Genomic DNA, 284,496 nt, shown 5'->3' on the forward strand with positions numbered 1-284,496 from the left:
CATGTGTAGTAGCCTACCATTTATGTTTAAAAAAAAAAGCAGAAGAACTTATCTGTTTATTTTGCATATTTGTTTATATTCATAAAGTATCTCTAGAAGGATATCAAGAAACTGAATACAGTTAGTTGCATTTGGGAAGAGGAACTATAGGAATGGATGCCTTCTGAAATAAAATTAAAACAAAAAATTATAAGGAATTATATGAACAACCTCATGCCAATGATTTTGAAAACATCAGTATACATCCAGTTTCCTGCAAAAATATAGCTTAGCAAAGATGATACAGGGAGAAGTAGAAGTTCTGTTTTGGGGTGTCTGGTTGGCTCAGCCAGTAGAGCATGTGACTCCTGATCTCAGGGTAATGAGTTCAAGCCCCATGTTGGGCATAGAGCCTACTCAAAAAAAAAAACTATCTAAATCTAGAACCATTAAAGAAATGGAATGCTTAGTTTAAAATCTGCATCCTATCCCCTCAAAAGTCTCAAAACAGACAAAACCAAAGAAAAACACCAGGCCTGGATAATTTTATAGGCAACTTCAGCAAACATTGAAAAGAAAAATCCTCTTATAACATAATCTTCCAGATAAAGAAGAAAACAGAAGTCTCCTTAACTCATTGTGATTTGATTATAAATTTAATCCCAAACCAGACATCAACAGTATAAGTAAAAGGAAAGGCCAAAATCACTTATGGACATATATGCAAAAATGCTAAATAGAATATTAGCGAATAGTCCAGCAATGTATTAAAAATTTATCAAGTCCAATTTTTCTTTTTTTCTGGGAAATTAAGATGATGTAATAAAAATGTATTAACGTAGTTCAAACTATCTAAGGAAAAAACCTGTATGACAACTGTGACCTAACAGAACTTCCTTAACTTGATAAAGGATATTTAGCCTCCTGTTTTTGATGGATCGCTTATTTAGTGTCTGTGTTCCCTGCCGCACAGGGAGCGCCAGGAGGGCAGGGCTTGCGTGTTTTTACCACCACTGCCTACCTCGTCGCCCACCACCGTCTTTGGCACACTGTAAATACGTGCTGCATGAAAGGTGGACCTTTGGCTGAGGTCAGGTTTTTGGAAAGAGGAAGCTCTACACTCATCACCCCGCCCCGTCGAACACAGCATTCAGGAGCACCCGCCATCCGCAGCTCCAGCGCAAACCCCGACGCGTCCATACAGGCTGCTGGAACCTTTTTTTTTGTGGCTGGCCGGGGGACAGGGCGCCTGCGCTACCCAGAGACGGGAGGGACGCGAGCGGAGTGGGCGGGGCGGCAGGCGCCTGCGCGGCGGCGGGATGTAGGGGGGGCCTTGCGGCGCCTGCGCAATCAGTGGCGGCTGTGTGGGGCGGGACAGGGGCGGGCCGAGGGCGGGGGCCGCGAAGGAGGCAGGGCGGGCCGGGCGAACGGCGCCGCGGGGTTGGCTGCTGCCCTGAGGCCGGACTCAACGGATTCGGGCCGCGCCACCGGGCGAGCTCGCCGCCCGGCCCCAACCCGGAGCCAGCGAGCGAGCGAGGCGGCGCCGCGCGGTAAGAGCCAGGGCCGGGTTCCCCCAGTGTACGCTGGCGGGCCTGTCCATCTTCTCAGCGCCGCCCGCGCGGCCAGGCCCAGGCGGCCCCGCAGACCCCAGCGGGCCCGCGCTTGCGCCGTCCCCCGCCGGGCCCCCCCCCCCCCCAGCCCGTCCCGCGCCTGCGCCGTCCCCCTCCGCCGACCCCTGGGTCTGCCGGCCGTTCCTGGCTGGCGTTACGGCCCAGGTGGTTGTGGGCCCCTCGCCTGGTGGTCCTTTTTAGCCAAGGGGCTGAGCGTGACCCTCGCGCTTTGCTTTCCCCGCGCTCCAGAAGAGGCTGGGGCCGGCGCCCCATAGCCCTGGCCCCTTGGTCCCCTTCCCCCGGCGGAGACATCGCTGCCCGGGGCTCCAAGGACGCGGCTCGCGGAGCAGGGCCGCGGGCGGGGGACCCCGGGCCTCCTGCGGGCTCTGCTTCCGCCGGGGCACGCGCCCCCACCTTCGCCCCGCGCAGAAGGGAGGTCATCATTAAGGGAGCGGAATGTCGTTTTTTTCTTGAGACCTGTGAGACCTGGTTAGTTGCATCAGGTTGGCTATGAATGTGTTTTGTTGAGGGAATTTTGCATTCCCCTCAATCTGGTAATTGTGTGGCATAAGTGGTTATATTTTAAGACGACATAGTTCTTTGTTGGGCACCTCTCCTGGAGATGACTAGAAAATAAATTAGTTTCCACGTAGTTTCAACCTATTTACAAGACCAAGTAAGGATTCCTGTGATCATTCAAATGTAGAGAGCTTTGATTTGTTGATGCCCTTGATAATTTGCCGGCAAGTACGGGAGGGTCCAGGAGAAATTCCCATAAATTCGCTGCCCTGTATTAATTACAGGGACAAATGTGTTGTAAAAAGAGCATCTGAAGCCATTGATAATGTTTTCTAAGTTTGTTGCAACAGATTCAGGAAACTAAAAAATGTTGTAGAGCCCAACAGCGTTTGCTGTCAGTCAGGAGGATGTATCTTGAGATGAAATCAGAGCTTTGTAGACATCAGCAGACATCAGCATAACACGTGTAGGTTTTGAAATAGTCAAATCAATACCGACAGGTATATCTGTAAGGAGAAGTAGGGTATTGATTTGGGGAAAATCTTTTTCGGTAAAGAAATAGCTAACTCATCCAGTTATTTTTTTTTTCCTCTTTAAAAATGTCTTCTTTCCCTCTATGATTTACTCTACACCAAGCAGAGTCTTTAAAGACTCAGCAACTTTAGGTAGCTGAGAATGTTTCTTAATAGCCTGCGTAGACTCTAGGTATGTAGGGATTTTCTTGACATTCATTTTCAGTAAGAAGGTGAATATTGTGCCATAGAAAAGCTTTAAACTTGAATTTTTAGTGTGTGTATCTACATTGTGTTGTCTTGAGATGGGATGTCTGTGAAGCAGAGGTTCTCTTTATAACCGATTTGACACAGTACATCTTCAATTTCACATGACTCAGCTGATAGTATTGCTTCTGTTCAAAATTACTACCAGGGTTGGGTTTTCATAATACATAAAACTTGCCATGTAACCATATGCATATTTATTTTTAATTTTTAAAGATGTATTTATTTGAGAGCTCGCATGGGTGTGTGCGCGTGCCCACGAGTGGGGGGAGGGGCAGAGGGGGACGATCTCAAGCCGACTCTGCACTGAGCCTGGAGTGGGCCTCCATCCCAGGACCCTGAGATCACGACCCCAGCCAGAATCAAGAGTGCGATGCCCAACCGACTGAACCCCCCAGGTTCCTCAAACCACATGGTGCCCATAAATCACATGGCTAACTTGTACTTAAATTACGCAGACTGTCCAGCTTGGTAGAGGACTGGTGACAGGGTATCAGCAGGCTAGAGTTACTCTCTTGGTTTTATGGCTTTGGGCAAATCGGTTTTCCTTTCTGGACCTTTCTTTCCCTATCTGTAAGGTGTGGGGGGTGAGGGAGGAGGGAAGAGATGGAAACAAGCTCCGGTTGCCACTTTTAACACTTAATGAATCCTCGTCTACAGAGTCCTCCTTCGTTCATAGTAGAACTGGGTCTTCTCATCAGTTTCATGACATTGTTTGTGGTCCCTCCGCAAAGACAGGGAGTGAGGCCGTCATAAAACTGGTGAGAACAAATCTGGGAGACTCTTGGTCAGACCCCTGACAGGGAGTGTTGAATGGGCCTCAGTGTACACAGAAAAACAAGGACAATGTGAGGGAGTTTTTCATTAAACTAAATTTATTCAATGAAAGGACTGCCCTTTGTAAAAAAAAAGATAAGTCATTTTCTTGGTGTTGAAATTAAGAATCTTTTTTGAAATGATGTTGATAGTAAATGGTGGTATATGGTGATTGTAAACGGCAAATACAAGGTTGGTCATCTTACCACAATAAGATATTTTTAGAAATAAAGAGAGCCTAAAATCTTTGTTTTGCTCTTGTCGTTAGGGAGTTTAGGAAAAAGTTCCTGGGGCTTTTGGTGCTAAGAAGACTAAAATATAGATTTTTTTTTTTTAAAGATTTTATTTATTTATTTGACATAGACACAGGGAGAGAGGAAACACAAGCAGGGGGAGTGAGAGAGGGAGAAGCAGGCTTCCCGCTGAGCAGGGAGCCCGATGCGGGGCGATCCCAGGACCCTGGGACCATGACCTGAGCCGAAGGCAGACGCTTAACGACTGAGCCACCCAGACACCCCTCGATTATTTTTTAAGAGTAAATATGAGTTGACTTTGTGGCCATCTGTCCAAATCCACAGGCAAGTGGGAAAATTGGTTAAATTTGCTTGGTTTTAAAGATGTTACTATTTGGATTATTCTTTCCTACTGGATATAAAATGTCAGGATATTTTTGTGTGTGTGCTTGTGCCAACAAAATAAGCCTAGGCAGGGAAATTCCTCCTGGTGGTTGGAATTGTTATTGGTGAATAGACTAGCTGCTGAGGTAAAGAACCCCCATGGGGTTTCTCTCTCAGCTCAGAAATCTTTTAGTATTGTGGCCTCAGTCTTTTGCTGTGCAACAACATGACCATCGAGAAATTAGGCTTACAGACTGTATTTCAGATATGCTGAGGGGAAGAAGTGGCAATGGTTTGTTCCAAAGTGAATGTAGCAGGTGATCTTTGTGTCTGTGAAGTCTTTAAAATTCATCCTGGTCTGCTGTTAATAACATAAGATTTAAAGTTATTGTAAATCTTTTTTTTTTTAAAGATTTTATTTATTTATTTGGCAGAGAGATACAGAGAGAGAACAAGTAGGCAGAGAGGCAGGCAGAGGAAGAGGGAGAAGCAGGCTCTCTGCTGAGCAGGGAGCCCGATGTGGGGCTCGATCCCGGGACCCTGGGATTATGACCCGAGCCGAAGGCAGCCGCCTAACCGACTGAGCCACCCAGGTGCCCCGTAAATCTTTTTTTTTTTTTTTTTTGGTACTCACAAAACTATAATATATCAAAATGTATCAAACACATTTTAAGTGTCTTGGGTTAAAATGAATAATGCAGTCTAAATCTTTGTAATACTAATTTCTGTACTTAGAGGACTGACTGATCTCAGTTACCTCTAAGTTCTCAATTTTCAAAGAATAATTGGGTAACTCCCAAAAGGAAATTTGTCCACTAGAAAAGAGTGCAGATCTGTTAACAGTGTTTTTCCCACATCGTTAGTGTAGTTCTTTTCTGCTTAAATCCAGAGGTTTGCTCCTGCCTCTTGTCTTTCCAAAATATATGTTGATAGTCACCCCACATCCCCACCACCAATTTTTTTTTTTTAAAGGATTTTATTTATTCATTTGAGACACAGAGATACAGAGAGGGAGAAGAGAAAGCATGAGCAGGGAGAGAGGCAGAGGGAGAGGGAGAAGCAGGCTCCTTGCTGAGCCAGGAGCCCGATGTGGGGCTCGATCCCAGGACCCTGGGATCATGACCTGAGCCGAAGGCAGACGCTCAACCATCTGAGCCACCCAGGCGCCCCCCCACCACCACCAATTTTAAGTTCCTCAGTGGCTCCCACTGTCTTCATAATCAGATTGACTAATCCTTATCTTGGTATCCAGGGTGCTTCATCACTGGGCTCTGGCCTCCATTCTCATCCCCCCACCCCCCTTTTTTGGTGCTTCACTGAGTTTTGCTGAACCCCTCTTGGTCCTTTAACTCTCTCCAGTCTCCATGTCTCCTTCTGCTGGAATGTTCTTCCCTCACTTCATCCCATTATCACCTTCATACTCAGCTTAGATATTACCTTGCCTTGAAGGCATCCCTTGACCTATCTCCTGCATACTTGTCCAGCTCCTTGTCTAGTGAGGATTTGGTGCCCTGTGTTTTGTCTGTTCCCTCCATCAGCCAATGACGTCACAGTGCGTAACAGAGTGTGTGGTTTGACCAAAGGTTGTTAATCTGTTGGGTGCATCATGTGCTGGGCATGTCAGCACCACCAAGGAAGTAGAAGTCACCTTAAGTCCTTGCCCATAATAAGAGTTTTACTCCAGGTGTGCTTGACCTCTCCAGCTGTGAGACACCTCCCAGTTGTACACACCAATTTGCAAACTCAAATCTTATTTCTTGAAGGAGGGACTGTCTCTCATACGTGTTTTATAAACCAGAAACCAGGTGGGCATTATCTTTGTTCCCAGCTCTGGAAGGAATATGCATTTGTTCTGTATTGCTTCCATCTTTCCCCTTGGATACCTTCCACCTTCGGTTTTTTGTTTTTGTTTTAATTTGATGTGTTTGGACAGTAAAAGTAATATCTTTGTTGAAGAAACAAAGATATTAAATTGCAAGTTTGTCTATTGTGCATACAGCCTAGGGAAAACAAATGATAAAGGGCAGGATACCCTTAGAGGTAGCTGAGATCAGTCAGTCCTCTAAGTACAGAAATTAGTAGCATTAAGAGCATTTGACTCTTGATCTCGGGGTTGTGAGTTTGAGCCCCATGTTGGGTGTAGAGATTACTTAAAAATAAAATCTTTTTCTTTTTTTAAAGACTTGTTTATTTTCAAGAGGAGCTCTTGTGTGCACTTGTAGGCGTGTGAGCGGGATGAGGGCCAGAGGGAGAGAATTCTCAAGCAGACCCCCACTGAACATGGATTCCCTGCTCCGGGCTCGATCCCACCACCCGTGAGATCATAACCCGAGCCAAAACCAAGAGTTGGGTGGATGCTTAACCAACTTAGTCACCCAGGTGCCCCAAAAATAAAATGTTAAGGAAAAAAAATGGTAAAGGGGAAAGATAGTTTGTCTCTCTTTTTTTAAAGATTTTATTTATTTATTTGAGAGAGAGAGAGAGAGAGAAACAGCACGAGAGGGGAAAGGGTCAGAGGGAGAAGCAGGCTCCCCGCTGAGCGGGGAACCTGATGTGGGACTCGATCCCAGGACTCCGGGATCATGACCTGAGCCGAAGGCAGTTGCTTAACCATCTGAGCCACCCAGGCGCCCAAGATAGTTTGTCTCTTATAAAAAGGCCCCTTATTATACTTCTTTTCTAAAGAACTGAGGTTGTACAAAGAAAAATAAAAAAGACCCTGGCTAAGGGCGCCTGAGTGGCTCAGTCAGTTAAGCATCTGCCTTCGGCTCAGGTCACCTGGGATCGAGTCCCACATTGGGCCCGCTACTCAGCGGGGTGTCTGCCTCTCCCTCTCCTTCTGCCTGCTTCTCCCTCTGCTTGTGCTCGCTCTCTCTTAAATAAATAAATAAATAAAATCTTAAAAAAAAAAAGACCTGGTTAAGCTTAGGAAAGAGGCATGCAGAAAACCTGGCAGCACTGTTAAGATTTGTGAAGAAATACCGGTTAAAAATTAAAGTTGTCCATTTCTTCCTTTCTCCCTTCTCATATTCTTGGGAAAAATCCCAAGTCATTCATTTTCCAGTTGCACCTTTTCTACTGAGAATTCCCGAGGCAGTCCGTTGGGGCTGCTTTTTTTCCAGAACAGTCACAGTTGGACACTTTGTCCCAAGAGATGCCCCTTTTCTCCTACATAGGAGACAGCCAGTGTCCTGAGTCCCACTCCCTCTTTCCCTGGAAGCTTCTTGTTGTGGTTTGGTTTTATCCTACCAGGCTCAAGGATTCTTGAGCAGGACCTATTGGATTTTCTTCTTGCACACTTCTTTTTTTAAACTTTAGTGGGTTTGAGCCAGTCTTAAATCTTCTCTCCCATGTTTGTTGTTGTTCTCTCTCTCTGGCACTGAGTTTTCTGCAGACTCCATTGAATCCTTACAGTTAACTAGGTCTGCTGTGTCTCCCCCGTTACCAGTTACCTGCAGCTTTTCAACCCTAGCTCCCTCCTTTTTATTCTCCATGCTCAGCTCATTGCAGGCTTATTCAGCCTTGCCCAGTCCCCCCCATGCAAGGCCTCCAGCCTTGCATTTTTTGTCTTTTTTTTTTTCTTCTCCTTGCCTTAAGCCTTGGCCCCCTCCTCCCTTCCATACTCCGTTCTTCATCATTCTTTATCATTCATGTATTCATTTGAATACAAGAATACCTGAGTGCCTGTATTCAGTTGAATACGTGACTGATGTATTCATGTATTCGATCACGTATTCATTTGCAAACATGTGTGTTTTTAAAAAAATAATAGGCTTATTGAGATATAATTTATATACCATAAAGTTCAACCTTTTTGAAGTGTACACTTGAGTGTTTTTTTTTTTTTTTTTAAGATTTTATTTATTTGAGAGAGAGAGAGAATGAGAGAGAGAGAGCATGAGAGGGAAGAGGGTCAGAGGGAGAAGCAGACTCCCAGATGAGCAGGGAGCCCGATGTGGGACTCGATCCCGGGACTCCAGGATCATGACCCGAGCCGAAGGCAGTCGCTTAACCAACTGAGCCACCCAGGCGCCCCACTTCAGTGGTTTTAAGTATATCCGTGAAGTTGTGCATTGATCACCACTCTCTAATTCCAGAACATTTTCATCACCTTACAAAGAAGCCTTGTTCTGATTAATAGTCACTGCCCATTCTCCACTCCCTCCAGCCCCTGGAAATCCCTAATCTACTTCTGTCTCTGTAAATTTGCCTGTTCTGGGGATTTCATAGAAATGGAATCATACAATTGTGCTCATTCAAATGAATGAAGACATGCCTTCTTTAATTTAACATATTTTTAAGGATTGTCCATTGCAGCATTTATTAGTAGTTCATTCCTTTTATGGCCAAATAATAGTTTATACTTTGTTGATGGACATTTGGGGTTTTTCCACTTTTGCTGAATATGAATAATGCTGCTGTGAACATTCATGTACAGGTTTCTTTGTGGATGAATATTTTCAGTTCTGTTGGGTGTGTACCTCAGAGTGGAATTACCGGGTCATATGGTAGCTGTGCTAAACTTTGAGGAACCACCAAACTGTTTTCCAAAGTTGCATCATTTTACATTCCCACTAGCAGTGTATGAGGGTTTCAGATTCTCCACCTCCTCATCGATGTAAGGTTTTCGGAGTATACTTTAAAAAAAATGGGGGGTGGGTGCGCCTGGGTGGCTCAGTCATTAAGCGTCTGCCTTCGGCTCAGGTCATGGTCCCAGGGTCCTGGGATCGAGCCCCACATCAGGCTCCCTGCTGGGTGGGAAGCCTGCTTCTCCCTCTCCCACTCCCCCTGCTTGTGTTCCCTCTCTCACTGTGTCTCTCTCTGTCAAATAAATAAATAAACTTTTTAAAAAATAAAAAAAAATTTAAAAAATGGGATTTTTTTTTTTTTGATACTTCTTGTTTTCTTCACTTAATACTTCCATTAAATTCCATTAAATTAGCTGGCATCACTGACTCATTGTGATTAATGGCTTCATAGTGGTATTCCGTAGGAAAAATACACCATTTAGTCATTCAATTCAGCAGATAGCTACTTACTTACTTAGTTAGTTTAATGTAGTTTTCTTAAGTAAACCCTGTGCCTAACGTGGGACTCTTAACTCACAACCCCCAAGATCAAGAATCATAAGCTTTACTGACTGAGCCAGCCAGGTGCCCCATCAAGTCAGCAGATATTTATTATGTGGCTCTTAAGTGCCAGGCATGGTTCTAGGCTCTGGGCAACAGCATTGAACAAAACAAAATCCTCTGCATTCGTAGAATTTACTTTCTGGTAGGGGAGTTGGTGAGAAGTCAGGAAATAAATAATATAGATAGGGTTTTAGCAGTGCAGTTTGAGTCTGTGGCAGCTTTCTGAGTAGTGTATTTTATGAAGTACTAAAGGCTAGAGATTACTCTAGATGTTACAAGCTACTATAAGTCTGTATTAGTATTAATCACTTGCAGGTGAAAGTAGAAACATTTTCATAAAGAAAAAAATAGAAAACAACCAGCTGGTAAGTGTGGATATGGAGTTTTTCTGGGGATAAACTGATGAACCTGAAAGGTCTTGGTAGCAAAGTTTTTTTTTTTATATATTTTTTTAAAGTTGGTTCCCAACACGGGGCTTGAACTCACGACCCTGAGATGAAGACCTGAGCTGAGATCAAGAGTCAGAAGCTTAACCTACTGAGCCACCCAGGCACCCCGAAGTTTGCATATTTATAAATTGTATCCAAGCCCTCTTATTCTAGTGATCAGTTAATAGACACCCTTGACCAAAAGCCAGCTAAGGTGTGTTAGTAGTTTTTGATGGATGCAGCCCAGAGTACTTTTAGGTGACATGGCATAACTTCCAGGCCCATACAGAAATCTTTCTTTCTTTCTGAACTTTTATGTATTTATTATTATATTGCCCTGTGAATTAAGGAGGTTATTCCTACAGTAAGGCCTACTCTAAATGACTCATGCTGATGCTTAGGGAAAATAATCTGGGTCTTTTAGAGTGGTTAGGCCTAGAGGGAAAAATAATGTCCATCCCCACAAGGGCAGATTTGTATTGATAAGCAGCCTGCTTGGGCCTGCACTAACCTCCCTTGGTTGGCTGTAGAAGTAATGCAGTTAAAATAAACATTTCTGTTTTGATTTTGTTCTTTTATATTGGACTTGGAAATGAAGTTAGAAATGCACCCTTTAGACACATACTCAACCTTCCTGTTACCTATCCACTTCAAAGGCTTGCTTGGCCAGACCCAGCTCGACCATGATGGAATGCAAATCATTTATAAATAACCAGAATTTCATTGTAATGAATAAAGTGTTTTGCCAAAAAAAAAGTTTTTTCACATTTCAGTTACTAGCGTTCCTTGTTTTTTCTTTTCTTTTCTTTTTTTTTTTAAGATTTTATTTATTTGACAGAGACACAGCGACAGAGGGAACACAAGCAGGGGGAGTGGGAGAGGGAGAAGCAGGCCTCCCGCTGAGCGGGGAGCCCGATGCAGGGCTCGATCCCAGGACCCCAGGATCATGACCCTCATGAGCCGAAGGCAGATGCTTAACGACTGAGCCACCCAGGCGCCCCATGTTCCTTGTTTTAAAAAAAAAAAAAAAAAGAAAAGTAACCTGGAAGTTTATGTTAAAGTTGTATTTCTGAAGGTCTAGTGTAGAATATAAATGTCAGTCAGGAAGCTGTCTAGCTGTACTGGGATTTTTAATCACTTCCTCTCCTGCCTTTTGCTTACTCCCTCTGTCATCACACATGTGCTTAGTTGGGTTGGGTTCCAGAATTTTATTTATAAAACTAATATATGAGCTTTATGAAGTCTGTGTTAATAGTCCTGTGGAATCTAATGAGCATCTATAACAGCGGAGCTGAAAAAGCACATATTTCATGTGTACCTTTCATTAAATATGGTCCTCTCACAACACATCTTGAGGTAGTTAGCACGACTATTATTTTCCTTATTTTTCTAAATGAGGAAATGAGGTTAAGAGTACAGAGTTAACCAGTGGCCAAGCTTGGATTTGAGCCTTGGTTTCTGACTAAAAGTCTTATGTCCTTTTCACTGTAATATGCTGCCTTTCAACTAGAATGCATTTGTCATAAGGTTGAAGGAATTACAGTGCTATTTAGCCGGGAGAATGGAAGACTTCGGTGGGCATTGTTTCTCTTGTAATTGAAATAGTTGAAGGAATTTGTTTTGTGTTGCTTTGGCAGGTATTCTGGTAAGTGGCAGTTCCAATTGCATTGACATTTGGCTGCATAAACTGCCCAAGAATTGAAGGAGCTGCCCTTTTCAAGTTATTACCTAGTAACAGAGGCTGTGGGGTGTCAAGGGATGATGGGTAGAGGATTAAACTTGATGCCTGACCTGGTTTACCAAAGCCCTCTCTCCTCTTGCTCCCCTTCTTTGCATCCTCCCTCTACATCCTTTGAGCTCTTAGCTGGGCCTCCTCTCTTCTCTTTCTTGCCTTTTTCCTTAAGCTACTCAGAGGCAAGTTTTAAATGTGAGATGGTCTCTAGATAAAATTTAATGATAATTCTGTTTGGTTCATTTTTCTCACATTCGGAATATATCCTCATTCCTTCTGTATTATTTTATTTTACTTTATTTCTTTTAAAAAAGATTTTATTTTCCATGAGAAGACGATGGACTCTGAAAAACAAACTGAGGGTTCTAGGGGGTGGGGGGTGGGGGATGGGTTAGCCTGGTGATGGGTATTAAAGAGGGCACGTTCTGCGTGGAGCACTGGGGGTTGTGCATAAACAATGAAGCATGGAACACTACATCAAAAACTAATGATGATTAGTATGGTGATTAACATAACAGTAAAAAATTTAAAGAAAAAATATAGTAAGCCCCCCCAAAAGAAACATAAAAAAAAAAAAGATTCTATTTTGGGGGCACCTGGGTGGCTCAGTTGGTTAAGCATCCCACTCGTGATTTTGGCTTAGGTCATGATCTCAGTGTCATGAAATCAAGCCCTCCATCAGGCTCTGTGCTCAGCTTCTTCCCCTCTCTTCACCCTCCCCCAGTTTGCGCATGTGCGTGCACTCTCTCTCAAATTAAAAAAAAAATTAAATCTTAAAAAGGAAACTTTTCTATTTTTTTAGAAAAAAAGATTCTATTTTTAAGTAATCTCTACACCCAACATGGGGCTTGAACCCACAAACCCCAAGGTCAAGAGTCACATGCTCCACTGACTAAGCCAGCCAGGCATCCCTTCTTCCACATTATTTTAAATAAGTGACAGTAAAGTGTGAATTTGGAATTTATAATTTTTTCTAATACTATTCCTAGAGGGATTTTTTTTTTAAACTGGAAATGAAAATTGAAGACTGTATACCGGGATGGTAGGCTAAGGAGAGGTTTTTTATGTAAGTATGAGATTCTGTAATGAAAGGCTAATTCAGTATTTACTTTTTCACCCAAGGTTTATATCCTTGGAGATAAGCACCCAAGGTTCTTACTCTCTTTTGTTCCCAGTTGCATGTGATTGTGCAAAATTTTGTGTAGAGAAAGCTACATAGGTGCTGTGTTTGGCCAAAGGAGTTATACACTACAAATGGGCAGAGAGGGTGGTAAGCAGTGGTAGGTTCTGTGTTGACGTGAGTGACTTCTGAGAAAGGGTCGTTAGAATTCTCAGTCACTGCACATCTTTGAAAGTGGTTTCGGAGGTTAGAGAAGTGAAGAAGAAAAAGACCTGTTACCTCTCAGACAGCTGATGAATTTTTCCAAAGCAGTTACTGGTTTGTCTTTGTCTACGAACTTTTTTTAATTTTTTTTTTAAAGATTTAAAAAAAATTATTTTTTTGACAGAGAGAGACAGTGAGAGTGGGAACGCAACCAGGGGGAGTGTGAGAGGGAGAAGCAGGCTTCCCACGGAGCAGGGAGCCCGATGCGGGGCTCGATCCCAGGACTCTGGGATCGTGACCTGAGCCGAAGGCAGACGTTCAATGACTGAGCCACCCAGGTGCCCCTTGTCTACAAAATTAAAAAAAAAATTTGTCAGAAGCCCGGACTTTAGGTATTTGTTCAGTGATTAAGTCTCTGTGTCTTGCTGTGTCAGAAGCTTCGCAGATTTCAGATGGTGAGGGTAGCTGAACTGAAAAAGAAGTTGCTTCAGGAGACAAGCGAGTAAGTCAGCTAGGAGAATTTTTCCCACAGAAGTACCATACAATGCTTTTTAAAATAACTGGACGTATCCCCCTGGTGTCTGGAGCCTTTAGAGATGAACCATTGTGAATATCTGATATCTGTTAAAAAATAAACAAAAAAACAATCTACAGAGTTGAAAGTCTCTCTCTCTCTCTCTCTTTTTTTTTTAAGATTTTATTTATTTGACAGAGACATAGCGAGAGAGAGAGAACACAAGCAGAGGGAGTGGGAGAGGGAGAAGCAGGCTTCCCGCTGAGCAGGGAGCCCGATGCGGGGCTCAATCCCAGGACCCTGGGATCATGACCTGAGCCGAAGGCAGACGCTCAACGAGTGAGCCACCCAGGCACCCCTCTCTCTCTCTCTCTTTTTTTAAGATTTTATTTATTTAACAGAGAGAGAGAGTACAAGCAGGGGGAGTGGGAGGGGGAGAAGCAGGCTTCCCGCTGATCAGGAAGCCCGATGTGGGGCTCGATCCCAGGACCCTGAGATCAGGACCCGAGCTGAAGGCAGACGTTCAACAAGTGAGCCACCCAGGTGCCCTGAAAGTCTCTCTTCTTTGACTTGTTTCCAGAGCCCTATATTAGAATTTGAAGACTCTCATTTTCTAAGTTGGGGATAAGATGCAGTGACGTTTGTACAGGACTCTTTATTATTCTTAATATCTGCTACTAGTAACCTTTTGCTGAAATTCAGAGTTTGCTAACATCATGTAGTAGTGTTGCGAAATTTTACTTTTTAAAAAATTGGGATGAAACCTTAGAAAGAAACATATTTTACATGTTCTGTTTTCTTTTTGAAGATTTTATTTATTTGAGAGAGAATGCACACAAGATTGGGGGGGGCACAGAGGGAGAGGGAGAAGCAGACTTCCTGCTGAGCAGGGAGCCCGACACGGGGCTTGATCCCAGGACCCCGGGATCCCGACCTGAGCCAAAGGCAGACACTTAACTGACTGACTGAGCCACCTAGGAGCCCCTCTTTTCTTATCTGATTGGTTATGTTACGTTGAAATTCTGACGTGTGAATGAGCTTTAATGCTTGAACTTACAATACATTACCCATGCAGTGAAGAAAAACAGTATCCTAAATTGGCAACAGCAAAATCAGTGTATTTGAGTTATATGGTGTATCTCAGCATTTTAACAAGGAAGTGTGGACCGTGACATTTTGAACTAAGAAGGAAGTGCTTTCCCGCTCTTTTTCGCTTTTTCCCTTCTACATCCTTATCCTACCACTGAGTGAAAAGAAGTTCTGCACTGTTACAGGATGTCTTATAACAGCAGTGAACTGTGTAATAGGTGGTTCACTGGTCTGTCTAGGGAGAGTTTACTAGGATTTACTCATGACACACATGTCCTTTTCAGCAGTGGTTCAGGCTGTTTACCTCATAACTTTGATTTTTGCCTGTTTTTCGGGTGTTTGGTTCTATCCTCTGTATAGTTATTAAAGGATATCTTTAAGGTACTTACCCTGCCTTGTCTCATAAATGGGCATTTGCATCCTCAGTGAGGCCTTGGGGAGCAGTCTGTATACAACTGCCATCTGAGGTTGTGTTGGTAAGTGCTGGAAGAATTACACTCTTAAGAGCTGGGGGGCCTCATGAAGAAGGGGAGACCACGTGTGAGTGTTGGTATTGGTGCCCTAGGGTCTCTGAGCTAGGCCCCGAGGGCACTTGAGCTGTGCTTGTCCTTTGAGATTGGCTTTGAAGGGGGAGAGGCGTTTTCAGTGAATGGATTTTGGAGTTGGCGGGGAAGAACACACCAGTTGGTGGGAGCTGCGCGAACCAGGGCCGTTTCGTGAAAGAGAAACAGACCTGCTGCTCTAGCTTAGGCTGTTCGGAGAGGAGTCCCAGAGAGTGGTTTTGGAATTGTAGGTCAGGCTGTTCTGTGGAGGACTGACGTTAAGCCAGGGGATTCGGACTTTTAATATTCACGCTGAGTATAACACAAGCCTTCTACCCATCTTTCTTGCCATGGTTCCCTTTGTATATTATTTCTTGTCTTCTTTTGCTCCCTTACCTACAGATGCCTTTTATTTTCTCCCTCCCAGAGGGGCTGTGCGCCAGGCCTGAGGTTGCCAGAGAAAGTACGGGTGCCCGATTACATTTGAATTTGAGATAAACAGCAATTTTTTTTTTTTTAGTCTAATTGTGCACCAAACGTTGCCTGGACAAAACGGCGTGAGGTGAGTGCTGTGGTGGAAGTACCAGATGTCATTTGAGCTGAATCTTGACGCGACATGTGAGCTGCTGTTTCTCAGGCAAGAAGACAGTAAGGGGCTCTCAGGGATAGGGAGCGGTAGCAGTAGAAGTGTGGGTATTTGAAAGAGCGTGGCTTTGTGTGTAAAATGGGGAACCAGGCGGGAAAGGTGGGTGGGAGCTGGGGTCTGGAGGGATGTGTGTTGGTCACTGGGGCGTTTGGTCTGAGACGGGCAGTGGGGTGTTACCCGACGGGAGTGGCAGGGTGGGCTTTGTGCTTCCGGGTGGAGAAACAGGTGTGGGGCGGGAGCATTGCAGGTGGGGACAACGTCAGGAGGCTGTGGTGCTTGTCAGGCTGTATGTTTCCCCTGACACAGAAAGAGGCCGGAGCAGGGCTGGCAGGGCTGGAGAGGCGGGAATGCTGTAAGCCATATCTGCTGTGGGTTGCCAAGACACGTCCCTCCATGGTTAAATGTCTCTGAACATAGAGCACACCGGAAGGCCGTCTGTAGTCTCACTATACAGGCCACCCCTTGAGGTAAAGACAATCCAGGGAGTTACCCAGTTGTGGTGGAGTGGTGTGGGCTTTGGAGTCACACCTGCTCAGATCCCTGCTGTCACATTTGCCCGCTGTGAAGGCTCAGGTTATCCTTTTTACAGTGGACTTGATAATCATACCCATCTCCTTAGTTGAAGGAGATTGAATGAAACGATGTGTGTGAAATTTCCAGCCTAGCGCTTGGCATGTAGTTGGCCCACAGGTTTTACTTTTCCTTCTTGACCTCTTGCCAGCGAGGTTTCAGAGGGATGGGAGAATGGTGGAGTTTGTCATGAGGTTGTCAAGTTTCTGCCAGGCCGCAAGGGGACTGCAGAAGGAGGTGCAGGCAAGCGGTGAGGCCCTGTGGCTCCTTCTCACATTTCATTCAGGGAGATCAGAGAGAGCCCTTCTTTGAGCTATCTGTCCTTTCCTAGGAAATGTGGATGGAAACCCAGGGGAGTAATAGGCCTGTGGCAGAGACATTCCTTTCCTGTCAGCCAATTCTGTTGAGTTGGCTTTTTCAGCTCAACAGAATGTCTGTGCAGATACGGCCCTGTGTATGGTAAGGCACAGAAAGATGGAGATCTTCCCTTCTTCCCAGGCTTAAACCAACCTCTGTACACCAAGGTTTCTAGTCTTGGCACTATTGATATTTTGAGTCATACAGTTCTTCGTTGAAATGGGCTGTTCTGTGCATTGTAGGATGTTTCGACCATCCCTGACCTCTACACACTTGACGTCAGTAGCACCCCATCGTGATAACCAGAAATGTCTACAAACAGTGCACATGGTCCCCGAGGGGGCAAAATTGCCCACTGTTGAGACCACGATCTTATACTCAGACATAAGGAAAAAGGACTCCTCAGTATTTTTCTTATTAATTTTCCTTTTATCTAATCAGTGAAATGCTTTTGAAAAAGATTTCATTTTTATTAAACTGAATTCAAATTCGAATCTTTTTTTTTAAGAAGGAAGTGCAGGGGAGGGGCAGAGGGAGAGGAGGGGGAGAGAGAGCATCTTAAGTAGTTCCCACACCCAGCATGGAGCTGGATGCAGGGCTCAGTCTTATAACCCTGAGATCATGACCTGAGCCGAAATCAGGAGTTGACTGCTTAACTGACTGAGTCACCCAGGCGCCCCATCTAATCTGTTTTAACTTTAGTTTTTTTTAAATTTTTTTAAAGATTTTATTTATTTATTAGAGAGAGAGAGAGCAAGAGCAGGAACACAAGCAGGGGGAGTGGGAGAGGGAGAAGCAGGCCTCGCGCCGAGCAGGGAGCCTGATGTGGGGCTCGATCCTAGGACCCTGGGATCATCACCTGAGCCGAAGGCAGACGCTTAAAAACTGAGCCACTCAGGCGCCCCTTCACTTGTCTTTCTAAAAAGACTTCCTTTATGCTCTTGACAAAACAATTCGCTAAAGTTCTGTTTTTTTTAGTTGAACATTTAGGAACTTTTAAATTTTTTTTAAATGAGTTTTTCAGTGTAATTTATATATAACAGAATGCTTCCATTTTAAGTGTACAGTGTAATGGGGTTTGAAAATGTATACGGTCGTATAAGCAGCACCTCAGTCCAGAAACAGAGTATTTCATAACCCCCAAAAGTTCTCTTATATCTTGTTTGGTTAATTTCCCCTTCTTCCACCCCTAGGCAACCACTGATCGGCTCTCTGTCACTGTATAAAAGTTTGCATTTTGTAGAATTTCATATAAATGGAATGTATCAGGCTTCTTTTTTTCTTTCTAAAGATTTATTTATTACTTGAGAGAGAGCAAGGGAGAGGGGCAGAGGGAGAGGGAGAGAGAGAGAATCTCCAGCAGACTCCCTGCTGAGGGGGGAGCCCAGCTTGATCTCATGATCCTGAGATTACAACCTGAGCCGAAATCAAGAGTCATCCTTAATGGATTGAGCCACCCAGGCACCCCTCTGGCTTCTTTCATTTAATATAATGCTTTTGAGTTTCATCCATGCTGTTCCATGTTATCAGTGGATTCTTCCTTTTACTTGCTGGGTTTTATTTCATTAAATAGCTATACCACAGTTTGTTTATCTGTTCCCTTGTTGATGGGCATTTGGGTTGTTTCTGGTTTGGGGGTATTGTATGTATTTTTAAAAAAGCTGCTGTTTTAAAAAAGCTGCTATGCACATTTGTGTATGTCTTTGTGTGCATATATGTTTTAATTCTTTTGGATAAATACCTGGGGCTGAATTACTGGGTAAAATGGTATGTGTTTAAATTTATGAGAAACTGCCAAAATGTTTTCCAAAGTAGCAGTACTGTTTTATACTTGTAGCAGCAATGTGTGGGAGAGTTCCAGGTGTTCTTGTCCTTGCTGACACTTTGTCTCTTTCATTTTGGTTGTCCAGTGAAGTGGTTCAAATCTTAAATTTTAAGCTTCTTTTTTTATTATTTACTCATTTAAATCAAAAATTTATTTACTTATTTTTAAGTAAGCTCTACACCCAGTGTGGGGCTTGAACTCACAACCCCGAGATCAAGAATTGCATGTTCCTACTGAGTCAGCCAGGTGGCCCTTTAAGCTTATTTTTTTAAAATGTTTTGGGGCGCCTGGGTGGCTCAATCGTTGAGCGTCTGCCTTCGGCTCAGGTCATGATCCCAGGGATCAAGCCCCACATCGGGCTCCCTGCTCGGCGGGAAGCCTGCTTCTCCCTTTCACACTCTTCCTGCTTGTGTGTCCTCTCTCGCTGTCTGTCGAACACAAAAAATAAAAACTTTTTTAAAAAATATTTTTTATTTATTTGAGAATTAGAGCACGCGCAAGTGGGGGGTGCAGAAGGAGAGGGACAAGCAGACTCCACACTGAGCAGGGAGCCCAACACGGGGGCTCGATCCTAGGACCCTGGGATTAGGATCTGAGCCAGAGGCAGACACTTAACCGACTGAGCCACCCAGGTGCCCCCCCTTTAAGCTATTTGTTTATTCAGTTTACTTTTTGTTTTTATTAACCTATAATGTATTATTTGTTTCAGGGGTAGAGGCCTGTGATTCTTCAGTCTTACACAATTCACAGCGCTCACCATAGCACATACCCTCCCCAGTGTCCATCACCCAGCCACCCATCCATCCCTCCCACCCCCCACCACTCCAGCAACCCTCAGTTTGTTTCCTGAGATTAAGGAGTCTCTTATTGTTTGTCTCCCTCTCTGGTTTCATCTTGTTTCATTTTTCTCTCCCTTCCCCTATGATCCTCTGTCTTGTTTCTCAGATTCCTCGTATCAGTGAGATCATATGATAATTGTCTTTCCCTGATTGACTTATTTCACCTTTAAGCTTATTTTTTTAAAAATTTTTTAAAGATTTTATTTATTTATTTTTTAAGATTTTATTTATTTATTTATTTGACAGAGAGAGAGAGAGCGAGAGAGAGAGCGAGAGCAGAAACACAAGCAGGGGGAGTGGGAGAGGGAGAAGCAGGCTTCCTGCCGAGCAGGGAGCCCGATGCGGGACTCGATCCCAGGACCCTGGGATCATGACCTGAGCCGAAGGCAGACGCTTAACGACTGAGCCACCCAGGTACCCTAAGCTTATTTTTTTTGTTTTAAGATTTTATTTATTCATTTGACAGAGAGAGAGACAGCGAGAGAGGGAACACAAGCAGGGGAGTGGGAGAGGGAGAAGCAGGCTTCCCGCTGAGCAGGGAGCCCGATGTGGGGCTCGATCCCAGGACCCTGGGATCATGACCTGAGCCGAAGGCAGACGCTTAACAACTGAGCCACCCAGGCGCCCCACCTTTAGCTTATTTTTAAAGGATTTTTTACACTGTTATATTTGAACGATTAGTGAAATGCAAAAAAAATATTTCATTTTGTATTTTGGATCAGAGTTCGTTATAAATGTAAAAATATGCCAAATTCGTGTTTTTAATTAAAAATATGGCCGCCGGTTTATTTTATGAATATAGCATTGTGCAGTTGTCTAACTGCCTGCCAAAACTCTGAGCATAAAGCCGTGGCTTGAAGGGGTCCTGAATAAACGTTTTCTTTTTGTAAATATTCACAAACCCTGGCTGAGGAGGGAATGGCCAGAAAAGACTCAAAATTTCTTGCATTCTGGAGGTTTGAACTTTGGGAACCAATTTGTTTTGGACTAAATCTGGAAAAATCATTTGTGTACTGTAGCCAGAAATTCTTTTAGGCTGTCCTTTTCCAGCCTTGTCACTTGTCTGGAATGTTAAGTATTGTCAGTTTAACGGCCTTTCAGCAACTTATATTAAAAAGAGAGATCTCCAGAAATGGATCTGAAGAAGTCTTGATATAAGATTAGGTTTTTTGAAAAGAGAGAGAGGCACATCAAGAACAGAGAACAAACTGATGGTTACCAGAAGGAAGGTGAGGGGTAGGGAGGGTGGGTTCAATAGGTGATGGGGATTCCTTAAGGAGTGCACTTGTTGTGATGAGCACTGGGTGATGTATGGAAGTGTTGAATCACTTTATTGTACACCTGAAGCTAATATTACACTAACTGGAATTTAAATAAAACTTAAAAAAACCTAAAAAAATTTTTTTGTTTGTTTGTTATTTGGAAAGCAGTAAGAAGAAGACTTACAGTTCTAAGTTTGAAAAATCCAGGGAGCCTCTAGTTTCTAAAGATTTCCTTGTGTTAAATCTTGTAGAGTAGTAGAAATAATAAACTAATACTAGTGGGCTTCTCTCTGGCTTTTTGTTGCTGATAATTAACTCCTTTTTCTTAGCATCCTGTCTATCAGTAGCTGTGGCTTAGTGGGAAGAGCTCAGACTTTGGGCAAGCTGTGTACCTCCCTAACCCCAGTTTCTTCCTCCTTTCCAGCCATGGAGGGTGATGGTGATCAGGTATGCTGGTGCAGCACTGGCCTTTCTCCCTGGCAGGCTGACTGTCTCCAGGCAGCTTGCTCATAATTTAAACAAAAACAACACCAGCAAAGTGTCTCTCCCCTCTCATGACTGTCCCCCCTTAACAAAGCCAAAGTTTTGAAAAGGTCTTTATCTTTCATCTCCTGCTCAATTTTTTATCGAATTCCACTGCAGTCTGACTTGGCTCCTGACCTTCCTCTTGGGGCTGTTAGCCCTGCTCACCATCAGCTCCTTATTGCTAACTTCAGTATCCACTTGGGCGTGGCTGGTCAGTGTGGCCTTTTCTCCTGTTGATGCTCCCTTCATAGAGCGTGGCCGGATGGACAGGAGGAAGCTGGGAGGGAAAGGGGGGGGGAATTGGAGAGGTAGCTGTTTTTTCCTCCTTCTGTGACCGTGGGGGTGTTTAAGAGTGGTACACCCCTTGGGTAAGGAGAGGACACTGAGGCAAAGTTCCTTCCTTCTCAGGGCTGGAGGTGGAAGTGGAGAAGAGGTGGATCTGAATGCCACCTTTCTACCTCAGTAAGCCATAATGTGGATCACTGATTTCTGGAAACAATACCGTAACAGGACAAACTAGCATATTAAATGTGCACTTCAGTTGATAATCACACCGTGATTTTAGGCATGAAATAAAGTCAGCGTCAGGGCACCCGGCTGGCTCAGTCAGAAGACCATGTGACACTTGATCTTGAGGTCGTGAGGTCGTGAGTTTGAGCCCCAAGTTGGGTGTAGAGATTACTTAAATAAATAAACTTTAAAAAATTGGTATTAAAAATGAGAAGGTATTGTTTTACTATAAAAATAAGCATTTGAAAATTGTCAGCTGCTTAGTAACCATTGAAGTATTTTGGGCACTAATGGACTTGTATGTGGATCCAGACGAAGTAGAGAATTGTACATCCAAAGGCATTTCTCCTCGGCTTCTCTCCTTCCTCTCCGTGTTTCCTGCATCTCTCATACACGCCCACTTGCACATGGGCAGGGCTTTGACATGACAGGGCTCACGCTTTTCCTTTGAGTAAGCCTTGACTTTTTCAATGGAGTGTCGCTCCAGGTCTGTAAAATGTGTACATTTAAATGCACTTTTCTGATTCTGTGTCATAATTCACAAAAGAAGGGTTAGAAACATGTATGTGTCAGAGAATTCACTATCGGATCAGCCTGTTGCATTAGGATTTATCTAATTAAAACATTTCTTACTGAATTTCTTTGGCGTTCTGTGTGGTTTTTGTAGCCCACATGCTTTTATCAGATTGGTTTTTGGTTTTGATTCATTTAGTAACGTGTAGTTACTGACTCCAGTGTGGCTAGTTTTCTAAATTTCAGTTTTCCCTTGACTGTGTGGTTCCTTCTCTTCAATGTTTTAAGTCTATTTTTATTTTACATTTTAATATAATCCTTACATTTCAAATATGGGGTTTGGGAAATAAGAGAGAAATGTATCTAGATCATTTGGGTTGAAACCCTTTTTGGATTTTTGGGGGGATATTGAATGGCATAAAAAATTACACCTAATCAGTTTCCTTTTTAAAAGTAGTTTTGATTCCTGGTTCTGAATGGTATAAAATATGAAATAGAATTTTTGAATTTCTGAAAGATCCTAATCCATCCTCCTTGCCTTCTGAACAAGGCTCACAGAGTTAGCATGACTTATCAGGGTCATGCAGACTTGTCAGGCTTGCGACCACAATCCAGGTTTCTTGATTATCATTCCAGTGAACTCCCTACCATATATTTTCAGTATTTCCTGATCTATAATTTTCAGTGGGAAAGAACCAGAAGCAAGTGTTGTTTGTTGACATCTATGCGCAATAGTATATAATTTAATGTAAGTAGTGAGTATAAACAGTCTTTAGTCATTCCTTATAAAGGGTTTCTCTTACAAAGTGTCTTTTGAATTGCTGCTTTTTATTTTAATAAGGCATTAGTCATACTTGGGGCATGTAGTGTGTTCTTCTCTGCGTTATGATAGCTCACATTTATCCCATCTTTACTGTGGGCTGTCACCCTGCCAGGCAGTTTAGGTTCATTACTTCATTTAATCCTCTCAACATCCTTATAAGGGAGGTAGCATTAGCAGCCCATTTTACCTATGAGGAAACTGAGATTTCAGAGAGGTTGAGTAACTTGCCCAGGGATACACATTTGTTTGTGCAAGATAGGGCAGTCTCTGGGATACTGGCTGTTTTAAGAAGCACAGTAGATTTTAAAATACCAATTAAATAATAAATTTACAATATTGCATAACAGAACGAAAAAGAGGTTCTAATTGGAGGTGAGTAGGAGGCATTCAGAGGAAAAAGTAGTGACCCTGTCAAGATCCTGAAGTGACTGGGGGCGCGCCTGGGTGGCTCAGTTGGTTAAGCGTTGCCTTAAGCATTGCCTTAAGCATCTGCCTTCAGCTCAGGTCATGATCCCAGGGTCCTGGGATTGAGCCCTGCATTGGGCTCCCTGCTCAGTGGGGAGCCTGCTTCTCCCTCTACCTCTGCTGCTCCCCCTACTTGTGCTCTCTCACTCTCTAGGACACGTGCTCTATCTCTGTCAGATAAAGAAATACATAAATAATAAATTAATTAATAAAACCTTAAAGAAAAATCCTGGTGTGAGTGTAGGAGGAAGAGAGAGGGCTGCCAGGGCTGAAGGTGCTTCTCCGTGAGGGAGGGGCCTTAGCTCTCTGGCAGTTCCCAAGACAGTCTGTGTTCTCCACGCAGGGTAGATCCTTCTTGATGCAGTATCCTGACAGTAAAGATAAAATTTCAAGGTCCTTTTGGCATTATTTTTGAAACTTGATTGGTGTGCTCCTCCTAGGTGGGTGGTTGGGGGGGATGGAGTTTCTGAATCACTGAGATAAATTGCCATTCCTCATCTTGGGTTGCACCTTTTTTCCCCCCTAACCTTTGCACGTTGGCAAAGTGAATTCCCCTGGAATGAGTGTATCAGGATTTTTGGGTTTTTTTCTTTGTCTATACATGTTATTTTGTCCAAGAACCCTACAGTTAGGTTTTATCAGCTCCTCTTATAGGAGAGAAAACAGAGTTGCAAAGATAGGTGTTGAAGAGATCTGCCCACAGTCACAGAGCTTGTATGCAAAGCTGGAGCTTGGACCCCGCTCTCCTGACTTCAGTTCAGTACTCTGCTGCTGTTTCTGAGACCTGGAGGGAGCCCTGTCATTGCTCGCACCTATGTAACATTGTCATCAGCTCTATGAATTTTACTAAGTTAGAAGGTTTCTGGAGTCGGAAGGTACCTTTGAGAGACCTTAGAATCCAGCCTCCTTGTATTGTAGAGGAGGATCTTCAGCGGACATGTGACTTAGGTTAAAGACAGCACTTGTTCGAGGGAGAACTGTGGTTTTTAAGTCAAAGTCAGAATTTTAAGATATCCTAAAGACTGAAGCCTTGAGCTGAATTGGACCAAATGAAAATTTTATCAGACACAGGTGTAATTTTTTTTCAGAATATAAATTACACAGCTATGAAAAGGAGAGCAGTGAGGTGTTTACAATTTCTTCAACATTTCTGTGTGTTTGAAAGTTTTCGTAATAAAATATTAGGGGGGGAAAAAGAGGAAAAAGCAGCTTAGTGGCCATTTGCGTGAAAAAGACTTGTGAGTATTAGGTAACCATGAACTCAGTGTGTGCTTCTGGTAGTTCCTAGAAAGGCAGCTTTTCTTTCTTTAGGTTAAGAGGAGCTTCAAGTGTCTAGATCAAGAGAAGTAATAGTCACACTGAGCTCTTCTTGCCAGACCAGATCTGTATAGCATCTGTGCCCAGTTCCGAGGGCCTCTGTACCAAGTTGCCAATGGACACAGATGGTATGGAATCTGGAGGCGTGGCTGGAGATTCGTGGGGTTGATGGTGGAAGAAAGGCAGGCTTAAAGTAGCGCTGTGGTGGTCTTCAGATCCTGGGAGAGCTGCGGGATGAGAGTAGTACTTTTTTTTTTTTTTAAGATTTTATTTAGGGGTGCCTGGGTGGCTCAGTCGTTAAGCATCTGACTTTGGCTCAGGTCATGATCCCAGAGTTCTGGGATCGAGCCCCACATCGGGCTCCCTGCTCAGCAGGAAGCGTGCTTCTCCCTCTCCCACTCCCCCTGCTTGTGTTCCTTCTCTCGCTGTGTCTCTCTCTGTCAAATAAATAAAATCTTAAAAAAAAAAAAAGATTTTATTTATTTGTGAGAGAGAGCGCGGGGGGAGGAGCAGAGGGAGAGGGACAAACAAGCTCTGCACTGAGCATGGAGTCCAGCGCTGGGCTCGATCTCACAACCCTGAGATCATGACCTGAGCTGCAATCAAGAGTCTGACGCTTAACCGACTGAGTCACCCAGGCGCCCCAAGAATTGTACCTTTGAGCTTGGAGTCAGGTCAGAGGAAGGGAGTTACAGGGAAGGAGATGATCAGGCTTTCTCATGCCTGAGCCCCACCAGCATGTTATGCCCCTTCAGCCCATCCTCCACACCAGCACCAGGTTCATCTCTAGGATTTGTAAATCCGAGTTAGGGCTGCACTGACTTCAGTCTGTCTATAGTTTGCCATCCAGTTTCAGACAAAGGCCTGCTGGGCCCTTCCCCACTAGTCCTTTTGACATTTCTTTTTTTTTCTTTTTAAATATTTTATTTATTTATTTGACAGAGAGAGACACAGCAAGAGAAGGAACACAAGCAGGGGGAGTGGGAGAGGGAGAAGCAGACTCCCTGCGGAGCAGGGAGCCCGATGTGGGGCTTGATCCCAGGACCCTGGGATCATGACCTGAGCCGAAGGCAGACGCTCAACGACTGAGCCACCCAGGCGCCCCTTGACATTTCTGTATTCTAGCCAGACCCAAGTTCTTAGAGTCCTTCAAGTGAGCCCGTGCTTTCTCACAACTCTGTGAGGTGTACCTCTCACCCCGTTCCCTAGAGGCAGAACCAAGGATTAGCTCTTTCTACTGCCATTGTGCCTTTTGTATATCTGTTTACCTTATTTTGTCAGTAAAATTTATGAAGGATGGGGTCCTCCTCACTGTTTTTTTTTATTGTATCTTGTTTCTTCCACTAGACTATGAGCCCCTTGAAAATAGGTATTATTTTTGTCCTAATTATCTTTATGTGTCCATGTATTTATTCATGCCTTGTGTGACTAGTGTCCTAGAGAAGTGGCATTTCCCATGGCACAAAGTAAGTATTCAGTGAATGTGGAGTAAATAATGACTTGCTTCAGAACTTTTTAGTAGTCTCCTCCAACAGTAGATGTTTGTAATTAGAAGATTTGTCAGTGATGTTGCATGCAGGATTTCCTATTAACGGCCTCCAAAATATTTACCATTTTTAAGAGTCTGTGGTTTGATTTTTTTTTTTTCCAAGTAATCTCTACACCCAACATGGGGCTTGAACTCATGACCCTGAGACCAAGAGTCGAATGCTCTACAACTGAGCCAGCCAGGTGCCCCGTGGTTTGACTTTTAAGTAGTATTTTATCTACCATATCTGGCAGGTAAGAGATGGCCCTTTATTTGTTTTCCTCAGTAGGTTTTAATTATGTGATTTCCTTGTAGATGTAAAGGAAACTCAAGCTTCCTATGTGGCTGTGGCTGTGTAATTAGCTTTAGGGAGGGCTCCTGGAGCTGTAAATCCTGTCCTGGGAAGCCTAAATACAGGGACGTCCTGGTGAGAGTTCTGGCCACCCTGATTGCAGCCTTCTTAATGCAGGGTTATTTCTGTAAAATGAGGGCAGCTGTGTCTCTCTGCCCATGCCTAACAAATAATTATTTTAAATGAAAAAGTAGCAGGTATCTATAAATTAATATGCTTATAGCTAAGAATTTTATTTTTACAGCTGTAACTTAGTACATACTGATTTAGAACTGGCGATAAATTTTGTGCGCCAAAAACGATAGATTTTATATTAAATAACCTGACAGTACCTTCAAAATGAAAAAAATTTGGTCAAGAATATCAGCACTGATCCAAAGGACAAGTAGATAAATCTAGAAGGGACAGATTGAGCAGTATAGTTTTAGTGTTGTTACATTTTGTTCGTATCTTGTGAAGTATTTATTGAGATGAAAACACATTCCTGATGAATTATTGTGTGTGGTTGCACTGGGGACTGTATGGAGCAGTGGGCAGGGTATGGGGTTTGGATTCAGACTACTGAATGGTGACCCAGGGAGAGTGAGTTCTACTCTCTGAGCCTCTGTCAATGCCTATGTGGGCTCTTGTGAGGATTCAGTGAACTGTACCAGGTACAGCACAGCTGGGACACGATGCCGGCCACATGGGAGGGGCTCAAGGCCTTTAGTGCCTTTCTCTATTTTGGGAGCACTGCATCCATTTTGATGTTTTTAAGAAATATTACTTGAGAAATACATCAGACATACTTCATGGATTTATTTATTTATTTATTTTTACTTATTTATTTTTATTTTTATTTTTTTATTTATTTTTTATTTTTTTTTTAAGATTTTATTTGTTTATTTGAGAGAGAGAGAGAGAGAAACAGCATGAGAGGGGAGAAGGTCAGAGGGAGAAGCAGGCTCCCCGCTGAGCCGGGAGCCCGATGTGGGACTCGATCTCGGGACTCCGGGATCATGACCTGAGCCGAAGGCAGTCGCCTAACCAACTGAGCCACCCAGGCGCCCCTTATTTATTTTTAAAGATTTTATTTATTTATTTGACAGAGAAAGACACAACGAGAGAGGGAACACAAGCAGGGGGAGCGGGAGAGGGAGAAGCAGGCCTCCCGCTGAGCAGGGAGCCGGATGCAGGGCTCGATCCCAGGACGCCGGGATCATGACCTGAGCCAAAGGCAGACGCTTAACCACTGAGCCACCCAGGCACCCCACTTCATGGATTTATTGTAGTTTGAGATTATTCTTAGTATTTATAGAGGCAGGATCCATACTATTATTGTGAGGAGAGCTACTTTTTATTCCTCTCAAACCTTGACTTTTCTGGACTAGAGGTAGTGCCGGGTACTGATGACAGCCCTGAGCAGGATTGGGGAAGGGATAGTAGTAACTTACACCACAACCCTTTTATCAACTTTCTTTCTTTTTTTTTTAAATTTTATTTATTTATTTGTTAGAGAGAGTGCGAGAGAACACAAGCAGGGGTAGTGGCAGGCAGAGGGAGAAGCAGGCTCCCTGCTGAGCAAGGAGCCTGATGCAGGACTTGATTTCAGGACCCTGGGATCATGACCTGAGCTGAAGGCAGATGTCCAACTGACTGAGCCACCCAGGTGTCCCTTTTTTTTTTTTTTAATTTTTTAAAAATTTTATTCCTTTTTTCAACTTTTAGATACTTGAATTGCTGTGAACTGTGCTGGTCCTTTCCCTCTACTCTGTAATCTCTCCCATGCTCAGGGGACTCTAGAGGCTCTCTAGGCAGGGTTAGCGATTCCTTCTTCTTAATCAGGTAGGGGCCAAGATCTGCTGGTGAATTAGAATCTGTTTCTGAGGATCTTTGCCCTTAGATAGGGGTCATTTTAGAAAATCATGGAAGCTTTTCTCATCTCAATGGTTGGTGGTTGCTATTGAAATTTAGTAAGTAGGGGCCATGGAATTCTAGATTCAGTGAAGTATCAGTTCTACAAAATCAAAACTTTTCCTGTGATCTGCCACAACTTTGGAATATCTTGTTGAATAATTTACATAGATAGAAAAAAACCATTTATGGGACGCCTGGGTGGCTCAGTCCATTAAGCGTCTGCCTTCAGCTCAGGTCATGATCCCAGGGTTCTGGGATCGAACCCTGCATCGGGCTCCGTGCTTGGTGGGGAGCCTGCTTCTCCCTCTCCCTCTGCCTGCCTGCCGCTCCCCCTGCTTATGCTCACTCTCTTGCTATGTCTGTGTCAAATAAATAAATACAATCTTAAAAAAAAAACAAAACTTTATGACTGAGCCTAGAATCTAATTCCATTTTACACAAAGAAGGCGTTTTTTTAAGTGTAATTTTGGTATAGATGGAATTTTCCAGGAATGCAGTTACTGTAGACATTGAGGAAAAATTGTTTTGTTTTCATCTTTACCAAGTGTATTAGTCAGGGTTCTCCAGAGGAAAAGACCAGTAGGATCTAGAGAGAGAGAGAGAGAGACAGACAGACACACACACACACACACACACACCCTTATTATAAGGAGTTGGCTTACATGATAATGGAAGCTGAGAAGGACCAGGATCTGCATTCGGGGACACACACACACACACACACACACACACACACACACACACACACACACACACACACACACACCCTTATTATAAGGAGTTGGCTTACATGATAATGGAAGCTGAGAAGGACCAGGATCTGCATTCGGGGACACACACACACACACACACACACACACACACACACACACACCCTTATTATAAGGAGTTGGCTTACATGATAATGGAAGCTGAGAAGGACCAGGATCTGCATTCGGCAAGCGTGAGAGAGAGAGAGAGAGACACACACACACACACACACACTTATTATAAGGAGTTGGCTTACATGATAATGGAAGCTGAGAAGGACCAGGATCTGCATTCGGCAAGCGTGAGAGAGAGAGAGAGACACACACACACACACTTATTATAAGGAGTTGGCTTACATGATAATGGAAGCTGAGAAGGACCAGGATCTGCATTCGGCAAGCGTGAGAGAGAGAGAGAGACACACACACACACACACACACACACACACTTATTATAAGGAGTTGGCTTACATGATAATGGAAGCTGAGAAGGACCAGGATCTGCATTTGGCAAGCTTGAGAGAGAGAGAGAGAGAGAGAGAGAGAGAGAGAGACACACACACACACACACACACACACTTATTATAAGGAGTTGGCTTACATGATAATGGAAGCTGAGAAGGACCAGGATCTGCATTCGGCAAGCTTGAGAGAGAGAGAGAGAGAGAGAGAGAGAGAGAGAGAGAGAGAGACACACACACACACACACACACACACACACACACACACACACACACACTTACTTATTATAAGGAGTTGGCTTACCACACACACACACACACACACACACACACACACTTACTTACTTACTTACTTATTATAAGGAGTTGGCTTACATGTTAATGGAAGCTGAGAAGGACCAGGATCTGCATTCGGCAAGCTTGAGACCCAGGAGAGCCAACAGTGTAAGTTCCAGTCTGAGTCTGATGGCCTGCGAATCACTTGTAAATTCAAGTCTGAAAGTTGGTGGGATTGAGACCGAAGAAGAGCCAATTTTTCAAGTGGAGTCCAAAGATGGGAAAAGACCGACATCCCAACTCAAGGAGTCAGGAATCTCTGTAAATTCAAATGTTAATCTCATTCAGAAATATCCTCATGAAAAAAACCTAAAAACCAAACCAAACCAAACCAGATCTTATTCAAAAAAAAAAGAAAAGAAAAAGAAACATCCTCACACCCAGAATAATTTAGCCAAATGTCTGTGTACTCCATGGCTCAGTCAAGTTGGCATATAAAATTAACCATCACACTAAGAGTGATTCATCCTTTTAGAAAATCGCTTTTTTTTTTTTTAAAGATTGTATTTATTTATTTGACAGAGAGAGACACAGCGAGAGAGGGAACACAAGCAGGGGGAGTGGGAGAGGGAGAAGCAGGCTTCTTGCAGAGCAGGGAGCCCGATGTGGGGCTCGATCCCAGGACCCTGGGACCATGACCTGAGCTGAAGGCAGACGCTTAATGACTGAGCCACGCAGGTGCCCCTAGAAAATCACATAGTTGATAGCATGCATGATAGATGGCATGGTACCTGAGTTTCAGTACTACAAACTGCCCAAGTCAAGACTCTTGTAGTCAAAATTCACAGTGATTTAACTTAGAGGTGTGGATTTCTTACTGTTTTATTCCTCATATAATCTTGCTTGAAAATTCACATATTGAAATTCACATTTATTACAAATTATTTTTATTTTTTATGTTTTAGTTGCCATATTATGTAGATATTTTTAGAAAGTACCTGTGTGTATATAATAAATAAGTTAGCTTTGGATTCCATTTCAGTAGTAAAGGTGTATTTACATATTTGTTGGAGAAAGGGACCAGTGTGTATCTCAGCATTTTTAAAGCTTTTGGCTATGCTGCTCGTCTTCCCTCTGATCTTTGCAAAAGTGTAGTCCTTCTCTTTATCTTATTGGGTATTTTATCATGTTCGGATCTACTTTGTCGAAGTCCTTGTTTGATGTTCATTAGGTTTTTTTTTTTTAAGATTTTATTTATTTATTTTCAAAGATTCTATTTATTTATTTGACAGAGAGAGACACAGCGAGAGAGGGAACACAAGCAGGGGGAGTGGGAGAGGGAGGAGCTGGCTTCCCGCAGAGCAGGGAGCCCAATGTAGGGCTCAATCCCAGGACCCCGGGATCATGACCTGAGCCGAAGGCAGACGCCTAACAACTGAGCCTCCCAGGCTCCCCTTTAAGATTTTATTTTTAAGTAATCTGTACACCCAACTTGGGGCTCGAACTCACATCAAGAGTTGCATGCTCTTCCAACTGAGCCAGCTAGGCTCCCCAGGTGTTTTTGTTTTGTTTTTATAACCACTTTATTGAGATATAATTCATGTGCCACACAATTCACCCATTTTAAAGTGTAAAGTTCAGTGGTTTTCAGTGTATTCACAACCATTATCACAATCTAATTCTAAAAATGTTTCATCCCAAAAAAGAAACCCTGTATCCATTAGCAGTCAGTATCCATTCCTGCTACCCTAACCTCTGACAACCTCTAATTTACTTTTGTCTCTATGGATTTGCCTATTCTGGACAATTTGTATAAATGGAATCATACAGTACACGATTCTTTGTGTCTGGTGTCTTTTATCTGGTATAATGTTTTCAGGGTTGTACTATGTATTGGTAGTTCATTTCTTTTTTATGCCCAAATAATATTTCGTTGGATCGATATATACCACATTTGTTTATCCATTCATCAGTTGATAGACATTTGGAATTGAAAGAAAAACTATTTTGTATGCAGAAGGCATATAAACAGAACTATGTGATAGTAATGTGTATCCAGTAAATAACAAACACATGTTGATAAGTAAAAATTTAAATATTAACAAAGAATTCTGTTACGGTTTAATTTGGGAGAATTTTTTGAGGTTGTTTGGGTTGTTTCCAGTTTGTGGCTATTATGAATAGTGTGTCTGTGGATATTTGTATATAAATTTGTGGACAAATGTTTTCATTTCTCTTGGGTATAAATCCAGGAGTAGACTTGCTGGATCATATGGTAACTCTGTGTTTAAGCATTTGAGGAACTGCTAGACTGTTTTCCAAAGTGGCTGCACAATTTTATATTCCTTCCAGCTGCATGTGAGGGTTTTAATTACTGCACATCCTTTACAACATTTGTCACCATCTATTGTTTTTTTTTTTAGATTTTTTTTTTAAAAGTAATCTCTACACTCAATGTGGGGCTTGAATTTACAATCCCAAAATCAAGAGTTGAATGCTCCACCGACTGAACCAGCCAGGCACCCCTCTTACCTTTTTGATTATAGCCATCCTAGTGGATGGAAAGTGTTAATTCATTAGGTTTTAAGTGGTAGCAGCAGAAAGGGACAGTCTGTTGCATTGTCCAGTATGGTAGCTACCATGTACCTTTAAGTGTAAATTGGTTAAAATTAAATAAAATTAAAAATGCAGTTCTCTTGGGCGCCTGGGTAGCTCAGTTGGTTAAATGACTGCCTTCAGTTCAGGTCATGATCCTGGAGTCCCGGGATCGAGTCCCACATCGGGCTTCCTGCTCAGCAGGGAGTCTGCTTCTCCCTCTGACTCTCTTCCCTCTCGTGCTTTCTATCTCTCATTCTCTCTCTCTCTCAAATAAATAAATAAAATCTTAAAAAAAAAATGCAGTTCTCTAGTCACACCAGCCACATTTTAAGTGCTCAGTAGCCACAAGTGCTAGTGGTTGCTATATTGGACAGCACAGATACACAGAAAACATTTTTATTATTGCAGTAAGTTCTATTGGGTTATTGCAGTAAGTTCTGTTAGGAAAGTTTAATTTGGCAGGAGCTGGATGAGTAGGCAGAGAATGGTAGAGGGTCTGAGTGGTGTAGAAAGGAATGTGGTTGTGGAATTTGGAGAAGAGAAGAAAGAAACTTCAGGGAACCATCTATAAGATATGAGACTTAGAAAAGAGCAGGTAAATAAAAAGGGGAAGTGAAAAGTTGAAGGAAAGGTTCTTAGGAGCTTGATTTTTCCACAGTACTTTGAGTTTAGCGATGGATCCGTGTCATTCCTTCATTTTGTAGGTCAGAAAAGCATAGACTTGCTGCTGAGGTTTCGCTGTGTTTTGGTTGCTGTTAATAACAGCGTTCTTTTTGCTCAAGGGCCTTATCATGTTGAGGGGAGGAGCAGAGCCCCCTTTGCCCTGTCTCACTGTTCCTGCCACTAAACCTGTTGGTACAGTTTGTCTTATGTCAAGGCAAAATAAATCTGGAGTGTTTGACCTCAGTGTAGGTAAAGTACTCCTTAAGGCTATTGGGACAAGCCTTTTCTTTTCCAAAAGGTTATTCTGTGAGTTTACTTTTATTAGTGTGTAGAAACCTTCACAGAATAGAACAGCCTCTTTTTGTGGTCATAGTAGTTTCTCAGAGTCATCATACATAAAACTGCTTCTATTCAAATAGACTTTCATTTTTGTGAAAGCCAGCCTGGTCCGTGACATCTTTCCAAACCTGATATTACTTACTGTAGGGATTGCTTTTCTAGTTTAGTTAATAAAGACATATTTAAGCATTTATTTGGGTGCAGTTTTGTGCACTGCCAGTGTTATTTCAAGTCTAAGCTATGAAATCAAGCATGAGCTGTTTAGGTGGTAGACTTGTCACATTCCTTATAGGTATGTAGATGGTCCTGTTTTCTGAACCAGAAAAATTGAGGTTTGTCTCCTTTTTTTTTTTAAATTTTATTTATTTGAGAGAGAGCGCACAAGAGAGCATGAGCAGGGTGAGGGGCAGAGGGAGAGGGAGAAGCAGACTCCCCACTGAGCAGGGAGCCTGATGCGGGGCTCCATCCTAGGACTCTGGGATAATGACCTGAGCCGAAGGCAGGCACCCAACTGACTGGGCTACCTAGGTGCCCCTGAGGTTTATGTTCTGATAAGGAATTTTGATGCTGCCTCTTGATAAAAGAGATATGCTGGGAAATATATTTAGAGCCTAAATGTTGGAGTTTCTGGGATGTTCTCCTGGCTTATGGGAGGTTATCACAGCAGATACTTGAAATTAGGACTGTGCCAGATAATTTGGAAAATATGCTCACCCTTAACTTAAATACCTGCAAAATGGCTAATTCTCAAATGCCAGGGTGATTATTGCTTCATTAATTGCTAAGGATAATGTATGCTGTGTTGTATTTAGCCAGTTCCATTAGAGATCTACTTTTTTTTTAATCCCTTTTTTTTTTTCTTAGAGAGTTCGTGCATGTGGTCCTGCAGGTGGCGGGGTGTAGAGGCAGAGGGAGAGAGAAATCTTAAGCAGGTTCCAGGTTCAGCATGGAGCTGGATGTGGGCTCAGTCTCAGGACCCTGAGATCATGACCTGAGCCAAAATCAGGAGTCAGACCCTAAACTGTCTAAGCCACCCAGGCGCCCCTAGGGTATTCCTTTTAATGACTGAACTAGAAATAGTTTCAAGTTAGTAATATTCAAGGAGGAAGCCTTAAACGTGGGGTGCATTCTGATTAGCAAGTCTAAGAGCTTTTCAACTTTTTATTTTCTGTATCAATATCTAGTTTTCAAACATTTTTTTAAAGATTTTATTTATTTATTTGACAGAGAGAGACACAGCGAGAGAGGGAACACAAATAGGGGGAGTGGGAGAGGGAGAAACAGGCTTTCTGCTTCCCAATCATGACCTGAGCCGAAGGCAGACACTTAAGGACTGAGCCACCCAGGCGCCCCACTTTCAAACATTTTTATTTATTGCATGGTAAAATTTTTCAGAAACAAATTTCTAAAGAGCTTTCTTCCATTTGTGTTCTTAGTATAATGCTCTTTCTTTCCACAGATTTGCTTGTAAATGCATCACGAAGAGGCAACCCAGAATGAAGAAAGCAAGCAGGAGTGTTGGCTCAGTGCCTAAAGTGTCTGGGATAAGCAAAACGCAAACAGTAGAAAAAACGAAACCTGAAAACAGCTCTTCAGCATCTACAGGAGGCAAACTCGTAAAACCTGGAACAGCAGCATCGTTGTCAAAGGTATTAATGTGGCAGTGTTTGAATGTGATGGATTTTAGAAGGAGCGGATCTTAGTATGATGTTTGATTTATTAAATAAACATTGTTTAGGATTCGCCCTCTGCTGGTGCTGAGAACACATAGCCTTTGGAGAGTTCACAGTGTGGTAGACTTGGTGTGTTTGGTCTGGCTTTACAAATGAAACCAAATAGTAGGCTTGTTTATGAAACATGTCATTGAGCACTTGCTTTGTGCAAGGCTCTTGTGCCAGTGTGAGCTGGAGTTAGAGTCTTTTCTTCAGGGAGCTTGTGGTGTAACGGGTGGAGGCTGTCACATACATGCATAGCTAAAATACATGGTGAAAAAGTCAGATTCCCTGGGGCAGTAGGAGGACAGCATAGGCATTTCAGGAAAACATTGTTGCTAGCCTGGGAAGGCTTTGCGAAAGAGCATGTGTGGTAGGTCTTAAAGGATGACCAGCAGTAACATTCCTGAAACCCCTAGGGAGGGTATTTTTAATCCCACCCCACCCCCTTGCACACCGTAAACTGCTCTTCTTTTTCTGACAGCTGATCCCGTATTAATCCTGTTAAAATTGGGCGATATTAATTGGAGCATAAATAGTTTTCTTTACGCTCTTTTCGAGGCTGGTTTAGTTCTTGTTAGTACAGGATGGTGACTGTGGGCTTCAGAAGCAGACAGCCCCTGGCTTTGTTTGCATGTGCTTCACAGCACCATGATTCAGGATGAAATGAGGAATGTATGGAAGTGGGTAGCACAGAGTCTGGCACATGGCAAGGGCTTCATAAATGATAGGTAGTAGCATTTTTTTTTTTTAAAGATTTTACCTTATTTGAAAGAGAGCGCAGAAGCAGTAGGGAGGGGCAGAGGGAGAGGGAGAAGCAGACTTCCTGCGGAGCAGGGAGCCCAACTGGGGGCTCAGTCCCAGCACTGTGGGATTATGACTTGAGCCGAAGGCAGACGTTTAACCGACTGAGCCACCCAGGCGCCCCAGGTAGTAGCATTTTTATTGATTATCTCTAGAAACTTTCACTGGCTCAGGACTGATTCCTGAAAAGAATAGTCTTTTTCTGTGGGGGGCTCTCAGTGTCTGTGTTGTTTTGGACCACCCAAGGGACAAGATGACTCCAGGCCATTTTTCTGCTGGTCAGATCTTAGGTACATTGCACAGAGATCCATACAGTCTTCTAGTCTTTCTTAGTGCAGAATCCACATATTTGTTCTTTGCTTGTTTGTCTTGGGAATTTTGTGTTTCGAGTAGAAACTGACTCGATGGGGAAAACCTGGAGAGGGTCAGTGCTAGTCTCAGAGAGAAACTAAGCACTGTTTGAAACACAATCCATTCAAAAGCCTTTTGTCCAGGCAGGGTTTTGATAGATTGTGGCTTAATTTTTTTAAGAAGCACCTCATGGAACAGCTAATGAGGGACATCCTTATGTGTTGAAAGATCTAGCTGGAAATGCTGGTTTTTCTATTCCACGGTTATCAAAACTAAACCCAGACTTACTCCACGGGCTTGGAGGTGCCCCCAGATTTTCTCCTTGCTACAGTTTTGATGAGCTGCTGGGTGTCATCCTATGGCCCAGAGAATGGTACCAGGAATATACCTTTGCCCTACTTCCGTTAGTCTGAATCAACACCCTGAATTACTTCCTTGATGGCAGTGCTGCCAGTCTTGTGTGAGATAGCTGTCATTTTCTGACCTAACTGGTTACTCACTTGCTGGGGGTGTCTTCAGATCGGAGTTCCTGTGTGACTGGGTGACCTGTTATTTATGTGACTGGAAGAACAGGTTGAAACACTGGCAGTGGATGTGTTCTATTGCTTTTCTTCTGTTGCTTCCTCATCAGTGGCAGGCAGGGTCTTTGAAGGTTTCCTGTGAAGTGTGCCCTGAACAGGCATGTCACATCTTCTGAGGCCTGTATCTGGAGCTGATGGTAGTTTGGTTTTGAATAGTGAGTACTTTTTCATTGTAAAGCAAAACAGCTGTGTACCTGCTGTGTGCCAGCGCACGCCACTGCCCATAGCTTTGGCTGTCCTTGGTGGGCTCACGTAAGTAGGGGGTGGCGTGTATGTGTGTAGTGAGGAGGGTCGTAGAAGAGGTGAAACTGTTTGGGACCACTTTAGCCTGAAGCAATTGCTTTTACTTAAGAAAGGAGAAAAAAGTCACTGAATAGAAATTGAAGTGAAAAGACAAAGAAGGAAAGAAGAGCATAGTGGGGCGCCTGGGTGGCTCAGTCGTTAGGTGTCTGCCTTCGGCTCGGGTCAGGATCCCAGGGTCCTGGGATCGAGCCCCGCGTCGGGCCCCCTGCTCAGCGTTAAGCCTGCTTCTCCCTCTCCCACTCCCCCTGCTTGTGTTCCCTTTCTCGTTGTGTCTGTCAAGTAAATAAAATCTTAAAAAAAAAAAAATAGTGAAAATGAGCAGAAAAATTGAAAAGATCAAAAGGGCTTAGAGACCCCACAAACTTATTTTCCTAAGTTTTCATATTTCACTGTGCTTTCTCTAGCATTTGGACACTTCCCACAACTTGAATTCCTGTTAACTGTGATGGAGCATTGATGACTAACCAGATGAATGAAGCCTTTGGCTTTTAGTCATATACACACCACGTACATGTACTCACCCATTCATGTGGACACCCACATGTGTGTCTCTTGTCACTGAGCAGTATTCAGCACTTTTCTTATAGTGGCGGGCATGGGGATATACATTTCTTTACCTCTTTCATTTCAAATATTGTTTGAGGCTAGATCTAGTTGAGGTGTAGGAGAAAGGACCTTTTTAACAAGAGCACCTCATTGCTGATTGGAGTTTTTGTAAATATAAAATACAGCATTACTGCTGTTCAGTGAGTTTTGAGGAAATTGTTCCCATTCTTGTGAGTAGCTGTGACATCTGGTTTGGGGCCTTTGTTTGGCTAATTCTTTGTCACAGTGAGCAGAGAGGATTATTTGCCACATAGGGTTGGTCTCCTATATGCCTGCACTTTGCAGGTTTCACACACTGCTTAGGTGTTCCTGGTTAATCCTTGTAGCAGCAATACACTTTTTCATTCAAAAGCACATTCAAAAAGGATACTTTTTTCTAAAAGTTAATAGATGAGAATTGGTAAATAGCAGTTAGAATGTATTTAAATAATTGATGACTTAATGATTATTTGTGATCATACCTTTTCAGTATGACAATTAGTCAACTATATGATTGAATAATCCATCCCCGAAACTTGAAAGTCAAGTTTTAAAACTAACCTTAAATTTTGAGTTGATGGTGCAGACCATGAAACTTGGACCTTACCTTGAGAAGCATGGATATGTTGGTTGTATTATTTCATCATTTGTATCTAGAAGGTTTTTTTTTAAACATTCTTCTAAAAATTTTTTAATTTTAATTTTATTATTTTTGGTCTTACATTCTTTTATTTTATATGCAAATCTGTTTTATGTACAATAGTTAGTTCTATCAAATAATCATACCATGGCCTTCTGGTAGTCTTCCCCAAGATAGATTCAGGTGAAATTAGATGTTCCCACACTTCCTGGACTACTGCTTGAGACTTGAGACTTTGTGACTGATTTCAGTTTTGAAACCCTGCACACAATTCAAAATATACACAAACTGGGTTAAGGCAATAAGAGAGGGCTGAAAGAAAGCACAGGACTTGGAATGAGTAAACTGTGTAATTTGCTTGCATGTGAGCCACCACGTGACCAACAAATGCTGTGTGTGTGTCAGAGCTCCTTTACTGTAGTGTGGGGGGCCTCTGAACATCTCTAGTGATTGCGCAGCGGGTGGACAAACAGCAGGTATGACCTGGCTGGAAGCTTCACTGAGGGCTCATTTCTTCTCCGCCTCTCCTTTTTTGGTTTCTTATTTCAGTTTGTGGTCCGCCGGCGCAGCCTTGATTGCATCTGCAGCCAGCATGGAGCAGTGCAATTTCACGGTGGCGGGGTGGTGGGGTGGTGGGGGTGGTGGTGGGGTATATAGAGCTCCTTGGCGATGTCCGTGTTCTTGATGGTCAAGGCTTCCTCTACCATCTTCCCTTTTACTCATTCAGTGGCTAATGAGCTGGAGGCAGTAGCAGACCCACAGCCAATTGTTTTAAACCTGGAGTCCACAGTCTTCCCCTTTTCATCCCCTTGAATCTGCAATTTCATTACATCACCACATGCTGGAGCCCCCACCAATCCAGTTGCAACATTTTTTGATGCCTTGTCAAGGGACCCCACGTTTCTAGGATTTTCATGATGATCAACAATCTTCTTTTGATAGAGCCCTGCTGGATGGGCTCCGCAGCAGCAGGGCCAACACTGCCACCTCAGATGGCCTGCTTCAGCCGCCGCCATCTTCCAGGCTTGTGCCTGTGCAGGAATTTTATTATTATTTTTATTAAGTAATCTCTACACCCAGTGTGGGGCTTGAACTCACAACCCTGAGATCATGAGTTGGATGCTCTACCGACTGGCCCAACCAGGTGCTCCTGTATCTAGGTTTTTGCCAAATGATTTGCATTTTGCATCTGTTATTAAAAAGTAGGCTAAAAATGTCTTCCCTTCATCAATTTCAGAAATTTTTTGAACTGTTGTTGATGGGGAATGTTTATGTATGGAAGTGCACATGTATTTGCAGAATTGTGTAACAAAAATTGAAATACAGAAAGATATCAGCCTGCAAGTAGCTTCATGTAAAAGGAAGTTGGAAAATAGGTTTTTTTTGTTTTAAACTTTTTCCAAGTTTATTTGTTTATTTTTAGTAATCTCTACACCCAACATGGGGCTCAAACTCATGACCCCAACTGAGATCAAGAGTTGCATGCTCTTCTGACTGAGCCAGCCAGGCACCCCTGTTTTTAATATTTTTGATGAAGTTTTGAAGTATACATCCAGAACAGTTGACACGGCATCTGTGTTCAGCTTAGTGAATCACCACAAAGTGCACATACTCTGCAGCCACCACCCAGATCAAGGAGTGGTCTGAAGTGGCTTTAATTTGCATTTGCATTATTATCAATGGAATTAAGCACCTTTTCATATCTTACTTTTATATGTTTAGTGGACAGTTAGATATCCTCTTTGTGAAATGCCTGTTCAAATCAATTGCCCATTTTGCTACTGTGTTATCTTTTTCAACTTTTTGTGTGTGTGTGATAAAATACACATTAACATTTATCATCATAACCATTTTTAAGTGTACAGTTCAGTAGCAATAAGTACATTCACACTGAGCAACCATTAGCATCATCCATCTCCAAAACTTTCATCTTGCAAAACTGAAACTCTGTCCCCATTAAACAACAGCTCCCCATTCCCCCTCCCCAGCCCCTGGCAACTACTGTCGTACTTTCTGTCTCTGTGAATCTGACTCCATAAGTACCCCATATGAGTGGAATCACATAGTGTTTGTCTTTTTGCCCCTGGCTTATTTCACTTAGCGTAATGTCCTCAGAGTTCATCTACACTGTAGCATGTGTCAGAATTGCCTTTTTTTTTTTTTTTTAAGATTTTGTTTTTTTTCAGGTAATCTCTACACCCAATATGGGGCTCGAACTCACAACCCTGACACCAAGAGTCGCATGCTCCACCGACTGAGCCAGCCAGGCATCCCAGAATTTCCGTTTTAAATGTTGAATAATATTCCACTGTATGTAAATACAACATTTTGCTTATCCATTCTTCCATCAGTGGACACTTGGGTTATTTCCACATGGACTTTTGGCTATTGTAAATAATAGCTGTGAACATATATGTATAAATATCTCATAGAAGCCCTGCTTTCAGTTTTTTGGGTATATACTCAGAAATGGAATTTCTGGGTCATATGGTAATTCTATTTTTAATTTTTGAGGAGCCTCCATAACTGTTTTCCACAGCAGCTTCATCATTTCCATTCCCACCAAGGAATTCTCTTCCCAACAAGTGTTTTAATTTTTCCACATCCTCACCAGCGCTTTTTTTTTTATAGTAGCCATAAAAATGGGTATGAGGTGGTGAAGATTTTTTTGTACTGATTTATAGTTCTTTGCCTATTCTAGATGTGAGCCCTTTGTCATTTATATGTGTTGCACACAATGTTCTCCCACTCTGTGCCTTCTCTTTCTCCTTTAATGGTATCTTTTGATAAATGGAAGTTCTTAATTTTAATATAGTCCAGTTTGTTAATCTTTTGTTTAGGTTAGGGGTGTGTGTGTGTTTATGAAATCTTTCCCTATCCCAAGGTCAAGAAGATAGTTCCCTATACTTTTTTCGAGAGTGTTATTATTTTACATTTTATATTTAGATCCTCAATATATATAGGATTATTTTTTTAAAGATTTTTACTTATGTACTTGAGAGTGAGAGCGAGAGCGAGAGCGAGAGAGCGCACAGAGGGAGAGGGAGAAGCAGACCCCGAGATCATGATCTGAGTGCAAGGCAGATGCTTAACCGACTGAGCCACCAAGGCGCCCCTGTTCTCTTTTATAACCGTAGTACAATTACCAGATCTGGAAGTGAACATTGATAAAATGCTAGTTTCTCATCTCTAGACTTTAATTAAATTTCACCAATTGTGCTAATGTCCATTTTAGCAAAAAAGAAGAACATTTTTTTTCTGGTCCAGTTTTCAGTCCCGGAGAGTGAATTACATTTAGTTGTCACGCTCTTCTTTTCTTCTTAAATTTGGGACGGTTCCTCAGTCTTTATCTTTTGTGACCTGTACGTTATTACTAAAGAATGTAGGCCAGTTTATTTGGTAGACTGTCCTCCAGATTTAGGTTTCTCAGTGTTTCTTTGTAATTAGGTTGGGGTTATAGGTTTTTGGCAGAAGTTCCACAGAAGCCACATGTCCTTGGTTGCAGCATTTCCAGAAGCACGTCGTGTCAATCTGTTCCATTCCTGGTGATATTAACTTAATTTGGTTAAGGTGATGTCTGGTTTTTCCGCTATGAGGTTACCATGTTCCTTTTGTAATTCATAAGTATCTTGTCAAAAATACTTTGAGACTTTGTAAATACTCTTTCGCATCAGACGTTCATACCCTAGTTTTAGCAATTCTTTATTTTTCCAGAATCAGTTATTAGTATGATTTTTGCCAAGTAGTAGTTTTTGAATTCCATCATTCTTTCTACATTTAGTAGTTGGCATTCTACTTACAAGAAGTTTTCAAAAAAAACAAAGAAGGAGTTTTCACTTTTGCTCCACCTATATATTCATTTATGTCAGTGTGGAAGATTGGATTCTTACTCAGTGGGCTGTCAGTGGTTGGCATCATTTATTTTGATGCTCATATTGTCCCCAATTTGGTCAGTGGGAGCCCCTTCAAGCTGACTCTGGTGTCCTTTCAGTGTGTTCCTATTTTTTGAGCAACCCCTTACTTTCTGACATGAGAAGTTTTCTATTTCTCCATACCTAGCCCAGAGAGTCAGCCTTTTCTTCAAGAAGGTCTTGTTCCTTTTAGTGGAAGATGGCACTTAAATCCTTTGGACATTGGGAACGTGTGTTCTGGTGAGCACTGGGTGTTAAGTAAGACTGTGATGAATCACAGACCTGTACCCCTGAAACAAATAATATATTATATGTTAATTAACTGAATTTAAATTAAAAAAATAAAGCCTCTGGAAACTAGGTGTGTTCATTGCTTTTGAGTGTATTGTTTTTAAGCCTGCTTAGCAGAGAGGAAACACACACACGTGCACTTACATATCTTTATCAATTTCTGTGTGTGTTTCCCTCCATATATATTAAAACCTTATGAGTTCACACTGTTACTTCCAAGTCCAGTTGACAGTGTTTAGAGTAGCCTTTTCACTTTCTGTAATTGTGATCCCAGTCTCCTGACAGTGAGAAACCTGGCTTTCATTATAATATATTTATTTATTTTCTCAGTCCTAGAATATGTAGGCAATAATTACAGAGTTGCTCACCATACCACTGCCAAAAACAAATCTACCAGAGGTAGAGTTCAAAATGTATACTTGTTTTGGTCTTTAGCTTGAGAGTTTGAGGATTTATAGTCAAAATATTGTTTTCAGAAGATACTTGGATTCTTCCCCTACCCTCCACCCTGTGTGGCTGTGTTATTTATTTGAAATGCAGTTGGGTCCATTTGTTCCTATTGTGTTCCATTTTAGGGTTTCCCCTACCCTTGTTTAATTACCCTCCACCCTGTGTGGCTGTGTTATTTATTTGAAATGCAGTTGGGTCCATTTGTTCCTATTGTGTTCCATTTTAGGGTTTCTCCTACCCTTGTTTAATTAATTAATTAACTGTGAGCATGTGAAACACTACTAAGGTTCAGTTCCACATGTCAGAATTAGGAGAAGATATGTTCAGAGAAGTGCCCCTCCCCTCCCCCGTTCCTTCTGTCCCCAGCCATCCCTAGGAGGTAAACAGTCTAGTTGGGTTTCTGTTTTTCTCCTTCCTGTGTTTCTTTTTGCACAAATGATCGGGTACGTGTATATTTATTGTGTTATTTCCCCTTTGTTACACAGAAGTTGCCATAATTAGATCTGTTTCTGCACTTTGCTTTTTTTCACTTAATGTAGTCTAGAAATCTCTTTACACCAATTTATAGCAGTCTTTCTCATTCTCTTTAATGTGTCTTTGTATGGATGTACTATAGTTTATTGAGCTACTGTCCTGGTATGGGCATTCAAGGTGTTTCCAGTATTTTGCAGTTAAAGACAATGCTGCAGGGGTGCTTGGGTGGCTCAGTTGGTTAAGTGTCTGCCTTCAGCTCAGGTCATGATCCCAGGGTCCTGGGATTGAGCCCCGAGTTGGACTCCCTGCTCAGCGGGGAGTCTGCTTCTTCCTCTCCCTCTACCTCTCCCCCCTGCTCGTGCTCTCTCTCTCTCTCTCAAATAAATAAACAAAATCTTTTTTAAAAGGCGGTACTGCATAAGTGTATGTATTTTTGTATTATTGGAGGTATGTCTTCAGGTGAAATTCCTAGAGGTGGGTTGCTGGGAACAAAGTAAGCGCATATGTAGCTCTGTTAGACATTGCTGGATGCCTTTCCTAAGGCCACATCCAGCTGCATTCGCACCAGCAACTTAAGAGAGCGCGTTTCCGCACATCCTTCACAAAGGAACGTGTCGTAACCTTTCATTTTTGCCAGTCTGATAGGTGAGATGTGGTATCTCAGTGTTGTTTAATTTGCATTTCTCCTATTGTGAGTTATTCTGGTTATAATTTTTGTATTGTGTGGGGATTGACTGTAGATGATTGTTTATTTTGCTCACTTTTCTATGCGCCTCTTACCCATTGATTTCTTTTTCTTTTTAAAGATTTTATTTTTATTTATTTGACAGAGAGAGAGAGACAGCTAGAGAGGGAACACAAGCAGAGGAGTGGGAGAGGGAGAAGCAGGCTCCTGGCCAAGCGGGGAGCCTGATGTGGGGCTCGATCCCAGGACCCTGGGATCATGACCCGAGCCGAAGGCAGACGCCCAACGACTGAACCACCCAGGCGCCCTTACCCATTGATTTCTAAGAGTTCTTTGTGTTTTAAGGATATCAGCCGTTTATTTGTGAGATATTGCAAATATACTCTCCCAGTTTCTCATTTTTGAATCATGCACAGGATTTTTAAAATTTTTTAAGATTTTAATTTTAGTGTAGTCAAATTTATCAATTCTTTGCATCATTCAGGATTTTGAATCATAGTTAGAAAGCCTTGGAATTTATTTGTGATATGGTGTGAAATAGGGCTCATTCATTTTTTTTTTTCTTTTGTGAATATGCAGTTGACCTAGTATCATTTATTGAAAAACCAATTTTTTTCTGTACTGCTTCTTTGGTCATGAATCAGGTGTCTTTATATGCAGTTTCTTTTTGGATTCTTTTCTATTCCATTGTTTATTCATGTGCCAGTATGCTACTATCATTTAACTTATGAAGGAAGAAAAATTACCTCAAAGATAATTCTAACTTCTGTTAATGGAATATAAAAGATTATTTGAGAATATAAGGGTATGTTGAGTTTATATACTGATTAATTGATGAGGGACAAATTGACAGGAAGGAAGTAGAATTTGATTTACAAATTTTTTGCATCATAGTTGATGACCAATTTCATAAACAGGAACTAGTCGTGAAGATATGAACAGTCCTTAATGATTAATGCAGTTTCCTCCTTTCTTATTATATAACTAGGTTTTTCATAATGTGACAATCCTAAATTACCAAAGCTTAATTAGTTTAATTCATTTAAAACATTAATCCTTTCTACCTCTAGTAAGACAGATTGACCTAGCAAATGGTATTATATTGTAACTTTTATGATTGAATGATGAGAACAGAATCTACTCTACTGACAGAACAGGAAGAGACTTTAGAGATTAGTAATTTATGAAGCATTTTAATCTGTAGAGATGAATTTATGATTGCTTAAGAATTTATTATGGTTACATGGCTCCAGATAGACAACAATAGTAAATCAGTTGGCTAACTTATGCTTTCACCCTAATGGGACAAAACTTTTTGGTTCTTTTTTATTAAAAAGTAGTTTTTCTTGGGGTGCCTGTGTGGCTTAGTCAGTTGAGTGTCCGACTCTTGGTTTCGGCTTAGGTCTTTTTTTTTTTTTTTTTTTTAAGATTTTATTTATTTATTTGTTGGGGCGGGGAGAGAGAGAGCGCACATCAGGGGGAGTGGCAGGTAAAGCAGGTAGAGGGAGAAACAGGCTCCCCACTGAGCAAGGAGCCCAATGCAGGACTTGATCCCAGGACCCTGGGATCATGACCTGAGCTGATGGCAGATGCTTAACCGATTGAGCCACCCAGGCGTCCCTGGACTCAGAGTTGTGGTATCTCAGTGCAGAGTTTGCTTGAGATTCTCTCTCCCTCTTCCTCTGCCCCTCCCACTTGTGCTCTCTCTCTCAAATGAATTAATTGATTTTAAAAAAGTAGTTTTTTTTCCCCACAGATTTTTAACTCCTCTGTTCTTCCATTCCTGGAAGTAAAAACAGGTTTCTTCACTATCTTTTCTTTAAATAATAATTTTATACCTGATCTCATCCAGAGTGCTTGTTTTCTTCTTTTTTTTAATTGAAGTATAGCTGATGCTTGTTTTCTTTTTAAAAAGCTTGTATTTTTTTCAGTCTTTGGAAAATATAAATAAGTATTGCAAAGGGTCTTTCTCAAGTAGTATGATTATTTAGGCTGACTAACCCTCACTCTAAACTTAAATTCTCTGGATTTTATTTATATATTACCTAAGCTTTAAGAAAAAAATCTTTCAATTTTGGCTTAAATTAGACTACTAAAAGATTAGGTCAGGTTCTAAGAAAAATAAATTTCAAAGTAATGGTTCTATCACTGATTTACTTTAAAGCAATAAAGATTATTTCTGATTCTTAGTGGTATTTTCCTCTAGAAATTGCAGGATGACATTTTCTGTGGCATTGTAGAACTTTCCTCAGAGCCCATGTGACAGCACTCAGATGATCCCTGTTCATAAGTCATGTCCTAGATGAAAGAGTAATGAAGAGGATGTCTTCACTTTTTCCTAACCCTCACTGACTCTGGCACATGTGGGCACACAGTAGGCTTCCATAAAGTCTTTGATTACATATGTGATTTTTGTATTTTAAAAAGAAGTGTGTGGTTGTTTATAAACCAGTAAAGAGGTTCTCTTTCTGTAGCGCAGTATGAAGTACTGCTTGGTAACTGTCAGAAAATCTTTGTAGAGCTCTTGATCTTGAATTCAGTGTGAAAACCAAGAGCTTTTAGTCCCAAAATATTATTTACTCTTGCTTCATCTAATCAGTATGCTTTTATTTTCTGTTGCTTCTAGACCAAGAGCAGTGATGACCTCTTAGCTGGAATGGCTGGAGGGGTGACAGTGACTAATGGTGTTAAAGGAAAGAAAAGCACCTGCCCTTCCACAGCATCTTCAGCATCGGCCTCTGCCATGACCACCGTGGAGAACAAATCCAAGATCAACACAGGTATGGGTGGCATTCAGAGTAAAACTGCTTTTTTGTTTAAATAGCAGAGTGCAGCGGTATTTAAGGGGTTCTATTACTTACAGAAAATGTTCGACATGTACAAAAGTATTTGTATTTCATCCCCGTGTACTCATCACCCTTGTCAACCAATGGCCAGTCTTAATTCCTTAACATCCACCTTCCCTCCTCATTATTTTGAAGCAAATTACAAGTGTCCTATAATTTCATGCGCAAATACGTAATTATCTTTGAAAGGTAAGGATTCCCCTAAAAATATTAAACAATACCACTATCAGCCCTTAAAATAATTAATAGTAATTCCTCAAATCATAAATATAAATATAAAGAAATACTTACTCAGATTTCCAACTTTTTCTTTTTTTTTTTTAAAGATTTTATTTATTTGAGAGAGAGAGAATGAGAGGGGGGAGGGTCAGAGGGAGAAGCAGACTCCCCGCTGAGCAGGGAGCCCAATGCAGGACTCGATCCTGGGACTCCAGGATCATAACCGGAGCCTAAGGCAGTTGCTTAACCAACTGAGCCACCCAGGCGCCCTCAAATTTCCAACTTTTTCGTAAATACTGCATATGTGTATTTACTGACTCTGGATCAGGATTCAGTTAAGGTCCATTTATAAATTGTTAACTCTTCCTTAAATCTATTTTTTTCTTACAATTTAATTTTTATAGAAATATAGGTTGTTTGACCTCTATTTTCCCGTGATCTGGATTTTGACGTCACATCTCCTTGATGTCCTTGACCGTGTTCCTTTGTTCATTTACTGTTAATATCATTGGATCTAGAGCCTTGATGGGACAGATTCAGGTTCCTTTTTTTTCCCCCCAAGACTCCTTCATACATAATAGTTGTCCACCCACCAGTAGGCACATCATTTCTGGTTGTCTGTCTTTCCAAGATATTAGCAGCCTTTGATGATCAATGCCTGGATCCATTCATTCCTGTTCTACCATTCTCTCTTCATTCATTAGCAGCAGTTTGACTTTAGATTTGATGGAGTCCGTAAGTGAACTCAACATGTAGTCCAAGGAGTAATGCTATCATATTTTACTTTTTTTTTTTAAACATTTGATTTTTATTTATTTGACGGAGAGAGAGACAGCGAGAAAGGGAACACAAGCAGGGGGAGTGGGAGAGGGAGAAGCAGGCTTCCCGCTGAGCAGGGAGCCCGATGCGGGGCTCGATCCCAAGACCCTGGGATCATGACCTGAGCCGAAGGCAGACACTTAACGACTGAGCCACCCAGGCGCCCCTATCATATTTTACTTCTTACACTTTAAAACTTCAGTAAACACAAGATCGTGTGTTTTTATTTATTTATTTTATTATTTATTATTTATTTATTTTTTAAAAGATCTTATTTTTAATCTGTACGCCCAACATGGGGCTCAAACTCACAACCCTGACATCAAGAGTCACGTGCTCCACTGACCAAGACAGCCAGGCGCCCCAAGATCATTTGTTTGTAATACAGCTGATGAAAGCACATTGGCAAAAATTATAGCAGACCTTCTTTATCATCATTTTTTAGGCCGTTAGCCCATGTATGTATTAGCCTTTTTCGTAGCCCGGGTTTACCTACTGTCTTCTGTCCTACTTTGATCTTCTGTGGACTCATCTTTCTATCCCAGCTCACACCCCCCTGCTAGTTACAATAGTCATGTGGTATGATCATGAGGAAGGCACTGTTACACCAGGCACCATTCCATTTTATCCTCACTATAGCCATAGGAGGTAGAGGCTATTATTATGCTCATTTTAGAGTTGTGAGAGCTATGCTTAAAGCTTAAGTATCTTGCCTAAGGCCTTGTATTCATTTGCTCAGAAAATATTTATTGGGTACTGTACCCCGTTGTACCAGGCTTCAAAGCTGGTGGTGGAGCAAGGACTGCACCTTAGGTCTTTTATGCTCGAGCCTGAGGTCATCACCACACTTAACACTGCAGCCTGTGTCGTAAGAAGGGAATTAAGTACTCTTTTTTTTTTAAGATTTATTTATTTATTTGAGAGAACGAGAATGAGAGAGAGAGAGAGTACATGAGAGGGGGAGGGTTAGAGGGAGAAGCAGGCTCCTTGCCGAGCAGGGAGCCTGATGCAGGACTCGATTCCAGGACTCCAGGATCATGACCTGAGCCGAAGGCAGTCGCTTAACCAACTGAGCCACCCAGGCGCCCAGAAATTAAGTACTCTTAATAACCGTCTATAGCTCTTCTTATTTCCAGCTTTTAGAATTTTTTTTCTTTTAAATGTTTTATTTATTTATTCATGAGAGTCAGAGAGAGACAGGCAGAGGCAGAGGGAGAAGCAGGCTCCCCGCCTAGCAGGAAGCCCGATGCAGGACTCGATCCCAGGACCCTGTGGGATCATGACCTGAGCCGAAGGCAGACGCTTAACCATCTGAGCCACCCAGGTGCCCTCCAGCTTTTAGAATTTATTGGGAGAGCTCCCTTGCATTTGTACCCTGGTTCCCTTCTGACCAGTGCCACCTGCCCTCCAGCTGAATTCAGTTCTCTCCTCCCTGAATCCATTGCCTCTACTGGAGGCAGCTTTGTACGTCCGTATTAGTTTGTTAAGGCACCCATAACAAATTACACAGACTGGGTGGCTTAAATAACAGACATATAGTTTCTCACCAAAACTGGCTAGAAGTCTGAGATCAAGGTGTCGTCCAGTTTGATTTGTTCTGAGGCCTCCCTCCTTGGCTTGTAGTTGGCTCTCTTCTCGTTGTCTCCTCACATGGTCACCCCTCTCTTTGTGTCTGTGTCCCGGTCTCCTCTTCTTACAGATACCAATCTTTATGGGATCTTTGGATTAGGGCCCACCGTAACAAACCCTGTGGTAATATAAGTACCTCTCTACGTTATTTACTCTTTTCCCAAGTAGAGTCAATTCTGAGGTACTGGGTGTTAACGACTTCAACATATGAATTTGGAGGACACAATTGAGCCCCTAACAACATCCTTAACTCTTCAGTTGGTCTGCTCTACCTTTATTTACTCCCGGTGACTTCTCTAAGACCATTTCACCTGTCTGTCACTCAGATTCTTCCATCTACTCACTGGGTACAATAATCCCAGAAGGGGAGCTTTTCTTTGTCATGTTCTCTCTCTTCCTTTCTTGTTCCTTTACCTCTCCTTTCCTTTTGGGGCATTATCAGTCCCTCCCCTCATTACTGTCTCCTTTCCTTTTGTCTTTCAGGCATGCCCAGATCTTTTCCTTCTTAGGATGGGTTTTGGTTTGGAAAAGAAGGGTGATTGGTACTGTCTACAGAAATGGGGGAGAGAATGAATACTTCGGTTATACCACCCTTTTCCTTTTTTGGCCTCCATTTGCAATTGTTTCTCCTCATCTTGTTAGTTTTACCTTGTAAATCTGTTACAGATGTATCATCCCTTCTGTGTTCTTGCCGGGATCCCGATCTCACTACCCAAATGTAGGCCCTCCTTCACTTTTACTGCTCTTCTGCCCACCTTCCTCCTTGACTGCTCTTCTTCCTCAGATGTTTCACTTAGCATTGTCTGGATTCATTTTCATAAAAATGCTGTTCTCCATGTGTCTTTCTTGCTCCAGAACATTTATTGAACATTTACGGTGGGATTCACTAAATTTCCCTTGGTGTTCAGGGCCCCATAAAAACTTCCCCTGCTGCTTCCATTCATTGTATGACCTTACTTTTCCTTGCTGTGTGTCCTGTTCACTTCTGCTTCCTCATCCTGTCCTGTGGCCAGCCAGAATTCCCTCCCCTGCTCTACACCTCATCCCTGGCAGAATTACTGGCTGTCTTCCTATACCACATCGACCTTTTTCTCCCTCTTAACCTCTACAGCCTGGTGCCTGCCACATAAAAAACTATCAGGTTCTTAAGAATACTTACGGGATTAGGTCTAGATCTTATTTTACAAAGTAAAAAGCAGCTAATTATTTCTTAAGTTTTTATAGGTAAGCATATTCCTGTTCTTCCTGTATTAAACACACGATCATGTCAGTTTTCACAGGTTTAGAATTTTAGCAGTCAGGTAATAGTGATTCATGTAGCATATTTGATAATGTGCCATCATTAGTTAGCATTAGTACATTATTGTTTTCTAACATTTAGGGAGGCAGCATAACATACTTTTTAAGTTTCAGATTCTGGAGCCAGACTGCCTGCATTTGAATTTCGGCTCATCCACTTACTACATGTGGGGTGTTGGCAGATTCTTTAGCATCTCTGTGTGTGAGTTTCTTCATGATGATAATAATGAGGCTTGTATAAATTAATGTATGTGAAGTGTTCATCTATGTGTGTGTAAAGCAAGTGCTAAGTACACATGAGCCTTATTATAATTAATGTTATTGGTACTATGTACGTGACATGCTATGATGTGAAAAACTTTTTGCACTTAACTTTGATCATGCTTTGTGTTTATCATAGGTAGCTTAGATTTTTTGCTTGTCCGGAAGCCGCCTTTCCCTTCTTGCTCATCTGGGATCTCTCTTTACCATCTGCTTCTACTGTTAGTTTGCTACCTGACTGGTTAATCCTAGAGTCCGCTTTATCTAGCTTGCCCTAGAATACTATGCCCTTGGACATTTGTTTAAAGCCATGGTTTAGGATTCAAGTTAATGTGCAACTTTTTTTATGTAATAGATTTATTGAGATATAATTCACATTTTGTAAAATTCACCCTTTTAAAGTATACAATTCAGTGTATAACTTCTTTTTTATTAATAATTAAAAGATGAATGATCTGGTTTTGAGGATACGGAATTTTACAGTAACCAGAACCTAACACAAGATTAATGTCGGTCAGAATCAATGTGTAGGTCTCTAGATCTCATCTGATTAGACCTCGGGCATAACCTCTGTGCCTTTTCTTGCTAATATTTTTGCCTTCCATTCTTTGTTTTAAACACTTAGGCACCAGTTCTTCAACCAAGAGGAGCACTTCCATAGGTAATAAAGAATCCGGTTCTACTAGAGAAAGATTACGTGAGCGTACCCGACTAAGCCAGAGCAAAAAACTACCTTCTGCGGGTCAGGGAGCTAATGACGTGGCATTGGCCAAGCGTTCCCGCAGCCGCACGGCTGCGGAATGTGACGTTCGCATGAGCAAGTCTAAGTCGGACAATCAGATCAGTGACAAAGCTGCTTTGGAAGCCAAAGTGAAAGATCTTCTTACATTGGCAAAAACCAAGGATGTGGAAATCTTACATTTGAGAAATGAACTCCGAGACATGCGTGCTCAGCTGGGCATTAATGAGGATCATTCTGAGGGTGATGAAAAATCTGAGGAGAAGGAAGCCATCATTGCTCACCAGCCAACTGATGTCGAGTCCACTTTACTGCAGTTGCAGGAACAGAATACTGCCATCCGGGAAGAACTCAACCAGCTAAAAAACGAAAACAGAATGTTAAAGGACAGGTTGAACGCGCTGGGCTTTTCCCTAGAGCAGAGGTTAGACAATTCCGAAAAACTGTTTGGTTATCAGTCCCTGAGCCCAGAAATCACCCCTGGCAACCAGAGTGATGGAGGAGGGACCCTGACCTCTTCAGTGGAAGGCTCTGCCCCTGGTTCCGTGGAGGATCTCTTGAGCCAGGATGAAAACACCCTCATGGACCATCAGCACAGTAACTCTATGGACAACCTAGACAGCGAGTGCAGTGAGGTGTACCAGCCTCTCACGTCGAGCGATGATGCCCTGGACGCACCATCGTCCTCAGAGTCCGAAGGCGTTCCGAGCATAGAGCGCTCCCGGAAGGGGAGCAGTGGCAACGCGAGTGAAGTGTCCGTCGCTTGCTTGACAGAAAGGATACATCAGATGGAAGAGAACCAACACAGCACAAGTGAAGAACTTCAGGCAACTCTGCAAGAGCTAGCTGATTTACAGCAGATAACCCAGGAACTGAATAGTGAAAATGAAAGGCTGGGAGAAGAGAAGGTTATTCTTATGGAGTCTTTATGTCAGCAGAGTGATAAGTTGGAACACTTTAGCCGACAAATTGAATATTTCCGCTCCCTTCTCGATGAGCATCACATTTCTTATGTCATAGACGAGGATGTGAAAAGCGGACGCTATATGGAATTGGAGCAACGTTATATGGACCTAGCAGAGAATGCCCGTTTTGAACGAGAGCAGCTTCTCGGTGTCCAGCAGCATTTAAGCAATACTTTGAAGATGGCAGAACAAGACAACAAGGAAGCTCAAGAAATGATAGGGGCGCTCAAAGAACGCAATCACCATATGGAGCGAATTATTGAGTCTGAGCAGAAGGGTAAAGCAGCCTTGGCAGCCACATTAGAGGAGTACAAAGCCACAGTGGCCAGTGATCAGATAGAGATGAACCGCCTGAAAGCTCAGCTGGAGAATGAAAAGCAGAAAGTGGCGGAGCTGTATTCCATCCATAACTCTGGAGACAAATCTGATATTCAGGATCTCCTGGAGAGTGTCAGGCTGGACAAAGAAAAAGCAGAGACTCTGGCTAGTAGCCTGCAGGAAGACCTAGCTCACACCCGAAATGATGCCAATCGATTGCAGGACACCATTGCAAAGGTACTGTTCAGGTAGATAAAATGTTCTGGAGCAGCATTATGCAGCTGCAGTACACACCATACTTACTGAAAGCCAGTATCACTTGCGTGATGTATCGCTTATTTTATTTTATTTTATTTTATTTTTATTTTTATTTATTTGACATAGACACAGCAAGAGAGGGAACACAGGCAGGGGGAGTGGGAGAGGGAGAAGCAGGCTCCCCGCTGAGCAGGGAGCCCAATGCGGGGCTCGATCCCAGGACCCTGGGATCATGACCTGAGCCAAAGGCGGATGCCAAAAGACTGAGCCACCCAGGCGCCCCTGTCATTCACCTTTTTAAGGCTGATTTTGTTTTAAAGCTTGAGAATGGTTTTCTTTATTGGGATATAGTCAAAAGTATTCTTAAAATAATGTCACTTTCACTCACTTGCGTTTTGTTACTGTTTTCCTGCCTGTGAGAGGAAGGGACTAGAATGACAACAACAGAATTTGTCTCTAATATGGGTGTGCCCAGGGGGTCATATCATGCAGTTTTACCTCCTCATCTCTGATGCATTTTGGCATAGGAAAGATGAGAGCCAGTAGACCTGTCTGTGGGATCAGTAATGTCTCCCCCTTTTCCTGTGGTTGTAGTTTTTCAAATAGAGGTTTTTTTTTGTTTTTTTTTTAAAGATTTTATTTATTTATTTGAGAGAGAGAATGAGAGAGAGAAAGCACAAGAGGGAAGAGGGTCAGAGGGAGAAGCTGACTCCCCGCTGAGCAGGGAGTCCGATGCGGGACTCGATCCCGGGACTCCAGGATCATGACCTGAGCCAAAGGCAGTCGCTTAACCAACTGAGCCACCCAGGCGCCCTCAAATAGAGTTGTTTTGAGTTAAAAAATGTTTTTGGAGTATGGTGGTTCCTGTTAGAGGGCTGTCTTGTTGTTGGCGAGGACCTTAGCGATCATGGGTCCAGCCCCCTTGTTTTACATCTACCACAATAATGAAGACTCCTGCAGAACTACAGCTGGGGTTGCTGGCGCTGCGGCCAAGGGTCTGTGCCCCATGTGATTGCTGATGCAGGGTTTATTTGCATGAGTTATCCAATGATTCTGTCTTACATTTTATGTCTTATTTTAGTGCAGTGATTTTTAAAGTAAGAAACATTAGTATATCTTTGGCCAAAATTCAAATAATTTAAATTATTTTAGTGATGATGTTTAGAGATACAATTTAGGGAATGTATTATTTGTTGGAGCATGTGTTGGAGGGCACTTTGAGCTGATACTTCTGCAGCGACAGTATTTGAGAATTTGTTTCCATTTTTATTTTGGTAATGAAACTGTCACACATCAGATTTTTTTTTTTTTTTTTGGTGGGAGAGGATGTTAATTATTAATCAAATGCATGCCTGCTGTCCAAACTTTGGAGAAGGAAGAATTACCAAAATTTCCTCATAACCTAGTTAAGTTCAGTGGTATGTCAATATAATTTGTCAGTGATGTGGCAACAAATTATGCTTAAGCATATTACGTAAAATCCTATATTATTGTAGAGTGCTTTTTCATACTTTCAGACAGTTTTTACACAGGTGGTTTTAGTTCATACCCAGCAGTTCATGCTCAGCTTCCTTTGGAACAGTGTATACTTCCATTCTGGAATTTTTCTTAGAGCAGCTCTCACTTTTCTAATCCGCACCATCGATTCCGTATAGGTAGAAGATGAATACCGAGCCTTCCAAGAAGAAGCTAAGAAACAAATAGAAGAATTGAATATGACATTAGAGAAACTAAGATCAGAGCTAGAAGAAAAAGAGACAGAGAGGAGCGACATGAAAGAAACCATCTTTGAACTTGAAGATGAAGTAGAACAACACCGAGCCGTGAAACTCCATGACAACCTCATTATTTCCGATTTAGAGAGTAAGTGATGGGGGGACCTTTTCACTCCTTTTTGTCTTACCCATCTCAGCGAGTGGGGATAGTTGGCATTCAGTAACAGAATGGAATGCTCTGACTGCTGCAGTGATGCACGTGCAGTAGACGGTACCCAGCAGAAATAGGCATGTGGCTAAGCGTGTTTCACACAGTAGGTAGTCATCTTTGGACTGCTCTGTTTTTTTTTCCCTAAGGAAGAACTGTTAAGTGGAAGCATTGCTTTAAAACTGTGCTTAGTTATAGAAAATCGTGTGAAGGAAAGCTGATTGTTATTTCTAGGTCTTAGGAAAAGCCATTTATTGTTTACTTTTAGTGATTGCAAGTATACTGAGACAAATCGATCCTTCATAATCTTATGTCTAAGGCACAGGTATTTATTTGTTGTCTGATTTTCCTCCCTACCAAGGAGATTTTATGATCTGGTAAAATTGAAACTCTAATTTTAAGTTGCTTTAAGTTTTTTGAAACTATTTGATAATTATTTCAGACTTATAAAAAAGTTACAAAAATAGTGCAAAGCATTTCTGTGTTGACAGTTTGTTGCGGAGCAGAAATTTGGGTGATTTTAAAATGGCTTCCCACAGACTATTTATTATGTTGCAAGTGAGGAAAAAGAAACAGCCAGAAATTATACAGTGGAAAAATTTGGGCAACACTTTCGTTCATTGTGTAAGTGACAGAGGCACACAGAATCGGACTCAGCATCAGCTAAGCCGTATTCTGGCTGAGGCATAACTTCAATTAATCATAAAGAACATTAAATAGATAAAAAATAAAGTATGTTTTACTAAAAGCACAAGAAGTGCTGTAGTCCTCAAAAATGCCAATGTCGTACAAGGCTTTGGAAAAGTTCCAGATTAAAGGGGCCTAGGGAGACATGACAATTAAATGTAATGCCTTTGTCTAGGCTGGGTCTAGTACTATAGGGAAAATGCTATAAAGGATGTTATGACAAAACTGGTCAAAACTAGATGCTAGAGGGCACCTGGGTGGCTCAGTTGGTTAAGCGACTGCCTTCGGAACAGGTCATGATCCTGGAGTCCCGGGTTCGAGTCCCGCATCGGGCTCCCTGCTCAGCAGGGAGTCTGCTTCTCCCTCTGACCCTCCCCCCTCTCGTGTGCTCTCTTTCTCTCATTCTCTCTCTCAAATAAATAAATAAAATTAAAAAAAAGATGCTAGATAAACATATGTATAAGCTTATGAAGTTGATAACCGTACGGTGTTTATGTAAGTAAATGTCTCTATACTCAGGAACCACACACTGAATAGTTAGAGGTAAAGAACCATGATGTATATCCTTTTTTTTTTTTTTTTAAAGATTTAATTAATTAATTTATTTGACAGAGAGAGACACAGCGAGAGAAAGGGAACACAAGCAGGGGGAGCGGGATAGGGAGAAGCAGGCCTCCCGCAGAGCAGGGAGCCCGATGCGGGGCTCGATCCCAGGACCCTGGGACCATGACCTGAGCCAAAGGCAGACGCTCAACGACTGAGCCACCCAGGCGCCCCAGGGAGATCTGAAGTAGTTCCAAGACAGAGTGGCTTATCTGCAGGAGTCCTAAACATGTCTTGTAGTTCTGAGCTCTGGCTAGTTGGCCCCATTTCTCTGGATTGACCCCAGGGTTATTTAGAACATTCTGAGACATTTGGATACTAAAGTAGCTGACTGTGGGACTGTTTTCTTGAAGATAGTGATAGTCCTGCAGATAAAGCTTTCTTATCTGAAATTTTATAAAACTTTCAGCTTAACATTTATATCTAGTCTGTATTTCATTGTCTGTGAACTGAGAGGATTTATTTAACTTTATTTCCTAAATATAAAAGGTTCTAAAGTTTTTCAGATTAACTTGGAAGTTGAGTGCATTTTCCATTTAGTACTGATAACGGCCTTTTCCCTTGCAAGACTTTTGATTTGAACATGGGAAGAGTGACATCTTGTGGTAACTGGGGTAATGGGTAGAAAAATAGCTGATAAGGATCCCTGGGATGAAAAATCATTGCCAAAATAAAATTATGTTAACATTATGTGGATTTTAATTATTAAGTGGCTGAAAATCCTGAATAAAATTTCTTTTTAGCCACGTAGCTTCTCCCCCCAGTTTTTTGGAATGAAAGTTCAAATATCCAGAAATATTGGTAGCATGGTATAGTTAGCACCCACTGCCTAGATGTGACAGTTATTAATGTTTTGTAGTATTTACCTCCTGTGTGTGTATGTGTGTGTTTAACTGAATCAGCTGACAGTAAGTTGTAGACCTCATGACATGTAATATTTCAGTACGACTCCTAAATATTCTCCTCGTAATCATATCTAGTAAAATTTGACATAATTCCTTAGTATCATCTAATAGCTCATATTCACATTTTCTCTGCTCTCCCCAAAATGTCTTATAGTTTTCTATAGGAACCAGGATCCAAGCAAGTTTCATGTATTACATAAAACTAGTTGTTATATCTCTATAGTCTGATAGGAGTTAATTTATTTCTTAGCAAATTCTAGCACTTGGGATTGATGCTAAATCAGCACTTAGAATAAGGGACTTGCTGTTAATTGAGAAATTGAACTTTATTTTTTTTTGTTTTTAATTTTATTTTTAAGGGGGGACCTGTGTGCTACAGTTGGTTAAGCATCCAACTCTTGGTTTTGGCTTAGGTCATGATCTCAGGGTCCTGGGATTGAGCCCTGCCTCGGGCTCCGTGCTCAGCACAGAGTGCGCTTGAGATTCTCTCTCCCTCTCCCTCTGCCGCTCCACTCGTGCTGTCTGTCTGTCTCTCAAATAAATAAAGCTTTTTTTTTTTTTAAAGGATTTTATTTTGAAGTAATCTATACACCCAGCATGGGGCTTGAACTCAAAACCCCAAGATCAAGAGTCGCATACCCCACTGACCGAGCCAGCTAGGTGCCCCGAAAAATTGAGATTTTCTTCTGTGGAATATTTTAGCAGCCATTACCATGGTCACCTTTAGAACTTTTTCATCACCCTAAAAAGAAACCGTACGCCTTGGTAGTCACTCCTCACCCCAAAATGATCCTGACTTCGGAATTTAGTGGGCAGAAATTTATTTATTTATTTTCATTTTTATTATTTTTTAAAGATTTATTTATTTGAGAGAGAAAGAGTGCCAAGTGCCCAAGTGGGGTGAGGGGCAGAGGGAAAGAATCTGAAACAGACTCTCCGCTGAGCAGGGAGCCCAACATGGGGCTTAGTCTCATGACCCCGAGATACGACCTGAGCTGAAATCAAGAGTCGGATATTTAACTGACTGAGCCACCGAGACACTCCGTAGACAGGATTTTAAAGCAGCAGTTGTAACTGTACTCAGGACATTGAGGAAAATCTGCTTATAATGAATGAATAAATAGCAAATCTCAGCAGAGAAATAAAAACTATAAAAAAAAACCTAATATGTATTCCAGAACTGAGAAATTTAAATAAAAAGTTTACTGATTTCATTTAAACTGCAAAGTAGAGATGCAGAAGAGTCAGTGAACTTAAAGATCAGTCAGTTAGGCACTATCCAGTCTGAAGGAGATAGAGAAAAAAGACTGAAAAAAAAATGAGTAGAGCTTCAGTGAGTGTGGGACAGTATCACAAGGCATAAGATGTATTTGGAAACCCAGATGGCTTTCCAGATAATGTCAGTGCCATATTGCCTAGACCGGGCCTGCAGTACTTTTTCTTAGTGTTTGGATTTAGCATTCCAAACTAGAAAGATCTGACGTAAAATTCACTCAGTAAACACTGTTAAGACTTCTGGCTCAAGATGATGGCCTGAGGCCATACATGTACTTCCTCTCCCTCCTAAAGTCTTAGTGAAACGGGTCCTTATATTTTCTTCTATAAAAATTACAATGATAAAAATTACAATGAACCTAAACCAAAGATAGAAAATAGGTGAGGGGTCTCATCAGTAGATCAACAATTTTGAGTAACTTCTGGAATAGATAAAGCAGATGGAATTGGGGATATCAAGAAATCAAACAGCAGAAAAACCTATGGTGTAGGAGAACACAGAAGCTCTGAGTAGTGATGTTCCCAGCCTAACTTTGGGGATGGGGGTTCCTCAGAGATCGTAGGGCCTGGGAACAGTAGCAGTTTCAGGCTGTGGTGTAAAGGATTGCCAGAGTTTGTACTGCCCTCTCCTCTATAGGGTGCTGGCTCTGGTGTTTGCCCCCAGGCTCGGATTCTTTTTCTAAATAAGGGGGAATATGGTGTCAGGGGCTCCTGCCATGATGTTACTATCAGGAAAAGAAGTAGTAAAGCCTGCCCTGAAGTAACGGCAGGCTGCCATGTTGTGTTGGAGAAATGAAGACCACACATAGGGAAAAGCAGTTTGGCCCAGCGGTGAAACGGGTGCACACACACACACACACACAAACACACATACAGACACCCACACCCCACCTCACCCCTGTTGCCTTGGTTGAAGCCACCCACTGTATGTCCTTGTACCTCTGGAGGAGGGCCCCACGTAGGAATGTGTCATCAGCAGAGCCTTTAGCCAGTATCGAAGGGAGAGGCCAGTGGTTAGAACAGTGACTTTCACAGTTGAGAAACACGTAGAAGTCACTAATATTAATTATCCTTGTCCTTTATAAGTGGGTAAGGCCAACCAGGACTTAGTATCTTCCAAGAGAAACAGCAGAAGGAAACAACTCAGCTGAGACCAAAGAAATAAAGTTAGTGACTTGACTCACCACTAGTCCAGCAAACTAATGCTGATTGGTGTTGAGGGTTAGTGGCACCAGGGAGATCTCAGGTGTGGCTCAGGTGATGTGGTGATGTACCCATTTGTTACAATGAATTTATCAACAACTTAGTATTTGTGTAGTTATGCTCTGTGTGTGCTTGCAAGTATGTATAGCTCCTTTCATGCCCTCTGTAGTTCCTGAGATTGGGGACCAGGGCCTGACATCTAGCACAGGTCTTGCACTTTTATGTGGAACACTAGTGACGGTTGTAAGCAAGGGTGGCCTGAGAGTAGAGAAGTAGCAGAAGGAATTGAGGAGTGTAGTATAATTCTGTGGTGGGAAGAGCCTTTTTAAAAAATATGGGGAAGGGGCACCTGGGTGGCTCAGTTGGTTAAGCATCCAACTCTTAATCTCAGCTCAGGTCTCAATTTCAGGGTCATGAGTTCAAGCCCTGCATTGGACTCCATGCTAGGTGTGGAGCCTATTAAAAAAAAAATGTTAAAGAATACTGGGAAGCCATAAAGGAAAGTCTCTTATTTGACTGTATAATTGAAATGTTCAGTTCAGCAAAACAAAAGTACCATAAATAAAGGACATTGGGAGAAATATTGGTAACACATATCAAATATATAAAGAGATTATATACATGGGTGATATTGGGGTAATCCATTAGCTAACAAAAGCGTATGAATAGATAAGCAGAAAAGGTGAAAAAAGATGCTTGATTTCACTAAAAAAGCAAAGAAACTCAAAACAAGATGCCAATTTTCACTTAGCAGGTGTGGAAAGTAAAAAAGATTGATAATGTAGGAGAGGGGAAAAGGGCCCTCTCATGTACTGTTGGAAGGAGTATAGATTATTGCAGCCTTTTTGGGGTATTGATCAACATTTAAAGTACAAGAGTACTTTAGCAATCCACTTCCAGAAATCTGTTCTTTAGAAACATTCTTATAAGTTTGCAAATCTAAACTTAGATATGTATGTTGCAGAATTGCTGCTTTACCACAAAAACTTGGAAACTACCTCTACTTCCAACAGTTGAGATCTAGTAATAAGCCATGTGCACAGTGCATCCCTACTGTGGCTGCCATTTCACCAGTGAGGACAAATTAGGCAGCTCTGTGTGTACAGCGCAAAGTGCCGTAGATGGAATAAAGCAGGTAATGGTGCAGTAGAGTATGAGCCATGTGTATTAGTTCTGTAATTAAAATCATAAATATTTTAAATACAACATTACACTGAAATGGTGGCCAGGCATAATGATGTTCCTTAAGATACACTGATTTCAGTGTATCCTGTACAATAAATTTTATAACATGGTGACTTCTCAAAAAAATTTCTGCATTCTTGAGCTGGAACCTTCTAACGGATTAACTTGGGTCCTGTTGATAGTTTCGAATTGTCCTTCCTTCCTTCTTCCACTTCTAGAAATGTGTCCTCAAGTAATACCTGAACAGTTGTGTAAAGACACTTATTGTGTTTATAACAAAAATTGTAGAACCATTGTATTTGTTAATAGGAGGTTGCTAAAATAAATTATATGTCCAGTTGATGGAATACTAACACAGCCATTAGATAGTGCTGCAGATCTGTATTTGTTGATAGATATCCATTATCTCCTGCTTAGTGGAAAGGCTTATGAAGAAGTATAAATACTATAATCCTATTTGAGGAAAAAAATTTACACACATGAAGTCTGGAAGGATATATGCCAAGTGTAAATAATGAGTTATCTTATTTATTTTTTTAAGGTTTATTTATTTATTTTAGAGAGAGAGGGTGAGTATGCGAGCAGGGGGGAGGGGCCGAGGGAGAGAAGCAGACTCCCCGCTGAGTGTGGAACCTGGACGCTGGGCTCAGTCCCACAAACCCGAGATCATGACATGAGCGGAAACCAAGAGTCAGACACTCAGCCGACTGAGCCACCCAGGCACCCCATGAGTAATCTTATTTTTGCAACGCTTTTCTGTTTCCCAGACTTTTTGTTCTAAGCATGCATTACTTTTAGAATTGAAGGGGAAAAGTTCTACCTACTTTTTGGGGGGATGAGGAATAAAAATAAAGAAAAATAAAAGTAGTAAACAGTTCACTTGAAACTCATCTGTGTCCTCTTTTAGCATCAGGAATTCTGGTTTGGGGATAAAGCTGTGGCCTAGTGGCTGGATATACTGCCCATCTCCCCCCACGTACCCCTAAGGCATGGTATTTTATTTTTTATTTACTTACCTATTTTTTAATTTTTTAATTTTATTTTTTTAATGATTTTATTTATTTATTTGACAGAGGAGAGACACAGCGAGAGAGGGAACACAAGCAGGGGGAGTGGGAGAAGGAGAAGCAGGCCTCCCACGGAGCAGGGAGCCCCATGTGGGGCTCAAGGGCTCAATCCCAGGACCCTGGGATCATGACCTGAGCCGAAGGCAGACGCTTAATGACTGAGCCACCCAGGTGCCCCTAAGGCATGGTATTTTAACTGATTGTTTACACTTGTCCTTTCCCTTCCTCTAGAAGTTGCACCTGATGTTAGTTGTAGGTGCTCGATAAGGATGTAAGGGTCTGACAGCACTGAGGTATCAGTAGTACCCTGAGGGTTTTCTTGGATTTGGAGGCCACGAAAGGTTGCTTGTGAACTTTCATTGATTTTTTTTCCCACAATTTTATTTATTTGACAGAGAGATAGAGAGCACAAGTAGGCAGAGCAGCAGGCAGAGGGAAAAGGAGAAGCAGGCTTTCTGCTGAGCAGGGACCCGTGTGGGGCTCGATCCCAGGACGTTGGGATCATGACCTGAGTCGAAGGCAGGTGCTTAACCGACTGAACCGCCCAGGCGCCCCAACCTTTCATTGATTTTTATACCCCCGGAAGCCATAGGTTGAGTCTGTGCTCATGGTAGCTCCCTAGTAACATCTGCATGTATGATGGGCATATAACTGGGCCAGAATGAAGGCCTGGTTGATTGTTCCTTCTTTGTCAGGGATGAGAGCTCTTAATGGTGAAAAGATTATGAACCCCATTATTAAATGGGCAGGGCAGTGCCCAGAATTGTCCAGAGCAAAGTTGGTCTAATACCAGTGAGAATAACAATTTACCTGATTTCTAGAATAAAAAATAACATTGTAAAATTGAATTATAATTTGTAATTAAAAATGAGATCATAGTAGTTCTTCCGTTCTTTGATAGAATGTAATGTTGCTTTTGAGTTGAAGACAGTAGATGGCAGTGTCCCCTCATTTTAGAAAAACTTGGAGGAGGAAGTTTTAGCGCATTTAGCGGCCCCAGACTTGAAGACTAACAGTGCCCTTCTGTGTGACCGTTAATTGGGCCAGATGGCAGTTTTGTTAAGCTAGTCTTCAAAACAAGAGCATACGTACATACTCCTTTGGTTTCCAAGGAGGAAAAGCCTGTTGTCATTTTTAATACTTTATGTTACAAAGTGAAAATACAGTTATGATTCATGAAGTTTAAGTCAAATTCCCTAGAAACACTTGTAGTGCACTTTATTTTGCCTAAATATGTCCACTGGCTGCCAGGTTCCTTTCCTTTCTGTTTAAAAGGATTAATTAGACATGCCAATAATAAATACATGGTGCTGAGTACAAAAGAATGCCTCCCCCTTTTCTAAAGATTTTATTTGTCAGAGAGAGCACAAGCAGGGGGAGTGGCAGGCAGAGGGAGAAACAGGCTTCCCACTGAGCAGGGAGCCCGATGCGGAGCCTGATGCGGGGCTCGATCCCAGGACACTGGGATCATGACCTGAGCTGAAGGCAGTCGCTTAACCAACTGAGCCACCCAGGTGCCCCAAGAAGAATGTCCTTTTAAGAGTAGTGATGATGTGGTCATGAATGTAGAGTTTGGGAAAGAGAAAAGAATAACAACCAAAGGAATGAATGAAATCTGGGATTTTATGACCAGTCTAAGATGGCCAGGTGGCTTAAAATGTCACCTGCGAATCAAGACACACCAGATGTTAAAAGTGAGCAGTAGTAAGATTTGCTGTGATTTGTCTTATGTGAATTATCTAAAGATACATAGATATGCCTTTTGTGATCAGAAAAAAAGGAAAACTGTTTCAGCCGAGGAGGAGAAACTCACTTTTTTTTTTGCTTGCCTATTTTAATTATAAAAGTTTTTGCATTTATTTATTTAGTTTTTAAAAGGTTTTATTTATTCATTTGATAGAGCACAGGCAGAGGGAGCAGCAAAGAGAGAGGGAGAAGCAGGCTCCCCACCAAGCAGGGAGCCCAGTGCGGGCGCCCCCCAAGACCCTGGGGTCATGACCTGAGCTGAAGGCAGAGGCTAAACCGACTGAGCCACCCAGGTGCCCCCCAATTTTTGCATTTAAGTATAGTGTAAATGAAAGGTGTAACTCCTAGTGTTCCCAACACTAGAAATATATCAGCTTCTGTCCTTTTTATCTGTGTCTGATCATATCACCAAGACCTTGAATTCATCTGTATGTAGGTCATACGGGAGCCGATGATCCATGCTGGTTTGAGTCATCCTTGCCTCCAGAGATATGGATCAGGGTATTGGACTCACTCACCAGTGTCTACTTTGCTCTTAACCAAATTGAATGGCCCTTTTGACCCTAAGTTTCCAGGTTAAATGAGGTCGGAAGCAGCTTGTACAGAGACAGACTTTTAAAATCTAATCTTTTTTTATGAAAACATCCTCTTCTCTGTCCCTAAGAGGGTCGGGACTATATCTTTTTTCCCTTTCCGTTATATCTTAAGCATCTAGAAAAAAGCCTGGTACAAAGGAGGTACTTATGAGGTATTTGTTGAGTTAATGTAAAGTTTGAACCCTTTTTATTTCAGAGGCCCCAACTTTGTTGAACAGTTTTGTGTTGATGAATGGGAGGGAGTTAACTACTGGCTACCAAAATTGGCCAGGTTTTCCTCCCATGTTTTATCTCATTTATTTTTTATTCAGGTTTAGAAAATGTATCATCATTACATAGTTATAATAATTATTACACATATATAATATCTGGGGGCACCTTCATGGCTCAGTTGGTTAGGCATCCGACTCTTGGTTTCAGCTCAAGTCATGATCTCAGGGTCATGAGACTGAGCCCTGCATTGGGCTCTGTGCTGAGCGTGGAGCCTGCTTAAGATTCTCTCTCTCCCTCTCCTTCTGCCCCTCCCTGCCTTGCTCATGTGCTCTCTCTCTCTCAAAAAAGAAAGAAATAAAAACTTAAAAAATTAAAAAAAATAAAAATATCTGAACACAAATGTATCAATGTTGAATTAAAGGTATCATGTCACAGAGGTTTACAGCAGAGCAGGTTCCTGATGGAATTGGGAGGGGGAAGATGAACAGTTTAAGAAAAGACAACAGCACACTCCTACTTTAGGGTGTTGATTAAAAGTTAATAATTTGTTGGGGCGCCTGGGTGGTTCAGTCGATAAGTGTCTGCCTTTGGCTCAGGTCATGATCCCAGGGTCCTGGGATCGAGCCCTGCATCGGGCTTCCTGCTCTGTGGGAAGCCTGCTTCTCCCTCTCTTGCTCCCCCTGCTTGTGTTCCTGCTCTCACTGTCTCTCTCTCTCTCTGTCAAATAAATAAATAAAATCTTTAAAAAAAAAAAAAGTAATTTGTTAACCTAAGGAAGATTTTTTTTTTAACGCCTTATTTATTTGAGAGAGAGAGAGAGGGTGTGAGTTGGGCGAAGGGCAAAGGGAGAGGGAGAAAAACAGACTCCCTGCTGGGGAGTGACTGGGGCTCCATCCCATGACCCTGAGATCATGACCTGAGCCGAAATCGCTCAACCAACTGAGGCACCTAGGTACCCCAAGAAGATTTTTTTTTGGAAAAGATTTTATTTTTAAGTATTCTTAAACCCTACATGGGGCTCGAACCCACAATCCCGAGATCAAGAGTCGCATGCTCTACCGACTGAGCCAGCCAAGCGCCCCCAAGATTTTTTTTTGAAGATTTTGTTTTTGAGTGATCTTTACATCCAACGTTGGGCTTGAATCCTCAACCCCAGGATCAAGAGTCGCATGCTCCACCGACAGCCAGCCAGGACAATTTTTTGATTACATGTGACACCTCATGAAGGTGTTCACTATGCCTAGGTTCCTGCTACTAAGTAAGTGTAAGGAATAGGAGGGAATGTTTACTCAGAAACACCAGTGTCTATAGTGATGATGTCCCTGATAATAAAGAGTTCAATTCTGTCAGTGGAATATTTTTTTAAAAAATCCTAGGTTCTGATTTTAGTATCGCTTTCTCTTGCTCCCTCCATTAGCCTGCATATTTATACATTTATCCCGTTTTACAGCCCTACCATGTGCCAGGTGTTGGAGCTGTGAAGTCACCACATAGCTCCTGACTTTGAAGTGTTTTCAGTCTAGTGGTAGAGACAGATGTGTAAAGAAATGTAACAGTGTTGGGAGCAACAGTCACAGAGTTGGAACACAGAAAGGATAGGGCTCTCCTGGAGGGGGTGGGGGGTGGCAGGCAAAGTCAGAGAATTTGTCACCAGATGTCAGTGCCTTTTCTGGTGCTTAAGCCGTGAGAAAGTGCTCGGTCCCTGAGCTGTCAGGGTAACCAACTGTGATAGATTTACTGGGTGTCAGTTACCAGTGGGCTCCTCTAAGGCATTTCCTCTTAAACATGGACTTTTGAGCAGAACCTCCAAATAGAATGTGATTTCCTGTATATTTCTGGTTCCAGGGGCACTGGGCTTGACTGGGCCTTCATGTTTGCATTCCCACTCTATCTAGAATGGTACTTTGCATATTAGTGGTACTCATTAAATGTTTACAGTGAAAGCGGAATTGTTTAAGGAAAATTCATATTATGTAAGAAATAATTTGAGGAGTATTGATTTATTTTATGAATATATCACTTGTTTTATAAAAAGACTTTCCATAGAATTAATGTAAATAGCAGCTCCCTAGAGAATTGTTTGTAAAAATTTTCTGATTCACCACTTTTCTGGAATTTATTCCAGTGTGTAAAATAAGCTATGCTTTCATAAAGAGTTTAGTTTAATAACCTTTTGATTAAAAGCTCACACTTTATTTTTTATTTTTATAAAGATTTTATTTATTTATTTGACAGAGAGACACAGGGAGAGAGGGAACACAAGCAGGGGCAGCGGGAGAGGGAGAAGCAGGCCTCCAGCAGAGCAGAGAGCCTGATGCGGGGCTTGATCCCAGGACCCTGAGATCATGACCTGAGCCAAAGGCAGATGCTTAAGGACTGAGCCACCCAGGCGCCCCAAAAGTTCACACTTTAATAATAGTGTTATTTTGATTGGTTATGGGCCAACAATGTGTGTGTTTCTAACAATTGATTTTACTTAACTTTTTGTTTCAGAATTAAGACACTGAGGAAGGAAGCAATCCAGAAATTGTGATTTAAACTTGATACTTTCCTTAGAAAGTAATATTGGTTAATACTTGGATTGAACAGGGCGCCTGGGTGGCTTAGTTGTTAAGTGTCTGCCTTCGGCTCAGGTCATGATCCCAGAGTCCTGGGATCGAGCCCTGCATCGGGCTCCCTGCTCCGCGGGAAGCCTGCTTTCCCTCTCTCACTGCCCCTGCTTGTGTTCCCTCTCTCGCTGTGTCTCTCTCTCTGTCAAATAAATAAATAAAATCTTAAAAAAAAATACTTGGATTGAACATTCTTTTTTTCTTTTAGAGTTTTGTATTAAAAATAAAAAGTCTTTGGACAGGATGACTTTTTTTTTGAATGTCATATTTAAATACCTGTCTTTATATTATTCCTTGGAACACAGCTTTAAGAATAAATATTTAAACTTCTGTGCTCTTTTCAGATACGGTTAAAAAACTCCAGGACCAAAAACATGACATGGAAAGAGAAATCAAGACACTCCACAGGAGACTTCGGGTAGGCTAAATCCTCATGTATTATCTCATTAGAATACCTAGGTTTCTGAAAGTTGAGTACAGTGTAGTCCTTGATCGTGTTAGCATTCATCTTAAGCTTCAGATACAGTTAAAATACTGATCCTACTGGGCTTTGGGCAGAAAGCAAATGCCATCATTTCAAGTTGGGATTGGTGCTAGATTCTGGATATAAGAATCTACTAGTAATTTATGAATGGTGATTTTAAAAAGATGGATTTAGGAAGCAAGTGTTATATTTTGGAAAGAAAAATTATTCGCTCTTGATTAGAAAGTGTCCCGAACCAAGCTGTTTTCATCTGGGTTTTCTGTCTACTTTGAATTTGATCAGTTTGCCGACAGCAGTGCTACTCTGCTGCAGAGGTGGGGGAAGCTCATCTCAGAGTTTGGGTCATGCCTCAGTTACCAGGCTGTATTCATGGTGTCAGAAAATTGCTTTGGGGTGATGGATCCTGGGCCCGGGACTGGACAGCTGTGGGTCTGGTGGAAGCGACACCCTGGGGAGGCTTGTCCACCCAGTCACACCCGCATCCTCCATGGCTGTGGGAAGCCGCAGACTGTACAGTTCCTTAGCTCCTCTCTTTGTATGATTTTGTCTGCCTAGTTTGAGTTTAGTGTTTTTCTTCGGGCTTCCTCTTCCTTTTCCTTGACTTTTGATTTTTTTTTCCTGTTAGTTTTTGATGTCAAGATATTTATAGTTTTTCACTGTAAAATCTTTCAGTATGGTTCACACACCATTATTTACTTTTCAGAGGTAAAGTGCTGTAAATTTCGAACGATGTGTTTATTTTCATAAGACTTGTAAACTTGCATAAGGAAGGGAGACTTGACATTTTTGTCATTGATATTGATTGAGTACTCTCGTGAGGCAGAGCAGCTAGAAAGTCTTCTCATTAAGAACAAGTTCACTACTAATGATTGTATTACCTGTTAGCTGCTAGAAATGATAATAACAATTCTCTGAGATTTAAAATAAATTAATCATCATTTGGGATAGTGCATTACAGTGCAGTCATAAACACATTTTATTATTTTTAAGTAAGTCTTTATTGCTCTCTTTTGGAAATAAAAATTTAGTTTTTTAATGTAGGAAGAATCTGCGGAATGGCGGCAGTTTCAGGCTGATCTCCAGACTGCTGTGGTCATTGCAAATGATATTAAATCTGAAGCCCAAGAGGAGATTGGCGATTTGAAGCGTCGGTTACATGAGGCTCAAGAAAAAAATGAGAAACTCACCAAAGAATTGGAGGAAATAAAGTCACGCAAGTATGTTTTGAGAAACCACTTGTGCACTTATGTTTTAACAGAGAACGCTTAAATCCCAATTTTATGATGTGGTATTATGGAAAGAATGAGTGTGGGTCCTAGTGGAAGTTACTCAACTTTTCTGGCCTCACTTTATGACACCTGTAAAATAGCACAGTCTATATGATCTGTCAGAGTTGTTGTCAGTGCCTTAATTAACAGCTCTGGAGGGGCCAGACTGGTCCCTGGCACAAGGTACCTTCTAGTTCTCTCCTTTCCTGTATCTCCACACTCCAGCCCTCTTACTTTGCTTCAGGTTAATAGCCTCTGATTAAGGATGTGTACTGTGGAGGCAGATAGGCTTGACTCCTGCCCAGTTCTGCTTCTTACTAGCTATGTGATCTTGGTCAGGGCCCTTAACTTCCCCAAGCCTCAGTTTGCTCATCTTTAACATGGAGACAGTACTACCTGCCTTACAGTGTTGCTGTAAGGCTTAAAGGAGATCTGCCTGCATAGTGGCCAGGGCAATGATAAGTATACTTTATTTTATTTTATTTTAAGATTTTATATATTTGTTTGAGAGAAAGAGAGAGGGAAAGCACAGAGGGAGAGCGAGATGGAGAAGCAGACTCCCCGCTGAGCAGTAAGCCCAACGTGGGGCTTGATCCCAGGACCCGGGATCAGATACTTAACCAACTGAGCCACCCACGCGCCCCTACTTTAATAACTAGTATTATTAGAGACCCAAGCAAAGAATGCGAAGTGAGTTTTTTTCCATCACTCACTTGAGGAGTTTTCACTTATAACCACCTGAATCTCCATAGTAGTATTTTTTCCCATTAACATAGAGATCACTGGGGGGCACCTGGGTGGCTCAGTTGTTAAGCGTCTGCCTTCGGCTCAGGTCATGATCCCGGGGTCCTGGGATCGAGCCCCGCATCGGGCTCTCTGCTCAGAGGGAAGCCTGCTTCTCCCTCCCCCACTCCCCCTGCTTGTGTTCCTTCTCTCACTGTGTCTCTCTCTGTCAAATAAATAAATCGGGCTTCCTGCTCTGCGGGAAGCCTGCTTCTCCCTCTCCCCCTGCTTGTGTTCCCTCTCTCGCTGTGGCTCTCTCTGTCAAATGAATAAATAAAATCTTTAAAAAAAAAAAAAGAATTTGATTATCTAGGGGCGCCTGGCTGGCTCAGTCAGTAGAGCATATGACTTGATCTTGGGGTCATGAGTTTGAGCCCCAGGTTGGGCATAGAGTTTACTTTATAAAAAAAATATTTGATTATTCATTACTTTAACTAAATCTTAGGTAGACATAGGAAAAAATTTAGAAAAATATTTATGGGGTTCCCTGGGTGACTCAGTTGGTTAGGCGTCTGACTCTTTTTTTTTTTTATTTCCCTAAAGGTTTTATTTATTTGACAGAGAAAGAGAGAGTGCACAAGTGGGCAGAGAGGCAGGCCGGGAGGCAGGCAGAGGGAGAGGGAGAAGCAGGCTCCCCACTGAGCAGGGAACCCGATGTGGGGCTCGATCCCAGGACTCTGGGATCATGACCTGAGCTGAAGGCAGCCGCTTAACCGACTGAGCCACCCAGGCGCCCCATAGGCGTCCGACTCTTGATCTCAGCTCAGGTCTTGATCTCAGGGTTGTGAGTTCAAGCCCCTTGTTGGGCTCCATGTTGGGCGCGGAGCCTACTTAAAACAAAACAGGATATCCTTGAAAAGCTATGTTGCTTTATTGTTGCCTAGCTCTAGTGTATGGCCCAACGAAAAGTATCACTAACCATTTTTCTTTGGCTTCCTTAAACAGAACGTGGATTGAAGTGGAGGATTATTGTTTCTCCACTTGGTGTAAGACTCATATTACCTTTCTTCTGTACACCGTTAAAGAAATGGTGTATCAAAAATGTTTCATTCTTTTTTTTTTTTTAAGATTTATTTATTTATTTGGGAGAAAGAGAGTGTGTGGCAGGGAGGGGCAGAGGGAGAGGGAGAAAGAATCTCAAGTGGACTCTGTGCTGAGCGTGGGAGCCCAACAGGGAGCTAGATCTCAGGACCCTGAGATCACAACCTGAGTCGAAACCAAGAGTTGGATGCTTAACTGGCTGCACCACCCCCTGGAAATGTTTCATTCTGACGTTAACCTGAGAAATTGAAATTTCTGCTCTTGAAGAATCATTCCATCAGGTCCTAAAGATGTCCTCAATGGAGCAGTAAATTAATTTTACTAAATCTCAGTCCTCGAGTATATACTCTGTTTAGCATTCCATGTGATGAATGGGAAGTGTAGATAAAGCACTTCCACCGTTATCTGCTCTATACCCAAGTATGAGGTTGTCTCAAGAAAAGTGCTCTGTGACTGTTGGTCAGAAAACAGCTCAACCTAAAACAAACTACAGATATTCAGACTTTGGTATTTAGTAGATATTCCTTGAAAATGAATGAAGAGAGACTGTCACTGTCACTTCAAGGAAAACAACTGACTGTATTTGTTGCTGGTGCTAAAATGTGGAAATTCGAGTCAATGTTAGGATTTTAGAAAACTTGTATCTGCCATCACAAGCTTGGCAGCTTCCGTATTTAAGAGTTTCCTGATGAGATCATTGGTGATATTAACAAATGTGACTTTTAAATAATAAATCCTATAATGACAGGTGTCAACATTTGGAAAATCCGTGTAATTCAGTGAACCAATATTTTCTGTAGGACCAGTGCGGTCACATATGGGTAAAAGATCCATTTCCAGTATAAGATAGACTAGAGGAATTTTAATGAACAGAGTAGGAAGAGTTTATTCACATGGTTTCAAATTCCACATTGCAACAAACTTTTAAGTAACTACCACTTACTACATTTTGGTATAGTATCAAGGAAAAACAGCCTCGGTTGTCTAAGAAGCCACAGTTATCTATTTTAATATCATTAAAAGAATCTTTTCTTTTTCAACTGCTACATATCTGTGAGCCCTGTTCTTTTTTTATCTCACAGTATATTGAACAGAGATGAGAATCTAACAGTATTCTGTTAAGCCAGACATTAAAGAGATAATTAAAAATGTAAAAACACTGCTATTCTTCTTCCTCTTCTTCCTCCTCCCCTCCTTCTCCTACTTCTTCCTTTTTTTGGTTTTGGAAAATAGTTGTTTTTCATGAAAATATGTTATATTGATAAATCCTGGGTTTATTTTTATTTTTAGATGAACTAAGTATTTTAAATATGTCTTAGTTTAAATTTCCATTATGATGTCAATAGATATAAGCCACATAAAGAAAAGCTCTTTGGGATCTTCAGTAATTTTTTAAGAGTGGAAAGGGGAAGAGTCTGGGTGGCCTAGTCGGTTAAGCGTCTGCCTTCAGCTCGGTCATGTCCCAGGGTCCTGGGATCAAGCCCCGCTTTGGGCTCCCTCTGCCCCTGATCATGCTCTTTCTCTTGCTCACTCTCAAATAAATAAATGAATCTTAAAAAAAAAGTGGAAAGGGGCTCCAAGACCAAAAGGTTTGGTAATCACTGTTACAGATTCTTTGTTAAAACTGAGCATGACGGAGGGCACCTGGGTGGCTCAGTCGGTTAGCGTCTGCCTTCGGCTCAGATCATGATTGAGCCCCACATTGGGCTCCCTGCTCAGCGGGGAGTCTGCTTCTCCCTCTTCCTCTGCCTCTCTCCCCGGCTTGTACACACACATTCTCTCTCTCAAATAAATAAATAAAAAAAAAAAAACAAAACACCAATTTCTGAGCATGAGACCCTGTGTACATCTGTCAGAAGAGCCAAATACCTATCAAATTTTCCCAAGGACTGGCTTAGTTTTTGTCTACCTATAAACTTATTTCATGGTTATATGGCATGTACAAACTTTGCAACTTGAAATCTCGTTCCAGATGAAAACTTCTGTGTTAGTCAGCTCAGTGAATTAGAGCTAGCCAGAAATAAATTGTAATTGATTTTTTTTAGATGACTCATGATCCATCCACTGAGCATCTCAGAGGACTCATGTTCTTAATAGGGCCCAGGTTTTGTTTGTTTTTTTTTGTTTCCTGTGTAGAAATTCTATCTGGAGATTACAGAGGGTTTGTTTTAAAGAATATGAACTTTGATTTCATTTCTTTTGTATTTTCATGTCTGTGCATGGCATATTAGATAGGGCCAGTATAGATAACCCATATGTACTGGTGAATTCCCAGACTCCTCAAAAACAGGACAGAACCTCAAGATCCCAGTTCTGAGTCAGGTTCTTTTGTGGCCAGTCCACTTCCATTTTACTGCTAATTTATTACTGATGTCCTCACCTTACACTTACTCAGATGAAAATGGATTCTGATGGTTACTTTTAAACTTATTTAGTACAACCTGATATAAAAATTTTAATATCATTTCCTGGAATTTATCAAACAAATGAGAATATTAGACTAGGTAATTTACTCAGCTCTACTGATAACTGTCTTTTTTAAAAGTGATAACTTTTTAAGGCTTTTCAGTAGGGAGGTGAAAATGTGTATTTGCTAGTATGTGTGTAAAAATGCCTGATGTCACTATCATTTTCAGGCAAGAGGAGGAGCGAGGCCGGGTATACAACTACATGAATGCTGTGGAGAGAGACTTGGCAGCCTTAAGGCAAGGGATGGGACTGAGTAGAAGGTCCTCAACTTCCTCCGAGCCAACCCCTACGGTGAAAACCCTCATCAAGTCCTTCGACAGCGCATCGCAAGGTAATTTCTTATATCCTATGCCAAGGGCAGGCAGTCGTCATTCACTTACCATCTGTTCTCTGGTCTGGTTTGATATTCTTTACCATCTTAACTCTCTGAGCCTCATCAAATTTCATGTAGTATTAATGAGTTAGACTTACTATCAGGTGAATTTTAGCAGGAGACTTTGGATCTATTCAGCTTCAGAGATCTTGGTCTCAGACTTGGTGCCTTTCCCCCTCGCAGAAATGTGTCTTCACATAGTCCTGGGGCTCTGAGTGTCTTCTCTATGCGTAAAACCTCCAGATGTATGAATTCAGCCCTTTCCCTTCCTCTGAGACTCCTGTAGGTCTGGTAAATCCAAAGGCCTCCTTGACGTTGACACTCAGGTATCTCTTAGACATTTTATGTCCAAAACTGCACTCTTGCCCCTGAGCTTCAGACTTTCCCCTGTGTAAGTGGCAGCACCATTCTACCCAGTTACTGAAGCCAGAAATCCAGGAATCCTCCTTCTTCCTTAAATCCTTCTTTCTCACTTTCCTCCTTCTTCCTTAAATCCTTCTTCTTCTCACTTCCACATGTAATCCATTAGTAGGCCATGTGGATCTAGCCTCCAGCATGCACATCTTTGCTCTGTCTACTTCTCTCCATCTCTCTCTCTCTCTTTTTTTTTTTTTTAAGATTTTATTTATTTGAGAGAAAAAGAGAGAGAGAGAACACGAGTGGGGTGAGGGGCAGAGAAGCAGCAGACTCCCCGCCAAGCAGGGAGCCGATCGGGGGCTCAATCATGGGACTCCAGGATCATGACCCAAGCCGAAGGCAGACGCTTAACCCACTAAGCGACCCAGGTGCCCCATATTTCTCTCCATCTCTAGTGCACAATCAACTGCTCGTACAGAGCACCATCAGCTTCTAATTTCAGTGACCTCCTAATCAGTCTCTCCATTTCATTTTATGACAGATATTTTCTTGCTTAAACTCCTTTAATTGCTTTATCATAGTTAGTGAAGTTCAGATCCCCAGATGTGTGCGTGGTCTGACCCGACCTTCCTCTTACCTCAGTTGAACCACTCTTCCTCTGCCTTCCATATTCCTGCCACAATGGACTGCAGGCCCCAAAGCAGACCAGGCTCCGTATCACACAGGCTCTTCTGTACCTGGAAGCTCACTTCCCACCTTCAGATGACTGGCTCCTTTTCATCTCTCTAACCCCCTCAGCTCTGGAAAGGGAAAGGGATGTAGTTTTTAAAAAAATTCAATGGAGACACCCATCTGGTTCAGTTGGTAGAGCATGTGACTCTTGATTCTGGAGTTGTGAGTCTGAGCCCCACGTTGGGGCTTAAAAAATAAAATCTTGGAGAGCCTGGGTGGCTCAGTCAGTTAAGCATCTGCCTTCGGCTCAGGTCATGATCCCAAGGACCTGGGATTGAGCCCCGCATCGGGCTCTCCACTCAGCGGCAAGTCTGCTTCTCCTTCTCCATCTGTGATCTCTCTCATTCATTCTCTCAAATAAATAAAAATCTTTAAAAAAAAATTAAAAAAATTAAATCTTAAAAACACAAAATAGAGGGACACACAGTCAATTAAGCATCCAACTCTTGGTTTTGGCTCAGGTCATGATTTCAGGGTTGTGAGATCAAGGCCCCGGTTGGGCTCCGCCCTCAGTGCAGAGTCAGCTTAAGACTCTCTCCCTCTGCCCCACCCTCCCACATGCACCCTCACTCACTCGCTCTCAAATAAAATCTTAAAAATAAAAAAAAAAAAAAAGAAAGAAAAAAACAACTGAATGTCATGTGTCCTGAAACTTACATTTTCTTCTAAAAAAAAATTCTTTAAACTTCATGATAGGCTTTATTCTAATTCATCCTAATAGTAGTAGAGTTTCTATAATCTGTATTCTGTGCTATACACAAATTAGTTTTCTTGACTTAAAATCAGAGCAAAGTCACTTAATATGCTCATACTGTTGGCATAGATATTTTGGAAGACAGTATTTTCCAATTTAAAATGCCATATTCATAGACCCTAAAGTTCTTGTACATAATACCTGGCACACATTTTTAAAGATATAGATACAGATGTACACATAAAGTTTTCAGTGTGGGATTGTTTGAAGAAAAGGGAAAATCTGGAAATTGCTTACGTGCCCATTAAGAGGATTAAGTCAGTTATGACCCATTAGTACAATAGAATACTATGCATTCTTGTATAGGATGAGGTAAATTTCGAAGTACTCGTGTTAAAATATACCTGCAATCCTTTATAGTAAGTTGCAGACCAGTATTATATAGTGTGATCTCATTTTGTTTTTTTTAAGTACATAGATTTTTGCATTAAAAATACAAGAAAGATGTACTTGAAACTATTGTCACTGGCTACCTCTGGGTAAATATGACAGGCTAAGATGAAAGAAAGACTTACAAAAATCTGTACTTCTAAAATGAAATGATAATGGAATGTCTGTACTAAAGTCATGCAGTTATTAAAAATATTGATGAAATGGGCTCTAATGCAAAAAGATAAATCTTCTATACTGATCTTTTTAAAAAAAAAAAACCAGTATTTTACAATAAGATATCTAAATGACTCCGTAGTCCACTGCTTAATTGTATATGCAAAAGAAGTTAACACAAGTATTCAAATAACTTGTACGTGAGTGTTCATGGTAGCACTATTCACAATAGCCAAAATATGGAAACAACCCAGCTGTCCATCAATTGATGAATGGATAAACAGAATGTGGTCTGTCCATCTGATGGAATTTTATTCAGCCATAGAAGGAATGAAAGAAGTACTAGTATAGAAAACGTGCTAAGTGAAAGCAGCCAGACGCAAAAGGCTGTGGATTATAAGATTCCATTTATATGAAATACGGAGATTAGTAAATCCATCGAGACAGAAAGCAGTTTGGTGGTTGACAGAGGACTGGGGAAGAGGGAGATGGGGAGTGATCGCTTAAGAGATACTGCGATATTTTTGGAACTAGGTAGAAGTGACGATGACTGCACAATATTGTGAATGTACTAAATACCATTGAAACTATACATTTTGAAATTATTTACTTTCTATTATGTGATATTTTTTTCAAAGATTTTATTTATTTGAGAGAGAGTGCGTGCAAGAGAGCACAAGTGGTGGAGAGGGAGAAACAGGCTGCCTATCAAGCAGGGAGCCCAGTGTGGGCTCGAACCCAGGACCCTGGGATCAATGACCTGAGCCGAAGGCAGCTGCTTAACCACTGAGCTGCCCAGGTTGCCCCTATTATGTGAATTAAAAAAAAAATTTTTTTTTTATTTAAGTAGGCTCCATACCTAACATGGGGCTCGAACTCACAACCCTGAGATCAAGAGTAGCATGCTCTACTGACTGAGCCAGCCAGGTGCCCCTATTATGTGAATTTTATCTCAATAAAAGAATGCGTCTAAAAATAGCAATTTAAGTATGTGTACTTGGTTGCATAAAAAGGTCCGCCACTGATCTCCTTCATCTTTTCTCACTGTGTGATGTGCCTGATTTTATCTTTATGTCCCATTTTGATTTTAATTTAGCTTCAAACAAATAACCATTTTTATGCACCCTCTACCCAAAATCTGTGTCAAGCCCCAAATATCTGACGTGAGTAAATTATGGGTCCGACTTTTGAACAGTTCAGTCTAGAGAAGGAGACTGACGTGAGCAAATAATTACACATCCATGCATTAAATGCAAACCAGAAAGTACTTGTAAGTGAAGTGATGAACTCCACAGGAGGAGACGAGAAAAAATGAATGGGAGCCAGTGTTCCTTTGTTTTCTTTGTTTGTTTTTGTTTTTCAGTGTTCCTTTATTGAATGCACATCCACTGTGCGGCCAGGCTTCTCACCTGACGCAGTTTCAGAAATACTCCTCTTGTGTTTTTTGAACTTGAATTTCATTGGCTCATGGAGCTCTTAAGTACCTAAGTTAATGAAATGGCAAAAATGAAATGAGTGGCATAACCAGGTTGGGAATCAACCCAACTACTCTAGGGAACAGGACAGTCCGCCTCGTGGCAGGAGAAGAACCGCACTGCTAGGCACGACTGTGGGCGCTCCATGGAGATTAGGCCTCGGACAGCTTCCAAGGGAGCCCAGAGCATTGGGTATAGTCTGGGGGATCTTTCAGGGAGACCAGCTATGAAAGCTTCCACTCTTCCATGATGCATTCAGTATTTGTTTGTTTGTTTCTGTAGTACCAAACCCCACTGCAGCCGCGATTCCTCGCACGCCTTTGAGTCCAAGTCCTATGAAAACTCCTCCTGCCGCAGCTGTCTCGCCTATGCAGGTAAAGTGTCCGTGACCATAGCGGCTGTGGGGGCCTCAGCCTCTGAAAGTCCGTCTCCCTAAAGTCCTTTACACTTATGTTAGGCGGCAAATTACTGCCCTCATGAGGAATGTAGTTAGGGTTGTAAAATATGGTAAATATCCTTCATTGAGATAAATTACGAAAATGTCCATTGTGTTCTCTTCTGAAAGTAATAGTGAATAGCTAACAAGGTATTGAGCACTTGCTGTGTGTTCTACACTATTCCATGTACGTTTATAATGTGAATTCATTTAATCATCACAACAGCCCTGTTGGGTATCAGGTTATTATTCTTACCTCTAGTTTTCACATATGGAAACTGAGGCCCAGAAAGGTTAAGCAGCTTGCTGAGGGTCATATAATGAAGATGTGGTAGAGCTGGGATTTGAACCTGGGCACTGTGGCTTCAGGGACCATCTCTCTAAGTAGAATATGTAGTGTGTGTCAGCCTCCGCTACCTAATAAATCACTTCAAAGCTTAGTGGTTTAAAAGAGCAGTTGTATGATTTTTCACATTTGTGTGTTGCCTAGGCTGACTTTGTATGGGCTCATTCCTGCAGCTGCACTTAGCCACAGGAGGGCTGGGGCCTGGGCTCAGCAAGGATAGCCAGGCCACTCTCTCCATGTGGTCTTTCCTCTCAGATTCCTTCATGGTGCAGTGTCTCAAGTCTCCAACCAAGTCATAAGCTAGCCCAGGTCAGAGTTGGGAGTTTCTGCAGAAGGTTCATTATGGCCATTATTTAGCAGTCTAGCACAAAGGGCGTTGCTGATCCAGTATAAACAAGTTTCTGAAGTTGCTCTTCCTGGCCACTGTGGAAGTGTAGACCAAGAAGCAAGGGAGATGGTTGTTACTCTGTAGTACTCATGAGGCCTCTCGCTGTGCCCTTGTTGGTCAGCCACTTTTGGAAAGAGTGGCTGTGGTGGAGTTTTTCCACGTAAGTGAGAGTAGCCAAAGGAAAAATGGCCATAAACCTAGTACCTAGTACCCTTTGATACAGGGTAGCCTTAGGCATACCTCTTCCCTAAAACTAGATAGGATTTGGGAGCGTTTTATTTTTGAATGGAGACTTTTGTGCTTTGTTAACTATTGGCCATGTATTTTACAAGTGAATCTGTTGGTGTTTTGTTTGTTTTGTTTTACTTTTTAACTTTTTCCTGGGTGAATTTAGGGTAAAAGTGCACTCCTGCATTTTTCATGTTGCAAATTAGTGGCTCTGCATTTGCATGTGTACAGAAGATGGTTAATGCTCTTAATTTACAAGGAAGGCAAGGGAATTCCAATCCTACTATAGATTTAATGCTTTTTATATGCATTGAAGTTTAATATACAAAGCATGACTTTGTAAATCTTTATAAAGATAGGAGGTGAAAAATCTCATCTCTGTACTTGATAAAAGTTAATAATTACAAGTCACATTCAGTAGCTTTTTAGTACTTGGTTAGCACAATGCTTCTCAGATCTAATTGTGCATAAAAACCATGTGGAGAGGTTTTAAACACATAGATTCCCAGGCCTCATCCTAGTGAATGAGAATCTCTAGGGAATATGGCCTAAGACTGGGATTGTTAGTTTTTCAAAACTCCCTGAGTGGGAATTCTACTTCTGCTACGAGGAGTGACAGGCTGGATTACTCTGCCACCCCAAGCAACTCGAAAGCTGGACAAATTATAGGAAGAAATTATATTCAGAAATGTACAGTAGGCAGTATGAGACGGTGGTACTTAAATAAAAGTCCTGCTGGGCCCACACTTTTCCTGTTGGGAGGTTCCAGATGGTGGTGCAGGGGAATGAAGCCAGATGGAGCCAGGAAGGGGGAATAACTAGCTGGGTCTGAGGAGACACAGATCGGTGTCCAGGGAGAATGAGAGTGCTTGGAATTTGCAGGGCAGAGGACCTGGAGGAGGGAGCTACACAGAGGGAGGACCTCTGCAAAGGCATCCCTGTGAGTCTTTGCCTGAATGCCAGTCTGCACAGACACAGGGTGAACCCCCACAAGGCTGAGTAAGAACAGTTTCTCAGGAAAGAACGTTACCAGGGAGCTGTCAGGTAAACACGTCCCATAGTTCACACAGGGCAGGGAATCATTTGCGTTCCCACTGGTCACGGTGGAGAAATCCTGGAATACTTGGAGCATTCCTTAGAGACCCCGGAGGGCCCTACCCTAAAGTAGAACTGCATTGCAGCTCTTGAGTACGTACTGTGCTAGACCCACCCTGAAAGACCTTAAAAATAAACCTCAGAAAAGCCAAGGAGATCCATAAGTAGCTGGGGTACTCAGCCTCTGAAATGCTTCTTAGTGACTCTTACCTCCCAGAAGTCACACTCTTGTGGAATCTGCTCCTCTTGAGTGTTGGCTGGACTCCGCGACTCATTTCTGATGAATAGAGTATGTATGGCAAAAGGGGTTGGGACATCACAAGGTAAGATTATAAAAAAGATTAGCTTCTGTCTTGAGGATTCCTCTTGCTCTCTCTTAGATCCAGTCACTCCAGTGAACCATTGAAAATTGAAATACTTAGCAATACATTTAATAAAATGCTGTGTAAGATCTGTAGAACAGAAAGTATAAAATATTGCTGAGGGAAATTGAAGAAGTAATAAGTGGAGAGATATATTCATGAACTGGAAGACTCAGTATTGTTATTAGCTTACAGCTCTCCCTCACACTGATCTGTAGATTCAGCACAATCCCAATGATAATCCTCCATGCTATTTTGTAGAAATTGATAATACAATTTTAAATTTATATGGAAATTCAAAGGACCCTGAATATCCAAAGCATCTGGGAGGTTAATAAAAAAAAAAAAAGAAACAAATTTGGAGGACTTATCCTACCTGATTTCAGCACTTAGAGTAATCAAGACATTGTGGTACTGACAGTTTGTTTGTTTATTTGAAATCTTCATTAAGCTGATAAACTCCCCATCCCACAGATAGCAGAGTACCAGCAGCTGCACTTAACGGACATAAGTTTAAATGTAGACATTTTAGATAATCCAGCAATAGGTCAGCTGATTTTCAGCAGAGCTGCCAAGGTAATTAAATGGAAGAGGGGTAGCCTTTCCAACAAAGGATTCCGGAACAGCTAGAATCTGTGTGGGAAAAAAAAAAAAAACCACAACTGTTACCTCATGGCATTTATAAAAATTAAAATTGATTGTAGACCTACATGAGAAAGCTAAAACTACAAAACTTCTAGATGAAAACATTAGAGAAAATCATCCTGACCTTCGAGAAGACCAAGATTTCTTATTTAGGACATAAAAAGAAGGAGCCATGAAAGAAAACTGGATAAACTGGACATCAAAATTTGAAACTTCTGAGAGACATTAAGAAAATGAAAGATAAGTTATAGACTCAGGAGAATATAATCACAATACATTTATCTGTCAAAACACTCGTATTCCAAGAAGACGTTTTCGTCTTCTTGATTGAAAACAAACCAGTAAATAGTGGACAAAAGATTTTAAAAGTCCCTTCCTTAGAGAAGATACACAAACGGCCAGTAAACACATGAGAAGATGTTCAACATCATTAGTCACTGGGGAAGTAAAAATTAAATTCCCAGTACGCTCCCACTATGTACCCTTTAGGATGGCTAAAAACTGAAAGACAGTCTCAAGTGTTGGTGAGAATGTGAAGAGGCTGAACCTCACACCCTTTTCTGCTGGGAAATATGAAATGAGTAGTCAGAGGTTCGCTAGATAAAAAAGGGCTGGGGGAAAAGCTGGGAAGATAAGCCTGACAGAAAGGACGGTGACGGTGAACACCATGGTCTGTGTGGAAATGAATAGTTTGGTGGTATTTGAGCATTACATAGAGGTGGCAGGAGATGAAGCTGAGGAACTGAGAGGAAGTATTTGTGGCGCGTCGTTGTGGCTGCACGCAGAGGGATGCATGTATCCATCCGGAGATGAGGAAGCCAGGGGCAAAGCCATTGTGGTGGCGCTGAATTAAAATGACAGGTTGTACTGGGGCTCTTGTAGTAGGAGCACATCCGTATTTCGCCAATTGGTGTGTAACAGTTAAGAATTCTCTTTAACAAAACAGTGTCAGTATACCGGTTAAGATAGTTTGCTGTAAATGTTATCATTGGGGAAAACTGAGTAATGGGCATAGGGGACACTTCTGTATAAATTTTTTCAATAGTGTATTGACCATATTATATGCCTATAAGTGTGTGTGTGTGTGTGTGTTTTAGTCTTACTACAGCAATATGGAAAGAATGATGGCAGTTCATAACTAAATACTACTGTCCACAATGTTGACTTTATTTGTGAGTCCCAGCTCTAGAATTAGGCTAACTATGACACTGTTTATGTTACGATTTTAGAGACATTCCATAAGTGGACCAATCTCTACATCCAAACCCCTGACGGCGCTGTCAGATAAGAGACCAAACTATGGGGAGATCCCTGTTCAAGGTAAATCTCATATGGCACAGTACTTCACTTCTGTTAATTTTTTTGATTCTTCTGACTTTTTTTGGCTAACTAAATTGTGATTTTCTTTGTTCTTGACATTATTTCAGGTGATCTGGTATACATCTTTATCAGAAGCTTACTAGTAATATGTTTTCATTAGATAAGGAGACTAGTAGCATTATGATAGGCAATGGCGAGTCCACACCATTACTAGGCATTTTGTTCTTATAGTTCTTCATGTGGTATGTACTGTTATCCACATTTAATAGATACTAAAAATGAGGTTTCAGAAAGTTGGTTAACAATGAACAGTAGACCTGGGCAGCCTGACTCCAAAGCCCATTCTTTTAACTACTGTGCTCTGTAGTATTGTCCATAAGAGGAAACCGAGACTCTGAAACATGAAGTGGAGATGAGGTCCGTTCTTTTGCACACTTATAAGGGGCTTGGCTGTTTTCACACAGCTTTTATGGTAGAGCCAGCACCAGAACCCACATCTCCTGCCTTTCGAGGTCAGAGCTCCTTCTCTGACCCGATACTGCCTCTTCCTGCGTGGTGCTGAAGTGCGCTGGAAATTGGTTTGTGGCACTGGGGCATGGTGCTGTAAAGGTCAAGCTTCATTTGGGGTAGGTGTGGATGTGCGCAGCCGGGATGCACGCCCTCAGGAGCCCCAGGCTCCTCTCAGTTGATGTAGGCCGATCGCCTCCAAGTTTTCCTCTGCGCATTCTCTCGGTTGTGGCAGTTAGCCTTTATGCATGTGACTACAAGGTTTCAGCAGGTGTGGGTTAAAAAATAAGCAGACTTGTGAGAATTAGTCTCTCAAACAACCCAGAGGATGCTCTATGGGCTCCATGGAGCACCTGTGCAGAGGTGCCCAGTTTGGCGGTGGGACTGGCCCTTTCCCTGCCAGTCGCAGGTATACCTCATATTCAGGTAAACTGCTTATGCATACACTTAGGGATAATGGAGCACAAGATGGTGCTGCTGCTACTGTCCCTGCACAAGGGCTTGCTTTCTACCCCTACTTCTTAGCTCTGGTACATTCATCAGTTATGACTTGAGGTCTTTTTCTCTCCTCAGAAGGTCCTTTTGTTAAAGGAAAAAATAGTGGAAGGTATCAAGTCTCTCTTTACATTTTGACTGTGTTCCCACCCTTGCCTCCCAGGTGGATCCACTAAGGATTATGTATGTGTAGGGTGCCATTGAGCACTCTCTCTTCTGGGATGTTCATTTTGATTTCCACAATGCCACACTCTTGTGTCTTCTTCCTCCCTGGCTGCTCTTCCATCCCCTGTGCTTGACCCCCTCCTGACCTGTAAGCGGCCGCGTACCTCTGAGCTCAGTTCCGGGGTCTCCTTCGCTTACTTACTCTGCCACTGTATTGTTTCTCATGGCTTTAACTGTTAGTTGTCAAACTGATATCTCCAGCCTGTTTCTCTCCTCTAGACTCTAGACTAATATACCCAGTTGCCCACCTGACAACTCCATTTGGATGTCGCATAATCTCGGATGGAGTGTGTCCGGGACAAGATTTCCACATTTTCGAAACTTGTCTTACCTGTAATCTGTCTTTTCCATTTCAGTTAATGGTAGTTTTATTTTCCAGAAACCTCGGAGTCATCCTCAGCTCCCTTCTTTATCTTAGACCCCATATCTGCAAACTGTTAGTTTTTTTTTTTCTTCACGATCAAATATATATATATATATATTTTTTTAAAGTAGGCTCCATGCCCAGCGTAGAGCCCAACACAGGGCTTGAACTCACAACCCTGACATCAGAACTTGAGCTGAGATCAGGAGTCGGATGCTTAACTGACTGAGCCACGCAGGCACCCCAGTCAAATCAATTATTTATTTATTTATTTAGAAATGATTTTATTTATTTATTTGACAGAGAGAGACACGGCAAGAGAGGGAACACAAGCAGGGGGAGTGGGAGAGGGAGAAGCAGGCTTCCCACGGAGCAGGGAGCCTGATGCGGGGCTCGATCCCAGGACCCTGGGATCACGACCCGAGCCGAAGGCAGACGCTTAACGACTGAGCCACCCAGGCGCCCCCAAATCAATTTTTTAATTGGAGTATAAATGACATACAACATTATATTAGTTTCAGGCATACAACACAATGATTCACGTTTTTGTACATGTTGCAAAATGATCACCACCAAAGTGACAGAACTGTTCCATTCTTTAGGAAACTCCCATTGTCTCTACATCCAAAGGTGGAACATTGCTCTTCCCTCTACCACCACCTCCTTGGTCAAGCCACCATCATCTCTCACCTGGGTTCTGACAAAAGGTTCCTAATCCCCCCTCACAATCTATTCTTAACCCTACAGCCAGCGTAATCCTGAAAAATATAAATTGGAACACTTCATTCTATTCAGAACCTTCCCCCAGCTCCCCATTTCTCTCAGAAGAAGAGCTAGAGTTCTCTTAGTGGCCTCCAGGCCCTCCCATTGTGGCCTTGGTTGCCTCTCTGGCCTCACCATGTATCTCTTTTGGTCGCTCTGGCCAGCCACACAGGCTTCCTTGTGCTCCCTGGGCACTCTGCACACTCCTGACCTCGGAGCCTTGTGCTGGCGCTTCCTCTGCCGGAGCACTGTGCCACATGTCCACACGGCTCACTTGGGCCCTCCTTCAAGGCTTTGCTCTAGGCTCCCCTTAGCTGGTGAGTGCCATATTTAAAATTACAACCTGCATGCTCCTCCACACACCCCTTTCCCGAACCCCTCTCCCCTTTAAAAAACTTAGTTTAACTAAGTACTTAACTCTTCGGACATAATGCGTAGTTTACTTGTCTATAACTTTTATTGTCTACCTCCCTAGACTATGAGGTCTGTGAATTCAGGGATTTGTGTCTGTTTGGTTCACGGAGGTATCTCAGCACCTATTGTCATACTGGGCTCTTGATAATAAGTTGTGAGATGAGTGAATGAAGTGCACGTTACAGCATGTAAAGGGCTTAGCACAGGTTTTAGTCCACAGTAAATGCTGTTAGGTTTTATTACTATTAGCGTGTGAACTTCTTAGTAGCACGAGTGGCTGAGAAGGATGGCTCTTTATTGTCTGAGTACAAGATTTTAGTTCATTGCAAGACCACCAGGATCTGCAGGATTTTGCTTAGTTACTGACAGGTGGTTGTGAGAGAGCATCACTACACATTATGTTTTGGGCATCTTAAAGCTGCAGGCACTGAGGGCAAAGATGGAAGCCAAGGGTTCAAGAGCACTCCCACTCAGCTGCTTGTTGCATCTGCCCCCGTTCTGTCAATAATGTCAACCTTTTGATCCAGGTACAGTTGGAACCAGGAGCCAGGATGCCAAAGCCTTTGAAAATATGTATAACACCGGGCCTGTGACAGCCCTGTGGGAGTGACCCACCCCATCTGGAGAGCCTTGAGGTCATCCTTGGACACCAGAGAAAACTGAGTCCTCAGGCCCCACTTGGCCTCTGAGGAAAGTGGGGATGCCTCATGCTCCAGTGAGAAATGACTCAGGGCTTTCCAGAACTCCGGAGGCCATGCTGAAACTGACCCTCGGAGCCTTCTCCCCTTTGAACAGCTACCTTCCAGACTCTTCTTGATTGGCTCACAGCAGGGCAGGGTTTACTGGGGAAAGCCAGCACCAACAGTATTTCTCGAATTTACCTGTTAAGACTTACCTGAGTCATTTCGTGAAATAGGGAATCCTGGGCCTCATCTCGGGTCTACTGCCACGGACTCTCTAGGAGAGGGAGCTTGGAAAATTCATTTTCACAGGCACCCCAAGTAATTCTTAGGAAAGGACAAATTGGGGAAATTGGGCAAAGAATTTAATTTTTCCTATTACCTTGGCTTTTGTGGGTACGGAGTGGGGGGGTGTGGAAGAACCGTGGGCCAAGGTTATTGACACAGACTAAATGCATTAAATGTCTTTGGGGCTCTGCTGAATGAAACCTTTCCCTGCCTCTCCTCGGTTTATTATCTGGTAACATATCAAATGATAGGGCTGTTGGGGATATGGTTGGTGTGTGTTAATGGTGGTCTACTCCACTTCAGTCGGATATCATGCCTTCATGGGGCTTAGCTGAAGCAGAGCAAATACAGGAGAGAGCAGGAAACATACTTAGGTGAATTTTTATCTGAGACTTTGTTGATAGTGTGATTTTTTTATTTTAAACAGTCATTAGAGAAAGAAATAATTTATAAAACTAAAAACAACCAAGTGATTCTTGGTCATAAAAAGCCACCATGGTTATCTAAACTGTGATAAGAGAGTAGGATTTCCAGGCGCTCTCTTGAAATGCTTGTCTTGCTTGACTGTTTCTTTTATCGTGGCATAAATCAAAGATTAATCTACAATTTTCATTGAGAAAATTTCGATGATTTCATTACTGAGGCTTTCAAAGGTGCTGTTTCTTGTTCTACACTTAAATTAGAGAATTTGGTGTTTTTTCCAGTTAAGTATATTATAATAGGGATGGGGGGTTTTGTTCTATTTTAGCATCATGCTTACGTATCAGTTGCGGGAAGATACTTCAGAGCAGAGAAATCTTATTATACATGGACTAATCAGATGCTCTTTTTTGGTATTATTGGCTTAGGGTCATGATTGTGCCACCTCAGTGACTCTTAGTAGATAGGATGTGAATTAACATTTATGGCCTAATAAGCAGGAAAGGATAGATCTGCTAACTAGGTACATGGATACAGGTCGTTGAAAAGGTCTTTACTGACCCCACTCACACAGTGTGATCTTGTAAGGTCCAAAGTGTTAAGCAAAGACCTCAGCTGGATGTTGCAGATGGTTGGGGAGCCTGAGTTTTTGCCCCGTATCAGGGTGATCTTATTAGTGCCCTATCTGTGTCATGGCTCAGACATTTGGTATCTGAGAAAGTTGATTAATCCAAGTGTATTTATGTTCTGTAAAGAAATTCATTCCCTTGGGGCACCTGGGTGGCTCATTCGGTTAAGTATCTGCCTTCAGCTCAGGTCATGATCTCAGCCCAATGCAGGGCTCGATCCCAGGACCCTGAGATCATGACCTGAGTCGAAGGCACATGCTTAACTGACTGAGCCACCCAGGTGCCCTGAAAAAGAGCTTTCTATTTAAAAAGTTTCACAGCAGTCTTCATTCTCCAGAGGGTAGATCTAAGTCAGATTCCGGCCCAGCCCTAGATCCCACCCAAGGGGGGAAATTCCTAGGAGAAATTCAGATAGAAATCCTACCCTCTTGTATTTATAGTCTGGTGAATATGTACCAGTTCACTTCTAACCTTTCCCCTCCCTCAACCCTTTTCTTCTTTTCTCTGTGGTTCTTGGTATTTGTCTTGATAAACCAGAGTATTTAGGTTCCTGTTTTTTTCCTAACATATTATTACAGAAAATTTCAAACATACAGAAAAGTTGGAAGAAATTGTATAGTGGATATCCACATCGCACTACCTAGGTTCTTCAGCACTTTGCTGTGTTCGCATTTTCATGTTTATCCATCCCTCTATCCTTCCTTCGTTCCCTCTCATTTTTTAAATGCTTCTCAAGGAAAGTTGCAGTTGGTACATTCGAACATGAATTGCAATATTTATTTAAGGTGCTCTGTCTTTAAACTCTTGAGGTAAGCCTTATAGAGGAGTTGGAAAAATACTAGAGCTTTCTCTTACACCTTTTCTTAGCCTCCCTTACATGAACGTCCTATACGGCCATAGGGCAGTTACCAAAAATAAGAAATCAATATTGTTAACATACAGTTATAGCTAAACTACAGATGTTTGGATTTCACCAGTTTTTCCACTGATGTCCTTTTTTAATTCCAGAATCAAATCCCGGGCCCCACTTTGCATTTAGTTGTCTTACCTCGTAAAGCCTCCACCAGTTCATCAGTCTTTCTCTGTCTTCGTGACCTTGACACTTTTGAAGAATACTGGCCAATTACTTTTTTAGAATATCTCTCAGTATGGGTTTGTGTGGTATTTTCTCCTGATTGGGTTGAGGTTATGCACTGTCAGCAAAGCAGCGCTGACAGAGGCGAGGGCCCTTCTCAGGTATCGTATCAGGGGCACATGAGGTTGGTACATATTATTACTAGCCACGTTGGCCATGATCACTTGGTTAGGATGGTTATCTGCTAGTAATAAATTTGTCTCACTGATTTTAGCATCCATTTGTGTATTTTGCCTGCAGGAATTATTACTGTGGTATTCCATACCAGTGATTTTCTGTTTTCTCATTCTTTCTGTATGGAATTAACTCACATCATTATACTTATTGTTTTATTTTTTAACATATATTTGTGTTAGTATAGACTCATGGGTATTTATTTTATTCTTTGGGTTGAATTTCTTACTGTTATTTTTTTGTTGTTCCTCAGATTATTCCAACTTGGGAACCATTTGGAGCTCTTTCACAATTGAACCTTGCTCTTTTAATGCAACCCCCTCCTCCCAAAAAAGCACTTTTTTTCTTTTGGGCACCACAAAGTGATCCAGACTTGTTCTTTTTCCTGCAGCAGCTCTGGAATCAACCACTTCTCCAAGGAGCCCTGGTTAGTTTTTATTAGAGACTAGTACTCAGGAAACAAGATCTGGGTGCTAGGTATGCTCGTTGCTACTGAGGCGTCATTGCCTCTAATCCCTCCCTGGATAGAGTTAGGAAAACTTTGCATGAATACCAACCCATGCGCACATACACACATGTAAGGATTATTTCTGTATCTGTCTATCAAAAACTGTGAGTTTATGCTCATACCTCTTGACTCCAAGCCAGCATCAAAGGGCTCATTATAACCTTTTCCCACTCCTTATTTGTACCTTCTTTCTCCTGACAACGAGCAACCTGGCTGTCATTGTCCATAATACCCTTATGTATTCGTTGAACCCTCCTGTACATATCCAGTAGTTTCACAGTTGCTATACCATATACCCCTGTGAAAAGCAGATCCACGGAGTACAGCGTGTACAGTTCATTTTGTGTTTAGCCTGAGCATATCCAGTCAAAACACTGTTTTTCTACTTAGCTCGGCCCCTTTTTCACCACTCTCTCAGTATGGTTATGTCATGCTTTTGTAATGCAGTTAGATTAATTTTGTCCAGTTCTGCATTTCATCCCCTCACTCCCCAATTCTGATTGATTTAAAAAAAATTTGTACCTAGTAGGGGCACCTAGGTGGCTCAGTCTTAAGCGTCTGCCTTCGGCTCAGGTCATGATCCCAGGGTCCTGGGATCGAGCCCCGCATTGGGCTTCCTGCTCAGCGGGAAGCCTGCTTCTGCCTCTCCCACTCCCCCTGTTTGTGTTCCTGCTCTCGCTGTCCCTCTCTCTGTCAAATAAATAAAATCTTTAAAAACAACAAAAAAAGAAGACCGATTAAAAAAAAAATTTGTATCTAGTAAAGTTCATTCTATTCTGCGCATTGTAAGGTGTGTAGCAGCCTCCCTGGCTTCTACCCACTAGGTGGGAAGCACCCCCCTGCCCCAGGTGTGACAGTGAAAAATACCTCCAAACGATGGCATATTGGCAAACTACCTTCAGTTGAGAACCAGAGATATGGTTCTCACAGTTTTATTTATCTAATTTTAGCAGAGAGATGGAAACTATAAGCAAAAATCAAATAGGAAAGCCTAGCTGGTCTTCTTTGTTTGTCTACTATTTTCATTAGAGGCGCTGACATACTCATCATAGTACCTTAAGTGCCCTATCAGATAGTTCCAACATCTCTGCCATATCTGTGTCGGTTTTATTGATTACTTTGTGCCTTGACATAGTAAACTGGATATACCATTTTTTCTTGCTTTTTATATATTTTAGACTTCTTTGTTGAAATCTGGACATCTTATGTAGGGCAGTAGATTGGTTTTATGCCTTGACATGGGCACCTCTTTCCGGTAGGTGTTTAGTGTGGGAATTTGAGTTGATCTGTTCGGGAGCTGGGCTGGGTTTGAGTTTTGTTAAGTTGCTGTGGTGTCCTTAGTGCACACCAGGCTTCCAACTGCTCTGCTGATCCTTGTGTTTAGAGGGCTGGTGTTTGGGAGGAGTTTCCTCAGTGTCTGCTCCACATTCAGCTCTCGGCTGCCTTTACATATTGCGTCTCAGGGAGTGCCGGTCTCACACTCTTGTGACTCTTTCAGCTGAGATTGCTCATTTGTTCATTTGTTGAGAACATATATATATTTTATAATGTTGAGCATATCTGTAATAACTGCTTTAAATTTTACTAATTCCAACATGGGTTATCTTTGGGTAGGTTTCCATTTCTTTTGAGTACGGCTCACTTTTTTCTCTCTCTTTGTATGTCTAGTAATTTTGAATTATATTCTGGCTGGTGTGAATCACACGTTGTAGAGATTATTTTCTGTTTTGTTCCTCTGCAGAAACTTGTTTTTTGATAGCATAGCAGTTACCTTGGCTCATCTCAAACTCCATCTAACCTCTTTTCCTTCAGTTGAAATCCCTGTTCAGTTATTTTGTCCTTAATTTCAACTCCTTGGAATGTCCTTAATTTCAACTCCTTGGAATCTGAATGCTTGTGGTTTTCAGAGGTCAGTGAGAGATTTGGGCAGAGTCCATATATAGAATTTGTGATTCGTTCTGGTATTTCCCCCTTTTCAGCAGCTTTGGTTGTCCTGAGATCTGTCCTCTGCTTCTTCAGGGCAGTAAGGCTGTGTGTTCTACCAGCTGTCCTGTATGGCCTCACCTGGGGCCTGCACTCGTGCCTGTAGCCATAAACTGGGAAACTCGCCCCACGCTCTTTCATTCTTCCACTCGTTTACTCCTTTCATTTTCTGCCTGCTTTTGGATTCTCTTCAGAAGAGTGCCTTTAAGTCGTTGATTTTCTTTCTTTCTTTTTTTTTTTTTTTCCTCCAGATTTTATACTCGTTTTTGGCAGGAGCATCAGTCCGTTTGGAACTACTCTCTGAACAGAAGTTGGCTATTTAGGCTCCTATTTTAAAACCCACTATTCTGCCTGTAAATTTGTTTTGGGAAACAATAAAGGGACAACTGCCTGTACCTGTTTATTTCTGTGATTTCTAAAATAAGAGAGAATTAAGTAGCAGACCTAGTATGCTCCTGTTATCGTTGCCTGTCTGTTGGACGTGAATAGAACATCTCTGTGTAGGTTTATCCCTTCCCCTGAGCCCTGGATCTCACCCCCTCCCCTTAGCTGTCACAGATGCTGTTAGCCTCAGATCTTCAGTTTTACCCTGTCTGCTGGCTCTCTTCCATTGTCATTTAAAAATGCTCACATCTTGGCTCAGTGGGTTAAGTGCCTTCATTGGCTCTGCATTGCCAGCAGGGTACAGTCCAAACTCCTTAATTTGGCCTGCATCACCTGCATGCTTCCCCTTGCCTGTTCTGGCCCTCCCAGCCTGCCTTTGCCCTCTTATCTGCTCTTTTCCCCATCCTCTGAACGTCACTGCCCTGGAGTTGTTCTGGTGTGTGCTGAGCACTCAGCTGGGAATACTATCTCCCCTCCAACCTCTCCTTTGCCTGTGTAAAAGCTATTAATTACACTTCTCATCTGAACTGAGATGTCATTTCCTAAGGAGGCTTTTCCGGACCTCCCCTCAAGAGCAGGTCACATCCCCTCTTGTGTTCCCAGAGCCCCATGTACTTGTTCTTTCCTAGCATCTCTCACTTGTAATGATTTTCTTTTTTTAATATCTGGCTTCTGTTCTAGATTCTGAGTTCTGTAAGGGTAAGTTTCTTGCCTCCTTTGTTCCTTTCTCTAACCTTCTCACCAAGCCCAGTGCCTAGCAAATAGTGGACACCCAAATGATTTTTGTTTATTGAATGGATTAAAGACAAGAAAAGCTCCATATGGCAGTAGAATAGACTCTGTTACTGTAAAATATAATCTCTCCTGCTTGCCACATATGACTGTAATACACTAATCTTATTTGCTGAAGAGTGATAAACTGACAGTTTAACATGCAGACTGAACCCAGCGGCTGACAGCAGTAGTAAATGGACATGTGCTCACAATGGGACAAGAGCCTCTGAGCGAGTGTGAGTCTCACGATGAAAACACTTCATGGAATGGCAGCAGACTGTGTTGTGCCCTTTGAAGTTGACCACAAAGAATTTTGAAAAAAATAACCTTATCGAGGCCTTCAGTACAGTTTTGTACACTTTCAAAAAGTAGGTGTTGGTCTGTGGTAGGGGACCACCTGCCGAATGGAGACAGCTCCTTAGACATGCAGTAAGGAAAGCCTTAACCAGGGTTGAGCAAAGGAATCAGCAGTAAATTTCGTGAACTTTGTTTCAGTTGTGTGCCGATAGTGTGCGGTGTGAAAGAGAAAGAAAGAAGGTAATTTAGAAACACTTTCCCTGTAGGGAATGACGAGGGCTTCTTGCCTTAGCCAACACGCTCCTTGTTTGGATTCATTTGTCTGTACGAGCTTTGTTTTCACTTCCTTCATTTGCTATGTTCTTTGGGAGATTAAGATTTTAGGGAAATGACTAGTTGCATAATTGTAAAATGGAAATTTTGATTAAGTTAAAAATGTTGATTTCTGTTTCCTACTATTTCCGTGTTCTACTAACTTTGTTTTGTCTGTCAGACTTCGTGCATAATATGCTCTTCCTGTGAGGGTGAGCCACCTGCTGACAGGGTTCAGAATTCTGATTGATGCTTGCTTGTGGGCTCTTTGCACACAGGTGATGTTTGTTCAGGTTTGGAGAGATGTAGTGACTAGGCTATGTAAGTCCTATCTTCATTAAGAAAGTAAGTACATCCTTCCCAAAGTTGTGTGTAGTTACAGCATTTGGTAACCAAATGGTCTTCATACACTTAGAAAATGGATTCTGGAATAATAGGTGCGCTATCTTTGAAAGATGTCATGCCATACGTTTGACATCATGGTATTCTGAGAGGAACTATTTTTTAAATTGTCAGTTCTTAAAAAGAAGTGGTGAATGATCTGTTAAAATATGTTTGCTGTGGGGCCATTCTTGGATAGTGAGGCTAGTAGTCTTCAGTAGGTTTAAGAGGTGGTGTTTTCCCTCATGCTGATCACGCATCTTTAGCACGTGGCAACCTGGCAGAACACATCTAGTCTGTCCGTCCTGGTGCTTGTCGTCCTGGCCTCATGACAGCCTTGTCAGGCTTATAGCCTGAGGGAAGAAGCGTGCTGGTCTATTTGGGGCTGCCATTCTGGGGGTGGGAGGGGGGGCACGGGCAGGTCCTGAGGAAGTGATGTTGAAGCTAGATGAGAAGGATGATGAAGGTAGCCAGGCTACAGTGGGAATGGAGGAGGAGAACAGGAGGCGGGGGAGCGGCTTGTGCCAATGTTTGAGGAACTCCAGAAACTTCCAAGGCAGCTCGAGTCTAGAGAGCAAGGGAGGGGTGGCATAGGGCGCGGCTGCAAGCTGGGCAGTAGAGGCAGTACCTGTGTGCTTCCTTCCCAAACTCTCAGAAAGGTCTGGTGCTTCCTTGTTGCTCTCAGACTGAAGTCCCCATACCAGGTAATGAAGGCTCTTGTCGGTCAGCCTCATCTTCCCTTCAAGGCCCCTTTTCCTGCCTCCCTCTCTGATTTCCGTATGCCCTGTGTTGAGGCCACACTGGAATTTTATTGTTTTGTAACTCAAATGTCCTTATACCTTTGTTCTCGTTGTTTCTGGCCAAGATACTGTCCCCACTTCTCTACTAGTAAAGCCCAGCTTAACGTCATTATGTTGTTGAAGACCTCCCTGCTGCCTGAAATCAAAGTGAATGGCTTCTCACTCTGCAGTTTGATAATACTTTGTCATTCTTATTCTAATTGTCCAGTCTTTGTTTTTTTATTTTATTATGTTTTGTTAATCACCATACATTACCTCATTAGTTTTTGATGATTCATTGCGTATAACACCCACTGCTCCATTCTGTACGTGCCCTCCTTAATACCCATCACCAGGCTAACCATCCCCCCACCCCCCTCCCCTCTAGAACCCCCAGTTTGTTTCTCAGAGTTCATAGTCTCTCATGGTTCATCTCCCCCTCCGATTTCCCCCACTTCATTTTTCCCTTACACAATTTACAGCGCTCACCATAGCACATACCCTCCCCAATGTCTATCACCCAGCCACCCCATCCCTCCCATACCCCACCACTCCAGCAACCCTCAGTTAGTTCCCTGAGATTAAGAATTCCTCATATCAGTGAGGTCCTATGATACATGTCTTTCTCTGATTGACTTATTTCGCTTTGTCTCTGGTGTGTATGTATGGCTTCCCCACTATCGGTAGGAACATAAGGGCAAGGCTTTGATTTAGTTTGTACTTTTAGACCGACATAGAGGGTCTTTGAAGTTTGGTTGAATTATGTCAGAGAGGTAAGTAGCAGTTGGTGATTTAGAAGCATTCATCTGTGTCAAATCTCATCCCTAGAAATCAAACATTGAATGAAATGTTTTCCCACGGTCCTTGTGTATGGAAGCTTTTTTGTACGTGGGCTCCATGGGGAATTGTTAGAGTGCCCCAGATTGAGAAAGAAGGATGAGCTTGCGGTGGGGAGAGGAGGAGAGCTTACCTTCCTGCTACCTTTGTGACTTCAAGTTCAGTGTCTGATGTCTTTATTTTGACCCTTCCCATTTTGTGCAGAGCATCTATTAAGAACATCTTCAACCAGCCGACCCGCTTCTCTGCCGAGAGTACCTGCCATGGAAAGTGCCAAGACCATCTCAGGTGATGACTTTTTATCTAGAATTTCCTTTAGAAAGACTCTTCCAGAAGTTTTAGTAGTGGTACTGAATGCTTTATTTAACTTTTCTTGCCTCTTTAGCTCTTGAGTTGATTCTTTTTCTTTTTCTTTTTAAAGATTTATTTTTATTTCAGAGAGAGAATGCGTGGAGGGGGCGGAGAGAGAAACTCAAGCAGACTACCCACTGAGCCAGGAGCCGGGAGTGGGGCTTCATCTCACGACCATGAGATCATGACTTGAGCTGAAATCAAGAGTCGGATGCTTAACCGACTGAGCCACCCAGGGGCCCCTTGAGTTGATTATTTTTCACTCTGAATTTCCCCTGTTGTATCTTCCAGATTCTATAGAAATCACATTTCATGGCTGTGATTTTAAAATAAAACAGGGACACCTGGGTGGCTCAGTCGGTTAAGCGTCTGCTTTAGGCTCAGGTCATGATCCCAGAGTCCTGGGATCGAGCCCCATGTTGGGCTCCCTGCTCAGTGGGGAGACTGCTTTTCCCTCTCCCTTTGCAGCTCCCCCTGCTTGTGTCCTCTCTCTCTCTCTCTCTTCAATAAATAAAATCTTTAAAATAAAATAAAACAAAAAACCCTCAAAACTAGATCATTTATTTAACAAGTATTTAGGAAGGGCCTAGAGTGGGTTAGATGTTGTGCCAAAAATATAGCTTGATATTAAAGTCAGTGTAGTTGTGAAAGATTAGGATATCCATCCCAAGGTATGTCGTGACTGTTATTTTGGAGCACACCAAAAATTCTCCAGAAGCCAGATTTTTCCAGTATGCTAAAGCCATCCTACAATGTGAATTTGACAGGCTCCCCTTGTCTCCTAGGGTTAACTCCATTTTATCAACTGCTCACATTATTTTCCCTTTGTGGCCTTTATTTACCCTTTATAACTCAACTAGAAATTGGACCAGGAAAGGAGAAATTCCTATAACTCTACCTCATACAGTTAACCTTCCACTTGTACAGGGATTTAAGTTAGTACAGTTTTTAGACATCATAGCCGGGTCTTTATATTAGTGGGAAGTCCAGCCAAAATTACCATCCCAAAGCCCAGGTTCCAAAGCCTTTTCTTCTCACAGAGTCCTTCTGATTCTTTCTCAGTTTCCTCTATTTTATATAAAATGATGAAAGGTGTTCTCAGCCAGTTTTCTAGCACACCACTTAAACTGCTGATTTAAGGCATACGAAGATCTGACATTGAAAGAAAAATCAAGAATAATTATAAAATTATGTCAGAAATATGTATAAATACATCATTCTAATAAGATCATGTAATAGGAGAAAGGATCCCTCTCCTCTGGATCTTTACAGACATCACTTTACTAATGCCGAGTTATGTTCTGCTTGTGTCTATCCTAAAATCATCAAGAACATTTTAGTCAATAAGAGGGGGGGCCAGTTAGTCATCAGGGAAGAATTACTGATGTACTGCATTGATTACAGCCAGCTCGGGGCGCCTGCACATCCAGCATCTTCTGATGTGAGAGAGCGTGTGTCTGAGGTCAGGAGCTTTGGCTCACATTTCCTTTCCCTCTGCATTTAGCCCAGGGCCACGAGCACCTGTGCCTAGTCAGCGCCTCCTTGCTAGAAAGTGGCTTTTGTTGTGGCTCTGTTACCAACGGCTGAAGCACGGGCTACTTCCACTTAGCAGTTCTCAGAACTTTCTGTAGTTTTGATAAGGTGTGATGTTTTACTGTGCTAGCCTTTCAAAATAGAACTTTCCTGAACTTGTTTCGTAGTAGTTGACTTGACACCTTTTGGTTTTCTGTTTGTCTCACTGGTTCATGTTTTTATTTATTTATTTAGTTTTAAAGCTTTTATTTATTTATTCATGAGAGACAGAAGGGGGGAGAGAGAGAGAGAGAGAGAGAAGCGGAGGGAGAAGCAGGCTCCCAAGGAGCAGGGAGGCCGATGTGGGACTCGATCCCAGGACCCTGGGATCATGACCTGAGCCGAAGGCAGATGCTTAACCATCTGAGCCACCCAGGTGCCCTGGTTCATGTTGTTAGAAACATGGCCTGATCCAGAATTAAGTGTGGCCCTGTAATGAGGTATCTTTCCTTTCTTTCCTTTTAATGGTATCTTGGCTAAGTTTAGAAGGGTTATGTTTATTTTAGTTGAGAGTGAATAGTTGCCAAGTATTGCTTTAATTAGCCTTTGGTTTTCATTGTATTTGTGATTAAACGAACATTTCTGGAATACTCAACTATATGCTGGGTAGGTTCTGTGAGTGTTAATGGGGATGGATAAGACACGCTCCTACCTTCAGGGAATGTGGGGTTCAGTGCATATCTCAGCTGCTGTACCTTTTTTACAGTTTTCTTAGTGAAAGAAATAAACCCTTTCAAGTTACCAGTATGATAAAGAAAATGTTAGTTTTTCCTCATATATGGTAATTTCTGCTCTTTTTGGAACCTTTTGAAGAAAATAACTCAAAAGTGTTTTATAAAAGTAAATGTTTTTCTAGATTTCTATAAAATGCATAATGACTATTTCTCACAACCAGTGTCTCGACGAAGTAGTGAAGAGATGAAACGAGACATCTCTGCACCTGAGGGAGCGTCGCCGGCCTCCCTTATGGCTATGGGAACCACGTCTCCACAGCTTTCCCTGTCCTCCTCTCCTACGGCTTCTGTTACCCCCACCACCCGAAGTCGGATAAGGTAGAGAACAATTAATACTGATACATTTCATGCATACTTCTCGGGCCTTTGGAGATTGGTGATCAGGTTGTAAAATAATGGGAATCGAGCGCTGATTTTTTTTTCTTTGTGTCTTATTAAATGTTTTCTCATCTCTTCTATGCCCAGAATTGGGTAAGATGGTATAATAAAAAGAAAGACAATGTAAAAGAGATGGTTCTTCTCCTCAAAAGTAAGCGTTGTAGAATCAGAATATTGGGCTTGTGTGGAGGGTTAGGGAAGGCTTCCGAGAGGAGCAGTGTCTGGGTGGGGAGGGTGGGCTGGTATCTTTGGCAAGGTCAGTGACAGTGAGCCAATGTATAGAAGGGTGAGTAACTGAGGGTTGGGATGCTGTGGGTAGGTGGTACTGCGCATGCACAGAGGATGGGTACAGAAGGCCAGAGGAAGGTGTGGACCTACCACATCCAGGGGCCGTGAAGGAAAAGATTGACAGTAGGGTGTGGCTAGACATGGAACCTCTTTATAGTCCAATTGAGTCACTTGGATGTGGTAGTAGCTATAAAGTGGGGTAAGTAAATCAATGTGAGAAGGTGATTCAGGGATTCTTCTGTTGTGGACAAAAGTCGGGGAACACAACTAAAATGACATTATGATGTTTCTGGGACAAAGATACCAAGCCTGGATCAGGATGATAGCAGTGGAAATGGTGAAGGGAGGTTGGGACTCTGGAGGCTTTTCAAAGGGAAAGGTGATTGATTCTGGCAACAGATTTCTAGAAAAGGAATGAAAGAAGGAGAGCTACCAAAGGGGACTCTAATTGTTGTAGATTGGAAGCTGAGAACATGATGCCACACTGATCACTGATAAACAATACCTGAAAATGGAATAGTATATTTTATTCATATTTCTCCTATGTAAGAAGCCACTTGGGACTAAGAAGTAGTTGTCATTTAGAGGAAAAACAACAGATGTCAGAAATGAAGCATACATTGTTATAGGGATATTGAGGTTATTCAGAAGAGATGAAGGAGGGATAGGAGTGGGTTTCAGAACTTTAGCTTTATATTGACATATGACGTATGAGGATAAAACGGAATAGTTGGCCTGTCAAACTCAAATCATATACTTGTGTTTAAAGCCCTGCCTCTAGGGGCCCAACCCCTTAGAATAGTGGTCCCGTAAACAGTGCACCATCAGAGCAAGTAGGGGTGCGGTGATGAGGGTAGCTCTTGGCTCTGCCCAAGCCGATGCAGGGAGAGCACTGTCCATGCTTGTCTCCGTCTTGGGTGGTAGGCTGCCTGCAGTGTGCCTGTGGGAAGGGCACCCACTCTTCCTGGCTTCCCTACTTAGAAGCTGTGATTTTCAACAAGGCATCTCCTGGAAAGTGTCTTCATCTTTTTTCTTTTTTTTTTTTTAATTAAGATTTTATTTATTTATTTGACAGAGAGATGGCAAGAGAGGGAACACAAGCAGGGGGAGTAGGAGAGGGAGAAGCAGGCTTCCCGCTGAGCAGGGAGCCCAGTGCGGGGCTCGATCAAAGGACCCTGGGATCATGACCTGAGCCGAAGGCAGACGCCTAACAACTGAGCCACCCAGGGGCCCCGAAAGTGTCTTCATCTTACAATGAAGAAGTTATGAGAGATGACCCCGCAGCTTTGGAAGGATCTTTTTTTTTTTTTTTTGCAGCTTCCCATTGTAGTCCATAGAATTACTCTTCTTTGATGCTTTTTAAGCTGTTTCTGTAAACAAACAGACCTGGTGTGAGCCAGAATAAACCTTTCACAGTGATTATAGTAGTTGTAGTTTGAGCATGATGGAGATTTATTTATTTATTTATTTTGTGTTCATTCACATATCTTAACTTTATCTTCATTCTCTTTTCCTGTGCTCGGTGGTATTATAACAAACTTCTTTGAACTTTTTAAACCAAAGCAGGAGTCTGGTGGGCTGGCATGCAAGCATAGAAGTGTATTTCTTCAAGGCAGCAGTTTTAACTGCTGCTCGGAAATTTTTGTATTTTACTTCTGGTTCTAGGATAAATGAGACCGGTGCTGCTTCAGTGCACCTTTCAATTGTAAAAGCTTCAGTTCTAAATGAACTCTCTTTTATTTCCTAACTTATTTTGGAGGGTGACTACAGACAGAGTCAATGCGCTGAACAATACTAAGCCGCTTGTAACATAATAACCTTTGGGACACTCATTGGACTAAATTTTCTGGGGTGTGGGGTAGAATCTCTGCTTTATTTATAAAGTAATCACTAAAAACTAGACCAGGCTTTCAAGGGTATGCCACTTGTGAAGGAACGGGTTATTTTAGAAGTACTCTCACTCCAGGTAGTCCTAAAGTAGTTACTAAAAGGAAGGATTTGGTCCAGGATATGTAGGGTTGTATGCCTCCCTTGCGTCAACACCAGAGTGATCCCAAAATCTTGATTGTCTCATCTGGAGCAGGATATTTTTTCTTCCTCCAAGGAAATTGACAGTGCCCAAAAGTACCCTACGTATATTTTTAAGAAATGAGTTATAAGTAGCCATTGTTGGATTTTCTTTTTCTTTCTTTTCTTTTCTCTTCTTTCTACATATATCTATCTTATAGTAAACTCTGAAGTTCCTCAAGTGGGCAGGGACTCTGTGTTGTTCACTACCCATTGCCCAGCACTTGCACACTGCCTGGCAAAGTGGTGTATAAGGAGGTATTGAATGAGTGAGTGAATTTACAGAAAAATCCCATTTTTCTATGCAAGATAAAATTCTAATTACCTATAGTTAATATAGAGTGTATAACATAGCAGTAAGCACATTTGAGGTGTTTTATGGATATTTGTTGCCATCTGTTGTCTTATCTGCTTCCCTCAGTTGTAAGCACCTTGAAGGTGGGAACTATGCCTTATAATCCTTCACCTTGCATAATCTTGCCCTTTGTATTTACAGTAAGTGATTTGTTTTTAAAAAAGAGGAAATGATTGAGAACGTAAAAGGTTGGATACAAAAGTGAGTAAAATAAAACTGAAGCATAAAGATTATGGAAGGGTAAAATATTGGGTGAAAGGCAGCCGTGACAGCTGTCAGGTGCTGCCAGTGTCAGGTTATTCTTCCCCCTTCCAAGCGTTCTGGAGTGCAATCCATTAATTGTGAATGCATGTTGTGCTGAATCTTTGCCAGTTTCCGTGTGGATAATAGAGTCCCTCCCTTCAGACAGCAGAAACCCCTGACAGTGATGGGTCTGTGAGGGCCCTGTAAAAATTATTAAGTAAAATCAAATGAGTGAAGACACATCTTACCATTAGATGTCTTAGTGTGTGCAATTATCCTATTCAAAAAATGCAAGCCGACACTGTTCTCTTCTTTGTGGGATTTCTGGTTTATAATGGAGCTCAAATAAAAAATACTTTAACTTTGGGTTCCTTGTTTTCACTTAGGGAAGAAAGGAAGGACCCTCTGTCAGCATTGGCGAGAGAATATGGAGGTTCAAAGAGGAATGCCTTGCTGAAGTGGTGTCAGAAGAAAACAGAAGGCTACCAGGTATTTAATCATATGGTTCCTTTGTCCCACATGAGCACTGGCCACACCAGGTGCTAGAGTGTCATAGTTCGCTACATATCTCATATTAAGATGGGGAATCCTATGCTGAATTTTAAGAATACATTCAACACAAAGTCTATCCCAAACTTGGCTGAGTGTCACTTGGATAGCATCCGTTTTTTACCTTTCCAGAGTAGCTAATCTTTCCAGTACTTTAATTCAGCTATTCTGTAACCCTTTCTTAATTGAGTCCTGTTAACTGCCTTCATTGAGATCTCACCTGAACTAAGAGTAAATATATTTATTTAACTTCATTTTTATTTATTTATTTTTAAAGATTTTATTTATTTATTTGACAGAGACAGCGAGAGAGGAAACACAAGCGGGGGGAGTGGGAGAGGGAGAAGCAGGCTCCCCGCTGAGCAGGGAGTCCGATGCAGGGCTCGATCCCAGGACCCTGGGATCATGACCTGAGCCGAAGGCAGACGCTTAACTACTGAGCCACCCAGGCGCCCCATATCTATTTTACTTTAAATTAATATTTTCATTAATGGTTAAAATGATAAATTGTCTGTTCTATGTATTTTATGTATATTTTACTGCAATAAAAAATTACTTAGCAAAAAAAAAATGACCGGGATATAAGTAGATAGAAAATCAACAAGGACATATAAGACTTGAACTTGATACTAGATACTATATATGTGTCTATATGTATATATGTGTGTGTGTATACATACATATATACATAACACACATATATATACATATAACCAGACCTACCCAACCACAGCAGAATCAAAGATTCTTCTCAGGTGCACATAGAACATTACAGGATAGGGTATATATTGGGTCATAAAATGTCTCAATAAATTTGAACAAAGATTGAGATTAGTATCTTTTCTGACCACAGTGAAATGAAATTAGAAGTGTATAACAGAAGGAAAATTCACAACTAAGTGGAAATTAAACACAAATTCCGAATAACCAGTGAGCCAAAGAATAAATCAGAAGGGAAATTAGAAAATAAGGAGAGTGAAAGTGAAACACAACATACTGAAATTTAGAGGAGGCATTGGGAGCATCTCTCTGAGAGAAGTTTATAGCCATAAACACCTGCCTTTAAAAAGAAAAATCTCAAATCAGTAACCTGACCTTTCACTTTAAGAAAGTAGAAAAAGAAGAGTAAACTAAACCAAAGCAATCAGAAGGAAAGAAATAAAGATTAGAGCAGGCAAAACAGTAGAACAGATTAATGAAAACAAAAGCTGGTTCTTGGAAAAGATCAACAAATTGACAAACCTTTAGCTAGATGGACAAAGGAAAAAAGAGAGCAGACTAAAACTCAGGAATAAAAGACGGGACATTCCTAGTGACCTCACAGAAATAAGGAATACTTATTTACTTAGTTAATAATAATAATAGGAATACTTAAAAGGGAATACTGTGACTAGCTGTACGCTGACACATTGGATAACCTAGATGTAAAAGGACAAATTCTTAGAAATACACTATCAAAAATGACTTAAGGGGGCACCTGGGTGGCTCAGTCGTTTGGGTGTCTGACTCTTGGTTTCGGCTCAGGTCATGATCTGAGAGTCCTGGGATCAGGCCCCATGTCAGGCTGCACACTTAGTGCAGAGTCCACTTGTCCTTCTCCTTCTCCCTCTGCTCCTCTCCCACCCCCAAATAAATAAATAAAATCTCAAAAAAAAAAAGACTAAAGAAGAAAGAAAATTGCAGGGTGCAAGGTCAGTATACTAAAATCACTTGTATTTCTTTGTTTCTTTTTTTTTTTTTTTAAAGAGGAAGAGAGTGATTTTGGTCGGGGCGGAGGGGCCAGAGAGAGAATCCTAAGCAGGCTCTGTGCCCAGCATGGAGTCCAGTGCAGGGCTTGATCTCATAACCCTGAGATCATGACCTAAGCTAAAATCAAGAGTTGGACACATTTAACCAACTTGAGCCACCCAGGTGCCCCATCACTTGCATTTCTATATTCTAGTAATGAAAACTGAAAATGAAATTAAAACAATACTTCCATTTATAGTAGCATCAAAAAGAATAAAGTACTTACAAATAAATTTAACCAAGGGGAGGACAAGGCTTGTACACCAAAAGCTAGAAAACATTGCTGAAAGAAATTAAGGAAAATCTAAATAAGTGGAAAGACGTCCCATGTTCATGGATTGGAAGTTTTGATGCATGCTAAAACATGAATGAACTTTGAAAATATTATGCTAAGTGAAAGAAGCCAGACAGGAAGCTCCAGCATAAAAGATTTAAATACTCCAGATCTGAAAGCAGGCATAAAACAGATACTCTCAGCTTTGATGAATGGCCAGAGAATCAATGCTGATGGCTACAAGTTTGATCTAAGACTGAAATCTCAAACGTGAGTCAATATTGCACAACCACTTGATTTTTTTCATTATGGTTTTTTAAATTGAAATATTCACATAAGATACAATTTACTCACCTAAGATACACATTTTAGTGGTTTTTGGTATAGTCACGGGGTTTTGTAAAACTGACCACAGTCAGTTTTAGAATATTTTCATCAATCCAAAGAAATGCTGTAACCATTAGCAGTCAGTCCTCACTTGCTCTGTAGGCAGGCACTAATCTGCTTTCTATCACCATATATTTACCTATCCTGGACATTTCATATAAATGGCCTCACATAGTATGGCGGTCTTTGTGACTGGCTTCTTTCATTTAGTATCATGTTTTCAGGGTTCATCCATGTTGTGGCTTGTGTTGTCAGTACTTTATTCCCTTTTTATGGCCAAATAATATTCCATTTTTTTGGCTATACCGCAAGTTTTCCATTCGTCTGTTGATGGACATTTTGGTTGTTTTGGCTGTTACATTTATGCTGCAGTGAACACTGTGTGTAAGTTTTTGCACGGACATAAGTAATTTTCCTCATGCTCCTGTCTGTCTTCTGCTCTGCTGCCAAACTGGTTTGAAATTGTGATCCGGAAGCTACTTCCTCTTTAAAGGCCATGCAGTTATAGTCCAAGATCGTCAGTCTGGGGATCAGTGATCCCCTATGATCCCCTTGCGTAGCCTCATTGACTCTTCATTCTTGTGAACTGCCCAATCTCACCTTGGTCCCGAATGCCTCCCCATCCTCTCACTCCACCCCTTCCGTCTGGGGAGTGTCTGCCCCTCCAGCTTAGAAAACAGCCTCTATGCAAAATAGTTTTTGTCCCTGCTTCACTCCTGCAGGGGGGTTCATCCTTCACATGTTCCACTCCCTCCTCACAGAAACGAGGGAGCCTAGTTCTTCCTTGACTTCAGGACAGTATTTGCTGTATTTCAGGGCATATTCTTTGGGGATCTTTGCATCTGTAGTTCATTTTCCCTGTTCCCAAACTCTACAGGCTGGATCACAAGGGTACTAAAGTTGTCACTTTGCATGTCTGTCTTCCTTTCTAGACTTGTGAGCTCGTTTTTGCCTCTAGCATCTGGCATAAGGCTCAGCACATGACAGAGCTGACTGACTGTCTGAATCTATATATTGAATGTAATGGAATACATTAGAGGTTCATTTTTATAACTGGGGTTCTCAGCCCTGTGTGTAAAAAACTGGGAAAATTGTGGGGGAAAATGCAGATTCCTGAGGACCACACCCAAAGATTTGTGATTCTAGAGGTATAAAGTGAGACCCTGGGGTCTGCATTTGTGCAAGTACTGCAGGTGATGCATTGATCACACAGAATCACACACAGAGTAGTAATTAAGGTCGTGGACTTGAGTATCAGCTCTGCCCCTACTGTGACCCAAAGCCAATTACTTAGCTTCTTTGAGCCTCATTTTTCACTTTTCTCTTTCGTAAAATGGAGGAGTAACTGAGGCAGCCATGCACATTCTCTAGCATGACTTATATGTTTAATAGATTTTTAAATTATTATTTTTTTTGATGGCATTGGGTGCTGTCTGGTGACATAAACTACATTTTCTTAGACTGCTATGTCAGTTGAGTAATTTTAGGTAATTATAAATTACTTCCCCTTAGTTATAGAACTTTGCCATGTATCAAGTTGATTAAAAAGTTAAATAATCAAGCTGATAGGGATGATTCAAGCATAAAATCAGTGATTTATTAACAATTGTCTCTCGGTTCCTTCCCACCTAAATTCTCTGGCTCTGTGATTTTAAGGGACATTGTATTGGTTAAAAAAAAAAAATACAATTCTGGGGGAAGCAAGGAGGAGAAGAGAGGCTAATCCACAGATGCTTTGAGGAAAGCCACAGGGGGGGCCTCGAGGTCCTGTGGAGTTTCCCAATCTCCATGTGCTGCTTAGGCATTTGCAGTGTGGGGAAATGGTCACGCCCTGTTGGCATCTGTCCGTTCTTATACCCACGAGGAAACCCTTGAGGTTTAGGTGAACGTGGGATTTGTCATGCAGCTGGTTCCAGATGGTTCCCCCATTAAGACTTTTAGAAATGGGCATACCAAAGATTTCCTCTTATCTTTCTGCTGTGTTGAGTAGACATTACACAGACACCCCACCCATCTTGCTGCTCTTGTAAAGAAACATTTATTTAGAGGTACTCCCCAACTGTTTAAAAAAAAAAATACAAATTAATTCAAAAACTTAAAAACTTCAATTAATAATTTTAAGTTTTTTCCATTTAGTGGGTACTTACAGTGCAGGAGGAAATACGCAAAACGGAATAGTTAACATACAAAAAGAAAAACCTTTCTGGACGCTAGACAGTCTTATGCTATGAACCCAGTTTCCCCTTTCTTTACTTCCTATGGACGCTTCTGTAAGGATACATATGTATGGCTTTTTTGTTTGTCTTGCTTTTGTTTCCTGCAAGACAGATCTCTATTCTTGCTGTTTAAAAGTAGATAGGATACTGGGTCTTTTATTTCAAAGTCTGTGAGTTAAAATTGGACAGTCCGAAATGCATAATCTTTTAGTAAATGGAAAGATATATCTGATAGAGCTCTTAATTTGTCAAGAGCCATATAAGAAGTGCCAGAACCCTTTCCTTATCTAGCTGTAAATATGCATGAGAATACCCACCCTTTGGAGCCAGCAGTTTGGGACCAATTTCTTTTGGTCTCTGACTACTCACAGTCTGCAGGAAAGGGCAGGTTGTGACACTTGACCAGCTCACTAGAGCAGGAGCCTGTACGTGACACTCGGCACACACTGCTCTCTCAGGCCCCAAATGCAGCATTAATGCTTGGACCATGCATGCTTTATGTCGTAGGAGCTGTCTCATCAGCGGAGATAGATTCCCTAATACCATATCATCTTCCTTTAACTCTCTTACGAGTCATCCTAAAATAATTGTGCTAATCACTATAACTTCATTAACCATCCATTATAAAACAAGCCCTTGTGAGTTTGCCTTTTATCTAACAAGTACATATTCTCTTTTAAATTGTGTCCTGCCACTTACTGTTTACTGAAGTTTTAGAATACTAGAATTATTACTGTTGAAAGGGCCTTGGCATTCTGATTTACTGTCAGGTTTACAAATGTCGGACTGAAAAGCCCCAAAGGATAAATGATGGCCTCAAGGCTGTCTCATGAGTCCATGGCATCTCACATAAACAACCTTCAGCACTATTGCTTTAAGGATTAAATCTTCCTTGTTTTTTAAATTAGTGTCTCAGTTTGTACCCATTATGTTTTTATTTATTTTTTCTACAGTTATGCTTTTAAATTTATTATTATTTTTTAAAGATTTTATTTATTTGAGAGAGAGAATGAGAGACAGCATGAGAGGGAGGAGGGTCAGAAGGAGAAGCAGACTCCCTGCTGAGCAGGGAGCCCGATGCGGGACTCGATCCCGGGACTCCAGGATCATGACCTGAGCCGAAGGCAGTCGCTTAACCAACTGAGCCACCCAGGTGCCCCTTAAATTTAATTTAAATATGCAGTTAACATTCATAATTCTTAAGTGCTTATAGGGAAAAGTGCGAATCCATTGGCCTATTTCATAACCTCTGTAATTTCTGCTTCCCAGAAGCAACTACTTTCGGTTCTTCTAGCTGTTTGGTTAGGGATTGACAGTATCAGATTGATAAGGTAACCAAGAAAATAATTTATACTTTCAGTATATTTTCTTCGATTCTAAAATTTGTATTGAGCAGCTTCTGGTGTACCATTGTTTTCTTGTTCTGGAAAAACCTAACTGAATATAGTCAAGGGGCCTCTAAAGGTTAATTTAAGATAGCTTTACTTCGGATGAAAAATCTTTGTTTTCTGATAAAACGCCAGACCTAGAATTGGATTAGTTAATCCAAAAGATAATGAAAGCACTTAATCTAGTACAAAATAGTTTTAGTAAATGAAAAAAAAGCTTTTAGAACTGCCTGAGGTAATTTAATCTCAAATAACCATTAAGAATGCACAGTTTTATTGAGGGATTTGCTCATTAATGCTTGGGCTAGAGAAGAAAAGATTGTACATGTCTTAGTGGAGATCATTGGAGGCAGAAAAACTGACAGACTTGAATGATTTGGAAGTAATGTTTTATGTGCTGTGCTTTACTTGCTTTCTAACAGTTTTTCTTGAGAGAAAAATTAACTTGTCAAATACATACTGAGGTGTGCGCCAGATAGCGCTCTGGGTGTTAAAGCAGAATCAGGAAATAAAAAGACAGTTTCTCGTCTCGGGAAAATTATGGTCTAGTCCGTAAGAATACATCAGTAATTAAAACTAAATATAAACTTCTGTTTAGGTAGAATATCAGACCAGACTCTACTGAGAATTACGATTTTGTTTAAAATAGTAGTGCGTGCATGTGTGTGTGGGGTGTGTGTGTGTGTGTGTGTGTGTGTGTGTGTGTGTGTGTGTTTATTTCAAGGCACCGGGGGACTAACCTAGGCAGCTAGGATCAATTTGGCAGGAGCCAAAATTGCAGAAAGAAAACACATTGACTTGAGTTCCGTATTTACCCCTGCTTTTTTAAACCGTTGGAGTATTGGCCAACTCGTGGCATGAGGCAGAGACCAAACAGAAAGCAGTGGTCCAGACCTTGTTTCAGAATCTCTGAGTAGGGATGCTAAAATTCGAATTCAGAGCTACTAAAACAGTCAATATTTGAGGGTCCTAAATCCCAGGGGAAAGACAATGCCAGAGTAGCGGACTCAACAGTTTGATTCAGCTTTTGCCCTCAAGGTTGTTTGTCATGTCCTAAGTAAGGTGTACAGAGGCCAACTTAGATTCAGCAGAATCTGCTGCCGGGAGGATAACACTTTAGCCCCATTTTATTGAAAAAATCATCTCTCCTCATTGAATGATGTTGGCACCCTTGATAATTCATTTGACTATATACACAGTTTATTTCCTTGACCTTCTAAAACCTTACGGTTTATCTCTGGTCTCTTTATTCTACTCCATTGGTATATAGGTCTGCCTCTGCCAGTACTGCACTATTTTCATCGCTGGAGCTATGCAGTAAGTTTTGAAATCAGGAATTGTGAGTCCTCTAGCTTTGTTCTTATCTTTTTTTTTTTTAAGATTTTATTTATTTATTTGACAGAGAGAGACACAGTGAGAGAGGGAACACAAGCAGGGGGAGTGGGAGAGGGAGAAGCAGGCTTCCCGCGGAGCAGGGAGCCTGACACGGGGCTCCATCCCAGGACCCTGGGATCATGACCTGAGCCAAAGGCAGACGCTTAACGACTGAGCCACCCAGGCGCCCCTAGCTTTGTTCTTATCTTTTCAAGATTGTTTGACTCTTTAGGGTCCCTCAAGATTCCATATGGATTTTAGGAGTGTTTTGCTATTTTTGTAAAAAAAATTGTCATTGGACATTGATAGGAATTGCATTGAATCTATAGATCACTTTGGGTAATAATAAATCATAATAGTATTAAGTCTTCCAACCCATGAATATGGGATGTCTTTACTTTCAGCAGTGTTTTGTAGGTTTTATCTTATAAGTCTTTCACTCCTGGATTAAGTTGGTTCCTAATTGTTTTATTCTTTCTGATGCTCTTGTAAATGGAATTATTTTGTAATTTCTCTTTTAGGTTGTTCATTGTTAGTGTATAGAAATGCAGCTGATATTTGTATGTTGACCTTGATCCTGCTAGTTTGGTGAATTCATTAGATCTAACAGTTTTTGTGGGTAGAATGTTTAGGGTTTTCTTCATAGAAGATCATATCATCTGCAGACAGAGATAATTTTACTTCTTCTCTTCTCACCTTTTATTTCTCTTTCTTCCCTAATTGCCCTGGCTAGAACTTCCAGAACTATGTTGGGTAGAAGTGGCCAAAGTGGACATCCTTGGCTTGTTCTTCCTCAGCTTAGAAAAGAGCTTTCAGTTTTTCACCATTGAGTGTGATGTTTGCTGTGGGTTTTTCATATATAGCTTTTTATAGTGGGAGGTAGTTTCCTTCTATTCCTATTTTTCAAGTATTTTTATCATGGAAGGTTGTTGAATTTTGTCAAATGCTTTTTGTGTACCAACTGAGATGATCATGTGGGTTTTTTCCCCTTCATTCTGTAAATGTAGTTAGTATATCCCATTAATAGATTTTTGTATGTTGTGAACCATCCTTGCATTCCAAGAATAAGTCCTACTTGGTCATGGTGTATAATCCTTTTAATGTGCTGCTGAATTTGGTTTGCTAGTATTTTGTTGAAGATTTTTGCATCAGTGTTCATAAGAGATACTGGTCTGGAGCATTGTTCTCTGGTAGTGTCTTTGTCTGACTTTGGTATCAGGGTAATGGTGGCCTCATAAAATGAGATAGAAAGTGTTCCCTCCTCTTCAATTTTTGGAGAAGTTTGAGAAGAATTGGGGTTAGTTCTTTAAATGGGTAGAATTTATCAGTGAAGCCATCGGGTCAAGGGCTTTTCTTTACTGGAATTTTTTTCGGTTACTGATTCAGTTATCTTACTAGTTAAATATCTATTCAGATTTTCTATTCTTTGTAGTTCATTCTTGATAGGCTTTGTGTTTCTAGGAATTTCCCCATTTGATCTAGTAATCCAATTTGTTGGCAGACAGTTGTTTATAGTACTCTGTTATAATCCTTTTCCTTTCCCTAAACTTGGTAGTAATATTCCGTTTCATTTCTTATTTTAATAATTTGAGGCCTCTTCTCTCTTTTTTTCTGAGTCAGTCTAGCTAAAGGTTTGTGAATTTTGCTGACTTTTTAATGAATCAACTTTTGATTTCATTGATTTTTTTTTTCAGTTGTTTATTTTCTTTTGTTTACCTCTGCTCTGATCTTTATTATTTACTTTCTTCTGTTGACTTGGGGTTGTTTGTTCTTATTTTTCTAATTCCTTAAGTTTTAAAGTTAGTTTGTTGATTTGAGATCTTTCTTATTTTTTAATGTGTAAGAGTTTATTGCTATAAACTTCCCTTAAACTGCTTTCTCTGTGTCCCATAAGTTTTGGTATGTTGGGTTTTACTTTTCCTTTTTCTCTTATTATTTTCTAATTTCCCTTGTGAATTCTTCTTTGATCCATTATTTGCTTAAGATAATTTATTTTGAGTGGTAAACCAACCTTGCATTCTTGGGACAGACTCTTCCTAGTTATATTATCCTTTGTAGCAAGTCATATTCAACTTGCTAAAATTTTGTTTAGAATTTTTGCATCTATGTCTGTGAGGAATATTGGTCTGCAGTTTGTTTGTTTGTTTTAAGATTTTATTTATTTATCTGAAAGAGAGACACAGAGAGAGAACACAAGCAGGGGGAGTGGGAGAGGGAGAAGCAGGCTTCCCGCTGAGCAGGGAGCCTGATGCGGGGCTTGATCCCAAGACCCCGGGATCATGACCTGAGCTGAAGGCAGACGCTTACCGACTGAGCCACCCAGGCGCCCCTGTTTGTTGTTGTTTTTTTTTTTCATTGTATTTATTTATATGACAGAGACACAGCAAGAGAAGGAACATAAGTAGGGGGAGTGGGAGAGGGAGAGGCAGGCTTCCTTCTGAGCAGGGAGCCCGATGCGGGGCTGGATCCCAGGACCCTGGGATCATGACCTGAGCCGAAGGCAGACGCTTAACGACTGAGCCACCCAGGTGCCCCTGGTCTGCAGTTTCTTGGTTAATAATGTCTTTACTAGGGTTTGGTATTAGTAATGTTGATTGTAGAATAAGTTGGTAAGAATTCTTTTTTCTTCAGTTTTCTGGAAAAGTTTATTTACAGTTGGTATTCCTTCTTAAATATTTGGTAGAATTCCCTAGTGAAGTCATCTTTACTGGCTGTCTTTGTAGGAACATTTTTGACTACAAAATCCACTTTCTTTAATAGAGACATGGGGCTATTCAGATTATCTGTTTCTTCTTGAGTGAGGTTTGGCTAGTTGTGTCTTTCAAGGAATCTGTTCATTTCATCTGAGTTGTAGAATTTATTGGCATAACGTTGTTCATAATATTCCTGTCTCCTAGGTATCTGTAGAATCTGAAGTGTTGTCTCTGCTCTCATTCCTGATAACACAACTTATGTATTCTCTCTTTCTTCCTTATTAATCTAGCTGGAGGTTTATAAAACTTATCTTCTCAATGAACCAGTTTTTTAATTTATTTTCTTTATTCTATTTTTCTATTTCATTTCTTTTTGCTCTGGTCTTTATTATTTCCTTTCTTCTGCTTACTATTTGGGTTTTAGTTGCTCTTTTTCTTTAGTTTCTTAAGGTAGAGTTGTCATCATTTGAAGCTTTTCTTCTTTTTTGCTGTAGACACTTCTTGCTAGAGTATTCATTTAGTGGCATCCCACAAATTTTGATCCATTTTCATTCAGTTCAGAATACTTTTCTGTTTTGATTTCTTCTTTGATCCATGGATTATTTAGAGTATTTCATTTAGTTTCCAAACACTTGAGGATTTTTCAGAGATATTTCTGTTACTGATTTCTAACTGAATTTGATGATGGTCAGAAAATGTACTTTCTATGACTTGGATCCTTTTAAATTTATTGAGACTCATTTTGTGGCACAGAATGTGGTCTAGCGTTTAAGAAAACGCTAGTCCCCTGTTGGAGAAAGGCTCTATAAATGTTAATTAGATACCATTCATTGACTGTTGATCATATCTTCTGTATCTCTATTTTCTAGCTACCTCTTCTATCCATTTTTGAACAAAGAATATTGCAATCTTTTGATTATAGTTGTAGATTTCTCTACTTCTCTTTGTAGTTTTAACAATGTATTCTAAAACCGTTACCAGTACATAAATTTGAAGGGTTATCTCCCCTTGAGAAATTTACCTCGGCCATGATGAAGTGACCTTCTTTATCCGTGAGAATATTCTGTGCTGTGAAATCCTTGTTTTATATTAATATAGCCACTCTATCTTTCTCTTGATTACATTTAGTGTAGTATACTTTCTCTAGTGTGTGTGCTTTTTGCAGGTAGCGCATAGTCGAGTATAACCATATTTTTTAAGTTATTCTTCTAATGATTATTCTAGGTATTACAGTACACATTTAAGGTTGATTTATCCCAGTTGATTTAAGGTGTCCCAGTTGATCTAAGGTTTTTCTGACTTAATATGGTAAAATATAGCAATTTTTGCTCTACTGGAGGTCCTTTTCTTCCCTCTTCCTTTGTGTTGTTATTGTATGTATTACATTTATCTGTGTTATAAACCCAGCAGTACAGTACTATAATTATTATTAATTGTTATGGTTTTTTTAAAAAATAAAAGAGGAAAACAGATGAGAACAATTTTAGGCATGAGGGCTACAGACTCCCACTGTTCTTACCTGAAATTATTTGCCTTTGATTCATTTCCAGAGCCCTGAAATTATTATTTTTGACAATTTCGTCCAGTTTTATATTTGTTTCTTAGAGAGAGGAATTGTTGACCTCTCCTCCACCACAGCTGGAAGTTTCCTCACATGCTTCCTTTTTGGATTTCTTTTCCCCCGACCCTCTTTCACTAAGCAACAACAACAAAGGAGCACTTAGCCTTTCTTCTCCCAGAATTGTGTGTCCCCGTGGACTGAAGAGTCCGTAGAATAAGAACTAATGGACAGATAAAAATAGCTCAGCCCCCCTCCCAGCTTCCTTTGAAATATTAGGCTGTAGACAAATAGGAGAAGAGGAAGTTCTCTTAATAAACTTATGAAGTGTTCATATGATAACTTGCTAGTGCCTACCTGGGTGGCCCAGGCACCTGGCTTTTGCCACGCTCCCTTGGGTCACTTTGCATTTCCAGCATTCCAAAACTTGTGGGGTGAGTGAATTCTCTGTATAAAGTAGCTTTCCTTACCTGAAAAGCTCGTGTTTCTTGTGATTCCTCTTGTTCACTGCATGCTGAGACAAGAAATAGAGAAGGGTCCCCTGTACCCGTGACCCCGGCCACTGGTCTGTCCAGTGCTGTCCAAATGGTATTTCCATTGATACTCCCCTTCTTTTTCGGAGAGGTCTTCAGTCTCTCATGCCAGAAACATCATGGAGTGCCTCTTCCCCGCCCCAGTCCTTCCTTCCCTGTCTTCCCTTTCCACTTCCCTAGTGTCCTCTCTTTGTGATTCCAGTTAGGACTGAGGCAGGGGAGGGTGGAATGGGAGAGGTCAGGAAAGCTGGGAGTTCTGCCAGTAGATAGAGTACAGTTAAAATAATACATTTGGAATGCCTGATAGTCAACGCAAAGCTTAGATGCTTTCATTTCCTCTTCTGTAACTGGAATCTTAGGTCACAGGAATGACTTCCCAGAGTTAAAAAATAAAAAAGGTGCAGGCAGTAGATAACGGTTTTGATCTGAATTGAATCTAGGTTGAAAGTCTTTTTTTTTTTTTTTTTAATTTTACATTGTCAATTTGGCTGGAAACTTAAGTTTCCATACAGAAAGATCTTATTGTTTGTAAATATCACTGTGTTTCAAGGGTTAAAAATACTTGAACAAAGGGAAAGGGAATGGCAGGTTTGTAGTCCCACCCGGTCTTTATGTAGACTTGCATATACCCACCCGCGCTCTCCATGCAGCCATTCACGCTGCCACAGCCTGGTCATTCTGGGCCCTCTTGTCCAAGAAGCTGGCAGCGGCCCGGCATGAAGTTCACATGTCTACACAGAGCTCTTATGTCAGGCCTCCTCACGGGCCTGTGCTCTCTGCTGCACACAGCGGAGGTTAGGCAGATGGCCTCATGGTCACAGTGGAGTGAAAGAGTGGTTTCCTGTTTTCAGGGGATTTCTTTCAAGGCCAAACATAGCAGCTGGGAAACAGTTTTCCCAGAATCACAATGTACTTCTTGGGTTCTGTTTAAACATAATTTGACAGTCATGGTTAACATCTATTTCCAGAAATGTCAAGGCTGTAATTTTTTTTTAAATTAATTGCTTAATGGCATTACGATATGCCAGCTTGATCCATGTTCTCGTGTGTGGTAGGTGACACTACCCAGTCAAGATTGCCCCCCAGCTGACACCAGTTCTTAAGTTGCTGATGCTTACATTTCTCATTGCGAGCGTCTTTTGGAGCCGCATTTCAGGGCCCTGGAGCGTGGAAAGGTACTCAGGAACGGTGGGCTACCCCCAGCGGTAGCAGTCTCACATGGACCTGTCGTGACTTCATGGACAGAATGCGCCTGTGGAAGTGTGAGACGTGAGAGGGACCTGAGGAGTTTGAACAGAGCCAGAGAGGCCTGTCATTCCCCTTAACTCCGGCTTCTCTTCCTCGCCCCCTCATTCTTTCCCCCATTGAACTCCCACCCGTAGAGAAAATCTGCTGAATGTAGAAACCTGGTTTGATTGCCCGTGCTCTTGGTTAGCTGTAAGGTAATTGTCACAGGAGTTTGTTTGCTTAGATAAAATTTGAGGTACTTAATCTGAATCAGCACCCACAATTCCATTCTCAGAAGTTGGAGAACATCAGACTTGAGATGACCCCTAGGAATTCCGCAGATGGGGTTTCACTTCTCAGGTGATGGAACTGCAAATCGGAGAAGTGGCAGGCTTGCCTGAGATCATACACCTGGGCCTCCAGACACCCAGCCTGGGCTCTTGCCACTAACCACCCTGCCTCCCCAGCAGGGTCCCAGGCTCTTCACTAGGTTTCCAGTAAATGGGTATTTTTCTTATGAGTAATGCCGAGAAATAGAGGAGAAATCAGATAAGTAACATTTTCAGGAGCTGCTTCGTTCTTTTGCTAAAAGCAGAATCATTAGATTATTCGAGTCAAATAATCATTATATATCAGATAGCTCACACAGTCCTTCACTGCCTGACATCATGAGAAAATTGTGTGTGTGTGTGTGTGTTTGTGTGTTTGTGTTTCATTCACTTTGGTTGCGATGCCAGCATAACAATATGAAGTCTACAGAGGAGTTGAAATTTGACAGGTTAATTCTATTATATACATGATGCTCTGGCTTTTCACAAATGAGTTTAGCCTGAGGTCATTCAGGAAATTTAGGGTGACCTCTCTGTTTGTAGAAGCAGGTAATTTGTAAAGATGCTCTATTGCTGCCTCATGATATATAATTACAGAAAGGGTAATTAACCATTAGATACTGGAGGGAGGAGGAAAGACAAACTAGTTTCCTTTCCAAAAGGGCTCTTTAGATCCAGGAGAAAGGAGGCTGGTCTGGTTACCTACTGCTGCATAACAAACACCACCCCAGAAGTTAATGGCTTACAATAATGATGACATTTATTTAGCCCATAAATCTACAGTTTGGGTGGAGCTTAGTGGGAACAGCTCATCTGTACTCCATTCAGCTTCATCTGAGGCTCCTGCCTTCCTCATGTCTGGTGGCTGATGGTAGCTGAGATTTTCACTGGGCTTCCTCGCGGCACGCTGGCTGTGTTCCAGGGCAAATGTACCGAGAGAGCTGGGCAGTAGCCCCTCATCTTGTATGACCTAGTCTTGGGGGTCATGCAGCATCTCTTCTGCCACATTCTGTTTGTCAAGGCAGGCACAAAAGCCTGTCCAGTTGCAAGGGGAAGGGAGTTAGATTCCACCTCCTGATGGGACGCAGCAAGGTTCTGGAGAGGATATAGGGCCAGAAGTACTGCTGTGGCCTTTTTCGAAAAATCCAGTCTGCCACAGAGACTGTTGTTTTTTATTTAAGTAGAACAGCCAGTAACATGACATTAACCTGGCAGAACCTTATAATGATATTTTTAAAAATACTGCCTCACAGGTGAGAGGGAACCTGGATGGAGTGGGGCAGTCTGGCAAAGAAGTCTGCCTTATGAAAGCTAGATGCATTTGCCTATGCAGGTCTGTGTAGCAAATCATGCAGCAGCACCCTGAGAGCTTGGGGATATGACTGTCCGCCTTCTCAGAGCCCACCCAGGGTGTGGGTTCCATCAAGGTCAGTTGGACTGTGTCTGGTTCCACCGCGGTTTAACCCGGAACTACGTTCAGGTACGGCACTCTGAAATACTGGGAAGAAGTACGAAACTTAAAAACAGAGAGAACCTAGGCGGCACCTAAATGTGTTTGTGGCCCTGGGATCCCTTGTTTGAAAAAAACAGATGCATTGATAGAATTGACATATGATAAACTGCACATATTTAAAGTTTATAATTCGATGACTTGGGCCTGCGAAACCGCCCCCGCACATGGTGAGGGTATCGAGGCCCATGGAAGATTCCTTCAGCCTCTGTATTCTCTTCATCGTGCCTTTTCCCACCGCCGCCCCCGGGCAGCCACGGTCTGCTGTCCCTGCATAGTGTTTGCATTTTTTATAATTTGCTGTAAATGGGATCACAGCGTGTATAATTTGGGGAGGGTTCTGGCCTCTGTCACTTAGCATAATGATTGTGAGATTTATTCATATTGTGTATATCAATAATTCATTTCTTTTTTTTTTTTTTTCTGAAGAGCCAGTCCGCTCTATGGAAACATCACCATTTGTTTATCTATTCAGCTGTTGCTAGACATTGGGTTGTTTCTAGTTATTGCTTCTAAGTAAAGCTCCTGTGAACATTCATGTGCAGGTGTTTGCCTAGACGTCTGTAAAGTGGATTGGCTGGATCATGTGGCCGGTATAGGTGTCACTTTTTAAGAATCTGCCAGACGGTCTTCCAAAGTGGCTGCACCAGCAGTGTGGGAGAGTTCCAGTTCCTTTACATCCTCACCAAGACTTCGTGTGGTCGGCCTCCAGCCGTTCTAATAACTATGTGGTGATACCTCGTCGTGGTTTTAATTTTCCAGTTGCCTGGGAACTAATGGTGTTGAGCATCTTTCCGTGTGCTTGTTTGCCATCCATGTATCTTCTTCCGCAAGGCGCCTGCACACAAGAAGAGTGGTCGTTAAATACAAGGAAGGATATGATGCAGTCTAGAGCATGACCTTTGCCCTCAGGGAACTTTCGAAGTTATTTCTGAAATGTAATATTTCCAGGCCTTTTAAAATGATGCCTTTTCCTGGGCATAATTTAACCTTTTTAATGACTCAGATTTGTAATCATAAGCATTCGTGACCGTACTGTGTAGAATCCAGTTTTGAGTGGCCTTTATACTTCTGCTGCCTCATATCCCTCCTTATGACCCTCAACCCTCTCTATTTGGCTGCATCCTAATGTGTATTTTACCAAGAAACGACAGAAAGTGCCTGTGACCAACTTGCATGCAAAACAAAACAGCAAAATATGGGGTCGGGAGTAAAGCACCACGTACAGGGCCCCAGCGGCACGCAGGCTCCTCCCCTCCCTTGTGACAGCATCATGTTCTCCCACTGGTGGTATCTGGTTATGTTTGGTCCAGAGTAAAGTGTTTCCACCATTTCCCTTCACATTTACTACACTAATGGGAAAGTAAGTAAACCACTGAGTTTGGGTGTACAAGAGGGTGGTGGTTCCACAGGTGTGATACCTGTTTTTGGATGTTTTGCCATTTTCCCTCTGCCAAAATGATACCTTGTAGGTGTAGAAACAAATACCCTGAAAGATTTAAAAGAACACTTTAATTCCTGCCCTAAGCAGTAAGATAAGTTCCTCTTAAGATGAGCACTCTATTGAGCATCTCTTTCCCAAGATCATTTCCTTCCCAAGCTACTGAAAGACCACACCCACTTCACATCCAGGCTGCCTTGTACATTTGGTGTCCTGGGTCAGACCAGGTACATTCCCTGTGATTTCAGAAATAGAAGTGCCGTGCCAGGGCAGACCAGTAGTCTTTCTAGGCTCATGTTTTGTCTGGGGATGTATCAGAGGGTGTTCTCAGGGGCAGGTGATTCTCCCTTGAAACGTGAGTACCAGGAAGATAACGATGCATCCAAATGGGCACCTTCCCTGCTAGGGGCTTGCCACCAGTGCCCTGGTCTAAATCTTTGCTCTGTGTAGGATTAATGATGTCTTGTAGTGTCTGTGTGGAAATACCCTTTTGTGCATAAATTACATTTTTCAAATTTAAGGTGTTTGGATGAGTCTAGGTATATTTTGTGTCTATCCTTCATGCTTTATAAGTACTGTCTGCTAGCAGCCCTCATTTTTAGAATCTGAAGCATTTTTTTTGTTTGTTTGTTTTTTAAGACCTACCTCCCTACTGAAGCTTTCAGATCTTCTGGACCTTTTTTCCTAAATTCCTCTACATTCTCAGTTTTCTTAAATGAGCACATTATTCAGCAAACCTTTGTGAAGTGCCTGAAGAGTGTGCTAGGTTTTCAGGTCAGTGCTTGGCAAAAACACGCCTGAGAGAGGGAAGCTGAGTCATATACGTGCCGTTCGTTGCAGTAGGCACAGGGGAGACATGTGACAGAAGTCCGTGCGACTGTCACAGAGCCATCAGACCTTCATCTCTGGCCCAGATAGCAGGTGTCCCGAAGTTCCAGGGTGTGAACTAGAGGAGAGGGACTTGGAACCAGCATGGCTGTCTTCTGGTACTCCAGGGCCTCTCCTGGGGTGGGGACAGCAGTCTGCTGTCTCATGCTTGTTTGGTCTGGAAGGTGGAATCAGCACCATCTCGGGGGAGGGGGGAAAGGATATGCCTAGCTCCAGCCGAAGGAGCTGTTCCATGTACCTCACAGACTCTTACAAATCCCCATAACTGGGTTATCTTTCCTATTTTGCGGAGAGAACGGAGATTCCTGCGAGGTAAACTGCCCCCACAGTCTTGGAGCTAGTAGGGACTAACCCCAACATTCAAAGCCCAGGCCCGAGGGACTCGTTCAAACCCATGATGCCTCTGTCACACCATTCTGCTTTTCCAGAGCGGTGGCTTTCACATCGGTATAAAGAATTTCCTAAGACTTAAAATGGAGGAGCAGTTGGCCTTGTAAAGAGCTCTTATTCCTGTCACCTTTTCCTCAGAGAAGGCATCTGAACAGGGTTTTTGTGTGAGCCATGGCTTCTTCCATTAGGCAGCCTTCAAGGCCCACAGCACCCAGATTACCCTGCATCCATCTGTTTTAGAGCCTGAGTACAAAATTGGTGGTGTTTGTCTCAAGGGTAAACTAAAGGAGGCCATCCCAAGGATGTTTTGGAATGGCCAATTTTCTTGCCCTCAAACACACGAATTCTCAGGGAAGCCATTGGGGGTTAGGACGAAGAGACAACACGGCCTCTCTCCTCCTCTTCTGCCAAGCCCTTCCCTAGAGCACACACCACGGTAAATGTTGCTTGAGGATTACTGTGAGTGTCTCCTTTAGTTCAAATTGCATTTTAGTGAGTAATAACCCCTGCCAAAGCTAAATGAAATCTAGAAAAGGTAGGACTAATTCCTAAGCTGCTCACAACATGCCCAGGGCTCATGAATCAGCTATGACCTAGCCATCGGCTCTTGCCTGCCGTCCCTTCCTGGTGGTAGTTTTTCTGAATTTTCAAAAAGCAGGCATCCTGGTTCCTGTGAAAGGTCTCCCTTTGGTGGAGGGGTTTATGGGAAACGCAGGGACATTAATCCCATCTCTTAGGGTGACATTTGCTAACTAATTTTGAATTGTTCCCCCAAAATACGTTCATTTGACTGAATCAATTTATAGTTTGTACCTTAGATTTTGTTTTTGTGAAGTTTCAGTATAGCTGGAGCTGTATCCTAGAAGTGTGCTTGCTACTTTGGGCAACATCATTGTGGTTAAACCTGGCTGCCTCACCCAGAGAACCATGGCAGCTTCCCTCTCTTGACTTCAGAGCAGCCGTGCACAGAGAATGATTGAATGTTTATTGTTTGTTTTTAAGAAATTTTTTTTTTAAGTAGGGCCATAAAAATTCCCATAAAACCCACTCTTGAATCATTACCTTTAAGCAACATAACTGTTCAGTGAACACTCTAGGGTAAGTTGGCTGCTTATGAGATCTACTCAGTGTATAGAGTTTATTGAGCATGAACTACTTCAGAACATCTACCAGTTTTTGTTTTTGTTTTTTTTTGGGGGGGGGTGTTGTTGTTGTTTTACCATGGTAAAACAGACATAACCTAAAATTTTACCACTCCAGCCATCTTTAAGTCTACAGTTCAGGGACATTAAAGTCTGTTCACAGTATTATACAACCATCACTACTGTCTGGTTCCAGAACTCTTCCTCACCCTAAAGGGAAACCCCCATACCCATTAGCAGTCACTCCGTATTTCTGGCCCCTGGCAACCAGTAATCTGCTTTCTGTCTCTGAACCTCACCAGTTGGGTTACTACATATAAATGGAGTCATACAACACATGGCCTGTGTGTCAAGCTTTCACCTAGCACAGAACGTTTCAGGACTTATCCACGTTGTAACGTGTCAGTACTGCATTTTATTTTAAGGGCTCAAAAAGATTCCATTGTGTGGACATACCACATCATGTTTATCTGTTTTTCTCTTTGGTGGACATTTGTTGCATGCTTGTTTCCACGTTTTGGCTGTTGTGAGTAATGCTGCTATGGACATTTTTGTGCAGGGATTAGTTTCACCACTGGTGTTCACTTCTTTGAGGTGTTTGCCCAGAGTGCAAGTGCTAGCTCATGCGGCAGTTCTCCGTGACGTGCCGAGGGACTGCCGCAGCGGCTGCAGCATTTGCGTTCCCACCAGTGATGTACAGTTTCATTTCTTCACATCCTTGCCAGCACTTGTTGTTCCATTTCGTGAAATAATATGCATCGTATCAGATATGAAGTGGTAGCTCTTGGCGGTTCTGATTTGCATTTCCTATTGACTAATGGAGTTGAGTATCTTCTTGTGTGCTCTCGGCTGTTCGTTTATCGTCTTTGGAAAAATGTCTGTTCAGATCCTTTGCCCGTTTTGCATTTGGGCAGTTGGGCTGTTTGTCTTTCAGTTGGGTTGTTGAGTTGTTGCTTGGTTTGTTTTTCGTGGAAATTTTCAGATACCCACTAAAGAGAGTGGTAAAGCGACCCTGTGCACATGTGCCCCTGGCACATGTCATTGCACCCGGTCCTCGTGCTCTCCATCCGCACCTGGAGGTTTCCAGAACAACTCCCAGCCCTTTAATGTTATCTCGCATTTAGTTTAAACTTCCCGATTGAAACATGATTTTATAGTTGGTTTGCTAGAATGAAGATCTAGATAAGGTTTATACTTCGCATTTGGATAATAAACTTCTTTTAGTCAATTTTAATCTTCAAATTCCCTCTTCTTTTCCCCCCTTTCAGTTTGTCTTCTTGAAGGAACTGGATCATGTATCTTACGGAATGTATACATTTTAGGTTTCGCTGACTACATCCCTGTGGTGTTCTCCCCTGGTGTAAGCTAGAAGGTAGAACTAGAGCTTAGATTTGATTCCAGTTCTAGTTTTTGGTAGAAACACCTCAGTTGTGGAGTTGTGTCCATCTCTCCAGGTAGAAGAGAGCAGGACCGGCTCTCTCTCTCTGAGATGGCCCTGGCCACTCATCATCGTTGCCAAGTGATGCCCTTCCATTTCGGTCAGTCACTCCTGCTTCATTGGAATTCCTCTTCACAGACAAACTCCTGTGTCAGCTGTTTAATTGCCTTGCTGTCCAGTGGGGTCAGGAAAGTTCCATCCGGTGCTTGATCCTCTCCCTTGATTTCCCAGCACTTAGGATCATGAGCTGGGCCGGCTGTGCTTCTTTGAGCATCATCATGAGCTCCCGGATTTGACCTTTTAAATAATGTTCCCGTCCACTGCACTTCCACCCGCCGTCAGTCTTTAGATCAGTGGTCCTGACTCAGGTCATCTGGGGACCTTTAACGAAAATAATGTCCAGACAGCTGGGTCAGCCTCTCTGGGGTAGAGCTGAGCATGTTGCCTTGAAAAGGCTTTGCAGGTGATTCTGATGCACAGCGAAGATTGAAGGTCTTTGTTGGAACCCCCTCCCTGACAAGGGGCACAAGATGCAGAGCCCTGTCTTCAGGATTGCTGGCTCACCTTGGGCTGTCTGCCCTGGCTTGCTTCCTTACTCTCGCTTCACCACATAGTCCCAATACCTGGACTTCATGATAAGCAGGCCTCATGGACATGTGCTGTCTGCCCTTCTCCTCCTCCCCTCCCTTCCTCTCCCCTGACCTGGAGCAGAGCTTGGCTAAACTTCGTAAGGGAGACCGCACTGAAGTCCCCAGGGCAACACCCTTAGATCTGCAGCCAGAGTGGCCCTACCAGGCTACACCTTGGCAGCCCTGGGCACCAAGCAGGTTTTTGCTTGTTAACTTCCAGGGTCTTCTGGGGCCTTCTGTGTTTAACACTACCGGCAGTGGTAAATACTGTCTCTTGATGTTTTTTCCCTCTCTTTTAGACATCACACCCCCTTATCATACCACACAAAAAAAGATACCCCAGATTTCCCTCCAGACCTTGCCCCCTGGCCTGGGGCTGAGGCAACTGGGTAGGGGTTTTGTTTGTAATTCACTTGTAACTCCTCAAGGCTGGGCTGTGACCCCCAGCAGGTGGCATTCCCAGTATCTTCAGCCAAGGGAAGGACCCTGCCTCTCTGCCTGTGTTTGGGCCTGTGACACCACTGTCAACAGTTGAGATGGGCCTAAGGAAATCGGTGTGAGCAGAGAGATGAATCATGGTGTTTGGCTTCTTGCCCTATGCCCATAAAAGTGGCATTTCCTTAAATAGATCAGAACCTTAATAACTATTTAAAGAACATGTGGTATTAGGGGGTGTATTTTATGGCCTTTAATTAAACTTCAAACAAATTAAAACATTTTTACGATGTTTTATGACATTTTTTATCCTTTTCCGTGGAGATTTGTGGAACTTGTTCGCTCACTTACCCCACCTCCCCCAACTCTCAGTGCATACAAGGGCACACCAAAGTGGGGCCGCCTGAAGGCCGCAGGCAGAGGGCAGCATCATATCTTAGTCATAGGAGCAGGTGAAGGCTTCCGGCCCAGCTCAGGAAGGAGCAAGTGGGAAACGCCCAGCTGGTCCTGTGGAGGGGTGTGAGGTGTTGGGCGATTTTACGAGTCTAGGTCTGAGTTTTTATGATAGTGAAAAGGACAGCAGATGGGCTTGTGAAGCAGGCCACATGCATCTGCCCTGTCAGATCTCTTGGTGGACATTTCCTAGATGGGAGATCCTGGATGGGAGGATGTGCGCCTATAGGAGAAAATGTGGCAGAGCGCCTCATTTGAGTCTGTGCTGAATGCTTTCTTGAACTTTTGTTGACACATATCATAACCATCTTGTTTTTGTCCGCCTAATCCAAACGTAGACTTACCTGAAAGAGTAGAGAAGTCCTGAGTTGACCTGAAAACCAAATGCAAAATCTGAATTCATTAATTAGAAACTTACATTATAATTACTAGTATGTTCCATTGTCCCTATTTTAAAAAGAAAATTGTTCCCTTCTTAAGAGAGCTTGGCGCCATTGCCTGTGAATAGGGAGCAATAGAAAGTTCTTCCATTAGTGTGCATATTCCCCTCAAAACGCCATTTTGGGGCTTTAAGAATAGTTTATTTTAAAGCTGTTGGATGGCCTGCTGAAGCAGCCATCCATGTAGGGGTCAGGACCTGTGTGGGTGGAAGCCCCTCGACCCTCCGCAGCCCCTGCGCTGATCTGCAAAATGTAAATGGGCCCTTCTGCCCAGAGAGAAGTGCACCTGGGCTTTACAGTCAAGGGTTTTTCCTTATGCACCAAAAAATGGCGCTTTTTAAAAACAGTCCATTTCTAGACAACCTTTGTGAAATAAACATGTCAAAAAGCATGTCTGTGATGTCATAAGACCATTACAGTTAATTGAACTTTGCGATGAGGTGGCTTCTTAAACCTAAATTAATAGCTGCGGAATCAAGAGTTCCAGAGAGGAAGCCAGGGGCCCTCTTCCCATCTGAATTTTCTAGCACCCTTTTCGGCCTCAGAGAACCGGCTTTGTTGTTTAAATAGACTTTTCTCTGTTCGACCTGTATTATTTCCCAATAGTTTGATTTTTCAGCCCTGATCCTCAAAAACAATGAAACAGGCAGTGAGATGGGGAGCGCAGGGCGCAGGCCCAGCGCTGCTGTGGTGGCTTGGGGTGGTGGCAGCCTTGTTCTCAGATGTTAGGCTTTTCTCCATTTCCCTTGAAGCCCCAGCCTCATTTTCCCCCAGGGTCTCTTGGGAGGGGTGAGGAGGTGGAGGGACAGGGGTGGGCAGAGCACTCAGAGGCCTCACTTGGATTCCGTGCGTTGTGGCCTCACTGTCCTCTGCAGGGTACAGTGCCCAGCCTGGCTCCCTCCAACTGGCGGAGGCCGAGACACCTGCCAGCCTGCCTGGGCTTGGTCTTCGGAAGTTTGGTTGTCAGGTGCTTCAAAGTTAACTCCCCCTACCCTGGAACTCAAGAAACCATTGTTCCTCGTTGTTTAAATTTCTTTGGCATGTTTTGTAAATGAAGTCGCTGCTCTGCCTGGAGGTTCCAGGCTTGAGGTCAGGTTTGTGTTGAGGAAGCTGGAGAAGGCTGGGGTTCCCACAGCTGGGGAGCTGGGGCGCAGCCATTTCCTCTGCTGTAGGAGCCTCTGGCGTGCGGCGCGGGGAGGCCAGGCACGTAGGCGGCTCTGCCAGACGCCTGCCTTTCAGGGAGCTGGAGAGGGGGCTGCGGCGGCAGGAAGTGGAGATTTGTTTTCCTCCAGAAATGAATGTGGCCTCCGGGGGCAAGGGCTGGGAGTCCTCAGCGGCTACATGTTGCCTCCGGCCTCACACAGGGCTTGGACACGCCAGTAAGAGGCTGCTTGCCCTGCCGTCCGTGCAATGGTACGAGGTGCCCTCGGCTCTTTGATCAGGGCACTTGTCACGAGATCTGGTCGGGTTCCTAGGGGGAGCATGGCCAGGCTTGGGACGGGCCTGAGTTTGAATAACCACCCAAATCAGCTCTGGAACCTGGGCCTCCTTATCTAAAACTGCTCCTGGGTGATGGTGGGATTAAGATGACACCCTGTCCTCCCTGCTGCCGGCCCAGCACCTTGGACAGGTCACTTCCCTTCCCTGGTTCCAGTTTCCTCCCAGCCGGCACCGACACCCCTGGCTGGCTGCTTCCTGAGATTCCGATGAGATGAAAGAGGCCCAGGCCCGTTTGCTGTGGCAGCGATCAGCAGTAACTCTCAGACACTGCTGGTTGCGCCCTCACAGGAGGCGGGGACTGTCATTGTCCGCCGCAGAGGGGGCCTCTCAGGGTTGGGACAGGAATGCTTGTCTGGGCTGTGTCTTCGTGGCCAGGAAGTGTGGGGACTGCAGCCTGGAGGCAGGGAGGACCTGCCCGGCCCCAGTGGCCGGGCACTCGTAGAGGCCAAGTCAGATGGCCCTGAGGGCTTACTGAGACCTTCCCTGGGACTCTTGGCAGGTTTGCATCCTTTTGTGCTTTAATCTGGTAATTTTTCTCACCACGGTTTCTGAACAATGCTTTCAGGCCAGATCGGCGAGACTGGCCGCCCCAGATAATCAGGTTACCGAGGGGAAATGACCTTTGGAATGATTGCCCACAGAGCTGCCGCCTTTTTGAAGGCTTGTGCTTGTGTGGAAGCCCCCCCCCCAGAGGGCAGCATTCTGGGTGTCTGCAGTCAGGGGCCAGAGAAATCATTTCAGTGACGAGGCCGATGAAAAAAAGTTCAGCCCCTCTCTCTTCCATGCTACTTGCTCTTTTCGTAAGGGGACTGACCGCAAGCTGTGAGTCTGGATTAAGACCGTCTTCCCGGAAGGGCCACTTGCCCAACCTGGTCCTGTCCTCCCCACCTGCCCCTCATCCATGAGCCCCAGGTCCCCTGCTTGGTGTGAGGACCTAACAGTTTGTAAACCTGGGGTGAGGGATGGCAGGGTTTGTAAAACCCTATACACATACACATAGTATTTGTATCGCTGTGATCACTTGTCCCTGGGAGGAGTGGCAACCTGTATCCAGGAGTGGGGGGTTTGCCTTCACTAATAAAGTCTGGGCTTCCCAGTCCCCTAGGAGCTAACCCTTGATGCAGTTGAAGTCTGCGTGAAAGAAACAGTGGGGCCTCAGACAAGAGGTGTTCGGGAAGTGCTCTCTTTTTCAGTCTGTGGCATTTACATAAAGTTTGTGAATTTCCAAAACTTAACTGGAGTTTCAACTTCAAAAGGATTTTTGCAAATAAGGGTAAAGGCTACATAATAGCCAAACTGTGTTATCATATGGTCAACTATTTCTGACTATGTTACTTTTATAGTTAGAAATAATTTACCATGAATGTGGAGAGAGGCACCTCTTCCAAGAAAGTCGAGGTGATGCGAGGTGATGCGTGGAGAGGCTCTGTGGGAAAGCACACAGCCCCAGCATCAATCGGCTCCCAGTGTCTCCTAAGGCAAGAAGGCAGCTGTTGACGTCCTCAGAACACAGAGGTTTTGATGGACTATAAATCTGTGCCTAGAGCCCTAACAGGGGAGGTCAGGCGGAATCGTAACTTCTTAACATAGCACTTTCGCTCCCTAGGGCCCCGCGAGGCTGCAGAGCTGCCAGACCAGCTCCCTGTGCCCAGAGTTCTTCCCATGAGGGGGAGGTGGCTCAGATGTGTGCGGCCAAGGCGGCAGTGAGCTGTGGGTGGTGGGCAGGATGGGATGGGCACCCGCTGAGAAGGCCAGTCCCTGACACCTGCCGGTCTTGGGACATGACCCCTAGCACACTGTGCCTTCTCCAGAGGCTCCCCCTGCCTGGGATTTGGAGGCCATGTGGCATCCGAGGCCACCTTCCCCCTCCTCAGCGTGCTCCTGAGAAGATCACAAGGTGTGTTACTTACACGTTATTTTTCTTTTCCTTCAGAATATTGACATTACAAACTTCAGCAGCAGCTGGAATGACGGACTGGCCTTCTGCGCTCTCCTGCATACGTACCTTCCGGCCCACATTCCGTATCAAGAGCTGAACAGCCAAGATAAGGTAGGCTGGCTGTGAAACAGCCCAGCTCCTGGCGTCCTTACCACACAGGGGAGACAGAGCCTTCCAGCAGCAGGGCCCCCGCCACGGTGCTGGCTCACAGCGGCCCCATCCCAGCTTGGTCTTATTCTGGGATTGAGCTGTTAGTGCTGAGCCAGCCGGTCCCTGACCTGCCTTGTGTGGGACATTTGGCGGGTTCAGCATTCCCCAAGTTACAGCATTCCTGGTGGGAGCGCTCAGCCTTCCTGGGTGATGACATTTAGGATCACGAGCTTTATACCCTTGAGAGCCGCTCAAGGCATGAGTGGTCTGGGCAGTGCTTCCCGTGCCAGGCCATCCCCTGCCAGCCCCGTGTGGTCCAGCCGTCCCGCTCACGGAGCTGCTTGGGGACAGCCCCCGTCCAGATGGGCACTGGCAGAGGTCCCAGGCCTGAGCCCTCCTCTGGTCCCCTCCTGCCCTCAGATAACGCTTGAAATTCCTCCCGGGGAGGAAGCTCACTTGACAGGTGTTTCTGATCGGCTTTTGGGGTCCGGGTCCGGGCGGCTCAGGACTGATGTGTTGAAAGTGGCCCTTTTGCACAGTGAGGAAGGAACGAGTGTGTGGAGATTGCTCCACGGACGGTCACAAGAGGAGCAGCTGGGCGCTGCAGAGGGGCAGTCAGCGTCGGTGGGGGCTCCGAGGGCTCCAGTGTAGGTTTGTTCTGGTCCCAAGTGGAGGTGGCTGCTCTGTGTTCCCCAGCATCGTGAGTAGTGCAGGCCGCCCTCTTCCCGGCCTTCCTTGTCCACTCCAGTCACACAGTTTGTTTTACAGCGAAGGAACTTCACCCTGGCCTTCCAGGCGGCCGAGAGCGTCGGCATCAAATCCACATTGGTGAGTCACTGGCAGGGCCCCTCCTTTTTGTTCGGAAGAGTTTCCTTCTCATTAAAGGAGATCCTGGGTGGTGCGGTGGCCTTTTGAGCAGGGGGCTGGTGGGTGGGGCTCGGGGTCCACCCTGGCCACCCGAGCGAGTGTCCCGTCGGGTGCAGGCAGGGGTTTCGCCTCAGTCCCATGGGCACTTGATGGCTCACGTGAATTGTCTTGAGGAAGCAGCCTGAGGTGGGTAGAGTCATCCTGACCACAACCCGGCAAGTTTGACTTCCTCAGAGTCACCTTTTCTAGTTGAATGCCTGGGTTCAGAAGAAAAAATGCTAACAAGTTTATAACAGGTCACTGTCAGAGGCATATTCCTGCAGGTCTGTCTGCCTTTTGGCAAACTAGAGGGAGAGGGGAGGCGAGTACAAGGCAAAGAAGGAGGCTTTAGAGGCCGAGCAGGCACTCCCGCGCGTCAGGGGCCGTGCAAAGGCCACTCGGGTGCGAGACATGAGTTGTAGAAAACCCTCGCGTTTCAGGGTCGTCAGGCCACTGCCCAGCACCCACAGTAGCTCCCAACAGCCGTGCTTCTGTCAGAGCTCTTGCCCCTTCACCCCGTCTGACTATCCAAAGAAGATACTGCGTCCAGATGCAAAGCCAGGCCTTACACACCCAGCGACACTTAGATGATATAAACTCGGGACCACGGCGGTGGTGTCAAATCCAGCGACACGCGGTGGCCAGCGCACAGCTTGGGGAGTTCCGCAGAGTACGAGCCCCGTGAGGCCAGGTCACTGCCCCAGGGGCACCCCTCACCCTGACTCGTAACAGCTGGGTGGCTTTGAAGAGTGTTTACATTCCTGTTTACCACAATAGGAGTGTGTGTGTAGAGTTCCAGAAGTGTATCTTCTGACCTGATAGAAATAGGCTTGTTTAGGGTGGCCTCTCTTCAGTTGTACAGAGAGAGAAGTTACCATTATTGAAATGTTTTCTGTTATCCCGGTACTTTACATCACGTGTGAAATTCCAACATATAAAAAGTGGGCCATTTCCACCCCTCCAAAAAGAAAAAACCTTTATATTGATCAAGATCTTTATATTGAACAAACATACTTTCTTTTTTCTATACCAAGTCACCAGTGGGTGGCGCGTTCCATCCTGCTGGCCGTGGCCTCACCCATGGAACCTCCCGGAGCAGTGCTCTGGAGCGAGGCTCCCCTGGAAAGTCACGGGTGCTCTCCAGCAACAGCGGGTCTCTTCTGGGCCAGCCCCGTACCCAAGTCCTGGGTTTCCCACGTCCGTTTTCGCCAGCTGGCGTCTCACAGATGACTGCTACTCTGCACGGGACAATTAGAAAGCAGTGTCTTTGATGCTTTCAGATGCTTGCCATGGTGAAGGGCACTGGAAAGTTGAGTTCTGGGAGACCTGGGCGCATAGAGACTCTCCTGGGACAGAGACTGGGGTGAGAAGCGCTCTCAGAAGTGAGCACACGGAGGGGTTTTAAAAAAAGAAGCAGACGGATTGAGGCCCCAAAGATGAAAGCCAGCCTCGGAGGGCCGTGGCCCGGAGCAGGGGTGCCCCGGTGTGCAGCTCTGGGGCAGGGCACGGGCACACACGGGCAGCTTGGGGGCCATGCAGGTGCTTCCAGGCACACTTGGCAGCGAGGGAGCAGGCACCCCGGCCAGGCCTTCGGCAGGTGTGATCAGGCTTGGCCCAAAGTCAGAGGCCCCGCCCCATGCAAGGACCCCGTGTAGCTGTCGGGGAGCCTGTCGGGACGGGCCCAGGGGTGACCCGGGATTCTAACCAGGTTTCTTCCTTCTCCGCCAGGACATTAATGAGATGGTGCGGACTGAGCGGCCTGATTGGCAGAGCGTCATGCTCTACGTGACTGCAATCTACAAGTATTTCGAAACCTGAGCACACCGGAAGGACTCTCCCCGTTACCAAGTGACACCGACGCCATTAGCTACGCACCCCGTAAAGCTTTCAGCGACTCTCTGGGCCGCCCCGCAGCGTGTGAGCCTTGAGCCGGGGCCTCCGAGTCAGGAGAACTCGGGCCTCCGTGGCCCCCGGCTCGCAGCTGGCCCCGCGCACATGACCCGTCGGCGCACAGGACCCGTCGGCGCACACACGCTGTTTGCTGCCAGAGTTTTTTTCTGAAGAGAATATTGAACTGCATTAGTGCCGTGGGGTGTAAAAACCAGCTCATGCACGGCTCAACTCGGGAAAGGGGCTGAAACTCTGGGGGCAGCTCACGGGGGGGTTAGTGAAAGCTTTAGCCACAGCGCTTCTTGACTACTCGCCGGTGCGGCTTCTGGCACCCGTGAGAACCAGGCCGGGGACTCGGCGCCTGGCAGAGGTGCCTGGAGAGCAGGCCGCGGCCCTGGACGTGGAGGGCCACGGAGTGCATCACCATAGCAGTGGGGCAGCCACTGATTTCCACGTGGCAGGGCTGGCCTGGCCCGCGTGATTTAGGTGTTTACAGTTTGAGCTAACGGATGATCGTGACTCAAGTTCCCGGCTGGTGGCGTCCGCCGCTGCTGAAGGGTTGGTTTTGCGGCTGGGCCCCCGTCGAGCAGAGGCGGCCCCCTGGCCTCGCCGCTGCCAACCTGTCCTTTAGCCTGGAAGGGGCTTGGGAACCCAGCTCTGACTTTAGGTTTCTGGACAAAAGAATTGGTCAAAAGGAGTTCTAGTTAAAAAAAAAAATTTTTTTTCTTATGAGCAATATTGGGGGAAAATACCTCCTGTTCTGTTAGTACCAAAGTTAAATTGTCTTAGTAAACATAGACATAAAACAAAATCTGGACGCTAGCATGGTGAAAGCCAGAAATGAAGTCAGAAGTAGCAGGAGAAAAAGCCGAACAGCTGGAGGGAGCCCAGCAGGGTAATTTAAAGTCACTGAGTCACTCAGACGAAATCCTCCTGGGCAAGAATTTAAGGAAGTGCCTTCAGTCTCCTTGCACAGGTACACCGGATAGAGGGTCTTGGAGGCCGCTGTGACCACAGCCAGAGCAGATGGTGTCAGGGCTGGTGGCCTGCAGCCCTGTGATGGGAGTTAGTCCCTTGCCACGCACACCACCCTCCGGGTTCCAAGTGACAGGCAGCTGCACCAGCACCCCTTCTGGGCGGTGGAACCGAAGCCTTACGAGGGGTTCTGTTGAGGCAACTCTTAGGCTGGGGCCTCAGCCCTTCTTGGGAACAGGGATCCCACGTCTCAAGTGCGCCTAACACAGTAGCTGTTGGTTTGAACATTGTTGAGACCTGTTGCTTCTAGAATGCAACTGTGTTTGGCGCCTGCAAATGGCACGAGGAAGAGTTGGCACCGGTGGGAGCAGGATTGCTGCCCCAGCCACAGGATGCGAAGAAGGCTGCCCAGCCAGCACGTGGTCCGAGGGTTCTGCGCTCGCGCATGATGTTCTAGACAGGAGTGTGATGTGTCTGTAGCCTAGGAAAGAACGTAGTTACTGTGCAGTGGGCCGTGTGTGTGTGTGGCCTGCTGGCCCACGGTCACCAGCTGGCTGGTAAGTGCCCATCAGCCCTGCCCAGATGCCCTAACCTGGCAGCCCTGGCTGCTGTCCCAGCTGGAGGCTTTTTGTGAAATGCCTGTTTTCAGCTAAGGAAGGCGAGGCTCAGTGAGCAGAATCCAGCCCCAGAGCGCACCAGAAGACCCTGGCGGATACCTGTCCCCATCCTCCCTGACCAGGTTCCGTTCTGGCTTCTGTTGTTCTGTTGACAGGTGCCCTGTGCTGTCAGATGAGGGACTGTTAGGTGAGAATTACGGTTTTTTAAATGTCTCTCCACTTGGTCTTCCTGAGTCCCACTTTCGCTCTCATTTGCCCTCATGGAAGCCTGCGCTCTTGTCTGGACCCAGTGTGTCTGACTGCGGCCGTGTTTTTATTTATTATTGTTGGGGCGTGCTTTTTTGTCCGATGAAGAAGACGACTTTCCTGGGTCGGCAGTTCACACATTGGTCCCTTCCTAGCCAAGTGAGCCAGCCCTGGCAGCTCATGCTGGGGGGCCTGGGGGCTGTGCCCACAAGGTTGCCATTGGGGTCAGTGACGGGAGAGAAGGCCGCAGGAAGTGCCGGGACCGGGCCCAGCCTGTTGAAGGGCCCATCTCTGCCTCCCTGACAAGGGGCTGTGCAGGGGTGCCCGGCCAGGCCGCCTACATTTGCGCGTGGGTCCACAGGCAAGAAGATTCTAGAAGCATGACTTTTCTTTTTCTAATAGGATCCTTTTATAACACTGTTGACTTTGTGGGATAATTCTAGATGGTCATATATACCTAAAAGTGCTACTGTGAGGTGCTTTTAGTCCAGTGGCCCTTGATGTGAAGCCTCCAGGAAGTCATTTTGCCTCTTCTCCCTTCAAGCACAAGCTTTCCTGCAAAAGGGCCAGTTACATTTCTGTATCTCTCAACCACGGGCTTCTGCTGACTGACAGTACTTTTTTATTTTGTTCTATTAAATATTCTCAAATGTATTAAAATTGCTGAAATGCATCAGGCTTGGGCTTTTCTGGCTCGACACTGCAGCTGCTCCCCTGACATGGTGTGAACAGGGCCCTGGCCTCCCCCCGGGACTGGCTGTGGCAGGAGGAGGGCTCCTGAGCCCAGGCTCTGTCCCCTCTGGCTGCCCCTCCCCTGCAGCTCACAGGCCAGGAAATGTGGTGAGGGAAGGACCTGGGCGGGGGTGGGGGGTGCTGGGGTCTGCCAGGTCCCACCCTGGGCCGCAGAGCAGAGCTACAGGCCAGATGCCCGGCCCTGAGACCCCAGAAGCCCTGCCCAAGTTACCCTACAAGAACGGAAGCCCTGGCATTCCCCAGCGGCAGCCCAGACACGTGCCGCCGTGGGAAACGGAGTGGTGGGGAGGGGGTGCCTTGAGGGTTGGGGTTTTTTTTTTTGTTTTTTGTTTTTTTTTTTAGCAGTGCATCTTCTTAGAGATCATTTTCAGTATATATAAAATCACAGAGGAAAAAGAATCGGTAATTATATACCACTCAGAGCAAGCAAACCAGTCAAGCCTTTCTTCCCCTTGCATCTTGCGTGGAATGATTGACTCCACGGAGCGCAGCCCAGCACAACACTGGGGCTCGTCACACTGCACATGCTACGTGTCCCATGCGGAAGGGCCTGTGGGACCACCCCGTGTAACACGCTGAGTGACCAAGGGGGCCCTTCCTGGGCCCAAGACCCCCTCCCAGGGCCGGTGTCTGGCCAGTAAGTGAGCCTCACAGCTGGGGAGCCCCAGAGCCCACGGCCTGAGATGAGGTGTGGCCTGTGAGTGCCGACAACCGCGGGCGCCCGCCGAGGCCCGGCTTCCAGAGCGCAGCAGCCAAGTCCTTGGGGTACAGAGCTGGGCAGGGCAAAGACCGCTGGGACTGGGGCTGCCTCCAGCTTCTCCCCACTTGCCAGCTGTGGGGCCTGGGGTGCTTGCTTAGACACGGTGGGAGCTCCTGCCCTTCGCTGGAGCGTAAGGAGGTTGTTCGACTGGGAACAGCAAGAGGCCGCTGCGACCAGCATGTTGGGCTCTGTGTGCAGTGGGCACCAGTCACAGCGGCAGGAGGGGTGACCCCCCCCCCAGGACTCCTGGGCAGCAGGGACAGGGTGGGCTGCTAAGCTGCTGCCCCTCAAGTGTGGAGTCTGCCCTCCCCAAAACATCCCTCCCGCCTGCCCGTCATGCCCGCTGCCTCCGGAGCCGACTGAGGCCAGCCCCAGGGGTGTCCTTGTGCAGCCCGACTTCCTAACCCTCTCACAGCCTGGTGGCTCCCAGTGGGGCCAGCCAGGGGCTCTGCTTTCCTAGAGATAGTGCTTGCTCTTCCTGTCCCAGGACAGCACGTCTGGGGAGGGAACTGTTACCACCTTGACTTAGGGAAGGTTCTAGAACCTCTTTTGGGGGGGTGGCTTTGATGCGTGGAAGCAAAGAAACAAGTTCCTCAAGAAGGAGAGATCCAAAAGGATCTCACACGCCCCTATCCACAGTCTCGCAGGGCTGGGGTCCTAGGCCCTCGGTGGCCATGCCCTGGTGACCCAGCGGCCAGCTCTTTGGCCCTATCCTTGCAGGGCTGCGCTTCCCACACCCTTGGTTTGGCCTGAATTCTGTTTCAGGTTGTCCTCTAAATGGAAGGCAGGGTGGATAGAAGGGGTCTTGTGCTCTGCACCAGGTAGATGAGGAGTGGATTCTGGTCAGGGCCAGGCTGTGGGGAAAGCAGGAGCTCAGCATACCAGGTCAGGGCTTTGCTGGGCCTGGCTCATACGATGGGAGGGCAGCCTGAGGGTGGCGGTAGGCCTGGGAGCTGGGGGGCTGTGAGGGCGGGTCAGAGGGGTGAAGAGTGACCGGGCACAGCCTGCCATCTCTGCCACCAGATCCGAGCCAGACCCAGAGCAAGGAAAGGCCCCAGGAGTCCCCGGAGGATGTCTATTATTGTGTGTGAGTCCAGGGTTCTTAGACGGGGGTCACAGTCCTAGGAGGAGGGCTGGGGGAGAGCACAGGACAGGCAGGTCACCAGGACCCACTGGGCAGGAGGCAGCTTGCACTGAGTGGGAGTTGGGATTAGCCGGCTGCCCCCCCGCCCTAGGTCTGGCACCAGCTTTCGACAGGCTGGGGCTCTTCCCGCCTCTGCAATCTGATGACCGCCCCCCGCTCCCAGAGAGGCCCCTGCAGGTCTCTCCTACCAGACACCCTGCTCTTTGGGAAGTGCCTGGTAGGGCATGGGGTTAGGGGTGCAGGGAGGGTGGGGAGAAGGCGGCTGGCTTGATGTTCTGGTTGCTGCTGCGTGCCAGTGCCTGGGCTCCTGGCTTAGAGCCATTCTTCAGGTGGTGAGCGACAGGCCCTGGCATGCATGCGGTCCCTGTCCACCCTGTAGCCCAGGAGGAGGTCCCTCTCCTGTCGGGACCTCAGCTCCCACATCTGCACACGTGTGCCCAGATTAGCTCAGAGGCACAGAGTTCCTAGTGGGGTTGCTGTCTGACAGCCAGAAGCCAGTGTGGGCTGGAGCATCTTTCTGGGGACTGGGCTGGGGGGTCAGCGCCCTGCTGTTGTGGCTGCCGCGCCTTCAGATGGTTTGGGGAGCTTCCTCTGGCATGAATCTGTCTTCTTGGGGCCTGCTTTAGTCTACGCAAGAGGTCCCCCACTTCCTCAATTCCAGAGCCCCAGGAAGTGTGCAGTGCCCCTCCCATTTGAAGGAGAAGTTGGTGAGTACCTCAGGATGGCCTGGTTAGTTCGCGGGGACACTGGCCCCAGCACCCACCGGGTGCTTTGTCCTGGGTCTGCCATTGCTTTCCCCCTGATGTGGCCCAGCTGGCCCCAGAAGCAAACAATCAGGGTCCAGAGGCCACCCAGGTGCATCCTGGACAGGAACAAAGCCGGCGGGGGGGGGCAGTCTGAGACCAAGAAATCTGGAGCAAGAGAAAGCCCAGCCGGCACCCCTGAGGGGCCTGGGCTTGGACGGAAGGAAGGGCGGGCACCCGTAGCCTTCAAAGCCTGACCTGGGGCTGGGCAGGGGCACCGAGGCCCAGAGGTAGAAAGTGGGGCCTGCCAGGGGCATCCCCACGCCTGAGGATCGGCAGGCCTGTGCCCCACCGTCGGAGCTCCATCGGGCCCACACAGGGGCCTCCCTTCCAGCCAAGACACCTGAGGAGTGCTCTCCAGGCTGAGGGCACAGCACCAGTGAGGGGGCAACAAAGCCAACACGGTGCTGGTGCCAAGAGCACAGGGGTGGGGGGGCCCTAGTGCGGGAAGGCCGGGAGATGCGGCTCAGCTACGAGCGCGTCTGCCCGGTGCGGGGAAGCAGGGTTTGTGAACAGCCCTCCCCCATGCCTGCTTTCTGTCGCTGCCGAGCTGGACGGGCCCGGGTGTGTGCTGTCTAGGCAATGGCTTCACCAGAGCCCTGGACAGAGGCACACTGCAGGTGACACGGGGCCACTGGAGCTGCTAGCTCCCTCTGCCTCTAACTGGCTGGGGGCATGGTGGTGCTTCCAGCATGGGCAGCTCCCAGGGGCCCCGAGGAGCTGGCCCTGGGGTCGAACCAACCCCTGCCTGATCGCCTGTGGCCTGGGGCGCCCATGCCGAGGAGCTGGGGGCTGCCCGAGGACCAGCTGTAGGAACGAAGCCCTCAGTCCCCGGGCTGAGGGGGGCCCGTCTGGCGGGGAGACGGGTGTATGCATGGCCAGTCACACGTGGGGAGGTCTGGGTGGGGAAGGTGCTGGGCCCCAGAATGGAAATGGCAGGGGCCTGTGATGGGGGCTGGCGGGGCAAGAGTGGACTCACCCCCGGCCCCAGGGTGGCTGAGTGTTGGTCTCTGCCCCATGAAACCCCACAGTCCCTTCCCCTTCTAGGCCCCAGGTGACTCAAGACAAGTTGTTCCTTGCGTGTTTGTTGAGTGAGGGCTTGAATGAATAGGGGCCCGACAGGTGTGGGCAGCAGGGTTTTATCTCCACTATAGGAGCAGCTTATCCCATGAGATGGCACAGAAGCAAGGGCATGGGAGAGGATCCCCTGGCCAGGCAGCGCCCCCAGCTGGTACCTCATCGTCTGCCTCTGGCTCAGGAGGTGGCAGGGCAGAAACAACACAGTTCCATTTTACACGTGAGGCAACGGGAACCTCAAGGCTGAGGGAAAAACACAGCAGCAGTGCAGCCCCGGGGGGGCAGTCCCAGAGGCAGTGTCCCTGCCTGGTGTGTGTGTGTGGGGGGGGCTCTTTCCTTTGGTGCCCATCGCCCCTCACAGGAGGTGAGTGGGAAGGGGGCGGGGGCTACAAAGGCCTACACTGGGGGATGGGGGACCAAGGTGGGGAAGGGCCAGGCTGGAGGTTGGAAAGGCATCCAGGGACTGTTCCCAATTTGAAAAATCTCGCATGTGCCTCACCAACACCTGGAGTTGTGTTGGGGTCCTGACCCCTCCCAGCCCACACTCCTCCATCCCCCATGGCCTATCCTAATCCTGGATATTAGGGAAAACAGGAACCTGGGGACCTGAGCCAGCTGAATGGGGACAGGAGCTCAGGCTCAGGAAAGAGCTGGAGGAGGCTGCCAGGCAGTGGAGGCTGGCTGACTCCAGGCAAGTGATGGGCACAGCCTCAGACTCTAGTTCCTCAGCTGAGCCTGGGCTCCCACCGCCTACTGGCGCTCTCCCCCTGTAGGAGACACCATGCTCCTACGGGGGCCCTCAGCTCTAGGGTCCGGTCTGACCCTGCACAAGCCCCTCTCCTGGGCTTCTCACCATGACCCCGCCGGCCCCCAGAGGTTCAAGAATGCAAGGGTTCCCATGAGCCCTTGGCCGCCAATGCCCTGGCCTCTGGCTGTCTGATACAGTTCCTCTTGCTGTGCACCGAATTGGGGTTACCCCGGCTGCGCTGATGCAAGGGTAGAAGGAACATCCCCTTGTATGGCTGGACTGGGGCCATTGTGAGGTCCTTCCCAATTTGAAGTCCTTAAAACATGGGCCTGGGGGTGAGGGGAGGATGGATTCCCAGCCCGAGTCTAAGATTCCAGGTTAGTGTTCGCTTAGAGAAGTGGAGGTGGGGGACAGGTCCCAACTGGGCCCCAGAGGCTGTAAGAACAGGAGGGGCCCTGGCCCAGAGTCTGTGCTGGGGCAGTCAGAGGGGCCACTGGAAATCGGGGTGGGCTTCCTAGAGGCATCCTTTGAGCTGAGGCTACCCCCCACCCCAAGCCCCCCTCCCCACAACCTGGGGCAGGGCTCAGGAAGGGAGGGCAAAGCCAGAGACCAGGCAGGGCCTGGTGGCTGAAGGCCTTGAGTGCCTAGGGAGGGAGGCTGGGTCTTAGCCTTCAGGAACAGTGCAGCCATGGAAGGACTTGAGGAGGAGGTGGCCCCTGCGCACTTCCCAGATCACAGGTGGACACTGGGGACGGATGACAAAGGCAGGCGCTGACCCAACTCAGCTACAATGATAAGGGATATAGCAGAGCCCCGGGAGGACCAGAGCTGCAGGGACAGCCCTGCAGTCTTCTTGGAGGAAAGGGAGTGCGGGCCGAGGGCCGGGCGGGGAGGAGAACTCGGGCCGGGCCACTCATCGAAGGGGAGGGGGTGTGGCGCTGGAGGTGGCCAGACGGACGCGAGCCAGGAAGAACACGCTGGGGGGCCGCGGGCAGGGATGTGGCGCTGTCCAGCTCGTCGTGGCCTCGTCCTACCGCCGGCATCGTCCAGGCTCGCAGGCCTGCTGCTCCCATCCCAGGCGCACTCAGGGCCTCGGTTTCCCCGCGCGGCGGGGCGGGGCGGGGACAGTGCGAGTCTCGAAGCCGCCTGCAGGGGGCGCCCGTGAGCGCCGCGGTCGGAGCCCGAGCCCGAGCCGCCGCGGAGACAGCGGGAGCCGGCGCGCGAGCGGCAGGTCAGCCGGGGTCTCCGGTCCGGGGTCCCGAGGGTCCCTGGCGGGCGGCCGGGCGGCATGGGGCCGTCGGAGGTTGAGGGGCTGGGAGGGACGGGTGGCTCGGGACCCCTCCCTTCAGGGCACCCGGCCGTCCCGACCCTCTCTTCCCGCCACCCCGAGAGCGAGTTCACAGGGCTGGGGTCCGAGCTCTGCCCCGAGGCGGGGACTGGAATGCCGGGCGGGTGCAGGGGCGGCTCAGGCGCGGGCGCACGTCTTAAGCCCGGTCGGGGGGGCGGTAGTGCGGACCCTCCGGGCCGCTCCAAACTGAACCGGAAGGTGCGCACGGGTAGGCGGGGAGGGGAGGGGGCGCGAGAGCCTGATGGCCCGGGCGGCGGGGGTTGGGGGGGCAGGCGTCTGGACCCGCAGGTGACGTGCGGGGAACGTCCGTCGGTCCGTCTAGGCGCCACAGGCCGGCCCCAGGGCACTCGGCTAACCTTCCGGACGCGCCCGGCGGGGGTGGGCTGGGGGCGCAGAGGTGCGGCCCGAGGGAGGGCGGGTCGCATCCCCGGCAGGGGCGGGGGGCGCGAGAGAGGGCTTCCGCAGGTGGAGCAGCCCAGGGCGGGGACCGCATTCCGGGGGAGGAACGGCGGCGAGGGCAGACGCTCGGCATCCCGAACGCCTGGGGCGCGGCGAGAAGGGGAGTCGGGAACGCTGGGCCGAGGCGGGAGCGTTCCGGGGACAGTGGTGGCGGGACCCGGACTTAGGGGACCCAGGGGAGTCCGGAGGCCGGGCAGGGTGGGTGCACGCCTCGGAGTGGGCCTGGCCGTCTGCCGGGCTGCCCTGAGCGGAGGTAGGAATGGCGGGAATGGTGGCGGCCCTCGAGGGATTTGGCGCAGGACGGCCCAAAGGCTCAAGGAGGGGGCCGCGGGCCCGCGGAGCGGAGACCTCTGCGTTCCCGGCACCGCCATGCCGCTTTAGACTTTAACTTTCCAGACTGTAAAATGGGAGGACGGTGGAGGCCAAGGCGGAGGCCGAGGGATCTGTGGCGGGAGAAGAAGCGGGAGGGCAGGTCTCCCCCTACCCCATTCCCTAGGACTGGAACTGTGGTTGGCCTCTGGGGTAGGATTCGGCTGCCCCTTTGTCCCGCGTTCCCTCACCATCGCAGGGAGCACCCAGGCCCGTTTCCACCCACAGGGCCAGTGCTCACCTGTGGCCCAGGACTCAGGCTGCCCTCCCTTTGGCCTCTGCTGTCCAGCCAGCCTCTGCACCCTCCAGAACATGCTCTGTGTTACCTCCATGCCCCACCATGGTTGCCCCTGGTTGTCCGCCCCCCACCCCGACCGTGGGGCCCGTGATGGGGAGCTCTTTGGAGTGCAGTGGGCCAGAGAGGATGTTGTGGGGTCCGGGGCTCCCTCTTCAGTCCTGCTGTGGCTGGTCCTGGAGGCACTGGCTGGGCTGGCACAGCCCTGCCCTGTGGGCCAGCTCCCCATCTCGGGTCTCAGCAGGTCCATGACGGGAGCTCCTCACCGAGGCCTGTCCACAGGTAGTGGTGTCAACACCTCTTTGCTCTGTCCTTGCCCTTTAGGGTCTCCCTGGCTCTCCCAGGTTTTAGTGTCCCTCGGGCCACTGCCCCTCCATCCTAATCCCCTCAGTGTAGACCAGGCTCTGGGCTAAGCCAGCTTCCCTGCTGATAACCTCAGAGAAGCTGAGGGCAGCCCAGACATGGATGGCAGGTGAGAGGCTTTGGGCCAGGTCAGTCCTGGCTAACCTTTGGGGCCCTGCATGTTGCCCTCCCTCATGTTGGTCTGTGGGGTGCAGGCCCCCAACCACACCGTGGTCCTGCCCCCTAGGAGCCCACAGACCAAGAGAGCAATGGCGGGCTTCAAGGGCAGCCCAATGGGCGGCAGATTTCGATGCCCAAACCTGGGTTCTGGTCTTGCCTCCTTGGCACACTCGCTGTCTTATCTGTGAAACAAGCATGATGGAAAGAACCACGCTCGACGTACAGGGTTGTGATGGAGAGTAAATGAGAGATGGGCATGAAAGGGGCAGGTCAGAACCAGAGGACGGGTTGGGGTCTGTGCTTGAGCTGGGGAACCCCAGAGGGAGGCTGTTGGCCCTGCGTGGAGGGGGGCACACCACAGGGGATCACAGAGGGACATGTGGCCTGGAGTTCGCTTGGTGGCAAGCACTTGGCTTCAGGGCACCACACCCTGCAACATTTAACCTGTTTCATTCCTGAGCTACCTTACCCCGATGGGCTGCAATCGCCAGCTCAACCATCTTGTGGCGTTTGTCTCGTCTGCCGCAACTCAGACTGGGTGCTGAAAGATGTGCACAAGGGAGGCTAAGGGGAAGATGACCAGAGGGTGGGCCACGGCATGAAGGATGCCGAGAAGGGGTTTTGGGGTGTGTGTCAGGGGCTGCTGAGGAGACACCGGGAGTCAGGTGCTGAGCAGGCAAAAGGAACAAGTCCCAACTCCCAGGGAAAGGGTCTGGGCCCAAGAAGCATCAGCAGTCACAGAAGGGAGGGGTTGTTACTTCATGGTCGGGAGGCAATGGTTGGGGTGCAGTGCCTGAGGGCGGTACCCTGGAAGTCTGTGCTGGGCCCAGATCGGGGGAGGGAAGTGGGAAATGGGCAGGAGCTTGGAGCTGGGATGCAGAGAGGAGGCCCCCAGGAGACTGCTCACCTTCTGGACAGGGCCTGGGAGCACTAGGTGGTGCGAAGGGGCAGGTTAAGTGGCAAAGGTCCCTCAGCCCCTGCCTACAGAATCGCGAAAAGGGCCCTGGCAGAGTGGGGTCCACGGGATCCTGCAGGGGAGGGGAAGGTCTGGATGGAGGTGAGGAGCAGCTGTCTCTCACTCCAGCCTGGGGGGTGGGGGGTGGGAGGTACACAGGGAAGACAGGGTGCTCCAGCTTTCCAGGACCCCCCCCCCCCAAGCTGTCTCTGACAGGCCTCTGAGCCTCATACAGGCTGTTGTATTTGCCTGGAGTCTCCCCCCTCCCTCCCCTCATTTCCCTGTCCTCCAAGCCCCGCCCAAGTGGCCCCTCCTCTGGGAAACCATCCAGACTGCTTTGGGCCCAGACTCCCTTCTGCAGGACACGCCTGTCTCCGAAGATGCTGGGCAGGGGCTGGTGCTGTCTTTCTGCGGCTCCCCTTTCTGCCGCTGCTGCCAGGTACTGGGGGCCACTGAGTTAACAAGGAGCAGTGGCGGAGCCGCGTGGCGTCCGGTGCAGCCCACGGGGCCGTGCTGCCCTTGCTGGCTAATGCTCTCACCCTCTCCCTTCAGCTTCCAGGGCTGCGTCATCACACCTTCGTCCCAGGGACCCCAGAAAGGGGGTCTGCTTCCCTCCCATCCTCAGTGGGGCCACTGTCTAAGGAGCTCCTGCCTCCAACAGACCAGCCTTCTGCCAGGGCCCCACCCAGGCCCACTAGGGCCATCTAGGACCCACCTCCCCCTGCCGTATCCCCTTCAGGCCTCATAGTGCCTGTCATCCCACCATTAGAGGATGCATTTGAGGGAGGTGTGGGTGCCAAGCACGTCCTAGGGTGCCGTCTCACCGGAGCCTCGGTGCAAAGGGGAAGACTCTTGCTCGGGATCTCAGGGAGTGTGGGATGGAGCAGGAGTGGGATCCCTCCTAAGCTCCTTCCACCACAGAATGGGCACCCAGCACCTTGTGTGTGGGGTGACTTGGAGGGGAGCCTGTCAGAGAGGTGGCCAGTGAGGCGGTGAATGGAGACCTCCGGCTGGGAGGACGCAGACTCTCCCCGTATCTGGCCTGGTTGTGTGGAGATGGGAGAGGGCCTCTGGGCGCCCCTGTGGGGAGAAAGGAGTTGGGGCAGGCCCTGTGGCCCCAGGAGCCGATGATGTGGAGGCTGCTCGAGGGGCCGGATTCAGTACAGGGAGCTGGCCCTCCACCCCACCAGTTCCTGCCCACATCCTGCCCCTGGGGCTGAAAAGGGCAGCCTCCAGAGGGGCGGTGGGGGAGGGGGGGGACCACTGGATGTCTGCCTGGTACTTCGGGCCCGGCCTGCACCATGGTCCTGAAGTTGTCCTGCAGGGAGGGAAGGAGAGAGGCCCGGGGCCCCAGTGCTCCATGGTTGCTCACCTCCAGGCAGTACAGGAAGACACTTGTCCCACTCCAACCGATGGGTTTGGAGAGGGGCTTGGTAGCTTCCAGGGCCCCTGGGGTTCTGGGAGGCGTGTGCCCAGGCCCGGGCCGCTCCAAAGACTAGTCACGGCAGAGCCAGCAGCGGGCTTGTGGCTGAGAGCTGGAGCAGAGCTGCCTGTCCCGCTGTTTCTTCTTTGCCTGTTGCCCTCTCCACGCTGACTGAGCTCCCATGAGACAGGTGTGGGTACTTCTCCATCTACCTTCCACGCCCCTCAACTTTATCTCCTCATGGGCTTTGTGTCTTTGGGAAGTTGCTGTGATAATTCCTCAGTGCTGGTGAGCGCTCAAATCCGCAGGTGTCTCCCAACTGTGTGCATGCCTGAAGCGCAGCATGTGGATTGTGTTCTTTGCCTCGGTCCCTTTATTTTTCATTTCGGGGACTTTTTATTATTTCTTGTTCACGTTCATCTGTTCTTGTTTCATTTCTGCCAGTCGAGTCATAAGTTCTCATTCTTGCTTGTGGATGCTACTCCTTTTTTCAGTTCTTTAAAGATCCTAAATGTCTTTGAAAAGCATTATTAGATTATTACCTTCGTCTCTTCCCGAATGAATGAATCTCCATATTTGGGGTGCTGTTGCTTGTCTTTCTTAGCTCGAGTTTTGCTCCGGTGCTTCGAAATTGTGGTTTGCAGGCTCATCATCAGTGGGAACTGAGGCCCTGGAGGCAGGGAGTGACTGCACGCTAGGGTAGCAGCTGGCTCTCAGCAGTCTCCTGGGACAAGTCCTCCTTCAAGGTCCCGCACTGTAGGCACTGTAGGCTCAGGACCCTGCTGGGGCCAGGCTCAGCAGCATGTGGTACAGAGCTCCCTCCCTGTGATCCTGCAGCTGGGATGCTGCTTGGCACAGAGTAGGCACTGGTGGAACGTTTGCTATGAGAAAGTAACAGGAGAGTCTCGGGCCAGGATTCTGGAGCCCAGCACTGGGCCGAGCATGGTTATTCCAGGTCCGCGTCCCTACACTGGGCCTGGTATGTTGCCTTGTGCAGCACCTAGGAGCAGAGGGACAGGGTCCTACCTGGAAGCTAGCAGGCACCTCCGTCCAGTAGACTCTGGGGGGGTACAGCCACCATCTGGGCATGTGTACAGAAAGCCTTGCTAGGTGTGACTTAAAAGGAGCCAGAAGTGGGCCAGGAAATATGTGGGTTTTGATTAAATGGAGTTTTAAATAAAGTGGCCAGGTCGGTGGGGGTGAGGAGGAAAGCCAGAAGCAGCAGCAGCTTTGAATCTGACTGCTGGGAATCCTACAGGGCTGTCCCTTCGAGGCTCATCGTGCATGTTCCCCAGCACGTGTCTCTAGTTTTTATGGGACAGCTTCTGCCCTCTGCCCTGTCCCCAGAAAGGGATAATCAGAGGGAAATATTACATTATTAACATTTAATTTCCTTTCCTGGCTAGCAACAGATGACTCAAGAATTAATTAGATAGAGCCAGCAGAGAGGGATAGGAAATTGCCAGATCCTGGCTCCACCCCTGGCCCCCTCCCCGTGGGCCTCAGACCTTCCTGTCGCTCTGGGAGGCCTCTGAAGGGAGGGAAGCTGAGAGGGGCCAGGAGGCCCCAGGAAATCTTCCTGCTGCTGTGTTTTCCATGGGCATTTCTCTCAGCTCTATCCCACCCTTTCATGCTCTCGGTAAGGCTGGAGGAGGTCGTTAACCTCTTTGGGACTTAGCTTCCTCATCTGTAAAATGGGGCTCATGGGGCCAACGAGAATAGATGAGCCCATTGTCACCATGCCCTCATATTGTGAGCTCCCAAGCAGGCTGCCTCTGCTAAGAGGGTCTGGAGTAGAGTCCCGGCATCCTGGGAGAGCGCAGGGCTTGGTGGCTCAGGGGTGGCCAGAGCCCAGTGACACAGGCTCTCTTGAGCTGTGTGTGCCAATTCCCATTTCTTGTCAGTGACACATTAGTAGCTTGAAATTGGCTATCCTGGGAGCATTTACACCATGAAAGTCTGACAGAGGCCACAAGTTAGGGTGCCCCCACCCCCTGGGCTGATTTGCCCACCTGTGGCTGGGAAGCTCCCAACCTTCCCACAGAACAGCTCCAGTAGGGGGCTGTTCAGCCTTCTTCCTGCCCTGTCTGTCCCCTGGTGCCTTGGGCTCCACTGATGTTCTCTGCTTGGGGGCTGGCACTCTGGTTTACAGATGCCCAGTCTGCCTGTGGGGCCAGGCCAGCCTCACCCCAGGATGAGGTGGCAGCAGCTGGAAGAACCCACAGGAATGCTGTAGGAAGGGCAGATGCAGAGCCAGATGTGCAAGGAGGCAGCCTTTTAGGACCCAGCTGTCAGGGGCATTAGCTCCTTGCAGGACTGACTTGGGCAGGAGGATCTGCTGCACCCAGTGAGATGGGGAGGGCACCCCAGGCATGGTGTACAGCAGGCATGTGGCTTCAGTGTCGTCAGGAAGAGTGTTGGTACCGGGTGCTGTTCACCATGGAAGCCCATAGCGCAGAAGGTGGTGGGGAGGCCCTGAGGACTGGGGGTTTGCAGGCAGGTACCCAGGGCTGCCAGGAGAGCCTCACCAAACAGAGGGCTGGGTTAGGCCCCTTGAAAAGGCCTTTCTAATCCAGGCATCCTGGCTCATGGAGTCAACCTGGCATCCAGGACAGGTGCTGGTGGTGTGACCCCATCAGCAGGGCTTTGGGCAGTGGGATAGGGCAGCCCGGCCTCAGCTCCACAGAAATGTGATACATATTTGGGTCAAGTGGACCACTGGTGGTCCTACGTCGTCTTTCCCCAGGAAGGGCCTTCTGAATCTGGACAAAGGTCTGGGGCCAAGTCAGGCCTCTAGCCTGGGCTGGTCAGATTGGCAGAGGCTGTGGCGCCTCTCAATGCAAATTCCCCTGGAGAGACCGTAAGTCCAGGTCAGAAGGGTGACGGGTGATGGTGAAGAGGCTAGAGGGCAGACAGCTCACAGGTAGTGGGAGGCAGGGTCCCTGAGGCTTACTGGGCCTGGCCAGACCCCACTGGACAGTGGCCTGCTGCCTCTACTGCTGGACCTGGGAGGCCCCTGTGTGGCAGGCAGTCTTGGGCCTGTCACTTCCCTTCTGCTGGGTGAAAACTAGAGCCCAGACACACAGCTTCTGCAGTTGGGGGGCGGGGGGGGGTGTCCCTGGTGAGTGCTGCTTTGGGCTCTAGGCCAGGGACCCTGGGGCCAGTGATAGTACTGGGGGACTTGGTCTGGCCCTCCTCTGCCAGTGACATGCTTCGTGAGCAGTTGGCTGGCAGGTACCCTGCGTATACTGGGGTCTTGGGATTCATTCACGGTCCCTGCGTAGTGGGCCCCTGCCGGGCCTGGGAGAAGCCCATGGGGTCTGCCCCAGGCTGCGGGAACCCCTCCACTTTTCAGGGACTGTCCTGTTTCCCGGTGTTGGGTGCTCCACTGGAGCCTCCCGGTGGGCACAGGGCCTAGCCCTCGGGTGTAGGTCCAGCCGCCTGAGGCACACTGGAGTTAGAAGGAGACTTGTGTTCCTCTGGTGCAGCCCTCTGTCACCTCCTGGATGGGGTGGGAGGAGCCTGGCCCTTGGAACATGGCAAGGGACCATGAGTCACCTTCCCCCAAGGTTACCAGTCCTACCTTGTGTCCTGCAGGAGTGAGGGAGGACACACTTTCCTGAGCCCATGTGTGGGCAGCTGAAAGGCAACTTCGGGCCTCTTGCCCCCAGGCAGGCAGCAGCTACTGCCCGTGCGCACCTGGGGCCCCGTGAGGGCCCAGGACCGGAGGAGGGGGTGGATGTGGCATGAGGGGACACTGCGAGGCAGCACCTGTGAGTGACAGGTGGGGGCAGCGGCAGTTGGGAGAGGCCCCCAGGCTGGTAGTGGGAGATGGAGACCATTTCACAAGCTCAAGGGAACCCTGGGAGTTTGGGCTGGGGGAGCCCGAGACCTTGACTTCTGCTTGTGCTTCTGCGGGGTGTCATTCCTTACATTTCTATGACGTTTTGACTCTGGAGGAGCCCTTTCAGATCTATTTATTTCCTTCTCATGGAATCACGAGTGAGAGCTGCAGCGGTCCCCAGAGGCTCTCTGGGGTCTGATCTCCTCATGGTATCAATGAGGAAACTGAGGCCTAGAAAAGAAAAAACCATCCTTGCCTGCAGTTCCCCAGCAAGTCCTGGCTGAGCGCCCTGCTTTCTGCCCAGCACCACACTAAACTTAGCCTATGCTGGCATCAGCCAGGCAGAGGAGCAGGTTGGGGAGCAGGTGTGGGAGGAGGGAGGGGAGGCCGCCCCCCCCCCCCAGACGTGCCGTCAGCTGTCAGGGGCTGCTGAGGGGCGGGCCCCCTCTGTGCCTGCTCCTCCACACTGTGCAGCGTCACCAGCAAGGGCCTGGGGGCTCACCTGCCAGCAGTGGGAGACAGGACCAGACGGGCCACCCAGGTCCTTCCAGATCAGAGCTCTAGATGTCTCTGGGCCTCTCCTTAACCTAGCGGCGTAGGTAGGTCCTGGTGGTTCCCAGGGAAAGCTCTTGGGGGACGGAGAGGACTGAGGCTGGCCGAGAGAGAAGGTATGTGGGCCTGGGAGAGCCGAGGAGTGAGGGGGCCTTTCTGGAAGGGTCCTGGGGGTGGCAGTGAGCTCAGGGACCCAGGAGACTGAGGGCTGCCACAAAAGGCTTGGGGAGCTGAGCATGGGGGGCAACACAGGTGACTTAACTTTAAAAGATTCCTGTCTCCCCTAGAAAACACAAGGGCTGAGGCTGATGACCAGCCCCGTGTCCAGGGCGGGAGGGGCGGGGCACAGCGGGTTGTCCTCAGGCCGACGCCTGGCCTGCGGGGAGGGCGCTGGTGAGTGCGACTGATGGCCGCCCCCCGGGGAGTCTTCCGCTTTGCCCGCTTTGCGGTCCAGCTCCTCACGAGGCTTCTCCCTTGGCAGGTGCCTTGGGGACTACGAAGCTGAGCTGAGCCAAGATGCCGCCGGGGCCCCTGAAAAGGGCCCAGTTTCTGGAGACTCAGAGTGGGCTGTGAAAAGCCCTTGGGGAGCCCCCCTCCCAGGCAGGGAGGCTCTCGGCTCCTGTGAAGAAGGGGCTCAGGGGCCTGGGCAGGGCCAGCTGCACTGCAGCTATGGACCGTGAGCTGGCCTGGCCCGCGTCCTTGCTGACCCTGCCTGTCTGCAGCCGTGCCCACCATGGTCTCCTGGGTGTACATCATGGTGGAGCTGGCCATTGCCGTGCTGGCCATCCTGGGCAACGTGCTGGTGTGCTGGGCCGTGTGGCTGAACAGCAACCTGCAGAACGTCACCAACTACTTCGTGGTGTCCCTGGCGGCAGCCGACATTGCTGTGGGAGTCCTCGCTATCCCGTTCGCCATCACCATCAGCACAGGGTTCTGTGCGGCCTGCCACAACTGTCTCTTCTTCGCCTGCTTTGTCCTGGTCCTCACGCAGAGCTCCATCTTCAGCCTCCTGGCCATCGCCATTGACCGCTACATCGCCATCCGCATCCCACTCCGGTGAGCTGGGGTCTGGGCGCGGTGGGTTGCCCCTGTTCTCTTCCTTGGCACGCCTCATGCCGGGGTTCACACCTGTGAAAAGGCTGCCTGTGCCAAGGTCTGCTCTGCGCCCAGCCAGGGTCCGGGTGAACCCAGGGTCCGGGTTCGGTCTTTGATGTCTGCGTGTTTGAGCGGAGGACAGCTCCATGGGGCTCAGTCTGGGGCTGCCCAGGGCCCGGCACACGGCCAGCAGCCGTGCCGATCCAGTTGATCCCTGTGGGCACTGGGCACCCTGGCCCTCCCCGGTCTTCCCCAAGCTGCGTGGTTGAGGCTGCTGCTTCGGCTGTTGGCAGATGTGTGTGGCCCAGGCCTGAGCGGTGCATCTGGGCCATTTTCTCACACGGCATGATGCTGGGGTGGGGCGGGGCACCACGGGAAACCACAGGCCCTCAGAGCCAGAAGCCCTCCCGCCTGCCCGCCTCCAGCTCCTCTGGGCCAGCTGCAGTTTGCACATTAGGAAAATGACCCAGAGAGGGGAAGTGATTTGGCTGAATGCCACAGTGAGTCACTTGGACCAATATGCAAATTTGGTGCTCCTCAGGTCAGCAAGTACTCATGGTCTTGGAGAGAGCTTGTGGGCTCAGCTAGTGGAGGGGGTTTTCATGGTGAATCTTCTGTGAAGTGACTTCAGCCCTGGACTGTGTAAATGAAGACTTTCCCTGAGGCTGAGTTCATTTAATGTGGCCTCCACCTACCTGGCCCTGAGGGAAGCTAGGAAGTACCTCCCTCCCCCAGAGTGTGTGTGTGTGTGTGTGTGTGTGTGAGGGGGGAGGGGACCTCCTGCCCCACCTCCTTGACCCTACATCTGGGAGCTGGGTTCCACAGCCTGGGTGGCTGCAGACCCTGAGGGAGGTCTCAAAGGACCAGGGTACCTGGCCCTGTGGGGAATTCTCCCAAACAGGTGAAGTGCCTACCTGTGGAGCAGGCCTCAGCAACCCCGTGCTGGCCAAGTGCAACCTAGCCAGGAAGAGGAGCGGGTTCAGTGAGAATGGAAATTTAGAGTATCAAACCCAAGGGGGCCCTTAGAGGTCACTTCCTGTCATCTTCTGGACGGAAAAATGAGGCTCAGAGAAGGGAGCCAGCCCCTCAGGGCCACACAACGAGTTGGCAGCACAGTTGGGCCTAGGAAGAAATGTGGCCTGTCACCCAGCGCAAGACTCCAGTCTTTGGGGAACAGGGTCACAGGGTGGCCCCGGGCTCCCAGACCTGCAGTAGGTGGCCACTCCCATCACGTGGGCTCAAAGCGGGAAGCAGGCACCCTCCTCATGCTGCTCAAAGGAAGGGAGGAGCCTGGGCCCCGTGTAGCCCTGTAGGGTGCTCTGGTCTCAGGAGAGCTTACGACTCATGTCAAAGAGGAGACTCTGGCCAGCCTTAATATTAGAGGACTGGCCTCATAGTGCAGAGTCCAGGTTCACTGAGGGACAGCTCAGAACTGGGCTCAGGATCCCTCAGGATCCCAGGTAGACTAGAGAGAATCGGTGTCTATTTTAGGCGAGGCTGAGCATGAGCCGAGCCTGGGCCAGCCCTGGTGGGCACATTGAGTAGGGAAGCCGAGACCTCGCTTTCACTTCCTTTCCTGATTCAAAGGGCAACAGTAGTCTAGGGAGAGATCGGGGCTCAATTGAAAGGATCTCGGCTTCTTTTTCTCATCTCTCTGTATTCTGAGAGTCAAGAGAGTGATTCCTGATATAGGAGTATGGGACATGCTGTGTGATCATAAAAAGTCAGCTGTCGCTCTCTGGGCCCATTTCCTCATCTGTAAAAGGGGACGGGCCTCTCTGTCCTGCTGAGCTCACAAAGGTTTTGTAAGGGTCCAGTGAGTGGACGGGAGTGATGGGGCCCGGAGGAAGGAGGGTTGGTGGGATGGAGCAGGTGGGGATTCAGCTCTTTCTTGAGCTATTGGAGTTTGAAAGCGGGGTCCCTAAATGGAGCCTGGCCCTGCCCTGCCCCATCTGTATCGCCAGTTCCCACGATCTTCCAGAGCAGGACCTAGTTCCGCCCAGACCCTAGCCGTTTGAGCAACGCTTGATAAAGCTTTGGAAGGGTCAGCCTGGATCTCTTGGATCTGGGAGTTGTAGGGATGACCATGCTCATCCTCCCGTCAGGCAGAGAGCCTCGAAGTTGCCAGAGGACGTCAGCGCAGTTTCTCCTTTGATCCTCACAGCCCGGCCTTGTGGCCAGGGCGGATGTTATGACCCTGGTGTTACTCATGGGGAGGCCAGAGCAGGAGAAGGAAAAATGTCTGCTGACTCGGGGGCCTGCAGGGCCCTTCGTGACGTTCCAGGCTTCCTTGGGTCCCTCCACTTTCTTATTCCTCAAGGGCCCTGGGCTGGGGAGGGCGAGGTGCATGAGGGTGCAAGGGGGAACGAGGTGAAGAACCCAGAGCTCCTGGCAGCTCTGGAGCCACTGCCCGACCCAGGCTGCCCGCTCCTGCCTGTCCCCATGTCCGCTGCCAGCTGGGAATCTCCCCTCCTCTGCATGCTGGCCCCTGCTCCTCTCGGTAGGTGCGTTTGGCTGCTCTAAGGGGCACATCCCCTGACTGCTGCCCTGCACGTCTAGCCCCAGGCCTGGGTCACCCGCCCTTCGGTTCTCTCTCTCTTTCCTCTTTCGCCTCCTTCCTTCCCTTCTTCCTTCCTTCCTTTTTTTTTTCTTGTCCTTTCCTTTCCTTGCTTTCCTTTCTCCCCCTCTCTTTTTTTAGACTTTTTATTTATTTATTTGCGAGACAGAGCACAATCCGGGGAGGGGCAGAGGGAGAAGCAGACTCCCCGCTGAGCAGGGAGCCTGACGTGGGTCTCAAATCCCGGGACCCCAAGATCATGACCCGAGCCGAAGTCAGACGCTTAACCAACTGAGCCACCCAGGTGCCCCTCTCTCTTTCTTAGAAGAATTTAGTATCAGAAAAATCTGTGCTCCTTCCCAAGTGCAGGGACCCTGGTGGGCTGCATACGGCAGGGCTTAGTCAGGAAGCCAGTGAGAAGCAGCCTGGCCAGAGGCAGAGATGGGAGCTCTTGTAATCCCCAAAGGACGGAAAGCCTAGGGTGAGAGACTTTATTTTTTGTGCCCCTGGTCTCCTGCCTCTCACATTAGCCCCTGGTGAGCACTCACTGTCCTTGGGAAACAGGCCACATATGGAGTAGCAGTTGGTGCAAAGACCTGAGGTGTACGTGGTGAATCACCCCATGGGGACAAAAACCACGTACCTGGCTTCTAAGGAGGGCAAGACTGGGGAGAGGGCTCCCTGGAGGAGGTGATGCTGGCTGGGTCTTACAGGATGGGCATGTGTGGGGGGCAGGTGTAACAGGAGTGGGCCAAGCCTGGACAAAGGCCCCAAGGAAGGAAGGAATATGTGGGCTCTGGGTCAGGGAGAGGTGACAGACAGAAGAACAGGAGGGCAGGGAGGGTGTGAGGCTGCCTCAGGCCTGCGTATGCCCAGGAGAGAGTTTGGGTTTCACTCATGGGTCAGTGGCTCTTCAGTTCTCAGATCACTGACTCCTTCAGACAATTTAGGAAAGAGAGCTCCACCTTCTCTCAGTGTAGGGAAAATGCCCAAGAAGCCCCAGCTGGCGTTGTGGGTGGTATTCCTGGATCATAGAGTGAGCCCCCAACATGGGTAATGGGGAGTCCCCAGGAAGGGGCAGCCTGTGAGCTGGAAGACGCAGGGATGCAGAGGTACCTCCAAACCTGGTGAGCAGTGCTCTGGCACCTGCTCCCCGTGATGCGTCTGGGATCCCCTGAATGGCAGAGTGTTGTGCTGGGTGCCTTTGGCACCACTTACACTAGACGGTCTGTGCCTGGGGCCCAGGAGGCCAAGATGTGACTACCATCAGTCATAGACGCAGCCCAGGGGATGCCCCTGGGCCAGGCTGTGGCTTGGCTGTTATTCCGTTTGGGCCCTAATGCTGTTCCAGTTCCCCAGGGGCCCGGGTCCAGGGCTCTCAGCCTAAGGACTTTTCTTCTGAATAACAAAATTAATCTGTTTGATATGTCTGTGTGTGTGTGTGTGTGTGTGTGTGTGTGTGTTTAAATAAATTATTACCTGCACATACTAAAACATCAAAAAGGAACAACAGGGTATATGGTGAAAAACCGCCCCTTTTGTCCTCTGCCCTGCCTTCAGTCCTCTTCCTGGAAGTCAGCATCGGGAAACCTGTCAGAGATATTCTTTGCATGCACAGGCAAGTGCCATTAACATGTGTTTGTTTCTGTCCCCACAAGGGCTTCCATTTTAAAATGCAGTGCCAGACTTCCCCTCATGGGTTTCCTTGTCTGTAAAAGCAGACAGCTGAACAGACCAGGGATTTTCAAACTGTCCTGGAAGCCTTTAGGCTGGGCTCTGGTGTCCCCACCACCTCATTCATTCAGTGAATATCAAGCTGCCTCCCTTCCTCACCACCCTACCTCTGTGGTTGCCTGGGAATGTGAGCAAGAAGGTCGGCTGCTGGAGGACAATTTGGAAATCCCCAAAGCAGGTGGTCTCCAGGCTCCTCTACACCATCCCTATAACTGCTTGCTTCTGCTTGCTTGCCTCAAATGACAGGAAGCTCACTTTCCCTGAAGCAGCCCATTTCTTGTGTGCACAGCTCAGCTGAGAAGTTCTTACTTGCCCTCACTCACAATCCACCTCCCTGTAATCTCCGCCCACAGATTTTACATTCTGCCCTCATGGGACAGGGCTCACAGGCCCTGGATTTTTAGTGCCATTTTACAAATGAGGAAACTAAGGCTCAGAGATGCAGAGTGACAGAACATGGCCAAACCAGGAACACATCAGCGCTGGAACTCAGGGAGGGATACACTTTTCTCAGGAAAAATACCAACATTAAAATAGCCTCCTAGTCAATGAGATTACATAAATTATAATTTGTAGAGTACTAAAGGTGCTGTGTAAGTATTAAGTGGGGGGGGGGGGGAGAGCCTGAGACTTTGTGTTTGAGGCTCCAGAATAGGAAACAGGGCAGCATAGGCTCTCTGCGGCTTGGTGGAAATGGTCAAGTCCATGACCTTCTTCCTGCCCAGCCCTGTTGCAGGCACCCAAGCCTCTGCTAAATGGGGTTGAGGGCTCTTGGGGGTGGCCCTGCCCAGTTACTGTTTGGATTTAAAGCTGACGTAGATTCAGAACTGACACACTTACCTTGGCCCAGGGTGCACTGGGCTCCTAATATGTCCACGGCAAATCCATTCCTCTCCTTAGGCTTCAGTTTTCCCATCTATAAAATGAGGTGGTTGGATTAGATAAGAGGTCAGAGGCCAGCAGATATTTTTTTCCCTTAATTTGAATTTGTTGACAAAATGTAAACCACGGGCGATCTTACCCAGAGAATCAGCTCTTCGGCCCCTTCTGAGATCTGGCGGCACCAGAAACACATTCTGCATGGGCGGCCAGGAGCTGAGCGGCGTAAACTGTCTCTTGTACGCACAGTAAATGTCCTGCCAGCCTGCCTCACACACTTCTTACTTGTAGGCCCATGTTTGCCATCCATGGACTAGATAGTTTCTGTGGACGCTTCCCATTCTGGAATTAAGTAAAGGACATCTGCTGTGTGTCCCTGTCTCAATGCTGGTGATGCAGAGATGGATGCAGACAAACCCTGCCCCCAAGGGGCCCCTGGCCTCAGGGGCCCAGATGGAGTAGAGATTAGCTGCCCCTGGGTAGGAAACTTCTCAGGGAAGATATCTAGCCTGAATGAGAAGGATGGGTAGGGTTTACCAGGTGAAGGGGAGGGCAGTCTGCTGTTGCCAGAATCAAAACCATTAAACAAGTGGTCATCCCTCAGAGATCACTGAGGTCACCTTCTTCAATCAGGGAGATGATTTTTTAATTGCCCATTCTCTCTTTTTTTTTTTTTTTTGGAGAGAGAGAGAGAGAGAGCGTGCATGTGCAGGTGTGCATGGGGGGGGGGGGCAGAGGGAGAGAGAGAATCTTAAGCAGGCTCCCTGCCCAACACAGAGGCAAATGCAGGGCTTGATCTCATGACCCTGAGATCATGACCTGAGCCGAAATCAAGAGGCAGGCACCCAAATGACTGAGCCACCCAGTGCCCCAGACTGCCCATTCTTTCAATAAAATCTGTGCCACCTTTTCTGTGGGCCTGGGATCAACTTCCTGGCTGGCAGATCAGGTCAACACTGTGAGTTTGGGACTGAGTCTGGCTCTCTATAGAGTCCTGAGTGATTTCAGGCAGATATTTTTCCTCTCTGGACCTCAGTACCTCATGCAGTTCTTTCCTCTTGAATGTTAAGACTGCTACATGAATGTTAAGACATACTGATGTCGTGTCTCTCCAGAGGGCTGTGAGCAAATTTGGAAGGGAGAGAGGGTCTATTGCCCAGGACTTCCACCTCTCCTTGGGGGCTTCTGGAGACCTTCAGTTCAGTGGGGAAGAAAGAGCATGGAGAACAAGAGACATGAATCATCTACAATCTGATCTGGCAGGTTCTGCCCCCAGCCATTGAGTCTGCACTCCTGACCCATTCCCACTCTAAGGGGAAACTTATTCTAGCATCAACTAAGATCAACATGGAGGTGATAAGTTCTCTCACGTATAAATTCCCTCAGACTGAACTAATTGAGTCCCAGGACTACTTGTAATACTATTTAGTAATCATCTGAATGTCTATGCAGTGGCTTCCTTGCCAGGGAGCCTGCTCTCCCATTAGCTCCTGTGGGAAAAGGCAGGGCTTGGACCTGCCATGAATAGAGGAGGATTCTGAGGCTAGGAGGCAGGAAGTGACCAGTCCAAGACCTTCGAGCCAGTGGGTGGGGGATGGGGTGCCTCTCTGGGTTTCTGACTCTTGGCCCCCCTCCAGCCTTGGTTTTTCAGACCTCTGATGCTGGTCTCCTTTCCCCAGGTACAATGGCTTGGTGACTGGCACAAGGGCCAAGGGCATCATTGCAGTCTGCTGGGTGCTGTCGTTTGCCATCGGCTTGACTCCCATGCTGGGCTGGAACAACTGCGGTCAGCCAGAGGGGGGCCAAAACCACTCACAGGGCTGTGGGGAGGGCCAGGTGGCCTGTCTCTTTGAGGATGTGGTCCCCATGAACTACATGGTGTACTACAACTTCTTTGCCTGTGTCCTGGTGCCCCTGCTGCTCATGCTGGGCGTCTACTTGCGGATCTTCCTGGCGGCTCGGCGACAGCTGAAGCAGATGGAGAGCCAGCCTCTGCCGGGGGAGCGGGCTCGGTCCACGCTGCAGAAGGAGGTCCATGCTGCCAAGTCACTGGCCATCATTGTGGGGCTCTTTGCCCTCTGCTGGCTGCCCCTGCACATCATCAACTGCTTTACCTTCTTCTGCCCAGAGTGTAGCCATGCCCCGCTCTGGCTCATGTACCTGACCATCATCCTCTCCCACACCAATTCTGTCGTGAACCCCTTCATCTATGCCTACCGCATCCGTGAGTTCCGCCAGACCTTCCGCAAGATCATCCGCAGCCACATCCTGAGGCGGCGGGAGCCCTTCAAGGCAGGGGGCACAAGTGCCCGGGCCTTGGCAGCTCATGGCAGTGATGGAGAGCAGATCAGCCTCCGCCTCAATGGCCATCCTCCTGGGGTGTGGGCCAATGGCAGTGCCCCTCATCCTGAGCGGCGGCCCAATGGCTACACCCTGGGGCTGGTGAGTGGAGGGAGTGCCCATGAGTCCCATGGGGACATGAGCCTCCCAGATGTGGAGCTCCTCAGCCATGAGCACAAGGGAGCATGCCCAGAGTCCCCTGGCCTCGAGGGTCCCCTGGCCCAGGATGGAGCAGGAGTGTCCTGATGATCCACTGAATTTGCCCCTTCCTGCAGGAAGGAAATCTTTCTCTTTGGTGGATAGAGCCAGTCACGTTGGGAAAAGAGTGAATGTGCCTGGAGACCCTTTTCATGGCCAGTTCCCACTTTGGACTGAGAGGAGGGGGCCCTGGCTGGAGCAGCATGAGGCCGAGCAGGAAGGGTTTGGAGTCCGAGGAAGTGGACGTTTCACGTTGGGAGGCCCTACATCAGGTCAAGGCCACGGCACCAGAGCATCTTGGCTGGGCAGGGCCTGGTTCCCCACTCTGGTGGCATCTAGAAGTACCACCTTGACTTGGCAGAACAGCTGTGGCAGAGCAGGCTGGCCGGCCCTGAGGCTGGGGGGCGGGGAGGGTGGCTCCAACAGGCCCCCTACCACACACACAGACCACCCTCCCCAGACTTTCCAAGGGTTCAGGAGCTGCTGTGCCCAGAGGTGGCATTTTTCTCTTTCTTTCTTTCTTTTTTTTTTTTTTCCCCAGGAGAAAATGTTAAGTGTGAAGAATACTTTTTTTTTTTTTTTTTAATTATCTTCCTTCCCTGGTTGCTGGGTCTGTTGTCAGTCCTGCTGCTCACCCCGCTCCAGGGGTGAGCCCAGGGAGCCCCAGGCAGCCCTCTCTGGCTACCATGAGCAGCCATGCACTTCTTACACTATCAGTCCCAGGGCCATCTTTGGGGGCCACAAAGCTGGACTCAAGGACGGGGAGTTGTAATGGAGTGCTGCCTGACTGTGGGCTCAGGGGAGGAAATGGGGACTGGCCCACCGTGCAGTGTGCCTGGGTAGCTCAGAGCTGCCCAGTCAGAGGCCCTATCTAACTGCCTTTCCTTCTGAAGGGAATGTTTTTTTCTGAGATAAAATAAAAATGAGCCATGTTGTGTTTTAAGCTTGTCCAATGAGAATGGTGTCTGAGTTCCTTTCCCCATTCCATAGTCATGCCTGGCACACATACATATGGGGTGCATATTGCATGTGTGAGAGAGTGTGTGCATTTGTGCATAGAGAACAGACAGACACCCTGCCTGACTGAGGGTGCCTCACAGGCTCCCATCTTCCGAGGGAAAAGGCTGTCTGGATGCACCAGAATCTAAATGCCCCTGAGCAGCCCCCAGACCTGTGTTCCTGTGAGACGGGGGGGTTGTGGGAAGAGGGGCTTCCCAGCTGCTCTCCCTCCAGAGGCCATGACCCCTCTAGCCCTCAGTGTGGAGTGTGGCTCCTCCCTCCCTCATTGCTTCCTTAAGTCCTGAAAGGAGTGGCCTACTCTCCCCATGCCCTGCTCCACCCCTTAGCCGAGAGGCCACAGAGGGATCTGGAAAGAGATATGGGTGAGGATTCAACTGCCTTCCCCTTCCTCTGGAGTCACCCCACTTCTTGCTCCCAACAAAGAAACCTATACGGTTTCCTGCTCTGAAGCCTGCCCCTGGGGCTGTGTCATCCTTCCATGCTGGACGAGTTTGAGGCCCAGGGGGAAGTTAGCAATCTGCTGCCGCAGGACGGCCAGTCTGGCCTCAGGTCTCATAAGCACACTCAGGCAGGGAGGGGGAAGGGGTGTTAGAACTTCACAGGTAATCCTCACACAGCCCTGGGAGCCCCATTTCACAGACGACTGAACAACCTCTTTTGAACAGAGAGGTTAAGTACTTGCCCCAGGTCACATAGCTAGTAAGTGGCAGAAATAAACCTAAAACCCAGGTCTGACTACAAAACCCATGCTCTTGTGATGAACTATTTCAACCAAACCAAAAAGTATGAGATAATACCAGGTCCCCACCACTCTGCTCAATAAATGAAACATTACAACTACAGTGGAAGCATCTGACTCCCCCCCATATTATTACCCTGCTTCCTACACCTGGAAACGACTGCTTTCCGAGGATTTCATTTGGTTCCACTGCACATCTTTGTGCCTTTACTACACGGGTGCATATGTACTTCTAAGCCAACACAGATTTGCTTTAGGCTCTATTTTACCGTTACATCAATCAGAGGTCCTCCAGGCTGGCTGCACAGAAGAGATACTTAAGGTGCTTTGAAAAGCACCAAAGCCTAGCGCCCTCCCCCAGAGTTCCCCAGGGGTTCTCATGGACAGCCAGGGCACAGAAGCACTGAGATAATTGCACAAGCCCATCCCTGTCCACACCAGCTCCCCCCTCTCTCCTACACACTTTGGTCTGTGCTGACTATGGGCTGAGGGTAGAGCAGTGCCTGGGTTGTTTCTAAGGAGGCCAAGAGTATGGATGCTGTTGGTCCTTGTGACCAGTTGGTGGGAAGAGGCCAGAAAGAGAACCACAAGGGTAGAGAAGGAAAAACATTGTCTCGCCTGTCTTTACCGAGGCTTCTTAAGTACTGAGCTTTGGGTACTGAGTACATGCGTGTAGGCTTTGGGGCCAGGGAGGGACAGGACCAAGGGCTCAGGAAAGGCTCCCAGGTACTACCGATCCCCAAGTGCTCTTAGGGACGGCCCGCAGCCTGGCTCCAGAGCCCAGACAATTCTACCTCCTCAGGTCCCATGGGGCCCAGTACCCTACTTCCATACGCCGCCCCCCATGCAGGCTCCCACTGTGAGTCATGCCTAGAGTATAGGAGCACACGCACAGAAATAAACAGATGCATGCGTCACCCCCTGACCATAAGAGAATACACGTGTGTGCACGCGAACATACACATGGGCAAAGCCCACTTCAACAGAAATAGGTGCCCACAGTAGCAGCATAAGGTCGATGTAAAGCTTGGCCCAGCCCTACGGAGTGCAGATGCGTCTGCCCCAGGCCAGGCTGCCAGGGGTACTACCAGGGCCGCTCTGAACCCTACAGCTCTGTACAAGGGCCCCTGCATTCTCCATGCTCTGCCCAAAGGGCTAAGAGTGGATAGCATGTCTCATTCAGACCTGTCCTGAGCACAAGGGTCCCATCACAGAACCTACTCTGGTGATGGCCTGAGCCCCTCTCCATGGCAGCAATGGCCAGGGCCCCCAGGGAGGCCTATGGGCAGAAGCCTGGTTCAGCCTGTGTTCTGGTTCATCATCACTGGCCCTCAGGAGAGGCAGGCCCTCTTGGAAGCTTCCCCTTTCCCTCCTCCACTTGAAACCCTTCCTTTGCAGCTCTCCCCACTTGTGTTAAAATCCTTTCCTCTAGGAGACCTCACACAAAATGCTCTGGGCCCCAGAGAACCACTTGGGAAGTGACGTAGAGCCTCAGTTCTGTATGTGCTGACAAGGGGCAAGCCCTAGTGACAAACCACAGCAGAGCAGGGATGAGGGACAGCCTGGAGAGTAAGAGGAAATGAGTGATGATGCCCCCTGGGTCTACCAGAGCTGGGACCATGGTCTTCTTTTCAACCGTGGTTGGAAAACAGGAGCCGGCGGGTCTCAGAAGCCAGGTGCCTGGAGAGAGGGAATGGTTCTGTGCAATTTGCCCCCATGCTTGGGGCTAAAGGAATGGTATGTCAGCGTGGCATTCTGTACCTAGAATGCAGCTCCTATCCTGCTGTGCCAAATAACACCTGGCATGGCTGCTCCAGTGGGCAACCCCCCGAGATCCTGTGCTGGGCCCAAGTGCTGCCTGAGCCTGGCAACAGCCCTCCGAGATGGAAGAGGTTACGTAGGTGTTGGCGGGGACCTAGGTCGACTGTGGGACAAGCCAGTCCCTACCAGGTCTTTATTTACTCTGAAAAGTGGATGGTGCTCTATAGAGTGTCAGATTATCACCTCTCCCCCTCTCCTCACTCCAACCCCTCCTCTGTCCCTAGGTGCCCCTCGCTACAGCTGTCACTCATCATTAGCTGTGACTGTCACTGTTGGAACAGCCCCTGTCAGGTTGCAGAGCCAGGAGGGGGCAGGAGAATGTCAGATGACTCAGACAACCTCAAAGGACAGGGATGGGCACGCAGAACCTAGAGCCTAGGTACAGGAGGCACCATTCTAGATGCTCTGCCCTGACCCTTTCCTCTGCCAGAGGAGAAAGAGCAGCTCAGCAGAGCTTTCCCACAAGCCCCCCTGCCCTCCCACTAGCCAGGCTTAGAGAAGGGCTGGATGCAGAGAGAGGCCAGGCTGAGGGTATCATCGGCATGAGGCTGGGCAGGCGACAGGTGAGACAGACCCAGTGTTCTCTGACAGAGGGATTTTTCCCTGCCAGTGGAAAAGGCTTTGCATGGAACCGTCCACAATTCTTTGCCTTGCCCAAGGGAAGTGTCTGTGTGTATGTGTAATTTTGCAGAATTAGCCGTCAGACTAGCACCTGATGACCAGCTAACTTCTCAGCAAAGGCTTGGATAGGACAGAGCAGGCTAGAACTCGAGCCCCATCTCCTGACTCTGTTCCACTCTCAACAACTTAATGAGCACCTACTGATGAATGCTAAGCCTGGAGGGGGGTCAGCAGGGGTGCACAGGGAGCCAACAACCAACTAAGGAAACTAAGCTAGATGCAGCCTGTCAGGGCGGCCAGAGGTGAGGGCCCTGAGTGGGACACAAGTGCTGGAGGTTCAGAGGAGGAACAAGTTGCATCCAACTGGGCAATCAGGAGGCTGAAGTTGAGTTAGCCTTTTAAAGGCCAGCGGTCAACTCCAGGGCCCGTATCTTCAAGGTGTTCGGTAGGAGATAAGAACAAGAAGCAGCTGAGTAACTGTGCGCCTGATTTACATCTGCCTACACAGAGGCAATTTTCAAGTTAAAATGTTGTCAGAGGGTTGTCACAGTTTTGATCTTTCCTTTCTGTTCTTTCTCAATCCACCCACATTTTCTGGTTGGGTTGGAAAGGGGAGTGAGGGGAATAGAGCCTGGTTTAGATTCCGAGATTTTTGGAATTGTTAAAGTTAAACAGGACTTTTAAAAATGATCTAGTTTTCTCTTAGGAAAATTCAGGCCCAGAGCCCAGCATCACAACTGTTCCATCAGATGCAGAGCCTTCAGGGGAATTAGAGAAAGCAGGTCAGGAGTTCTACAGTCATCCCCAGACTATCTCTTGGTGTTGCAGCTTGATTCTCTTTCCTGCCTAGTTCAGAGATGTGAAATAATCCCTCTGCACACTCCTTCCAGCCACCACCCTGCTCCACCGAACTCTAATGGGGATTCAGCAGCAGGCTCTACCCTGGCCTTGCTGTTGACTTCCTCTCTTACTGTGGGCAAGTCATTCTCTGAGCTGCCATGCCCACTTTCAGATAGAACATGACAGTAAATGCGAAAGTGCTTTGGAAAGTAGGTGTGACATAAATGCCCAGGGTTATTATTCGTGCTATAACAAAACCATTCTCAGTTCAGAAAACACAAGAAGGCAAGCAATCATAGCTTCAGTGTTCTTGAGACCAGAGTAGAAAGGAGGCCAGAAGGGAAGAAAGATGGAAGGGAGAAAAGGGCTGCTTACCTGGTTGCTATGCTCTGTTCACTGGTATGGCCCAGCCATCGCCAGATAAAGAAATGTGGTGAGTGTGAATTTAAGCCAGGCACCTGGTGTCTGTAGGACCCAGGAGGTGGGTGTGGGAACTGGCAGATGACTTAGGCAAGGAGCACTGACTGTGGATCATTTACTATCTTCAGCCCCGTCCTGTCCCATATTTTCACTGAAGTCTTGAATCCAGGGGAACTAGGGCTTATCAAAGAGGTGAGCAGAGAAGGAGTCTAGTCTGGGCTGACAGAATTCAAAATCACATCAGGGGGCCAGAGAGATAATACTGAACAAAGATCCGTGTAAAGTCCTCCACTGAGTTTGAAGAAAGCAAATGTACAGGACTAAGACCAATCATTTCATGTCAAAACAACATGGACATTTCACCTGCTAAGTTCAGCACGGGCTAGCCTGGTGGGAAATGCCTGGGAGACAGGGGACCATGGCCTTAAGGGGCATCACACCACAGTCCCTAGGGGCCCCAGGCTGAAGGAGCTCCCTCCCAGCTCATGGCAGAAGACTCGTGCTATTCTCAACACCACAGCTGATCACTGACAAGCTGAAATACTGTATGTGACCGTGCCTGTGATGAAATAGTAGTCTCTGAGCTATACCCAGCAGAACTAACAAATGGCTGAAGGAAGGCGAGCAACACGGGGAAGGTCTGGAAACTGGAACCTGAAAATGGGAGGAGAGGACTTAGTGCTGTGGCAGCAGGTGAACAGACCAGAACAAGGAACGAGGTTGGTTAGAACAGAACAACAGGGCTTGGTTAGAACAACCTGTTGGAGTTCTGCAGCTCACAGAAGCTCTGGTGGAATAATTAGGTCATGTTTGAGGCCACCCTCAACAGTTGGAGACCCATAGCTGGGTCGTCAGTGTGTTCTGAGAGCACTCAAGCACTCACTGGCCTAGAAGGGGCCTGGACACCCCTGCAGGCCCTTGAGGAGCCTCCCCTGAACCTTGAGGGCACAAGGCCGGGTAATGATGGTTCATCTTTCTTGGCCAGAATCACCAGTTTTTGGATCCTAAAAGCTGAAAGCAGGAATGGGGGAATACGACAGGTGATTGGAAGGAGGGAATGACAAAGTATTAAAAAAATAAAGTGATCACCTGAATTAAGTTTATATAGGTGGGAGGCGATGACCTGGTTGTATCAATGGAATATACCCAAGGCCTGAATTCCTCCCACCAGAACCCCCTGTGGTGACAGCGTTGTCACCCCAGCTGAAGCACACTGCTATCTGGTGGGGGTAGCATGACTTATCGGGTCAGCCTGTGGACGTCTGGTAGAGAAGCCAGAGGGCTTGGACATGGGGGACATGAGGTTTCACCCAGCACAGGGTTAAGCAAACTTTGCCAACTTACAAAACGCTCTCACCCAATCAGTGAATGCCAGAGGGTCAAGCACAGGAGAGCCCTTACCCACCTCCTCCTTTCTACCCCCTACTTCCCATTTGCCACTTCTAACTTCCCTAATCCTACCAATGGGGGGGTGGGTCCTGGCTTTATCTTCCCAAATCCAATCTATTGCATCCTGCTAATTCTTCTTCCAAACATCTTTCGAATCTGTTCCATCTGTTCTGCCACCAGTCATGCCCCACATCATGGTGTTTGCTGAGGCCTCATCATCTCTCACCTACCTGGATAAACTCCACACTGACTTCTCTGCATTTGTCTCTTTTTGTCATATTGACTCAGCCCACAAAGTCAGATACATCTGTCCCGTGTACACCTGCCGTCATGTCCCTTCCTTGCTCCAGAATATTTAGTGGGCCCTAAATGTAGATCAGATCAAGCCTCACTCTTCAGTATGGCATTCGGGGTCACAGCTTTACTCTCCAGCCTTGTCTCCCCACTTGCTTGACTAAGCCCAACTGAATGGCTACCATCTTCTTAACCCATTCCCTCCCCTTCCCTTTCAGGGAGGCCTCTGCTAGGAGTGCTGTCCCTCTGAATCTCCCCTACTTTAAACACTTCTCATGTTTCAGCCACCACCCGAAGAGCCCTATCCTCCACAGGGCCTTTCTGAACCCTCTGTTGACAGCCTCTTGTCCCTCTTCCGACTTCCCTTTAGCACTGTCTGTCCTATGCTCCAGAAGTTTGTCACCTACTTCTGGTAACATCTCTTCTTCTGCTAAGGTATGACTTAGCTCCTGGATAATGTGCTGGTTTTTCCCAGTGAATGTTCTATCTCCCCACCTAGACCATAAATTCTAATCTCAACCATAGATTCCCAGAGAGTGGAATAGGGATGGTATCTCCTCCATCCCAGGGCTAACCACAGTGAGCACTTGATAAGGCTGGCTGGCCAGATGTGCCAAGGAAGAGTGTAGCCCTGAGGTCAAGAGACCTGGGTTTTACTTCTTCGCTGTTATGATGGCGCATGTGACTTAGGGTATGGCAGGCAAGCTTCCTTCCCTGCAAAACGATAAAGCAGATGGATAGATGCAAACGTCCCTTCCAGCTCTAGTATTCTCCGAGTCTGGATGACTGGGGACTGACCCAGCCCTAGGTCTGGCTAGGGAAGGAGCATGGGAGGCTATGGAGGGAGAGAGAGAGGGGGAGATGGGGAGCTAATAGCTCTGGAGGAAGGAAGGACATGCTGGGCTAATGGGATAATTGGATAATCCTCAGAGCTAGGGGCTGCCAGGCTGGGGCCAGCTGTTAGAAGCAGACACAAATAGCACAGGCAAAACAAAAGCACTGGTGCAGGAAGCACTTCGCTGAGACATATGGGGGAGGGGTGGTGGTGGCCAGACGGTGGGGGGCCAGATAGTAGGGGAGGGAGATGGAAGGAAAACTGGAGCCCCCATTCTGTGAGTCTCCCTTAGGGACCTTGTGGTCTGATCCTGTAACAAAGATTCCACTTAGGGGCTCTGGACCTATTTCGCATTAGGGGACATTACTGGAGAACTTGGAGTTATTCTGGCCTCAAGGGTGTCCCTCTACCAAGATCATCCTTGGGGAACATGAAGCCCTCATCCCTGCCTATTGAGGGTTATCTGCAGATGGGTGTGAAAATATTGCTGGACTCTTGCAAAATAATAGTTTTGGACGCAGGTCTCAGGGTTTCCTTCATTTCAGGCTAATAAGTGGGAATGGACATAAAACAAAAGAAATTTGAGATGAGGCTCCGGTCTAGGAGTCAGAAGTCTGGCTTTTAGTCCCAGCCCTGCTGTGTCACATAACTCATGATGGGATCTCTCCAGACCTCAGTTAGCCCATCCATAAATGGGGGCAATAAGCAATACCCTCCCTGCAGAGCTGTTGTGGAGATAAAATGAGGTCATGAGCGGGAAGTAACTTGAAATTTGTAAAAAAGTACTTTAGTCCCAACTCTGTTTCTAACTCTATATCATTTTTAGAAAGGCTATTTCCTTTCTCTGAGTTCCAGTTTTTTCCACTATAAGGTGATGAGATCAAACTGAATGCTCTTTAAATTCCCTTCTAATTCTAATGACTCTAATCCTCAAAAAAAAAAAGTATATTTACATCTGTATGTATTATAAGAAAGGCATGAGAGGAAAATTTAAGACCAATATTATTCATGAATAATATTGGTATAAAATACTCAATATTAGCAAACGATATCCAGCAATATATAAAAATAATCTAAATCATGACTCATTAGCGTTCATCCCAGGAATGCAAGGATGGCTTAACAGTAGATAACAAATCAGTGTTATTCATATTGATAAATTAAAGAACATTACAGGAGTTTCACAACAGGTGGAGAAAATGATTTTGATTTAAAATTCAACATCCATTCATAGTGAAAACTCTTAGCAAACCAGAAATATAAAAGTATTTTCTTAACTCAATAAAGGGGATTTTTCAAAACTATATATCAAACATCATACTCAATGGTGGAATATTAGACTTTTCTTTCTAGTATAGATCAAACACATTATTCTATACAATATTGTACTAAAGGTCCTAGAGATCACAATAAGACAGGAAAAGAAAAGATGTAAGACTGGAAAGAGAAAAAAAAGTGATACTATTTGCAGATGAATTAACTATCTATATAGAAAAATCCAAAAAATGTCTTTGGAGTATTAATGGAACTAATGAGACTTCACCAAGGCTGTTGGATATAATCAATATAAAAAAATCAATAGTGTTTCTATTTACCAGCAAAAACCACTATAAGAAGTAATTTAAAAATGTATCATTTATAACAGCAACAAAAACTAGAAGGTACCTTGGATAAATCTGACAAATATACACACAAAAGAAGACTCCAATCAACGAAGATGGGCCATGCTCATGGATGGGATGAGTCAGTATCATAAAGCACAATTATTTCCAAATCAGTCTGGAGGTCAAGTGCAATTCCCTTAAAAATCCTGATAGAATTTTTCATGAAATTTGACGATTTGGGTCCAAAAGATTGTGTGCAAAGAAAAAGGGCCAAGAAGAGCCACAATAATTCTCTTCCTATTGAAGAGTATAAAAATTTGTCCTAACAGATACCTAAAGCATAAAGTCTAAGTAATTAAAATAATGTGGTACAGGAACAGGAAAAGAACAGAGCAAATGGGGTATAAAGGTTAGATGCAAACTTGTCTGTGTATGGAAATGTGTCATGTGGTGGAGGTCACATCACAAGCCACAGAAAAAAGAAGGAGTATTCATTAAATGATTCTAACAAGTGGGAAAAAAACTTTAATGCTTTTAAAAGCAAATATCAGAAAATATCTTTATGATCTCTGGGCAAAAATGGATTTCTTTTTTAAAGATTTATTTATTTGAGAGAGAAAGAGCACAAGCAGGGGAAGGGCAGAGGGAGAGGGAGAGAAATCCTCAAGCCGACTTCATGCTGAGCATGGAGCCCAATGTGGGGCTCAATTCCACACCCTTGAGATCATGACCTGAGCTGAAATAAAGAGTCGGATGCTTAACCAATGGAACCACCCAGGCTCCCTGCAAGGACGGATTTCTTAACACACAAAAGCAAATGCTATAAAACCAAATGCTGCTAAATTGACTAATTGAAATTAAAAAAAATTTTTTTTTCCCAATGAAAACAACATAAAGATAGGGCAAAGAAAAGCTACAGACTAGGAGAAGTTTTCTGCGATGCATATAATCAGTAATCACTAAAGGATTAGTGTCTATAAAATATAACTCCTCTGAAAATAAAAAAACCTATTAGATAAATGGGTGAAGTTATGATCACGGAATTTAGAAGAAACCCAAATGACCAATAAGCATGTGAAAGTAAATTCAGTCCCTTTATACATCATTTGTGGGGATGTCAATTGGTCTAACCACAATGGAAAACAATATGGAGTTTCCTCAAAGAATTAAAAATAGATCTCCCTTCAATCCAGAAATTCCACTACTGGATATCTCCCCAAGGGAAATGAAAACAGGATTTCGATGAGAGACCTTTACTCCCAAGTTTATCACAGCATTATTCACAATAGCCAAGATATGGAAACAACCCAAATACCCATCAACAAATGAATATATAAAGAAGATGTGGTACATATACATAATGGAATATTATTTAGCCACGAGAAAGGATATCCTGCCATTTGTGACATGGATGGATTTCAAGCAGAGGAAGACAAGTACTGTATGATAACACTTATATGTGGAATCTTAAAAAGTTAAACCAGGCGCCTGGGTGGCTCAGCTGGTTGAGTGTCTGCCTTTGGCTCGGGTCATGATCCCAGGACCCACATCAGGCTCCCAGCTCAGCGGGGAGTCTGCTTCTCCCTGTCCCTCTGCCCCTCCCCCTGCTTGTGCTCTCTCTTTCTCTCAAATAAGTAAAATCTTTTTAAAAAATTAAAATTTTAGGGGCGCCTGGGTGGCTCAGTCATCTGCCTTCAGCTCAGGTGATCCCAGGGTCCTGGGATCAAGCCCCGCGTTGGGCTCCCTGCTCGGCGGGAAGCCTGCTTCTCCCTCTCCCACTCCCACTGCTTGTGCTCCCTCTCTTGCTGTATCTCTCTCTGTTAAATAAATAAAATCTTTTGAAAAAAAATAAATTAAAAAATTAAAATTTTAAAAAAGTTAAGCCTGTAAAAAACAGAGAGTAAATGGTGATTACCAAGGGCTAGGAGTTGGGGGGATAAGATTGATGGGGCTTAAGGGTACAAACCTGTAATGAGTAGTAAATAAGCCACAGAGATCTAATGTACAGTATAATGATAAAGATAATAAAATTGTACTATAATTATGTGATATGATAAATATCCCCACATCAGCAATCATATTACAATATATAAATGTATTGAAGTAACTAACTGTACACCTTAAACAATCAATGTTACATGTCAAATATATTCAATAAAAGAAAGTTTAAAAAATGACAAAGAAGTTCAATCTCATTAGTAATTAGGGAGAGGCAAATTAAAATATATTTTGCAGCCATTCATAGTTACTCAACAAATTAAGTGTTGGTGGGGTTCAATCATGTGATTAGGGGGTTGGGGCTTTAAGTGTGACCTTCAGGGAAGGGAGAGGGAGGCCTGGGGACTGAATTCAATGAGCCTGTGTAATGAAAGCCCAATAAAAGTAAAACTCTGGGAGCACCTGGGTGGCTCAGTCGGTTAAGCGTCTGCCTTTAGCTCAGGTCGTGATCCCAGAGTCCCTGGATCAAGCCCCACATCAGGCTCCCTGCTCTGCAGGGAGTCTGCTTCTCCCTCTGCCCCTCACCCAGCTCATGCTTTATCTCTTTCTCTCCCGCTCTCAAATAAATAAATAAAGTCTTAAAAAAAAAAAAAGTAAAACTCTAGACACCAAAGCTTGGGTGACAGTGAGCACTGGATAAGGCATGGTCCCTGATTAATAATGCTCGGTGCATATTGTTATACACTGATGTGCTGGGAGGGTGATTCCTCCTGACTCCATGGGGAGACAGCACAGAAGTTTCAAGTTTGGGGCCCTCCCAGACCTCACCCTATGCATCTCTTCTTTTGACTGCTCAGGATTTGTATTGTTTTTGTCATAATAAAACTGAAATTTTAATTTTTTTTAAAGTATTGGTGGGGAGATGAGGAGATAGAAATATGCAATAGGTGAAGCTGTGAATACCCTATGACCTGGCATTTTCTATTTCTAGGCCTCAATCTTCAATAAAAACATACGATATAATAAAGACACACACATATATAAATAAAACCATGCACAGAGGTGTTCACTGTGTCAGTGTAATACTAAAAAGTTGAAGCAACTCTCAGAAGTAGAATGGATATATAAACTGCAATCTGTCCCTTCAAGGAACTATCATATGGAAGACAAAATGAATGAACTTGATATATCAACACTTACTCTGTACTCCAAGTTAAATGTCTCTAGCTATTTCTAGACCATACTTTGAATTCCTACCTTTAGTGCCAATGCTCATGGCTGTTGTCCTTTCCCTCACTTTTGGCTCAATAAATCTTAATGAGATAATTTACATGCAGCTTCCTCTTAAAACATTCCTGGGTCCTTTTAATGCTGACGTTACAGATGAGAAACCCAAAGACCCAAAAAGGTTGAGTCATGCTAAGTTCACACGGCAGATGACTGGCAGAATTAGAACGGGAACCCTGGCCTTCTGACTCCTTGTATGCTGTAAGGCTACAGATAATCTCAGAGAATGGTAAATACAGAATTTATCCCACCTCTCAGCATGGGGGCACTCTGTTCCTCACACAACTTCAGATCGTTGTGGCCTCAGCTGCTACCACCCCTTCTGGCTGGTGAAGTGTTTGGATCTGACTTTACCAATAACGTTCCACGTGACTCAGTAAGTCAAACTCTGAGTCTCAGTTGTGTGGTCTGGCTGATGCCAATAATCACATGAGCTGCCTGGCTATCACATGAGCTCATTAATAGAATCAAGTGAAATAAAAGATAAGAAAACACAAATATATGAAGTAAGGGAGAAATTAACTTTTTGTTATTCTCAGGATGCAAAAATGCCTGCCCTCTGGCTAAAAGGAGCATGGGATGTCCAATTTGTAAAAACAAAAAAACTGACGTGGAGAGTTTTGCCATTGCAGATAAACAAAGCATGGTGGTGGAGTGGGGGGTGCTGGCCCTCATACCAGAAGCAGCACTCTGGAAGCTCTGCTCCCTTCTCCTGCCTCCTCCTGCTTATAGCCTCTGTGCCACTGAGTTCTATGGCACGGGAACACTGGCAGGCAGTCTGGGGTCCCTTGAGACAGGGCTGGCCAACCCTGACAAAATATTGAAGTTAGCCAAGTTGGTCTTCTACATTTCTTCCCTGTGTCTTTTCTCCTGGTCTAGCCTCATATCTTTCCTGAGTTGCTGAGGGAGGGGTTCTATACAACCAACTCCCCCTCTCCCAACCACTGTTGGGTTTCCCACTATTTAAGACCTGAAAGGACCCTGAGGTTAGGAACTGTGTCTGGCCCCCTCTCGGCAGAGAGTCCATACTCAACAAATGTCAAATGTCTCTTCCTCCTTAACCTGCCTGTCCTCCTCTTTAACCGGAAACTCTGTGCTGAGCTGAGCTTCCTGCTCACAAGGAAATGTCTGATAGGTCCCTTCCCACAGACTCTTGGGGACTATTGCCTTGTCTTCCCCTCCCAGGCTAGCTGCTTTTTCCTATAGGCCATGGGAAGTGATGATAAACCCTAGGGGGATGGTCACATAGGGAATGGAGAGAGGAATAACGACTGGGAATGTTTGTGCTGGGGGACCCTGCTCCCTGCCCTGACTCCTCTGTTGTAGACCAGAGGTTTCACACCACCATGTTCCCCATCAGGGGCAGGCAGGTAGCCTGGGCTTCCCCGCGGACAGGGCTCGTGCTGATAAAGGCTTTGAAGTTGAGCAAGTTATACTCTCTCTCTTTTCTCATTTTGAAAATAGAGAAATATGTCCTATTCTCTTGCTTCACAATGTTGTTAAGAATTAAATGTGAATTAATTAATGAGGAATTAAAGATTAAATGTGAAAATCAGTAAGAAGAGAAGCGAGACAGGCAAGACAACTTCAGAGCCAGGCTGGTTCGCCAGGCTCCTCCGCCCGTGATGGACCTCCTTTCACCTGGACCAGAGACAAGAGGACCAAACACAGGAGGCCCTGCCCTTCTGAGTGAGCTTTCATCTACATAGGACTGTTTTCTCTGCCAAATAGACCAAAAGGAAGGAAAGCCAGCAAGATGAGTTCTTTTCTTAGCTCCTAAATAGCTGACATTTCAGGAAACCAAAATTCTGAATGGGACCAGAGGGGATTTCAATTCATCCTGCCTGTCTACAGGCAGAGTCAGTCTTACACAAGGACTCTGTTACACAGGATATACTTTCAGAGGTACTTTCAGGGGATGCCCTTGTCCAAAAATCTCTTCCAAACTTATTTGCTAATGCTCAAAAAATCCATCATTACAGCTTTATTTCTTTGGCAGAATTCAAATGTAGGTTTTGTCTTCTGTACAATCGCCCAAATCACACATATAAAATCCTTATCAGTCACCTCAGTGTGAATGGAATACATTGGTCCTTTCCTGAGAACAGGCTTGGATGGAAAGGAGAAGACAAGAACATTGCAGGCAGCAGCCCTTACGGCCGGGAGAGGGAAGATGGGAAGGTACAGAAGAGAAAGGACGTAGAAGGAGGTAGAGCTGGTAAAGACTTTCCTCCTGGAAAGTTAGGTATAGCCTCCAAAATACCCAGAAAATCTACATGTGAAAAAAAAAAAAAAAAGCCAGACCCCCACCCTTCACCCCTCCCACCAAAAGATCACATTCTATGATTACATTTATATCTAGCAAATGTAAACTAATCCATAATGACTGAAAACAGATCTGTGGTTGCCTGGGAAGGGTTGGGGGTAGGTAAGAGGGAGAAATGACAAGGGGCATAGGGAAACATTGGGAGGTGATCAGTATCTTGATTATGATGATGGTTTCAGGAGTGCATAGATGGGCCCAAACTTATCAAATCATACACATTAAGTATGTGCAGTTTACTGATTGCATTTCAGTTATACCGCAATAACATTTTTTGGAAAAGAGTGGGAAAAAAAAAACCCAAAAAACTATGTGAGTACTGTATGCCTGCCAAATAATCCATCTCACATACCTCTGGTAGATTCTGGCAGAAACAAATGTTTTCCAAGAGCACACCTCATCTCTCTGAGAATCAGGTACTCTCTCCATAAACTGATAAAGATGAACTAGACAATCCCAAGGTCCTATCCAGATATCACAGTCTCGATTGTAAGGGTCAAATATATAAACCAATAGAAAACCATTATTAAAGCCTAAAGGATTTGATACAAATACAAGGCAGGAATTATTAAATAATCGGCATATAGAGAGATATTGGGCAAAAATAATGGATTAAATACATGCATCTAATTTCACTATATCTACAACTCCATAAAGAGGGATATTTTTCCCCCCAAGGGCAAAGTCTCCAATGGGGACTCTTAGAAAGAAAAATTATGACATCAGAAATGAAAACCTTAATGAAAGGATTAGAAGACAGATTGAGGAAATTTCCCAGAAAGTAGAGCAAAAAGGGATAGAAACTAGGAAGGAACAGATAAGAAATTCATCTGAATAGCTGAATCACAGGAGTTTTAGAAACACAACAAAGGATACAAACTGAGAACACTCCAGAATCAAAGGTCATGAGTTTTCAGATTGAAAGGGCCACTGAGTGGCCAGCACAATAGGTATGTCACTGTGAAATTTCTTAACACGGGGGACAAAGAAATCCTACAAGGTCACATGCAAAAAGGGCTTTGGCCTCAACCACAGCCCTGGAAGCTAGAAGACAATGGAGCCAGGCTATCAACGTTCTGAGGCAGTCGGACACACACGATTTCAAAAAATTTCCCTCTCATGAACTCTCAGGAAGTTGTAGAAAATATGTCATCAAAAAGAGGGAAGAAAGCAGGAAATGAGAAGACACAGGATCCAGAAACAGATGACCCAACACAGGAAAGAGGCAAGGGAATTCCCCAGATGGTAGTAAAGGGAGGTTCCAGGGTGGCAGCTGTGCGGTCTCCCCCAGCTCTCCAGCAGGAGAGAAGGCTCCAAGAGACCTTCTCAAGAACAAACTGAGAAGACACCATGGTAATTGGCAGAGTTTAAGGTTAATTAGTGATGAGATCTTAGAAACCCACGTGTATGAAAAAACAAAATAATCAAACAAGAAGATAATGTTGTGAAGGAGAAACAATCATGGTTGACTATGTGGCTTAGCTGTGAGTGGCATTACACTGTCATAATAACAAGGGCACTAATTATTGATCTACCAAAAATTACCATATAACTATACAGAGAGTAAGGGGGCCTGGGAAGCGTGCATGTGCGTAAAAGGGGGGAGTAGAGAAAAGGGAGCTGAATCCTCACCTCCCATTGTGGGAAGTCAACAGATAACGCCTGAACTGAAAAATCAGGAAGTAGCAACACAAACATGTTATTTATAGATAGGTAAAAGAATTACTTAAACAACTTGAAAATGGTCCCTCTAGGGAAAGGGAAATGGGGGGAGGGGAGTAGGTGGAGAGAGGCCGAGGACTGCTCTTTGTCTTAATTAACCTTGTAGAACTGGTTGACTTTTTAAATTATGTGCCTGCTATAACGTTGATAAAATTTAAAAAGTAATTTAAAAATGAGTGTGGTGAACGAGTAGTGTGACATTAACACTTACTGAGGGCCTACAGAGCCAGCAGGTGTCCCACATCTATGTGCTAACCTGCTGGTGCCAGGTTTGCTGAGCTGCTGCAGGTCATGCGAAACACATGTGTGAAGGTGCTTCCATTAGGGAGGTAGCATGGGGGCTAATCCCACACCTGTGCTTACTGCTGCCTCAATGACTTAGTTGCTTAGCCTAACTCTCAGCATCTCACCTTGGGCAATGCTGTGAGGGTTTTGTGAATAAATGTCTATAGAATGCCGAGTGCGCAGGGCCTAGATCTACAGCCAGCTGCTTCAGGTCCTAATTTGGAGAAGAGCAAGGGATAGAAATGTAGTGAGTGGGACAGAAAACTATGTGCTCTGCTAAGTGACAGACTCTGGTGCTGGCAGCATGAAAAGAATGAGAAGGCAGTCCTGCTTCTGGGTTGGTTCATACCCGGAACATCAGACTTTGATTCTTAAGACACTTGTGTCTTAAATTTCAGTGAAAACTGGAAAGTTTCTGCTTCTGGAGGTTGAAATGGAGACTCCACAGGGGAAGTTTCTGAGACTGAGTCCTGTTGTCAGCTACCACAGTGAGGGGTGGCACAGCATGGGGCCAGATCTCAATACAAGGTATTGTGTGGAAGAAAAACACCCTAAACTAGGAATGAAAAGACCCAGCTTCCTAGATCCCCCTCTGACACTTACTGCTTTGTGACCCTAGACAGTTTACTCACCCTCATGGCTCACTTTTCTCTTTAGTTAAAGGACTTGACTCCATGATCTCAAGGGTCCATTCCTAGCAGGTAAGACAGTAAACTCCCTGAGGCCAGGGACGGTGTCTGTCTTGTTCTTTGTTGACTGTATATTGCATTCTGTAAACCTGCTATGGTCCCAAATGTGTAAGGGGTGAGGAGGAGAAGAACCTTTTGAGGGGGGTTTTTTCCGTTCTTATTTTTCATTCTTTCGTGTTTTCTCCGCTATTGTTGTTTTCTGTTGGCAGGACACATCCAAAGATCCAAATTTGTATTAAAAAAGAAATGAAAAAAGGGGGAAAAAAATTACCTAGCATAGTGCCTGGTACATAGCAGGTATTCAATACCTATTTGACGAATGAGTGAAATGGAAGATAAAGACAGTTCATTAGACCCTTCAAACCAGAAAATGACCCCAGTCAATGAAATTAACTACAGATGAAGAAACAAAAGCCTAGTGAAAAGGAAAAAAAGTCTTTGTGGTCACCCCAGCTAAATAGGAAAGGAACTGGACTCAAGTCCCAACACTGTGGAAGCTCAATAGATGGTAGGTCAGCACAGATTAGACAGGGAAGGGAAGGGGCCACATCTCGGAATATTTAGAGGAAAACATCAGTGTAACAAGATACTGTTCTGGGGGCGCCTGGGTGGCTCAGATGGTTAAGCATCTGCCTTTGGTACAGGTCATGATCCCAGGGTCCTGGATCGCACCCCACATCAGGCTCCTGGCTCAGCGGGGAGCCTGCTTCTCCCTCTCCCCCTGCTCATGCTCTCTCTATCTCTGTGTCTCAAATGAATAAATAAAATCTTTAAAAAAAAAATACTATTCTGAACGAACTGGTGAAGTTTGGCAGTGGAGTAAGACAAAGTAAAAAGAACACATAGCATTTGGTTCAAGTTCCCCCTCTGTTACTTGCCTGTGTGATTTTAGGCTGGCTACCTAATCTCTGAGGCTGTTTCTTTTTCTAAAAAGCAGGGATAATAATAGCATCTACTTCACAGAATTTTGGTTAGAATGGAAGTAAGTTAGATGTGGTATGTGAAGAAAATGTTTTGCAAGCTATAAAATATAGATTGTTAATCTGTTTGGCCAGGATCCCCCCTAAGTAATCTCTCACTAACAAATCAACGTGGATCATTAACAACAGGGTTGTTGTTTTTTTTTTTTTTCAGCCATCTAGTTGTCACTTTGAAAATCAAATGGAAGGACCTTGAAAGGTGGGTCAATTTTGATGGAGGAGGGCAGGAGGAAGAAGATGTGGGCAGTTAGAGCCTAGGTAGTGATGCTTCATGGGCCGCTCCTGAGTGGTCAAGAGCAGATAACTTCAAGGCCGAGCATAAAGAGGACTGGCACAGGAGCCAGAAACCGGACTCTAGACTTTGTGATTGGGAGAACCTGTGAACCCTCATCTGGGTGGTTTCCAATTCTGTAGAGGAGAGGTAACCGCCACCTCTGCTTTCTTGGAGGTTACTGTAATGTCACGTGAGACAGTGGATGTGAAGAATTTTTAAGAATTATTGATCACCATCTCTACAAATGAGAGAATATCATTCCTTTAGAAGAGATGGATGAGGTGATGGGAAGCACATGTAGAATAAACCTTGCCCACTGTCATGGACTGAATTGTGCCCCCAGCCCCGATTCTTATAATGAAGTCCTAACCCCCAGGGGGACTGTGTCTGGAGACAGGGCCTTTAAAGAGGTGATTAAGAGTAAAGGAGGTCATAAGAGTAAAGCCTTAGTCCAAAAGGAGTGTGTCCTTATACCACGAGGAAGAGACACCAGGGGATGTGTGCTCACAGAGAAAAGGCCATGGGAGGACACAGCAAGAGGGTGGCCATCTGCAAAGCCAAGGAGAGAAGAGGTAGGAGAAACCAAACCTGCTGACACTTTGATCTTGGACTTCCAGCCTCCAGAACTGTGAGAAATAAATTTCTGCTGTTTAAGCCCCCTGTTCTGTGGTATTTTATTACAGCAGCCTAGCAAACTAGTACACTCACCTAACAGCTCTGCTTCCCCAGAACAAATTCTCCCTTCATACTGAAGGATAATGCACAAAAATGGTTCCTAGAGGCACTCTGGCCAGCCAGCAAAGGGAGGAGGCAGTGTGGCTGGTGGTCAGGACCAGGTGTTAGAAGCTTGTCCTATCCAGTTAATGGATTATGCTTGAATTGCTGAGTGAATGGAGACCAGCTTTGTCTGCTCTTAGACACTAAGTTTGTTTTCTTTTGCCTATATACCAAGATTCTGAAGCGCAACAGAATGATAAACTGTTTAAAGAGCTTTTAGTACAAGGGAAAGATGTAGGCCCATGAGTAAAGCTTAACTTTACTCTTTGTGATGTGCTAGGTAATTTGAATAATGATACCTTAGAAATAGGAGACAAAGTTTAAATCTTGGTTGGGAGCTCCGAGAGTAATTATGTGGGCTTCTTTTGAGCTTGAATTCTGTCAGAATTAAAAAGACAAATCTGGCAATTCTGCAGTACTCCCTACACATTAATTAACTTCATAGGTTTATTCATTCAGCAGATTTTCTTGATCACTTACTACATGCCAGTTTCTATTCTAAATCATACAGTTGAATGTGGGAAATATAGACAAGAGCCTGAGGATAAAAATAAATTCTATGGCCGGACATTTAAAAATCCATTTCAGTCTGGGTCCTGACAACCTCTTCAGTTACCTTCTACACTCCTACTCAAATGCCTTTCTCCAAACAAATCATCCCAGTGAAACCTTTCTAAACTTTGTACTTTCACTCTTATCCCGTACCTGGATTGCTTTCTATACCTTATTTTAATCCTATCCATCCAGCAAAGTGTGGTAGTTAGCCCCTGAGAGGACCCCCAATGATCTCTGCTTCTTGGTATTCACACACTTGTGTGTGGGCTGAACCTAGTGACTTGCTTCTAATGAAAACAATCAGCAACAGTGATGGGATATCACTTTTGAGATTAGGTTACAAAAAGACCAAAGCTTCTATCTTGGTTTCTCTTAAGTCTCTCACCCAGGGGAAGCCAGCACCAAGTCTTAAAGCAGCTCTGCGGAGAGGCCTGTGTTATGAGGGACTGAGGCCTGCCAATGACCACTTCAGGGGGCTTGAAATTGTTTTCTCCTCTACCCTCCCTATTCAGCCTTGGAGCTTAACTGCATCCTCATGAGAAACCTTGAGCCAGAGGAGCCCAGCTAAGCTGTACCTAGATTCTTAACCCATGAAAACTGTGAGATAATAAATATTTATTGTTTTAAGCCACTAAGTTTGAAGGTAATTTGGTACTCAGCTATAGACAACTAATACACAAAGTGGGGTAATTTGTTATATAGCAGTAGATAACTATACACAAGCCTTGGTTCAAATTGCTCCCCTGAATTGGCTTTGACCTTGCCTAGCCCAGAGAAGCTTCTGCCTTCTTTGAACTTGATGTAGAACTGTTTACCTCATTGGTCATTTTATATTTTTGCAACATTAGCTACCTTCTATCCTCTGTTTCTAGTCCTTTCCAAATAACCTAAAGTCAGTAGCTGCTTAAATTACTCGCTCAGAGTTAAGTATTGGCAAGGTAGAGAAAGGTTTTGAGAAGCTAGAATTTTGTATAAGAAAGGAGGTTTAGTTCATTTTTGGTGGCTGACATCTTGGACTTCCAGCCTCCAGAACTGTGAGAAATAAATTTCTGCTGTTTAAGCCCCCTGCTTATCAAAACACCTTGTAGGTGGGAAGTTGAAGTAGAAGTTAGAAGAGGAACCATAGCTTGGGAAGAACTAATTTTTAGTCTTCATCAAAGTGAGGCATCAGCAGCCAATACTAACAGCCAATTCTCCTTATAAGTTCTTTCTAGTGATTTCCTTCTTATTGTGTGAGGAGCTTAGCCTTCTGTTGGCAGTTACGAGAGGTAACAGAGGGTGGCTCTGGGGCACTGGGGTCACTTCAGAGAAGGGAAGCCAATTGTTTTCTCAGGGCCCCTCTCTCACGTTTATTCTTTTCAGGGCCTCCGTAGCAGGACTGTGCTAAAGCCCATTTCCTACACGTAGCACCATTTATTTAAAACACGCAGCACATATACACAAAAAATCAAATGCAAAGGAAAAGGGGGGGAAAAGGCTGCTGAAGACCAGAGTCACTAAAAGTTCAGGCTAAGAATAGACAAGGAACTCTGAGAGCTGCTTGGCTATGTGACCTCCTGCAGGGGCTTGGCAATAAGCCCAATTCAGCTTTGTTTTTTTTCTATGCCTTTACAAAGAAAGAGCACTAGCTTGGGAGTCAGGAGACCTGGGTTCTAGGCCTGGCTCTGCCAGTGCTGCCTTCTATGAACTTGGGTGAGTCCTTCCCCTTTCTAGGCCTCAGTTTCCCATTTGTAAGATGAAGGGGTTAGGCTAGACTCCAAGATGTTCCAACCCCAATACTGAGAGAACACAAAGGAAAGTAGAAAGAATACTGGCTGGCCTGGGAACTAGGAGATCAGACTTCTTACCCCAACTTTGTCATTAAGAACCACACCTCTTTGGACCTCTGTTTCCTCATTCATAAAACAAAGTGATATATTCATTCATTCATTCGTTCGTTCCACAAGTATTTCTTGAATACCTGAATACCAGGCTTGGTGCTGGAGATAAGATGGTGAGCCAAGACAGACATGGTCTCTGTTCTTGTGAAATTTCCGGTCTGTTGGGGGTGGAGGAAAGGAGGAGAAGATTAACTGTAAGCAATCACATAAATGAGGGTGTTATTAATGTCAAGATAAGTGTGACAAAAGAAGGATCATACTTGGCTCTCAGTAACGGGAACGGGATAGTCACAACTTCCATCAATTTCAATGTCCTGTGATCCAGTAGGCATCTCTGCCAGGAGGCGAAGAAAAACCCTTTGAAAAACTAATATCCCAAAAAACAAAGACAACTTACATCTCATACCATAGCTATTTTTCAACTCAATTAACCCAATCAACCATCTATTGTGTACCTACTACAAGGAATCAACCTCCCAATTCCCGTCTTCCTGGAGCTTACACTAGTGGGCAGAATGGATTCATAAATTGACATAGCTATAAAATGTCTCACATCATTCTCTGATTGCTACTTATGTGCTTTAAATAATAATATTTATAAGAGTTAAGAATCAAGTAGGGACTTGGATGTGCTAGGGCAATCAGAGACATTTTCTTGGAAGTAAAAAATTGAGATAGGTCCTGAAGGTTTGCTACATGGTTTCAGATACACAGAAACAATGATATCGGGGTACAATGGCCCTATTCCCTACTAGTAAGCAGTATAGGTACATGGGACGTAGAAGAACAACCTAAATCCCCTTTTGCGCAGGAGGGACCCAAGCCTCACTCTTTGTCAAGGGGCAAGAGACCTCTTCTGTGATCTACTCTGAACAGCATCTCGTGGATCAGGAGGCCTGCTTCTGATGGACATCCTGACTTGGGGTGGCTACCTTACCCCTGTGAGTCTGTTATCTCCTATGTAAAATGAAGGTATTAGATGATATCCAACACCCCTTACTGACTAAAACCTGATTCTTTGTAAGAATTTCTATTCTCTTATAATTACACTGGTGGTTGCTGCCATGGAATATGAGCTATGGGATCTTAGACAAGTTAATAAATTTTCTAAACCTGATTTAATTTCTTTTTGAAATTAATTTTTCAAATAAAAAAGTAACACATGCACAAGACTTTTAAAAATCAAATACTACAGGGGCACCTGGGTGGCTCAGTCATTAAGTGTCTGCCTTCGGCTCAGGTCATGATCCCAGGGTCCTGGGTTCGAGCCCCACATCGGGCTCCCTGCTCGGCGGGAAGCCTGCTTCTCCCTCTCCCACTCCCCCTGCATGTGTTCCCTCTCTCGCTGTGTCTCTCTGTGTCAAATAAATAAATAAAATCTTTAAAGAAAGAAAAAAAGTCAAATACTACAGGGGCGCCTGGGTGGCTCAGTCGGTTAAGTGTCCAACTCTTGATTTCGGCTCAGGTCATGATCTCAGGGTTATGAGACTGAGCCCTGCGTTGGGCTCTGCTCTGGGCCTCCTTAAGATTCTCTCTCTCCCTCTGCCCTCCCCTCCCCTGTCTCCCTCTATTAAAAAAAATCAAATACTACAAAAGACTATTATAATGATTACAGAGTTTCTGTCTGGGGAATAAAAAAAGTTTTGGAGATAGATAGTGGAAATTGTTGCACAACCTTGTGAATGTAATTAATGCTGCTGAATATATGCTTAAAAATGGTTAAAATGGCAAATTTTATATTATACATATTTTGCCACAATTTAAAAAAATTTATAATGCGATACAGCAAAACCACTGAATTAAACAATTTAAGCGGCTGAATTGTATGATATGTGAATTGTATCTCAATAAAACTGCTAAAAAGGAAAACTTAAAAAACAAGAGTGTACCGTAAGAGTATATTCTCCATCCCAACCCAGAACCTCTGGCCACCCCCACAGGCAGCTATTTGTTTCTTGTTTCTCCTTCTAGAAACAGCCAGGCATAAACAAGGATATGTGAAAATCTGTCATATCTTTTTCTTTTTTTTAAAGTTTTTATTTATTTATTTGACAGAGAGAGACAGCGAGAGAGAGAACACAAGCAGGGGGAGTGGGAGAGGGAGAAGCAGGCTTCCCGTGGAGCAGGGAGCCCGATGCGGGGCTCAAACCCAGGACCCTGGGATCATGACCTGAGCCGAAGGCAGACGCTTAATGACTGAGCCACCCAGGCGCCCCTCTTTTTCTTTTAATTCAAATGAAGGAAGTCATATTCTGTTTTGAACTCTCCCAATTCACTTAATATTTCTCGTGTTGTTGCATATCAGCACATGCAGATATACTTTATTCTTCCCTGCTCCTGCATAGAATTCCACTGTAGGGATCCACCACAATTTATTTAATGAATTCCTTTATTGATAAGCATTTTGATTGTTTTTAGTCCTTTTATACAGCAAAAAGTGTTGCAGTAAACATCCTTGCACTAATGACTTTAAGCACATGCCTGATGATATCATCTACAGGATAAATTCCTCGTTCTGGTATTGCAGTGTCAACATATCAAATATGTGCATTAAATATTAATATTGCTAAATTGATTTCTCTAGAGTCTATATTAATTTATACTCCTACCAACAATTCATTCATTCATCATATTTGAGTCCCTACCATGTGCCAGGCACTATTCTAAGCCCAAATGAACAACAACAAGAACATAAAGACAAAATCCATTCCCTGATGGAGCTTACAAGTCTTGACCAGGGAAAGGGCAAACAAAAAAGTAAAATATGTAGTATTTCGGGTAGTAAGAAGTGCCATGTCTAAAATAAAGCAGAGAAAGGGGTGTTGGCCAGGGGTGGGGACTGGTGATTTAAATAGGGTGGTTAGGGAATGAGAATTCTAAGCCTCAGTTTCCTTATCTGTAAGGTGGGACAATAACAGTACCTATTTCATAGGACACTACTGAAAGAATGCTATGAGATTATATCTAGTACATGGTAATGAACATTTCCTAAATGGAAGCTATTGTTATTATAAACAAACTTATAGTTAGGAAAATCTGTGGCCTAGGGAAGAATAATTTGCCTGCAGCCCCAAGGAAAATTGCGGTTGGGCAAGAACCAGAACCCAGGCCTCCTGACCGGTCATGCAGTGCACTTCCAAATATACCAAGGGACCAAAAGCACTAAGAAGCCATCCTCCCAGGTCTGCTAATGGGCAACATAGTTTTAAGTTGAAGAGCTCTCTGAGAACGTGATTTTTGAAATCAGCAAGAGAGGAGGGAAGATGGGGGAGTACATAAGGTTCCTCTTCAAGGAGAAGCAGGCCAACTTCACTCTGGCCTAAGGCTGAGCCTGCTGGGGTTTACTCATAAGACGTTCAGATCCAGGATGGTGCTCCCAGCCAAAGGCAACAAGCTTTCTGGCTGCTGCTGGCCCATCTGCTCTGATGAGACTCTCCCAAACCCTGATCTCCCATTGGTTTCATTCCAAGGAATCTCCTGGAGGAAAGATAAGCAGCAGTTATTTCACAGCTGTAGAAATAGTAAGTTCTAGAGGGACATTTATATCTGTTTGGCTGGGTGAGATTTTTGAGTAGGCCAAGGATGCAGTGGTGGTCTCTCAACTCTCTTTCTGTGCCTTTTTCTAACCCTGTGGCACCTCCTCTCCCTGCCCAAAAGCAGGTACCCGCCGCTTGCCGGGCCTTCTGCCTACACGGAGCCCTCTCTCTGCCTCGGTTCTATCCTTTCTTCACTGAGAGTCTTATTCCCTCACTCATCCTAACCGCTCCTTTAAAAGAAGATGCTCACTAGTTTAACAGAGTCAACAGGGAGTAGGATTCAGAGAAATCAGCATTCTGGGCTTGACCTCTGTTAATGAGTGTTTGTAAGAACTTGGGCAACTCAATTATCTTTTCTGGGCCTCAGTATCTTTATCTACAAAAATATTTTATGTAATACGGCATTTCAAGTACCATGGAGTAGATTATTTTGCAAAGGGCAGAGACCCCAGGGATCTACCTAAAGACAAAAAAGTACACAGAGAGGTAGTGAGGCCAAGGGCAGAAATTTTCAGAGTGGAGATGTCAGGACCCCTAAAATGCTATTAAAAGGTGTGTTGTGATGACCAGTGTCTGGTGAGTGGCATCGAGGATCTAGTCCTGGATCAGCTCTAAGGGAGTTCCCCCCTAGACAAGAGGCCTAGGTTTTAAAGCCTATTCTTGTATTGAGTAGGCCTCAATGCAAGGAAAAATCCAGACCAGCCTTGTACCATACCATGTCCACTCTTGAAAGAGCAAACATAAGTAAAAAGAACTTTGGCCCAGATCACCAACAGTTACTTGAACATCATGGTATAGGCCTAGCTGCAAGTTTCTTCTGCAGGGCTAAAAAGAGGACACATGAGAAACATTTAATCAATAAAAGGGCTCTTGAGCTCAAATTTGGGTAAGTGACATAAGAACATTTCAAAAGACATCAGCAAATGTGTGGGTGTGTCCACTTTTGTTTAAACTCTGGCCAGTTACACTTAATAGATGAAGCTTCTTTGGGGTAATTTGACAAAACTTAAAAATCTTAGTGATTATCACTAATAAGTGCTCTCTCTCAAGGTGGCGTCCATAATCTTAACTTTACACACAGAGAAAGGTGTGGGGGATGAAGACTTGAGATTCCGAATTTTGAAATAACCTGACAGTCACTACATCATTGTTCCTGCCTGGAAAAACGACCCACACTCCCAACTTTTCTTCTTTGGTGCCCCACACTTGGGTTGACAATGAACTCTCACAGGCTTGAGCCTTGCAACGTTGTTGGCACAGCAGAAGCACCCGCAGACACTTAGTACTTGGGTTGGTAAATCTACCAAGCCTGCTTAGATCCTCTCCCTGCCACAACACTGATACAGTCAGACCTCCAGAGTCAGCGGCGCATCCCAGCTGAGAAACACTGAAGGAGGGGTGGCACTGTTTTCGCAGAGTCTTCAGTGACTTTCCACTGAGCTGTGGGAAAATTTGACAGTTGACTGTGGCTGAATCATAACTCAGAGGTCCTGACCAGTCAGATCTTTGAAGATTCCTTTCATTCCTTTCCCAAAAGGGGAACCTGGCAAACTCCAATTGGTTAATTCCATTTACCAAGGTTGCAAGGAACAGAAGGTAAATGGAACCTTATTGTTGTCAGGCACTTTTTATAGGTTTTTTTCATTGAATCTTCATAACCATTCAGTGGGTTATTTACTATTAGTATCCCTAGTTGACAGATGAGGACACTGAGGCCCAGAGAAGCTAATAACTTGCCCACAGTCATACAACTTGGGTAGGAGGTGCTGAGATAGTGTAGCATCCTGACTCCAGAGTCTGTGCTCCTAACCATTATGTTATACCATATCTAAACACCAGCACAGATATTCCAAGCTCAAAGGCACTTCGGATATCATAGATCAATCCCTAGATTTTGCAGCTGAGAAAACAGACCTAGTGGGATGATGGGAATTGCCTAGCGACAGAGCCAGGATCTGAGGCAGGTCTCTTCACTCCAGGGTTCAATGCTCTCTGTTGTATCAGAAGGCCTTGGGTTCCCTATATCATCTTAAGAATGTGGAGTCCTTTGATACCTCATCCCTTATTCTTTAGGGAATAGGAACTTAAATTTATATAAACATAAAAATGCTTTCATATCGTTTTTCTACCATATACTGATCTTCCAATTCTTCCTACCCCTTTTTTAGAAGTCCTTTTTTTTTTTTTTAACTTGGCTCCTTTTTGCCTTCTCCTTTTTTTAAATCTCAAGAAAATGAAAGCATTTTCAGATAGGATAAAAAAAATCTTTAACCAACTTTCCCTTCTTTTACCAAAGCATTTTATTTTACTTTATTTTTGGGGGGGGGGGCAGAGGGAGAGAGAGAATCTTAAGCAGGCTCCACACCCAGCACGGAGCCCGATGCAGGGCTCAGTCTCACAACCCTGGGATCATGACCTGAGCCAAAATTAAGAGTCGGACATTCAACCAACTGAGCCACCCAGATGCCCCTACCAAAGCATTTTAAACACTGCTATTCACTGATGATTTCTGTCAATCATCCAATTAGCATTTTTTATTCTCACACTACCCTCCTCTGCTCCCTCTTCTAAGGGGATGACCAACTAAGGCTCGGTATGTCCCCTTAGCTCCCTGTGTCCAACTGCAGGCCTTACTCTGTTCACGTTTTTCCTCACGTCCTGCTCCTTGTCATGAGATAATGTCCTTACTGCTCCCCAGGCAGTCTCTATACAGTGACCTTGGTCTCATTCTTTCCCACCTCCTTCTAAATCTGGACCAACAATTTTTTTTAAAAAGATTTTATTTACTTGACAGAGAGAGACACAGCGAGAGAGGGAACACAAGCAGGGGGAGTGGCAGAGGGAGAAGCAGGCTTCCCGCCGAGCAGGGAGCCCGATGCGGGACTCGATCCCAGGACGCTGGGACCATGACCTGAGCCGAAGGCAGACGCTTAATGACGGAGCCACCCAGGTGCCCCTGGACCAACAAATTTTAAAGGGGTGGGAATGAGCCTGGAAACAACATGTGGCAGGCAAGTGTTTGGTCTTTGTAGTCCAACAAATCCTCACCCCTCTGGGCAAGTTAGTTAGCCTTGCTGAGCCTCACACGTCAAGTGGACAGGAGACCCCCACTTCAAGGTGATTATGAGAATGGAATGAAAGAATGTATAAAAGTGTTAGGAGATAGCCTAGCACACAGCAGATACCGCCTTCTCCCTATTCTGGCTCCTTCCCCTTTTTTCACAAAAATGTTCAAAAGAGTTTCATTTTTAAAAAAGCCAGATCTCATCCTCAAGCAATGAACTGTTCTTTCTCCTTCCTGTCGTTCCAAGCTTATTCAAAGCTTAATCTCACAGTTGTCCCTTCTTCTCCCTATTCAATTCATTTTGGCCACTATATATTGAACTACTAGGGACAGCTTAGCCCATTTCAATGCTCTCCTCAACTCTGAATTCAATTAACACTTGTGAATTGACCCCTCAAGCATTAACTACTACCTGGCACTCTGACCTTGGGCGGCCTGCTCATTTCTGCATCTCCTCTAACTTCTCTGAACACTGCTGTCTCAGTCACTTTCTACCTCTCATCTTTCTGCATCCTGTGTTCAGGTGATCTCTTCCTTTCCCATGGACTCAACCACCACTATTTACTAAGATTCCCAGCTCTCTCTCTCTCTAGTCTAAATTCTAATCCTTAGGTTCCAGACCTGAATTTCCAGCTGGTCACAGGAATCTCTCTTTGGAAGTTCCATAGGTATCTAAATCTCCAAGTTTGCTCTTTTTCCCTCATGGCTCCTGTTTCCTAAATGGCTCCACCATCAAACCAATTCTCAAGGAAGAAACCTGAGTCATCTTGAGTGTATCGTCTATACTCCATATTCTGTATTTGGATGGTCACAAATCCCTTTTAATTCCCACAATATCTCCTGAATTCATCCTATTTCCAGTGCCTTAGTTCAGGCCTTTGTCATGCCACAACTGATGCTCCAGACTGAAGGCCCTGACTTCCAGTCCCTCTCCTCAGATCTGTGATTTATCTAATTAACAGATCCGAGCATTAATCACCTGCTCTAAAGTCTTCCATAGCAGTGACCCTACAAAATCCTGAATATTTACATCTCTAGCTCCCCATTAGAATGGAGGCACCTCTTATTAATTATTGTATCCCACTGCCTACTAGAGTCATTAAATATGCATAAAGAAAGCACATCAAATGAATGAATACAAGCCCAGAACAATACCATGTATAGTAGAGAATACAAAAGAAATATAATATGGTCCCTATCCTCTAGGAGCTTATACTCTAGGTAGTATACTGGACAAAAGAAACATAAGAAACTACAGTATTAGGTACCTAAACTGAGATACAAAGTCCAAATGCCAGAGGATCTCAGAAGAGAGAGGTGAGTGTAAGATGGAACTGCTGATAAAGGCCTCCCACAGGAGGAGATACTTCCTGAGGACCTTAAAGGATATGGGTGGGGTTTGTGAGGGCATTGGTGGAAGGGGAAGGATGCTCCAGGATGGAAATGGCCAGTAAACAGTACAGTGCACTGGATGGACAAAAAGGAGCGTGGCCTAATGGGAATGAGAGACTATGTTAGGGGACAGTGAGACTAACCTGGAGAGATAAGGTGGTCCCGAAAGCAGAGGCCCTCAGAGAGTCAGGAAAAAAGGAGTTTACCTTGAATTAGAAAGCTGTAACTTTTTTGAGTGTTAATAATAATGCAAAAACAATCATATACAAAAGCTATCATAACATAAAAGCTATCTTTTGATACACACACACACATACTCTTAACACAGCAAAGCTTTGAGATAGAGACTATTATCACCATTTTACAGATGAAGAAACTGAAGCACAGAATAGTTATATAACTTCCTTGAGTCCACACAGCTGTGTGCAAGGCCCTGTACTACTGGCACAGATAAAGAACATAGTTCCTGTGTTCAAAGATTTCAAAATCCAACCAGAGACAGGTACTCAAATTAGTACCTCATAAATAATTATTCATAAATCAATGTGTTAGGTATTGTAACAGATACCTACCCAAGATGGGAGTGTTATTTTAGGAAAACTAATGTAAAACAGCTCTGTCAGGAGACAAAAGAAATCAGAGAAATGAGCTTCCTAGCTAATACAGTGATCCAGGCGAGCTCCAGCGAGGAAGGTAATGATGGTGGATACAGTAAGACTGGAAAAGGGGCAGAATGCAAGACGTTTCAAAGGCAGAAAGGACAGTAACAGGTTTAATGTAAGTTTTTTGTTTTTTAAAGATTTTATTTGTGAGTAATCTCTACACCCAACGTGGGGTTCGAACTCACAACCCTGAGATCAAGAGTTGCATGCTCCACTGACTGAGCCAGCCAGGTGCCCCCAGACTGAAGTCTGGGAAGTCTGGGAAGCTTAAAGAAGGATGTTAATAAGGGAAAGACATCTTCGTTTGAAGGTATACTGAGTTGAAGACAAAGTAGGACTGCTCTGCTCTGGGAGAATGTAAAAGGCCTTAATATAGTAAGATTTAGAAATGTGACTTTTAAAATTGTTAGTACCCAGCCTTGAGTTGTATATAAAGAAAGAATTTTTAAACATTTTAATTAACTCTCTGCCAGTAGGATGGCCTCTATGTATTTTCTATGGTTTTATTTTCTCCTCACATTCTGCTAGTCTCTATTATCAATGCTGTTTTATATCATCCTTTCCACAGAAATGAGATATGATTATAATGTAATAAAGCTGATGTTTAAACATACAAGAACTTATCTGAGACCAATTCCAAAAATGCTGTTTTTGTTCATCACTTTTCTGGAAATTGCTGGCTCTGGAGTTGCTTTCAGGGTCAATCTATAACCCACACTTGTTAACACACTTGTTAACATCGCAAACCTGATCACCCATTAACTTAGCTCTGAGTTAACTTTTCTTGTTTTTGTTTCTTCAAAAATAAAATCTACCGTCCCCCCTAAAAAACAAACTGGATTTCTTGAGCATCAACACTAATGCTCTAGAGGTTGTGCCACAGGCTCTGTAGGCAGTTTAGGGAGAGGCTTTCCTCTTTTTTTTTTTTTTTAAGATTTTTATTTATTTATTTGGCAGAGAGAGCAAGAGAGCACGAGTACAAGCAGGGGAAGCAGCAGGCAGAAAGAGAGAGAGAAGCAGGCTCCCCGCCGAGCAGGGAGCCTGGATGCGGGGCTCCATCCCAGGACCCTGGGATCACGACCTGAGCTGAAGGCAGATGCCCAACCGACTGAGCCACCCAGGTGCCCCAGGGAGAGGCTTTCTAAATATTCTGAAGAGTGGCAACATCACTATGGGGAAGGGTTGCTCCTACTGAGAGTGGGGCATTGTACTGCTAATTATTTTATAGATCTACTTTTCTTTTTTTTTTAAGATTTTATTTATGTGAGAGAGAGAGAATGAGAGAGAGAGAGCATGAGAGAGGGGAGGGTCAGAGGGAGAAGCAGACTCCCCGCCGAGCAGGGACATCCCTGCTCGGGGATGTCCGACATCCCCCGATGTGGGACTCGATCCTGGGACTCCAGGATCATGACCTGAGTCGAAGGCAGTCACTCAATCAACTGAACCACCCAGGTGCCCCAATAGATCTACTTTTCATTTAACCTTTGGAGCAGCCATACATGCAAGTCCTATCATCTTATGCTAAAGAAGAGGAAAAGAAGGTCCAGAAAAGTTAAGTAACTTGTATTAGTTATAAACCTAATACAGAGCTCTGCCAGACTTTAAAAACTTATGATTTTGCCACCATACTATGCTGCTTCTGATAAAATAAGAACATTGCTTCCCAATGGATGGTAAAGTTACTAGTTAAAGGATATCAATACTAGGGGCGCCTGGGTGGCTCAGTTCATTAAGCATCTGCCTTTGGCTCAGGTCATGATCCCAGCATCCCCGCATTGGGCTCCTGGCTCAGCGGGGTGCCTGCTTCTCCCTCTCCCTCTGCCTCTCCCCCTGCTCATGATCTCTCTATCTCTGTGTCTCAAATGAATAAATAAAATCTTTTAAAAAGAATAAAGGATACCAATACTATATAATCACATCTCACGTAGCCATAACTTTAATATTCTTTTAATTTCATTGGTTTCCCCACCACTTTCTGTAATCTATTAACTCAGGAAAATGTAAACAACCCAGCCATGAAAATGTGTCATAGAACTTGAATTATGTCTACCTTATAGAGATATAGAACATTAGCAATAGAAAGGTCTTTAAATCATCAGGCCTGACTCCCTCAGATTACAATATTACTATATGGATGGTGTAAGTATGTTATAATCCAGATCAACAAGCAAATAGAATTTCCTTGTGTTTGTATAATGTGTTCAACTGAAGGCTATTGTATATTTATCATCAGGGGTTTTATTCATGAACATTCAGTTGAATACAGACAGTTTTACTTATTCCTCTTTTAAATTCTACTCATTCACCAGTGGTATGTCATACACATTTATATATAGCAGACGCTTATACTATCTTAAACTGAATTGGAAGGCTGCAGGCTTGAATTATTTAAGAGAAAAACATTTCCACTTGTCCTGCCAAACACATTGATCAATGCTCACTTAAGTGATGCAATCATCTCCTCTCATTTTGTAAGGGCTACTCTCTTCAGGTGACTAAGCAGTCTGCAATCTTCCTTCCTTTAATCGGATTATTTTGAGGCTTGTCTTCTCCTTCCGGTTTTTACAACTTCATACAATCATTTTCTCCTGTGAATATGGTTAATGGTTTCAGGGCTAGAGTCTCTAGCACACATATATCTAGAACTCTCTAGACATCTTTCCATATACTGGTACAGTGCAACACTTTATCTACTCTGCTGCTCCAGACAGACTGGCTACTCTGCAGTGGTCATCTTTTTCTGCTTGCAGTCTCGCTTTTCCTTTTTTTTTTTTTTTGTATGGACCTTCCTGGGTCTTCTACACATCCTCTGGCTCAGATGTTCTCCCACCTCTGGACCTGTGTGGCACTTTCAGTAATGTTATCACCTAATATTATAAACACAGCTATTGTTTATCAAGCACTAACCATGTGCTATGTCTGGAGCCTTGTGTATATAATACAAACTACCCAGCTTTTCCTCCTACCCCTTCATAACACACTTCCTGTACCGTATAAAGGCTCTTATAGGTCCAGCACAGTGCCTGGTACATAGCAGGTGCTCAAGAAATTTCTACAGGAGACATTATTATGATGATGAAAACAAGCACCACAACCTATTCATGTTTCACCCCAGTGCCTAGCACAATGTCTGGCACATTCAACACAGGTTTACAAAACTAACCAGTGAAGAGAACAAATATTAAACACCTATAAGATCTCTGTGAAGCAAGTTGTACAGCTTGCCACGGACTGCTAAAACTAACTCTTTAGAGTCCAGACAGAAAAAGTACCCAGCTATTAAGTTAACAGAGATGGGGCGCCTGGGTGGCTCAGATGGTTAAGCATCTGCCTTCGGCTCAGGTCATGATCCCAGGGTCCTGGGATCGAGCCCCGCATCGGGCTCCCTGCTCAGCAGGAAGCCTCCTTCTCCCTCTCCTTCTACTGCTCCCCTGCTCGTGCTCTCTTGCTCTCTCCGTCAAATAAATAAATAAATAAAATCTTAAAAAAAAAAAGTTAACAGAGATGGAGCTAGGGAGCCCAGAAGCACAGCTCAGAATTCCAGCAGGACACATACTAGGTTCAGGAAGTTCTTGTTGGCTAGTGGCTGCAGAGGCTGAGTACAGAAGATGCGCTTCTATGGATTGCTCTGGCACAGGCCAATATCAGTTTGGCTCCCCAAGTGTAGATGGCATGGTCAGACCAACTCCCTTAATCGGGGAGAAACCTGGGACTGTAAGAAATGCTCATGATAATCAAGGGGGCCCCGATTCTTAGAGAATTGAAGCCTCTATCTGCCGCACCCACAGAGATCCAAAGGTGAGGCTCTGGGGCCGTGAGATTTAGCAGCAGGCAGTCCAGGAAACAGTGTTAGAGTCTGGCAAGAACTAGCAGGGCCCGAGTGCGCCTGGGTGGCTCAGTCAGTTGAGCCTCTGACTCTTGGTTTCAGCTCCGGTCATGATCTCAGGATCACGGCATGGAGCCCCATGTTGGGCTCCACAATCAGCGGGGAGTCAGCTTGGGACTCTCTCCCTCTCCTCCCTCTGCTCCTCCCCCTGCTGTGCTCTCTCTCTCTCTCTCAAATGAATAAATAAATCTTAAAAAACAACAACAAAAAGAACTAGCAGGGCCCAGCAACCAGAATGAGACTCAAAATCTAGATTCAAGTCTTTGGCAGTGCTAAGTTTGAAAGGTGACGGTGCACTGTGATGGGTTTAAGGAAACAAAATGTAGCTTCCATTACTGAGCTGGAATGCAAGAAGGCTTAATGCTTCAAATATAGTAGACTAGTTATCCGATTTGGGGCATTCATTCAGGCAGGACAAGCAGCAAGGTTGAGATATGCAGTAGGACTCAGATCCTGGGACTAAGGGCAGGACTTGCCAGTGGTAAGGTAGTTGGTGGGGCAAAGAACCCCTTATTACAATACTGCAAGCACTCCATGATGGATCATTAGCACACACTACAGCCTCTCAGAGCACAAAATCTACTTTGCTTCAGTGAGGATTTCAAGATGTCAGTTATCTAAGGTGTCAAAGTACAGAACACAAATCTGTTTAGCTTGGCTTCACAAATATCTAATTCTTTCTGTATACTTGTTTCACCCTTAGACTGTGTACAGCTGTGTACCTGCTTGGTCTCTTAATCCCCATACAGTGCTTTTTCCCCTTTAATAGAGCCCCAACCACTTCCAAGTTGAAATTACTTTTTACAACCACAAATTGGTTGTTTCATCCTCTGATTCTGCGACCAAAACTCCAGTCATCATTAGGTCCTAGAATCTAGGTCCACTCACACTAGCAGTAAAAATGGTCCTTTTCCTTTAAAATCAACCTTACCAAATACTATACTACTTGAGCGCCTGGGTGGCTCAGTTGGTTAAGTGACTGCCTTTGGCTCAGATCATGATCCCGGGGTCCTGGGATCGAGTCCCACACTGGGCTCCTGGCTCAGCGGGGAGTCTGCTTCTCCCTCTGACCCTCTCCCCTCTAATGCTCTTTCTCACTCTCTCTCAAATAAGTAAATAAAATCTTTAAAACAAATACAATACTACTACTAATATGAATAATGAAATCTTCTCATCACCTAGTTCTTCAGTAAAATCGCACTTGTTGACTTTCACTTTTTCAGATACCAAACTGTCTTATATTATTCTATGGTCTGTGTATGGTTCTTTGGATTTGATATGCCTAAGTTGTTGGGTTTTGTTGTTGTTGTTGTTGTTCCTATTAAAGCAATATACACAAATCATGGGCTATCTGGTTCAACTACCCATCTGATGACTGACTTTCTTCTACAATACTCCCACCAAGTGGTCATCTGGACCATCCTTGAACACCCAGAATGACTGAGAACTCATTGCCTGCAGAGCCAGCCTATTTCATTTTGTACCACCTGTTGAAAATAACTGCTTTCGGTTGAAATATGCCTCCCTGAGTTGCTATCCATTGACTCCAGCTCCTCTCCTTAGGGCCAAATGGAACAACTATAAACCTCTTACATGTGGCCACCTTCAGATATCTGCATAAAGTGACGATATTCTTCCTTTGTTTGCTTTGTTTTGCTACATAAATGTTCCCAGTGCCTTTGACTATTTGTTGTTGTTGTTAAATGTTCTCACCAACATTACTCTTTCTTTTCTGGATGTATTCAAGATGATTTATATACCTTGTATCCAACCCAGAGCTAGATAAATTTCAGGTGTGCTTTAGATACTACACCTCTCAATATGCAACCATACTGAGACCATAACAGCTTTTTTTGGCAGCCACAACACACTGTTGGCTCACATTGAGCTTACAGACAACTATCTCTAAATGCCACATGTTTTGCTGCTAAGCCCACTGCATATTTATGTAATTGTTTTGGGAGGAGAAGGTAGAGAAGAAGGTTGGTTTTTTGTTTTGGGTTTTGGTTTTCTTGAGAAGCTTTATTTACCACATTGATATTTCATGAAATTTGGGTCCCAAAAAGGCAACCTGGGATTTTGCATTCCTAATTACATGAGCCTGTGCTTAGTTGGCTAGCCTAAATGATTAACAAACTAGTGATGGTTCATGGACTAGATTCCAGCTTCCAAGAGTCAACTTTGCTTTATTTCATGGCCTCAGACTGCAGTCTTCCTCAAAAATTACTCAATGTTCAAAATGCTATTTATCACCAGAAGAACTGGTGGAAAGCGTGTAAATGATTCAGTGCAAAGGCATTATCACCACTGGAAAAATTACTCAAAGATAAATATTCAGTACATTAAGGATGGTGTGTGTGTGTGTGTGTGTGTGTGTGTGTGTGTGTGTGTGTGTGTGTGTGTGTGTGTGGTTTCCCATGGGAACAGTATATTCAAACACCTTTTCCTCAATTAAAAATAATTATCTTACAGAGATAACACTGTATAGATTTTCAAAGATATTTCAACTTAACTTATTTGATTCTTTCAAATCAAAGGAAGTGGAATGGGTATTATTATCCTCATTTATAGATAAAGAAACTGAGGTTCAGAAAGGTCATGACTTGTCTATAGTTACATAACCAAAAAGTATAGAACCAGGGTTGAACCCCAAGTTCTTGGATTTCTAGCCCAGTGCAGCTCCCACTGTACCATGGCAATCCAATATAAGTGTGTACCCGTCCTGGCCTTAAGGCACTAATGTCCAAGAAGTTCTCCTGCGGGTGTTGGGCACATGTGCTCTACTTGCCCTTGCCATCCACATAAAAAAAGGGGGAGGGTCTCAATGAAAACAGTTGTTACAACACTTGAGAGATGTCAAACTCTAGCAATAATAAAATCACAATTTATGAGAATTAGTCCAATACCTTTAAATTAAGAGATCAGTGGGCGCATGGGTGGCTCAGTCGTTAAGCGTCTGCCTTCGGCTCAGGTCATGGTCCCAGGGTCCTGGGATCGAGCCCCACATCGGGCTCTCTGCTCAACAGGAAGCCTGCTTCTCCCTCTCCCACTCCCCCTGCTTGTGTTCCTGCTCTCGTTATTTCTCTCTCTGTCAAATAAATAAATCTTTAAAAAAAATTTAAGAGATTAGGAAGTGGTATCAAGTAATTTACCTAAAGCTGCAATTACCTAATAGCAAAACCAGGATTAGAACCTCTTTATATACCCGATTCAATGTTCTTTCTGTTACACTGTACTGTTTCTCAAAATACAAGTAGGCAGCTGTTACCTATATCTAGGACTTTCTGAAAACGGGGTCTGAAATGTATTATCTATAACTCAAGAATGTTATGGCCAAGGATGCCACGAAACTCTCAATCCAAGGAAATATGAACCAGGAGGCTAATTAGAGATAGATGAACCATGACATATTAAACTGCAACTTCCCAGTAAACAGAGATGTGCTATATGAAGTAGTCCCCCAGGATGGACTCCCTCCCCCAACATCTATTGCTGTTGAGAGCCACTCAAGGATTTGGGCTACTTGTATCCTATATGATCAGGGTGCAGCAAAGACATCTGAGAGTGTTACTGAAAGGAGAGGAGCATGAATCTGTCCCAGCCAATTGTGGTCTTTTTAAAAAGCAGGCTAAATAAGTAGCTACTGAGTTAATGTACATAACAAGGACTCATCAAGTGACTATAAACATTTATAACTGATATCGTGTTCAATTTGGTTCAAAAATCATTTATTGAGCTCCAGTTATATGCAAAGCTCTGTAGATTCAAAGATATATCATACCTCTATCCTCAAGAAACTTATTAATTATTAATTATTATTAATTATTATTAATAATAATTATTATTATAAAATGAACCCTAGCAAATAAAGAAGAACTGTGACTTCTGAACTAAGGAACATCATGTAGGGACAAATTAAGACAGGAATTGGGTCTTTAGAAGGTTGCTTAGAAATCAGGTCACCTCAGATCTTTCCCCCATGACTATCAGTAAAATATTGGCCCCTGTATTTTCATTTCCAGTAAGTGTCATGTTTAACTTGGAAATCTGACAAATACCAAAAACCCCTGCCCCATAGTTCACAGTATTACTGGGAGATGAAATGGGACAAAAAGAGGCATAAGCTTGTGTGTGTTGTAAAGTGCTAAATGACAGTATAAGCAGCCCTCTTGCTCGAAGGAGAAAAGAGAACAGATGGGATCTCCGCCTCATAGCCTTTGCAAGGACTGCTCAGCAATGATTATAAAATTTTAGTTCTTCAAGGCCATAGTACTTTATTTTTTTTTAAGATTTTATTTATTTATTTGAGAGAGAGAGAGAAAGAGAGCACATGGGGGGGGAGGGTCCGAGGGAGAAGCAGACTCCCCGCTGAGCAGGGAGCCCGATGTGGGACTCGATCCCGGGACTCCAGGATCATGACCTGAGCCGAAGGCAGTCGCTCAACCAACTGAGCCACCCAGGCGCCCCAAGGCCATCGTACTTTAAACACTTTCCTTAAGACTCAAGATTAACGCACACTGTGAATTTAAAAGTAACACCTAAAAACAGACACTAGTACATTTCTAACAAATGAGCTCTTTCTAATAAATCAGCTTCCATAATGAAACTCTTTTGTCACAAATAAGCATATTAACAGACAAATTTATATATGACTAGATTATTAGAATCATATTTTGTTAGAATTAGGAAAGGCTTAGTTCATCTCCGTAAACTCTCTTCCCAGCCTCTTCCCCTCACCAACCTTTCTTACAACAGGAAAACTGAGATAAAGGTTGAACCCAGACTTAACTGTAGATTTCCTGCTCCTGGTCTAAGGCTCTCTCTTCTATAAAATAATTTTTAATAAAATATTTCAAATATAAAGAAAAGCATAATAACAAATACCCAGATTTTTTAAATGTTAACATCATATGCTTTGAATCTTTTTTGACAGGAAATGGCACTTTAATGCTTTGAATCTTTTTTAAAAAAGAATTAAAATATTATGTATCAGCAGATGATGCCCATTCCTCTATCCCATTCCCACACCACCTTCTCCAGAAATAACCACCATATTGAGGTTGTGGTATATTCTATTCTTCCTGTTCATGTTTATATACACTCAAATGATTATATGTCCATAAACCACACCATGTTGCCACAAAACGAGTTGGTCTTCAAAACAAGGAGTCCCTCATTCTAGTACGTTTGCATGCAATTAAAACCTTTGGGGCTTGGCTGGGTATTTCAAAAAGAAACTAGGGCAGAGCTTAAAGTCTTTTTTAATGATTACCATAGAAGGATCTAGTGATGTGTCGTACAATTTAGAGTGAAAAATAAATTTTAGGCAAATGTAAAATTTAAATACAACTTTTTTTTTAATCCTTCTCAAGTTAGCACTTCATATTTGTGAAACCCTGGTTTATAATGACCTAGTGTGAATGACCTGTCACGGAACAATAGGGAAAGATGGATTAAGCAATTTAAGTAGTAATAATAGTTTCTACGTCTGCTTCAAGGTCCAGCTCAAATGTCACCACCTTAAAGAATCTGTTCTTGATCCCATCAGAATTAATTCCTTCAACAGTCGTTTATTGAGTGCCAGAGCCCCGTAGATACAAAAGTAGATCAGACCCAGTTCCTGCCCAGAGCTCAGAAATAATTACACAATAGTTTTTGATAAATGCTCTAACAGAGGTATCCATAAAGGGTTAGTGAAATCTATACTCTTCCTGGACCAGTTGGAGAAAATACAGAGGAGGCGATATTTGAGCTGCATCTTGCAGGATGAGTAGGAGCTCACAAAACAGAAGATAAAAGGTCATTCCAGGTAGGGAGACACTGAATGAGAGGGTACAAAGGATGGTAAGATATCAGTTTTAGAAAGACAACTAAGGATAGACATCAGAGGTATAGGGATAAGTTAGAAGACTAACAACAATTCAAGCAAATGATGACATGATTATAGGCATGAGGTGGGAGGGGGAAGGATTTTAACAAAATTTGGGAGATAAATTTAGCAGAATTTGATGCTTCCTTGGAGGGAAAGAAAGAACATGGAGGAGTTGGGGATGACTCTCAAAGGCTTGGCAAAATGAGTGGGCAGTGAGACCATTAACTAAAATAGGAAATACCATACAGAAGATAAGAAGTTTTCTTTGACGCTCTTAGAGCTGGCAACGAGACCTCTTTCTTGGGTCTTAAACAATTTCCTTTTCTAGGCCAGAAATCACCCCTTCCTCTGAATTCCATAGCATAAGGTATACCTTTTCCACATCAGATTATTTAAATCTGCTGTATCTATAAGTATTTACAAGTTTGTCCCTACCTTAAACCATGAAGAAAAAGTACTAGGTTTTGTTCTCTGCGTATTGTCCTTATATCAGAGCCTTAACATACAAAAAGCCTCAGCCAAAGTTTGCATTCTTGAAAAGGGAGCTCCGTCAGATACTAGAAAACTGTCGGTTAACGTTTAGCAAAACAATGGCCAAAACTTGTGAGTTATTGACTTATATAAAATACCTAAAGCATTTGGTCTACAGCACCTGCTTTTAGATCCTTTTGCGCTTATCTTATCTTTTTTTATTTTTTAAGTAGGCTCCACGCTCAGCGGGGAGCCCAATGCCGGGCTTGAACTGACGACCCTAAGATCAAGACCTGAACTGCGCTAAGGGTCGGATGCTCAATCAACTAAGCCACGGAGGCAACCCTATCTTATCTTACTTTTAAACAACCCTGCAAGGTAGTTGTACTCCTATTTTACAGATAGAGCAACAGAAGGTCAGAGTGTCTGAGTAACTTTCCTGGAGGCACAAGGTTTGCTAGTTGCTGAACCGGGATTTGGGCCGACTGGTTTCTTCACCAGAGTTAAGCTGCTCTGTTCTAACTCTCAGTTGGGCTTAAAAGTAGATCTTTGGCTCCTGAGGGGGTAGCACTCTCTGGTTCGGCGGGAACTGCGAGAGGGCCCTCACCCCCATCAACTCATTGAGTCTAAAGCGCCCCCCTCCCAGCAAAGTGCCCATGCGGGCACATCCACTGCAGACGGCAGAGCTGAGAGGGGGCCCAAGGGCCCGGAGGGTGAGCTCCCTGCCTGGGGACCCAGCATTTTGCGGTATTCACTCCACGAAAGCGCATGGGATCACTTGACCCTTCGCTCAAGTGAAGCGCTGGCCAGGCTCGAACCCCGAAGCCCCGAGTGGGCGCGTGCGGCCGGGGCCTCCCAGCCTGGCCCCGGCGGGGGTGGGTGGCGGGGTGGGCCGGGGGGAGCCATAAGTTCTCACAAATACGGGGCACTGGAAAACGGTGGTGCAGTTACTGCCCTTGGGACACTGAAACTCGTCCCGTACCTTCCTCCGCAGTCCCGTGCGGTGGGCCGGCCCCGCCCGGCAGCCCCGGTTCCGCCGACCGGAGACCGAGGTCGGGGCGGGGAGAAGCCCTGCCCACTGGCTGCGGCGGGAACCGGCCCCACGAGGGTGCGACCGAGCGGGCCAGGCGTTTACCTCAGACCGCGCCGCTGCCCCCCGGAGGCCGCGCCCAGGGCTCCCTCACCGCCTCTCCGGGTTCTCGGTCCCGCCCGACACCTCCGGCCAGGAACCGGAGGGCGAGGGAGAGTGAGAGAGTAACAGAACGCTTCTGGGGACTGGCGCGAGAGCCTCCAAAGGCCGCAAGTAGGGAGCAACAGCAGCAGCTCCGGGCGTGCGGCCGAGGCGCGAGGGCTCAGGGCGCTCCCGCCCGTGGAAAGGGGCGTGTCCTGGCGCGTGCGGAAGGAGGCGCGAAGGGCAAGGGGCGGTCCCCCCAGCGAAGCCCTGGAAGGCGCGAGGAGGGGGCGTGCCTCACGTGAGCCTTCCAGGGGCCGAAGGTGCGCGGGTAGAGTGGAGAGCGCGTGCGCGGACCTGGTTGTTGGCTCCTCCTTCTCCTCTTTCTGGGGGCAAAGGGTAGGCAGTATTAGCCTGGACATCAGCCCCTCCTCCGCGCTTGCAGACTCCGGCCATGGCGGGGCCTGAATGGGAGTCGCTGGAGCAATGTTTGGAGAAGCATCTGCCACCCGCAGACTTGAGGGAGGTGAAACGCATTCTCTATGGCAAGGAAACCAGGTCTGGGGCCCAGAGGCTCGGGTGGGGAGATCTTGGGGCCAGCGAGTGTGGGTCTGGGGAACCAGGGAGAGTGCTTCAGGATCTGAAGGGTTCCGAGGAGGCGATGAAGATCGGAGTTGGTGAGCAGAGGCCTTCGGAGATCTAGATGTGACGGCTCTGGGCCTCAGGGGTTCTCCAGCCCCCGAGTGACCTTTACAAGCCAGTTCTCCCTTTCTGGCCCAGAACTCGGAAGGGGAAAAGGCCACCCAGCTCTCTTTACCTACTTCCAGTGACCAGCTTCCTCCCCAGAGGCAGGCCCATGCTCTGGGGGTCTGTCTGGGTCAGTGCCTCCAGCCAGAGCCCCTAGCAAGTCACCTGACTGTCCAGGCCCAGCCCTTACTTCTTGCAGTGACTGGTTCTCTGGCAGATCCTGGAGGTAGAGGCTGGCTGAATCTGGTTGGAGTAGGAACCTTTTCCTGTGGCAAGGCCCAGGAGTTGGTTAAGTGCAACTGTTTTTCCACTCGCAGCGAGTCGTGTGCATCACTAGGACTTTCTGAGGCTAGTGCACTGCTGGACACTGGGTATACAAAGCTGGAAGACACTTCCACTCTTGGTTCTCTTCAATCCACTTTTCTCCAAGCAACCCAAAGATGTAAATCATTATCTTGTTGCTCCTTTGCCTAAAACTCTGTGAAGGAGGGGCACCTGGGTGGCTCAGTCCGTTAAGCGTCTGCCTTTGGCTCAGGTCATGATCCTGGGGTCCTGGGATCCAGCCCCTGGTTGGGCTTCCTGCTCAGCGGGGAGCCTGCTTCTCTCCCTCCCTTGGACTCCCCCCCCCCCCCCCGCCCTTGTGTGTGCATGCTCTCTCTCTCTCAATAATGGATGGAGTCTTTTAAAAAAAAAATAAAAAACTCTGAAGGATTCCCATGGCTCTTAGAATGAAATCCAAACTCTGACCCCATGCAGCTCCTGACTTAATCTTCTTTCCACTTCCTTGCCCATTGGCGGGCTCCCCACCCCCAAGTCAGACTGTGCACTTCCTGACCTCATGGCAGTGACCTTGAGGCAGGAAACTGATAAACCTGAAACTCAAGGGTGTTGATTGGGTCAGTGGTTCCCAGCCACGCTGGCTGCGGTGGGAGTTACTGCAGGGAGGCCAGATCTCAGATCTAAGAGAACATAAAGTGAACTTCACCATCCGCTAGTGAACAGAGCTAGTGGATGGTAAAGGTAGAACAACTGCCTTTGGGGGTAGGAGTGGTACAGAACTCTGCTGAAAAGGGCTCTTCATACCCCAAGAGGGATACCCAGAACCGGATGACCTTCAAGGTCCCTCCAGTGAAATCATGCTGACCTACTACTTTCCACCACACCTGTCAAGAGGGAAGCCTCTTAGAGTTGAAGGTGTTGAAGGTGTCTTAAAGCAAGGGTCTCAGGATGGGAATAGGTTTGTTTTGTTTTGTTTTTGAGGATGAGGTGGGCATATTCTTCTGGGAACAGAAATGGGGAGAGTCTGTGGTGTCAGAGAGAGGTAAAGCACAAGAGCCTTAGGAAAAGAGAAATGTCTCTCATGTAAGTGACTGGCTGAGGCACATTCTAGAGACTGGGATAAGGACTACCTTGCAAGAGGGACCTCATGTGAGCATTTGGATCTCTCCAGAGTGGGGAGGAATTATAATGGGTGGTAAAATGAGAGCCAACATCCATTAGCCAGTGATAACTGGGCCTCCTTGAAGAGCTTGGCTTATAGTAACTATTCATGAAAGGTTCTCTTCCACTCTGCACTGAAGCCTTTCAGGCTTTACCTCTAGGGTATTATCCTTTGTACGTGCTCAGTCCTTGCAATTGGATGGGATTTGGCTATGCACAGGATTGTGAACTGAAGATGGAAAATCATTAGTCATTTAAAAACCTTCTCCCACTTAAACCCCTGCTCACTGCTTATAGCCTGACGTGAAGCTATAAGGAGTGAAGGCCTGGTGGAGCCTCTGTGAAGGCCTGGTGGAGCCCGAGTCCTCAGCCCCTCCCTCAGGACTCCTGACTGCATTCCACACAAGACCACCTTCTCTCCCGATTAATTGCTGTGCCCAGCACAAAGACGATGCTTAGTAAGTGTATGTCAAGTGAATGAGCTAAATGGGCTTTTGCCTAGGCCAGGCAGATGAAATCCTCAAAGAGCATGGACTCTCGATTTTAAGACAGCCAGAACCAAGAAGCATTTATTCATTCAACAAACATTTAGTGCATGTTTATTTTTGTCCTGGGCACTAGGAGTACATGCTTCCCCCGCTGGAGGGGCTTTCCGCCTTTTGATGGTCGCCATGCATGGTGAGAGAAGGATGCAAGGAGACCTGGAGAGAGTGTACATGAACAGAGGTGGAGGTGAAGGAGATGGAGAAGTTGGTTTGGAGACAGGAAGGGCTCAGTACTCCGGGTCAGGGCCCAGACACCAGGGAGCATGCTCATTCAGGGACTGCATGTGTAGAATGCTTTGGGGAGGAGGCAAAAGTAGGCACGGTAGGCCCAGGGACTCTGTACACCATGCTAAGGGAGCGGAACCTGTCCTAATGGTGGTGGGAGTCTTTTAAAGAATTTGAGAAGAGCAGGTGAAAGATGAGGAGGCCTAAAGTAACAGAGCGCCTGGGAGCCAAGAAGAGGAAGGGTTCCAGAGGTCTTGGGAGGTCAGCAAGCGGTGCAGATAGCCAACACAGCAGAGGAGGCAGATCAGGTGGCTGGTTCATTCATCTAATGAGGAGCAGCTTTGGGGAAGTCTGATGAGTTGAATTGAGGATGCTGTTCAGTTTCCTAGGGCTGCTGGAACAAATTACCACACACTGGTGGCTTAAACCAAAAGCAATTTATTCTCACAGTCCTGAAGACCAGACGTACAAAATCAGGGTGTCAGCAGGGCCACGCTTCTCCAGAGGCTCTGGGGGAGAATCCTTCCTTGCCTTCTCTAGTTTCTGGTGGCTTCTGGCCTCCCTTAGCATGTGGCAGCATCACCCCAATCTCTGCCTCTGTCTTTACATGGCCTTCTCTTCCCCTGACTCTCCCCTGGGCATCTCTTACAGAATACTGGTCACTAGATTTAGGGCTTGCCTGGATAATCTGGGATGATCTTATCTTGAGATCTTTAATTACATCTGCAAATGTCCTTTTTCCAAATAAGGTCTCGTTCACAGGTTCTGGGTATTAGGATGTGGATGCATCTTTTGGGGAGCTTCAGTTCAACCCACTACAGGAATTGTGCAGAGGTGGTCCTCACTGGGGGAGGCTGGGCTTGGGACTGTCCTCATTGCAGGCAGAAGAGTGTGTACAGAGTGGGACAGGCCCAAGGAGGGATTCAGGAGAACCTGCTGTTAAAAAAAAAAAATCAGAGGAAGTGGAGACTTTGCATGGTACGCCAGAGGTGAGCAAGTAGGGATCAGGGGCCCCAGGGCAAGTATCAAGGACACCAAGCGTGATAGGGACAGAGTGTCAAATGGTATAGGGAGGTCTAGAAGGATTAAGACAGGAGTGTGAGTGTCTCTCCCATGGCTAAAGCCAACCAGAAGGCTGGTGGCAATTCAGAGTGGGGGAGTGGGCCCCAGGGAATAGGGGGCTAAGGAAGGTGTGGGAGGTGAAGGTTTTGGGGAAGCTCCCTCTGAAGGGGAGGTGAGGAGAGCAAGTGAGGTAACAAGAGGAACCTGTGGAGAGTGTTTCCTTTTTTCTCTGTTATTTATTTTTTTAATGGGAAAGATTCAAATAGCTTGCTTTTTTTTTTTTTTTTTGAGAGAGAGAGAGCATGAGCAGGGGGAGGGGCAGAGGGAGAGGGAGAAGCTACTTCCCACTGAGTGCGGAGCCTGAGGTGGGGCTCAGTCCCAGGATGCTGAGATCATGACCGGAGCTGAAGTCAGGAGCTTAACCAACTGAGCCACCCAGGTGCCCCTCAAATAGCTTTAACGGTGGATGTGGTAGGTCTGTAGGAGACAGGGAGAAATGTCCAGTTTATACATATTGTTAAGTAAGAAAGGCAGGTGGAGGAGCAGAATATACAGAAGGACACCAATGTAGTTTACACACTTACAGGAAAATGTTGGAAAAATACCTACAACATTATTAAGAGGGGTTGTCTCCGAGATTCCGTACTGGAGCTGAGGGGCGGGATGGAGAGGGGAACTCAGTTTTCATTTGATATCCTTTCCACTGTTTGATTTTTTTCTCCCAACGAGCGTGTGTTTCTTTTGTAGCAAAGCTCTAGTTTAATTATTTAAAACGCTGATGGTAAAGAGCTATTAGAGAGGAAAGAGGAAGTTCTAGAAGCTAGAGGTTGCAGAGGAGGCAGGAGCTGGGCTCCCTCAGACGAGGTCTGCCTTGACCCTGGTGGGGGAGGTGGGACCAGGAGGGTATGTTGGAGCCAGAGCAGGAAATGATGGGCTCGCCTCCTTGACATTAGAGGTGAAGCCATGTGGGGCCTTAATATCAGGATAAGGGGCTGAAGGGCAGAAGGCCGACTATAGGGACCAAGGGAGGGTTTCCGGCAGCATGGAGCCCTTCTGAGGTTGTGGTTCATCTACTGGTCTCTGCCTCAACCCCCCTGCTGGGCCATAGCCAGTCTATATCCCACCACATCCCTATGCCTGGCCTGTGCCATCTCAAGCCTAGGAGAATGAGTGTCTGCAGGGAACTGGGTGTAGGAGGGATGGAGGCAGCACTCAACATAGTGACAAGGCAGGGAGCCTGCACATCATCACAGAGTAACGGGGCTCATGGTGATGGAAAGATGGGGAGAGCCAACAGCTATGGGCATCGGATGGGGAAAGACGGCCAGAGGCTGAGGGGCATCTTGTCATCCAGGTGACGGCTACAGGTGGGCTTGCAAAGGTGAGACCAGATCTCTTCCATCTGCTCTCTTCCTGGGATGAGACCCAGATGGAGGACAGGCCTGCCAAGAGGTCTCCCAAAGGACGGTCCTGCTGCCCTGCCCGAGGGCCTGAGGGCAAACAGACACGCAGAGCCCTTCTCCTTTTTCTCCTGTCCTCCATGGTGACTTGTCGTGGGGCTGAGGGCTGTGGCAGGGGAGCCCTCTGCTTGAGGGCAGGAGGACTGTGTCTGAGGCAATCACGGCAAGGGGAGGTGCGGTGTGGGCAATGCTGCTATTTCTAACCTGCTAAAGTGAACAGAACCCTGACTAGTTGAAAAGCAAGCTGATTGTCAGGGGTGGAACCCAACTTGGAGCTGTCAGGGCCGTCACATGGAAACTGCCTGGCAGGGGGCGGCGACAGGGGGCTTGGGCTGACAGGGCTGTGATTTTGAAAGAAATGTCTTTAAGAAAGTGATTTAAAGTAGGAGAGAAATATTATTATTAGATAATGGCTGTCAGGTTATTTTTTGATGTGTTCTCTGAGTATTTCATAACCATCTCGCCCCTAGATGGTAAGGCCTTCCTGGCCAGAGGCCATGTCCCGTGCACCTGCTGTTTTCGCCTCAGTGCGCAGCATCCAACCAGCGTCAGGAGGTGTTTGCCGTTTGGCCGGTGGTCACTTAGGTGGAAGGTGTTATAATTAATCCATTTGCGTTTGTTAATAAACTACAAACCAGGATGAGCGCCTGCACCTTTGGTCTGGACGCCTGGGTCCCACCAGGCGCCGCCCCCAGCACCGGGCATAGGACTGCCCCTGGTGGGAGCGGCAGCAGGACAGGGGGATGGGGCTCACCGGAGACCTGTAACCTTTAGTGGCGAATGGTCACAGGACCCCCCCCTCATGCTATCAGTCCCAGCTCCTCCACCCAGCCATCTCCTAAGCCCTGTCCTCAGCAGTTGCTCTCAGCAGAGCCCTCTGATTCTAGTCCACAGACATTTTTGGAAATCCATTGCCTCTCTTCTGCGCAGACTGCTGAGACTTTAATCTCCACCCTGAGGTCAGCAGCTCTAAAACATCAGCCTCTTGACCAGTCACCCTACAGCCCCCCTCCCTGCTCCCGGGCTTTGCCAGGCCTGACCCTGGCACCTCCCTGGTGAAGCCCATACTCAGTGTAGTGTCCATTCTCCACCAGGCAGGGCCCCCCCCTCCTCCCAGCCCCCACTCCAGCTTCCCATGAGTGGGCCCTGGCACTGGGTTGCTCTGTGTGCCTCCTTGCCAGATGCCCCTGCCTCCTCTCTCCCTGACGGGTGACTACAGGGGGTTTGGAGGGGAATTTTCAACTCAGCAGACCTCATGCAAATCGTTTCCCATCTTTCCTGCCCATTTAGGAAGCTTGATCTGCCCAGCAGGGCTTTTGAAGCCGCCTCCGAAGGGGACTTTGAACTGCAGGGGTATGCCTTTGAGGCCGCAGAGGAGCAGCTGAGACCTCCTCGGACCGTGCGTGTGGGACTTGTTCAGAACAGAACTCCCCTGCCTGCAGATGCCCCTGTGGCAAAACAGGTGCAGCCTCTTTTGACCATAAATACATAAACGGAGCAGTTGGCCCACTCTGTGTTTTGAACACGTCCCCAGTCCCCAGGTGGCCACTCACTGCAGATCCATAGGCACCATGAGTGGTCATCTAGATGCTTCTGCCCTGGCCAACCCCCTTCCCTGTAGCCCCCATCTCTGGCTCTTCTTTCTTGTCTGGCTCCTGCCTTCTCCTTGCCTTCTCGCTCCTCAGTGTTTTCCCACCTTCCCCTCTACGTCCTCTCCTGCGATTGATCTGAAGTTCCATTTCTCAGTGGGGAGGGTGCCCTTTGTCTGGCTCAAGCTCTCTCTGGAACTCTGCCTCTCACCCAGTCTTTTGCCAGAAGGGTACCTGCTAGCACACGCCGGTCAGGACCTGTCTGTCCGTCCGTGATCCTGAGGGTGGGGACTCACCAAACCCAGATGTCTGTCAGCTGATGGTGCCTCAGGGTGGTGGGAATATGATACGCATTTCCTTATGACCTTACAGTTAATATAAATGTGACAGCATTCTTGTATGTCCCTAAAGAAATATGTTGTCACGGACACAGGCGATTTGTTGTCTACACTTCTTCACAGCATTCCTCCAGCTGCTCAAACTTTTAAGGCTTTCTCTGCAGAGGTTTCCTGGGAATACAGCATGCCTCAGAACTCCTAGGGATTATCGAGAAAAGGTCAATTGGATTCCAGGTCAGGTTCTGCATCATCTTTCTCTTTGGTCCTGCTTTTGTTGGATTAAAAGATTTCTGGTTCTCAGGTCACTTTTTGTCTCTGGATTAATTGACTGTGAGTATGTTTCCTCAACCATCCCAGATTGTCAGGGGCAGGGACACTGTTCTCACCCCCACGGCACCTAGGAGCACACTCCGCACACTGTCAGCACCTAGCAAACACCCATGGAGCCTTGGTGTGCAGTCTTGAAGGGGAGAGACAGCATCGTGAAGAGCTGTTGCTCTCCGGGTTTTCAGCCTGGTTCTTCGGGTCTTTCTCTGAACAGACGGTTCCAAACATCTCCTGGGGGCCAGGCATTGTGCTGAGGACACCAAGAAGATGAAGACAACTTTCCTCCTGCCCCTAAGGAGCGCGTGGGGTAATGGGAGTGACAGACAGTGGGGAACACAACAGCACAATGGCAACAGCGCCACCATAGGGACCTACCAGGGCGTGCTGAGGCACCTCTTGATGCTCAGCCTTTTGCTGGGAGAGTCACTCCTCTGTGGGTGACGCATGACAGGAATAACACATCCAGGGAAGATTGGGTGGAGTGGGGAAGTACATTCCCGAAGGAGAACACACCTGGAAAATGGGATCCATTCATTCAATGATAAGATACACACAGGAAAATGGAAGTGGCAGGACAAGTCATACCGGAAGCCTTGAGTACAGAATGGTAGAAAGTGGACTCTGTCCTGAGGCAAAAGGAGCAGTTAGCCCAGGGGATGGCCAAAGTGTGCACTGGGTGTGGGCCCCTCTTGCAGTAAATAGCAGATAAGCTTATACGCTCCTCTGAGCAACCCTTTGGGGCAGACGGTGTTCTCCCTATTCTCCAGGTGAAGAAACTGAGGCTCTGAAAGGCGGCATCAAGTGTGTGGGACCCTAGAGCCTCTGCACCTCCACCTTTTATTCATTTGTTTATTTAGAGCTTGTGGGGGAGGGGCAGTGGGCAGAGGGAGAGAATCTCAGGCCGACTCCACTGAGTGCGGAGCCCGACGCGGGGCTGGATCCTACAACTCTGAAATCATGACCAGAGCCAAAACCAAGAGTCAGAAGCTCAACTGACTGAGCCACCCCGGGCACCCCATGCACCTCCACCTTTTACTGCAGTTTTTGGGCTTGATGCGAGTAGGCTATATCAGAATATCCCCACCTTCCTCATCCTCTTGCCGCTGCCTAGGTGGGGGCGTGTTCCTCGTCCTTGTGGATGAGTTCGGAAAATAGTCTCAACCAACAGGAGAGAATGGGTTCTAATCCTTGCTTTTTGAATTGCCAGGTCACTGCCCTTCACAGACGCATAGAATCCATTGTAGAGGTGGCCGCTGTGTGCGGAGTGAACATCATCTGTTTCCAGGAAGCATGGAGTAAGTCTCTCCTGGGGCGCTTCCTCTGCTGCCTTCAGATAATAGTGTATTATCTCCATGTCACCAAGAGGACTACTTGACTTTTTAAAAAAATCTCTTCTTCTCTCATGTATAGAAAGATTCTTTTGTCAACAACACCAGAGAGCCAGGAATCCTGGCCTCCACACACCGCAGTCTGTTGTCTGGTCCTGCCAGTTCTTCCTCCCAAACGGTCCTGAACCCATTCAGTTGCTCCTACCCACCTTCTCACCACCACTGCCCTGGCCCAAGGTGCCACCAGCTTAAACCTGCCTTCTGTATTTGCTTCCAGCTGGTCTCCCTGCACTCTCCACTTTGGCCCCTTCTAACTGGCTCTTCGTGCCTTCTAGGAAAGATCTTTACAAAACTCAACTCTGTACTGCTTAGTCTGTTCCTTCCGCCTCCTCTGCGGCCTCATCACGGCTGGGCTCTGCCCTGACCTTCCAGATCCTTCACTCCCCTACGACACCCTCTCCCTCCTCCCAGGCCACTGCAGCAGCCGCTCCCTCTGGCCTGGCCTTCATCCCCCTTGCCCTCCCCTCCCCCCTCCTTGCCTTTTAGACCCTGTCCAGCCTTCACATAGAAGCTCAGAGCCCACCTCCCTATCTCAAGGTACGTCCCTATAACCTACCCCTGATACCATATACCTTTATTTTCTTTTTATCAAAGTTCTACATGCTTGTGGTTGGGAGTCAAATGGTCTACAAGGTCTGTTACCAAAAACTAGCTGTCTTCCTCCCCAGAGGCAACCACTTTCTACTCTTGGCTGGTTCTCTGGGAATCTACCTTTGTGTTGCTGCTTCCTGATTGTTCAGTTTCATACCATCTGTTACCTTCCCACTGTGGAAGAAGACAGCATTAGTCCCTTGCCTCCTCTGCTCACTCTGTTCACACATACCTTTCTTATCTTCCATCCGTTCTCTGCCAAGCCATTTTGTAGACTTAGATTTCTTTTCCTGAATCACTTTCTGTTTTCCTCAGAATTTGCTTTGTTTTCTGTACACCTACCCCAAATTCTACCCCAAACTTATTTTACCCCAGCTTCCTAAATCCTCTTGGGAGGTTTAGGCACGTAAAGCTGTCTGTTGGTTCCATCTCCTTTTTCTTCAATTGTAAGTTTTCATTTTAATTCGTTAGTTAACATACAGTGGTATGCTCATTTCAGGTGTACAATATAGTGATTCAGCAGTTCCGTGTATCACCGGGTGCTCATCACAAGTGCTCTTCTTAATCCCCATCAACTATTTCCCCCATACCCCCTACCTGGTTTCATCTCCTTAAAGGAGTATGTCCCCAGAGCCTTCTGACTGCTCTAGTCTGAATTAGTTGCCTCCTCTGCTGGCTGCACGGCTGTCATCCTGGGATTTCCCGTCACCATCATGCTGGGGAGTTCCTTTAGCTTGCTCTTGGGTGTCTTGTATCCCACATCTCCCTCTTTCTTGCTTTTCTCCCTCTTTTTGGTTGAGTAGTTTTCTGAGAAAGAACGCATAGGAGGTAACCTTTTTGAGCCTTGCATATCTGACAATATGTTCCTCCTACAACGATCTCGATAGTTTGGTTGGGTATTGAATTCTAGGTTAGAAATAATTTTCCTTTGGAAGTTTGAGCACATTGCTCCCTTGTCTCCTGGCTTTGAGTGTTGTTGACTCATCTAAAGCCCTTTTGACTGATGAGTTTCTTTTTCTCTAGAAGGTTGTAGAATTTTCTCTAATGCTTTGAAGTTTCATAATGATATGCCATTGTGCGTACCTATTTTATTTTTGTCATGAAGTCATCAAATATTTATTAAGCCTCTACTATATGCTGGGTGCCACCATAGGTCCTTGAGATACAGCAGCAAGCCAAAAAGAGAGACACCTCTGCCCTTAGGGTGCTTCTTGTGGGGAGTGGGGAGACAGTACATAATGTGTGTGTATCTATTTTAATCCATTATTCCAGGAACTCATTGGGTTCCTCTGCTAGAAATCTGGGTCCTTCAGATCTACTGTTCATTAGTGATTTTCTCCCCTCTTTTTTCTTTCCTCTCTTTCTGATATTCCTACTATTAGGATGTTAGAACCCTGGGCTAGATCCCTAATTTTCTTAAGTATTTCCTCCGATTTTTCATCTTTGTCTTTTTGCTCAGTTTTCTGGTAGATTTTATCTTGATTTGCCATTCAGTCTTTTGTTTCCGCGGTCATATTTTGAATTTACAAAGAGTTCTTTTGGTCTGTAAGTTCCTGTTTTATGACATCCTGTTCTTATTTTATAATCACAGTACTTTTCTCTTGTCTCTGAGAATGTTAGGTAGCATTTTTTTTCTCCTTGCACATTTCCTACTTACTCCAAATTGGTCTTTTCTCCCCAGCTGCTTATATTTTAAGAATTGGGGGTTAAAAAGCTGATTGCAAACTCTCTGAGTTTGTGGGAAGAGCTCCTTCCCACTGAGTTTCATGAGAGGATGACTTGGTTTAGCTGTTTGTTAGCTATTCCTTCATAGTAGTGTCTTTGGGTCATTCTTTTCAGGCTGGTCAGAGTTCCCAGAGAAGATTCTTCTTACCTCCTGCCAAGAAGAGAAGGAGGATAGGGGTCGGGTGTGCCAATGTTTACTGAATCCTTCTGTTTTTGACACTCTACTCGTCTTCATCTGTCCTGGCTTCCCCAAGGCCAGAGACCTTCTGTTTAAGCACCTCCAGAGAATGAGACTCGAGCCTTCTGCTGGGCTGGGAGGGACTCATGCCAGCCTTGTGCAGTGGAGGAGGGATCTGGGCTTCTGACTGCTTCTTAAGCAGACTTTTGACCAATTTCTGTTTGTCACCCCTCCCTGCTTCCCCACCTTCAGAGCCCCATGGTACCTCTGACTCCTCAACTTTCCAAGGGTGTATGGTGGAGAACGGTATATGGCTTCCTCTACTGCTGGAAGCCTGAATTTCCTGGGTCGATCACAATATCTACCCTCATCCCTTGGCTCTCCAGCCGCCCGTGTTCTGTTGCTCTTGTCCTTTTCTCAGTGCTTCATCCTCATGGGTTTGTACCTTTACATAAAAATCCCTTTAGTGTCATTTGGTGTGGGTACAGAAAAGAGCAAAGGCTTGCATCCAGTCTGCCATCTGTACCCAGAAGTTCATCTCGTTTTCTGTGTTCCCAGTTACTTATATTTTCACTCATTTGGGCAACACTTGTGATGTGTCTGCCTCTTCCATTAGACCATAAACTCCATGAGGTCATTGCGTGGTGTTAGTTTATTTTTCCCATTCTAATTATCACCCCTATTTTTTTAACATTAAAAATATTTAACTGTGATAACATAATATTCATCACTTTAACCATTGGTAAGTGTATAATTCAGTGACGTTAAATGCATTCACAAAGTTGTGTAACCGTTACCACTATCTATACCCAAAACTTTTTCAACATCTCCAACAAAAACTCTGTACTCATTTAATAATACCCCTCCATCCTGCACCTCTGATAACCTCTGTTCAACTTTCTATCTCTCTGAATTTGATTACTCTAGGGACCTCATGTAAGTGGAATCATATAGTATTTGTCCTTTTGTGACTGGCTTATTTCACTTTGGAACAATGTTTTCGAGGTCCATCCATGTTGTGGCATGTGTCAGAATGCCTTTCCTTTTTATGGCTGCATAATATTCCACCGTAGAGACCACAGTTTATCCATTCCCACACCCCTGTTTTATCTTTAAAAAAAAATTATTTCTTTGTTAGAGCACGAAAGCGCAAGTTGCGGGGAGAGGGTGGTGGGAGAGGAAGAGAGAGAATCTCAAGCAAACTCCCCGCTGAGCAGGGAGCCCGACATAGGGTGAGATCCCACGACCCTGAGATCATGACCTGAGCCGAAATCAAGAGCCGGACGCCTGACTGACTGAGGCACTCAGGCTCAGCTTTATCTTTAATGAACAATCCCTGCTACATGACAGACAATATGTTTACGGGATGGTTTCACCAACTTCTTCCTTTTCTTGGATCTGGAAAACTCCCAGTCATCCATCAAGGTCTAGCACAGACATGCCCTTCTTTGGGGGACCCTGGGAACTCCCCTGCATAGAACTGAGCCTCTGTGGAATCGTGCAGCCACACGAGGTTATAATTCACTTCCCCCCATCTAGGCTGGCAGCTCCTGAGGGCAGGGCCAGGTCTAAATTAATTAATTAATTAATTAGTTTATTTATTTATTTATTTTTAAAGATTTTATTTATTTATTTGACAGAGAGATAGAGAGCACAAGTAGGCAGAGCGGCAGGCAGAGGGAGAGGGAGAAGCAGACTCCCCGCAGAGCAGGGAGCCCGATGCGGGGCTCGATCCCAGGACCCCGAGATCATGACCCGAGCCAAAAGCAGACGCTTAACCAACCGAGCCACCCAGGCGCCCCCAGGTCTAAATTTAGAGCCTGACTCATAGAGTGTTGATTCAATAAATAAGGAAACCTCTTCCCCTCTAATCTGAAAGCTGTGGAGTTGGAGTTTGCAGCCAGGCTCCCGCCAACCTCCATTCCCCATTCCTCTTTGGAAAGTTTGTTTACAGAGGTTGTGTAAACAGGAAAAGAAGCCATTAAAATGGAAATGGAGAAATTTGGAGAGCTTAGCAACCTGAAATGAAGTCAGAAAGGTAGGTTTTATTCTCTTGGGGTATTTGAGTCTCTCCTAATGTGCTGAAAGCTGAGAATAAATGGTCATTAAGGATCTTTTTTGTCATTAACAGCTTTTTTGTTGGCTTCCTTAAAATAGTCTCTCCCTCTTTCCTGAAGGCAGGCCTTCAGCCTGAGTCTTGAGCCTGAGGCCAAGGCCCCTGGGGCTGTTACTGGCAGAGCCTGGGTGGCCAAGGTGGTGGTCGTGCCATTGGTAGCCTCTTCACACTGGCCATATCTTAGGACCAGCAATCCTACGACTGAAAGGAATTGGAAGACTGATGCTTCTTTTCTCTTTCTTCTCTGTGAAATGAGGAGAGTCTTCCCTACTTCACAAGGATATGGGGACCAGCTGCCTATTACTGGGCCCATGGCCCACGTTTGGGAAAGGTTGACTACAATTAGTAACCCCAGACAGGCCACCCGCCACATGCCATGACCACATAAGGCACTTGCCATGCGCATCACGCTGCTTCCTGAATACCCTCCCTTCAGGTTAGTCAGTTCAGAGCGACGTGAGCCATAGCAAGCATCTGGAAACTTCCATTAGGCTAAGCTCCCTGAAAGAAAATGGACTGGGGTTATTGGAAGGAGGAAGGTCTAAGGAGTATACAGAATTGGTCCAAAGAATTCAGTCATCCAAAGCAAGAAGAAAAAGACAAACAGCCTGTTAGGAAACGGGCAGAGAGTTAGGAACAAGACTGCCTAGAGGATGAACCCAGAAAGGCCAGTGACCATGTGGGAAGGTGCTCCACCCATAGGTGAGGGAAATACATATTTAATCATGGTGCTATACCAGCTCACACCATCAGACTGGCCGACACTAAAGAGTATGGGAGCGATGGAACACACGTAGCCAAAAATCCCGGTACCCACCCCCATTGCAGCCCCCACTCTCCCCCACAAAGGCAAGCATCATTTTGAACCCGGTATATGTAGTGTTCTGGGAATTGTTACTACATATGTAGGTACCTGCTGTTTGAAAAATAAAAAGCAAACAAAAATCAGTTTATGAATTTAATGAAATTTGTTATTTAATTAGCCCCCTGATGGCATCTAGCCAGAGAACATGGGAATAATGCATTTATTCTTGGGGAACATTCAGTCCATCATCCAGCGGTTCCCAGACTTCTTACGGGAGTTCATTAAGTGAGTGGCTTTTCTTGTTCCTGAACAAGCCTCTCTATCCCCATGAGGAGGAACATTTCTGTGGTGATGTGTCCAGGGTCCCCAGTGCCATCCTCAGTGGCCCTCTGACACTTTCCCCAGGGAGTCTTGGCCTTGCTTATACCAAGCCACAGATTAGCCAGCAGTTTGGGATCCAGAGTAAAATGTACGTAAGATCAACTTTACCAAGTTAGTCATTTTTGCACAGATCAGTGGCATTAAGCACATTCATACTGTTGTGTAACCATCACCATCATCCATCTCCAGAATTTTTTCCTCTTCCCAAACTGAAACTCTGTCCTCCCCCACCCAGCCCCTGGCAACCACCATTCTAATTTCTGTCCCTATGAATCTGGCTATCCTAAGTACCCCCATCTAAGTGGAATCCTATAGCATTTGTCCTTTTATGACTGATGTATCACTTAGCATAATGTCTTCGAGCCTCGCCTATATTATAGCATGTGTCAGAAGTTCCTGCTTCTGAATAACATTCCATTGTATGGATACATACCACATTTGGGTTTATCCATTCATCCATCAGTGGACACTTGGGTTACTTCCGTCTTTCAGCTGTTGTGAATAGTGCTTCTGTGAAATGATTATGCAGATATCTATTCAAGTCCCTGAATTGTTTTTTTCCCTAAATTCAATTGTTTTTTAAGACTGCAGTAAAGAAATTTGGCCCAGCCCTTTGTTTTGCTATGAAGCCTAGAAGGTTAGGGTCTGCCTTGCGCCCACATTTGGGGACACAGGACCCAGAAACCAGGCTGGAGACCCTCGGGAGCCTTGTTAACTTGTGGAGACCCTCAGCTGCTGGGCTGAGGAGTGCCCCCTCCGAGGTCACGAGTGTTGGATGTGATTCTGACTTTCTCCTCTTCACAGCTATGCCCTTTGCCTTCTGTACGAGAGAGAAGCTTCCTTGGACGGAATTTGCTGAGTCAGCAGAGGACGGACCCACCAGCAGATTCTGTCAGAAGGTACAGGTCACAGAGCATGACCACAGCTGCTGGCTGTGGCCCTTCACCATGGAAAATGCACCCATTCGGTGCTTGTTTTGCCAAATGAGATTAGATAAGACTATTTGCTGCCCTTTTTTTTAGTGTACTTTCACTTGAAATCATAGACTTTCAGAGCCAAGAGGGCCCTTAATGACTTTTTCAGGTGAGGGAGCTGCAGCCCAGGGAGGGGTAACCTCCCATGGCAGGTTCTGCCGTTAGCAAGCAGCAGAGGTGGCCTTTGGGGACCAGGGATGAGGTTGATTCCTTGTCCGGACCTCTGCTGCTGCCCATGTTGTTTGCCTGCCTTATGTAAGCTTCTCTGTGTGGCCTGTCTCATCAGTACCGAGATCAATCTTCATTTTTCTTTGTTAAAACCTTATAATGTTGTTTGACCCCACTGATATGAAATGTCCAGAGTAGGAAAATGAATAGAGGCAGAAAGACATGGTTGCTGGGCAGAGAGAGGGATGGGGATTGACTGCTAATGGGTGTGGGGTTTCCATTTGGGGGTAATGAAAAGGTTCTAAAATCAGATTGTGGTGATGGTTGCACAACTCTGTGGATGTACTAACAACCACCCAGCAGCACGCTTTATTTTTTCCCCCCTCGCCCATCAGCAGTGACCCGAGCAGCACACTTTAAAAGGATGAGTTTTGTACCATGCAAATTAGATCCTAATAAAGCAGTTCTCTCTCTCTCTCTCTCTCTCTCTCTCACACACACACACACACACACACACACACACACAAACCCAACCCATAACAACAAAGAGGTTACGAATGATGACTTATCCTTATTCTTAACAAAGCACTTTTTTCACTTCTCCATGTCCCATTTCAGATTTTATACGTATTTTTAGGGGATTTTTTTGAGCAGAACTGTAATCATAGTGATTCTATCAAAACTGAGTCGCAATTCCAAACATGAGCATTCTCATGCTATCAGAAAAAAATCTGTCGTCTGCCAGGTTGTTGATTCCATGCTGTGGATAAAAGAGAGGGGACTGGTTAAGTGGTGACTATAGACAACACACTTGAACCAGGGCCAGAGGAAGAGGAAAGGGGGAATAGGGGATGAGAACTGGTACCAGGGACACCAGTCTGCATCAAGAGGGGCCCAGGACCCATGGATGCCCTTACATGACTTGGAACATCACCTTCTGCCCTTTGTGCCTTTCTCCATCCTTAAGGCCAGAGGTGGTGACAGGCTAGTTAGAGTTGAGGACAAATGACCATCTGGGGCTGCTTATCCTGATGGTCACCAGGTCCTTAATATTCTTATGTGAGACAAAAGGAATTCAGCATCAAAGAGTTTGGTTTGGCTTGGTTGGTATGACGAAAAGTATGAGGAATATTCTTTTTTTTTTTTTTTATTGTGGCAAACAGCACATAAAATTTACCATCTCAGCCATTTCTAAGTGTATCGTTCAGGGGTGCTAAGTACATTCACATTGTTATGAGACAGATCTCCAGAACTTTTTCATCTTGTAAATCTGAGACTCTGTACCTATTAAACAACTCTCTATTCACCCCCAGCTACTGTCAGCCAATATCCTACCTCCTGTTTCTATGAATTTGACTACTTTAGATACCTCACATAAGTGGACTCATTCAGTATTTGTCTTTTTGTGACCGGCTTATTTCATGTAGCATAATGTCTCCAAGGCTCATGGTGTCACGTGAATCACATGTCATCCATGTGATGACAGGATTTCCTTCCTTTTTAAGGCTGAATAATATCCATTGTATGGATATACCATATTTTTAAAAGATTTTATTTTATTTTATTTTATTTAGATTTTATTTTTAAGTAATCTCTGCGGCCAGTGTGGGGCTCAAACTCACAACCCCGAGATCAAGAGTCACTTGCTCTACCAACTGAACCAGTCAGACACCCCAGATATACCACATTTTATTTATTCCTTATCCATCAGTGGATTTTTGTGTTGCTTCTACTTCTTGGCTCTTATGAAGAGTACTGCTATGATCATTGGTGTGCAAATATCTCTTCAAGATATTCTTTCAGATATATACCCAGAAGTGGGACTTCTAGATCATATGGTAGTTCTATTTTTAATTTTTTTGAGAAACTGCCATACTATTTTCCACAGCCGCTGCACCATTTTACATTTCCGCCAACAGGACACAAGGACAACAGTTATTCTTACTTAGCTCAGCTTGGGCATCAGGACAAGGCTGGCATTCAGTCTTCCAAAGAACAAATACAAATGATAGCTCTGAACCAAGTCAAATTATTTAGTAGCATCATTTAATTCTTCAATAAAAAAAAAAACCTATGACAGTCAATTTAAAAGTATGACTCTGTTACATTCCTCATCTTTGCAGCTGGCAAAGAAGCACAACATGGTGGTGGTATCTCCTATCCTGGAACGAGATAGAGAGCACGGGGACGTTCTGTGGAACACAGCTGTGGTGATCTCCAATTCCGGAGCAGTCCTGGGAAAGACCAGGAAAAACCACATCCCCAGAGTGGGCGACTTCAACGAGGTGAGCTGGCCCTACAAAAACCCGCTCAGCTTACTGGCCCTTCGGTCTGCACCTGCCTATGGATCTTTCCGCGAGGGAAATCCTGTGTTGGATCATGTCCCGTCACACAGCACTGGAACACGGTATGGCTGTAGTGATCACATGGAGAGATGAGATTTGAATGGGACTCCCAGGTGAGTCCCAAACACCAAGCACAGAGGGATATTTCTTTTTTTTATTTTTTAATACAATTTTATATAAAATTATTATATAAAAATAAATTTTTAATTTTAGAAATTTCTTATTTCTTATTTTATTTTATTTATTTTTAAACATTTTATTTATTCATTTGAGAGAGAAGGGGAGAGGCAGGAAAGGGAGAAGCAGACTCCCCACTGAGCCAGGAGCCTAACACAGGGCTCGATCCCAGGACCTGGAGATCATGACCTGAGCCTAAGGCAGACACTTAATCAACTGAGCCACCCAGGTGCCCCTAAGATTTTATTTATTTATTTGAGAGAGAGAGTGAGAGAGAGCAAGAGAGAGAGCGCACGAGCAGGGGGAGGGGCAGGCAGAGGGAGAAGTAGACTCCCTGCTGAGCAGGGAGCCCAATACGGGACTTATCTCAGGACGCTGGGATCATGACCTGGGCTGAAGGCACTGAGCCACCCAGGTGCCCCTGGGTATTTCTTTTTTTAATATAACCTGACTTGGCTTTCTTAAATTCATCTCTGAGGTAAGTGGTATATAGATTAAAACCAAAATAAATAAAATAAATAGTGCACAAACATGAAATGATTCCTGCAGCCCCTTTCGGGCTCTGAGCTCCTCACCTGTCACAGTCTAGCCCTCATTTGGGAAGTGTCGATGTGTTGGATGGCAGGAGGTAAATGCACTTGTCTGTGCGCATGGGTATTAGGTAAATCTTTGTGCCTGTGATCAAGGTATAAATGAGGAGAGCTATTCTGATTAGTTAATGCCAATGCATGGGTGGATTGGGTGAAGAGGGGTGGACTCCACCTAATACCTAAGATATGAAACCTGAACTTGACCTGCAGTAAATACAGTTGTTCAGAATGTGATATACCCAGTCCTTTGCTGCCCTCCCTGATTGTGGGGGTTCCAACTACACTCCCAGGCTGGTCAGAAGGACAAGGAAGGATCTACAGAGCTAGATGGCATTCCCTAGGGAGAAAAAAAAACCCTGGTGTCTCTCAGTGACAGCTGGAGGTGGGGGTGGGAAGATGTGCTCATCACCTGTTTACCCTGGGATTAATCTTTAGCTCCCAGCAGATAGTGAAGGGCTTGTCTCAACACACCAGGATCTACTCCAGTATCCACCACATGTACACATCCTGGTTGCTGCCTGATCCTAACACATTTTGAAATTAATGGGAAGAGGCAAAATGTTCTGGGAGCAGATCTGTTTGGGACCCCAACTAGCCCTCTAGCCCCTCCACAGTGCCAGCCATGAAAATGTCCCAGGGCCAGCACCCCAAGGGGGCAGGCAGAGAGGCAGACATGGCAGGACGTCCCTAGTCCCGGGCAGAATGCCCAGGGAGCTCTGTGGAGGAGAGTACTTTCAGGGTGTGAGCTCTAGTCTCAGATTGGCCTTCATCAGCTGGACAAGTCGCATGGCCACTGAGGCCGTGGTGTTCCCCCCCAATAGGCGGGGATTGCTCTGTATGAATTTCTAGTCCCTTCCGCTCTGACATTCTTCATAGGAACATGTGGTTGGTGAAGACATTGACTAACTCGTGTTAACATTGACCAAACCTTGACCATTTGTTGTACCATGACTGAAACCTAACCAAAGTTTATCCTTAAAATACTGTGGGAAGTTGCTTCGGGGATTTTTTTGGACGTGCCACAAAAGAAATTGTGGGGAAAAAATTAACCATGGTGATTTCCCAGTTATTGTGTCTGGTTTCTTCGGTTTCTCTCTCTCTCTCTCTCTTTTTTTTTTTTTAACAGATTGAAATTTGGGAACTTAGAGTCACAGCCAAGATTGTTACTTTTGGAGTCCTGGCAATATTTTCTTTTTTTCTGTCAGGTCTAAGGAAAGAGAAATTGTACAGCTCAGAGGCTTTCATGCATGGTCCTTTGTTTTTCAGTCAACTTACTACATGGAAGGAAACCTCGGACACCCCGTGTTCCAGACTCAGTTCGGGAGGATTGCAGTGAACATCTGCTACGGGCGGCACCACCCTCTCAACTGGCTCATGTACAGCATCAATGGGGCTGAGATCATCTTCAACCCCTCAGCCACCATTGGAGCGCTCAGGTCTCTCAGCAAGTAGGATCTGGGAGGGTTCTTGGGACCTAGCTCTTTTCAGCTCATGGCCGAGCAGCAGGGTTCAGAGGTGGGTTTGGTAAACTGGAGCAGGCAGGTGAGGCCACCAGGTTGTCTAACAAATCTGAGCCATGGGATTGCAGTTCACCAACTGTGAAAAAAAAAAAAAATACTCAACGTCAATTAAGATCCCCCCTCCCAAGAGCTGCTTTGCTGTAAAATACTATTCCTTTGCTATTATTCTGAACACTGAGAGGATAACAGTCCCCCTCCACTCATGCCCTAATTGTCAGGCTTCCAAAAAGTTCCTCTTCTAAAGTGCCCAGAGCGTAGTAGGTGCCTGGCCAGAATTAGCCCCCTTCCCTGTCACGGCCACTGTGCTCCCTGACAGAGGGACCACAGATTCCTAAGCCTCTTGTCTGCGACATCCAGCACATGGAGGGCAGACAACTGGACGAGGGAAGGAACCAGTGAGAGAATCAAAGCCGAGAGGGTCCTTAAGAGATCAGCCAAGTGGCTCTGAAATTTGTTTTTAACCAGCAAAGTGTTTTCTTCTAATAGCTAACACGAGTTTCGGTGTTAGCCTCATCCTGAAACAGATAAATCTATCTTGATGAAGGCAGTGGGGGGACAGGCCCTGGCAGTCCCTGGGCCCCTGTGCAAGACCCCTGGGGCCCTTCATTTAATAATGGCGGGTGAGCTAAGATGACCCAGCATGACTGCACTTCCGCTGCTTCTCTCTTCCCCAACGGCTGAATATTTGGGTGGTTTCCAGTTTTGCATCATTAACAAGTACCAAAACTCTAGGAATTTATGTGGAAATATCTTTCTCTCCAACTCACTTCCTCCAAAGCAGGATTCCTGAATGTGGAGGTGCTGGCTTTCACTCTCGTTGTCCTGGTTGCCAGGGCCCTAGCAGTGGGACGCTGGTGGTGGGGAGGGCCCCGGTCCCTCGGTGGGGAGCAGCTGGGACAGTTCTGGTGGGCAGCTTTGAGTTCCCTGCCAGCCTACCCCTGTCACTCTTCTCTCTTGACTAAATTGCAGTCTAATTTCTTCTGAAGGTCAGAATGTGACATTTACTTTACCTTTTCTTCTAAGCACTGTGCCCCCTTCTCAAGAGTGACATCCCCACAGCATTCTGATTTGCACAGCAGGTCCCTCAATGAGCCAGAACGCAAACCTCAGGTCAGCTGCCCCGCCCCGTGCACCCGAAGTTTCTGTCTGTGTCCCGGAGGGGCGCTGTTGGGCAGAAGGGGAAAAATCTCATCTTCGACATCCCCTGAAGAATCTCCCTGGGGCCTCATGGCAGCTTGGTTACTATGACAGAGTCCAAAGGCAGTTGTGATGTAGGGTAATTACTGGTCATTCAGCATCTGGACCTGGGCAGAACCGGGCCAGCCCCCTGGAGCAGCCTCCTCCTGCTGGCCATGTGTAAGGCATTCAGCACGTGCCATCTACCTGCAGGGGTCCCTCGAGGAACCTGAAGCCAATGTGCTGAGCATCTCTGCCTGAACTGGCTCTTGGGCCAAGGCAGGCAAAGCTGAGGACTCAGGCTCAGATGGCCGCATCCCTGACCTTATTCTGTCGGGCTTTTATTAGCCCCAATTAAGCAAACAGAAGCACCCCAATGTAATATGCACATAACTGCTTGCGTCTTCAGCAGCCTAGTAGGCTTATTAAAAATTACTGATTTTCCTTCCTCAACCAACAATCATCCAACTCGTGCCTTTCAAGGGTATGATGAGGCTGTCAGTTAAAACGATAACAGGTCCTTTGGAAAGTGGTGTGTTTCATGAGCTCCCAAAATGTTCACACCCTTTGACCGGATAATTATACTCCTAAAACTTTACCTGACAGTGTCTAAAAGAGGAGGAAAAGGCTGTATGCATTAAGATGTTTCTGGCAGCTTTATTTATAATAATAAAAGAGCTAGAGGTGAGAGAAATGTCAGGGTTAGGTAAATTTCAGCCCATCTCTTCCATGTTAGTGAACAGCCACTCAAAAGTCATCCTGAAGATAATGCAGGCTCATGACAAAAGCCTGTGAGCAAGGAAAGATGTTTCCAGGCTGCGGTCAGAGCTCTGTAAACATCTTTTGCCAAGGATGGATGTGGAGTGTGGAAAAATTACAACAGATGGTTTATTAGGATGGTGGGGATTCTGGGTGGTTTTCTTAAAATGATAAATGATTATTTATAGAATTGATGGTGAATGTTTTTCAGCACAAGGCCAGGTAAATCCCCACCAGCTGCATATAAGCAATGGCTTCTGGAACCATCCATCCCTTCTCTGGCATGTCCTGTCTCCCTGACTCCCACATGCTCTGTGGGTTGGTGGGGTGTTCTCACTCATTTTGGGGGTCCCACGGTTCTAAGCACACAATAGAATTGAAGTGTGTTTTGATGAACGGAGTCGTCCTGACGGTGCCATGCAGCCCATGTGGTCTAAGGTTTCGGCCACATATATGTGTGAATAGGAGAGTCGTGCCTTCATCCCTTCGGTGCGTGTCTTCTTCCCACCATGATTATTTTTAGGGGCTAGTGTAGCCACACTGGGAATAAGGCAGATGTCTCCATGCCCCCAGTGGGCTTTCCGTGATTCCCGCACACACTGGGCTCTCATGAACCTCCAGCTTCCTCTCCCTTGCTTGTTTGGAGAGCCTAAGTTTTATTGCCAGCTGTGGGTTTGAGTCCTACACAACGTACCCTCCCAGGAGAATTGCAAGAATGATGTTTTATGGCACTCACCCTGCAACTGTCTATTTAATTCCTGAAAATGTCATTTACGGGTGTGTTTCTATAAAAATCCTTTCTTAAAAGTTTTGTCAGCTTGGCTTAGCAGCTGGGGGAAAAAAAGCAGCAAAATGAGTCCCCTCAATCAAGCCTGTGATTTTTTTTTTCCAGACTCGTGAATCCTCCTGAGAATTAGGCTTATCAAGCACCCACTCCCTCCACCTACTCCCGGTTTAAACCAGGTGCACACTGACAGGAAGAAAGATTCTAGGGCATTTTGCTCCCAGTCACTTAGTGTTTCTAAGTGGGCATTACGCCTGTCAATCCAGAATCCTAATGATGTTGTTCCTTAGACAAGAGATAATTGGTGACAAGAAGGCCCATTGGACCCCATGGCCCATTGTAGTTGGTGGGCCGGAGAAGGGCGGGGTCTTCAGTTGGGACATCGCTTCCCATCATATCCTACCTTTGTGGGCGCTGAACTGAGGAAGGCCTGTGCCCTTGTGATGACTCCTTTCTGGGCCAGTAAGAGGGCCAGGGAGCCTCTGCTTAGAGTCTCGGGGCTCAGAAGAGGAAAACAGGAAGGCACTGGGAGATGGGGACCGGCTCAGGGGAGATGACACCTGCTAAAGAATCTACTACCCTTTCCAGTTACCTAAATTCCTTTCAGGTTTCCTCTGTTTGCTCTAGGGACTGCTTTGCAAGGCAACAGAGCAGGATAGGGATTAGGGCAGCAGTTGGAGCTCACAGAGGGCTGTGCATGAGCCCTTAGACCCCCAGCTCCCTTCTAACATTTGCTAGGTGAGGCCGTGACCAGCCTGGAAGGTGAGTTTCTCACCCAACCCAGGAGGAGGGAAGGAGAGAGAACTAGCAGTTACGGAGTTTCTGCCATGCAGCCCCCTCTAGAAGCTTCACCGGTGTAGTCAGTCCTTACAATATCCCTTTCAGGAAGTTTCAGAAAAGAAAACTGCGGCTCAGGGCTGTTTTGGCTTGCAGCAGGCCCGCCCCAAAAGGCTGCTTGGGCTTGAGCACAGGACAAGCTGGCCTGCCCGTGGGTTTGGGGACACCCACAGCCACACCAGTCTCCCTGGCCATCCCCACTGCAGAGCCGAGAAGGCCGGCAGCCTGGCTGTAGCTTGGGACCAAGCACCCAGCCCGTCTGGCTGGGAAGTCAGCCACCTGGTTCCTCTCGCTTCTCCCTCACAGTGAGTCCCTGTGGCCAGTTGAGGCCAGAAATGCAGCCATTGCAAATCACTGCTTCACCTGTGCCATCAACCGAGTGGGCAAGGTAAGTGCCCGCGGTCTGGCTGGGCTCCCGGGCTTGGTCAACCAGGTGTGCTGGGGAGGGGACAGAGCTGCTAGGAAAGCTGCCTGCCTAGAGGGGGCCTGGCCTCTTCAACCAGCAAAGGCCACAGAGAAGCAACTGTCTGCTGGCCCCGGTGGGGACACCACAAACCTCTTGTCCTTGTCCCTGTGTGGGTGCCACAAATTCTAGGGTCCCGGAGGAGGGGAGACTGGCTTGGTCTGTTCCTTTTAAAGGTATTACTATGTCTCTCTTCTGTTTTTGTCTATTTGGGTTTGTAGCTGAAACTGTTTTGAAAGGCTCTCACCCTGTCACCACCAAGTCTCCTGTTTCATATATTTTTTTAATTTTTTTAGATGTTATTTATTTATTTGACAGAGAGAGAGTGAGAGAGCGAGAGAGGGAACACAAATGGGGAGTGGGAGAGGGAGAAGCAGGCTCCCCGCCGAGCAGGGAGCCCGATGCGGGGCTCGATCCCAGGACTCGGATCATGACCTGAGCCGAAGGCAGACGCTTGACCGACTGAGCCACCCAGGAGCCCCTCCTGTTTCATATTTTTCCCCATTGACCCATGCACTGAGTGAACTTGACTACAAAACAATGCGTTCGTTATGTAATAATCCTCTTCCTCATTCTTATTAATCGGATGTCAAACTCTGATCAGACACCTGCTCAGGCTGAGATAATCAAGGTTTCTACAGTAAGTTGGTCCAATTTCTGGCAACATGAAGAAACTCAGTGTTTTCATTAGCCTGTATAACCCCATCACGGCTTGAGGTACTGTTTCCATTAGGCTTTGGGGGAAATTCTGATGGCAGTGTGTGAGCACCCCCTTAGTCCCCTCAGAGACCCCAAGCTGGGGCTTTATTTCCCAGGCAGACAAACCTCAGCCGCCTTCCACAGGCCTGAGAACCACTCTGCTCAACGTCTTTTTTTTTTCCCCTCCCAGCAGATTATAAACTCCGCAGAGACAGTCAGGGTTTTTACCTTGCCTGTCAAATTCCCTGCTGGCCGCCTGTGTTGGCCCAGTGCTGGCGACTCAGCGGGGAAATTTCATAAGTACTTGTTGATTGCCCAGCGAGTACAGGCCATTCCTTCTCTCCCTGTAACTTGCTTCCCTGAGTCCTCCTCAGCCGGACTTCGCGCTGGTACGTGCTGGTAGTGCCACCTATAGGTTTTGCCTTACCTCAGTTTTGTTTCACAGGAGTACTTCCCGAACGAGTTTACCTCTGGAGATGGGAAGAAAGGTATGTTCCAGGAATTTCCGTGGTTGGCTGCAGCTGAGGCGTGGGCCTCACTGTCCCCTTCTCTGTCTGTCCCCTCCGGGCAGGGTCTGCCCCACAGACTGTGGTCTGCACATGTGGCCCATTGTCGGAGGGGTGCTCTCCTCTCATCTTCGTGGCCCACAGTGTGGGAGCCTGACTGTGGCTGGGTCCTGGGTTTGTGACTACCTCATTCCCTAATTGGGAATTGAATGGCACTGGGTTGGACTCCATCCCTCCCCTGGGACTGGTAAGGAGATGGGCCTATAAGACATGGAAGAGCCTTTTGTGGGCTCCCTTGAAAGAGGGGGTGCTTTATCCACCCTACACATCTCCTTCCCTCTCTTCCTTTGTCCTTGTTCACCTGCCACCACCACACCCCATCCCAAGATGCACAAATGTCCCAGAACATCAGCATGGACTGCCTTGGGTTCCTCAGACTGCAGCTTGTCTTGATCTGAGGGCAGATACCAGAGGTGAGGACCTCTGGTAGGAATCCCCCACCCACTGGTCCCGGTGGCTAAGAATGTGGAAGGCAAGGGCCCACCAAGGAGGTCTCAGAACTGGCTTAGGGCATCCCCTGGAAAAGGCAGAGAGGACTGAGCAGGTCTGTTTTCCCAGAAAAGCGCTTACTAAAAGGGTTCCAGATCCCCTCACTGGAGGTCCAGTGTGTCCAATCCCAGTTAGCTCCCTGCATAGAGAGGTGCAGTGAGGCAGGGAAATGAGGCCCACTGGGTGCTTTCTGTGTCCAAGCCCCTCCTAGACCCTGCACTGTGCCCACCTGCTCCTTACAGCGTAGCTGTTAGCACCACCTGACTTGTGAGGGGCCTGAGGCATGGAAGGAAGGTACAGCAGATGCATCTGGGAAGGCAAGTGAGGGCAGAGCCCCTAGCTCACCGTGTTGGGCCACCACAGGAAGCAGATCACACAGGAAGCCCTGCAGAGCTGTATGACTCCCTTGGGCTGTGGGTGGCTAATGTTGGGAGTAAGGGCTAATACTTCTACAAGGATGACCTTTAAGAATGTTCCCAGGGGCAGAGGTGAGGGCTGTGAGGGTGACTTTTGTAGGGACTTGCTCAGCCTCAGGCCTGAGGAGGGAGGCAGGTTGTTTGAGGGGGTGGCACAGGGATTCCAGGGAAGGCGGGGAGGGTGGCACAGACACTTTGTCCTGGGTGTCGCTCAGTGTGCCTACCTCTCGGCCTGCACAAGCTCACGGATGCTTTCTTTTGCTCCTCCAAAGCTCACCAGGACTTTGGCTACTTTTACGGCTCGAGCTACGTGGCAGCCCCGGATAGCAGCCGCACCCCCGGGCTCTCCCGCACCCGGGACGGGCTGCTGGTTGCTGAGCTCGACCTGAACCTCTGCCGGCAGGTGAATGACATCTGGAACTTCAAGGTGGGTCCCTGAGTCTGCTGCTGTTGCCCCACTCCTCTGCTTGGACACCCATCCTGCTCTCAAGAGCTGGAAACCACAGCTGCTGGGTTTGCTCTCAGGAGCGGCCAGATGAGGCTCCAAGCCGAGCAGAGGACCGGGTCTCTTCCTCCCAGAGCTGGTGTGCGAGGGGGGAGCCGCTGGGTCAAATGATGCCCAAGCAGCTGACCTTAATAAATTCTCCTCTGGTCTGATGTAGATTCTGGGCGCCTTGAAACAAATTAATCTCAATTTCATTTGTCCGGAGAATAGAGTGGATTGGCTTCTCTAATCCCTTTTTTCCTTTCCAGGCATTTGCACAAGATAAATGTGGGTGTCTGGCTCTGCCTGTGGCCTGGCCCCATGGTCTAGGCCTTGACAGTAGAGGGAAATGGGTCACACAGAGAAATGGAATCTAGGCCCAGCTCTGCCACTGCCTTTCTCAGTCACCCTGAGCAAGCCCTTTCTGCTCCCAGGCCTTAGTATGCCTGTTTGTAAAACTGGAAGATCTCAAGTGGCCTTTGAGACCTAACACATGTGACACCAGGGGTCCTGGGAGGAGCGGAAGTGCCCACCCTCCTGGAATGGGGTGGTGGCATCCGTTGGACCCCTGGAATACACCCTCTTATCCTGGATGCAGATGGAGTTTGCTGCATTCGTGTCCAGCAGTATTTCTACCAACTCAGAACCCACTTACACATGCAAATGAATGTCCTCATGACTGCATGACTTTGCCCAGCGTGTCTGGGAGGAATCACCTCCCCCGTTTACCTGAGCATGGGTCTTTGGGCATGTTCCCTGAGTCTCAGATCCTCATCAGACAAATAAGGCATTGCCCACATGAACGTCTCCTGGCCGGGCTCTCCTCTTCCTGGGAAGCTCAGATTAATGCAGGATTCCACACAATAAACAGGATGTTTTCTCATCGGTAACTTTTTGAATGCAAAAGCCCCCCCCCCCAAACTATGGTGATGGGCCTGAGCTCCTGTCGGGGTTTTGGGAAGGAGGGAGGGAATGCCTGGGTGTGAGCACCGGTAGGTTTGCCAGCCCTGTCCCCACTCACCCCCAGACCCAGAACCAGGAGTCCAGGGTGCAAACCCCAGCAAATCCCACTGCTGCCTGGAGACCTGGAGCAGGTCACTCCCCTCTCTGGGCTGTAGGCTGTTCTTCTGGGGTTCTGCAAGACCTCAGGACAGGCTTCTTCCCTTCTGCCTCGGGGCAGGCCACACCTTCTGGATGGACAGGTCACAGAGGACTTCCAGCAAGAGGGGCCAGTGTGTGTGAGTCATCTCAGCATCTGTGATCTTTGCTATAGCGCTAGAATCAGTACCCAGTGGTCACACAGGGGTTGTTCCTCTACATTATGATCTGAAACTGTCCTGTCCTCCCGCGGGCCTTCCCGACAAATTTCTGTCCCGTGGCTGCCCTCTAGTGGCAAGAGGTGGTGGTGTGTAACCCGGATCTGTCTGCCTGTGTTTCGCTTTCAGATGACCGGCAGATATGAGATGTACGCTCAGGAGCTCACCGAAGCCGTCAAACCCAACTACAGCCCCAATGTCGTGAAAGAGTAGCTGGATTTTAGCCCCTGCCCGCCAAGGAGGGCACCTCTGCCCCTGGCAGATCAGCAAGTACAGCAGGCTTTACACGCCCAAGTTCTCCCTGATGATGTCCTGATAACACTGTTGATTTAAAAATGTTCCAGGCCGGGAGGGTAGATTGAAGAGTAACTGCAGTGGGTATGAGGTTTCCTTCCTGGCTGACGAAATGTTTTGGGCCTACACAGAAGTGATGGTTACACAACACTGTGAAAGTACCCATGTGAAATGCCACTGAATTGCATGCTTTAAAATGGCTAAGTCCATGTCACGTGAATTTTACCGCCATTAAAAAAAAAAAATCTCAGGCACTGATGGTGCAGGTGGATTTGCAGTTAGACACACAGGATGCCCTAGTCCTGAGGTTCGTCTCTTCCTCTGTTTAGACCGTCGGCAACCTGAGGGTAGGGGAGGGAGCGTCTGTGCAAGTAGGGGAAGCTGAGGCTGATCCAGTCATTAAGCTACTGGGTGTGGGCAGGGGAGACAGTCACTGGATGTGTCAACATGGCTGCTGTCCCCACATATTCAATCAGACGCTAATCTGGGTGTTGCTATGAAGGTATTTTGTAGATGTGATTAAAGTCCATAACCAGTCAACTAAGCAAGTGAGATTATTCTAGATAATCCAGGTAGGCCTGATTCAGTCAGTCAAAAGGCCCCCAGAAGGAGAGCTGAGGCTTCCCCGATGAAGAAGAAATTCTGCCTGTGGATAGCAACTTCCCCCACCCCTATGTGCCTGAGAGATCCCATTTGTTTTTCCTGACCACCTGCCCTACAGATTTCAGACTTGTCTCTCCAGCCCCCACAATCACTTAAATCAATGCCTTGCAATAAATCTCTTAATATATATGCTACTGTTTCCGCTTCTCCATTTGGACCCTAGCTGATACAGATTCTGGTACCAGAACAGAATCTTCAGGACGAGTTTTCTGCATTGGTGCTAGGTTTTCTGGAATTCTGCTCTAATTTGTTTCATTTAAAGGCACTCATGACTCTGTTTGCAGTGTTAAAGGGGGCCATGGTAGTCCATGGTATGATGTAGCAATAGAGATTTACAGAGAGAGCAGACCATCAGTCTGTGCCCCCTGAGTCTCAGCCTGCCATTCCTGGTGGCCTATCCCATCTGTGGATTTTAGGCTTGGCTAACCAGTCCCCATCATCATGTAAGGCAATTCCTTGCACTAAATCTCTGTGTGTCTATCTATCTATGCATGTGTGTGTGTATACGTATGTATCTCCTGTGTATATAAATATATCTGCATTCCCTATTGATTCTGCTTCTCTGATTGAGCACTGATTCCCTGACTGACATAGCACGTTACTCACCTCTCTGCACCTTGCCTTCCACATCTGTAAAGTGGGACCATATCTCCTCTTCTGCTTTATGTCACAGGACAGTGGTGAGAGACAGACTAGATGGGCCAGGGAGCCTATGTGGGCTCTGTTCCTTGCATCACACAGCAAAAGTCCCACCTGTGCTGAGAGCACCTGGGTGACTCAGTCGGTTGAGTGACTGACTCTTGGTTTCGGCTGAGGTCATGATCTCAGGGTCATGATCTCAAGGTCATGAGATCCAGCCCTGAGTCGGGCTCCTTGCTCAGCAGGAAGTCTGCTTGAGATTCTCTCTCTCTGCCCTTCCCCCTGGTCTCTCTCTCTCTCTCTCTCTCTCTCTCTCTCTCTCTCTCAAATAAATACATATTTTCTAAAAAAAAAGAGTCCCAACTGTGAAGTCTCAAACCTCTACAGTCGGCCACAGTGTTGGAGGTGGGAGTGGGGTCCTCTGGTTCTACCCTTACTGTGCCCAGTCAGGGAAGGCAGCTCATTCCTTCCCTGGCCCAACAGCTGAATTGCATGAACCCATCCCATGTCAGGGCCGGGGTGCTCCTGGACAGCCACCTGGGGAGAAAAACCTGGTTGGAACTGCCTGGTCATCCCTCTGTGTTAACCCCCTCAGCCTCTCTGAGCCACAGACTTTTCGCTTCATGTAAAAGCCCCCTTTGTACTTATTTTTCATAGAATCCAGCCCTGCAGATACAGTGAGCTTTTCTGTCTGGCCTTCAGTGTCCACAACTTTTGTGCCTGTGGTTTCTAAGAGGAGCGTGTAGTCAACCTAATACAGAAGCCAGCTTAGATAACAAGTTGGTGTATTTATGAAATGGGCACTAATACACCAGAAAGGATTTGATTGTCCACACCTCTCACTGCCTAAAATCAAAATGTTCAGGTCTGCCTTAGAGTTGATGGGACCTGCACACATGGACTCATTTGAGGGTTTAACTCATGTTTAGGTGCTTGGCAAACATCTGTTGACTGAACCTAGGGTGGAAGTGGTGTGATCGTTGCTGATGCCACAGAAGGGAAGTTGCAGGGGGCCTGTGGCCTATGGGTGAAGCCTCTGATCCTCTGAGCCTCAGTTTTCTCACCTCTAAGATGAGAGGTGACTGAGTTTGAGGCTTTCGAGGGTCTCTGCAGCTCTGCAGACAGCATTTCTGCCAGCCCATGGCTTTATTGCTAGAATCTGGGTTACCAGGGGAGGACAGTGCCAAGCCACAGTGTGCCTGACAGGAAAAAAGGCAAAGACATTCTCCAGGATAGATCACATGTTAGGCCACAAAACAAGTCGTGATAAATTTTAAAAGACTGAATGAAATCATATGAAGTATCTTTTCCAATCACAATGGAATGAAACTAGAAATAAGTAGCAGAGGGAAAATTCAAAAATCTATGAAAATTAAACCACACATTTTTGAACAACCGATGGATTAAAATCACAAAGGAAATTAGAAAATGTCTTGGAACGAATGAAAACAATGACAAAACATACCCAAACTTGTAGGATGCAATGAAAGCAGTGCAAGAGGGGAATGTATAAACACTTATATTAAAAAAGAAGGCAGGTGGGCACCTGGGTGGCTCAGGCGTTAAGCGTCTGCCTTCAGCTCAGGTCATGATCCCAGGGTCCTGGGATCGAGTCCCGCATCGGGCTCCCTGCTCTGTGGGAAGCCTGCTTCTCCCTCTCCCACTCCCCCTGCTTGTGTTCCCTGCTCTCGCTGTGTCTCTCTCTGTCAAATAAATAAAATCTTAAAAAAAAAAAAAAAGGACAGGCACCTGACTGGCTCAATTTGTAGAGCAAGTGACTCTTGATCTCGGGGTCATGAAATCAAGCTCCACACTGGGCTTAGAGTTTATTAAAAAAAAAAAAAAAATTTAAAAAGGAAGGATTTCAAATCAACAACCAAATTTTACATCTTAAGGAACTAGAAAAAGAAGAGCAAACTAAACCCAAGGTAACAGTAGTGAGGAAATAATAAAGATTAGAGCAGAGAGAAATAAAATAGAGAATAGAGAAACAATAGAGAAGAGCAATGAAAACAAAAGCTGGTTCTTCAAAAAGGATAACAAAATTGACAAACCTTTAGCTTGAGTGACTGAGGAAAAAAGGGAAGACTCAAATTACTAAAATCAGAAATGAAAGTGGGGACATCACTACTGATTCTACAGAAATAAAAAGGATTATAAGAGTACTATGAACAATTTGTTAGAGGAGGTCATCAAGAGCATGTGATTGCCGGGTGACCCATGAGCTGGACCCAGGCAATCAGAGGCTCCTTCCCTCCCCCGCTGCTTCCCCCCATCCTTGGAATGTGCGTTCTGCCCACTGTTGCTACACTAGGAGCTACTTCAAAGACACAGCTTGAGAGAGTAATATTAGGACCATCTGGGCAGTACATGTGACTGAACCCCATTAAGATTTCTATATGAACTCTTAAGATTCTGGTGGACACGTGCAGAGATCTACTTGTCTTGTGGCCACTCAAGACGAGCCTCATATGTAAGTGGCCTTGTTTATTAAAACTGCCACCTACAATCTGGGAAGGTCTGCGTCTTTCTTCAGTCTCTCCTTGCCCTCCAGGTATGGGGGCCAGTTTCAGATTTCACCTGGGGAGCTCCCACATTGGCAAACCAACACAACTGTCTGCCAACACATTGGACAACCTAGATGAAGTGGACGGATTCCTAGAAACATGAACTACCAAGACTGAATCATGAAGAAATAGAAAATCCGAATAAACCCATAACTAGTAATCAAAACCCCCCTGACAAAGGAAAGCACTGGACCTGGGGGCTCCACTGGTGAATTCTATCAAACATTTAAAGAAGATCTAATACCAGGGCACCCAGCTGGCTCAGTCAGAAGAACATGCAACTTTTGATCTCAGGGTCATGAGTTCCAGCCCCACATTGGGTGTAGAGATTACTAAATAAATAAATAAGCTGTTAACAAAAAGAAAGAAAGAACTAAAACCAATCCTTCTCGAATTCTTCCAAAAAATTGAAGAGGAGGGAGCACTTCTTAACTCATTGAGGCCAACATTACGTTAACATCAAAGCCAGACAAAGACACAGCAAGAAAACAAAACTACAAAGCAATATCCCCTTTATGAATATTGATGCAAAAATCCTCAGCAAAGTACAGTTGACCCTTGGACAATGCAAGGGTTAGGTAGGGGCACCGACTCCCTACACAGTCAAAAATCCATATATAACCGTCGACTCCCCAAACCTTAACTACTAATAGCTTACTGTTATCAGAAGCCTTACCAACAACATAAACAGTTGACGAATACATATTTCATACGTTATATGTATTATATACTATATTCTTACAATAAAGTAAGCTAGAGAAAAGAAAATATTAAGAAAATCATCAGGAAAATACATATACAGTACTGTACTATATCCCCCCCCCAAAAAAATCCACATACAAGTGGACCTGTGTGGTTCAAACCTGTGTTGTTTGAGGGTCAACTGTACTAGTAAACTGAATCCAGCAGCATATTAAAAGGATTAATGGCTAAGTTAGTCTTATTTCTATTGTTTCCTTTAGGATAAGTTCTAAGAAATAGAATTCACCGTGTTAAAGAAACACGAACATCTTGTCAGGAACCGGGAAGAATCTGAGCTCTTACCCTGTTTGGAAGCTGACAACTTAGCTGACCTCAGTTTCATGGATGCTAGCAGAAGACACAGCATTCCTCAGAGACAAAGGAGCTTAGGACAGCAGTAGAAGCAGCCAGAGTACCAGCACCGTCTTACAGTTCCCTGGGCCTCAATTCCCCCAGGACAAGATAAAAGCGGGTCAAGAGACTCCTGCATGCGCAGTGGGTTGCATTAAGAAGAGAAAGGGAAAGAGGGAGAAGAGCTTAGAGAATTGGAATCTTTCATACTGGAAAGTAAAGCATGTCTGCCCTTTGCTCTAAAGGCAGACACTATCTCTGTCTGCCAAGATTGCAAAAACACCTGCACTTTGCTCCAGAGGGAGACAGCTCTATCTTCTAAGGCTGTTGGCTCTGCAAACATCTTTGGAAAGACAGTCCAGGACAAAGGCATTCATGGTTCTAGCTCATGCGTCAAGCAGAAATTTGAGAAAAGTGACAGACCTGTAGCAGTAACTTCCAACCAATATCCATTTCTCATTTCTGCATCATCTTGACTTCTGGCAATTTCCCCATGAGTGTACTACTCTATCAGACACTCTGATTAATTTGACTGACAAAGGCTGGACCAAATCAGTTCCATTTTTCTTGTAGGGGTTCCTCAATTTTATCCACAGAACTTCAAGGAGCAAAACAAGCCCAACCTGCAAATTACCCTCAGTCTTACTTCCCAGGGTCCTCAACCCAACAGGATGGACAAACCCCACGAACCATCAAGGTCTACCTTAGAATGCCAAGTGGCTGTCTCAAATATTGACCTTTCCACTTGGCCTAGGCCATTAATCCAGGTATGGCAGGATATATTAGATATTGTCCAATCTCTACCTTGGCCTACCTTGGAGGAAGTCTAGGCAACTCTATTATCTATACCAACCTAGCCAGTGATTTAACACTGACCTGAAATGCCTTCCAGGGCCAAGGTAGAAATCCTGATTGCTTCAGCTAAAGTCAGGGGCAAATGTTGCATCACCTTTTCTAATCAGATGACTACCATCATGGGGATATCTGCTCACAGAGTGCATGTAAATAACGAGTCAGTTACTGGTTCAGGAAGCTCCCCTTGATAACTAAGGCTAGCCTCATTTTAGCGATATCTCCACAATTGTCTGTGGGCAACCTGATCTATTGGTGGTATGTGCTTCAACAATTGAATGGACCAAAGACCTAAGTGTAAGAGCTAACACTCTACAATTCCTAAAAAAGAAACCACAGAAAACAAAAAACAAAACACCACACAGAAATCTTCATGACATTGGATATGGCAGTAATTCCATGGATTCTGGCCTACGACCAGCATGAAGATGCAAGACACTATTCTGGGGGAGGTTGGCAGGTTACTGCCTGGCTTCCATACAAAAACAGTCATCAGGGCGCACGTGGTGCCCCTAGAAAATGTTCTTCACAAGTGTTGGGGTTCCCCAAGTAGGACCTATATAAGTCAGGGCACAGGTTGATTACATCTCCGGTGTGGCCTCCTGACCAGCTGGTAGGCCTTAAGTTTCCCAGTTAGTTTGAATAATTGAATCTAATCCTTGTTTTTGGAAGGACTGCCTGCAGGTAGTCAGGCCAATCAATGCTGTTTGCCCATGCCACAGGTTGGGTGACATTTGTCTTCTTCCCAGAATGGCTGAATGAGTTCTGTGAGGATAGGGGCTGGGAAGACATCTGGCGGTATTACGGTTGTTTTTCCTGGGAGATGCAGGAGCCAGGGACATCGCCTGTGTTGTGTTTCCAACAGGCTTCTGGTAAGGTTAATAGGAATGGTGATCAAGCTGTGATCAAAGCCATCTGGTTGGGAAGAAGGCAAACGCCTGCATGTTAAATTATATTTAACATGCTTACAAAAGTCTGGGAGCGCCACACTGGGGCATTTTTCATAACAAAGACTCCAGAGGCAATTATGAAAGACCAAAATCATTAATGATTAGTGCTCCTCCCTACCTAGCTCCTAGAATCTAAGCTGTTTCCTATCTAGGTGTCAAAGTTGCTGTTCCTCCTCCAAAGTCAGTGTGAATTCCAATAGCTGAGACATCACCTTCCCCCCTCCCCCCGTCCCAGTTACCCCTTTCTTAACCCCCTAGCCTTTGTTCGGAAGGGCCAACAAGGGCATTTTTATAAAATGCGCTAGAGCTGTTATTTTCCCAACTTCATCCTCCATGGGCCGCCATAGTGGGTCTCGGCAAACAATATACTCACCCAAGTGGCCATTGTTCTTATGACTTACGGCCAGGTCAGTCCAACAAGAGAATCCAAGCGGCTGAACTAAAATCAAGTTTGAAGCCCTAGGCCTCCTTTTAGCTGGGCTGTCACTTGATTTTTTTTTTTTTAAGTTATTTATTTATTTGAGAGAGAGAATTAGTGAGAGCATGAGCAGAGGGAGGAGCAAAGGGAGAGGGAAAGAGAGAGAGAATCTTAAGTAGTCTATGCCCAGCGGGGAGCCCCAAGTGGGGCTCGATCTCACAACCCTGAGATCATAACCTGAGCCAAAATCAAGAGTTGAACGCTTAATGGACTGAGCCACCCAGACGCCGCTGGGCTGTCACTATAGAACATGTGGCAACCAGGCTGGCCTGGAGTTGCTCTTAGGAAAAAAAGAAGCAACATGCCCAGGAATCATCAAGTCTGAATCCCCAAATCCAAACTGCTGTATGAGAGAGTGTGGACCAAGAAGGAGTGAAAGAGGCCGACTTAGAAACCTTTTTAAGTTGATTCTTGAGGAGGCATTCCGGGGAGGGGGGGCCCACTTCTCATTGTCAGCTACCTTCATCAGCATTGCAAACCCAGTTGAAGGTAGTAAGAGGTGTGCATCTCTGTAACTGTTGTTTGAAAGGGGTCACATCCATCTCCCCACCCAGGATGAGACTTACTACTAGTTGTTACAATGGGGCAGACAGAAACTGACCACCAGATAGTGCAGGATGCCTCCTGCACACAGGGAGTTAGCAACAACCAGTGCACCATCCAGGTAGAGAACCGCATTATCTTGCAGATTCTCCAAGTCCCAGTCCCCAGAAGAGCCAGGGACACTTGCACGTGCAATGGGTTGTGTTACAGGAGAGGAACCCTGAGTTTAAGGAGCCCAAATCTTTTATAATGGGCAATATATCTGCCTGTCTGTGGCCCTAAAGGGAGATACTTCATGTCTTCCAAGGCTACTTGCTATACAAACATTCCTGAGAAGTTAGTTCAGAATGCATAGCCAGTGTCTCTGCTCTTGAGACGGGCAGAAATGTAGCCACTAGTGGGCGGGGTGGGGGGGGGGCTTCATCCTCCCACTCATCCTCATAAGAGAGAGTGTCTGCTGAATTCTGCTTAACACCGTAGGTTCAAATGCAACCTTCCCCTGAATGGTGACCTCTGATTCTGAAAAGTACAAGAAAGCCACTAAAACAGGCATTAAAAATCTGCCACTGACCATTCACATACTTTATCAAGCATCTACTAGGTGTCAAGGGCTGGGGGCTACAGTAGTGGAGACAGGTAGACAGGATGATGTGACTGAGGGGTGCAGAAAAAGGTACTCCTTTAAAAGGGGTGACATTGAGCAGAGCCTTGAGGAAAGAAAGGACGTTGGTGAGTGAGAGGTATAGAGAGCAGGCCAACTTGGCTGCCTCATGGGTCTGTTGTGAGCTGTGCACATCCAACCCTTGTAAATCAAGGGGCCCCAAACAGCTTGGGGAGACTGGCTCACCAGATCCCTCGGTGCTGGGGGAAACCCAGGGGCTGGAGGCAGATCCTCAGGAAGCAGTATTCAGGATGCATGTTGGCACAGGCAGCCAGGGAGAGACACAGAGGAGGGAGACGGGTGGGGGAGAGGGCTGGAGAGGATGGAGAAGTCACTGGAGAGGCCACTACACTGGGCCCATGGGACCAGCAGCACAGCATTTTGTGTCCATTTTCTGGCACTGAGGTTTTCCCATGAACACTTAAGTCCATGCTGGTCCCATCACTTGGCCCCTGGGACCAGCAGCACAGCAGGATGATGTCTCGGTATCTTCCTGGTTTTCTCAATTCTGTTCTGACTCTGGAGGGTGGGGGCAAGTCTGTGGTGTGTGTTCTTGGATACTGTAGCTCGAGACAAGTCAGCAAGGAGAGCAGGATCTCTGCTCTTCCAGAGTACTGGGGCCACACGCCAGGCTTTCTACCTGGAGGCAGAACCCCAGGGGCCTGTGGCAGCCCTTCTCTAGCTCCAGAACTCAGAGTTCATTTCCTGGCTCTTCTGGCATTGGCTCGCCCCTACAGGGCCACCAGGGTTACTTTGGACTATGGTCTGGGCTGAAGGTTGGGAAAGTAGCACTGGTGGGTTGGGGTCTAGCTCTGTCTGTAGCTGAGTGATGACCTTGGGCTAGTTGCTCCCCTCTCTGGGCTGCACTCTCCCCCTTGGACTAGACCAATGGTTACCCAAGTGCTAGCATATTTCACAGAGTAACAGTGTTACCCAAGAACAGCTGTGGCTAAGGAATTTGGGGAAACCCTAAATGAAGGGAGTCCCCTTGCTGCAGGATTATAGAGAGCCTTTTCTGCACTTCTTAAATCCCCCGGAGGGGACTGTAGCATGCAGTATTTGCCAAACTGACCTGACCAGGGCACCCCATTACACAGAGCTTCTCACCATTGGTATTCTGAAGGGCCCGTCTCAGGATGTGCTAGCCGAGACGTCTCCAGGGGTGTTCCTAGCTCTAAGATTAAAAAAACGTAACCACCAGATGTCCAGTGATCCTTGCCTCCTGGTATGTCCTGTGTAAATCCCCGGTATATGCTGGACTTACTGATGCACTTCTATCTAAATAAGAGTATTGCAGAAATGACAGGATGTCACTTCTGAGATTAACTTATTAAAAAGCTGTGGCTTCCATACTGGGTGCTTCTTTTCTCCTTCCCTCTCTCTCTCTCTCAATCTCTCTCCCTCCCTTCCTCCCTCTGACTCGCTCCCTCCATGTCTTTACCACCTGCTCTAACATGAGGACACCCAGGCAGCCTATGGCCAGCAGCCCCGTCAGTGAGCTTGGAAGCAGATGCTCCAGTATGTCAAACCCTGAGGTGACTGCAGCCCTGGCCAACAGCTTGAGAGACCCCGGGCCAAAGGCGCCCATTCAGCTGTACCCAGCTCTGCCTTCTGGCCTGGCCCCTTGGCTCCCAGTGGGGCCTCTCCCAGGAATCCTTAGCCTGTCCTCCGCTATCCTCACCCTGCGTGCTCTGGGCAGCCAACTCTACCCAGTACTCGCTACCTCATCTACATTTGGCCCCCCATTTCAACACCTCCCTCATCTTCATTTTTCTCCCGTAATTATATTCAACGGCCACTCAGAAGCCCCAAACCGATCTTTCCCATGCCTGCCCCAACGATGATATGCTCATTCAGAATGGGGCAGGGCAAGTGTTGTTGGTTAGGCATGTAGACAGAACCCCAGCTATGCTGCCTGGCATACTCTAGCAGGGCACCCCGGCCTCAGCTGGCCAACGCCCTGATTGAAGGTATGTCTGCAGGGCCACTCACCAGTTTGGAGAAGCGTCCAAGATCTCAGTCGCAACTCCTAATATATCCCCACCATGAGGGGCTTGGGGAGGGGCAGAACAGCAGTCAGTCAGGACGAGAATAGAGGCCAGAGACTGGGACCCTACCCAAGAAGCCAGTTCTGGCTCTGTCAGCTCCCTGTGGGACGTGGGGCAGGTCTGAGGCTGCCGGGTAAGGTAGGATTTCCAAACACTTCCTTTTTTCAGAAATAGAATTCTTATCAAATGTAACACTAGAAGAGCCCAATAGCTAGCAAATAAGGGGAGCTGCTGATTGGGGGTGGAAGGTACAGGGAGGCTGGGGTCCTGCCCGCAGGGCTCCCCACTCTATTGCCTCCTGTGGGCCCCACTGTCCCTCTTATTTGATTCCACATCACCCCAGACCTTCCTCCTGCCCAAGGCTGTGTGCGCTCCATGCCCTCTTCAAGAACCGCCATCAAGCTCAGCTCTGAGGCCCTTCCATCTCCAGCAGTGCCTACCTAAGCCCTGCACAAGCATCAGGAGGGAGGCAGAACTGAAAAGCAGTAAACAGGATTCTAGTCCCAGCTTAAACCTGGCATGGCAGGTCAAGGATTCGCATGTGCTCAAGCTGAGAGTTTGGGAGGGAAACAAGAATTCACAAAGGTGGGCCAGGGGCTGCCATTGATTTTGCAGTGAGAATAATGTTTATTGAGAATGGCTCATTAAAGACAAAATTATATATATATATATATATATATATACACACACACACACACACCCCATATATATATATATATATATATATATATATATATGTAGAAAATCTCTGCAATGCAAAAGATCCCTTTTGTCCCTGTGCGGCTGGAGTGAATAAAACCAAGTGTCCAGTGTGGCTTTGCTGGGCCCCCAGCATGTGGACAGGGGTCATGGGTGCCACGTGCTATGGGCAGAAGTTCCTGAAGTCTGGGCTTTCTCCAGCCTTGTGTTCAGGACGTGTGCAAGAATGCCTTTACATTTGCTTTCCACTCCCATGACCCCCCCAAGGCAGATGGCACCGTCTCAGGCACAGGTAGCTTTCTTGTTAATCTTCCAGATGGGTGACCTCCAACTTGTGGCTTGCCCAGGGACTGACTGTTTCTATATGCCGTGTGATGGACTGAGGTGCTGTGACCGCTCTGTGGAGGCTGCTCCCTGTCATCCAAAGCTTCACTTCCTCATTGCTTTCCTTTTTCCTTGATGCGTCTATTCTCACCACAGTTTGAGCCAGATCCTTCCTGAGGGTGCCCAAACCCCACAGCTGCCACACGTGGTATTCTTGGGCGTGAAACTGGAGCTCCCTGGGGATCTTGGGCCACCCAACATTAAGGCAAAAGAGAGAAGACCAGTCTGAAGACACCGCTAGTCCCTGAAACCAGGGTGGCTAACCTGGCAGCTAACCAGCTAACAGTGCCTCCCTCTGGGCCGAAGGCTGCATCTGGTGTTGAGGAGCAATACGGCTGGATGGTCTGACAGCCCTCGTAAGCAGAGCCCACCTCTGCCCCTCAGAGCAGCCATGGTGGGGAGGTGTCAGCCGGCTGGTGGGAACAGACGCTGGGCATGGTTTGCAGTCCAGAGGGTAGCAGCTACCACCGTGACATGCCTTGGGCAACAGACCAAGACACAGGGGTACAGGGGCAGTGTGGCTGCTGGGACAGCCCTGCTCCTTTGCCAGGGACAGCTCATGAGGGGTGGGTGTCCTTGGCCCCTTTGGGAATGATCCAGTTCCCTTAGCTTTTAGGTGCAGACCTGGGTTCGAGACCCAACCCCCCCACTGTCCTGGACAAACTGCCCCCAGACTGATGGCCAGTTTTTGTCTGTAAGGTGAGGGGCCCTGGCTCTCAGCCCGCCAGCCCTGAGTCCCTTTCTCTTTGGAAGAGAACTTGGGCTGGCTTATCTGCTCTGTGAAGAGAGGTGTCAGTGGTTCCAAAGTACCTGCAATCTCACTATTATTGTCTTACTTGAGGGTGACTCTCACACCCCACAAGTGAAAAACTTAAATCGCAAACAAAACAAACAAACAAACAAAAACAACCCCCTACCCCCACCAAGAAAGAAGGAAACAGCTCTAGTCCATGCTACGTGCAGTGCTATGTGACCCTGGGCAGGTACCACCCTTCTCTGTCAGGACAGAAGAGACCCAATATTCTGTGCAAAAGGTCTTGGCATGAGGATTAGGGTGGGTGGGAGGCCACAGGCTGTCTCCCACCATTGCCTCAGGAGTGCAGGCCCCAGCACCCCAGCACCCAGGCCTGTGAGGCCTGGGGCCCCCCACACCCAGAGAATGGGCCCCACCGTCGGGGCTTAGGCTAGTGTTAGGAAGGCTCACAGGTCGGGGGGACCTGTGGGACCCAGGTGACCGCGCCTGGCCCTCCAGGTCAGGCATTCTTGGAGTACACTCAGCACTGCTAGCTACCAAGAGCCGGGGCTCTGTCTACTCCCAAGGGCCCTCCAAACTACAGTGCTATAGTACCTGCAGGCTGGGGGCGGGGGGAGGGCTCAGCATCCTTTCGGCCTGAGGCCCAGCCCTCCCCAGGGCCCGGAGGCCTTGCAACCAGCCACAGGAACTTGGGTCCACTGGGAGGTGGAAGGGAGTGGCGGCATCCACCAAAGGGCACAGGGAGGTCTATAGCACTTCTGGGGGGGGGGGGGGAGGGCAGTTCCCAGCAAGGCCTGGAGTAGTCTACAGCCCTGGGGGCCGGGGTTGGCTACATGGTCTCCAAACACATGGACACCATCCTGACGAGTGGCATCTCCAGGGCTCAACCCCCAGGTCTGTGGGGAGACGAGCTCAGGCTTCTCCCCTGCCCTGGGTCTGGTTCACAGGCAACAAGGGCACCCAGAGGGCTGGAAGTCCTCTGGGCATGGTTCAAGTCAGGCTTGGGGTCCTAGGGGAGGCTTTACTCAGATGCTCTGGGGATGCCTCCAGCAACCAGCAGGTGCGTAGGCTAAGTGGCATGACGACACGCATGACGCTGGCAGACAAAGCACGCATGCCTCAGGCTCTAAGAATTCCCTGGGGCTTTGTCACACGGTCAAGGCTGCAGTTCCGCATCCAAGCCCCAGCAGCTCGGGGCCTGGGCCAAGGCCTCCTGAGTTGGGCTAGCCGGGCTAGGGTGGGACAGGGTGTGAGGGCCTGGGCACACCAGGCTCCCGCTGTCAGCTGTCCAAGTAGACAAAGAGGATGTCCTCATCTGTGCCATAACTGGTTCTGGCTTCCTCGAAGTTACTGATGCTGGTGCTGCACATTCCTGCTGGGGGCAGGAAGGGCAGAGTGGGGTCAGAGGGTGGGGGAGTATACCTGCCTCACTGACACTCGGGGGAGCTGGGGGAGGGTCTGGCCATGTCCCACCTGCCTGGCCACCCTCTGCCACTCGTCTTCCACCCACAGGAAGCTTTCCTTGCCTACTTTAGCCTTCATGAACTCATTCTCTGACCCCCGCCCCCCCGCAGTTTAGCAGATGGAGGTGAGGCCCAGAGGAGAAGAAACATGCTTAAGGACACATGGGGTAAGTCTGCTAGAGTCGGGGCAGTCCTTCCCAGTCCCCAGGGTGGTGGGGAGCCCTTGCTGCATCTGGAGCAGGAGCTGGGACTGGGCGGACTTTCCTTTCTGATGAGTGTGCTTGCTGGCTGTCCTGGGAAGGCTGCAGTGAGGGAGCTGGGCGGGGAGGAAACTGCAGAATAAGAGTGAGGTGGGGCCCCGGGCAGTGGTGTAGGGCTGGTGGTGTGGGAGGGACAGATGGCCGAACCTGGTATTAGGTCAGGTGTCAGGTGTGTGGCTAGTCTATGCATGGCCAGAGGAGTGGCACAGATGACAGGAGCCCAGGAGGAGCCGAGGCTTTGGGGAAAGGCAGCGAGGGAAGTCTTGGCCACCGGGCCGAATGAGGAGGTGTCACGGGGCCTGGACGGTGAATGCAGCCTGCCCCACCCACTGTCCCCAGCCAGCCCAGCACTCACGGTCAGCGTAGGCTGGATTGTTGTAGAAGATGCAGCCAGTGGCCCGGTTGTAGCCACGTAGCACGATGAAGTGGCCTTGGTAGTCGGGGGTGCGGCAGAAGCAGCGGTGGCCACTGGGGGCGAAGCAGCAGTACTTGACGGGACTGGAACAGAGGTCGCAGTGCAGTACCCCAGAGTTCACCAGCACAATGGCCACGTGGCCCTGGGCCAGGTGCTCCTGGATGTCCTGCACACTCACTGTGCTGTGGGCAGGAGGAGGGTCAGCTGGTGCCACTGGGCCCCATTCCCCATCTCTCAAGTGGACCCCTGCCTGGATCACAAAGCTTGGGGCCGCGGCTCATCTGCCCTCCCTCCTGAGCTCCTTGCAGGTGGGAACATCCTGCTTTGTCACTGTGGCCTGGGCTCAGCCCAGGATTAAGCATGGGACCAGTGCCTGGGGGCAGAAGGGCTCTGAGTATGCCCAAGGACAAGCTGGCCCTGTCAGGTCCTTCCAGGGGTGGCAGGAAGTTGGCTCCAGAGGGGCCCCTGTCACGGGCCACTGAAGCAGCACATGGGACCCCACCTCCCGGCCTGGCTGGTGAATTTTTCTCTTTCTTTTTTTTTTTTTTTGCTGAGCACCTTCCTTGGTCATTTACCCTAAATCACATGCGGTTTATGCTGGAAGCTGTCAGTCCAATTTAATCCCCCAAATCTGAGCCAAGCGTGGCTTCGTCAGTTTCAAAACCACATGCTTCTCTGAAAAGACTAGTTTTCTTTTTTTTCTCAAAGGCTCCCAAGGCAGAAGCGGTTGTCCGGAAAGGGGCGGGTCAGCAGTGCTTCCAGGGGATCCCTAGTTCTGCAGAGTCAGCTGTTCCCTAAGGCAGACTCTTAGGCACGGCCCCATTCAATGCCCCCACAGAAAGCAGCAAACTAAGATTTCTTCAAATTAAGAATCCAGAACGGGCGAGGGGCTGTGAGGTAGTGGGCCCCTAAGCGAGGGGCCTCCTTCCTCCACAGTCTCGTCAGGAGCGACGGCATTGGCACACCGTGGCCGGGCCCAACTCCAGCCCATGGCCAAGTCATGTGGCAGTCTGGTTTGGTTGCCTCAGCCCAGGGAAACATGCCATTTTTCCACTTGGTCTTTGAAATGATATAGCTGTCTGAGTTCCCAATGGTATGTACGAGCATGGGATTTCAACTACAGGGGAAAAGCGGGGGCTGGGCCGGAAGGAAAAGCGCCATGCTCCGTGGAATAACGGGGTGCAGAGTGCCAGGTTTGGATCACAGCATGGCCAAGCTGCCGGCGGTGACTTTGGGCCCCCTCACACTATTTTCCCATGGGACAGCACCAGCTCCCACTCAACAAGACAGCACGGGGCACGCGCCACTAAACGAACATTGGGTGCCTTTCCTCCCAACATGTGCTCGTGTGGTGGACGGATGCGTGGAGACTTTTCCTGTTTTCCTAACTACCTATCGTGTGGTAACATGATGTTAACAGTGAAAACAGAAGTCATTCAAGAACAGGGAGACCTGAGCAGAGTGGTCTAGGGTAGCCCAGTGGGGATCTAAGCTAATGCACCTGAGCCTGGAGAAGAAAGTCTAATATTAGCATTGGGGCAAGTTACTCCCAAGGATCTGCCCGAATCCTGCCCTCACGTATAGATGAGAATGGGGGAGACCCACATAAGGTCACAGCAGCCTGTGGGGAGATCTGAGGGCCACGCCTACACCCTCCATCACTTTGCCAGCATGTTCCTTAGGCTGTCACCCCTTCATTAAGGGTTCCTATGTTCTGTCTCAAGCTACCACTCTGTGAGCAGCCTGAGGGCTGGCTGGAGTCTGTCTTGCTCACCTGTCCCTCCAGGGCCGGCTTGCCATCCATCCTAGGCCACAGTTTTGTGTACAGCAGGTCATGTAGTCCCACTTGTCTCCATTTTATGGATAGAAACAGTAAGGCTCAGGAGGGCAAGTCCATGCCCTTGGCCACCTGGGTAGAACACTCCAGTTCTGCCTGACTGCCAGAGTTCTTAGCCAGCCTTTCCTGTATGCCATCCTGAGGCCCCTCCCTGACAGCAAGCATGTGGGTGAGCAGGCACACAAGCAAGAGTGAGGGGAGGCTCACCATTTCTCCACGAGCACCTTGCAGGCCTTGGCTTGTGCGAACAGCTGGTTCACCCGGGTCTCCTCTGTGTCAAAGTGCTTCCTGTAGAAGGACTGAAGACAGGAGGGCAGGTTGGAGGGGCTGCCTGTCCTGGCTGCCCTCGCCCCTTCTGGATGAAGTACAGGGCACATGATGGAGTCAAAGAGGGGAAGAGCCCAGTCTGCTAGGGGAGATGGCAAGTGTAGCATGCCTGGGCAGAATGCTGTGTGTGTCTTGAACCAGCAGCGTGGCTGGCCGGAGTGCATGGGACTACACGGAGGCATGAAGAGGATGCTCAGGAGATGGGTAGGCAGCTGAGCTCAGCTCCCCCGGCAAGGCTAGTCATCCCTGGGCTTGTGTACCCTGTGGGCATGAGCAGGAGTCTGTGGTAAATGAGCAAAGGGGGAGGCTGAGCCCACTCAGATGCTCCTCCACTGTTTGGCTTAGCAAGGTGAGGTCCAGGGAACATACTTCATTTGGTGTAGGAGACTGAAGGGGGTTAGAGCCCCTGTGGGGGAAGCAGGAGAAACCCTGTTCTTGGGCTCTTTTCTCTGCCTTGCAGCTACAGTGATCAAGCCAGATCCATTAGCCCTCCTCCCCTGGCCTGGAAGGGTCAAAGGAAAGTTAGGTTGACTGGCCCTGGCCACCATGTGACAACCCTCTTGCCAACGAGGCCAGCAGAGACTCTACTCTGCCAAGTTTTGGAGCCTGGGCCAACATGTGCCTCTGTAGCAGGCAAGACCGGCTGTAACTACATGGGTCGGTGGCGGGGTGGGGGTGTGCACTAGTATAATGATGAGGCTATCTTTTTCTTTTCCAAAAAGAAAAAAAAATAGGAAAGACGGTATTTCAGTTTCTCTTCCAGAATACCAATTATCCAGCTTGGAGCCATCTGTCCCTGTGACAAGGAAGAAAATGGGCAAGTGGTGGCAGCGTAAGGTCAGAGTGACATGCTCTGAGGCCCTGGGCCCTGAGCGACAGGAGGGAAGGATGCAGGAAGGCAGCCTGAGATGCTCCTCTGCACATCATCAAGTGCTCTTGAAGGTAGGCAACAGGAGTCTCACTGCTCAGAAGCTTTGAGCAGGCTGGACCCCAAGGTCACCTAGTCTGGCTGGATCGAAATCCTACCCATAGAGTCTGGTCTCTGCACACCTGTGCGTCCACTCGTGTGTCCAGGCCTTGACCATACCCCCTTTCAATTACCGGACCTAGGTGAAGGCCTGATGGCTGGCTGCCCACCTGGTTCTTGTAGCCCTTGTCGACACCCAGGGTCTGAGTGCAGAAGCGGTGCCTCACGCCAAAGTGGCGCATCAGGTAGGCCAGGTCAATGGTCCAGATGCTCCTGGTTAGCCGCAGCTCCTGCAGGGCACTCTCAAACTCACCGTCGTCCAGCGGGCCCAGGTACCTGTGGGCAGATGGGCTGCTGAGGTTGGCTTGCTTACGTGGGGAAGTTGGCTGGGGCCACCCTCCTCCCAGGGGCCCACCAGCCACTATCAGGGCTCCCACTCCCCAAAGGTTCCAGCCTTTGTCATGAAATCCTGTATCTTGCCTACTTCTTGGGCACGACCTGAGGCTGCCTGGGGTACCATGTTGGCCCCAGAGTCAAGGATTCTGCTTCTTGAATCTCTTGAAGGTTATGTAACTTTGGGTAAGTTGCCAACCTCTCAGGCCTCACCAGCTTCATCTCTAGGATGAGATGCTTGGACCACATCAGTGGTTTTCTAAGTTTTAGGCACAGAACCCTTTTGTTGAACACGATCTTGCCTGGAATTCCAGGATATAAAACAGGTAAGGGACAGGTTGCTCTGGGGTTCCTGGCAGCTACCTGAAAAGTCTCCTACAAGGAGATGACTATGGTGCTCTGTGGTCTGACGGTCAAGGTTCCTGTGATACTCACACAGCCTTAGTTCAACAGTTGGCTCCCTAGTGACACAGTCTTGCAGGAGCCTGAAGTTGGAACGTCCCGTGTCCCAGTGATGGGGTCACTCTATGGACCAGGCCCAGGTACCTGGGACTTCCCTGGCTATCCCCAGAACCGCTACCTAGAAGGCCTCGTCCACCCTTTGCTTGCTTTTGCAGATGGGACCAAGCCTGGATGGAAGCTGGGCCTCCTGTAAGCCCCACCCAAGAAAAGCCATATGGATGATCAATCCCACCCAGGACTCTCCCTGTTTCTCCCTCCAGCCAGAGCAGATGGTGTGGATGGGGAGGGCCTGGGCCTGCCCACTCACCGCAGCACCATCTTGGAGCAGGCCAGGCCACAGTCCCAGTGGTAGAGCTGCTGGATAATGGGCACAGGCAGCTGCACAAAGTCTCCTGCGTGGAAACACAGGGAGGTCACAGACTCTTGACATTATGCCTGTCACTGCCACCCCCACTGAGGCCACCGTCATTGGCTCTGTCCAGATCCTGTAGGGGCTGTTCAGGGGCTGGAAACAGCCTTTCAGGTGCTCCAACCTATTCTCCTTACAATAGCAGTAATCTCCCCAAAACACTAGTCAGAGTAGGTCAGCCCTATACAAAATCCTCCAATGGGTTGGTTCCTATATCTTAGGACAATGCCTTCATGGCTGCTGCCCCAGCACCCTCTGCCCTCTCACCTCCCCTCGTCCTCACTGGGCCGACCTCTAGGCAGAACCTTCACCTGCTGTGATCCCTTCTGCCTCAGGGCCTTTGCACACCTCTTCCCCCAGCCTGAACTCTCCTGGCCTCCCAGGTGCCTGACCTAACTCCTGCCTTTGGATGTCACTTCTCCATCATGCCTAGCCCCCAACTACATGCACTCCCAGCCTTACAGGCCTCTCTTTCAGAACACTCTTTTTGGTGGGACCTCCAAGGAGGCTAGCACACAGGGCAGACACATGGGAGATGCTCAGCAGATATTCATGCCTGAATTCATGAGGCCCCTGAAGGTTTGCCCGACTCCAAAGCCCCCAGGGCCACCAAAATATGAAGTCCACAGTTAGATGGAAGGGAGACTGTCATGTAATCTGTGTATATGCAATGCTACCCTAGGTGATCTCTCAGTCTGTTCTTGCCAAACGTGTGGAGGAGTAGAAAGGGCCCAACCTCGGCATTTTAGCTCCAGCTCTGTCACAGCCTGGCTGTGGGCTGAGCAACCGACTTCCTCTTGCTGGACTGAGTCTGGCTATCTCTAAAGTGGGGGACTTTGGTCTGATTCAGTCATTCAATCAACAAATATTTCCCAAGAGCCTAGTACCTGGCATGTGAACCAGAGATGTGGTGGTAAGTGACACAAACAGATTCCTGTCCTGGAAGGGTAAGAGAAAAACAGAGGGCTAGGCTGGGGAAATGGTGGGGGTGTGCCTTAGAGAGTGAGAGTCAGGGAACACAAGACAGAGGGGAACAGCACGCTAAGGGAGGACCAGCTGGAATGTGGCCTACTGGAACCTCCTACTCTGGGAGCCCATGAATCTGGACAAAGTTCAGAGTCTGAAGAAATGGGAGGGACGTCCCTTCAGCAATCATCACCCACTGCTCATTCATGACACTCCTTCAGCATGTGAAAACGCAGCCCACGTTGTTTGCTCATCTCGGGGGGTCTCTGGGGTCTCTCTTGAACCCACAATTTGCCTGTGCAGAGTGCCCCAGAAGCCGACTTGCCATGCCAGCCCTGGCTCCCACTGCAGGGAGCAACCAGAAGGGCCCTGATGTCTGTCCTGGCCTTTCAACCTCCTGGCCCTGTCTGGGCAGTGTCTTGCCTGGAGTGAGTCCCAAGCTCCTACTCTCCTATGTCTAAACCCTCCCCAGCCTTCAAGGCCTGGCTCAGATGCTACCACTTCTGGTGCCTTCTCTGATCCTAGGCTGGCCACACCCTTTCCCTCATCTGCACTCTGCTAGGCCAGAGTTCATGCTTTGGTTCACAGGAGAGGACCCTTGCATTGAGTTTGTCTGTGTCCTGCTGAGCTGTTGTACATTCTCAGGATGCAGGGACCTGTGACTGCTCCTTCACTGCCTTATACTGGCCTTCCCCCCTCCATTCCCCACCTCCAAGGGCATGAAACAGGGCCTATGGATGGCAGGATGGCATGAGTGAGTATAGGCCACCTGCTGGCTGAGTCACTTGAGGAGAGGCACTTGGCCTCTCTGTGCCTGCTTCTTCCTCTATGAAATGGACCGCCACAGATGCCAGCCTGTAGAGTGCTATAAGCATCCAGGGCAGGAGCATGTTGCAGGTGCTGACATGAACCCTGCGCTCCATCTAGAGGGCCCTGGCGCCCTGAGCCCAACTGGGCTGAGGCTTTGTTCCCTCCTTCCCCTGACCCCAGATGCCTCTAAAAGGAACCCAGGCCATCATTCGAGGCCTTCCCACATTTGCCTCTTCCCACTGTCTTGGATTCAGTTCTGAGGGCTCTGTCCAGCCTGACTTCTGCTTAGCCTCTGTCCTAAATTCCACCCCCAGCTCCTCTCCCATCTGTACATAGTAGCCAGAGGGATCCCAGTCCCAGTCTCCCATTGCTCTTGGAATAAAGTTGTCACTCCACACCATGGTCTGCAGGGCCCTGCCCACCCCAGGCCCCACCACCCTCACCTTGGCCCTTACATCTCACTCACTCAGTTCCAGTTACTGCGGGAAACCCATCAGGCTTCACTGTACAGCTGCATGTACAGCCGCCTCTGTCTGGAACTTTTTTCCCTTGCAGATCTCAAGGCTGCCCCTTTTTGTCATTCAGGTCCCAGTCATCACTGGATGTTCCTCCTCTGAGAGGCTATTTTCTGACTATGCCTTTGCGGGGAGAGGGTCCCCCCTTCCCAGCATCCTGTTTGTTTCTTTCACAAAGTACTTGGCAAAATTAATGAGAAAAAGAAAAAATAAAATAGAGCTACTCTGTCTCCCCACAAGACTGTAAACTTCCTGAAGACAGAGAATTTACTAATCTTGGTCACTGTTATTCCCAATGCCTAGTATCTGATGCTTAGCAGTAACTCAACAAACATTTGTTAGAAGAAATGAACCTTTTTTTTTTAAGAAATAAAATTATTAAGCACTCAGTGTGTGCTATGGTTTGGGGACACTAAAGATGACTAAGTCCCAAGTCCTGCCCTCCACATTCATATTCTAAAATAATTCCCCCCGATGGGCTGAGTGGAGAGAGAGCTCTATGCAAGGTACTACTCTCTCATGATGGAATGCCTCCCTTTTCAAGAATCCTTCACTGTGGCCATAAACTGTCTTTCTGTTTCTCTCTACACAGGCTATTTACTCCCCAGTCTTTGCTCTTGCAGATCCCTTAGTCTGGAATGTTGTCTCCCATCTCTGAACAGCCAAATGCTCTGGTCTCTTTCCCTCTCTGAGCCCTTCAATATGAGTATTTGAGGGGATCGTGCCTGCCTTCCCCACCGGACAGACAGAATATCTCAGTGGCAGGCAGGGACAGGGCTGCGTGTGCCTTGCCCCAGCCCTTGGACCAGAGCAGGCAATCAGACATGCTTGATGAATGGAAGGTGTTTTTCCAAAAAGGCCTTATCCCTTGAGATGCCCAGGCCTACTTGTCACAACAATGCCCCAACCCCTCCCCCAATTTCCCCCACTCCGGCTTCCAGACTACAGCCCCTCTGTTCACGGCTCCCTCCTTACTCTGCAGCCTGGGCTCTGGCACCAGCTAGCTGGGTCATCTTAATGGCCAGGCTTTGTCTCTGTCTGTGCCTTTCCCTATTTCCAGGTGTAAATGTGGCACAGGACAGCAGCTCCCTAGGGTCTTTGTGAACTCCACTGCCCCTCCTCTTCTTGCCCTGATCCTAGAACCCCTTGGTTTCCAGGCCCTGCAAGGCTAAATACTCCCACGTGGCCATCCCCAGTCTTGGCATGGGCAGGTCAGCTCACAGGGATCCAGAGATACTCCTGTGGGGGGCTGATAAGGGGAGGGAGGGCCTTCCAAGCCCAGAACTACTGCCAGATGTTGATGCCTGGAGCCAAGGGACTGTCCCACCTAAAAGTAGGGTCTGCCTGTAAGGCCCTGGCCTGGCTTCAGTTGGCAGCTGTTGTCCAAGAAGGCAAGCCCTGTATACTTAACTCTATCCGCTCATGTGCAAAAGTGCAAGTAAGAATGGTAACCTACTTTACAAAAGGGTCCTTATGAGGATTAATGAGGCATTGCATGTAAACAACTTAGCACAGTGTCCACTCATGGAAAGCTCCCTATGACTGTGAGCCATTACTTCACTGGGACTCAGGAAAGGCAAATGTCTGGTCCAAGATCACAGAGTTAGGTAAGTGGAAGAGTAGGGATGCAAATGCCAGGATAGCATCAGACCCTATGCCCTGCTGCATTCACAAGAGACCACTCCCTGGGTGTCACACCAAGGTCCCTGATGTCTTAGGGTGGGGTCCCACATGCTCTTGACCTCTCCCATGAGTTGGCACCTCACTTTAGAGTTTACTAGCACTTTCTCTTTCTCATCAACCGCGAGAGCAGGAATCATTCCTTTCCCCCTCCCCCACTCAGAGAGGCAAACTGAGGCCCACAGGCACTGAATGTCAGTCTCGGTTTCTGCCCCAAAGGAACTCAGGCCACCTGGGGGCAGAAGGAACCCGAGGGTCAAGAACCACAGCAAGACAAACCGCTAAGTCTGGGAGGCCAGGGTAAGGGGCACATCCATTGCTCTATGCTCTCAGCCAGTTCCCTGCCCTTCTAGGCCTCAGTTCCCCCATAGTTCCCCGGAGGGGACGCGGGATTTCCTAAGGCGCTCCAGCAGGACTTTTCCCTTCTGGGCAAGGTGCCGCCCTTGCACCGCAACCAGGACCCTCCCACCATGACCGCTTTCAAGAGCTGACTGGAGTCCCAGCCCTTGGAGTATCAGGAAATCCCAAGGGACCCGGGCTGGGGGTTGAGCGGGCAAGGCGGGAGTGTACACCTGGCCAGGTATCGCTCAAAGCTCTACAGCCCGGCCCGTGGCGGCGGTGGACCCAAGGTCGCGCGGCTGGACCCTGCCCGCGCTAGGGCGGGGTCCCCCTCGTTGCCCCCGGCGAAGGCTGGGCCCTCGGGGAGACACTGACCCGGCTCGAGCGGCGGCCCCGCTGCCTCCGCCTCCGTCCTCATGACCCGGGCCACGCGGGGCGCCCATGGCCCCGGCCCCGTGCCGGCTGCAGCTTCGGCTTCGACTGGGGCGGGAGCGGGGCTGGTGCGTGTCAGGTTCCTCCTCCGCCGCCGCCGCCGCCGCCACCGCCACCGCCACCGCGGTGGGGAGGAGGGAAGGCGGCGGCAGGGCCGCCCCAAGCCCCGCCCCGCCCCTTCCAGCCTTCGGCTCGGGGCCCCGCCCCTCCTTTAAACCCCACCCCTTCGCTGGGGCTCAAAGAAGCCCCTCCCTTTCTTTTCCCCTGACTTCTATTCCTAGGGGCCCCCAGCCTCCGGATCTAAACGGGTCCTGGCCATTGGCAGTCCCGGCTTCTGGTAGCCCCGCCCCTTTCCCCCCCCAACTCCTCGCGCAGACACGCAGGCCCTTTCACGCCTCCGTTCCCCGGAAGCTCCGCCTCTTTGCCTGAGAGCGGCCCCCCAGCCCTGCCTTTCCACCGGCACTGGTTCCCTGGAGACTTTTCACCCTAGCGAACTCCGTCTCTGCCTGGCCGCACTTCTCTGCCAGCCTCAGGCCCAAGGCCAGGTCCTATCCGTACACCGCGGGGCTTCAGGAGACCTAACACTACTTCGACTTACTTGAGGGACGGTCGTGGGCCGGCTCCCGCTGTACTCTAAACCTGTTTCTCTATCCGTACGGTGAGATACCTCGCCTTGCTGAGGGCGCCCCTTACCTGGTGGTGCCTGGTTCCAAAGGTTAAATTGTGAGAGTAGGTCCTGGCCCTCAGCCCCCGATGCGAGGGCCCAAGCCCCAGATCCCCACCTCGCTGTCCAGCCTGTCCCCGGTGTTAGGTGCTTGGAAACGCGAGCCCCTCCCCCCACCCCCTTGACGGCCTATGGATCAGTGTTTCCGGCGGCACCTGGGCCCTGTCATCAGCTCTCTCTTCCGGGGCCGGAACTATCGTAGCCGAGTCCACGTTTCCCGACCGGCCGAGTGAGAAGGAAGCAAAAGCAAGACCGCGCTCACCACTAAGAAAAGGAAGGGGCCGGGCCTTACGCGCAGCATTTTGGGAACGCGTGGTATTCTGGGAGCGCGAGACCCGCCATTCGCTTGGCTCACGCCTTCGCAGTCTCTAGAGTAGCCGCGGCACCGGAAAGGAAGAGTAGGCCGGAGCCGGTGAGGTGAGGCCGGGGGCAGGCGAGGGTAGACCCGAAGCACCCGTGAGGGGCCTGGGGCTGGAGAAGGACGCGCTGCCGAGGAACTCTGGGAGGTTCGGGGAGGGAGAAGAGCGGGAAGCCCGGGTCAAACATCAGCGTTGCCTCACTAGTGCCTGAAAGTGAGTTCTCATTAGCTTTTCCTCAAAGTACATGCTCTTCGTTTACTGTACCTCTCCAGGCCATGTTTTTCCGAACATACAGGCAGTAGTCTTGAAATATTTCTGGTTGCCTCCTTCCCCCAGGTCCGCTCTGGGCAATCCTTTTCAAAGTTGTTTGCATCTTTGCTCCCATCCCCCTTTCAGGCACTGGTCCTCTCATGCTTTCCGTATTGTTACAGAAGCTTTATCAAGTTCCTTGCTTCTAAACTGTTTGAAAAAAAAAAAACTGTGTTTGATCCATTTGTAAGTGCTGCTGCCTTTTTATTGGATCATTCCTTACCCATAATCCTGCAGTAGTTCCCCCGCTGTCTTCATTATAAAAGCCAAACTCCTAAGCCTACTTCCTCACCGAGGGAATCTGTCCTTCCCAATGTCATGTTTCCTTTCCAATCTTGAACACAAATGATGTGTCCCAACCTTCATTTGTTGCTCATCTGGGAATATGAAATCTGCTTGTTTCTTTTATTTACACGAGATCAGGTGATTTCCCTGATGATGTTTTTCCTCCAAACATTTCCTGCTTATAACACGTTGTCCCTTTGTGAACACTTTATTTTCTATTTAACCTTGAAGAAGTGGAGGGTCACTGGGTCGAATTAAATGCACAGCCTCTTCTAGATTTGCCTGGATCTTTTGGTCTATATCTGTATTGCCCAGTACTTTAGCCACTAGCCGAAGGCCATTGACCTCTTGAAATGTGGCTAATGTGATTTATTTCACTTTAGTTTAAGTAGCTACGTGTGGACTGTGGCTACTGTATTGGACAGCTCAGGTCTATATCATGGGTTCTCAAAGTGGTGTCATCCACAACTATGGGTTGGCATGTACATCGTGTGGCGCGTACATTTCAGTCCCCTGTCCCCAACACACACAATATTGGTTTCTGGTTATTTGATGAAGATAAAGAGGCATATGGGAGCAGGGAGGGAGATGGAAGGCACTTTCTTCTCATCCCATTACCTTTCCCTCTCTCTAGCCCCCCCCATTCTTCACCATCCCACATCTTGCATGTATTTGCCAGATGAGTTCCTCAAACTAGGAGTTAAGCTTTTTTTTTTCCCCCTGTGGAAAATGGCAGCTTTGGCATTCTTACTAAATTCTATGGAGTGTCAGGCCTTAAGGGAGTTATGATATGTGCCACATGACTTCCTAGGCCCTAAAGGATGAACTAACTGTTGTCTCTCTCACTGTAGAGCTCTTTTCCTGCCAAGATGTCTATTGGTGTGCCGATTAAAGTCCTACACGAGGCTGAGGGTCACATCGTGACATGTGAGACAAACACTGGTGAGGTGTATCGTGGGAAGCTAATTGAGGCGGAGGACAACATGAACTGCCAGGTATCCTGCTTTCCACATGAGGTTATGGGGGAAGCTTGGGCCTCTGTCTTGGAGCACAGAAAGATAGTGATTGGAGGTCTTTTTGAAGTTCTCCTCCTTGAACAGTTATTTATGGAGTGCCTGATGTGTGCCATGCACTGTTATAGTTGCTGCTGATATGGGCATAAATAAGAGCTCTTTAGAAGTTTGTTTTCTCCATCCTATGATCATCTTCTATATTTTGGAGACTTGTTTAAAAGAAGTGGCACTATTCCCTTCAGTAGAATCTGTCAGGTTCAGGGCCATTCTTCATTTGCCCCTACATGTTTGTATAACTGCTTTGCCCACTTTCCCTAAGAGTGGAATCTTCCACTCACATACCGTGTTTATTTTCCATCTTTCTTGGAAGAGGAGTCTCATTTGATTATAGCAACAACCTTATGAGGTAGACAGGTTCGGTGATAGTTTTGTCATCCATAAAATAGGGAGAATAAGATTAAAAGACTTCATCTACTGAATGTCCTTCCGCTAACAAATATTGGAACAGCTTCCTCATACTGTGCCCTTCCCATGGCACTCTTGCATTTTGCTAATAATCACATGAGTTTGTATAGCATTGCTTTGGCAAGATGTATCAGCACACTTTCTCCTTTGTTCTTTAAATCATCAGTTAAGAACTTGGGCTTCAGAATCAGAGGTGTGGGTTTGGATCCTAATTATCTGACCTTGATCATGATAATCGCTTCAGTTTCCTTGTCTCTAAGATAGGAATGGTATTATTTTATGTCCTCTGAGACATAGTTGCCAAGGCAGAATTGTGTAAGAGATTTATTGGGGGAAATAATAATGAAGGATAAAGGAGAGGGAGTAGGAGTAGCCAGGAGAGCTTTTAGTCTATTACTGGTCTGGTGCTGGGGAAAGGAGAGGGAAAAGACAAGATTGAGTGGGAAGAGCCTTATACCGCGGTGTATCTCTGAGGAAGTCTCAGCCAGCAGGAGTTGCTCATTAGAAGAGTCTAGCATGGGGCAGAAATGGCCTGGCTCTAGGATCCCCACTGTGATCACTCATTGGCTGGCAGCCTAGGGAGACAGTGGCTTCAGGGTGAATGCTGTGATGGATCCCGTAAGTGGCAGCTGGAGACTCTCAGCTCCATGCATGCCTCATAGCCTGACAACCCTTGCAGGGAGATCTGAGCAGTGCATTCTGAAGACTGCCATAGGGATAACACCCACACCCCGGGATTGTTCTACAGATCAGATTAGTTATGTATGTGGAGCAGCTAGTTTCATACCATGCACATTATACATGTCCACATGTAGTTTCTCTTAATGTTTTCTAGGTGAGAAAACCGAAGGTCAGAAAGGGAAGGTGACTTCCCTAAGATCACACTGCAGATCAGGTGTCCTATCTGTTGCTTCGCAGAGTTCACATATTTACTTGCGATAGCTCTATAGCTTTGAGCATCATCTTCCTGCCAGGTTGACCAGTGGGGCCAGTTCCCGTGCTCAGGGAGATAGACATCTAGTGACTGTGCAGGTTTCTCTCTTCAGTGTTGATGCCATACAGGTAGATGGTGTGGGGTTTCTGAAGGTCCTGTGGGGCTTTGCATACCTTGTCTTTGTGAGGCATCCCTGTCATAGATCCAGTCCTCTGGTTTAAGGCATCCTTATCCATTTTAAGGTACTTTATTTTGGTGAGTAGAATGCAAGACTGGGGGTAAGGCACCTTAATGTGTTTGTTTGGCTATTTTTTTGGACAACTTACTGAGTTTTCAGGGCCTCAAACTGCCCATTTGTAATGTCTGACCAGATGACCTTGGTGGTCTCTCAAATGTAGCCTGTGTGATATAAAGCACACAGCCTGGTGATAGATCTGGAATCAGGTTGCAGCCCGCTACCTTGTGTGACTTGGGTCCAGCTTTGGACCTCCGTCACCCTCTGTTCCCTCCTTTTTTTTTTTTTTAAAGATTTTATTTATTTGACAGAGAGAGACACAGCAAGAGAGGGAACACAAGCAGGGGGAGTGGGAGAGGGAGAAGCAGGCTTCCCGCCGAGCAGGGAGCCCAATGTGGGGCTCAATCCCAGGACCCTGGGATCATGAGCTGAGCCGAAGGCAGACGCTTAACGACTGAGCCACCCAGGCGCCCCTGTTCCCTCCTTTCTAAGTCAGGAATAAAAATAACACCTCAGCCTCAGTATTATAGTGCAGAATAAATGAGTGAATGCATGTCAAGTGGGGGGAGCCAGTCACTTGCTTCCCGCTTACGTTAATCTGCTAGGGCTGTCATAACAAAGTTTCACACTGGGTGGCTTAAACAAGCATATTTATTCCCTCAGGGTTCTGGAGGCAAGAGGTTTGAGATCAAGGTGTCACAGGGTTAGTTCTTCTGAGGGCCATGAAGGAAGGATCTGTTCCAGGCCTCTCTCTTTGGCTTGTAGATGGCTCTCTCCTTCCTGTATCTTCACATGGTTTTCCTTCTGTGTGGATCTGTATCCCGATCTCTCATAAGGACACAAGTCACATTGAATTAGGGCTCAGTTACCTCTGTAAAGATCCAGACTCTAAATATGGTCACATTCTGAGATACTGGGGGGTTAAGACTTCAACAGAAGAATTGGAGGCAGTTAGGATTCAGCCTATAACACTGCCCGTGCCCAGATGCTGAGGCTTTGCTGGATTTACCTAAGTCTGGTTCACTGAATAAAAACCAGCAGGCTAAGGCAGAGCTGAATATATTGCGGTAAGCCCAGCACAGTTCATTCACACATCCCCAGGATGCATAAAGCCAATGGCTCCTGCAGTTCCCGCTGCTTTTCTTCCTTCCTGGCCCCAGTTAGTCTGCCCTTTGGGGGTGAGAGCATCCCCTTAGCACTTTCTAGCCTTTGCTAGAGGACAGCTGGAGTTTAGTGTTTGCCATTCGATGTTGGGTTTTAATAACTTTTGTTTTTTCTAAAGATTTATTTATTTATTTTAGAGTGGGGGGAGGGGCAGAGAGCGAGAATCCTGAAGCAGACTCCCAACTGAGTGTGGAGCCCAACACAGGGATCGATCTCACGACCTGGAGATCATGATCTGAGCTGAAATCAAGAGTCAGCTGTCCAACCAACTGAGCCATGTGGCTTTCTTGAGCTGGTTTTTGTCTATAGCAGAGATGGGACCTGATGGAGGAGTGTATCACATCTCTTGCCCAGCCTGGATATGGATGATCTAAAGCCAGGGGTCCCCAAATGGGGAAGTTTCTGTTCTTGGTTTTGTGTACTTAACATGGTTTTGAAGCATCCTGTTTTTATTAAATGTCAGCGAGGGAATGAAGGAATTTTTCTTCAAAATGGAAAGTATATATATTTCTTAAGCATACTTCTAGTCAAATATTTGGTAAAATATTAAAAACCAAAAAGGAGCTTTAAGGTGAGGAATTATGAGTAGAAATAAGCACATTATTTTTATTTTATAGACTAGCCTATATTTATGTAACCTTTTGGGGGCAACTTTTATGACTATGGATTTTATTAGGTATCCACTGTGAAGGGTCCCTGGAGGTTCTTCGTAGCGTCTTGGTGAATGCTAGAAGTGTTCTCCGGGCTCGGCAGTATTCAGACATTTAGGACGTCTCATAATTTTTTTATGATGAAAGTTTATTATATTTAAACATATAAATAAAAGGGCCCCTGGGTGGCTCAGTTGGTTAAGCGACTGCCTTCGGCTCAGGTCATGATCCCGGAGTCCCAGGATCGAGTCCCGCATCAGGCCTCCTGCTTAGCAGGGAGTCTGCTTCTCCCTCTGACCCTACCCCCTCTCGTGCTCTCTCACTCTCTCTCAAATAAAATAAAAACCTTTTTTTTTTTTAAGATTTTATTTATTTGAGAGAGAGAGAATGAGAGATAGAGAGCACGAGAGGGAAGAGGGTCAGAGGGAGAAGCAGACTCCCCGCCGAGCAGGGAGCCTGACGCGGGACTCGATCCCGGGACTCCAGGATCATGACCTGAGCCGAAGGCAGTCGCTCAACCAACTGAGCCACCCAGGCGCCCTAAAATAAAAACCTTTTAAAAAGTAAAATAAAAAATAAACATATAAATAAAAATTAAAAATAAACATATAAATAGTTTTTGCAAGTCAAAAATGTTAATTTCCCAATTAAAAGTGGACCCAAGTCATAAAATGGCTAATTAACAAAAAAGAAAAATATGTAAAGCGGACATTTATCATACAAAAATAATGGTCTTATTAATATTTAGACGTGCAAATTGGGAAACAGTAAGAATTTCTAAACTTACAAGGTGCCAAAATAAAATTAGTAGTTCTACCAAGGGTTCCTTACTAGTCTACCAGTATAAGTATAGATTGTTAAATCCTTTCTGGAAAACACTTAATATACGTCAACATAGAAAAGTTCTGCCCTTTGGTGCTGTAGTTCTACTTGTAAAAATTGTTTTTAGTGCAGGGCTGTTTTTTTTTCCCCCCTTAAGATTTATTTATTTATTTTAGAGAGAGAGAGCACGAAGGTGGGGAGGCAGAGGGAGAGGAAGGGAGAAAATCCCAAGCAGACTCCCGGCTGAGCATGGAGCCCGTGCAGGACTCGATCCCTCAACCCCTAGATCTGACCTGAGCTGAAACCAAGAGTCAAACACCTAACTAACTGACAGAGCCACCCAGGTGCCCCTGCAGTGCAGTTTTTAATGATGAAAACCTAACAGCAAACATTCCTAATGAGTTAAATAAATTATGATTAAACAAATTAGGGTACATTACAAAGAATATTATTTATCCAGTCAAATAACATGGAAGAATATTTAACGTCATGGGAAAATGCTGTTAGAGCTAAGTGGGGAAAAATATAAAACTCTACGATATGTTTCCAGTTTTATAAAAATAAAGCCAAATTATAAGTGATACATAAAAAATGCATTAAGTTTTTGAGCAAAACCAAAGTGAGTCGTTTTCTTTTGGTGGAAATTAAATGGGATTAAAAACATTTTTATATATATGAGGTTTGGCTCGCAAGGCAGGGAGTCTTGTCGTCCCGCTCTGTACGCCATAGCTGCAAGGCAAGCATGATCTGCTAGCCTGTGCTGCAGGATGTGGCATCATCCCTAGGTGACAGCCCCGCAAAATACTGTTTTTTGTGGGGGGGGGGTGGTTTGTTTTGTTGTTGTTTTTAAGCAATCTCTACACCCACTGTGGGGCTTGAACTCAGGACCCTGGGATCAAGAGTCCCATGCTCTTCTGACTCAGCCAGCCAGGCGCCCCATGGGGGATTAAAATTCTTAAGAAAAAAAAAATTTTTTTTTCACTTTAAAAATCAAAATATGTGTTAAGTTTATGATCATGAAGCACAGTAAAGATTATTTAAGAAGAGGGTAGAGGCACCTGGGTGGCTCAGTCAGTTAAGCGTCTGCCTTTGGCTCAAGTCATGATCCCAGGGTCTTGGGATCGAGGCCCGCATCAGACTCCCTGCAGGTAGACTCCCTCTACCTGCTGTGCTGTTCCCCCTGCTTGTGCTCGCTCTCTTTCTCTGTCAAATAAGTAAAAATAAAATCTTAAAAAAAAAAAAGAAGAGGGTATGCAACTAGTAGATAAATAAAGTCCTGGGGTTCTAATACACAGTACAGTAATTAGAGGTAACAAAACTATTATAAGCATTAAACTTGCTGAAATAGATCTTTTTTTTTTTTTAAAGATTTTATTTGTTTATTTGAGAGAGAGAATGAGATAGAGAGCATGAGAGGGGAGAGGGTCAGAGGGAGCAGACTCCCCGCTGAGCGGGGAGCCCGATGCGGGACTCGATCCCGGGACTCCAGGATCATGACCTGAGCTGAAGGCAGTCGCCCAACCGACTGAGCCACCCAGGCGCCCGAAATAAGAGATCTTAATTATCATCACCAAGAAATGATAATTATATGACCTGATAAAGAAGTTCAATGCTACAGTGGCAGTCGTTGTAATATAAATGTAGCAAATCAGTATACTGTATACCTTAAACTTACACAATGTTATATCTCAGTTATATCTCAATAAAACAAAAAGACCCAGAAAATTAGCTAAAAGAAGAGAGTAGGGGCACCTGGGTGGCTCAGTCTATGAAGCGTCAGCCTTCGGCTCGGCTCACGTCATGATCCCAGGGTCCTGGGGTCAAGCCCCACATCAGAGCCTGCTTTTCCCTCTCCCTCTGCCACTCCCCCTGCTTATGCTCTCTCATTCTCTCTGTCAAATAAATAAATAAAAAATAATAATAGGGGTGCCTGGGTGGCTTAGTCGCTAAGCATCTGCCTTTGGCTCGGCATGATCCCAGGGTCCTGGGATCGAGCCCCACATCGGGCTCCCTGCTCCACGGGAAGCCTGCTTCTCCCTCTCCCACTCCCCCTGCTTGTGTTCCCTGCTCTCGCTCGCTCTCTTTTTGTCAAATGAAATCTTAAAATAATAATAAAAGATTAAAAAAAAGAGGGTAAATGGTCAAACCCAAAATTTCACTTCTTAAAGCAACATAATTCCTGGAAATTTTGGTGGGAGAGGGTGATGGAGTTCAGAGACTCTCCTGGAGCCGAAATAAATGGTGCTTTTGGGGCTTTAGCATGATCACCCCATCACTGACTGGACTGTTCAAATGCTATTTTTTTGGTTATGGAATAATGGTCTGTGGGAAAATGGCCTGTGCATGATTTCTTTCTGTAAAAATTATAACCTGAGAGAAGCCCTCACATGACTGTCAGAAAACTGCCCGGAATTAACATCAGGAAAGTTTTTTGAAATTTCTGAACGCAGGTGGTTGGGAATTTCTTCAGATACGCTTTCTAGCTAGAATGAAAAACTACTTATCTATATGTTATTTGTATATGCAGTGTTTTCCTCTCTGTGCCATTCAATTCAGGATTATGTATTATACTTAGTGATCAGCTTGCTTTGTGCTTCTTTAGTCTGGGACAGTTCTGCTTTTCCTTTTCACAGCATTGACAGTTTTGAAGAATAATGACCACTTACTTGTTTTAGAATGTCTTTTGATTGGGGTTTCTGTGGTGTTTCCTCATGATTGGATTCGGGGTTTGTTTTGTTTGTGTTGTTTTGGCTGTTACTGTGTAAGTGACGACTTCTCCTCGAGGTGTCACCAGGAGGCCCAAAACACTTGTTTGCCCCTTATTGGTGCATGTTAACCTTGATAATTTGGTTGAAGTGTTGTGTGGTCTCTCCACTGTCTGTTCTTTTTCCTTTTGCAACTAATGAGAATTTTGTGAGGGAGGTTCTTTAAGTAAATATCTTGTAAGTGTTCTGTTTCTCATCACCACCTCCACCACCCCTCTTTGAGCATCCAGTGAAGATTCTTGCTTGAATCTTTATACCATAACAGTTGCAAAAGAATGTTTTTTTTTTTTTTACTTTCTAAGATTTATTTATTTGAGAGAGAGAGCGCACGTGAAAGGGAGGGGCAGAGGGAGAGGGAAAGAGAATCTTAAGTGGACTCCAGAGTGGGGCTCGATTGCACGACCCTGAGATCATGACCTGAGCCGAAACCAAGAGTTGGATGTTTAACCCACTGTGCCACCCAGGCGCCCTAGAATGGTTTTTGTTTATAACTCCATCATTCTATATTAACTAGGTCTGCTGTATGGAAGAGCCTTCCCTTGTTCCCCATTTATTCATTCATTTATCATCAGGATAGGCTCATGGGTTTCTGTTTCATTAATTGGGTTATAATCTGTTACTATCATTATTTTGATTGACTTATCCCAAATTTGTCCAGAAGATGACTCCTTTTGTGTCCTTTTGGTGTCTCCTGGCCATTTTGGGGGATCACATCCTTAACCTTCTGGAATAAGATGTTTGTTGCAGGCTCATCTTTTACCTTCCCTAACCCAGCTCTGGAATTAGCCATTTCTTGAGGTAGCCTTGGTTTCTTTTTGGTTGGGAGAATTTAAAAACCAAGATCTGGGTACTGTTAAATATTTTAAAAAGTCTTAGTTTAACCTGTCAAGCTAAGAGCTGTCTCCAAAAGGCTGTGTTTAATAGTACCAGAAATTTCCATTCATGAGGCACCTAGGTGTCACAGTGGGTTAAGAATCTACTCTTGGTTTCAGCTCAGCTCAGGTCATGATCTCAGGCTCATGAGATCAAGCCCTATGTCAGGCTCTGCACCGAGCAGCAGTGGGCGGTGGAGGGGAGCGGTGCGGGGGGGGGTCTGCTTGAAGATTCTCTCCCTCTTCCCCTCCCCCCACCCTCTCGAGCACGTGTGCTCTGTCTCTCTTTCTCTCTCTAAAATAAATAAATAAAGGGGGGAAAAAGTAGTACCAGAAACTTCCATTCATAGCATGCTTATTTTGTACCAGGCACTATGCTAGTGTTTTTTATGTACAGTCGATCTTTCAGTTATCACAGGACCTCTCTGAGGACAAGCTTCCAGATGCCCAGGGTGACCAAGCATAGAAGGAACAGATCTAAATCCAAGTCTCTGAGTCCCAAATCTCTAATCTTAACCGTAGTCTCTGAAGATGAGGTGTATAATAAACCTGCTAGGTCCTGTTGCTTCTAGAAGTATCAGACCCTCACTCTGACTATCAGATTTCAGGCAAGAAGATGAGTAGAAGGGAGCAAAAGAGGGAGGCTCTGCTGTTAATGGTAGGGGAGGGGACCAGACATTTGTTGAGCACTTGCTGTGTGCCCCACAACAGGGATGTTGTGATTGATGACCTAAAGCATGCAAACATTGCTTTATAGTCCTGGAGTTAGTGCTCTCCTCTTGGCCCCGGATGTGTGAGGAAATTCCCACAGTTTTGACTGTACTAAGATCTCTCTCCCCCAAGATGTCATTTCACTTGGGCACCTGGTTTATGCCACCTGTTTCATTATGGGTGTTTGGGAAAGTGGGAAGGTTGAGTAGAGTGGGTGTTCCTACCTGACTTCATTGAAACCTAGTTCACTCAAGTTGTTGCCTTTGGCTTATGATGCAGACATAGCTTGGGCTTATTAACAAGCTGTATAGGTGGGCGGGATTGTGGGGTTTTATACACAGCACAGCCATTTCTCTGCTGGTGCTGCAGGGGGCGCATGAGAACAGTAGCCATCCTGGTCATTATTAGGGTTGTCATAGGAGTCAGTTGATGCTGGACCGTTTGTCCTGTTGGTCTTACAGAACACCCTCTGTCAGGGATTTTCAAAGTGGGTTGGGGAGGTTGTAACAGAGGAAGGGGGTGAGATGTATGTACTGGAGGAGAAGTAGCTTAGCAGTAGCATAGCCTCCAAAATAGATGTCTTGACTGTCATTTAGATTCATTGTTTACTGAGCTTCTAATATATGCTCGGTAATAGGAACAGCGTTTAGACATACTTGTCTCATTCAGTTTGCTCCTTAACTATTTGAGGAAGTAAGTGATCTGATGTATGGTTTCAGAATGAATGATGAGGAGGAAGTGGTGATCTGATGTATGGTTTCAGATGGTGGGTTTAGAGTTAGACCTGAGTTTATAGTGCTCTGTAGGCCACACAGGTAGTGTGACCTTAGGCAGAAGAATAGAGAGTGGGTAAGAGTGTGGCCTCTAAGACAGGCCTGCCTCTGCTGGCTGTGCCTCTTCATCTCTAGTGGGGATGGCAATGATCTCTATCTTGTAGAATCGTGTGATTTGTAGGAGTTATGATGTGAAATTGCCTGGGATACTAATAAGTGCTCAATAAAAGTTGAGTTTTATTGAGCACTTATGCTCAATATGTGATATATTGAGCTCAATATGACTATATTATGTTAGTCATACTTCATGTTCACTGTGGCACCAGAGGTTATGGTATTCTTTTTTTTTTTTTTTTTTTTAATTTATTTGAGAAACTGAGCACAAGCAGGGGGAGGGGCAGAGGGAGACGCAGACTCCCTGCTGGATGCAGAGCCCGATGCAGGGCTCGATCCCAGGACCCCAAAATCAGAACCTGAGCTGAAGTCAGACACTTAACTGACTGAGCTACCCAGGCGCCTCCAGAGGTTATGATATTCTTTGAGGCAAGAACAGAATGGCAAGGATTTAGAACCTGTGCGGGAGTTTGTTAAGAAACTGGGAATGTTGAGCCTGGAGTAGAAGATTTATGGGAAACTTAAGCCCTATTACCCCTGAGGGTGGAACAGGGACAGTGGGTTGAAGTTGAAGCTCTACAGACTGTTCCAACTGCACAGATTTAGCGAGGATGGCCCTAGAGTGTTGTTAGTCTTTTTGCAAACTGGGTGTTCAAGCAGAGGCTGGGTGGCCAGTGAGCACTTTGAGGAAAAGAATGAGTATAAGGTGGCAACAAGCCAGTCAGAAATCTGGGGAGACAGACCTCTCTTTACAATGTGGGCTTTGACCTATTCTGAATAAATGTATATACTGTTTCATCCAGAAGACTCAAAATAAGCTACTTTTTGTGGTAAATGTGGTGCCTGTTGAGGTTGGCACTGGCAAGTTTAGGTCCCCTTCCTATGCCAAGCCCGTCTGCTGGCTGGTCTCACCTCTAGGCTCCCTGTCTCTCCATCCCACAGTTTATCCATGTTGGCATATTTGATCTTTCCAAAGGGCTATCCTAACCCTATCCACTCTCCCTCTGTCCACAAATGAATGAGCCCCATAGTCTCCCAAGGTGATAACTTTTTCCCCCTTTCCCAATTGCTCTGCTCCAGTCCTTGTATCCTGTAGGTTCGTGCCCAAGTGTCCTGTCTCAGTGTAGGCTCTCGCCTTACACCTCTCCCAATATTCTGAGCCTTTCGTACAGGCACTGCCCCCTATACTTCTCATTCTTAGTCATTGAAGCTAGAAGGGCTCTGTCCCACTTTCTCGAGTGTGCACTCTGGGAGGGTAGGAGCTGCCTCTGGTGCACGCTCATGACCTTTGTGGTGCCTCCGCAGTGTATGTGCCGGGCGGACGCAGGACGGGACAGAGTTTGGACAAGCGGTTCACAGCTGTTTCGATTAGAGTTTTTCACCATGAGAACCCTTCACATGCTGGCAAGGGAGGCAGTATCCAGAGTTAGGGCTCTGGAGTCAGGCCACCTGGATTTGAATCTGGGTTCTTCCATTCTGGCTTTTGGACTTTGGACAAGTGCTTTAGGTTTTTTTAATCTGTAAAAAATGGGAATGCCCATAGCCTATCCTGGAGGTGCTGTGAAGACCAAATATGTGAAGTGCTTTGCCTGGCTCCTTTATTTCATGATGTTGGTTTGTGCATTTCTGGACTTACCCTACCACCAGCCAAGGCTCCCCCTCTTTGTCCTTGTCTGCTGGTGCTGTTGGCCCTTGTTGATGAGCTGGTGATTCCCTTCCAGATGTCCAACATCACAGTCACATACAGAGACGGCCGGGTGGCACAGCTGGAGCAGGTGTACATCCGTGGCAGCAAGATCCGCTTTCTCATTTTGCCTGACATGCTGAAAAATGCGCCCATGTTAAAGAGCATGAAAAATAAAAACCAAGGCTCAGGGGCTGGCCGGGGAAAAGCTGCTATTCTGAAGGCCCAAGGTATGTGCTCCTCTTGCACTGTTTTTAACATATGTGTTTGTCCTGTATCTTTCAGGAAAGGGCCCTGTCAGTTGCCCGGGCATGGGGGGTGGAGTTGGACTTCAGCCATCTCCACACCCACTGCCACCCTGTAGTCTTGGGGCCCCCACCTCTGAGGAGCTGGGGGCCATGTCTCTTCTCTGTCTTGCCTCACCTGATCACAATCATAGGGCTTATGCAAAATCCAGAGTACCCCCTTAGAAAGAAGAAGGGGACACGTCTTAAATGAAGAGTGGATCAATCTCCTACCATGAATTTCTAGGAGCCCCTTTGTTTCCAGAAATTCTGTCCAAAGAGCCTGGGGGAGGCTTGCTCTTATCTAGTTTGCTGAGCAGGGGCACTGTGGTATGGATTAGCTGCCACCTAAAGCAGTGGGGCAACAGTTCCCAGAGAGCTGGGGGTGTTTATGGACACCCAGTGTAAGTGGGGCGAAATGCGGACGGTAGGGATCCATTTTCACATAAGAAATAAGCAGTTTTAAGCCATCTTTACCCATTATAGGGACTGGACTTCTGTTTTTAGATATTCTTATATTTGAAAATAAATCCTTCCTTTAGCATGTCCCCAGTGATCCACTGACCTTCCTTAGTCTGGCCTTTCTTTTGGGTTAGCCCAGTCAGAGGTTTTATCTTTGGGTCCATGAAAAGCTCTGCCATGTTTATTATCTAGGAAGCAGGTGCATTCATTAGAAACTATCTGAGTATCGGTGAAAAGATTTGTAGTGCAGGAAAGTCACTGGATTCTCCTTCAGTATCTTTTTTTGCTGTGCATATTTTATATATGAGGTAGTTTTTGAGTTTAAAGGTGCAATAGAGTAATCCTTTAAAATGTCCTTCCAAAACACTGATGGGAGAATCTCCTTTCCCTTCCTAGATAAGTGGCATTTGTAGAACCGGAAGCTCTGGACCTTTTGTTTCCTTTTGGTTTTCAGGAATACTGGTTTTCCTATTAGAACTGCCGTTCTCTCTGCTTTCTCAGGGAAGGGCTGCCCTTATTGTCACTGTGTAACTGCACCATCATCTCTAACAAAGGTGCAGCCCAGTAGCTCTGCACTAGAAGGCACTTGGCAGTGAGTTTGCCCAGGCCCATTGGCTTCTGCCTGAGCCATCTGTGCCTCCGTCAGTCCTTTGCTCTGGTTCTTTTCAGCATGTGGCTGGGCTCTTGGGTGACTTTCCTCCCTCTTCAAGGGGCTCTAGAAGAGGGAAGTAGCCATCAGAATATTTTCACCTGTCCTTCAAAGACACTGAACCTCTCCTGGAACTCTTGAAGTCACAGAGAACAGCAGCTTGTATGCCCTTTGAATGGGGAGTGGTTTTATTTGTTTGTTTTGTTATTATGAAACATTTTATATTGCAGAATAGCTTAAAAAATAATAAAACCGGGCGCCTGGGTGGCTCATTTGGTTAAGCGACTGCCTTCGGCTCAGGTCATGATCCTGGAGTCCCGGGATCGAGTCCCACATCGGGCTCCCTGCTCAGTGGGGAGGCTGCTTCTCCCTCTGACCCTCTCCCCTCTCATGCTCTCTCTCACTTTCTCTCTCTCTCAAATAAATAAATAAAATCTTTAAAAAAAAAACTATTCTATGGGCGCCTGGGTGGCTCAGATGGTTAAGCATCTGCCTTCGGCTCAGGTCATGATCCCAGGGTCCTGGGATCGAGTCCCGCATCGGGCTCCCTGCTCCTTGGGAGCCTGCTTCTCCCTCTGCCTCTCTCTCTCTCTCTCTGTGTCTCATGAATAAATAAATAAAAAGTTTAAAAAAAATAATAATAAAACCTGTTGCCCAGATTTAACAATGTTTACTATTTAAATGTTTGTTTCAGAATTTTAAATGTGAATTAAGTTCATCTGTTGTGTTTTATTAGCTCACCCCTAGGCCAGCGCTGGGAATTCATCTTTTCTGTGGTTCTCAGGCTTGCTCCCCAAACCACCTTAGCTCTCAGCACCCTGACTCCCAGCCTCCCATTGAGAGCAGTGGTGGACCAGAAAGCAGGAGTTTTGGAAGGCACTCCAACTCTGATGCCAGCCACGAGTCCTCATGCAATGAGGAAATGCCATGGGGTGGGCAAGGTGTTGGACCAAGTGGCCTTTCAGGCCCCTTCCTGTGCCCGTGTCCAAGGGCTCTGGCTGCTCCGCGGCTTGAGCATTGGCTGACTGCACTGACCTGGCCTTATCCTTTCTTTCCTACCTTTCAGTGGCCGCAAGAGGAAGAGGACGTGGAATGGGGCGTGGAAACATCTTCCAGAAGCGAAGATAAATTTATCTGTTGAACAGAACTTTGCCATTATTTTTTTCTTTTAGGTTATCTGGGTTCAGGAGGGTGTATATGTTCTAGATTTTCTTTTGACATCTTTCTCTTTAGATCAGGGGAAATGTTACACTAAATAAATATGGTGGTCTTTTTTGTTGTTGCTTTTCTTTTTTTTTTTTTTTTAAGATTTATGTATCAGAGAGCGCGCGAGCATGTTGGGGGGTGGGGCGTGTGGAGCAGAGGGAGAGGGAGAGAGAAACCAAGCAGACGCCATGCTGAGCACTGAACCGGATACAGGGGTCAGTCTTATGACCCTGAGATCACAACCTGAGCTGAAACCAGGAGTTGGATGCTTAACCAACTGAGCCACCCAGGTGCCTCTGTTGTTTTTCTTTTTGAAAAAATAAGGACTGTGTGTTCATTGTGGGGTTTGATGTTCTGTTTGCTTTGGCAGCAGATTAAATTTTGACACCCAGGAAGATATCCTGGGAGAACGCCAGTACTTTGAAATAGCACAGTTACCGATAAGAGTTTAAGCTACTGTTCCAGGCCAGTTGCTGGTTAAACCCTCGGAAAAACTCCAAGAACGCACAGATAGATGTCTCATTGGTCTTCAGACACAAGCATTTGTACCGTGCTTTGTTCAGGTAACCTTTGTGGAGATTTCATCAGTTCAGCTTAACACCGCATGGGTGCTCCTGGCCGATGAAAAAATCCACCATTCTGATCTTTGTAGCCTGGAAACCCTAGTGGTTCAGCATTTGGCAAAAGTAATCTAATATTAAAAGATAATTTAGGGAATCCTAGTGGCATCTGTGGCTCCTACAGTGGCTTCATAAGCAGTGTTGTGATTTGTGGGGACAGATTCTTAGGCATTTGTCAGAGCATCTCGGCATGCAATGGCACAGTCACGGCTTTTAATGTAGCAGAGGTAGAGAGGACAAGGTATGCAAAGTGAATAACTGACAAAAACACAAATTGGAAAATCAGGCTTGAAGAAGTCAAGTACTGAAAAGAGATCTTGCCACAGGTTCAGTATAGGATGAGCTTCAGCAACAACTGTTACGAGGAAAAGGGATTGATTAATTGCCCTTAGAACATTGCTCATGGGACACATTGTTCAAGTAATAAGAAGAAAATCCAACACATCTGTTAACTAGGTAGGCATCAAGTAGGGGTTTTCTAACAAGCTTTGCCTTATAGTCATGACACTACCACAGTGTTAACAGACCTTGTGTTATTCCTGTAATAAAGAACTAAGGAATAAGCCTCAGAGTGTTGGTCAGATAGTGCAGGCCCGGAAATAAGGCTTCAGAGACCCATCCCCCAGAGCAACCCCTGCACCTCTTGCTCCAGCAGCCCCAGCTCTTCTGACACATTTGGATGAATGCTGATGGCGCTGCAGGCTGTGCTATCCCAGTGGGAGGGCTCCTGGACTGGGGACCATTGCAAATGAACTAAATGTGAATGGAGTTAGAGTTCATTTGTTTTAGGTTTGACCAAGAGTTAATATATTGTTTCTGATAAGAAAAGAAACTTGTACATTGAGTTACATATGGAGTGGGATTTCTCTGAAGTGTTTTAAGTAGAATTCTTTCAGGTAGACATGGTGGTATCCACTACCCTTCATGGATTCCTTTTCCTCCTCCCTGCCTGTGAGCTTGATTTACAGACATTGATTTATTGGCTTATTAATGAACACTATTGAATTACTAACAGTGAGGGAGAGCAGTTTTCAACATCACTTTAGGGATCTTGTTAGAAATGAAAATTCCAAGGCCCTACCCCTAGAGATTGCTGAATAATTGGTCTGGGGTAGGGCCCAGGAATCTGCATTTTAAGCAATGCCCTTGCCACCCAAGCTAGGTAGATCTGATTCAGTAGGTCTGTGGCCACATTTTGATATCCTGGACTAGAATATGTTATTTTAGTATGGTCACTGAAATTATCATACTTTTATAGTAAACAAGACTTTACTAACACATTATACTTAACACATGAATTGCATAAAAAGCTGACCGGGTATGGTTTACCTTGGGAACCATGCAGGAATACCAGTTTTGCATGATTCTACACGCAGTAAAAACTAGCGGTAACCCTACCTAGATCCCGAAAAGTGGAGCTCCCATTTATGGTTTCGTTTTTAATTAAATGTGCACAGTAAAAATTTGGAAACTTTTAAAATATTTTTTATAAAGATTTTGAGAGAGCACGAGCATGGGGTGGGGGCAGAGGGAGGAGAAGCAGGCTCCCTGCTGAGCGGTGAGCCTGATGTAGGGCTCAATCCCAGGATCCCACAATCATGACCTGAGCCCCGAAGGCAGACTCTTAGCCCACTAACCCACGCAGGCCCTCGCAAAATTTTGAAACTTTTAAAAACAATAAATTAACAAAATAGGTTTGTAAACAGTTTTATATCCTGCATTTTAGGAAGAAAATCTTATTTTGCATTGGAAAAGCAAATAGTTCTGCGAGGTTTGTTATGAAAAACAGCAACTCTCCTACCCTATCTGCCCTTCCCCGTTTTCCCCACTTCATGGTATTCCCTTTCAACTGTTGGCTGGTAAGTTTATATTTGCCACCAGGTCTCAATTTAAACGTGTGCATGGCTATTTATTGATGTTTGCATTGTAGGCATTATCATTTGACTTCTCTCTCCCTCTTGCCCACCATGCATGTACTCCCCATCACCCATCTCCCTGGTATAATTCTGGTTGGGTCATATATTAAGTGTTTACTATGACTGGGTATTTATATCACGGCTGAGCCATGTAGTGGATGAGATTACCTTCCTGCAGAACTTTCTTATCCCTAGAATTAGTAATCCTCTTGCATTTTTATTAGTTATTAGCTTAGTTTTCTCTCTACTTGTCACTAATTCAACCCAAATTCTCTTAAGGACATTAACATCTATTTTATCAATTTCTTGACCTGCCCTATCTGGATTGGCGCTCCCTTATGCTTAATATAGTGCTGTCATCATGGGCTCTCCCCTGCTGAGTCTCCTGTTTTCCGTGTCCCCACTTTCCCTTGATTTATTACCTCATTCTGGTAGAACGCTTGCAGTAAAAGATGTGCATGGAAAGTAGTTTGAGTGAATCGCATGTCTGAAAAATGTCTCCTCTCATACTTGATTGGGTGTGAAATTCCAGTTTGGAATTTATTTTCCTTTACGGTTTTGAAGGCATTGTTACTTTTCACCTACCATCTAGTGTTTCTGTTAGAAGAGTCAAGCCATTCTGAGTCCTGATTCTTTGTATGTGACTCTTTCTCCCTTCTGTCACCAGCGTTCTGACATTTCAGGGTGGCATGCCTTGGTGAAGGTCTGTTTTCATGCAGTGCCAAGCTGTTGTTGAACCCTTTCAGAATGAACTCTGGTCCTTCACTTCTGGGAAACTTTCTTGAATTCGTTAATGATTTCCTTCCTTTAGTTTCTGGCTTTTCTTTCTGGAATTCCTGTTCAGGTATTGGATCTCCTGGACTTATCTCTGTTTTTAATTTTTCTGTCCCTACCACCTCCTATTTTCTTGACTTTTTGATCTCCTTTATGGAAGATTTCCTGTTGATTGTCTTAAGTGTTCCTTTTTTTTTTTTTTAATTAGGACCTCATTCCATGGTTGCAACATCTTATCTCTGAGAACATTAATATGTTTTGTTGAAAACTTTCATCTCCTGCGTAGTTTTTTTTTCCCTTTTTGTTTTGCTTTTAGTCTTTTATGTTATAGACTTTCCTTAGCTGCCTGGCAATCATTGGTAGTGTGCTTATATTTACAGGTGGGATATTAAGAACAATATGTGTTTGTAAGATGAGCTGATTGAACTTTTTTTGGCAGATCCCTAATGTCCACTACTTTTAGGACTTTCCCCTTGGACTGGTCAGGTTCCCTATAGGAAACTTCCAGTTTCATGTCTGGAGGGTTTACCTTGAACTGCTGCTGGCCTTGTGGGAACTCAGTGGAGGAAGAGGGCTAGGGAGCTTCAGCATTCTAGTATGCCTAGGTTCACTTGTCTTCCAGGTCTCTGAGAAGGCCTTCTACCCCAGAAACCTACCCCCTCTAGAGAAAAAGCTTCTAACTTTTTGCCAAGGTTGGGGAGGAGCAGTCTCAACATCACGTGGAGGTCTGAATATTGATGCACATTCTCTCTTTTTAAAAAACATGTATTTTGACAAGATGAAATCAGAGGGAGATAAATCATAAGAGACTCTTAATCATAGTAAACAAACAGGGTTGCTGGAGGGGATGGGGGTGGGGGGATGGGGTACCTGGGTGATGGACATTAAGGCGGGCTCATGATGTAATGAGCACTGAGTATTATGTAAGACTGATGAATCACTGACCTCTACCTCTGAAACTAATAATACATTATATGTTAGTTAATTGAATTTAAATAAAAAAATTTTTTAAAGTTATTTTGCTTGAAAATATATTAGTCTAGGGGCGCCTGGGTGGCTCAGTCAGTTAAGTGTCTGGCTTCAGCTCAGGTCATGATCCCAGGGTCCTGGGATTGAGAACCCTGCTTCTCTGTCTGCTCCTCCCTCCTGCTCTGCTCTCTCGCTCTCAGATAAATAAAATCTTAAAAAAAAATAGTTGAAAATGGAAAATAACTTGGCAAGATAAGATACAGAGCAAAGAATGATGTCAGATAACTAGACCAAGATTTAAGGGATAGAATCTGGTTCTGATTACCTCCACTACTTCTTTCCAAACCTCTAGTTTGTTATCTATGCAAGGGAGGGTTTAGATTCAGTTGTTTCATCGATACAATCTCAGCCTCTATGCTCACCTGCTGGGTATTCCATAAGCTTAAAAAAAATGCAGGAATTTTTTCTGCCTCTGGTCAAATGGAGTTAAGTGCATGGATTTGGTCTCAAACCTGAATCTTAAAAAAAAAAAAAAAATTAAAACTCAAACATTGAAAGAGCAATCCCTAAGAGATGGGAAACAAGATGGCTTACTACTGCCTTGTGAGAGTTTCTGGGCAGTGGAACAGGGAGGAAACTGAAGGGTTGAAGGGTCTGAGCTAGGAGTTAGAAGTTGAGGCAGCTCATGTTCATGAGACAGAATACTAGAATAAAGCTGCACAGAGAACCCAGGAGATCTGCAGAAGGGCCCTCTTGAGTACTCAGAATACTGGTCAGCACGAGAGTGTGAAAAAACTAACCGAGGCCAGAGAAAGAACCATCAAAAAGGATTATAACTGCCTGGCATTACACAAGGCTGGGAATTGTTCCTACCAGCCAGATAAAAAATTCACAGAATAGGGGCACCTGGGTGGCTCAGTTGTTAAGCATCTGCTTTCGGCTCAGGTCATGATCCTGGGATCAAGCCCCACATCGGGCTCCCTGATCTGCGGGAGGCCTGCTTCTCCCTCTCCCGCTCTCCCTGTTTGTGTTCCTCTCTCATTGTGTCTCTGTCAAATAAATAAATAAAATCTTAAAAAAAAAATTCACAGAATATTGGGTAGACCATTGTTTGAAAATGTACCAAGGATTTTGTTTTAATTAGGTTTTGTATAGACGTGGCGACAACTGCCTTGAAAAAAGGTGATTACAGTTTCCAAGAGAAGGGAGCATGCCATACCATTCACAGTCACATGAAGAAACCCCAGAGTGGGTCAGGAGGCAGTAGGAGTGAGGGGAGTGCATGACCCAGAGCCTTTAACGTGTGGTTTCCATGGGGAAGGAATGGGCAAGGTAAGGTAGGCAAGTTTGAGAAAGCTTAGAATCAGTTCATTCAAATAAATTCAGAGAGTTCTTGGCTATGGGAGTGGTCTCTAGTTGTCCATAACCTGGCCCTGAGGTGACTTAAGACAGAGAAAATACTGGTTTGCTATGTGAGAATTAGGTAAAGGTGGTTGGAGTTACAGTTTGATTAGTAAAAGGCGAAAGATTTATGCGATCTGAAGAGAAACCAGAGCGTATTGTTACAGTTTGATTAGTAAGTTTGTATATGAAAGGCTCACTCTGCAAGTGAATTGTTTACTGTCTAGGAATTAACCAATTCTGGAAGGGCAGTCTCCAGGATTAGCAAGTCCCCAAGACACAAAGCATCATAAAAATAAATTTTTAAAACATTTAAAAATTTTTTGGGCGCCTGGGTGGCTCAGTTGGTTAGGCGACTGCCTTCGGCTCAGGTCATGATCCTGGAGTCCCGGGATTGAGTCCCACATCGGGCTCCCTGCTCAGCGGGGAGTCTGCTTCTCCCTCTGACCCTCCCCCCTCTCGTGCTCTCTCTCTCTCTCTCTCAAATAAATAAATAAAATCTTTAAAAAAAAATAAAACATTTAAAAGTTTTTTGAACAAAATTAAAAAAAATAAGGTATCAAGGAAAGTCTTGCCTCGTTAAGTGAGGAATAATTAGCTCTGGACTGAGCATTGCTTAGGACCCACATTAACAAATAATAAAAATGAGACTCGAAAGGATCAAACTGTTTCCAATTAGCTGTAACCTAGAGCAAAACTCAACAAGATTTATAGGAATATAAAAATACCAAGCACATTACAAGGTAAAATTCTGGCATCCAATCAAAGATTACCAGGCATGCAAAGAGGCAGGAAAGCACAACCCATAATGAGAATAGTCAAAGCAGATCCAAAACGGACCCAATTTTTAGAATTAGCAGAGGACATTAAACATTATTTTAACTATTTCCTTTTTCAAAAAGTTAAGTGTGGTTCAGAGGGTTGAGCATCTGACTCTTGATTTCCGCTCAGATTTCAGGGTTGTGAGATCTACCACGCGCTGCACCCCCAGCCCCCCCCACCCCCCGCCCTGCAGCCCCTGGGCTCTGTGCTCAGCAGGGAATCTGCTTGAGATTCTCTCTCTTCCTCTCTCTCTGCCCCGCCCCCATTTGCACACTCACTCCCTAAATAAGTAAATAAATAAATAAATAAATAAAATCTTTTTTTAAAAAAAAGGAGCATAGATGATTTAAAAAGACAGAGGAGGTGAGAGGAAGGGGGAAGGGAGGAGAAAGAAGGAAAAGGAGGAAAGGGGTGAAACTTCAAACAACTTCAATGGCTGGATGAGATTAACAGCAGATCAGACACTGCTGAGAAGAAAAGACGAGTGAACTTGACAGCATAGGCATAGAAGCTCTCCAAAATGAAACGGAGAGGGGAAGACATCTGCAGAAGAAGAACATCGTGAGACAGCTTCAAGACCTAATCTATGCAGAGTTGGAGTCCCTGAAGGAGAGGCAATGATGGGGACAGAAATATTATTTGAAGAGATAATGGCCAAAAACTTTCCAAACTTGATGAGAACTATCAGCCCACAGATCCAAGAAGCTACATGAACTTCAAGCACAAGGAACATGGAGAAAACGACACCAAAGCATATCATAACTCAAAACCAGTGAAGAGAGAACATTTTAAAAAGCAGCTAGAGGAAAAATACGTTATAATCAAAGGAACAAAGATGAGGATGACATTACTCATTGGAAAGAGTGCAAGGATAAAGATCTTTAAAGTACTGACAGAAAAGAAAAACCTGCTAATCTAGTATTCAGTACTTGAGAAAAAGCATCTTTCAAAAATGAAGGCAAAATAAAGATGTTTTCAGACCTACAAAGGCTGAAAAAAAATTCATCACCAGGAAGCCTGCTATATACAAAATACAATGAAGGACATCCTTTGGGCATTAGGAAAATTACACCACATGGAAATCTATTATCTACACAAAGAAGTGAGATTGTGTTATGGGGCTTATGACATACGTAAAAGCAAAATGCATGACAATATTAGCATAAAGGCCAAGAGGGAAGAAAGGAAAGCATACTATTGTAAGATTCTTATATTAGAAGTGGTATAATACTTGAAGGTAGATTGTGATAAAGATATATAATATAAACCCCAAGCAGCCCTGAAATGAAAAAAGCCAACACTCAAATGTCCATCAGCTGATAAATGGATAAACAAATGGTATATCCATACAATGGAATATTATTTAACCATAAAAAGATGTGAATTACTGGTCCATGCTATGACATGGATGAACTTTGAAAACATGCTAAGTGAAAGAAATCAGACACAAAAGGCCATGTATGATTCCATTTATATGAAATGTTCACAATAGGCGAATTCGTGGAGACAAAGCAGATTAGTGGTTGCCACAGACTGGGGAAGGGAGAATAAGGAGTGCCTACGTGATGGCAATGGGGTTTCTTTTATGGGGTAATGAAAATGTTCTGTAATTAGGGTGGTTGCACAACAGGGAGAATATACTAAAAGCCACTGAATTGTACACTTTAAAAAGGTTAAAATGGTGGGATGCCTGGCTGGCTCAGTGGCTTTAGGGCGTGACTCTCAATCTCTGAATTGTAAGTTTGAGCCCTATGCTGGGGGTAGATTACCTAAAAATAAAATCTAATAAAAAATGGTTAAAATGGGGAATTTTATATTATGTGGATTTTGCCTCAATAAAAAAAGTTAAGCCAACAAGAGGAGATTTATGATGGGTTCATAAATATTCTAAAAGAAGGCAGAAAAGGAGGAAGAGGGGAACAAAGAACAGATGGGGCAAATAGAAAATAAATAGCAAGAGGCGCCTGCGTGGCGCAGTCGTTAAGTGTCTGCCTTGGGCTCAGGTCATGATCCCAGGGTCCTGGGATCGAGCCCTGCATTGGGCTCCCTGCTCTGCAGGAAGCCTGCTTCTCCCTCTCCCACTCCTCCTGCCTGTGTTCCCTCTCTGGCTGTCTCTCTCTCTGTCAAATAAATAAAATCTTAAAAAAAAAAAAAAAGAAATAGCAAGATGACTGGCCATCAGTAATGGCCTCTTGAGGGGTCCGAGCCCGTGGTCCTGGCTGTGATGTAGGGGAGGCTGGTCGTGGCCGCTGTGGAGGTTTTGCCCCAGTGCCCAGCAGAGGCAGCCGCTTGCAGGCAGAGCCCCCTGGGAGTGGTGGCTGGGTAGGGTAAGGAAGGAAGAATGAGCAAGGGGGAAAACAAAGGATGGAGGGGACATGCTGATGCCGATGAAGTACAATCAGCTGCAGCTTCAGGAGCTGTGTGTGTCCGGTTTGGAGATCTAGTCTGGTGGACCCCTTAGGGAAGGAAGATACAGAATTTAAACCTTGTCTCACAAGTGTATGGGAGAGCCAAAGAAGACAAACAACCAAGGGTCATCTGAAATTGTTACCAGTTCACTAATAATCTCAGGACAAAGTTGGAGATCACTACTAAAGCATAAGACTTACAGAGATGTTTGGTATAAAGACTTGGGCTGAGTGTGTTGTGGAATGGGCTGCAAAGGACCCACATGGCTTCCTTACAACTTTGTTTTGGCCCTTACTCCATTGTTTCTAACAAATGTCATACTGTCCGGGAAATTGGCCAAGATGATTGAGGGAAAAGGAGCAAAAGAAGAAGCAAAACCATCAAGGAACTATTGCAAAAGCTAAATGAAAAAAAGGATTGAAGGAATAAACAGCTTCTTACGCCCAGAGGAAAATAATTTGGAAAATTATGCAGTTTTGGAAGGACCCACTAAGGTTTCTTTTCTGGTTTTTATGACAGTAATTTGTAGTAAACGAAGTCTGAGCACATGGAAGAGTCATGTTGTGACTTCTACTGCAGCAACATTTAGGCTCTGGTGTAGAAGTCTGTTGATGGTTATTGTAAATTGCCATTTATTATGCTATAAATAATTTATAACTGACTTAGTCATTTGCCATTTTGCAGTTTATGTACTGTAATGAAAACATCCTGTGGAGAATAATGACTATATATTATGAACTCTATTCAAATAATGGCTTAGAATGGAGTTCTTTTCTGGATGAAGGGAATTAAGAATGTAAAAATCAGAACTATCTTGAGGTGAAAAGTGTGCTTTGGCTTAAAAGGCATATAGTATACTAATTACATCTTTTATCATTATTGCTTATTTCTTGGAATAGAATTATTTCTGGCTTTCTCAAAGCTAAATATTAACCAATGACTATTTCTGTGTTCTGCCTTTTTCATTTTTTAGCCTTTGAGATAATTATCATTCTGCATTTTTTTCTTTAATTTCATTTATTTGACAGAGAGAGACACGAGAGAGGGAACACAAGCAAGGGGAGTGGGAGAGGGAGAAGCAGGCTTCCCGCCGGGCAGGGAGCCCGATGCAGAGCTTGATCCCAGGACCCTGGGATCATGACCTGAGCCGAAGGCAGACGCTTAATGACTGAGCCACCCAGGCGCCCCAATTCTGCATTTTTTAAAATCTAATTTTATAAAGAATTCTTTTATTGACTATGTAAAATACCACCTACCGGGTATAACAAGTTTTGTACTTATGAACATGAGTAAAATAACACTATGACTTAAAGCTTGCAGTAAAGGGGCCCCTGGGTGGCTCAGTCGGTTAAGCCTCTGACTTTGGGGTCCTGGGAATGAGCCCCACATGAGCTTCCCTGCTCAGTGAGGAGTCTGCTCCATCTCCCTCTGCTCCTCCCCCTGCTTGTGTGCCTTCTCTCTCTCTCAAATAAATAAGTAAAATCTTTAAAAAAAAAATAAGGCTTGCAGTAAAAATGCAAACCTTGTGGTACTTTGGAACCAGGTTATTCTTTCTTGTGGTATGTAGAAATGTGAATTAGTTAAAATGTCTTTATCAGATAATTTGCAGATTATATAGATGCCACTTTTGTGGTTTTTATTCCGTTCTTTGTTTCAGTTTATTTAGTAGTGATGTTCTATATTTTGATCAAACAGGTTCATGGTGAAAATTAAAAATTCACATTTCTTGTAAGGAATTCTTAAAAAGTAATAAGTCATGTTTCTTAAGTGGTAAGAAAGGTTTAACATTTGGAAAAACTTTGTTCATCGTACTAATAATTGGGTGAAAAAGGGAAATTATGTCAAAATGAAAATGTGTTAAAATTAGAAATAGGGTGGGGGGATGGGTTGGCCTGGTGATGGGTATTAAAGAGGGCACGTATTGAACGGAGCACTGGGTGTTATACACAAACAATGAATCATGGAACACTACATCAAAAACTAATGATGTATGTATGGTGACTAACATAACATAATAAAATTTTAAAAATTAGAAATAAAGAGCTAAAGTATATTTCCTCCAGTTAAGTAGTATAACTGGAACTTTTAGTATTAGACATGGCTTTTATAAATGCATAGTCCAATAATTTTATTCGCTGTCAGTACATAATAGCTTCATAATGTTTTCCTCACCTCTGATGATGAATTTTAAATTACAAAAAATTATCTAACAGCTTTAATTTAAAAATGAAACTAGATATTGAAATAAATCTGAGGGGTGCCTCAGTGGCTCAGTTGATTAAGCATCTGCTTTCTGCCTTCAGCTCAGGTCGTGATCTCGGGGACCTGGGATCAAGCTCCGCATCAAGCTCCTTGCTCAGCGAGGAGCCTGCTTCTCCCTTTCTCTCTGCTTTTCACCCCCTGCTGGTGCTCTCTCACTCTCGCTCTCTCTCAAATAAATAAATAAATAAATACAATTTTTTTTTTTAAGATTTTATTTATTTATTTGACAGAGAGACACAGCGAGAGAGGGAACACAAGCCGGGGGAGTGGGAGAGGGAGAAGCAGGCCTCCCGCTGAGCAGGGAGCCCGATGCGGGGCTCGATCCCAAGACCCTGGGACCATGACCTGAGCCGAAGGCAGACGCTTAACGACTGAGCTACCCAGGTGCCCCTAAATAAATAAAACCTTTAAAAAAAAAGGAAATTTGATACTTTTTCATAAAGAGAAAAAAATAATGACCTATTAATAACCATACTAACCATATCAAGAATCACATTAAATGTAATTAATAATCACATTAACAGTCACATTTAATAATCACAGTAATTATAAATGGTATAAACACTCCAATTTATTTTTTTAATTTTTTAAAAAGATTTTATTTATTTACTTGACAGAGCACGAGCAGGGGGAGTGGCAGGCAGAGGGAGAGGGAGAAGCAGGCTCCCCGCTGAGCAGGGAGCCCGATGTGGGGCTTGATCCCAGGACCCTGGCATCATGACCTGAGCTGAAGGCAGATGCTTAACCAACTGAGTCACCCAGGCGCCCCCATCTGTTTTGTTTCTTAAATTCCACATATGAGGGGCACTGGGTGGCTCAGTCGGTTAGGCATCTGCCTTTAGCTCAGGTCATGATCCCAGGGTCCTGGGATGGAGCCCAGCATCTGGCTCCTTGCTCTGCAGGGAGCCTGCTTCTCCCTCTCCCTCTGCCTGCCACTCCCCCTGCTTGTGCTCGCTCTCTCTCTCTCTCTCTCTCTCTCTCTCTCTCTCTCTGTTAAATAAATAAATAAATAAAATCTTAAAAAAAAAAAAGAAACAAAACAGTTGAACGTATAGAAAGGAAAAAACAGAGAGAGGGAAGCAAACCATAAGAGACTTAAAGCTAGAGAACAAACTAGGGGTTGATGGAGAGAAGTGGGTGGAGGATGGGGTAACTGGGTGATGGATATTAAGGAGGGCACTTGTTATGATGAGCACTGGGTGTTATATGTAAGTGATGAATCACTAAGTTCTACTCCTGAAACCAATATTACACTATATATTAACTAACTAGAACTTATTTATTTTTTTTAAAGATTTTATTTATTTATTTGACAGAGAGAGACACAGCGAGAGAGACAACACAAGCAGGGGGACTGGGAGAGGGAGAAGCAGGCTCCCCGCCGAGCAGGGAGCCCGATGCGGGGCTCGATTCCAGGACCCCGGGACCATGACCTGAGCCAAAGGCAGACACTTAACTGACTGCGCCACCCAGGCGCCCCTATTAACTAACTAGAATTTAAATAAAATTTTTAAAAAATTAAAAAGCAGCACCCACCTATATGCTACCTGTAAGAAACACACTTTAAATATAAAGACACAAATAGGTTATAAAAGTGAAAAGATGGAAAGAGATAATACCATTGCTAACAACTAATCAAAAGAAAGCTGCAGTAGCTATATTAATATTAGCTAAGTAGGTTTCAGAGCAAGAAATATTACCAGGGGGCGCCTGGGTGCCTTAGTCGGTTAAGCGTCTGCCTTCGGCTCAGGTCATGATCCCAGGGTCCTGGGATCGAACCCCACGTTGGGTTCCCTGCTCAGCGGGAAGTCTGCTTCTCCCTCTCTGTCTGCCCCTTCCCACCCCCGTTTGTGCTCTCTCTTGCTCTCTCTCAAAATAAATAAATAAAATCTTGAAAAAAAAGAAATATTACCAGGATAATGGTCATTTCATAATGATGATAGGGTCAGTTAATCAAGGAGCCATAAGAATCTTAAACATTTATCCACCTAATAATAAGCTTCAAAATACATGATGCAAAAAATGCAACTAGAAATAGACAAATACCTTTACAGTCAAGGGTTTCAGTTCCCCTCTCAATAATCAATAGCTCAAGGAGACTGAAAACCAGCAAGGATATAGTAGTCAACTTGATTTTGATTAACACTTAATAGAACCACCCAACAATAGCAGAATTCTCAAGTGCACATTCTTCTCAAGTGTACACAGAACACTTACCAAAGTTCAAAAGGCTTCAAAGCCATACTATGTTGTCTGACTACAAAGCAATTAAATTAGAAATCATTAGCAGAAAGATCCTTGGAAAATCTCTAAATAATTTGGAAACAAAATAACACACTTCTAAGTAACCCATGGATCAAAGAAGAAACCAAAAGAGAAATTAGTATTTTGAAATGACTTTTATTGTATTTATTTATTTATTTTTTGAAGATTTTATTTATTTATTTGAGAGAGAGCGCGGAGCACGGGTGCATGCTCAAACATGAGCAGGGGGAGGAGCAGAGGGAGAGGGAGAAGCAGGCTCCGCACAAGCAGGAAGCCTGATGGTAGGACCCCGGGATCATGACCTGAGCTGAAACTTAACCAACTGAGCCACCCAGGCGCCCCATGAACTGACTTTTAAATGGAAACACAACATGTCAGAATTTGTGGGACGCCGCTAAAACAGAACTTGGTGTGATGGGGGGACAGGACATTTATAGCAGTAAACATATATTAGAAAAAAAAGAAAGGTCTCAGATCAATGATCTCAGCTATATTAATACCAGACAAGAAAATTCATTTGAGAATCTAGAAAAGGGGCTCGTGGCTGGCTCAGTCAGTGGAGCATGCACCTCTTGATCTTGGGGTTGTCAGTTTGAGCCCCACATTGGGTGTAGAAATTACTTACAAAAAATAAAAAATAAATTAAAAAAAAGAAGAACCAATGAAACCTAAAGTAAGCAGAAGAAAGAGATCAAAGTGGGTATCAGTGAAATAGAAAACAGAAAACCATAGAGAAAATCAAGATCATAAAATTGATAAACCTCTAGCCAGACTGATCAGGAAAAAAAAAAAAAAGACACAATTACCACTCTCAGGAATGAGAGAGGTGACTACTACAAATTCCACAGATATTGAAAGGGATTATCATGAAAAATTTTATGCCAACAAATTCAACAACTCAGATGAAATGGACAAATTCCTTAAAAGATCCAAAATACCAATACTTACTCAAGAAGTACTAACCTGAAACTAACCTGAATAGTCCTATACCTATTAAGGAAACTGGAATTGTAGTTGAAAACCATCTACAAAGAGAACTCCAGGCCCATGTGCCTTCATTGAGAAATTTTACCAAATATTTAAGGAAGAAATAATATCAATTCTCCTAAACTCTTCATAAAAAATTGAAGAGAAGGGAATAACTTCTCAACTCATTCTATGAGACCAGCATTACCCTGATAAGCGAAACCAGGCAGGCAAAGATATTACAAGAAAAGAAAACCATAGTGAGATACTACTATCCAAAAGAAAAGGAAATATATATTCACGTAAAACCTTGTACACGAATATTCATAGCAGCTGTATTTTAATAGCTAAACACTGGAAACAGCCCAAATGTCCATTGACAGGTGAATAAATGGCGGTGCATCCATCCAATAAAATACGACTCAACAATTAAGAGGAACTACTGATATATGCAACATCGTGGGAATCTCAAAATAATTATGCTGAGTGAAAGAAATATAAAAGAGTACACTCCGTATTCTTCCATATATCTAAAACTATAGAGGCGCCTAACTAGCTCAGTTGGAAGAGTGTGTGACTCTTGATCTCGGGGTCGTGAGTTCAAGCCCCACATTAGGCGTAGAGATTACCAAAAGAATAAATAAACTAAAAAAAAAAAAAAAAAGCAACAAAACCCTCTAGAAAATGCAAACTAATCTATAAGGAGAGCAAGCAGGTCAAAGACCCCCTGCTTGGAAGGGAGTGGGCAGAGAGGGGTAGGAAGGATGAATTATCAAGGGGCACACGGAAACTTTTGGAAATTACAGATATCTTTACTGTCTTGATTGTGGTGGTGGTTTCATGGAAGTCAAAATGTACCATACTGTACACTTTAAATTGTAACACTTGTTGAGGCACCGGGCTGGCTCAGTTGGCTAAGTGTCTTGACTCTCGGTTTCCGCTCAGGTCATGATCTCATGGGTTGTGAGATTGAGATTGAGCCCCCTTTGGGCTTTGCGCTCAGTGGGGCGTCTGCTTGAAGATTCTCTCCCTCTGCCTCTCCTCCCACGTGCGCACACATGCAAGCACACACAAGCACCCACTCTTCTCTAAAAATTTAAAATAAATAAATAAATCTAAAAAAAATTGTAACACTTGTTATGTCCACTTTATTATTTCAGTTGTACCACAATGAAAGATTATACAATTCTGGGGGTGCCTGAGTGACTCAGTTGGTTAAGCGCCTGACTCTTGATTTCGGATCAGGTCATGATCTCAGGGTCATGAGAATGAGCCCAAAGTGGAGTTCCACGCTCAGCTCCAAGTCTGCTTGAGATTCTCTCTCTCTCTCCCTCTGCCCCTCCCCGTGCTTTCTCTCTTGAAATAAATCTTTTTTTTTTTAAAGATTTTATTTATTTATTTGACAGAGAGAGACACAGCGAGAGAGGGAACACAAGCAGGGGGTGTGGGAGAGGGAGAAGCAGGCTTCCTGCTGAGCAGGTAGCCCGATGAGGGGCTCGATCCCAGGACCCTGGGATCATGACCTGAGCCGGAGGCAGACGCTTAACGACTGAGCCACCCAGGTGCCCCGAAATAAATAAATCTTTTTTTAAAAAAAATAAAGAAATAGGGACGCCTGGGTGGCTCAGTCAGTTAAGTGGCTGCCTCCGGTTCAGGTCATGGTCCCAGGGTCCTGGGATCGAGTCCCACATTGGGCTTCTTGCTCAGAGGGGAGCCTGTGTCTCCCTCTGCCTGCCACTCCCTCTGCTTGTGCTCTCTCTCTCTCTCTCTCTGACAAATAAATACATAAAGTCTTTTTTAAAAAAATTAAAAAATAAAAATACAATTTAAAAAAATTAAAATTGAAGTATACAGTTGGGAAAGGAAATACTGGTTTTCGTTGATGATTGGCAACTATCTCTAAGAGGAAGAAGTTTGTTTTCCTTTCCCTCTAGAACCTAGAGAAAAACCTCTGTTCTGGGTTGATATCAACCACTGGTATCAGCTGCTGGAGATTTTGGATTTTCAAGACGAAGACTCAGCAGAAGCTGACATTTGCTGTAAACTCATATTGAAAGCACCTTATCTGAGCTCAAATATTCTCCCTTCTGGGACAGAAAAGAAGTCCCCAAGTGTTGGTCCCAGAGATCCTGTGGATCACAGGTATCTTTCCTACACATCTCCCTTCAGTGCTCTGAACATCCTGGCAAGGCGGCTTTAGGCTTGAGGAGGCTGATGCCCAGAGAGGTGAAGGTACGTGCAGTTGGCTGGGCTTCCTTCAGTCTGATGAGTACTTCCGAACCCACTTCCCATCTGTCCCTTTCAATCCTGGAAGAGGGCAAAGCCTGGGTCCTCTCTGCTC

The 284,496-nt window shown here is 45.9% G+C and overlaps 5 protein-coding genes, 1 long non-coding RNA gene and 2 pseudogenes across 22 annotated transcripts; 5 read left to right on the forward strand and 3 right to left on the reverse strand.

Annotated features, from left to right (window-relative positions):
* Positions 1–1,387: 1,387 nt before the first annotated feature.
* Positions 1,388–131,463, forward strand: SPECC1L (sperm antigen with calponin homology and coiled-coil domains 1 like). 3 transcript variants are annotated; one of them, XM_035723919.1, is made up of 16 exons: positions 1,388–1,529; positions 35,055–35,244; positions 47,009–47,162; positions 52,081–53,714; positions 55,391–55,598; positions 68,092–68,165; positions 69,273–69,448; positions 73,960–74,123; positions 78,312–78,403; positions 82,759–82,849; positions 95,402–95,485; positions 98,016–98,172; positions 101,572–101,674; positions 127,701–127,817; positions 128,625–128,684; positions 130,491–131,463. In XM_035723919.1, exons 2-16 carry the CDS (start codon positions 35,092–35,094, stop codon positions 130,578–130,580), a joined length of 3,357 nt encoding a protein of 1,118 aa, XP_035579812.1. In that variant the 5' UTR covers positions 1,388–1,529; positions 35,055–35,091; the 3' UTR covers positions 130,581–131,463. The 3 variants fall into 3 exon arrangements, with proteins under 3 accessions (XP_035579812.1, XP_027432030.1, XP_027432029.1); XM_027576229.2 differs by lacking the exon at positions 1,388–1,529 and adding an exon at positions 1,721–2,092; XM_027576228.2 differs by lacking the exon at positions 1,388–1,529 and adding an exon at positions 1,721–2,078.
* LOC113912980 lies at positions 39,079–39,587 on the reverse strand (annotated as a pseudogene).
* Positions 81,307–114,130, reverse strand: LOC113912665. Its single transcript, XR_003516919.1, has 3 exons — positions 113,883–114,130; positions 95,331–95,455; positions 81,307–81,517 (listed from the first exon to the last, which is right to left on the reverse strand). It is a non-coding gene; the product is annotated as an uncharacterized LOC113912665 (long non-coding RNA).
* Positions 131,464–138,915: 7,452 nt separating the features above from the next.
* ADORA2A (adenosine A2a receptor) lies at positions 138,916–157,290 on the forward strand. Of its 3 annotated transcripts, none has more exons than XM_027576464.2 (3): positions 138,916–139,006; positions 148,024–148,598; positions 155,487–157,288. In XM_027576464.2, the coding sequence occupies exons 2-3, from the start codon at positions 148,276–148,278 to the stop codon at positions 156,391–156,393; spliced, it is 1,230 nt and encodes a 409-aa protein (XP_027432265.1). In that variant the 5' UTR covers positions 138,916–139,006; positions 148,024–148,275; the 3' UTR covers positions 156,394–157,288. The 3 variants fall into 3 exon arrangements, with proteins under 3 accessions (XP_027432265.1, XP_027432267.1, XP_027432268.1); XM_027576466.2 differs by lacking the exon at positions 138,916–139,006 and adding an exon at positions 146,758–147,658 and having other exon boundaries at positions 155,487–157,290; XM_027576467.2 differs by lacking the exon at positions 138,916–139,006 and adding an exon at positions 146,758–147,589 and having other exon boundaries at positions 155,487–157,290.
* A 41,812-nt stretch (positions 157,291–199,102) lies between these two features.
* On the forward strand, positions 199,103–227,953 carry UPB1 (beta-ureidopropionase 1). 3 transcript variants are annotated; one of them, XM_027576468.1, is made up of 10 exons: positions 199,103–199,250; positions 205,462–205,633; positions 207,633–207,720; positions 214,414–214,508; positions 216,875–217,036; positions 219,130–219,299; positions 223,246–223,327; positions 224,547–224,589; positions 225,845–225,999; positions 227,502–227,953. In XM_027576468.1, exons 1-10 carry the CDS (start codon positions 199,147–199,149, stop codon positions 227,583–227,585), a joined length of 1,155 nt encoding a protein of 384 aa, XP_027432269.1. In that variant the 5' UTR covers positions 199,103–199,146; the 3' UTR covers positions 227,586–227,953. The 3 variants fall into 3 exon arrangements, with proteins under 3 accessions (XP_027432269.1, XP_027432270.1, XP_027432271.1); XM_027576469.1 differs by lacking the exon at positions 227,502–227,953 and adding an exon at positions 224,995–225,080 and having other exon boundaries at positions 199,115–199,250; positions 225,845–225,975; XM_027576470.1 differs by lacking the exon at positions 205,462–205,633 and having other exon boundaries at positions 199,146–199,250.
* Positions 219,213–252,992, reverse strand: GUCD1 (guanylyl cyclase domain containing 1). 9 transcript variants are annotated; one of them, XM_027576478.1, is made up of 6 exons: positions 252,619–252,992; positions 246,428–246,512; positions 245,436–245,601; positions 244,179–244,270; positions 242,075–242,187; positions 219,213–219,459 (listed from the first exon to the last, which is right to left on the reverse strand). In XM_027576478.1, exons 1-6 carry the CDS (start codon positions 252,764–252,766, stop codon positions 219,353–219,355), a joined length of 711 nt encoding a protein of 236 aa, XP_027432279.1. In that variant the 5' UTR covers positions 252,767–252,992; the 3' UTR covers positions 219,213–219,352. The 9 variants fall into 9 exon arrangements, with proteins under 9 accessions (XP_027432279.1, XP_027432272.1, XP_027432275.1 ...); XM_027576471.1 differs by having other exon boundaries at positions 219,218–219,459; positions 242,075–242,316; positions 252,619–252,984; XM_027576474.1 differs by lacking the exon at positions 252,619–252,992 and adding an exon at positions 251,215–251,431 and having other exon boundaries at positions 219,220–219,459; positions 242,075–242,316.
* SNRPD3 (small nuclear ribonucleoprotein D3 polypeptide) lies at positions 252,036–267,828 on the forward strand. Of its 3 annotated transcripts, none has more exons than XM_027576481.1 (4): positions 252,036–252,412; positions 253,800–253,943; positions 265,188–265,380; positions 267,612–267,828. In XM_027576481.1, the coding sequence occupies exons 2-4, from the start codon at positions 253,818–253,820 to the stop codon at positions 267,671–267,673; spliced, it is 381 nt and encodes a 126-aa protein (XP_027432282.1). In that variant the 5' UTR covers positions 252,036–252,412; positions 253,800–253,817; the 3' UTR covers positions 267,674–267,828. The 3 variants fall into 3 exon arrangements, with proteins under 3 accessions (XP_027432282.1, XP_027432284.1, XP_027432283.1); XM_027576483.1 differs by having other exon boundaries at positions 252,098–252,407; XM_027576482.1 differs by lacking the exon at positions 252,036–252,412 and adding an exon at positions 252,429–252,567.
* An 8,603-nt stretch (positions 267,829–276,431) lies between these two features.
* Positions 276,432–277,501, forward strand: LOC113913139 (annotated as a pseudogene).
* Positions 277,502–284,496: the final 6,995 nt, after the last annotated feature.

Source organism: Zalophus californianus, chromosome 14, assembly GCF_009762305.2.
Source record: "Zalophus californianus isolate mZalCal1 chromosome 14, mZalCal1.pri.v2, whole genome shotgun sequence".
Lineage (NCBI taxonomy): Eukaryota > Metazoa > Chordata > Mammalia > Carnivora > Otariidae > Zalophus > Zalophus californianus.

What these genes read in the sequence shown, in the direction of transcription:
- SPECC1L (XM_035723919.1), top strand. Translation starts at nt 35,092, where the DNA reads ATGAAGAAAGCAAGCAGGAGTGTTGGCTCAGTGCCTAAAGTGTCTGGG. An exon ending in TGCAGGACACCATTGCAAAG is followed by an intron (nt 53,715 to 55,390) that starts GTACTGTTCAGG and finishes GATTCCGTATAG; the next exon opens with GTAGAAGATGAATACCGAGC. An exon ending in TGGGGAGATCCCTGTTCAAG is followed by an intron (nt 82,850 to 95,401) that starts GTAAATCTCATA and finishes CATTTTGTGCAG; the next exon opens with AGCATCTATTAAGAACATCT.
- ADORA2A (XM_027576464.2), top strand. Translation starts at nt 148,276, where the DNA reads ATGGTCTCCTGGGTGTACATCATGGTGGAGCTGGCCATTGCCGTGCTG. An exon ending in GCCATCCGCATCCCACTCCG is followed by an intron (nt 148,599 to 155,486) that starts GTGAGCTGGGGT and finishes TCCTTTCCCCAG; the next exon opens with GTACAATGGCTTGGTGACTG.
- UPB1 (XM_027576468.1), top strand. Translation starts at nt 199,147, where the DNA reads ATGGCGGGGCCTGAATGGGAGTCGCTGGAGCAATGTTTGGAGAAGCAT. An exon ending in CTCTATGGCAAGGAAACCAG is followed by an intron (nt 199,251 to 205,461) that starts GTCTGGGGCCCA and finishes CTGCCCATTTAG; the next exon opens with GAAGCTTGATCTGCCCAGCA. An exon ending in CCATCAACCGAGTGGGCAAG is followed by an intron (nt 223,328 to 224,546) that starts GTAAGTGCCCGC and finishes TTTGTTTCACAG; the next exon opens with GAGTACTTCCCGAACGAGTT.
- GUCD1 (XM_027576471.1), bottom strand. Translation starts at nt 252,766, where the DNA reads ATGAGAGGACCAGTGCCTGAAAGGGGGATGGGAGCAAAGATGCAAACA. An exon ending in GAAAAACATGGCCTGGAGAG is followed by an intron (nt 246,513 to 252,618) that starts GTACAGTAAACG and finishes GTTTCCACGCAG; the next exon opens with GAGACTTTGTGCAGCTGCCT. An exon ending in ACAAGGGCTACAAGAACCAG is followed by an intron (nt 244,271 to 245,435) that starts GTGGGCAGCCAG and finishes TCCTGTCTTCAG; the next exon opens with TCCTTCTACAGGAAGCACTT.
- SNRPD3 (XM_027576481.1), top strand. Translation starts at nt 253,818, where the DNA reads ATGTCTATTGGTGTGCCGATTAAAGTCCTACACGAGGCTGAGGGTCAC. An exon ending in AGGACAACATGAACTGCCAG is followed by an intron (nt 253,944 to 265,187) that starts GTATCCTGCTTT and finishes ATTCCCTTCCAG; the next exon opens with ATGTCCAACATCACAGTCAC. An exon ending in TGCTATTCTGAAGGCCCAAG is followed by an intron (nt 265,381 to 267,611) that starts GTATGTGCTCCT and finishes CCTACCTTTCAG; the next exon opens with TGGCCGCAAGAGGAAGAGGA.